This window comes from Gorilla gorilla, chromosome 6 (genome assembly GCF_029281585.2).
Source record: "Gorilla gorilla gorilla isolate KB3781 chromosome 6, NHGRI_mGorGor1-v2.1_pri, whole genome shotgun sequence".
Classification (NCBI taxonomy): domain Eukaryota; kingdom Metazoa; phylum Chordata; class Mammalia; order Primates; family Hominidae; genus Gorilla; species Gorilla gorilla.
Window position 1 is genome coordinate 30,311,969 of NC_073230.2, and position 231,535 is coordinate 30,543,503.

Consider the following 231,535-nt stretch of genomic DNA (forward strand, 5'->3'; position numbering starts at 1 on the left):
ACTCTTCCAGGAACTGAAAAGTGGGGGCCTTTTCCTGTAAAACAGGGATAGGCCCACACTGTTGGACACCTAGCCAATTGTTATTACTCAATGGCATCTTTTCTACAAAAGTACTCTGTTTTTATTTAGAGTGGTAATGTGCCTAGCGTTTTGTTGTTGTTGTTGTTGTTGTTGTTGTTTTGAGACTGAGTTTCGCTCTTGTTGCCCAGGCTGGAATGCTCACTGCAACATCCGTCTCCCGGGTTCAAGCAATTATCCTGCCTCAGCCTCCCAAGTAGCAAGGATTACAGGTATGCACCACCACGCCCAGCTAATTTTTGTATTTTTGGTAGAGACGGGGTTTCATCATCATGTTGGCCAGGCTGGTCTCGAACTCCTGACCTCAGGTGATCCGCCCGCCTCAGCCTCCCAAAGTGCCGAAATTACAGTTGTGAGCCACTGTACCCGGCGTTGTTTTTTTCTTTTTTTAATGTGTTTCTCAGTATAATTTTCAGCTAGAGGAGGGCATGTAACACAGTTCTGGCCAATGAGATGTAAAGGGAATCACCAAATAGGGCTTCTAGGAAAAAACAGTTTTTAAAAGGGCTACCTCAGTTGACATTCACCTTTGCCCTTTGCCCTTCGCCCTTCTTGGTCTTCTTGAGAATGCAGATGAGAATGCAGGATGTGTGACCACGAGGAGTTAATTAGAAGGGCTAAAGCTATATTTTAAGGATGGCTGAACAGAAAGAAAGATCCTGGGTCTCTTTGAACCAGTTCTGAACTGTTGTGTGAGGAAAATGAGATCTCTATTTGGTTAAGCCCCTGTAGTCAGATTTGTATTATGTGTAGCCAAATGCAATCCTTAATTGGTTCTAGGAATGATAGAAGTGAGACTATATAAATTAGGTGGCCACTGTGGCTGGTGCTCACTTTTTGACAGTGCTTTCTTCCTCTTGGGCACCTGTAGTTATCTGCAGAATTTGGAGCAATGGTAGCACAGTGGAATTTTCTCCAGTTCAGTCGTGGGCACTTAACCATTAAGTGGGGGCTTAAGATGCACCAGACGCAGTGCTAGGTGCTGTGAGTACAAGCCTCTGCCCTCATGGCACTGATGTTCTATTCAGGGAAGAGGGAAAAAAACAAACATGCAAACAAGAAAAGGAAGTTAGGGCACTGTGAAGAGAAAAACAGATTAGGGAGGACAGGCATGCTGGGTGAGATGAGGGGAGCTGGCACTTTATACGAGGCAGTTCTAACGTGGTGTCTTAGTTGACTTGGGCTGTCATAACAGAGGACCACAGACTGGGGGCTTACGTAACAGAAACTCACTCTCTCACAGTTCTGAAAGCTCCAAGTCCAAGATCAAGGTACCAGCAGGGATGGTTGCTGGTGAGGACTCTCTTCCTGGAGTATGGGCAGCTGCCTTCTCGCAGTGCCTCACAGGGTCTTTCCTCTGTTCATGTGTGCCGGGGAGAGAGAAGGGCCTCTGGTATCTCTTCCTCTTCTTATAAGGACACCAGTCCTGTTGGATTAGGGCCCCTCTCTCAAAACTTCATCTAACCTCCCAAAAGGCCGAATCTCTAAATACCGTCTAGTCAGTCACATGGAGGGTTAGGGCTTCAACCTATGCATTTTGGGGGAACACAATTCAGCCATAATAGGTGGCTTATGACTGGAGACCTCAAGGAAGAGACAGTGCAGGCCAAAATGAAACCTGGGGGAAGAGCATTCTGGGCAGAGGAACAGCAAGTGCTAAGGCCCAGAGGCAGGTATGTTTGCTACATTCAAAATACAGCAAGGAGGCCAGTGTAGATGGAGCAAATGTGAAAAGGAGAGTGTCAGGAAGTAGGACAGACAGCAGATGAAGGCCACATCATCTACAGCCATGTAAGCCGCTGAAAGGACTTAGACTTTACACTGAAAGAAATGAGAGGCCACTCAAGAATTCTAGGCAGAGAAATAACATGATCACACTTATGTTTTAAGAGTTCACTCTTCTGTGTGGAGAATAACCTGCAGGTGCAAAGATGGAAGGAAAGTACCATAGAGAGCTGTTAAAATCATCAGGAAGGGTGACCATGGAAACTTGGACTAGGGTGGTTGAGAAGTGGTCAGAGTTGGGGTTTAGAGGTAGAGCTGGGATTGCTGCAATGGACAGATGTAAGGTGTAAGAGCAGGAGGGGAGTCTGGGATTCTGCCCAGGTTTCTGCCACAGGCATCTGAAGAATGAAATAGCTATTTACTTCAGTGGGGTTACTGGTGGCAAGATCAGTTTTTGAGGGTGAAAAATCAAGAATTCAGTTTTGGGTAAGTTAATTCTGAGATGCCTTTTAGAAACCTAAGTGCAAATGTTGAGTGGGCAGTTGGAGAGATGAGTCTGCAAGTCAGGAAATAGTCTAGGCCTGTGACAGAAATGTAAGATTCATCAAATAAAAATGTCATTTCACACCGTATGACTAAACGAAGCCATCACCTAGACAGGAGTGGATCAAGGAGAGCAGAGATCTGAGGACTGAGCCCTGGAGAGCTCTGCAGTAAAAGGCGGGCAAAATGAAAAGGATCCAGTCATAGAGGCAGAAAAGAGGCAGGCAGGAGGCTGGATAAAGACAGAGAAGGTGTGTGACCTGGAAGCCAAATGAAGAGTGTCTCAAGGAGAGGGAGATCACACAACTGAGATGAAGGTTCACTAAGGCAAAGACCAAAATCACTGCTGCCCTCAAAAAGAGCTGTTCTTATGGAGTGGTGGACTGGTGTATTACTTAGCTACTGCTGTGTAACAAGCTACCCGAACCTAACAGCTGAAAGCAATAAACATTCACTATCTCCCAGCTTCTGTTGGTCAGAAATCTGGGTATGGCTTGGCTCATGGTCTTCCACAAGGGTAGGATCCTCACGTTGGCTGGGGTGAGAATGGTCTCAAGCCCGACAGGAAGGATCTGCTTCCAAGTTTGCTCATCTGGCTTTTGACAGGGCTCAGATACCTGCTGGCTGCTGGCCTGGGACACCTATTCCATGCCAAGTAGGTCTCCCCATAGGGCAGCTCAAAACAGGGCAGCTTGCTTCCCCTAGAGCAGTGGTACCCAAACTTTTTTTGCACCAGGGACCAGTTTCTTGGAAGACAATTTTTCCACAGACCCGTGGGGGCTCGGAGGGTGGGTGGGGAGGTAGTGATGAAACTGTCCCACTTCAGATCATTAGGCATTAGATTATCATAAGGAGTGTGCAACCTAGATCCCTCACATGTGCAGTCCATCACAGGGTTAGCACCTCTATGAAAATCAAATGCCACAGCTGATCTGACAGGAGGCAGAGCTCAGGTGGTAATGCTCACTCACCCATCGTTCGCCTCCTGCTGTGCTGCCCGGTTCCTGACAGGCCTCGGACTGATATCAGTCCGCAGCCTGGGGGTTGGGGACCCCTGTCCTAGAGCAAATAATCTACAAGAGAAAGAGAGGCAGCTCACAGTGGAAGCTATAGTCTTTTGCAACCTAATCTTGGAAGTGACATCACGTCACCATTTTTTTTTTTGAGACAGGGTCTTGCTCTATTGTCCAGGCTGGAGTGCGGTACTATAATCACAGCTCACTGCAACCTCCAGCTCCTGGCTCAAGTGATCCTCCTGCCTCAGCCTCCTGAGTAGCTAAGACTACAGGTGTGTACCACCACACCTGGCTAATTTTCTAATTTTTTGTAGAGTTAAGGTCTCACTATGTTGCCCAGGCTGGTCTTGAACTCCTGGCCTCAAGCAATCCTACTGCCTCAGCCTCTCAAAGCACTGGGATTACAGGTGTGAGACATCACACCCAGCCCACATCACTTTTTTTTTTTAAAGACTACAGTTTTTAGAGCAGTTTTAGGCTCACAGCAAAATTGAGCAGAAAATGGAGAGTTCCCACATGCCCTCATCCCTCCTCCCCACAGCCTCCCCTACCATGATATCCCACACCAGCATGGTGCGTTTGTTACAGGTGGTGAAACATTGACACATCACTGATACCCCAAATCCATAGTTTACATCAGGGTTCACTCTGTGTTACACATTCTACAGGTTTTCACAACTATATAATGACATGTATCTACCCTTATAGTGTCATACAGAACAGTTCTACTGCTCTAAAAATTCTCTCTTCAGCTGGTGGGGTGGTTTGCACCTGTAATCTCAGCTACTTGAGAGGTTGAGGTAGGAGGATCCTTAAGCCCGGGAGTCTGAGGCTGTGTGAGCTATGATCTCATCACTGCACTACAGCCTCAGTGATAGGACAAGACCTCATCTCTAAAAATAAAATTAAAAAAAAAAAAATCCCCGTTCCACTTATTCATCCCTCCCTATCCCCAACCCCTGGCAACTACTGATCTTTTCACTGTCTCCATAGTTTTGCCTTCTCCAAGATGTTAGTTGGAATCATACAATATGTAGCCTTTCCAGATTGGCTTGTTTCACTTAGCAGTGGGCTTTTTTTTTTTTTTTTTTCCTTTGGAGACACAGTTTCACTCTGTCACCCAGGCTGGAGCCCAGGCTGTGCAGTGGCACAGTCTTGGCTCACTGCAACCTCCGCCTCCCTGGTTCAAGCTATTCTCGTGCCTCAGCCTCTCTAACTAGCTGGGATTACAGGCATGCACCACCATGCCCGGCTAATTTTGTATTATTAGTAGAGGCAGGGTTTCATCATGTTGGCCAGACTGGTCTCGAATTCCTCACCTCAAGTGATCCACCCACCTTGGCCACCCAAAGTGCTGGGATTACAGGTGTGAGCCACCGCACCAGACCTTTTTGGAGTTTTTTTTTTGGAGACAGGATCTCACTGTGTTGCCCAGGCTGGAATGCAGTGGTGCAATTTTGGTTCACTGCAGCCTCAACCTCCTGGGCTTAAGTGATCCTCCTGTCTCAGTCTCCTAAGTAGGTGGGACCACAGGCACCCACCACCATGCTGGGCTAATTTTTAAATTTTTTATAGAAATAGAGTCTTGCCATGTTGCCTAGGCTGGTCTCGGACTCCTGGGCTCAAGTGATCCTCCTGCCTTGGCCTCCCAAAGTGCTAGTATTACAGGTGTGAGCCACCATACCTGGTAAGTAATAGGCCTTTAAGGCTCCTGCATGTCTTTTTGTGATTTGATAGAGCATTTGTTTTTAGCACTGAATAATATTTCATTGTCTGGATATACCACAGTTTATTTATCCATTCACCTACTTAAGGACATCTTGGTTGCTTCCAAGTTTTGGCAATTATGAATAAAGCTAATACATTCACGTGCAAGCCTTTGTGTGGACATAAGTTTTCAACTCCTTCGAGTAAATACCAAAGACCACAATTGCTGGATCTTATGGTAAGAGTTTGTTTAGTTTTGTAAGAAACCACCATACTGTCTTCCAAAGTGCCTGTACCATTTTGCATTCCCAGCAATTAATGAGTGTTCCTGTTGCTCCACACCCTCACTTACATTTGGAACGGTCAGTGTTTTGAATTTCAGCCACTCTAGAAGGTATGTACTGGGATCTGAGTGTTGTTTCAGTTTGCAATTCCCTAATGACTTACAATGCTTAGCATCTTTTCTAAGATGCCACCCCATCACTTCCGGTGTGCAGCCCAGACTCAAGGAGAAGGGATTCTACAAGGGCCTGAATAGCAGGAGATGGGGATTATTAGGAGCCATCTCAGAGGCTGCCCACCACAATTGGATTCAGATGAGAATGGAAGCAAGGCATTAGAGACAAATATAGACAACTCTTTTGAGGAGTTTTGCTGTAAGGAGAAACAAAGAAATAAGCAGTTCATTAAGGAAGGATATGGAGTTAAAAATGTTTGTATTTTATTTGTTTTACAGCAAATCTGATCATTCTTATCAATTAAGGTGATATGTTTGATATATTTAAATATGTAACTTAATTCTGTTTTATACTCTATTCATGTATTTTCTAGAAGTATCGTGAACAACAATGCTCATGTTTGTAAATAACGAAACTGTCGGGATTTTTTTTAACAGGCTATTTTGTACCTATATGAGAATCAGAAACAAAAGGCCATTTTGTACCCACGTGGGGATCAGAGCACTCATATCCCAGGGCTTCCAGGATACTCACATGTGTACCTTCTAATTGCTGAAATCAGCCACATGGGTTTATTTAAGCAGATGAAACCAATATGCTTCAGCAAGGGCAGACATTTTCTCTTGGCTTGAAAACAAGCCTACAGCTGCTTGGAAAAGGCAAGCTGTTGGGCAGAGACCTGCTCATGGCAAACAGCCCAATGACCCCAGTTAAAATGTTACCCAACTAGAATGATCCTTTAAATCATAAATAATGTCTGTAGTTGCTTTAGATTCTGACTCTACACTGCAACAACACACTAAAATGTGCACTACACACAGACACAAGAGTAAATGAATGGGCCAATTAATTCATGAAAGCAAATGTCTGAGGTTAATCTGTCGATAACATGTGATTCTTAGATTCTCCTGGGGATAAGGATCAGGCAATTGTAGGATATGGGGAGGGTGAAAAATAATGCACTTTCCCTTCCTTCTGCATTCAGAACCAACTCAGACATAAGACAGAATGGAAATTAATGTGCTAGCTTTATTACTGTTCAGATTGTGTCTTCAGAGCTGAGACACCCTATTCCCCATCCCAGTCTAGACCTTGGGCCATCAGTGCCTTATGCTGGTTTTGGACAGTGAGGGAAGAAAAGGGGAGTGAATCATCATAGCTGCAGCCTTCAAATAGATGTGTTTCTTTTTTGAGAAAGATGAGCCAGTGGATGTCACCTGCCAACATAAGTGACGGCCAAAAATTTAAATTGGGTAAAATGCAGGATTATGTTATTGCAGGGTTAATGAGAGACTTTTTTCTTTTTTCTTTTTTTGAGACAGAATCTCACTCTGTCGCCCAGGCTGTGCAGTGGCGTGATCTCAGCTCACTGCACCATCCACCTCCTGGGTTCAAGTGATTCTCCTGCCTCAGCCTCTCGAGTAGCTGGAATTACAGGCACCCGCCACCATGCCTGGCTAATTTTTCTTAATTTTTAGTAGAGATGGGGTTTCACCATGTTGGCCAGGCTGGTTTTGAACTCCTCCCCTCATGTGATCCACCTACCTCGACCTCCCAAAGTGCTAAGATTACAGGCGTGAGCCACTGCAGCCAACCGAGAGACACTATTTTTAATACCGTTTTGACCATCAAAAAGCATAAAAGTGGCAGGCCATGCTGGTTCACACATGTAATCTCAGTGTTTTGGGGGGCCAAGGCAGGAAGACTGCTTGAACCCAGGATTCAAGACTAGCCTGGGCAACATAGTGAGACCCCGCCTCTACAAAAAAAAAAAAAAAAAAATTAGCCAGGCACAGTGGCACACACCTGTAGTCCCAGCTACTTAGAAGGCTTAGGCAGGAGGATTGCTTGAGCCCAGGAGGTCAAGGCTGCAGTGAGCTATGATTCTGCCATTGCACTCCAGCCTAGGCACCTCAAGAAAAAAGAAATAAAAAAAGAAAAGCACAAAAGTTAAGGCAGTGACACTTAACAATGTCCCCAATTGACTGACTATACACTGAGCTGAGAAAACCCTCAGTGGCTTCCAGGATTATGTTATTGCAGGGTTAATGAGAGATACTTTTTTTTTTTTGAGACAGAGTTTCACTCTTGTTGCCCAGGCTGGAGTGCAATGGCGCAATCTCGGCTCACCACAACCTCCGCTTCTCAGGTTCAAGTGATTCTCCTGCCTCAGCCTCCCGAGTAGCTGGCACTACAGGCATAAATTACCACGCCCAGCTAATTTTGTATTTTTAGTAGAGATGGGGTTTCTTCATGTTGGTCAGGCTGGTCTCAAACTCCCAACCTCAGATGATCCACCTGCCTCGGCCTCCCAAAGTGCTGGGAGCGACATTATTTTTAATTCCACTTTGACCATCGAAAAAGCACAAAAATGGCTGGGCGCAGTTCACCCCACCCATTTCCCCTAGTCCCACAGAGGAAATAATAGTCTGCACCTATCCACATCGAAAACAGGTGACAGGCAGAGGATGGAAGCCAACAGGACCACCTCAGTTTGCATGATTTCAGCATTCATGTTGGCACAGAATTGTATTGAAATGCCTTCCTTCTCTGGAAAGGAATGAGGAAAGAATGAGTAAAAGGCCCGGAGCATTGTCTGGGAGAAGCTCCTCTACAGAAAAGCATGGGACTGGGGGAAAAGGCTCCCCACTAACAGCAGCAAAATGAGCCAGGGAAGTGCACAACGCCTCCCAATGCCCTGGGATTCCTACTCTCCAAGCATAGATGCTCCTTAGCTTATAATAGATTTATGTTCTGATAACCCCACTGTGAGTTCAAAATATGGTAAGTGGAAAGTGCATTTAATACACCTATCTACCGAACATCCCAGTCTACTATTATCCCATTAGCCTAGTCTACTTCACATGTGCTCAGGACACTTACATTACACTACAGTTAGACAAAACAATTGAACACAAAACCTATTTTAGAATAAAGTGTTGAATATCTCATGTAATTTATTGAACACTGTACTGAAAGTGAAAAACAGAATGGTTGTACGGATACTTGAAGCACACTTTCTACTGAGCTACGTATTGCTTTTGCACCATCACAAAGTAAAAAAAAAAAACAAAAAAAAAAAAACATAAACCATTGTAAGTCAGGGAATATCTGTAGTTCACCACATATGTGAAAGACAAGTCAAATGGACAGCAAGAAAAGGAAATTCAGTAGGTTTTATCAAGCATTTACAATGTGCAAAGCCCTAGGCCGGGTACTGGGAATACAGGAATAAATTCACACTCAAGGTGACCCAAGGAAGCTACCGCCTGGGATAAAACACCACTACTGCCCCATTATCAGCCTTGAAGAGTTTTATGGTATGAATATTGAACTGCTTTGGGGGAATAATCTCTTTCTCTGATAAGGATATTTAGATAAGGAGTTTTTTCCCCTTATCTAAATATATTCTAGGCGTTTACACTGAATTTGGGGGATTCAGTAGAGAAGGAAACAGAGTTCTCATGGAGCCTACATTGCACCATCATGACAACTCTGCATGACAACACCCTAAGACCAGCTCCACCTACCAGAGAATAATCCTAGATGATCTATTAAAGTCCCCTGCACTCTATTATCCTATGATTTTTCTGTAACTCTCTTGGCCTCTTTGCTTCTTTCCTCTCCTAAATTTCATACAGCATATGAGTTTCCTGCTGGTCATGCTACACTCATTGTACTAATAGGTACCTCTTCCTTCTGGAAGCCTTTCCTGTAGCCTTAGCAGGCTGGGCTTTGTGAATCTCATTTTATATTCCTCACTTTAGTGCAGGGGCAGTTTCTCATTGAACTTCACACCCTCCAACACCAATCACAGCACCTGGCATAGAATAGGCACTCAATAAGTATTTGCTGCACTGAGCAATCTGTAGGGGCCAACATGGAAAGTTTTCCCTTTGCCCTCTTAAGGTTCACTAAAAAATCAACTTGCAAAAGGCAGATTAATTGGAGAAAAAGTATATGAATGTATTTAATGTGTTTACCCGGGATCCTTCAAATGAAGACCCAAAGATACAGGGGAAATTATCCATTTTTATGCCTAGGTTCAACAAAGTATGGGCAGTGACGTAGAAATGTGATCGGACAAAAAGTGTATGATCTAAGACTAATAGAGGGAGAAAACCCAGCAAGGCCTGTCTGTCTGGAGTCTTCTTGGCCTCTCTGAGCATGCACTCTTTCCTTCTGGGTATGGGACAGGACTCCCTCTGGAATGGGGGTCTTATGACCTACAGTCAAACAAGGGAAGTCAAATAATGTCTTTATGGCCAGATTTTACACAGAACGGCAGAGGGAAAGTCCCCACAGTCGTTGTATTAATTCCCTAGGGATGCCTTAACAAAGCACTCGGTGACTTAACAGAAATGTTTCGTCTCACATTTCTTGTGACTAGAAGTCCAAAATCAAAGTGTCAGCAGAACCAAACACCAAGCTCCCTCTGAAATCTGCAGGGGAGGGTCCTTCCTTGCCTCTTCCTAGCCTTTCTCCGGTGGTGGCCGGCAATCCACCGCATTCCTGGGCTTACAGCTGCATCACTCTGATCTGCCCCTGTCCCCCCATATTTTCGTGTGTCTCTGTCTTCAAGTGGCATTTTGACACCGTGTGATAAGGACATCAGTCATGTTGAATTAGGAGGGTCCACCCCAATGATCTCGTCTTGACTACATCTGTAAAGACGCAGTTTTTCCAAGTTAGGTCGCATTCACAGGTGCTGGAGGTTAGGTCTTCAATATGTCTTTGGGAGTGGGGACAAATTCAGTCCTTAACACTCATGTTCTATATGTAGTGCTGCTTAGGCATCCAGCCAACAGACCTGCTTATTTTACTGCAGTCAGAATACCTTCTCCCCTTCCTCCTCACAGTCCAATGACACAGACGTGCTTTGGGGGCAAGATATTTGCAGGCCGTGGCCATCATTCTAAGCATGCAGCACTCCGGCCACCAGGAGTCCTCCCCGTGCTTCAACCCCCCTCTTCGATGAGTTTGCACCCCCGACCTCCGCTAATGTTCAAATCCTTTAACGGGAGCCAGTCTTCTGCTACGTAATTAGACGAGTCTTGAAATAAGCACCCAGGGGCGTGGCTGAAGACTTTAAGGAACACCAGGCAAGGGAGGGGAGGGGGTACCAGAGACACCTAACATTATTTGAGTGGCAGGAGCTTCCTCTGACCTTCAACGAGGTAAAGAGACATCACAGCCAGCGAGAGTTTGGGGCAGACTCCCCAGACTCGGAGGCCGGGGCAAAGTGGGAGCCGGGGCCGTGTGGGGTGGGGAGGGCCCAAGGCGGGGAAGGCCCGGGCCGCCGACAGGGGGCGCGCGAGGGCCTCCGGGCCCCGCGGGCTGGGCGGGTGCTGGACCGGGAGGGGCCTTCCGGCAACTTTTTGGTTGGTGCCGCCCCGCCCAGGCCCCTTTTAAACTTGATCTCCGCCGTGCCCTCCCTTTTCGGCCGCGGCGCGTGACTGGGTAAGTGGGCTCGGACCTTCTGGACGCAGGAGCCGACCACGTGGCTCCGGGGCTACCCCGTGCCCTTCCTAGGCGCGCCTCTCGCTGCCCCCCCCGCCGAGGCCTCGGCTCGGCGCCGCGGGGAAGCCTCCGTTAGGGCCCCTCGGGGGTGGGGGCGTCCTCGTGGCGCTTGGGCCCTTCGTCCCGGGTTAGGACGTCCCGTGTCCTTGTGCGCTTGAAGGGGCCGCCCCCTTTCCTCGAGGATCCCACCCCCACTCAGCAGAAGCCGCCAGGCGCCCGTCACCTCCCGTGCCTGAGTCCCTGCCGTCCACGCATCCGGCCTACAGGCAGCTTTTAGTCCTTTTTCAATTAAATGATTGCATTTTGAGGATCAAATTCCAACCGCAGGCGGAGGCGCCGAGCCCCGGACGGTCTCTGGGTTCTTGGTGCACTCGGGGCTCCTGCCTGCCCAGTGGCTGTGACCGCGCGGACGTAAGCCTATTTGGGAAGCGAGTGAGATCTGATGTCTGAAGCGCTTTAAGTTTCCAAGCGGGGCAGTATAATAGCGGGGTTAGCAAACACACGGAGGTCATTTCACTCGCGCAGCCACCCCCCACCGCCACCAGTGCCGTTCATTTGCTACTGGCCCGCAGTCAGATAATTTAAAGGCTTGGAGGGACGAGTCTTGCTGGAGCCGACGCCTACAGTGAGTTGAGCAGAGTGCTGTGAGCCCTAATAAGGGAGCCTGCTTTCCTCCCGAAGATCCGCTTTTTCGGGAGTGGCCAGAGCGTTGTTACAGCACAGGGCCCCGCTTGCAACGTTTAATCAGGGTGTGAGGAGGCCCTTCGTGGTTTTCTGTCCTGGGAAAAGTCTGAACTACTGGGTTCTTTCTGGCTTGGACCAGGACAAGGTGTTGAACGCCTAACTTAGGTCTACTAAGGTGTAGAAATACGCAAGGCTGCCCCTAGAGAACGTCTGTCTGGGGAATAATGTAAGTTTTTGGAGCGGCTCTCCTGAGCATCGGTGAGCATACTAATTGTTCATTACTGGTACAAAATGCCATATAAAGGGATACTTTGCGAATTTAGTAAAATTGATAAAGATCTAAATTTACATTTGAGTCAACAAATGAAAGAATCTTCGTGGCTAGCTTAGGTACCACAGTTCTGTTGAAATGTGAAGCTCGTGGTTCACCTGTTTTCCTCAGTTGTGAAAGATTTGCTGCCTTTTTGATGAAACCAAATGGGACCCATTTTACCATTCTTTAATGAGGAAAGCTTGTACGTTTGCAGCCTAGGTTCTAGGCACCTTTTATCCAGCGTTATAGATAGACCCAGAGCATGGACAATTTTCCCTCCCTGGAATACCTCCAGCTCTGGCGAATAGCCCTGTATACAGCACAGGAAGATAGCGGTGGTAAGGCTTTGTTTTACCATTGCTTTAGGTGTTAGAGATTCTTACTGAGCCCATTTTATTTTTATTTTATTTTATTTATTTTTTTGAGTCGGAGACTCGCTCTGTCACCCAGGCTGTAGTGCAATGGCGCAATCTCGGCTCACTGCAACCTCTGCCTCCCGGGTTCAAGAACTTCTCCTGCCTCAGCTTCCTGAGTAGCTGGGATTACAGGTGCCCGCCACCATGCCCACTGTTTGTATTTTTTAGTAGAGACGGGGTGTCACCTTGTTGGCCAGGCTGGTCTTGAACTCCTGAGCTGGTGATCCGCCAGCCTCAGCCTCCCAAAGTGCTGGGATTACAGGCGTGAGTCAGCGCACCCGGCCTGCCAAATTGTTTTTTAACTATTCAGTTTAAACTGTGAGAGATACCATGTCAAGGAAGCAGTGTGAGCTAGCGTGTAAGGATTGTGAAAACTGAGCAAGTGCCCAGAACTAGAAACTTCCCAGCCCCCTGAACTCAGCCTCAGGGTAAGCGAGTTTAATAGTGCTTCCTTTGATTTTCAAATCTGTGGAAGGTTTGTTTCAGTTTTTCCCAGACAAATATTGTTGGGATAGTGTTTCTTTTCAAAAATGGATAGGATTCAATGCTAATCAATGGGAAGATAGTGACTCCTGACCATTTTCCTCCTAGCTGGAAACTACAGAAGACTCCCAAGTATCAGGAAATTTGGAGAATTTGTACAGGAATTATATTCGGAGATAGCAATTTATTTACTCATCAAAGAGAGCTATTGGATAGCCACCGTAAAGACCACTCATTAAAAAACAAAATTGCATGATATTCTTAACATTGTCTTTCACTTTTTTTAACCAGGCTTGGTGGAGTTTCAAGATGCTGATGAACTTAAGGTATGGGCCAAGTGGAAAGAATTTGGTTTAAGTTATTAATAGTTGAATTGAAATTCTGGCCAAGGATGAGAACTCTAATCTGATTTTATGTGCTTCTGCTGTGATGGATTAAAGGATTTACCTGAGGCCAAATTGGTATGCAGGAATTTATTAAATGGAATCATACCACCACTGCCCCCCCCTTTTAAAATTATGCTTTTGGTAAAAGGGAAAAAGCTCTTGGTAAATGGATAATACTACTAAGCCAAGAGAAAGACAGGATTTTGAGTGAAAACATAAATTTAGATGTCACAACATTACTAAAGCAACAGTGTGTAAGATATTGGGCGATTTTATTTACTTACTTGCACAGTTTTTGTAAACAGTCTAGACAGTACTGTATTTTGCTATTTAGTAATACCTACTGTGATACTTCTTTTACAGGTCTGGCGCTTGAAAGAATCAGTGAAGCTTTTCAAGTAGAGGAGGTATATTTGAATATGTAACCTTTAGTATCTACAGAATAGAGGTTGCTTTTTTTTTTTTTTGTCCCTTTCATAGTGGTAGCAAGGTTGAATTTTGAGATGGCCCAAATCATCTATAGGAATATTATTTGACAGTTTTGGAGACACAAAACTGCCTCATAGCTGACTTGATCCTGTAGAACATTTCTGTGGAATTCAATTCTATTATTTAAGGTAGTTTTTCCATGAACCAACTGTGGTCTGTAACTTGACAGTGTTAATAAAACAAGTAGCAATACCTTAATCATGCTTAATCATGGTTCACATGCTCAACAAAGATATGACTTAACTCTAAGATTGTTATTTTACAGTATAGTCTTTTTTTTTTTTTTTTTTTAATAGACAGTTTCACTCTTGTTGCCCAGGCTGGAGTGCAGTGGTGCAATTCAATCAAATCGCGGATTCAAGCGATTTTCCTGCCTCAGCCTCCTGAGTAGCTGGGATTACAGGCGCGTGCCACCACACCCAGCTAATTTTGTATTTTTACACATTTTTGTTTGTTTGTTTGAGACGGAGTCTCACTGTCGCCCAGGCTGGAGTGCAGTGGCACAATCTCAGCTCACTGCAACCTCTGCCTCCCAGGTTCAAGCGATTCTCCACTTCAGCCTCCCGAGTAGCTGAGATTACAAGCTAATTTTTGTATTTTTGTAGAGACAGGGTTTCACCATGTTGGCCAGGCTGGTCTCGAACTCCTGATCTCAAGTGATCTGCCTGCCTCGGCCTTCCAAAGTGCTGGAATTATAGGGGTGAGCCACCATGCCCGCCCAGTATATATATATATATTTTTTTTTTTTTTTTGAGACGGAGTTTTGCTCTTGTTGCCCAGGCTGGAGTGCAGTGGCACAATCTCAGCTCACCACAACCTCCACCTCCTGGGTTCAATCTATTCTGCCTCAGCCTCCTGAGTAGCTGGAATAACAGGCATGTGCCACCACACCCAGCTAATTTTGTATTTTTAGTAGGGATGGCGTTTCTCCATGTTGGTCAGGCTGGTCTAGAACTCCTGACCTCAGGTGATCAGCCTGCCTCAGCCTCCCAAAGGGCTGGGATTACAGGCGTCAGCCACTGTACCCAGCAGTATATTCTTAAATATTACTGTTGAGCCATATATATGACAATGGTGGACTTTGAATGTCTGCACATCTGTAGTAAAATGCAATGCTACCTTCATTTTTTGTTGGTATGCTAAAGAAATTTTAAGTATCTCACTTAAAAAAATTGGTTTGTGTATTTTATGTGCTTACACATTTTTCCATAGTACTGCAGATCATTTTAGTGATGAAATTTGGTACTTTTGACAGAAAAACAGGTCAGTGAGTTCCTTGGGATCAAAAGGGTTGATTACAAAAGGGCAGGAAGGAATTGTTAGAGTGATTCTACAGTGCTGCATCTTGATTATGGTATGACTATGCGTTTGTCAAACCTTAACAGGATGAATTTTGCTGAATGTAAAGTCATACTTCAATAAACATGACTTTAAAAACTTAACCCTCCTTGGCATTTCAATGGTGTTTCCAGTGAAATCTATGGCAGGATGGTTTGGGGTCACTATCTACATGAACTGCCAAGTTGGAAAATCAAAAATACATCAAAATCACTCTTGGGACATAAGTCACGGAAGTGACTCATGCACACAATAAATACCCAAGAAGCAGGACCAGAGGGCAGTTGTGTATTGGCACGCTCATCAGTGCTGCAAAAATTCCCCTTCTGGATGGCAACAACAATGCTGTATCCACAGCAGCACTTTAAATCTCACCTCTGATGTATCCATTGTAGTGGGCATGAGATGGCAGAAAGTGGGATATGGAAAATGTTGCCATGTGCCATTCCAAATACTACTGTGGCTTCCCTGCAGCATTGCTTTCCATATTGGCTGTTTTCCATTTCAGGAAAGCTTAGGATGTCCTTGGTAAATACTGGCTAACCAAGAAATGTGAAAAATGAAAGGAGGCTGAGTAATTGGTCTTGGGTTGAAACGGGTTGATGCTGCATAAACTACGTGGTTGACTCTGAAAAGCTGGCTCACCACAACCTCTGGCTAAAAAGCCAGTCTGCATTCCTTGTCCTCATTTCCTTGGAGTAATGAAGGGTGCTTCTTAGAAGAGGGATAGATTCAAGTATGGGTTGTGAGTCATTCTTTTCTGTATGTAATAGGTCTAACCACAGGGCCTGTTGAGCCCTGCCCTGGTGACCAAGAGCATTTTCTGACATGAACAGAGTTAGGCCATCTTGCCCGTATGAGCAGAGTTCTTCAGATGTCCCTTAGGATTCTAGGTTTCATACCTTCCCTGCCACTCCCCCACTACCAAATCCCCTTACCCTATAGCCTAGCAATGCAGAGTTGTCCAATATAGAACCTCTGTTAAACATAGCATCACCCAGGAAAATGGGATGAGTGGTTGCAGTCAGTACCACAGTTCTGCAGAATCAACTTGCCTACCTTACTACATTGCCTGTCTACAAGTTTAGCAGAGCTAAAAGCAGGAATGGACTATTAAACTGCCATCCTTTTGTGCTCAAGTGCCATGAAGAGAAGCAAACCTGGAGTTGAATGAAAGTTTTCAAAGAGGGCTTCCAAGTGAGGAACTTGGGCATGTGAATCTTTAATTATGACTATAAAAGAAACTGATTGGAAATAGAATTTTTATGCTAGTGGTTATGATTTCATTGAAAATAGAAAATCTTATTTAAGAACTCTGGTCACAAAACCTCCCCAGATAGTGACGTAAATAAAACCCAGTGTAACAATTGTGGCATTGACATGTCAGTTCATGTAGATTGAATCAAAATTTGATTTCGAGAATGGCCATATCCCATTTTGTCTTACTCCATGGTGTTCCTGAGCACTTGGATAAAAATAGATTCTGTTTCCTAAAAGTAGCCAAATCTTTGTAGTTCAAGTGAATATTCCAGACTAAAATATGTGTCTTTTTGAAGGTCCTTAAGCCTTACATATTTAATTGTGTAATTTGGCAAATATTTGCTGTTGTGTTGTGTCAAGTCCTGTGATAGAGACAGTTCCTACCTTTCTGGAGCTTTCACAGTGTGACTCATTTCAGTACGTAAGTCGGAGCCAGTTTTAATAGAATGTTCTCTGGTTGACTTCTGTTGTAAGGAATAATTTCATTTCATGTCTGGGTCAATATCTGAAAGATTAAATTATTAGGGCAAACTGAAAAAAAAATCTAATTTTACCCCCCCCCCCCCCCACCACATTCCCAAAATAATTTAGCGTGGTTTATAACAAATATCAAGCAACAATAATTAGAAGCAGATAAAAGCTCAGCAAGTAGAGGGCAAGAATAAAAAACTAAACTGTTAGATCTCTTGCTGTAGGCTCCAGCCAAGTTGGCTCTGAGCTTCCTAAGAGCAAAGAGCCAACTGGCAAGTTAGTAATCAGGCAATTGCCATAATTTTCTAATGGAGGAGGGGAGTGGTCATGTGCATTCTAAGCTCCTTAAAGCCAAGGAGGAAGCTTTCTTTCCTTCATGATCTCAAGTACTCTACTTTGAAGAAAGGAATGGAACAGAAGGTGTCTGCATAACTAAATGGGGATCTAGAGAAAGTGGAGACTGCCTCTGGAGCAGGGAGGTGAGTGGACCAGATCACTGTGGGCCTGGGCCTACTCAGCTGATTTTCAAGCTAAAACCAGGGGTAACTTTTCCTCTTGAGACGAAAGCCATGCTCAGATTCTGTGAACAGCCAGAGATGTGTTCGAAAGGCTTACTTTTATTTTGTACTAGAAAAGATTGTCTTTCCAAAATTTACCTTGTATTCATAAACTGGAAAGTTCTGATGGCAATATTTTGTTACAAAATTGTCATTAATCACAATCCAGGATTATGCCACCATGACTAGAAGGCCCCCTAATGGAGTTTATCTGCACTGCAAGGGGCCAGTTGTCTCAGAATCATCCTCCGTTGACATCTCCGTCTCCAGGACAGCTCCACACTAATCTGTTTCAAAGAAAAAATCCGGTCTAATCAGTTTGATGTATGTTTCTGGGAATAGAGCCGAATGTTGTAGCTGATGGAATGGAGTCTCATACCATTGATTTTGCAGCTGGACAAGTGACCTGCTATGTTACTGCCACTCTTTAAGGCAGAATAGAGCACACTGTATCATTTATAGGCCTCTCACAGTGAGAAATATGTGGAACTTTGGAAATCAGAATCTAAAACTGCAGTCCAATGGGGTAGCCACTATTCACATGTGCTATTGAGTACCTAAAATGTGGCTAGACCAAGTTGACATGTGCTGAAGGGTGAAAAACATCAGGAGTGAAGAATTAACTTGAAAAAAATGTAAACTATCTCAATTTTATATTGATTACAAATTAAATGATGTTTTGAATATATTGAGTTAAATGAAATACATTTTTTAATGATACATGATGTGTATTATATTTCTGTTGGACAGTACTGGTCTAAAACAGTTGATTCACTATCCAGTAGAGAGAAAGGTACTGCTGTTTTACCATATGTGACCTTCAGGGAAAAGAAGAATAAAATTAGCACTTGAAAATACAAAATTTACAGATAAGCAGCTATTTTTTGAAGGGCAGAAGGTGCAGGGGTAGTCAGCACTACTTAGAAGATTTGACATAAATTCTATACTCAAGTTGCTAGTACTTCTGGAGATTTTAAATGAAAGACTTCAGAGTGTATTTAGTAAACACTCTGCTATGCCCACTCTACAAGCATCTGTGTGTTCATTAATCAAGAGCAGGCCAGGTGCAGTGGTTCACACAGTGGCTCCCACCCAGCACTTTGGGAGGCCAAGGCAGGTAGATTGCTTGAACTCAGGAGTTTCAGACCAGCCTGGGCAACATGGCAAGACCCCATCTCTAAATAAATGTAAAAAAAAAAAAATTTTTTTTTTTTTTTTGAGATGGAGTCTTGCTCTGTCACCCAGGCTGGAGTGCAGTGGTGGTCTCGGCTCACCGCAACCTCCACCTCCTGGGTCCAAGCAATTTTCCTGCCTCAGCCTCCCGGTAGCTGGGATTACAGACGTGTGCCACCATGTCTGGCTAATTTTTGTACTTTTAGTAGAGACAGGATTTCACCATGTTGGCCAGGCTAGTCTCAAACTCCTGATCTCAAGTGATCCACCCACCTCGGCCTCCCAAAGTGCTGGGATTACAGGTTTGAGCCACCAAGCCTGACCCCAAATTTTTTTAGTTAAGAAAAAAATCAAGAGCAAAAGGACTTGGTATGCTACATCTCATCAAAATGCAACTTCCTTAATGAAGAACCATATAAAGGATAGTTTCTTTTTTTTTTTTTTTTTTTTTTTTTGAGACGAAGTCTCGCTCTGTCACCCAGGCTGGAGTGCAGGGGCACGATCTCGGCTTACTGCAAGCTCCGCCTCCTGGGTTCACGCCATTCTCCTGCCTCAGCCTCCCAAGTAGCTGGGACTACAGGCGCCCGCCTCCATGCCTGGCTAATTTTTTCTATTTTTAGTAGAGACGGGGTTTCACAGTGTTAGCCAGGATGGTCTCGATCTCCTGACCTCATGATCCACCCGCCTGGGCCTCCCAAAGTGCTGGGATTACAGGCTACAGGCATGAGCCACCCCGCCCGGCCAGTTCTAGTTTCTTGATCCCTGATCTAGTTTGTGTGTGTGTGTGTGTGTGTGTGTGTGTGTATTAAAGTGTCTTTCAGGGTTTTGGTTTTTTGATTTTTTTTTTTTTAATGGAAGGGGAGAGATTGTGGGAAGTGGCACCATAAATATTACCTTGTATAAAGCACTCTTTTTAAAAATTACCTTATGTTAAGCAAAATGTTCCTTAAAATTCTCCTTTTCCTGTCTTCACTGTGGGCTTTAAAAAACAGGTCTGTGTAAATTCTCTTGTAGTTTTGTTGCTACTAATAATGACATTTTGTCTTTTTGTGTTTAACAGTAATTGAATTCTTCCCTTAGTTTTCACATTTCTCTTAAGTAGTTGTTCTTAATAGTGACTGGGGACGGTGGGAAAAATGTGTCCCCCTCAGGGTGGACAAACTGGGAAAAGAACCAAAATCCCACACCCAATGAATTGAGACCAAACATCATTGACCACACTCCACCTCTCTAATTTTGACATTGACCAGAATATTCTAATTTTATTTATTTATTTAATCTTTTTAGAGATAGGGTCTCACTCTGTTCCCTAGGCTGGAGTGCAGTGGCACCATCATAGCTCACTGCAGCCTTGAACTTCTGAGCACAGTCAATCCTCTTGCTTCAGCCTCCTGAGTAGCTGGGACTACAGGCACGTGGCAACATGCCCAGCTGATTTTTTAAAAATTTGTAGAGATGGGTTCTTGCTGTGTTGTTCAGGCTTGTCTCAAACTCCTGGCCTATAGCGAATTTCCCACCTGGGTCTACCAAAGTGTTAGGATTACAGGCGTGAGCATGGCACCCAGCCAATACTGACTAATTTTAAAACCTGAAGAACAATAAGAACCTGAAAACATTGAGTTATTATATTGGCAAAAGCAAAACAAGCCCCTTTAAGATGTCTAGGGTGGAATCTCTGACTGGCTAATGAGTATGCCAGGAGTCAGACCCCTTTCAAACTCTGGATAGCACCACCACTACCAAGATACATTTAATGCAGTTGATGCTTTTGGCAAAAGGCAACGACACAATTGCTCTCAAATGTAGCAAAGCACAAGGTAGACACACAGCAGCAACACAGGGAAATCATTGAAAACAGTGTGAGATGGTGCCAGTGTTACCCGAGCTCTGAGAAACCAGAGGTGCCGCCTACCTCTTAGGTTAAAGGCGTCCAAATGCCCTTCATTGTCTTATTTGCATGGACATGTTTAATCCTATACTTTCTTGCATAAAAAAAAAAGAGTACAGCACATGCCCTATGGTTACAAACAGTTTGGAGATGAAAACCAGCATGCCAAATTGCTGGGGCTGTGGGGCCAGCGTGATGAGGATGAAGTGGATGTGGTCTGAAATGGTCTGGTTCTGTGTCCCCACCCAAATTTCATCTTGAAGTATAATCCGAATTGTAATCCCCATGTGTTGGAGGGGGGACCTCATGGGAAGTGATTAGATCATGGGGGCAGTTTCCCCCATGCTGTTCTCATGATAGTGAGTTCTCACGAGATCTGATGGTTTTATAAGTGTGTGGCATTTCCCCTGCTGGCACTCATTCTCTTTCCTGCCGTCCTGTGAAGAGGTGCCTTCCACCATGATTGTAAGTTTCCTGAGGCTTCCCCAGCCATGCAGAACTGGGAGTCAAGTAAACCTCTTTTCTTTATAAATTACCCAGTCTTGGATGTGTCTTTCTTAGCATGAGAATGGACTAAAACAAGGTCCATAGGTTGTTCAGGGAGCACTGCACACCATCCACAGCCCCTCAGTCCACTTCTGAAACATTTTCCTAAAGAAGCTGAGTCACAGTGAGGGCAAAGGACCAGAGGCCAGCAGGGCAGCAGCGTAGGCTAAGAATGAATGTGAATAGAAATCAGAGGACCTTGGTGAGAATTCTGGCTCTGGCATTGACTAGCACTGTTGCCTTGGTTGCCTTTTTGTTGCTCATCTGTGAAATACGAATATTTCAAGTGCTATCTCATTGGAAGATTCTATGATAGTACTATAAAATGTGTAGCCCTGTGCCTGGACATCTGTACATGGTAGTAACTGTCATAATTTGTGGCCTTATATTTATCTTTTTGAATCACCATCACCACCATCATCATCAGATGCACTCTAACTTCATTTGGAGGTATTTATTTATGCCCCCACTTCATTACAAAAATGTTTAAGACATGTTTAAGACAAAGAGAAAAGATTGAGCTTCCAATCTATTTCCATTTCTAGATGTTTCCTCTTCCTTTCCTGGTTTAGCAGAGGAAAAACTGGCCTCCTTGTTTCCCCATTCCCCCCCCCCCCCACCCCCCCCTTTCAACCACATGAAGAGGCTGTATTTGATTACACTTCAGAAGCAGCCTCCGAACCTACTGTGTAGGCATCAAATAGGACAGAAGTGAGCTGTGGCAATGACCATGTCCTCACATGACAACATCTCCCCTGGGGGATCTAGTGCCTCCTCCCAGGGGACCCACTCCCAGCTTCTGACTGCCTGATTGGTTTTTCAGCCAGCTGAGCTTCTAGATTCTCCCTGAGATCCACCTCTGGCCCTGTAAAGGCCTCCTGGTTGCCTCTGTCCTGATCCCTGCACTTAGCTCTGGACTGAAGAATTATTTGGAGATAATGTGCTGTGTCCTCCAGTGTCTGCCTTTGCAGAGCACCAGCCACGCGTTTTTTTCCTCCCAGGCTGCTCCAGCCACCCTGCTGTGGCTTCCACATGGATGTCCTGATCAGGTCCCCCATCCTCCATCCTCCTGGGCTGTCCTGACCACTCTGGCTGGCCTCTATGTCTCTCTGGGCTTGGCCTGTCAAGGACCTCGATTCACTCTGGACTCTGACCCAGAGTTCGCCTGTAAAATCCCCACACTTGGCTCTTAGCAAGCAGTGCTTACAAAGTTAGGAAATATTTGTAAAATGCTGCCATGGTATAATGTGAAGCGCTCAAACAAGTCAGGGCTAATGATGCACTGAGAATTATTTCTAAATTGAGGACATAAAGAGTTACAGTTCTTCGATTTTAAAAAGCAAAGTGACTTTTAATGCATCAAATCTTACTGTAGCCAGAGTACTGTAACTTAGTTTCCATCAGAATGGAAATAAGTAGTTACTGAGCAAGCAGCTGGATGAGCCCTGTGCTTGATGATACATATTGAATTCCAAGGTAGGCCACAGGCCACCACTCCCAGGGAGAGGATCCATCATCACAGCCACCAGGCCCAATAGTGTGAGCCATGCTAAGAAATGAAATGATATATGATTTAGGGCACTGGTGCTTTTCTTTTTCTTTTTTCTTTTTTTTTTTTTTTTTTTTTTGAGGAGTTTTGCTCTTGTCCCCTAGGCTGGAGTGCAATGGCGTGATCTTGGCTCACTGCAACCTCTGCATCCCAGGTTCAAGCCATTCTCCTGCCTCAGCCTCCCAAGTAGCTACAATTACAGGTGACACCACCACGCGTGGCTAATCTTTTCTTTTTTTTTTTTTTTTTTTGAGACGGAGTCTCACTCTGTCAGAGTGCAGTGGCATGATCTCGGCTCACTGCAACCTCTGCCTCCCAGTTTCAAGCAATTCTCTGCCTCAGCCTCCCAAGTAGCTGGGATTACAGGCGCCTGCCACCACGCCCGGCTAATTTTTGTATTTTTAGTAGAGATGGGGTTTCACCATGTTGGCCAGGCTTGTCTGGAACTCCTGACCTCAGGTGATCCGCCCACCTCGGCCTCCCAAAGTGCTGGGATTACAGATGTGAGCCACCGTGCCCAGTGGCACTGGTGCTTTTCATGTCTGCAGTTTCAACCCCTTACCACCAACCCCAAGGTCATGTGTAATCCTGGTATGAATAAATTGTAAATGGTGCTTGCTGGCCTTAGGTGTGTGAGTCAGAAGCATCCATTTCACCACTCAGGCCTAAGGTTCTCTATGTCTCACTACCCACCCTGCACCCCAGACCTCACACAGCAACACTCATGAGAGCCACCAAAATTATAACGAAAATATAATGATGACAATGAGGACAAGTCTTTCCTACAACTGAGAAAGTTCTGTGCTAAACGTGTTACCTATGGAAATTATTTCAGTGCATTCTCTGGATTTCGCTGAGAAGTAGCTACCATTATTATTCTTATCCCCATCTTATGGAACAGGAAATGGTGACATGGAGCTTCAGTAACTTGCCAACATCATCAGACAGCATGGCCCCGGGTCCTGAGCTTTATCCCTCATGAGTGTGGAGAGTGTTCTGTGTTTCTGCTGGGCACGGTGGCACATGCCTGTAGTCCCAGTCGCTCAGGAGGCTGAGGTGGGAGGATTGCTTGAACCCAGGAGTTTGAGCAGAGCCTGAGCAACATAGCAAGAAGCCATCTAAAAAAAAAAAAAAATCAAATCCAAATATCTTGCAGAGTAAAAACATAAAACAAAAAAATTAAAAGATTTCTATCACTCTGGAATCCTCATTCAGGATACAGCAAAAAAAAAAAGATTACTTATTGCAACAGAGAAAACACCAAGTGTCTCTCATACTGAATGTTTTTCCAGATTGCAGGCACTGCAGTGAGCTTTCGTGTTTTCCAAATGCGATCATTTCCTTTGTGTCAGTAAGAGCCAAATTATCCTAGTAAACAGGAGTTGCTAGTGGAGTTTTTTTCTTTTTGAGCTAAATACTTTAGTGTAATATAATGTGAATTGCATAACTCTTAAATGGCTAATCTGTTCTTCAGTTTTGTGCAATTAAAGACTAGAAGTGCAAGTCAAATACCCTAATAAAAGATAATCTACCCATCAGGTACCCAACTTACAGTATTTTAGAGGCTAGGCAATCTCTAGATTAAAGAATAAGTTTCTAAATCATTTGGAATTAGGAACACAGTTTTTTTCTCATACATGCATATTGCCTCAAAGGAAGGAGACTCCCAGGCTAGCTCATGGTTTTCTAACCTCATTAATTGAGCCTACAACATTCTTATTTCCTCTCTCCCAGTATTTCAAAGCTTCTGTAGACCAAGGGGTTCTGGGTCACCACAGCAGAAGTCAGGAACACCTCCCCCAACCCCATGGTCCCACCCCACTGTGGCCTCAGAGATGAGAAGGTAAAGCTCTGAGTCCCAGTAGGGCAGGGACCTTGCTTCAACTCAGTGCCTGGGGTAGAGAATGTGGTGCACTGAAGAGGTGTGTGGGAAGGGCTGGTGAATGAGGGGGTTTTTGATCTACAACTTCCACCACTCACTGCCACAATTTCCACTCTCCCCATCCTGTTTCTAGCCTAGGGGTGAGGAATCCCCTGGCTCTGAGCTGTGGCCTCAGAGAGGGGCTTTGCATTGAGGAGGAAGTGGTGACTTTGAATTGAGGAGGAAGGAAAAAGGCTCAAAGAAATGATGTTTTCTTGGTAGAAACCTGATTGTGGGGATTCCATGTCAAAGAGCACGGCCCAGTCTCTTCACAGGTTGGGAATCTGCAGGTCTAATTACTAGGGCCAGTGTGCTATTAAGTGGTCTCTGTCAGCATCACCATTGATCCGCAACATGTCACTTTTGGAGTTGTCAGGCAACAAACGACCAACATTTTAAACATACTTGTTTTTAATAAACACACTTGCAAAACCAGATATGTCCTTGCTGCCAAGTATGAACGACACATGGTTGATGGCAGAGTTCAGACAACAATTATTTGGAGCAGACCAGGAGCAAAGACAGGTACTTGGGGTAGGAGGTACAAGCTTTAAGGCAAAGTAGAGGTAGGAGGTACAAGCTTTAAAATCCAGACAAGCTTTAAGTCAGTGCCTGTCCATCTCCCCTCAACCCATCCCCAGTCTCATCTGCTTCTTTATTGGACAATTCCTGTGTACATTGATGGCCTCCTAACCCACGTACCTTGTAGACTCTCAAGGCTAGGCAAAGTGTTCTTGGGGAAGAATTGCGCTGCTCTCCCCCAGGCAGCTAAGGAAAGACTTGCCATTCTCCCCCACCCCCAAGCTGCTCTCTTTGCTCTCTCCGTATCCCAGTTCTGCAGAAAAGGGAATCAGGTCAATGTAGTTCTTTAATGTAGACATCATCTGTAGCATTTACATGCTTGACACCCAGGAAATAACTATTTTCACTTCCCCACATCTCCCAGTGTTCACCTTTGCACCACTGTCTCTGCCTTGCCTGGAACAGTCTGCCCTCTCCGTCACCTGCCTAGCTTGCTCTGCAGGGATTTCTTAATTGTGCCTCTTTTTAGGAAGGCTTCCCTAACCCACAAGACCACATTGGTATCCCTCCCATATGTCCCCATTGCTCTGCTCTTCCCTATCAAAGCTCCTGTCACTCTGTATTGTTGAGTATTGTTAACTACTTACTTATTGGCCAGACTGTAAGCTCCATAGAGTTAACACCTTGTGTGATCAAATAACTCTCGTATCCCCACTGTCTAAGACAGTTCTGGTCACATAACAGGTTCTAGATGAATGACTGATGAAGACACAACAGCAGGGTGGTGAGGCCATTGAATGCTTCTAAGACTGCACTTGGCAACATCACAAGCTGCAGAATCCCGTGCCACATATGACCTGCTGTTCACTGGTTCTTGCCAGGATCACACCTGAGAAGAGGAAGATAATGGAGATGGAAGACTTGGGATGCTCAGGGTCCTGCTGGCCTTCAAACTGCAGGACTCTGAGCATCCCAAGTCTTACCATGAGTTGCTAAAAGAGAACCAGACCCATGTTTATCCCTTTGAAAGAAACCTGAACCAAGCCATTCCTCTGGACTGTTCTTCCATCCACTGGACTAACAACTCATAGTTTGAAGCATTTTTGCTTAATGGAAGTGAGAAAACAGCGAGATCAAAAGAATTTCCAGGAGCAAAGACAGAAAACATGCAGAGCATTAGACAGCCTAAATGGAGCTGGCTAGATATGACTCCAGTTGTGACCAAGCCATAGTGCCCTCTAAGCTGGGTGAAGAGAATGGTGCCCATCAGGCCAGAGAGAGCTGAAAGGGCCGTGAGGATGCTAAGCAGGGAGTCTCCAACCCCTTGGGTATAGGCATAGCCAGTGATGATGCTGCCAGACCCCAGAACTGTCATGTAGAGGAAGACCAAGCACAAGCCAGCTAAGACCATCTGCCTGCAGTAGGCTTCCCATCCCTCATGGCACATGCAGAGCAGCCTTTGCATGTTTTAAAGGTGAAAAGGAGGCCAGGTGCAGTGGCTCATGCCTATAATCCCAGCACTTTGGGAGGCCGAGGCAGACGGATCACGAGGTCAGGAGATCGAGGCCATCCTGGCTAACACGGTGAAACCCCGTCTCTACTAAAAATACAAAAAATTAGCCGGGCGTGGTGGCGGGCGCCTGTATTCCCAGCTACTCGAGAGGCTGAGGCAGGACAATGGCGTGAACCCGGGAGGCGGAGCTTGCAGTGAGTCGAGATCGCGCCACTGCACTCCAGCCTGGGTGACAGAGTGAGACTCTGTCTCAAAAAAAAAAAAAAAAAAAAAAAAAAATGGTGAAAAGGAAAACCTGTGTTTGTGGTCTGTTCTTCAAGGTTAAACTTGTGGTCCTTTGGCTTTTCCAAAGGCCTAGGCTTGTAGACGAATCCATCATTAATTTCCCCAGTCCATTTCACCCAAAACAAAATCCAAACAAGCTTTAAGTCAGTGCCTGTTCATCTCCCCTCAACCATCCCCAGTCTCATCTGCTTCTTTGTTGGACAATTCCTGTGTACGCTGATGGCCTCCTACCCAAAGCACCTGTGTCTCTTTGCCTGAAGATCCCTCTCCAGCCATAGGAACATGAGGGGTGGGCTGTAAGTTGCCCTGAGAACAGCTCTCAACCAAAGACAGACAAGAGTTGCTGGATAAACATCCTAGTTTCCTTGGGCCTTGGTGGGACAGTTCTGAAGTATGTCCTACACAGTCTCTCAAAAGGTCCCCAGAAGGATTGAGCCCAGTGGCCATCAGCGGTAACCTATATATTAACATAACTTTTATTGGCTTTTCTCCTTCTCTGTCTCACTTCCCATTCTCTCACCATGCTTCCTGGGATCATCTTCCAAATATTAATAGATTACTTTTCACCCCCAAATCTTTGTCTCCAGGATTACTTTTGAGAGAACCCAAACTAAAACATAGTCAAGCCAGGAAGATGACACTGAAAGGAGGAGGAAGAGGAGGACACATTTTGTAGACGACAAAATGCCACATGCTTGGAACTCAGTCATGAGCCCCAGGAAACAGTGATAGATACTTCCTTTGGTTATTCTGAAGAAACAGATACTTCTGCGAAAAAAAGCTAAACATCTTTCAGTCTTCCAGGATAGAATAGACAATGATTATAAGCAGATTAAAAAGATATAACCTCTGGGCACAGTGGCTCACGCCAGTAATCCCAACACTTTGGGAGGCCGAGGTGGGTGGATCACAAGGTCAGGAGTTCGAGACCAGCCTGACCAACATGGTGAAACCCTGTCTCTACTAAAAATACAAAAATTAGCCCGGTGTGGTGGCACGTGCCTGTAATCCCAGCTACTTGGGAGGCTGAGGCAGGAGAATCGCTTGAACCCAGGAGGCAGAGGTTGCAGTGAGCCGAGATCATGCCACTGCACTCCAGCCTGGGTGACAGAGTGAGACTCTGTCTCAAAATAAATAAATAAAATAAAATAAAATAAAATATATACACACACCATTGTGAGGGGTATTTAGTGCAAATTAAGACAAATCCTGCAAAGGACTAGAGGAACCAAATAGGACTGTGGAGGGAGGACAAAGGGGCAGGTGGGTCAGATCCATTGTAGACCAAGAAGTGTGGGAAGGATTAAGCTCTTAATTGCAGAAACGAATGTATTGCCAGAACAGTTTTTAAAAAGGTCACAATGACAACAACAATGAACAAAATAGCTAATGTTGACTTAAGTTTTACTATATGCCAGGGAGTAAAATAGGGCTTTACGTAAACTATCTTATTTAATTGTCACAACATCCCTATGATACCACTTGTTTTGTTGTCCTTAATTTACAGATAGTGAGACAGAATGTGAATAAACTAACCTTGCATGGTCACACAGGTAATAGCCACAGAGGGGAAGGATATAGCTTACTCTATCTATCCGTCTATCTGCTTGCATATCTATCTATTCATCCCTCATCTAAATATGTATCTCTACTTATCTATCTCTCCAAATACATATATTTTATTTATGCAGTGAGATCTGGTGGACTTTAATTGCAAAATAACTTGAGAGAAAAGAGAATTAATTATAAGAAGTACAGAAAAAGAAACTGAGAGCAGAAGCAATTCCTGGACTGTGCTGTACCAGGCAGATGGGCAATATAGTCAGTATGCAGTGTTGGCTCTTTCTTTGGGAGAATGAGGTCATATCTACTGGCAAGGCCCCCTTCCCTTTATTCCCACTATACTGCTTGGGAATTTCTGATTTAAAAAAAAATACTGTTGATAACAGAAATGACCAATTCATCATATTGTCTTGACCAAAGAGCAGCTCATACTGTGACACACTTGCCTCTCTAGTATCTCTGGGGAGGATGTTCGTAAGTGAGATTGGAGGAGTAATTGCCCCCAGGACCGTGGGATAGGTTGTGCACGTTGTATACTGCACAGTCCCATGGGGGTGTTAGTCTCTCTGAATGGAGTCCCCAGAGTTATGCAGTGCACAACCTGTGTATAAGGCAGCCCTGCCTGCCCCCACCAATAAGATCAGCCATATGAACTGCATGACCAATGGCACAGCTGGAGCCCTCTCATTTGTCACTGTTTCTAGGCATATTTGCAGATAAAATGTTGAGATTATGATCAGATTATGATCAGAACTTTCAAGAGTTCTGGAAAGAAGAGTTCTGGAAAGAAACACTGACATAAAGGAGAAGAAAAGAACAGGAACTCCCTCTGAGTTTGCATAACCTTGAATGTTCACAGCCTCCTGTTGCCTTTCTAGGAGGTGCCCTACTGTGTATTGCTGAGGTCGTATAGCCAATTGGCGAACTAGCTGATAAACCCTGGACAGAAATAGAAACTACAAGAAGTGAAACAAAGTTCCATCCAAGAATGAAACAACAACTGATCACGTGAGATGCCCATGTCATCACTTGACCCACAGACAGAGGAGCAAATATATTGATGATCGGGTCCTCCTGCCGGACTGTTGGCATTCATCCCTATAAGTGAGAGGAAGGAAACATTGCAACTTAATGGATGAGTCCTTCCTTCTGGTAAATTTAACATCATGCATTTGCTAGATTTGCTAGCCATGCAATTATGGTGAAAACAGGAAAGATCCCTTTGGGTTTAACTATAGATTAGCCATAGGATTTGCAACCAGGAAAAGACCTTCAAGATCAATTCTATTGGAACTTGGACAATTAACAGATAAATAAACTGAGAAACAGAGAGACTGTGTTACTTGTAGCTAATTATTTTAACTCCCATCTCAGCACTCTTTCCCAACACAACCCATTATCTTAACAACTATAATAGTACTAACAGCCATTATTATAACCAACATGTTTGTCGGGGAGAAAGGTGACAAGAGGAGGGTAGAGGACAGAATTAGTTGAACACTTACTCTGTGCCAGGCGATAGTTTTAAGCTTCCTACATCTATTCATCTTAATCCTCACAACAACTCTTACAGGTCAATAGTGTTTCCCTTTCACAAGTTAGGAAACTGAGGCACAGATAGGTGATTTTATTTGTTCAAAGTCACAGAGAGGGCACATGGCTGAGCTGAGATTCAAACCCAAGCAGTGTGACTATGAAGCTTATTATCTTAACTATTCCACCATCATCGAAGGATATATTTACAAGATTTTTTAAATTGTAATAAATTCTGTGCTTTATCTTTTTTTTAAAAAAAATTTAATTAACAAAGAATAGGAAGAATTTCTATTCTTCACCCGGAGATGGAGGACACCATGTTACTTGGCTTTTATCCACATAGCTCTTATTTTAGGTGCTGTTATTTAAACCAGAGTACATCCAAATAAGTGTAGTTTAAAAGAAATCATGATTATAAGGGGTTCCCAGTTTTTGCAAGGCATGATTTCTATAGACTCCTCCTTAATAGCTTCCTTTATCTTGGCCATCCATGCTCACAAACATTTTCTAGCAGAGTACCAACCGCGCAAATAGAGAGTAGGACGGGATCTTCAGCTTTAAGTTGGCAATGTGTATATATCTCAATGTGAATGATCCAAGTTTTGCAAATGGGAGAAAAAGCAAAAATGCCAGATTCTTTCATTTAACTCCATTATTTAAAAAATTGTGTTTACCTTTATTATCAATGATAATTGACAGTTACGCTTGAAGATGAATTTTTTTTATATAGTGGAAGCTTATCACTGGCCAGAATTAAGAAATATAAATCTTTTTTTTTTTTTTTGAGATAGAGTTTTGCTCTTGTTGCCCAGGCTGGAGTGCAATGGTGCGATCTCGGCTCACCACAACCTCCACCTCCCAGGTTCAAGCGATTTTCCTGCCTCAGCCTCCCAAGTAGCTGGGATAACAGGCATGTGCCACCACAACAAGCTAATTTTGTATTTTTAGTAGAAACGGGGTTTCTGCATGTGGTCAGGCCATTCTCAAACTCCTGACCTCAGGTGATCCACCTGCCTCAGCCTCCCAAAGTGCTTGGATTACACGTGTGAGCCACCCCACACAGCCTTCTTTTTTCTTTTATAGAGATAGTTTATCCCTGTGTTGCCCAGGCTGGCCTTGAACTCCTGGCCTCAAGCCATCCTCCCACCTTGGCCTCCCAAAGTTCCAGGATTACAGCCATGAGCCACCAAGCCTGGCCAATAAATATTTTAATTTACTTATTTTCTAGGCCTAAAATTGCCAAGGTACCTCTGTGATACATTTTGAGAAGCTTCTCTCCTAAAAGTACAGCCTATATATTCTTTTTTTTTTTTTTTTTTTTTTGAGACAGAGTCTTGCTCTGTTGCCCGGGCTGGAGTGCAGTGGCGCGATCTCAGCTCACTGCAACCTCCACCTCCCGGGTTCAAGCACTTCTCTTGCCTCAGCCTCCCAAGTAGCTGGGACTACTACAGACGTGAGCCACCTCGCCTGGCCTATATATTCTTTAGATAATACAGTACCAATCATTTTTTAGGCGCTTCCTACATGCAGACATAGTGTTAAGTGCTTTCCAAATCCTATATCTTATAGAATCCTTCCCAAAGCTGAGCTGTGTGTGTGTGTGTGTGTGTGTGTGTGTGTGTGTGTGTGTGTGTGTGTGTGTGTGAGACTTTATTTCCCTCATTATACAGATGAGGAAAGTCACGTAACTTGCCCTGGAGTATGCATCTAGTAAGAGGCACAGCTGATTTTAGCTGAATTCAGACTCAAACCCAGGTCTCACTGACTCCAAATAACATATTCTTAAAGGCTGTTGTCAGCCTCTCTCAGAGCCCTGATTGCCTTGTCAGCTCTCTACTTCTCAGCTGATCAGAGGATCAGTACCCAGGGCGGTACCACTCACCAACCAGCTGGCCTCTGTTGTCACCCGTCAGCTCACAATCCAGTCCCTCTGAATGGTGACGGTCAGCGCCGTGCCGGCCAGGTTTGCCAAGGCCACTAGGGTGGTCACCAGTGCACAGCAGGCCACCTACCGAAGGAGGGGAAAGGGAGTTTGGAACCCAAGAATAGATATTCCCGCCCCACTGCAGTGCATACGGTTATTTATCTGACAGCTCGAGGAACATCTAAATGAACACAAAGACCTTAGAGAGAAAAAGATTCAATGTAGGTTTGGAGCCGAATTCCATTGTGTTAATGCTAAGCATTTTCTTCCTCCCACCCCATCAGAGCCAGAGCCGATGCTAATTTGCACCTTGCAGACACAGACTCTGCTGCTCTATTGCCTTCAGGTCAGTGGGATTTCAGCTCAGACTCACAAATTAGGGGAGAGGAGGACACTGAGGAAAGATTAGCCTGATCCAAAACCAGTGAGCATGGCCACAAAGAAAACACTAACTGGTGGACATTCAGGGTGTCTGTGATGTAGGGACATGGGAGACACTCACAGTGAGCCAGCCATCCCAGATTTGTTCCATCTGCCTCTTTAGGGGAGCACAAGCATCAGGACAGTGAAACAGGCAGTGACGGAGGCGTTCTGCGTGAAGAGCGAGGTATAAGCAACTGTGAATGGAAACACCCAGCCCAATCTCTACTCTCAGTTTTAACAGGCAGTTCACAGCTATATCATCATTTAATGCAGAGGAGGCTGGGTGCGGTGGCTCACAAGTGTAATCCCAACACTTTGGGAGTCCAAGGCGGGCAGATCACTTGAGGTCAGGAGCTCCAGACAAGCCTGGCCAACATGGCAAAACCCTGTCTCTCCTAAAAATACAAAAATTAGCCAGGCGTGATGGCACACACCTGTAATTCCAGCTACTCGTGAGGTTGAGGCGTGAGAATCACTTGAACCTGGGAGACGGAGGTTGCAGTGAGCCGAGATTGTGCCACTGCACTCCAGCCTGGGTGACAAATTGAGACCCTGTCTCAAAAAAATAAAATAGAATAAAAAATAATGCAGAGCAGTTGCATTAGACCAAATCCCAGTGCAACCAGGGTTAGCATTTCCATCGGTGATCACAGGCTTAAGAGGCAAAGAGCAGACTCTTGAGCTCACTAAAGGCAAAGCCTTTGCAACCAAAAGAGAAAAAAGCTGGACTTTGCAAGTGAATGAAAACATATTTGAGAGACGGATCATATGAAAAGCTGGATTCTACGTAAGTCAAGAAACTTAAAATGTTCTAGTGCTACATCACACTCTTCTGGATTTAATTTGTAACTGAATTTACCAATTTAGCCTAAAGACCAGCACACCAGATTTTCAATCAGCTAGTCTTTTCAATGGTGTGGCTTCAGAGAATGCCTTTCCATGGTAGAAGGAGAAAAGTCCTACCTTCCATGGTAGAAGGAAGGCAATCACGTTGACTAGAAATCAAGGAATAGGAAAAACTTAGGATAGCCTACATTCTTATTGGACAAAGACGCTTAAAGAGATAGTATAGCCCAAAGCTAAAAGTAGATCTACATTTGAACAAATAAGTCTCCAGATATTAATGACTAGTTTAGACAGATTACCCAGTACAAAAACTCATTTACACAAATAAATTGCCTCTGATAAAAACAACACAAGTATATTATGCATAGGTAATGCCAAAATATTAAAAAGAAAGCACTTTTCAGGAATTTGATATTAAAAACCTATACTTAGCAAAAATCTAAAAACTACATTAAAATATTTTACATGTAGAATCAGAGAATGATGACACAAAGCTGTATAACTTCATCTAGAGTTTTTAACTTATGCTCTTTTGCTATTAAGTTCATAGCAATTTATGAATTTTATTTCACTAAATAAACCAAAAAACCCAGTGAAGTCATAATGTACCACATAAATATGTATGTCACAGTTAAGAGTGTTACCTTTATCTCTTGGTTTCTTTTCAATCCAATCACCAATTAAGACCCCAAATATTAATACATATCCAGCCACCACTAAGCCAAACACTGCTGATAAAAGCAGATTATGTCCATATAATTCTACCAGGAAGACAGACATGGCAAAGTGCCACATTTGATCTCCCTGCAAGGCAGTACAGGCAAAGCATGTTTTCATCATTGACCTAAAAGATGGATCAAAGTTAAAATCCAGAAAGATGCATTTCTCCCCAGGGACATGTAATATGCAGGATTACAAGACAGAATGTCAAAATTATACTTTTATGCAGTACATCTATAACTTTATCTTTGTGCAATATAGTTATAAATTTTAAAAGCTGGAGAGAATGTATTTTAAAATCTTAAAAGCTCCAAAGAGTCACAAGCTAATGAGAAAATATCAGACAAACACTTGGAAGAACATGAGACCTCCAAGAACAAAGCCCACAATGCCCTGAGGACATCTGCTGATTCCGAAGCAACAGCTGTGAAATACAACAGCAGGTTTGTTGTCCTCAGAAAGACAGACTATGGAAGTCCATGCTACCAAAGATGGGGACTGAGATAAACCAGTTCCCATTTTAAGCTGAGATTCCCATGTAATTACATCCTAAATGTAAGCAAGGGTAAACCTGAAGTAAACGACGCTCACATGGACTTGTAGTCCAGTTCTGCCTCATCCCAGTGGGCCAGGAAATCTCAAACCTTGAACATGGATTAAAGTGTTACCGAATGACTAGTGTCCACTATGCATCTGGTAGAAGCTAGTTAAAGTTATCTCTAAAGGAAGATGCCACCAGCTTAGGCTTCAAAGTATTCCTACAATAATAATAATAAAATAAAAATTTTATAACATAATATACAAATTATTATCATTATTATGTTGAGACTGGATCTCACGCTGTCTCCCAGGCTGAGTGCAATGGTGCAATCATATCTCACTGCAGCCTCAACTTCCCAGGCTCAAGAGATCCTCCCACCTCAAGCCTCCCAAGTAGCTGGGACTACAGGCATGCACCATGATGCCCAGTTATTTTTTTTATGTATAAAAAAGATGGGGTCTCACTATGTTGCCCAGGCTGGTCTCCTGGGCTCAAGCAATACTCCCACCTCAGCCTCCCAAAGTGTTGAGATTACAAGTGTGAGCAACCACACCCAGCCTTTATAATTATTTATTATATTTATTCCAACACATATGTTTTTATGTACCTGATTTTTTTTTTTTTTTTTTTAGATGGCGTACTCTGTCGCCCAGACTGGAGGGCAGTGGCATGATCTCAGCTTGCTGCAACCTCCACCTCCTGGGTTCAAGTGATTCTTCTGCCTCAGCTTCCTGAGTAGCTGGGATTACAGTCATGCACCACCACACCCAGCTAATTTTTGTATTTTTAATACAGATGGGGTTGGCCGGGCACGGTGGCTCACGCCTGTAGTCCCAGCACTTTCGGAGGCTGAGGCAGGTGGATCATGAGATCAGGAGATCGAGGCCGTCCTGGCTAATATGGTGAAACCCCATCTCTACTAAAAATATAAAAAATTAGCCAGGTGTGGAGGCATGCACCTGTAGTCCCAGCTACTCTGGAGGCTGAGGCAAGAGAATTGCTTGAACTCGGGAGGCAGAGGTTCCAGTGAGCCAAGATAGCGCCACTGCACTCCAGCCTGGGTGACAGAGTGAGACTCCATCTCAAAAAAAAAAAAAAAAAAAAAATGAAATTAGAGACAGGGGTTTCACCATGTTGGCCAGGCTGGTCTTGAACTCCTGACCTCAAGTGATCAGCCCACCTTGGCCTCCCAAAATGCTGGGATTACAGGAATGAGCCACCACACCCAGCCACCTTCCTCTATTTGTTCTATATTTGATAATTCAAACATATTTAAACAAAAATACACATTTTTGCATCTAATATTTTGAGACATCCTAATGTCCTTAATATTGCAGTTCTCTTAACCATCCAAAGATAAAACATTAATTTCATTTTGATTCCTCTCTTACCCACATTCATAAGGCACAACTTATAAAAATAAAAAATCTTGGACTCATGAGGTAAATCAAAGTTGCTCCTAAAACACATGTATTTAAACCACGAGCGTTATTAAACAATAAATATATATACATATTTATTTGGAGCAAATTTTGCCAGCTAATCAGAAAGAGTAAAATGCTGTTTAGCATGAATTTGCTTTTAGAGAGTACACCAGTGCTGGATAAAAATACAGGTACCAAGTTAGGGGATTCTCAGGGATTTTGTTTTCTTTTGACAAAGTTGTCTTCATTCATTTGTCACTGAGGGACCGCTCGGGAAATATCCACCTGTATCCCTTTTCTTAAGTCTAGAAATAGAGAAATAAGCAACGCATTTCCATTGATATATGTGCCATAAAGGAAGTAGCCCAGAATGCAATGGAAGTATGTAAAAATGGCAGGAAGTTGCCCCATGGCAAAATCTGAGGGCCAAGAAGGAACTGAACTAGCAAGTGAGGATTAGGGGTAGAGACAGCTCTCCAGGTTGGGAGAACAGTGGGTACAGAGGCCTATTGAAAAGAGAAAGGATAACTGCAGACAAAATCCAGAGGTTGGGGTGTAAGGTGCAAAAGTCGGAGAGGAATAAGAAAGGGAAGGGATGAATCAAGTCTGAAGAGAGACTCCCCTTTACCTGGGAGGAGCAGGGAGGAGCAGGAAGGAGCGGTGGATCACCAAAGCTGCTGTGCCCTGATATGGCTTGGCTGTGTCCCCACCCAAATCTCAAATTGTATCTCCCAGAATTTCCACGTGTTGTGGGAAGGACCCAGGGGGAGGTAATTGAATCATGGGGGCCAGTCTTTCCTGTGCTATGCTTGTGGTAGTGAATAAGTCTCACAAGATCTCATGGGTTTATTAGGGGTTTCTGCTTTTGCTTCTTCCTCATTTTTCTCTTGCTGCCACCATGTAAGATGTGCCTTTCACCTCCCACCATGATTCTGAGGCCTCCCTAGCCATGTGGAACTGTAAGTCCAATTAAACCTCTTTTTCTTCCCAGTCTCAGGTATGTCTTTATCAGCAGTGTGAAAATGGACTAATACAGCCCTCTGTGGATTCCCAGCTGCAGGGGGCCTCCTCTCCAGCCTTTCAACACACTCACCCTGCACCTTCCCCACAGAGCTGGGGGCCAGGGCCTGTCTCAGCTACTTGCCAGGACTCCTTTCCTGCTTCCTCTTGCCCATCCTGACCATCACTCCTTATTTTCACCTTTCTGATGCCCATCAGAAATGGGGGTCATACATGGGGGTCAGAAATGCGGTTCTGATTTAGATCTTTAGTGCCACAGGAAACACAGTTATCAGTGCAGAGTGAGTGTGGGAAAGTTTTCAGGAAAGAAGAGAGGTCATTTAGGAGAGTGGATCAGACCCCCATCTGGCCAGGCAGTGGCATCCCAGTCTTCCTGGTTATGCCCTGCAATCTCATGTGTGTCTTCCTGGTTTTAGAGAGCCCTGCTGAAAGCCCTCTTTATGGCACCCACTACCTTCTACCCTACCTCATCGCTACATCCCCTATGGAGGCTACCACTGATTCAGACCCATCATTGCAACCCTCAGCAGAATAGTCCTGCTATAGTGGCAGGGATTCCATATCTACCCTTTCCTTCCTTCCTCCCCTCCTCCCTTCCTTTCTTTCTTTTCTTTCCCTTCTTTTTTCCTTCCTTCCCTCTTCCTTCCTCCTATCCTTCCTTCTCACCTGCCCTCTTGTATGTATTCATGTATTCAGGTATTTTGCCAGGCATTGGGGATAAAGTGGTAAGAAAGTTGGAGAGGGTTCTTACACTTACAGCCCAGGGATAACAGAAAATAGACCATGAATTACAACCCAGTGTGATGAGTTTCAGCTTAGACAGGGTGAGATGCCACCCCATCACCCCAGAAGCTAGTCATGGAGGAACCATGGCAGGTCACTCAAAAGGCCCTCTAGAACCTAAAGGTTGGCATATGGCACTGAGGAAGGACATTGACTCTGGACATGTCAACCCCTGACACAGGAGCACTGCCCAGCCACCCACCCCAACACTGAAACAGTGCCTGGGGTCATTCACACCCACAGAGGTCACCAACCCTGTGGCCTCTCCCCAGGTGCACCCTCTGCGCTTCAGCACTTCAGCCATGCCTGAGGCATCAGGGTTTTGCTGTCACTCCACACCCCAGCACTGGACAAATCCTCCAGTGACAGAAACTGCATTAAAGTGCTGGAACCACAGTCTGCTCAAGCCAACCCCACTGGCCCACCGGCTGCTGGAAAGAGCTTCTTGGCAGCTAGCCTGCCACAGCAGGAATTCTCTGGAATGTGTCAGGATCTTCCATCTGGCCCAGTCTGGATAGAGGGTCTGGCCAGGAGAAGATCACTCCTCACTGACTAGTCTCCCTTCAAAGTCTCAGCACCAGGTTGGTCCTTGGGCTGGGCTGCCATTGGACTGCATTTCTCGTGTCCATTGACATTCCCACTTCCCTAAACGACCTCTCTTCTCTCCTGAAAATTCTCCCACACTCAGTCTGCACTGATGACTGTGTTTCCTGTGTCACTAAAGATCTAAAAAGCATGGGAGAGGACTTCCTTGAGTTCTCATCCCCACACCTGCCCCCCTGCCTGCACCCAGGCCCTGGGCTCTGCCACTCCTCCTGTCTCCAGGCTCCTGGCACAGGCCAATTCCCCCCCACATCCCTCTTCCCTCCAGTCTTTCTTCCCCTCTGCTCATGTGTCCTCAAACGTTCTCTTTACTAGGTCTAACAAACAAGCTGTTATTCCAAGAATCTCTTCAAAAAACAGCAACAAGGCTTTCAGCTTTCAGCTGGGAGGAGGCCAAGGTGCAACTTTCTTCGGTCGTCCTGAATCTAGCCACCTCTGCCATGCTGCCGAAGTTTTACCCCAATGAGATCAAAGTCATATACCTAAGGTGTACTGGGGATGAAGTGGGTGCCACGTCTGTGTTGGCCCCCAAGATCAGTCCCCTGGGTCTGTCTTCAAAAAAGGTTGGTGATGACATTGCTGAAGCAACTGGTGACTGAAAGGATCTGAGGATTACAGTGAAACTGATCATTTAGAACAGAGAGGCCCAGATTGAGGTGGTGCCTTCTGCCTCTGCCCTGATCATCAAAGCCCTCAAGGAACTGCCAAGAGACAGAAAGAAACAGAAAAACATTAAACACAGTGGAAATATCACTTTTGATGAGATTGTCAATGTTGCTCAACACATGTGGCACCGATCTTTAGCCAGAGAACTCTCTGGAATCATTAAAGAGATCTTGGGGACTCCCCAGTCTGTGGGCTGCAATGTGGATGGCTGCCACCCTCATGATATCATAGATGACATCAACGGTGGTGCTGTGGAATGCCCAGCTAGTTAAGAAGCACGAAGGAAAATATTTCAATAAAGGATCATTTGAAAAACAAACAAAAAAAACACAAAAAAACAAAAATAGCAACAATAACTTTCTCTTGCCCTCCCTGTTCTTCTCTTGGCTACTACCCCAGCTCTCTACTCACCTTTATATCTTGAAAGGATCATTTGTTCTTGCCTCAATTCTCCCTCAACCCGCTGTGAACAACTTTCATCCCCATCTCTCAACATATCTACTCCTCACAAGGTCATCAATTATCCACCACAGGGTGCAATCCAGCTGTCAGTTCTGAGTGCTCATCTCTGCATGTGACACCTTGCTCCCTTCCTCCTTTGTGAACCCTGCCTCACTAAGCTTCATGCATCCCCTTCTCCTGGCTTTTCTCTTCCAACACTGGCTGCTCCTTCTATTGCTTCCTTTACCAACCTCCTATCTTTAGCGTCCTCAAGCATCTGGTCTTGGGCCCCCTCCCCTCCACTCTCCTCCCCTGCCCTCTCCTCCTCTACCCTTCCCTTCCCTTCTCTTTCCTTTCTTGACAGGATCTCATCTGGTTGCCAAGACTGAAGTACAGTGGTGTGATCTCGGCTCACTGCAGCCTTGAGCTCCTGGGCTCAGATGATTCTCCCACCTCAACCTCCTGAGTAGCTGGGATTACAGGCACGCACTATCACGTCTGGCTATTTCTTAATTTTTATTTTTAGTAGAGACAGGGTTTCACCATGTTGCCCAGGTTGGTCTCAAGCCCCTGGACTAAAGCAATACACTTGCCTTGGCCTCCCGAAGGGCTGGGATTACAGGCGTGAGCCTGGCCACCTCTTCTATTTTCTATTTAAACCCACTCCTTTAAGGATATCACCAGCCTCGTGATTTAAAATACCACAAGGCCGACAAGTCCCAAATTTCTAAGTCCAGCAACCACCACTTGCTCAACATCCATGGGAGCCTGAGTAGGCGTATCACATTTAACATGTCCAAAATGGAACTCCTGATCTTATTCCATTCAAACTCGTTCCACCCCCGGCTTCCCCATCTTAGTGAGTAAAAACTCCATTCTTCCTGTTGCTCAGACCAGAAAACCTTCGTCTGTTCTCTCTTTTAAACCCTACACCCCAGTCAGGCATCATGTTGCCTGAGCCTTCAAAAGAATATCCTGAATCTGATTACTTTTCACCACCACCACTGCTACCAGCCTAAACACCGCCACCTCTTTCCAGGGTTATTGCAATATCCCCTCACTTATCCCCTATCTGTGCCTTGGCCCACTTTCAATCTATCCTCATCATAGCAGCGAGAGGGGTTCTATTAAAAATCTAAGTCAGATCATGAAACTCCTCTGCTCAAAACCTCTAATGGTTCTCATCTCACATAGGGTAAAATACAAAGTCTTTACAAAGGTCCACAAGGGCCTCAGGATCTGTTCCCTCCATTCACTTCTCTGATCTCCTCTTTTACTACCCTACCCCATCGACTATGCTCCAGCCACATGGACTTCACTCCCATCTCCCGAACCTTTGCACTTGCCATTCCCTCTGTCTGGAATACTCTTCCTCTAGGCAGGCTCATGAGTCAGGCCATCACCCCATCAACCCCATCAACTCCATTGGGTCTTTATTTAAAAGTTATCTTTGCAATAGGACCTTCCCTACCCACCCCACCTAAATATTGCACCCTTTATAAAAGCACTGACCAACAGAACTTACTGCTTGATGAAACTTTATCTTCACTGTCCAATAGGATGGCCACTATGAGGCTTTTGAGCACTGGAAATGTGGCTTGTATGACATGGAAATGGAATTTTTAACTTTAATTTAAATATCATCAGCCACACAAGGCTAGTGGCCACTGTGTTGTAAGCACAGCATCTTTACGCTCCTTTATCTCTTTTTGCTGCTTTCTTTTTTTGCTTACTATTTGCCACTAACATACTACATAATTTACTTATAATTTATTCATACATCTTGTTTATAATTTGTTTTCCTCACTAGAATGTAAGTGGAAAAAACAAATTATGACTACACGGAGAATGAGGGGCAGGAATCTTTGTCTGTTTTGTTCACTACTATATTCCTGGTACCTAGAACAGTTTCTGGCACATAGTATATACTAACAAAATCTTTGTTAAATGAAGGAACACGCAGTAGGAGACTCTACAAGCTCCACCCAGGCATTGCTCTGCTCTCTGTCTATGTCTACTCTCTGCTAATTTGCCAGACGTTGATCTAACTTTCATCTCCTGACCTGGATGTTCATATGTTCCTCTGGCCCTTCTCCTTCTGAATGGTTTCTTCCTTCAGAAACCAGTGTCTAGTTTCCCAATGGTGTACCCACTACCTTCATTTCAACCCACCAGTCTATAGCCTCTTGGTCCTCTCTGCCAGCCTTGGCTCTGTTGGGCTTCTCTTCAACTAGGCTTACCTGAGACAACAAATGGCCAAGAGCCATGGGGTAGTCCAAGAGTGCTGTCAGCCTATGCTTCTCTTCTTTGCTAAGACTCCAGAAAACAACACAGCACTTCACGGCATCTCTCGGCAGTCAACCAGAGTTAGAAGCTGGACCTCAGTCATCCACACCACATGCTAAATCATCACCAAATGGCCCCATGATGAAGGACTTCTGCACACTCAGAGAACTTCTGGGCATAGGTCATGCCTTCTATGCCTTTCCAGGACACATGACTGTGGCCCCCGGTGATGGTTAGGTGGCTATTACTGAGCTAAGACTCTACAATGAGTGTCTTGCTTCCTTTCTAAAAGAAACCCTACCCTTGGGCCAAGGGATAGGGAAGGGAACAGAAGGGAATTCTAGTTATGGCTGTTCTTTGTTTTAACCAATAAATGGGTTTCCATTTTAAGAGCCCAGATGTCAAGAGTATCTTATTATAGTGGCCTCACACAGCCTGAGAATGAAGTAGAAATTAGAATGGTTGTTGAAAACTTTCCGTTTTCTTCTTCTTTATTAAGTCTGATGACTCAGACTTGATCTAGGGCTTTTTGTAACAGCCAGGCACATCCTCTTACATAAATGAGAGAAGATGTAACCACCTATTATAATGCCTTGCATATAAGTGACACTCAACAAATGGTGGCTAATAATATGATGAGTAGAAATAAATATTCTGTTCTGCCTCACAATGTCTATCACAATGAAAACAATTGTGGGAAGTAAACTGTATATTGAAATGTATTACCAAAATCGAAAGTTAAGAAAAAAATAGTTTCCATGGATAGCTAAAAACTTTCTGTTTTTCCTGAGCTAAAGAAGAACAAGAAACTAAAAGCTCCTTTCAGGCACCATTTATCTTTCTGTTAAACGTCAATCTGATGTCATGTGGCAAGAGTTTTAGTTTCATTTAAAAATCATTTCTGATATCTTGTGAAACAGAACAATTTCCCTTCCAGAGAAAAAGGGTATCTATTTAGCCAATGACAAACAGCTTCCATTTTCTCCCTTTTTTTAACTTTCTTTTTTTTTTTTTTTTTTTTTTGTTAACACCACTTTTGTTCAGGGTGACAGTACACCTGTAGCCCAAGGGGATGAATCACAGTAGATATAAATTCCACGTGGTGATTTCCTTCCCTAGACTACCCTGTAGCTAGGATTGGCATAGGACCATTCTGGCCACTGAGGTACAAGTAGAAGTCTCCTGGGGGCTTCAGGGAAAGACTCTGCTTTCTGATAAATGATGCAAGTGCAAGAGGAGAGTTTGCTTTTGCTCTTCGCCAACCACATCCTGTCTGTGAGTGTGACAGTGCCTACAGCTGCAGCAGCTGTCTTGCAATCATGAAGTGACAGTGTCAGAAGGCAATCTGATGAAAATGACAAGGCAGATGGATAGATCAACATGGGGTCTCAATGGCATCACTGAGTGGCTGCACCAACACTAAATGGACAACAGCTGCAATTCTTGTTTAGCCAAGGTTGAAGGTTCTTAAAATTGAAACTCTTGTCAGTTGAGTTTTATTTGCAGCCAGAAGCAATTCCAACTGATTCACAGACCTTTAATTGCTAGTTCAATGACTACCCATACACCCAGTATCTAAATTTAACTACTTCTAATACTTACCACATTTGCTTTTTTCTCTAAGTTTTCAATATATGTGGAAGATAAATTGTAGACATAACGCTTAGCCCTTCAGCAAGTATCTCCTAAAAAGAACATTTTCCTTCATAACCACAAGGCTATTATCCCTCCTAAAAATATTAATGATTCTCTGATGTCATCTGACCACTAGTCTATATTCGGTTTCCTTTATCACAAAACACATTTAACACAAAAATGTGTTTTTGTAGTTGGATAAAATTTTCATATAAATGTTCATACAAACGGGACTTGGGATTTTGTTTTCCCTTTTCTTTTCCCTTTTTAAAAAAAATTTAATTAATTATTTTTTTTTTATTTTTATTTTTTGAGATGGAGTCTCGCTCTGTCACCAGGCTGGAGTGCAGTGGTGTGATCTTGGCTCACTGCAACCTCCATCCCCCGGGTTCAAGCGATTCCCCTGCCTCAGCCTCCCAAGTAGCTGGAACTACAGGCACCTGCCACCACGCCCAGCTAATTTTTGTTTTTTTAGTAAAGATGGGGTTTCACTATATTGGCCAGGATGGTCTCAATCTCTTGATGTTGTGATCCACCTGCCTCGGCCTCCCAAAGTGCTAGAATTACACGCGTGAGCTACCGCGCCCGGACTTGATTTATTTATATTTATTTATTTTTTGAGACGGAGTCTCGCTGTGTCACCCAAGCTGGAGTACAATAGCACGATCTTGGCTCACTGCAACTTCCACCTCGCAAGTTCAAGCGATTTTCCTGCCTCAGCCTCCCGAGTAGCTGGCATTACATGTGCCCGCCACCACGCCCAGCTAATTTTGTATTTTTAGTAGAGACAGAGTTTCACCATGTTGGCCAGGCTAGTCTCGAACTCCTGACCTCAAGTGATCCACCCACCTCGGCCTCCCAAAGTGCTGGGATTACAGGGGTGAGCCACCACTACTGGCCTTCTCCTTTTAATAAAAAAGAAACATTCTCCACTCTCTCCGCCTGTGGCTACAAAGTTTCATTTTCTAGACCATGCTGGCTCTGGGCCCATAGTGCCCCTGGGAAGATTGGAATAAAGCTTTGGAGTTAAGACTAACAAATCCAGCCAGGCGCAATTTAAAGTTAATCGCTGATTAAATTTAAATGCACAAAGCTGATTTACTTTGGAAGGCCCAGGCAGGTAGATCACTTGAGGTCAGGAATTTGAGGCCAACCTGGCCAACATAGTGAAACCCCATCTCTACTGAAAATACAGATTAGCCGGGCGTGGTGGTGTGCACCTGTAGTCCCATACTCAGGAGGCTGGGGCAGGAGAATCACCTGAACCTGGGAGGCGGAGGTTGCAGTGAGCTAAGATCACATCACTGCACTCCAGCCTGAGTGATAGAGTGAGACTCTTGTCTCAAGAAAAAAAAAAAAAAAAAGACTTACAAGTCACCTGAAAGCCTCATCCACGTATCTTCCAAAAGTGTTGTAAGACTTCCCATTTGGAAATTTACTTGGGATTGAGCTAGTGATGTACTAATATTCTTCTCAATTAGACAGTGAGGCAAAGGACTGTGAACATTTAATGTGGAGTAAGGCGCCCTCTCTGTGAGGCAGGCTTCTTGGTTAGGGGTCCTACCTGTATCCCACCTCCCAAAACAGCTCTACACATCACACTCCACAATTCACAAGTAACAGTGTGAGAAGATAAACAAGAGATGACATTTTTATCCACAGTTGTGGTAATTACAATACTAATTGTGTACATGAAATAGTCAACACTTTTTAGAACTTACAACTATAAGAAAAATTAGGATGCACCCACAATCTAGAAGAGATGGAAAAACAAAGTTAATTGTGTTGTGGCATTTAAATTAGTGAAATCCATTAAGATTTTTCTAGAACATTGCTACATAGAAGGACAAATGCTTTGTTAATTTTGCTTATTTTGTTTAACCTCCCACCCTAATTAATACCACTATGCTCAGAGGAACCGTGCAATTTCAGGGTGACAGGAATGAAGCCATAGTACCCCAGGAGAGGCCATGTGCCCCCTTTCTCAAGTAGAGCTTATTAAAGTTAGGTCTAACCAGAGGCTTACCTAAAGCACTCTTCTCTCTCTTCATTCATCCGGTGCCCGTGGCTTTAGTCTGTTTCTCCTCATTTCCAGAATTTTCAGTGTCATTTAGTTCTCCCACCATTACTACATGCTAGAAGAAAAAGGTTTCAAATAATGAAAAATATATTCAAAACTGTTATATGGTCCTAAACTGGAAGAAGTCAATGTGCTTTAACTTAATTCCAATTGGATCCCTCTAAAACCATTTATATTTCACTTATTTCAACTGTAGAAAGTTAATTGTATAATCTATTATAAGGGCTTTATTGCATATGAATAAAGTCATAACAATTGTCATCAACATAAAGGTCTATTATTAATGCTCAAAACCAATTATTTAGGGGGAAATATTCAACCAGCTATAATCAGAGACTCACAGATTAATCACCCACGCAAAAAAAAGGTTAAAGATACGTTTTAACTAAATTATCTGTGTCGCCATTCTAACAGGAACAATGACATAAGTAACTTGTCCTTTATTTTCTTTTTTTCTTTTTTCTTTTTTCTTTTTTATAGAGACAGGGTCTTGCTATGTTTCCGGGGCCAGGGAGGATCCAACTCCTGGCCTCAAGCAATCCTCCCTCCTCAGTCTCCCAAAGTACTGGGATTACAGATGTAACCATATCGCCCGGCCCAATTTGTCCTTTAACATGTTATTCTTTCAACATGTTATTTCTCAACAGGGTAAATTGATTATTTGGCAAGTTATAAATAAAAGCTTCATTGTAATTTCACTAACATAGATCCTTAAGAAGAAAATGCTTGCTCCTGCTAATGACTATTTGAATTCTAAATAGAGTTCGAATAAGGAATTTTAAACCTTTAAGCTTGCTTACCGAACATAGACAGCAGTAAAGTTTTGGTCTTTCACTGGACTCCAGAGGTCAGATAGAAAGATGAGTTATAAAGCAGTGTAGCCACAGCTTCTGCACCACACACAGGTGTTGCTACCATGGAGCACTTTGAGTGGAAAGGGCTGGAGGTGCAAATGTTTCCTGTGGGTTGTCAAAAGAGAGGCCAGTAGTTTCTGCCACCCGTGACCGCCCAGCACAATATGCTCTGGCAGGGGCCATTATTAGCCCATAAGTTGCTGCACTGAGAGAAAGGCACACGGGGTGCAGCCAGTTCTGGGGGCTTGAACATGTCCAAAACATCCTTGTCTTATAGAAACCTAGGACACATACAGGAACATTCATTAATATTCTCAAAGAAGAAAGTTTTATTTTGTACTTGGAAATATGTCAGAAATCACTTGAAGGCAAATAAGATCTGGCCCTCTGCAGAGGTAAGTGGCTAACATGCCCTAGATCTCCAGGCTTAGAGGCTGCCCCTTTGGTACCCATGGTTCTCCAGGCCTTTCCAGGGCAACATTGTCCAGCATCTCTCTCTCTCCTCCCCCAGTCTTCCTTTGGAAGTTTGACTCTCATGTGTGGTGCCCGATCCCTAGGCCACCTGTGCCGGCCAGCCCCTGAACAGATAAATCCTACTAAAGGTTAATCCCAAGCACAAGCTTTGGGCTGGTCCTTCTGGGTTGATTGGCTTTCTCTCTCTCTCTCCTTTTTTGAGATGGAGTCTCCTTCTGTCACCCAGGCTGGAGTGCAGTGGCACAATCTCGACAATCTTGGCTCACTGCAACCTCTGCCTCCCGGGTTCAAGCAATTCTCCTGCCTCAGCCTCCTGAGTAGCTGGGATTACAGGTGCCCGCCACTGCTTCTGGCTAATTTTTGTAGTTTTAGTAGAGATGGGGTTTCACCATGTTGGCCATGGTTGGCCAGGCTGGTCTCAAACTTCTGACCTCAGGTGATCCGCCCACCTCGGCCTCCCAAAGTGCCGATATTACAGGTGGGAGCCACCGCTCCTGTCCTGATTGGCCTTTCCTCCAAGAGCCATGCTAACCCAACCAAAAGGATTCCATTTTTAATGAGAATTTCAGGAACCAGTATTTTCTTTTGGGTGAAGGGGAGAGGGATTGGGGATTGGGGATGGTTTTCCAGGTCTTTGGCTCGTCATATAATAGATACCACTTAGTGGCAACTGTGGCCCAACAAAAACATTTTTTCTGTCCCAAGACCTTAGAGCATTGAGGAAGGACCCTCAAGGCACTGATTCCCTTCAGTAATGACCTAAAATATTTCTCCCAGATGGGCTCAGGTTCCTGAGACGGCCTCCACACACTTAGTCCATACATCTTGTTTGCAGTTAATGGCAAAGAGTTAGCTGAGAAATCTAAGATAACAAGGCTTTTACTTTATAAATGTGCAACCTAAGAAATCAATCCGAAAATATGTAATGAAAGCATTCCATTTGAGACATTCTAGATATATTATCTACATTTTGCTACAAATGCTTTGGCCTAAAATAAATGGCTTTGTTTGCAGAAATGTGTACCACACATTTATCAAAACTCCTCACCCGCTGGAAAGCGCTGTAGTCGTGGTAACTGGAGGGCTCAGCAGCACCTGAGTCCTGCAGGCTGGCAAGGCTCCTCTTGCTATTCCACCACCCCATCTCGGGGCAGCCACATGGCAGACACAGCCAGGCATTTGAGAAACTCACTCCCCGTTTGCTGTATTTACCAGGTCCTGAGCTAGGGGGTTAAGAGGAAAGAGGACACATCCCAGCTTCACCTTTGATGTACATATGTGGAAAAAAGAAGCAGGTGGAGTTACTCTTTCCAAAACGAAATATTCAAAAAGTGTATGGAAATATTAATGCAACTTTGAAATGACAAGCGGTTTCTCTAGGCAGGATTCAGCAGAACTCAAAAAGTCAGTACACTGCTCTAGGCAAAAACTTGACAATACTGGGGCATGGGAGAAGAATTTTAAAGTGCTTCATCCAGTGCAAATTTTCCCAATTAAAGCTATATTTTTTACATATCTGTACATAATAGATATAGGATAGGTTATAGAATATGTATATATACATAGGTCTACATATATAACACATACATAAGTATGTATATACATATTTAAACAAAGATTTCTATGATCTAACTCAAACTTTCAGTGTTGAATCAGAGACGCCTTGGTCATTAATAAAGAAATAACGAGGCCGGGTGCGGTGGCTTACGCCTGTAATTTCAGCACTTTGGGAGGCTGAGGCGGGAGGATTGCCTGAGGTCAGGAGTTCAAGACCAGCTTGGCCAACATGATGAAACCCTGTCTCTACTAAAAATACAAAAAACTTAGGTGAGCATGGCAGCACGTGCCTGTAATCCCAGCTACTCGGGAGGCTGAGACAGGAGAATTGCTTGACCCTGGGAGGCAGAGGTTGCAGTGAGCTGAGATTGCCCCACTTCACTCCAGCCTGGGTGACAGAGCGAGACTCCATCTCAAAAAAAAAAAAAAGAAAAGAAAGAATGAAATAATTCATGAATTTTGGACAGAGGTGGGGGCAGGGAGAAAATGCCATTTAGCTAGCATAAGATGACCAGCTTCCTGAAAAGTACCTTTCTCTAATATAAACTCCAAAAATCATTTCAAAACTTACCACTTTATGCTGTCCACACCTTTAAGGTCCAAAACTGACATATCCAAAGTAAATAGGAACCCAAGAAAAAAGGGATTATTCCCTGGCTCCAGGCAGATCAGCCCTTATTTCCTTCAAAGAAAGTTTCTTGCTGTTTTTATGGACTGTTGTTTTAAATAAAATGAACAGGTAATTGAGAAGTTGTTGCTGAGCTTGTACACGATAGTAGATGGGTTTTTACTCTCCAAATAAGAATATTTTCCCCTCAGTGCACACTGCATGATAGAATTATGCACTTGACTTAGTGACCCAGGGGCATTTGAATCCATAGGTAAGAAGGCTCAAAGGAACTCGAAGAGAAAGCAATGGGGAAGCAGATTAGACAGAAGGTCTTTCTGGAAGCAGCATTTTCTGCTGTGGATGAAATCATGTTTTCCAGCCCGATGCACTCTTCCTACAGAAACTGGTCAGCATTTCTCCAGGCGCGAGAAGTGCCAATGCCTGTGTCCCATCACAGACTCTGGAGTGAAACTGCCTGGTTCAGATCCCAACAGCCCTGTGGCCAAGGTCAGGTTAATTGATTTATTTAAGCCTCAGATTTTCATCTCTAAAATAGGAATAATAATGGGAATAATAATAGTACTTACCTCTCAGAGTGGTTATGAAGACTAAATGAGAATGCATGAAGGTGCTTAGGGGAGTGCCTGGGGTAGTTAGAGCTCAAAAGAGCATAGCTATTGTCATTTATTATTAGTAGCATTTACATATTCAATTATCATTATTGTCATTATTATTATATTCCAGGTGTGAAATGGCAATCAATGTGAAGAAGTGAGCAATAAACACGTTTTGGGAAGATACCCTCACAAACACACTCTCTTCTTTCCCTGTGGTAGACCATGAACCCTAATGTTTTGGGATGAATCTAGACTTTCCATTGGGATTAAGGTCAAAGGCTGAGTCCCCCAGAGCATGATTCATAGTGTTAGGAATAAAGCCATCGGAGTGCCATAGAACACAACAAGAAATACACTTTTACTCTTTTATTTTTGTTTAATTTTATTTTAGAGACAAGACCTGGCTCTGTCTTCCAGACTGGAGTGTAGTGGCATGATCATAGCTAGTAAGCAGTACAACCTCAAATTCCTGGACTCAAGCAATCCTCCTGCCTCTCAGCCTCCTTACTAGCTGGGACTACAGGCATGTGCCAACACACTCAATTAAACTTTTTTTTTTTTTAACAGATGGGATTCCACTATGTTGCCCAAGCTGGTCTCAAACTCCTAGCCTCAACTGATCCTTCTACCTCAGCCTCCCAAACTGCAGAGATTACAGGCATGACCCACCATGCTCAGCCAGTTTTACCCTTTTAAATTAGTTCTTAAACAATTCATGCATAGATAGATCATTCTTATAAAAATTCAAACAATTGCAGGTAAGGACAAATTGGCCTTTGACCACCATCCCTGATCCTAGAGTCCTCTTCAGAGGGAAGCACTGTTGTCAGAGTAGAATCCGTCCTTCCACACCTTGTCCATGGAAAAATTTACACTGCTCATTTTGGTTCACATAAATGGACTTACACCCTATGCGTTATTTTGCAACTGCTTTTTTCATTCAATAATGTCTGGAGCTATTTCCATGTAGTATTCTTTTTTTAAAAAAAAAAAGGTGCCTATTCCCAATAACCACAATGGATTGCTTCAATAGGCCTGATGAATGTCCATCCCTTGCCTGCTTCTGTCTGTTCCAGAAGTCATTGCTTTGTGGGGGAAACGGCTTACTAGCCTGAGACACTGGACATTTGTTTTTTGGCTCTAGCAATTCTAACTAGAAGTGAGACCTTGCGTTAATCATTAGACCACTCTGAAATTCAGTTCCCTTATCTATTAAGTGAGAGATTTGGACTATATGGTTTCTAAGTTTCCAAACAGCCATGATAATCAGTATTTTGGTATTGAGACAGAGAAAAATGATCTTTTTCAAATGTCAGAGTGAAAAAAGTCATGCGAGTGGGAAAAGCTGATGATCTCTGAGGAGGTTATTCCTACCAATGCTTCCCACAAAGTCAGGTCTATTCCTCACCTATACTCTGGCTTACCTTGTTCTTTTAATGCATGCCTAATATTTAATAGTATGTGAGCTTTATTTGACATCACCAGAGTCAAGATATTTTCGCATAGCCACAGATACACAAATTCCTCTGAAGGAATTTCGTTGAAAATAATTACAGCTGGACCATTTATTGGGGATAAAATTAGGATGTCAGAAGACAGGTTTGGGGAAGTTAGTGCTAAAAGGGAGGGATTTGAGTACCCTAAAAAGTTGTGTTCAATCATTTATTTCTTCAACACTTATTGAGCGCCTACTATGTCCAGCGGCCAGGATATTAAAATGAAGAACGAAGACCATTAGCCTTGGTGCTTCCAAAATCTCAGCCATTGCTTGTTTTCTACCCACAGGGTGTTTGTGTTATGGGGCAGTTCTTTCACTCCCCAGTCCATCACCATTGCACTTTGCTGTCAGAGAGATCAGATGAAGCCTTGGAGAGCCGCTTGTCAGCATGGGTTTGTTTTTAATGAGGTTTCCTTCAACCCCACTATTAATGTTTAATCAGTGCAGGAGGAAGGTAGTTGGCAAAGATTGTTTTATAACTCTTATCATTGTTGCTGGAACATAAAAAAATTATCATTACTGATACCAGAAAGGAAATGTTGTTTCACCAGGAAATGGCAAACTGGGACCTATCGTGGTGGGGATGAGCAGTGACGTAATCGAGGGTGGGGAGTGTGGAGGTGGAACGTGAGGGCTGCGGTGTTGAACGAGGGGGAGAGGGGACCCAGCAAACGTCCTCCTACCTTCTTCCCTTTTCCTCTGAGTGGCAGTAGGTTGTAAAGACCTAGAGAGTTCGTAGCATAACCTGCCAGTACGTACCCTAGGGTTGAGCCCAGCCTTTTGCCCCACATCCCACATTCTACTGGACTTGTTCACAACCCCAACCACATTCCCACTCCCTTAGATGTGGTCTTAGAGCTCCAAGATTGAAGGGCCCCCAAACTTTTTTTTTTTTTTTAATTAAAAAAATTTTTTTGTAGAGACAGAATCTCCCAGGTTGCCTAGGCTGGTCTTGAACTCTTGGCCTCAAGCAATCCTCCTGCCTTAGCCTCCTGAAGCACTGGGATTATAGGTGTGAGCAACCACACCCAACCCCAACTCCTTATTTTGCTCCCAGGTTCAGCCTTGTCTGTGGAGGGAGAGACATAGCACAGAACCTCCCAACCCCAGCTGCTTCTCTAGTTAACTAAGCAAGTCAATCCTTAGCCTCCAGCCCTTCGGCTCCCTGCCTGCATAATCAAACAGATTTAGAGTAAAGCCAGCATTGGATTAAATCCTAGTGTTCTTTAACAGAATGCTAAACATAAATCCATGGAGGGCTAAACGATTCTTCCCCTCCCCCTGTCTCCCACCATCATCCCCTCCCTCCCCACACAAATTGCACCAGTTTAGACCCTGCCTTCCTTACACCTTTATTCCTGCCTGTGAACTGCTTTGAATTTTTGTCATAATTGCTATGTGACTTACAGGCATTCTTGAATTTTTTTCTCCATATAAACCTTATTTTGCTCCCAACAGTGATGGAAACAAACTTGGAAAGTTTTGGAAGCATCATTTCTGTATTATAAGTCGTCACACTTCCTTTGTTGACATTCATTCATTGGTTCATCGCTAGTGGCCATAATTTAATAATCTGCCCTTTAGATCTCCTACATACAGTGCTATTTTTCTAACCAACAACATGCAAAAAATGGTGTAAGGGCAAAGACAGCACCAAACACCAGCAAGGCCGTGAAGCTGTTTTTATTATGATGATTTCCTTACGTTGCACAGACTGTGGCATCCAGCTAGACAAGCTCTGTGGTTAATATTATATTTGAAATGAAAAAGATTCCAAGTTCTTCAAATTTGCATTCTCAAAGTCTGTCTTCTTGAATTTCTATATTTTAAAAACAATCTTCTGACAATTAAGATCGTATTTAAATAGGCTTTGCAAATTCCAGCAAGAAACTGAGTCCACATCATTTGAGGTGCTATTCTGTCGACTTCCCTTGCTTCCCCCTAGCCAAAAAGATAAGCCATTTTAAAAATTGTATAATTACTTAAAAAAATATTTCAAGTATTCAACACACAGCAAGCTAGGCTCCCTGAGAGTTATGATACAGGAGAAAGGGACAAAAGGATACCATGCCAAAAACTGGAAGAGGGAAATTGATAAATTGAATATGACTCTAAAGCAATGGAACAAAGCAAATGTTAATAGGCAGACTGCAATTCTGGCTACCCTGGAGGCATTAGTTATTTCTGAGCTAATCCTAAATTAATTTGCTCAGAATGACCACTACAGAGCTGCTTTGAGACAGGGTACACAGTTCTGCAGTTGCATGATTCCTACATATGACAATTAGACAGCAAGGCTAAAGCAGAGAGCAATCTAGCAACTGCATAGCCCAGAAAGAAATAACTCTGGTTCCAATTTACTGACAAACTCCTAACTTGCTGAAGTCTCAGTGTCTGCCCCTTAGTTTTTGCCTTTTATACAATTGTCTTTTGGTTATTGCATGCATTCAAAAAAAAAATGTTCCATTAAGCATTCCCTGGCAGAGAGGAGAAAGGCCTTTCTCTCATTCCCATCTTCCATACTAAACTTCTCTTCCATCTGTATTTTTTTTCCTCTTCCCAAAGGAGGGCCTTCTCTGACAGTCTGGGAGTTCAGAGTGTAAATCACCCCTTATTAGCTCTGAACATTGGACAAGTCACTTTACTTCTGTCAGCCACAGATACTCAAGAAATATTTACTGAGTTAGTATGTTTTCTAAGAGATGGGGATTAAGGGGAGAACAAGATAAAGCCCCCACTTTATAAGCTCACATACTTATGATGGGAGAAACAATCAATGGGAGAACAAAGAGGCACTTAATAAAGTGTAAGAGGGAGGCAAAGGTCAGCGGTTGGGGTGGGGGAAGGGCAGAGAGTGAAGGAGGGAGGTTACTTTGGATGGAGCCACCAGGAAAAGCTCTTCAGGTCATGAGGTCTGAGCAGAGACCAAATAAGGTAAGAGAGTGAGTCACATCTTGAGGAGAGACAGCAATTGCAGACAGCAAGGTGAGACTAAGGTTGGCCTGTTCCAAGAATGACAAGCTGGTGTGCTGGAGTGAGGTCTGTGTGGGACAGAGTAGAAGGAGATGAGGGAGGTACGTGGAACTAGGACATATGCACCCTGTGGCCACTGTGGGACTTCTGATTTTATTCAGTGACAGGAAACAACTGGAGAGTTTTAGCAGAGGAGTTACGTGATCTGATTTTGTTTTATAAAATTGGCTCTGGTTGATTTTGTCAAGAGTGGGCTCCAGAAGAGTAAAAGTATTGCTTACTCCATGGAAGCAATAAGACCAGAAAGGAGGTTATAATGATGACTGTGGCAAGGGATGATGGTAGTTCACTAATCTATGAGGGTAACAGTAGCAACAATTGCACGGCACTGTTGTGAGAATTAAATAAGATAGTACGTGCAGGTAGCTTGACATTGTGCCTAGCACATAGTAATAACAGTGTTAGCATTCTTTTGTTTGTTTGTTTGTTTGTTTTGAGGCAGGGTCTTGCTCTGTTGCCCAGGGTGGAGTGCAGTGGGGTGAGCTCCTCCTGGGCTCAAGCGACCCTCACACCTCAGCCTCCCAAGTAGCTGAGGCTACAGGTGCTCGCTACCACACCAGCTAATTTTTGTGTGTTTTTAAAATTTATTTATGTATTTATTTATTTTTGTAGAGATGGGGTTTTGTCATGTTGCCAAGCTGGTCTCGAACCCCTAGGCTCAAGTGATTCACCCAACTTGGCCTCCCAAAGTGCTGAGATTACAGATCTGAGCCACCACACCTGGCTTGAGCATTCTTATTGCTGTCATCATGATTATTATTTTGAGGTGATTCTTCTACACCAACTCCTTTTCTAAGCTTTGGCACTGATATTGCTTGAGGGATTCCAAATGTTTCTTTCTTTCTTTCTCTTTTTTAAAGATAGGGTCTTGCTTTGTTACCTAGGCTGGAGTGCAGTGCATGATCATGGCTCACTTCAACCTCTGCCTCCCAGGCTCAAGCCATCCTCCCACCTCAGCCTCCCAAGTAGCTGGCACACACCACCATGCCCAGCTAATTTTTGCTTTTATTTATTTATTTTTTTTGAGACAGAGTCTCACTCTGTCACCCAGGCTGGAGTGCAGTGGCACGATCTCGGCTCACTGGAACCTCCACCTCCTGGGTGCAAGCGATTCTGCTCCCTCAGCCTCCTGAGTAGCTAGGATTACAGGCACGCAACACCACACCCAGCTAATTTTTGTATTTTTAGTAGAGACGGGATTTCACCATGTTGGTCAGGCTGGTCTTGAACTCCTGATCTCATGATCTGCCTGCCTTGGCCTCCCAAAGTGCTGGGATTACAGGTGTGAGCCACTGTGCCTGGCCAATTTTTGCATTTTTTATGGAGACAGGGCAGGGTTTCCCCATGTTACCCAGGCTGGTCCAAATATTTCTTTTATTTTCTTTTTCTTTTTTTTTTTTGAGACAGAGCCTTGTTCTGTCGCCCAGCCTGGAGTACAGTGGCATGATCTCGGCTCACTGCAACCTCCACCTCCCGGGTTCAGGCGATTCTCCTGCCTCAGCCTCCCAAGTAGCTAGGACTACAGGCGCCCGCCACCACACCCGGATAATTTTTGTATTTTTAGTAGAGATGAGGTTTCACCATATTGGCCAGGCCGGTCTCGAACTCCTGACCTTGTGATCTGCCCGCCTCGGCCTCCCAAAGTGCTGGGATTATGGGCATGAGCCACCCCGCCCGGCTGGTCCAAATATTTCTCAATCTCTTCCAAGCACTCCCTTGTGTGTCCAAGCAAGCTTGCATACAGGAAGGTTTATGTGTTTGGTCCAAAATGTTCAAAATTCTTTGTCAAGGCCATTTTTATTCACTGTGGTTATAAATCCTGCCACTTATGACCTTAGAGAGGCAGCGTAGTAGCGAGTCCTGACATGGCACTGCTTCCCAGGGGCATCTGGTGGTTGGTGGGGAGGGGCATTTCTGAATGTCACGATGGCAGGAGGGCAGTGCTGGCACTTTGAGTGAGGTCTGGGGATATTAAATGAAACAGTCCTGCACAATCAATGATTTTCCACCCAGACTCCCCATGCTGTCCCTCTGGAAAACACTTAGGAGGCAGGAAAGTCTTGCAGGTTGTATGTGGCCCAACTCCAAGAAAGTTGTACAGCATGGGGGGCCTGGGGATGCTGGCATAGAGGAAATATCCAAAAAATGGAAGAAATTTCCTCCACTACCTTCTCGGAAGGTTAAGGATATCCAATAAGTTAATGTATGTATGTATTAATTAAGTTGTAAGTCATCGTAAGGCTGACCAACCTGTCCCTCTGCACACACAAGTTGCTAATGAGGCAGAAAATAGTCTCTGCCTTAGAGAATTTATAATTCAATCATCAGTAATGAGTAGCTGTACCCTCCTATTAGAGAAGAAGGTGGGCAATGTGCTTTCAAAATTATGGGCCTGGTTTTCGCAAACCAAACATCTTATTTTTAATTAAACTTTGTAAATGCCAATTCTTTTTTCTCTAGTTATGAATATCCATATTGTACCAAAATGTATTAAGTCAAAGATACTTAAAATACTACTTAGGCTTTTAAAAACAAAATTATATGTAACATTGTTTATGACACCTACCTTCTTTTAAAAATGGGAAAGGAAATAGTCAATGGCCCAAATTAATCTTTTTTTTCTCTCTTTTGCTTTTTTTTTTAAAGAAAAGTTATGGTTGTCTCCTTTACAGCAAAATAACCTCAAAAGAAATTCTGATCTGTTAGAATAAAATTGAACTGATTCTTTATGAAATTTCATTTTTGTAGTCAGAAAATAGCTACTTTTATGCATTCATTATTAAATCACTCATTTGTAGATAATAAGCATTGTCTACCACAGGCCAGTTTTGCACAAACTTTCAAAATTTATTCCAAAGGGCACTCCTAGCCTAAATAAACAACAAAATGGGAATAGGAGGCATGGGCAACAAATAGTAGAAGCTACATTTAATGTAATTTTTTAAAGGGGACAGTTTTCCTTTATTAATAAGATAATTAAAGGGAAATAACAACAACAGAAAAAGAACTGTGTTAAAAATGTGCTGAGGTTAAAATGTTGGCACACTAAGTACATTCGACAAGCTTAATGACCATGGCAGGCACTGACCGCTGTTTACTTTGTATTCACCCTCCTTCTTTCTTACTAGCAAATACCAAACAAAGAGAATCCCCTATTTCAGTGTAGATGGATTCATTCCCCAATTCCAGAATGTGAATCAAATTTGTCTAACCTAGTCACTATCCATGGACAATGGTTGGTCTAAAGGTAGTGATTAAACCCAATTTTAGCCAATGAGATGTAAACAGATATCTGCTAGGTAAGCTTCCAGGAAAACCTTTGAAGCACTGTATTAAAAATGCAAGATCTGCTTAGGGATGTATATTATAATTCTTAGAGCGATCATTAAAATAGCAATACAAAGAAATATAGCTAAAAATCAAATAGATAAATTAAAATGGAATACTAGGAAAATTATTTAAAAAACAATAAGATGGGAACAGAAGAACAAAAAATGAAGGGTACAGATGATGAGATGATGAAATGGTAGACCTAGATTCAGCCATATCAATAATTACATTAAATGTTAATGATCTAAACACATTAAAAAGCAAAAATTATCAGAGTGAGTAAAAAAAAGCAAGACTCAACCATATGCTCTGTACATGATACCATCTTTATTTGTGTCTTCTCTAAGTAAGAAGACACAAATAGGTTAGAAAGTACATGCAACAAAAAACATACTGGCCTGGCATGGTGGTTCATGCCTGTAAGCAATTTGGGAGGCTGAGGCAGGCAGATTCCTTGAGCCCAGGAGTTTGAGACTACCCTGGGCAACATGCCAAAACCTCATCTCTACTAAAAATACAAAAAGTTACCCAGGTGTGGTGGTTTGTGCCTGTAGTCCCAGCTATTTGGAAGGCTGAGGTGGGAGGATTGCTTGAGCCCAGGACGTTGAGGGGGCAGTAAGCCATGATTGCACCACTGCACTACAGCCTGGACAATGGGAGTGAGACCCTGTCTCAAAAAAAAAAAAGGAAAGAAAAATATACACCAATAATTCTTTTTAAAAAATGTTAAGCAACCCAGATGAAGTCAGAAAAAAATAAACAAAAAGAAGAAACTAACAGAAAACTAAAAATAGAAAAAAATAGAATGAAAGATTTAAGCCCTGACATATCAATAATTACATTAAATGTAACTGGTGTAAACACACCAATTAGAAGACGAAGATTGGCAGAGTGGATAAAGAACATAGCCTAACTATATACTGTCTACAAGAAACTCATTTCAAATACAAATCCTAAGAACATTTTTAGGGACTAAATGTTTGTGTTTCCACAAAATTCCTTTGTTGAAGCTCTAGCCCCAACTAAGATGGTATTTGGAAAAATAAGTAAGCCTAAGAAGGCTGAAGAGGATATATTGATATCAGATTAAATAAACAATAAGACAAGAATATTACCAGAGATAAAAGAGAATATATCAGAAATATAAAAGGAGCAATCCATCAGAAAGACATATAAATTATAAATATGTGCCTAATAACAGAACCTCAAAATACATGAAGAAAAAAAATTAACCAAATTAAAGGGAGAAACAGATAATTCTGCAATCACAGTAAAATATTTTAATATACTTCTTTTATCAATTGATAGAACAGCTAGACAAAATTCCGGACATAGTAGATTTGAATAATACTATAAAATATCTTGATATAATCAGCATTTGTATAATATTACATCCAACAACTGCAGAATACATATCCTCTTCAAGTACACATGGTACATTCACCAAGACAGACCATATGCTGAGCCATAAAACAAATCTCAATAACTTCTAAGGAACTGATAGCATGTAGAGCATATTGTCCAACCACAATAGAATTAAATTACGAATCATATCAATAAAAGTAACATATCTAGGAAACCTCAAATATTTGGAAATTAAATGCAAGCTTTCAAATGTTATAAGTCAAAGGAGAAATCAGAAGGAAATTTAGAAATTATGTTAAACACAATGACAAAAATAGAACACATAAAAATATATGGGATGTGGGTAAAGCAGTGCTTAGGGAGAAATGTATAGTTTTAAATGCTTGTATTAGAAAACAATTTGATAGTTTTAAATTAATGATTATTTTAAGAAGCTAAAAAAAATAAACCCAAAGTAAGTATCAGAAAGTAAATAAAATTAATTACAACAAAAGTCAGAAAAATAGAAAACACGCAATAGAGAAAATTAACAAAACCAAAAGCTAGTTCTTTGAAAATATTACCAACACAGAATTGTTGGAACCAAAATTTAAATAATCTGAAATTGAGAAGCCCTGAGCTACAGTAACAAACCAGTTTGGCCTTAGCAAACGGTAGATATATAGACCAGGAGAACTGGATAGAGAGTCCAGATATATGCCATATATATGGTTATTTTTTTAAAGTGTCAAGGAAATTCAATGGAAAAAAATACTTTCAACAAATGGTGCTGGAACTATTGCATATCTATATGGGGAAAAAATGAACAGTGACCCTTTCTTCAAATCATGTACAAAAATTAAGGCAAACTGTATAATAGACTAATATAAAATCTAAAACTATAAAACTTCCAGAAGACAACTAGGATAAAATTTTAGTGACCTTGAGATAAACATAGTTTCTTAGATAGGAACACTAAAGCATAGACCATAAATGGAAGAAATGATAAATTAAACTGCAGCAGCCAAGGAAGATATACAAATGACCAGTAAGCACATAAAAAGGTATTCAATATCATTAGTCATTAGGAAAATGCAAATCAAAACCACAGTAAGATACCACCTCACACATACTAGAATAGCTAGAATAAAAAAGACAGTGTTGATAAATTTTGGAAAGGAGGTGAAGGAATTGCATCCCTCATACACTCCTGGAGTGGGGGAGTATAAAATAAAGCAGCCACTGTGGAAAACAGTTCAGTGGTTTCTCAAAAGGTTGAACATAGTTTCCATATAATCCAGTAATTTCACTCATAGGCATATACTCAAGCGAAATGAAAACATGCAAGCATACAAACTTGTACACAAATGTTCATAACAGCTTTATTTGTAATAGCCCTAAACTGGAAACAATCTAAAATTGACAAACTCCTTGTAATGAAGAAAAAAGAGACTCCAAATAACCAAGAATTTAAAAACAATTATAACTATAGATTCAACCAATATTAAAAGGATTGTGAGAGAATATTATGAAAAACCTTATGCCAACAAATTTGACAACTTACATTAATGAACAAACTCCTAGAAAAATAAAACTTATCAAAATTGACACAAGAAGAAACAGAAAATCTGAATAGTTCTATCTCTGTTAAAAGAATTTAATTTGTTACCAGCAACCTACCCACAAAGTAAATTCTAGGACACTTAGTTTCACTGGTAAATTTTATCAATCAAGGAAGAAATAATACTGATCTCACGTAAAATTTTCAGAAAATAAAGCAGGAGGAAACACTGTCTACTCATGTTATGAGACAATAACTCTAATGTCAAATTCTTTTTTAAAATGACATACTAATATCCCTCATGAGTAGTGGTTCATGATGTTTCCCTCTTAAAGGAAATTTGTCAACATGTGAAGACATTTTTTAATATCATAACCTGGCCAGAGAGGGGTGGACAACCACTGGATAAAGGAATAAGCACTAGGAATCAACATTTCTGTAACATTTCACAATTTTTATTATGAAATGTTGAAGGAAAAATGAAGGGATTATAATTTTCTTATATTCCCTAACAAATTTTATTTTTACCTAGAAGTAGATAGCTATAAACATACTATAATATTCAAGCTGATAAAACAAAATCAAGAAAATGTATAACATAGTAAGACCGATAATATCAAAAATGTAGAAATTATCAAATCCTAAAGAAACTTAGTAATTGAAACCTTAAAAAAATATGTTTTTAGGGCCGGGCATGGTGGCTCATGCCTGTAATCCCAGCACTTTGGAAGGCCAAGGCGGGCAGATCACGAGGTCAGGAGATCGAGACCATCTTGACTAACACAGTGAAACCCCATCTCTACTAAAAGTACAAAAACTTAGCCGGGCGTGGTGACAGGTGCCTGTAGTCTCAGCTACTTGGGAGGCTGAGGCAGGAGAATGGCATAAATCCAGGAGGCAGAGCTTGTAGTGAGCTGAGATCATGCCACTGCACTCCAGCCTGGGCAACAGAGCGAGACTCTGTCTCAAAAAAAAAATGATAATAATAATAATAATAATAATATATATGTCTTTGGTAACCCATAGCACTTATTCCTGGAAAGCAAAGTGAAGTAAAACATAATTCATCATGCTTTCAACAGAATAAAGGTATAAGTCACATTTTAAAAGAAAATATTTTATAAAAGTCACCATCTGTGTTAGACCATTCTTGCATTACTATAAAGAAATAACTGAGTCTGGGTAAGTTATAAAGAAAAGAGGTTTAGGGCCAGGCATGGTGGCTCATGACAGCACTTTGGGAGGTCGAGGTGGGCAGATCACTTGAGGCCAGGAGTTTGAGACCAGCCTGGCCAACATGGTGAAACCCTGTCTCCACTAAAAATCCAAAAATTAGATAGGTGTGGTGGTATGCACCTGTAGTCCCAGCTACTCAGGAGGCTGAGGTGACAGAGGGAGACTTTGTCTCAAAAAAAAAAAAAAAAAAAAGAAAAGAGGTTTAATTGACTCATGGTTCTGCAGGCTATACAGGAAGCATGGTGCTGGCATCCACAAGACTCCTGGTGAGGGCCTCAGGGAGGTTACAATCGTGGTAGAAGGAGAAAGGGAGTAGAGTATCACACAGCAAGAAAGGGAACGAGAGAGAAGGAGGGAGGGGCCACACAGTTTTAAAAAACCAGATCTTTTGTGAACTCATTTACCACCAAAGGGTTGGCACTAAGCCATTCATGACAGATCCACCCCCATGATCCAAACACCACCCACCAGGCCCACCTCCAACACTGGGGATTACATTTCTTTTTTCTTTTTTTCTTTTTGTTGAAACAGAGTGTTGCTGTGTTGCCCAGGCTGGAGTGCAGTGGTGATCTCGGCTCACTGCAACCTCCACCTCCCAGGTTCAAGCGATTCTCCTGTCTCAGCCTCCCAAGTAGTGAGTAGCTGGGATTTAGAGGTACACACCAGGATACCCGGCTAATTTTTTTTTTTTTTTTTAGTAGAGACGGTGTTTCGCCTTGTTGGCCGGGCTAGTCTTGAACTCTTGACCTCAAGTGATCTACCCGCCTCAGCCTCCCAAAGTGTTGAGATTACAGGCATGAGCCACCGATTTGAAGGGGTCAAATATACAAACCATATCACCATCTTTACTTAATTTCTTCTTATAAGGATTTAATAATATAATTAAAGAAAATTTGCTAAGAAGGAAAAAAGTGCTATTATCATCCTGTAAGTTTTTATTTTTATATAATTCTTTTCAATTTTTCCTGAAATGCAGTTATATTTATACATGGCATCATGCATTCTGGTTTTTCACATAGAATATAAAATGTTTTATGTCTACACCAAGTTGTTTGATAAAAATGAAATATATGAAGTTATGGAGGATTTCTTTAACACAATTTATAATCTTGCAATCTATTTACAGGAGGATACAAAACTCTAATAGAGGAAAAATAAATTTATGAAGACATGTGCCTTATTGTTGTGTGAGAAGATGAAGTAAAATATTAATATGTTCATTAAGTTAGATTACATTAAGTACCAGTTACAGTCTCCAGCCCACTCTCTTGACAAGTTTATAGTGTAATTCATCTGGAAAGATTAGTAAGACTATCATGCAGTGCCATTACTGATGATCATGATGGTGATAATGATAATGATGATGATGATTAGTAGTTATAATAATATCATCATCTGAATGCGGCACTTTTTTTTCCAGAACAGCATTGATACTTGCTAACTCAGATCAATTAATATTTCCATCTCCACTGACTGATGTATTAAATTTGAAAGTTATTCTAAAGAAGTGGCATTAAACATTAAAAACTACTCTAAAAGCTAGAAAAAAATGTACTCGTGTATTTATCTCAGCTATGAAAGAATGATACATGACTCACACCTGTAATCTCAGCACTTTGGGAAGCCAAGGCAGGCGGATCACCTGAGCTCAGGAGTTCGAGACCAGCCTGGCCAACATGGTGAAACCCCACATCTACTAAAAACACAAAAATCAGCCGAGCATGGTAGCTTGTGTGTGTAATCCCAGCTACTCGGGAGGCCGAGGCACGAGAATCACTTGAACCTAAGAGGCTGAGGTTGCAGTGAGCCAAGATCGCGCCACTGCAATCCAGCCTGGGTGACAGAGTGAGACTCGGTCTCAAAAAAAAAAAAAGAATGATACATGACAAAATGGAGGCCATTTTCAGATATACATAAAATATACTAGTATAAAATATTAAAAGTAACAAAAGAAAGATAAATATGTAATATAGTACTAATAAAAGACAATTTTAAATATATAAGGTTAGTACCTGATTCTGCCTGACTTACAGCCAAGGCGGACAAACCACTTACGCATGCAGACTTAAAGTCATCAAATTACCAAAATGAAAAATACACACCTGGATGGGTTTCTTTAATACATGTACAATCTAGGGCACAATTACACATCTACTAAAAATTGAAAAGGAATTAAAAGCCCAAGATTGGAAGCACTCATTTGCAGAAGTTGGGGTTGGAAGGTGGGAATACAAAAAATTAGCTGGCCATGGGGGCGGGCACTTGTAATCCCAGCTACTCGGGAGGCTGAGGCAGGAGAATCACTTGAGCTTGGGAGGCAGAGGTTGCAGTAACCGAGATCGCGCCACTGCACTCCAGCCTGGGTGACAGAGTGAGACTCTATCTCAAAAAAAAAAAAAAAAAAAAAAAAAAAAAAGCGATGGTTCTTACTTCTAGTGTACAAGTCAATCACCCGGCCCAGGCTGGTTCGGGCCTTCACAAAAGAATAACGGTATCTAGGAGAGGTGTGAAAACTTTCCCTTTCTCCTTACTTAGTTCAACTAAGATGCCTGGATTTTTAAAAATAAACCTTTATTATGAAACAAAGGTAACAATGAAGCAAAAAAGTATTGGCACCTGGTGGGGTCTAGCCAAAAACTGGCTGAGGCTAGCTGGCACGTTACCTTAGCCTGTCCAGGCAACCTCATCACGGAATCCCTCAGCCCCTTCTTCTGGTCCCTGGAATCTACGAGATCTGTTAGGAGAGTGAACAACTATTCAAACACCATTTATTGAGAGCCTTTTAGGTATTAGAGACTTCAATGAGCCAAATATTTTCCTGGTGCTTATCTAAACAAATCATCATAAGGAAGTGTGCAAAATACTTTGAAGGATTCATAGGTAGATGCAGACTGACATGCTTATTAAAATGCAGATTTCAGCTGGGTGCGGGGGCCCACCCCTGTAATCCCAGCACTTTGGGAGGCTGAGGCGGGTGGATCACTTGATGTCAGGAGTTTGAGACCAGCCTGGCCAACATGGTGAAACCCCATCTCTACTAAAAAAATACAAAAGTTAGCTGGGCGTGGTGGCGCACGCTCATAGTCCCAGCTACCCAGGAGGCTGAGGCAGGAGAATTGCTTGAACCCGGGAGGCGGAAGTTGCAGTGAGCTGAGATCACACCACTGCTCTCCAGCCTGAGCAACAGAACAAGAGCCTGTCTCAAAAATAAATAAATAAATATGCAGATTTATATGCTTCTTTCCCACTACCACCCCCACTATCCCATTTGCTGAACCATAATCTGTTATTAGGAATGAGAAATCTTCCCAGAAGGTTCTCATGCAGGCAGTCTGAGGGCTGCCCTCAAGCAAAAGGTGGACTTAAAGGAGGATTAAGACCTCTCTTGCCTCCAAATTTTCTGAGTTTATAATTTTGTTTTAGTAGACTAAAACATAAGAAGAGCTTAACTGATGAAAAATAGGAAAATGCACAAGGCATAGTTCCATACAATGGAGTGGTAAAAAGGTCATTTGACAAATTTCTTTTGGAAGACGTTGGTGCTCTTCTATTTTAGGAGATAACAAGAGCCCTGGTACCCATAGATTCCTTTTTAGTCTGACTTCCACTATATACTCAATTTAAGTAGCTTGCTTTGGTTACATTTTCTTGTATGGCACTGTTGTGAAACACATGCTTTAATGTTCCAGCACACAGACACGATTTGGCATTTCTTTTGCTTGTGATTTTGGTTTTATTATGCCTCTATTCTGGTCTTCCAGGCATTATGTGGAGAGGTAATGTTGAAAACCACATTCTCCAAATATAGCTGTTAATTCCATGCATCTTTGATCTACATCTTCTGTTACTTGCATTTACTCCCCCTCCATTTGTCACCCCATCAGTGATTCAACATCTGACCCTGAACACCTTTCCAGCCTCTAATAAAATCTGCACTCCAGTCAGACTGGACTCCTTATACCTTGTGTAGTAAAGAATTAAGTGTACCCAAAAAGAGGTCTGGCCTTTACTCTCAGCTCCTAAAAGGTCATCTCTAAGCCCTTGAAATGTCTTGACTGATAAGAATGACTTTGTTTACCTGGGGGCCTTGGGCCACACTGGGTAGTCTAACAGTGTGATTTATTGTGGGGGTTTGGTACTACGCAGTATCAGCTTGACCTCCAGAGGGGCTACAGCCTAAAAGCCAGTTATGCAGGCAGTCAACTGTATTGATGTGACTGAGCCCCAGTAAAAACTCTGTGCACTAAGGCTCAGATGAGCTTTCCTGGTTGATAATACTCTAGGTGGATTGTCTCCCATTATTGCTGGGAGAAGTTAACACGGTCCCTGACCATTCTGGGAGAGGACAACTAGAAACCACACATGGACTTCTCCTGGGCTCTGCCTGATATGGGTTGAATCTGTGTCCTTACCAAATCTCATGTCGAAATGTAATTCCCAGTGTTGGAGGTGGGGCCTGGGGGAAAGTGATTGGATCACAGGGGTGGATCCCTCATGGCTTGGTGCTCTCCTCATGAGAGCAAGTGAGTTGTTGGAAGATTTGGTTGTTTAAAAGTGTGCAGCACCTCCCCACCACCTCTTGTTCCTGCTCCTGCCATGTGAGACACCTGCTCCCCCTTTGCCTTCCACCATGACTGGAAGCTTCCTGAGGCCTTCCCATAAGCAGATGCTGGCACTATGTTTTCTGTACAGCCTGCAGAACCATGAGCCAATTAAACTTGTTTTCTTATTAATTACCCGTCTCAAGTATTTCTTTACAGTAATGCAAGAATGGCCTAACACACCACTCCACGCATGTCTTCTACAGGCTGACTTTAATCGATATCCCTTTGCCATAATAAACCATAACCATGAGCGTGACTGCTTCTAGTGAGTTCTGTGAATCCTTCTAGCGGATTATTAACCCTGAAGATGGCCTTGCTGACTCCCTAAGTTTGCACACCTACAATGCTCTGAACACATCAAGGTCTTTTATTCTTCTAGATCTTTCCTCCTGTAGTTCCCTCTGCCTGATACTTCTTTCCCCTGGACGCTTCTCTCCCTTACTCACCTGGCAAACTCCTGTTCTTTTATGTAGGTATTGTTAAGCACCTCTTTTGTGAGTCCTCACCAGATCCTTCTTTCAGACGAAATTAGTCATTCCCCATCCCACTCCCATTATGCTAGTTCTCTTAGGACACCTAGCACAAATAATCATGACCCTCACATCTTTGCATTCTCAGTACCCAGCAGAGGGCTTCACACAGAGTAGGCCTTTAGTGCATGTGTATGAATTGAATGAATTACATACGGACATGACTGTTTGAAATAAAGGGGAAAAAATCCAGACCAGAAAATATGCACATATGAAATGCAACTCAGTGACAAATATGTAAGGCTATTAATAAGCACCAGCAAGGCATGCCAAGTACTGTCTGATGTGTTTCAGATCTTTCTCCTCTCCAAATCTCATGTTGAAATGTGATCCTCAATGTTGGAGGTGGGGCATAGTGGGAGGTATGCAGGTCATAGGGGCAGATCTCTCATAAATGGTTTGATGCCCTTCCCATCATAATGAGTGAGTTCTCATTCTGTTTGTTCACAAGAGAGCTAGTTGGTTAAAAAGAGCCTGGCATTGCTTTTGCTCCTTCTCATGCCATGTGACATGCCTGCTCCCCCTTCACCTTTCACCATAATTGTAAATTTCCTGAGGCCTCACCAGAAGCCAAGCAAATGTGGATGCCATGCTTGTACAGCCTGCAGAATCGGAAGCCAAATAAACCTTTTTCTTTAATATTATTCAGTCTCAGCAATGCAAAACAGACTAATACATACCTATTTAACACATAATATTATCTTTCTTAGCATAAAGAAGCCATTTCTTTTTTAACCTGAAAAACGAGGGTAGGACCACTACAATAAAAACTGTTTCCCAAGATGCACATGTATAACTGCAAGGTTAGAAATGCTAAAATATGATGTGTAAAATGTTTCTAAAATGGGCAAATTTTCATATTTTAAATCATAAGCAGATCTATTTTAGCAATCCAATTACTTTTGGCATAAAATATATCATTACATTTTCCTGGTTTTTTTGGGGGGGCAACTAATTTTAGTTAACTTCTAGTGAGTTCCTGTAAGAAAGTATTTTAAGAGTATGCTTATTCTTTCTGAAATATGTTCACTCAAAAAAAAACCATGCAGAAATCCACAGAAACTATGTCACTCTCATTATTCATAATGTTTATATTTTATTATATTAAGCTGTATTATACAACAATTAGGGCTTATCTTTTCGGACTTGTGCATTTTGAGAACTTTGGGTTTTAGTCTAAATGAAGCCTACAGCTGATAACATTTCATGGCAAGACTAAAGTAATAACTATGTAAAGTGCTCATTTACATGGCTTTTCATTTCAGCAACAGAAAGGAAGAAATATAGGAGTTTTTACCATTGTATGATAGCATCTGGGGACAAATACTGAAATTGGACTTGTGCGATGGCCATCAATTTGGTGGCTGCTATCAAGGAAACAGGGGCCTTGTAAATGAGAGCAACATTGTGTAGGCTGGTTTTGTTTTGGCTCATTTGTTTATTGTTAATCACAAACAATTGACCTAGTACTAGATTTTTGTTTTGTTTTTATACCAAGCAATTCTTTGATAATCAGTCTCACTGTTTTAGAAGAAAACTTTAGCAATGTCTTTGGCAGCAAGATAATTTACTCCTAAAATAGTCCCTAGAGACAAATAATTTATTGTTCTCATACCTACATTAAAGTTCAAAAGGCCAGGCGCAGTGGCTCACGCCTGTAATCCCAGCACTTTGGGAGCCCGAGGTGGGCGGATCACGAGGTCAAGAGATGGAGACCATCCTAGCCAACATGGTGAAACCCTGTCTCTACTAAAAATACAAAAATCAGCTGGGCGTGGTGGCGCATACCTGTAGTCCCAGCTACTCAGGAGGCTGAGGCAGAAGAATCACTTGAACCTGGGAGGCGGAGGTTGCAGTGAGCTGAGATCACACCACTGCATTCCAGCCTGGTGACACAGCAAGACTCCATATAAAATAATAATAATAATAATACAAATAAAAAGGTTCGACTTCTCTGAAATGTTTCTAATCCCAGTACTATATTTTTGAAGTGAATTCTAACTAAGTGTTTCTGATCACGTAGCCCCAACTTAGCAGAACATCTTTATCCTCTTTTCAAAAAGAATAATCAGTGAAATAAGAAGAGACAAATGTGTTTGAAGCTTGGCTAGTGATTTTGCCATAAAAGTACATTCATTGGCTACATAGAAGACCACAAAATGTTTTTAAAACCAATGTTTATGGTCATTTGTCTTCTAAACTTAAGTAGTTTCCACTTCTGGTATGGCAGCATGAGAAACTCCAAGGACCCACTTTCTGGCATACAAGCATAGCTGATAAAAACTATTTTAAAACAACTATTTAAAGTCTCTGGAAATTCTCCAAAGCATACAGCAAATGAAGAAACATTTATTAAAGAAAATCCACTGAAACTCGGAAAGAACCAATAAGAGTATGTGGAATTTGAGTCATGACCCTCTCCCAGCTTTATTCACCCAGCTCAGCTTGACAGAAGCTCCACTCCAGGTGAATTCAACCAGGAAGATGGAGTTCCCTCTCTCCTCAGCTCCTAATCAAGGGGTACCATATCTTAACAGGAGGGTGGAATGCCAACATTTCTCAAGGCCTCCAACTCCAACTTCAAAGGGAAAAATTCCAGGAGAGTATAGCCAGGAGATTGGGAGCTCCCTTCCTCCACCCAACACTCACACATAAAATGGAGGGTCTACCCCAAGTGCAGCCGGCCAAGCTGGGATAACCCCAGTGACCTTTGCTTCAGCTTGCTCAAGTTAGCAAGCAGAGGGAAGCCAAGAAGATCAGAGGCTACTGCCCCACCCAGAATAGTGCTTCAGAGATTTTTCCCATGGGGAGAGTTAGTTCATCAGAAAAGAGAGTTCCAATCTTTCCCCAAAGTAACTGACCATTTGAAAGAGAATGTGGGAAAGTTCAAGCCTAAGGGTGTTCTAGAAAACAACAGCTTTTCTTAATTAAGAGCACCAGCTAAAGCATGTACCTGCTATTTCACCAAAGAGAACCAAGGAAAGTGACAGCTAAGAAGTACTCTCTGCTGGGCATGGTGGCTCACACCTGTAATCCCAGCACTCTGGGAAGCCAAGACGGTTGGATCACCTGAGGTCAGGAGTTCGAGGCCAGCCTGGATGAAACCTGTCTCTACTAAAAATACAAAAATTAGCTGGGTGTGGTGGCGGGCGCTTGTAATCCCAGCTACTTGGGAAGCTGAGGCAGGAGAATCACTTGAACCTAGGAGGCGGAGGTTGCAGTGAGCTGAGACAGCACCACTGCACTCCAGCCAGGGCAACAAGAGTGAAACTCCATCTCGGAAAAAAAAAAAAGAAGTACTCTCCTGGGGTCAAATTAAACCTAGTCTCAAAAACTAAAACTAAAGACTAGTCTCAAAAACTACCCCTGCCTGAGTTTAATTGGATCAGACTGCAGAGCAATTTATGCCCCAGGGCATTGTTGAAAACAATAGAGGAATCAGCTGTTAATTCTTGGAGTCTAAAGTTGGGTGTGATACCAAATGAGGCAGAGAGCTTAACAGAGAAACTAGGGGAAAACATAGTCGAAGAATGTCCTGCCAAAATCACTGTCATCCAACTTCACTGTGTGCACACCCAAGGCAATGCCCTCCTAGGAGTCATACCCCGCACAGGAGGAGTGTCAGGCCTCTGAGCCCAAGCCTGCACGTATACATCCAGATGGCCTGAAGCAACTGAAGAATCACTAAAGAAGTGAAAATGGCTGGTTCCCGCCTTAACTGATGACATTACCTTGTGACATTCCTTCTCCTGGACAATAAGTCTCTGGAGCTCCCTTGTGACCCCTGCCCCTGCCCACAAGAAAACAACTCCCTTTTACTGTAATTTTCCACTACTTACCCAAACCCTATAAAACTGCCCCACCCCTAACTCCCTTTGCTGACTCTCTTTTCAGACTCAGCCCACCTACACATAGGTGAAATAAACAGCTTTATTGCTCACACAAAGCCTGTTTGGTGGTGTCTTCACACAGACACGTGTCACATTTGGTGCCAAAGACCCGGGACAGGAGGACTCCTTTGGGAGATCAGTCCCCTGTCCTCACCCTCACTCCATGAGGAGATCCACCTATGACCTCAGGTCCTCAGAACAACCAGCCCAAGGAACATCTCACCAATTTCAAATTGGGTAAGCAGTCTTTTCACTCTCTTCTCCAGCCTCTCTCACTACCCTTCAATCTCCCTTTCCTTCCAATTCCAGTTCTTTTTCCTCTCTAGTAGAAACAAAGGAGACACATTTTATCTGTGGACCCAAAACTCCATAGCCGGTCACAGACTCGGGAAGACAGTCTTCCCTTGGTGTTTAATCACTGCGGGGACACCTGCCTGATTATTCACCCACACTCCATTGGTGTCTGATCACCGCGGGGACGCCTGCCCTGGTCATTCACCCACATTCCCTTGGTGGCAAGTCAATTGTGGGGACGCCCGCTTTGGCTGCTCACCCACATTGCAGCCCGGGGCTGCTCACCAACCCCCTTCTCTGTGTCTCTACCCTCTCTTTTCTCTGGGCTTGCCTCCTTCACTATGGGCAACCTTCCACCCTCTATTCCCCCTTCTTCTCCCTTAGCCTGTGTTCTCAAAAACAAAACCTCTTCAACTCTCGCCTGACCTAAAACCTAAGCATTTTTTTTCCTGCAACACCACTTGGCCCGCATACAAACTTGATAATGGTTCTAAATAGCCAGAAAATGGCACTTTTGATTTCTCCATCTTAGAAGACCTGGATGATTTTTGTCAAAAAATGGGCAAATGGTCTGGGGTGCCTGACGTCCAGGCATTCTTTTACACATTGGTCCCTCCCTAGTCTCTGCTCCCAGTGCAACTCGTCCCAAATCTTTCTTCTTTCTCTCCTGTTCCTTCAGTCTCCACCTCAAGCTCTGAGTCCTTTGAATCCTCCTTTTTTACGGACCCATCTGACCTCTCCCCTCCTCCCCAGGCTGCTCCTCACGAGGCCAAGCCAGGTCCCAATTCTTCCTCAGCCTCCGCTCCCCTACTCTATAATCCTTCTATCACCTCCCCTCCTCATACCTGGTCCAGATTATAATTTCGTTCCGTGACTAGCCCTCTCCCACCTGCCCAAAAATTTCCTCTTAAAGAGGTGGCTGGAGCTGAAGGCATAGCCAAGGCTAATGCTCCTTTTTCTTTATCCGACCTCTCCCAAATCAGTTGGCGTTTAGGTTCTTTTTCATCATATATAAAAACTCAGCCCAGTTCATGGCCCATTTGGCAACAACCCTTAGACACTTTACCACCCTAGACCCAGAGGGGCCAGAAGGCCATCTTATTCTCAATATACATTTTATTACCCAATCCACTCCCAGCATTGCAAAAAGCTCCAAAAATCAGATTCCGGCCCTCAAACCCCACAACAGGACTTAATTAACCTCGCCTTCAAGGTGTACAATAATAGAGAAGAGTTGCAATTACTTGCCTCTGCTGTGAGAGAAACCCCAGCCACATCTCCAGCACAAAAGAACTTCAAAACGCCTAAGCCATAGCGGTCAGGTATTCCTTCAGGACCTCCTCCCCCAGGATCTTGCTTCAAGTGCTGGAAATCTGGCCACTGGGCCAAGGAATGCCTGCAGCCCAGGATTCCTCCTAAGCCATGTCCCATCTGTGCAGGACCCCACTGGAAATCAGACTGTCCACCTTGCCTGGCAGCCACTCCCAGAATCCCTGGAACTCTGGCCCAAGGCTCTCTGACTGACTCCTTCCCAGATGTCGGCTTAGCGGCTTAAGACTGACACTGCCTGATTGCCTCGGAAGCCTCCTGGACCATCACAGATGCTTTGGGTAGATCTTACAGTGGAGGGTAAGTCCATCCCCTTCTTAATACGGAGGCTACCTACTCTGCATTACATTCTTTTCAAGGGCCTGTTTCCCTTGCCTCCATAATTGTTGTGGGTATTGACAGCCAGGCTTCTAAACCTCTTAAAACTCCCCAACTCTGGTGCCAACTTGGACAACATTCTTTTATGCGCTTCTTTTTAGTTATCCCCACCTGCCCAGCTCCCTTATTAGGTCGAGACATTTTAACTAAATTATCTGCTTCCCTGACTATTCCTAGGCTACAACCACACCTCATTGTTGCCCTTTTCCCAAATTCAAAGGCTCCTTCACATCCTCCCCGTGTATCTCCCACCTTAATCCACAAGTATGGGACACCTTTACTCCTTCCCTGGTGACCAATCATGCACCCCTTACCATCCCATTAAAACCTAATGACCCTTACCCTGCTCAATGCCAATATCCCATCCCACAGCATGCTTTAAAAGGATTAAAGCCTGTTATCGCTCGCCTGTTACAGCATGGCCTTTTAAAGCCTATAAACTCTCCTTACAATTCCCCCATTTTACCTGTCCAAAAACCAGACAAGTCTTACAGGTTAGTTCAGGATCTGCGCCTTATCAACCAAATTGTCTTGCCTATCCACCCATGGTGCCAAACCCATATACTCTCCTGTCCTAAATACCTCCCTCCACAACCCAATATTCTGCTCTAGATAAACCTAGCTGACCCCATAAATTCTAAATCCTCTCCACACTCCCCTTTCCATTCCTTAAAAAACAGCCCTAAAAGCTGCTCCCACAATAGCTCTCCCTAACTCATCCCAACCTTTTTCATTACACGCAGGCAAAGTACAGGGCCGTGCAGTCAAAATTCTTACACAAGAGCCAGGACCGCATCCTGTAGCCTTTCTGTCCAAACAACTTGACCCTACTGTTTTAGGCTGGCCCCCACATTATTCCTGATACCACACCTGACCCACATGATTGTATCCCTCTGATCCACCTGATATTCACTCCATTTCCCCATATTTCCTTCTTTCCTGTTCCTCACCCTGATCGCACTTGGTTTATTGATGGCAGTTCTACCAGGCCTAATTGCCACTCACCAGCAAAGGCAGGCTATGCTATAGTATCTTCCACATGTATCCTTGAGGCTACCACTCTGCCCCCTCCACTACCTCTCAGCAAGCTGAACTCATTGCCTTAACTCGGGCCCTCACTCTTGCAAAAGGACTATGTGTCAATATTTATACTGACTGTAAATATGCCTTCCATATCCTGCACCACCATGCTGTTATATAGGCTGAAAGAGGTTTCCTCACTACACAAGGGTCCTCCATCATTAATGCCTCTTTAATAAAAACTCTTCTCAAGGTCGCTTTACTTCCCAAGGAAGCTGGAGTCATTCACTGATAGGGCCATCAAAAGGTGTCAGATCCCATCGCTCAGGGTAATGCTTATGCTGCTAAGGTAGCTAAAAAAGCAGCTAGCGTTCCAAATTCTGTCCCTCATGGCAGTTTGTCTCCTTCCCATCGGTCCCTCCCACCTACTCCCCCACTGAAACTTCCACCTGTCAATCTCTTCCCACACAAGGCAAATGGTTCTTGAACCAAGGAAAATATCTCCTTCCAGCCTCACAGGCCCATTCTATTCTGTTGTCATTTCATAACCTCTTCCATGCAGGTTACACGCTGCTAGCCCGCCTCTTAGAATCTCTCATTTCCTTTCCATCGTGGAAATCTGTTCTCAAGGAGATAACTTCTCAGTGTTCCATCTGCTATTCTATGACTCCTGAGGGATTGTTCAGGCCCCCTCTCTTCCCTACACATCAAGCTCGGGGATTTGCCCCTGTCCAGGACTGGCAAATTGACTTTACTCACATGCCCCGAGTCAGGAAACTAAAATACCTCTTGGTCTGGGTAGACACTTTCACTGGATGGGTAGAGGCCTTTCCCACAGGGTCTGAAAAGGCCACAGTGGTCATTTCTTCCCTTCTGTCAGACATAATTCCTCAGTTTGGCCTTCCCACCTCTATAATACAGTCTGATAATGGATTGGCCTTTATTAGTCAAATCACCCAAGCAGTTTCTCAGGCTCTTGGTATCCAGTGGCTCCTGGTTTTACCTCAAACCACCACCCTTAAGTCTCTGTTAAAGTGGATAAAAGATCTTCAGTGGCAGGGTACAATCCAATACTTTCACCCTGATAGAGTCTTATTCTTTACTATTATAGTCACTCTTACTCTCGTTCCCATTCTTATGCCATCCTCTACCTCTCCCCAGCTATCTCCACCACACTATCAATCTCACTCCTAGCCGTTTCTAATCCTTCTTTAACAAACAATTGCTGACTTTGCATTTCTCTTTCCTCCAAAATTGCCGAGGCCTCGACTTACTGCTAAAAAAAAGAGGACTCTGTATATTTTTAAATGAAGAGTGTTGTTTTTACCTAAAATCAATCTGGCCTGGTATATGACAATATAAAAAAACTCAAGGATAGAGCCCCAAAACTCACCAACCAAGCAAACAATCACACTGAACCCCCTTAGGCACTCTGATTGGATGTCATGGGTCCTCCCAATCTTAGTCCTTTAATACCTGATTTTCTCCTTCTCTTATTTGGACCTTGGGTCTTCCATTTAGCTTCTCAATTCATACAAAACCATATCCAGGCCATCACTAATCATTCTGTATGACAAATGCTCCTTGTAACAACCCCACAATATCATCCCTTACCACAAAATCTTCCTTCAGCTTAATCTCTCCCATTCTAGGTTTCCACGCCGCCCCCAATCCCACTAGAAGCAGCTCTGGGAAACATGGCCCATTATCTCTCCATACCACCCCCAAAAATTTTCGCCACCCCAACACTTCAACACTATTTTGTTTTATTTTTCTTATGAATATAAGAAGACAGGAATGTCAGGCCTCTGAGCCCAAGCCTGCACGTATTCCAGATGGCCTGAAGCAACTGAAGAATCACAAAAGAAGTGAAAATGGCCAGTTCCTGCCTTAACTGATGACATTACCTTGTGACATTCCTTCTCCTGGACAATAAGTCTCTGGAGCTCCCCACTGAGCACCTTGTGACCCCCCGCCCCTGCCTGCAAGAGAACAACCCCCTTTGACTGTAATTTTCCACTACCCACCCAAATCCTGTAAAACTGCCCCACCCCTAACTCCCTTTGCTGACTCTCTTTTCAGACTCAGCCCACCTGCATCCAGGTGATTAAAAAGCTTTATTGCTCAAAGAAAACTTGTTTGGTGGTCTCTTCACATGGACGCGTGTGACAAGGAGACAACAGATTTCATTAAAATAGTCTAGCCAAGTCACAAAAACACACTCAAGCAAATAACAAAAACAAGTCCCAGAGAGGGAGAGAAAAATCCGTATCCATAGTCCCAACAATGTATTACCTAAAATGTCCAATTTTCATAAAAAATTATGAGACATGCAAAGAAACAGAAAAGTGTGAGGCATACATGGGAACAAAAAAATTGTATGTGAGAGGGGCTAGATATCAGATTTAATAGACAAAGCCTTCAAAGTAGCCATTATATATGTACAAAGAACTCAAGTAAATGATGCATTAAAAAGTAAAGCAAATTAAGGCCAGGCGCCATGGCTCACACCTGTAATCCCAGCACTTTGGGAGGCCGAGGCAGGGGGATCACCTGAGGTTGAGCGTTAGAGACCAGCCTGGCCAACATGGCGAAACCCCATCTCTACTAAAAACACAAAAATTACCCAGGCGTGGTGGCACGTGCCTGTAATCCCAACTTCTCAGAAGGCTGAGGCAGAAAAATCACTTGAACCCAGGAGGCAGAGGTTGTAGTGAGCCGAGATCACACCACTGCACTCCAGCCTGGACAACAGAGCAAGATTCTGTCTCAAAAAAAAAAAATTAGTAAAGGAAGTTATGATGACCATGTCCCATCAAGTAGAGAGTATCAATTAGGAGATATGAATTATTAAAAAAAAACTAATGGAAATACTGGAATTGAAAAGTAGAATAACTGAAATGAAAATTTAATAGAGGGGCTCAACTAAACTAGATTTAAAGTGTCAGAAGAATCAACAAACTTAAGATAGATTGACAGAGATTAGACAATCAGAAGAACAGAAAGAAAAATAGAATGAAGAAAAATTAAAAGAGTCTCAGAGAAATATGGGACACTTTTAAGTGCACCAACATTCACATAAGGAGAATATCAGAAGAAGGAAAAAGAAGAAAACAGAAAAAAAAACTATTTGAAGAAATGATAGCATAAAATGTTTAAATATGTTGAGAAAACATTAATCTACATATCTGAGCTCAATGAACTCCAAGGAAAATAGACGCAAAGAGATACAAATTCAGACACATGAGAGTAAAAATGCTGAAAACAAAGATAAAAAGGAAATCTTAGGCCAGGCACAGTGGTTCATGCCTGTAATCCCAGCACTTTGGGAGGCAAAGGAGGGAGGATAGCTTGAACCCAGGAGTTTGACAGTAGCCTCGACAACATAGGGTGGTGTGATTTTTTTGTAGATCCTGCCTCTACAAAAAAATATTTTAAGCTAGGTGGACATGGTGGCATATACCTGTAGTCCCAGCTACTTGAGAGGCTGAGGTGGGAGGATCTCTTCAAGGCTGCAGTGAGCCATGATTGTGCCACTGCACTCCAGCCTGAGTGACAGAGTGAGACCTGTATTTAAAAAAATAATAATAAAAATAAAAAGAACAAAAGAAAAGAAAATCTTGAAAGCAGGAAAGAAAAACATCTTATCACATATAAGAGATCCCAAATAAGGTTAGAAATGGACTTCTTAGCAGAAACAATGAAGGCCAGAGGCAATAGAATAACATATGCAAAATGCTGAAAGGAAAAACAGTCAACATTGAATCTTATATCTAGCAAAAACATCTTTTAAAAATGAAGATGAAATAAAGACATTCTCAAATAAACAAAACTGAAAAAAAATCATCGCTCACAGAGATATTTTACAAGAAAGACCAAAGGAAGTTCTTCAGGCTGAAAGCAAGTAAACTCAAATGAAAGTGTAAATCCACATGAAAAAACAAAAAGTATGGGTAAAGGTAAAAATATATACCGGCATAAATGCATATTTCTTCTTTTTTCTTCTTGTTATGGTTTGAATGTGTGTCCCCTACAAATCTCGTGTTGAAATGTGATTCTCAATGTTGGAGGTGGGGCCTGGTGACAGCTGAGTGGACCATGAGGATGGATCCCTCATGCATGACTTAGCACCATCCCCATGGTGATGAGTTCTTGCTCAGCTAGTTCATGTGAGATCTGGTTGCTTAAAAGTGTATGCACCTCCCCACCCTCTCTCTTGCTCCCTCTCTTGCCATGTGATGAACTAGCTCCCTGTTTCCCTTCTGCCATGATTATAAGCTTCCTAAGGCCTCTCCAGAAACAGATGCTGGCACCATGCTACCTATACAGCCTACAGAACTGTGAGCCAATTAAACCTCCTGTCTTTAAAATTAACCAGCCTCAGGTATTTCTTTATAGCAATGCAAAAACGAGCTAACACATTTCTCTTGGCTGATTTACAAAGCAAGTATATAAAACTACATGTATGTATGTATATATGTTTGCATGTACATATGTATGTATTCTTGGGCCTAAAACATATAGAAATGAATACTTTGCAAAAACAGAATAAAGGCAGTAGCTTGGGGCAAAATATTGGACTAGGAAAATAACACCAGATGGTAACTCAAACACACAAGAACAAATAAAAAGTATCAAGGTAAAGAAGAAGTTAAATATAGCAAACACTATAAATATATACTTTCTCCTCTTTCTTTTTCCATCTTTAATAGACACAAAATTACATAAAGTAATAATTGTAACAATGTATTCTTGGGTTTGTAGAATATAAATATTTGGTATGTATAACAACAATAGCACAAAAAAAGGGAAGGAGGAAGTGGAGTAACATTTCTACATCTCAGTGGAATTAAGTTACTGTTGTCCCTTGGTATACACAGGGGATTTGTTCCACACTGCTCCCCACACCCATGTGTCCCATAGAACTCACATAGTGAGGATTATGGGTAAAAATAATAGCAACATAAATTCATATTTTTAAAAAGATGAATTTTTAAAATTCTGTCAGCCTTGCAGAACCTGCATATACAAAAAGTCAGCCCTTCATATACACAGGTTTCACATTCAATTGAGAAACCTTCAAGCCAAGTTTGGTTGAAAAAAATAAATGTACAGGTAGATCCACACAGTTCAAATCCACATTGCTCAAGGGTCAACTGTAACAAATCTGAAGCTGACTCTGATAGGTTAATATGTATAGGAAAGCTCTAGAGCAAACAGTAAGAAAAACTCAAAAGCCTACAGTGAAAAAAATCATTAAATGAGTTTGAAAATGTTACTCTAGACAATATTCATTTAATGCAAAAGAAATTAGTAAAGGAAAAATAGAGGAACAAAAAACACATGAGACCCATGGAAAACAAAAATTCAAATGGCAAACATAATCTAACTTTATGAATAATATTAAGTGCAAATGATTAAAAGATCCAATTGAAAGACAGGGATTGTCAGATTGGATAAAAAGCAAGATCCAACCACAGATGCTCTCAATTTACGATAGGGTTATGTCCTGATAAACTCATCATAAGCTGAAAATATTATAAGTCAAAAATGCATTTAATACATCCAGCCTACTATATCACAGCTTAGCTTAGCCCACCTTGAACATGCTCAGACCACTTATGTTAGCATGGCTGGCAGGGAGCTGCAGCTTACCGCCACTGCCTGGCATCACAAGAGAGTATTGTACTGTATATTGCTAGCCCAAGAAAAGATCAAACTTCAAAGTTCAAAGTATGATTTCTACTGAATTCATATCACTTTCACACCATCGTAAAGTTAAAAAGTCATAAGTTGAACCATTATAAGTCAGGGACCATCTGTATATGTTGTCTATAGAATACACACTTTAGATTCAAAGACACAAAAATGTTGAAAGTAAAAGTATGGGAAAAGATATGTCATGCAAACAGCAAACATAAAAAAACTACAGTGGCCATACTAATATCAGACAAAATAGACTTTAAAACAAAAAAGCACTAAAAATAAATAGGGACATTTTATAATGATAAAAGTGTCAACCCATCAGGAAGCTACAACAATTAGAAATACATATACACCTAACAACAGAACCCTACAACACGTGAAGTAAAAAATGAGAGAATTGAAAGAAGAAATACACAATTTAACAATAATAGTGAGATACTTCAATACTCCACTTTCAATCATAGATAGAACAACTATGCAGAAGATCAACAAGAAAACCAAAGACATAAAGAGCACTACACACAAATTTGACCTAACACACATTGGTAGAACACTTCACCCAACAACAACAAAATACACATACTTAAGTGCGCATGAAACCATCCCAGGAATAGATCATATGTCAGGTCACAAAACATGTCTCAATAGACTTAAAAGGACATACATAATACAAAGTATGCTCTCCAACCATAGGAATAAAAATAGAAATGATTAACAGAAAGGAATGTGGGAAATTCACAAATATGTAGAAATAAAACAACATACTGCTAAATAACCAATCGGTCAACGAAGAAAGCACAAGTAAATTCAGACTTTTAGATGAATGAAAATGAAAATACGACATACCCAAACTTGTTGGACATGGCTAAAGCAGTACTTAGAGGGAAATTTATAGATGTAACTTCCTATATTAAAAAAGAAGAAATATCTCAAATCAATAATCTAATCTTCCATATTAAGTACACTGTAAAAAGAAAAGAACGAAACTCAAAGCAAGAGGAAGAAAATAGTTAAGAATTAGAGCAGAAATTAAAGAAACAGGAAATAGAAAAATGAGAGAAAATAAACAAAAAAGAAGTTTATGTTTCAAAAAAATCAGTAAAATTGACAAACCTTTAGCTAGACTGAATAAGATTAAGACAAGACTCATGTTGCGCAAATTAGAAGTAAAATAGGGGGCATTACAACTGGCCTTACAAAATAAAGGAAATTTAGGAATCAAATAAAATAATTACATGGAAATACTATAAACAACTGTATGCCAACACATTAGATAACCTAGATGAAATGGACAAATTACTAGAAGGTACAAACTACCAAAAATGACTTAAAAAGAAATAGAAGGCTGGGTATGGTGGCTCATGCCTATAATCACAGCACTTTGGAAGGCCCAGGCAGGCAGATCACTTGAGGTCAGGAGTTCAAGATCAGCCTGGCCAACACGGCAAAACCCTGACTTTAATGAAAAAAAAAAAAAAAAAAAAAAGCCAAAATTAGCCAGTGCGGTGGTGCATGCCTGTAATCCCAGCTACTTGGGAAGCTGAGGTGCAAGAATTGCTTGAACCCAGGGGGTGAAAGTTGCAGTGAGGGAGATCATGCCACTGCACTCCAACCTGGGTGACAGAGCGAGACTCTGTATCAAAAAAAAAAAAAAAGGTGGTGGAGCCAAGATGGCTGAATAGGAACAGCTGCAGCCTACAGCTCCCAGCGTGAGTGATGCAGAAGACAGGTGATTTCTGCATTTCCAACTGAGGTAACGGGTTCATCTCACTGGGGAGTGCCGGACAGTGGGTGCAGGACAGTGGGTGCAGCGCACTGTGCGTGAGCCGAAGCAGGGTGAAGCATTGCCTCACTCAGGAAGCACAAGGGGTCAGGGAATTCCCTTTCCTAGTCAAAGAAATGGGTGACAGACGGCACCTGGAAAATTGGGTCACTCCCACCCTAATACTGTGCTTTTCCAACGGGCTTAACAAACGGCACACCAGGAGATTATATCCCGCACATGGCTCCGAGGGTCCTACACCCATGGAGGCTCGCTCATTGCTAGCACAGCAGTCTGAGATCAAACTGCAAGGCGGCAGCAAGGCTGGGGGAGGGGCGCCCACCATTGCTCAGGCTTGAGTAGGTAAACAAAGTGGCTGGGAAGCTCGAACTGGGTGGAGCCCACCACAGCTCAAGGAGGCCTGCCTGCCTCTGTAGGCTCCACCTCTCGGGGCAGGGCACAGACAAACAAAAGACAGCAATAACCTCTGCAGACTTAAATATCCCTGTCTGACAGCTTTGAAGAGAGTAGTGGTTCTCCCAGCACGCAGTTTCAGATCTGAGAACGGGCAGACTGTCTCCTCAAGTAGGTCCCTGACTCCCGAGTAGCCTAACTGGGAGGCACCCCCCAGTAGGGGCGGACTGACACCTCACACAGCCGGGTACTCCTCTGAGACAAAACTTCCAGAGGAACGATCAGGCAGCAGCATTTGTGGCTCACCAATATCCGCTGCTCTGCAGCCACCGCTGCTGATACCCAGGCAAACAGGGTCTGGAGTGGACCTCCAGTAAACTCCAACAGACCTGCAGCTGAGGGTCCTGACTGTTAGAAGGAAAACTAACAAACAGAAAGGACTTCCACACCAAAAACCCATCTGTACGTCACCATCATCAAAGACCAAAGGTAGATAAAACCACAAAGATGGGGAAAAAACAGAGCAGAAAAACCGGAAACTCTAAAAATCAGAGCGCCTCTCCTCCTCCAAAAGAACGCAGCTTCTCACCAGCAACAGAACAAAGCTGGATGGAGAATAACTTTGATGAGCTGAGAGACGAAGGCTCCAGAAGATCAAGCTACTCTGAGCTTAAGGAGGAAGTTCGAACCAACAGCAAAGAAGTTAAAAACTTTGAAAAAAAATTAGACAAATGGCTAACTAGAATAACCAATGCAGAGAAGTCCTTAAAGGACCTGATGGAGCTGAAAACCATGGCACGAGAACTACGTGATGAATGCACAAGCCTCAGTAACCAATGCAATCAACTGGAAGAAAGGGTATCAGTGATGGAAGACAAAATGAATGAAACGAAGCGTGAAGAGAAGTTTAGAGAAAAAAGAAGAAAAAGAAACGAACAAATCCTCCAAGAAATATGGGACTATGTGAAAAGATCAAATCTACATCTAATTGGTGTATCTAAAAGTGACAGGGAGAATGGAACCGAGTTGGAAAACACTCTGCAGGATATTATCCAGGAGAACTTCCCCAATCTAGCAAGGCAGGCCAGCATTCAAATTCCGGAAATACAGAGAACACCACAAAGATACTCCTCGAGAAGAGCAACTCCAAGATACAGAATTGTCACATTCACCAAAGTTGAAATGAAGGAAAAAATGTCAAGGGCAGCCAGAGAGAAAGGTCGGGTTACCCACAAAAGGAAGCCCATCAGACTAACAGCTGATCTCTCAGCAGAAACTCCACAAGCCAGAAGAGAGTGGAGGCCAATATTCAACATTCTTAAAGAAAAGAATTTTCAACCCAGAATTTCATATCCAGCCAAACTAAGCTTCATAAGTGAAGGAGAAATAAAACACTTTACAGACAAGCAAATGCTGAGAGATTTTGTCACCACCAGGCCTGCCCTACAAGAGCTCCTGAAGGAAGCACTAAACATGGAAAGGAACAACCGGTACCAGCCACTGCAAAAACATGCCAAATTGTAAAGACCATCAAGGCTAGGAAGAAACTGCATCAACTAACGAGCAAAATAACCAGCTAACATCATAATGACAGGATCAAATTCACACATAACAATACTAACCTTAAATGTAAATGGGCTAAATGCTCCAGTTAAAAGGCACAGACTGGCAAATTGGATAAAGAGTCAAGACCCATCAGTGTGCTGTATTCAGGAAACTCATCTCACGTGCAGAGACACATATAGGCTCAAAATAAAGGGATGGAGGAAGATCTACCAAGCAAATGGAAAACGAAAAAAGGCAGGGGTTGCAATCCTAGTCTCGGATAAAACAGACTTTAAACCAACAAAGATCAAAAGAGACAAAGAAGGCCATTACATAATGGTGAAGGGATCAATTCAACAAGAAGAGCTAACTATCCTAAATATATATGCACCCAATACAGGAGCACCCAGATTCATAAAGCAAGTCCTGAGTGACCTACAAAGAGACTTAGACTCCCACACAATATTAATGGGAGACTTTAACACCCCACTGTCAACATTAGACAGATCAACGAGACAGAAAGTTAAAAAGGATATCCAGGAATTGAACTCAGCTCTGCACCAAGCAGACCTAATAGACATCTACAGAACTCTCCACCCCAAATCAACAGAATATACATTCTTTTCAGCACCACACCACACCTATTCCAAAATTGACCACATACTTGGAAGTAAAGCACTCCTCAGCAAATGGAAAAGAACAGAAATTATAACAAACTGTCTCTCAGACCACAGTGCAATCAAACTACAACTCAGGATTAAGAAACTCACTCAAAACTGCTCAACTACATGGAAACTGAACAACATGCTCCTGAATGACTACTGGGTACATAACTAAATGAAGGCAGAAATAAAGATGTTCTTTGAAACCAACGAGAACAAAGACACAACATACCAGAATCTCTGGGACACATTCAAAGAAGTGTGTAGAGGGAAATTTATAGCACTAAATGCCCACAAGAGAAAGTGGGAAAGATCTAAAATTGACACCCTAACATCACAATTAAAAGAACTAGAGAAGCAAGAGCAAACACATTCAAAAGCTAGCAGAAGGCAAAAAATAACTAAGATCAGAGCAGAACTGAAGGAAATAGAGACACAAAAAACCCTTCAAAAAAATCAGTGAATCCAGGAGCTGGTTTTTTGAAAAGGTCAACAAAATTGATAGACTGCTAGCAAGACTAATAAAGAAGAAAAGAGAGAAGAATCAAATAGACGCAATAAAAAATGGCAAAGGGGATATCACCACCAATCCCACAGAAATACAAACTACCATCAGAGAATACTATAAACACCTCTATGCAAATAAACTAGAAGATCTAGAAGAAATGGATAAATTCCTCAACACATACACTCTCCCAAGACTAAACCAGGAAGAAGTTGAATCTCTGAATAGACCAATAACAGGCTCTGAAATTGAGGCAATAATTAATAGCTTCCCAACCAAAAAAAGTCCAGGACCAGATGGATTCACAGCTGAATTCTACCAGAGGTACAAGGAGGAGCTGGTACCATTCCTTCTGAAACTATTCCAATCAATAGAAAAAATGAGAATCCTCCCTAACTCATTTTATGAGGCTAGCATCATCCTGATACCAAAGCCTGGTAGAGACACAACCAAAAAAGTGAATTTTAGACCAATATTCTTGATGAACATTGATGCAAAAATCCTCAATAAAATACTGGCAAACTGAATCCAACAACACATCAAAAAGCTTATCCACCATGATCAAGTGGGCTTCATCCCTGGGATGCAAGGCTGGTTCAATATACGAAAATCAATAAACATAATCCAGCATATAAACAGAACCAAAGACAAAAACCACATGATTATCTCAATAGATGCAGAAAAGACCTTTGACAAAATTCAACAACCCTTCATGCTAAAAACTCTCAATAAATTAGCTATTGATGGGATGTATCTCAAAATAATAAGAGCTATCTATGACAAACCCACAGCCAATATCATACTGAATGCACAAAAACTGGAAGCATTCCCTTTGAAAACTGGCACAAGACAGGGATGCCCTCTCTCACCACTCCTATTCAACATAGTGTTGGAAGTTCTGGCCAGGGAAATTAGGCAGGAGAAGGAAATAAAGGGCATTCAATTAGGAAAAGAGGAAGTCAAATTTTCCCTGTTTGCAGATGACATGATTGTATATCTAGAAAACCCCATCGTCTCAGCCCAAAATCTCCTTAAGCTGATAAGCAACTTCAGCAAAGTTTCAGGATACAAAATCAATGTGAAAAAATCATAAGCATTCTTATACACCAATAACAGACAAACAGAGAGCCAAATCACGAGTGAACTCCCATTCACAATTGCTTCAAAGAGAATAAAATACCTAGGAATCCAACTTACAAGGGATGTGAAGGACCTCTTCAAGGAGAACTACAAACCACTGCTCAATGAAATAAAAGAGGATACAAACAAATGGAAGAACATTCCATGTTCATGGGTAGGAAGAATCAGTATCATAAAAATGGCCATACTGCCCAAGGTAATTTATAGATTCAATGCCATCCCCATCAAGCTACCAATGACTTTCTTCACAGAATTGGAAAAAACTACTTTAAAGTTCATATGGAACCAAAAAAGACCCCGCATCGCCAAGTCAATCCTAAGCCAAAAGAACAAAGCTGGAGGCATCACGCTACCTGACTTCAAACTATACTACAAGGCTACAGTAACCAAAACAGCATGGTACTGGTACCAAAACAGAGATATAGACCAATGGAACAGAGGCCTCAGAAATAATGCCACATATCTACAACTACCTGAACTTTGACAAACCTGACAAAAAAAAGCAATGGGGAAAGGATTCCCTGTTTAATAAATGGTGCTGGGAAAACTGGCTAGCCATATGTAGAAAGCTGAAACTGGATCCCTTCCTTACACCTTATACAAAAATTAATTCAAGATGGATTAAAGACTTACATGTTAGACCTAAAACCACAAAAACCCTCAAAGGAAACCTAGGCAATACCATTCAGGACACAGGCATGGGCAAGGACTCCATGTCTAAAACACCAAAAGCAATGGCAACAAAAGTCAAAATTGACAAATGGGATCTATTTAAACTAAAGAGCTTATGCACAGCAAAAGAAACCACCATCAGAGTGAACAGGCAACCTACAAAATGGGAGAAAATGTTTGCAATCTACTCATCTGACAAAGGGCTAATATCCAGAGTCTACAATGAACTCAAGCAAATTTACAAGAAAAAAACAACCTCATCAAAAAGTGGGCCAAGGATATGAACAGACAGTTCTCAAAAGAAGACATCTATGCAGCCAAAAAACACATGAAAAAATGCTCATCATCACTGGCCATCAGAGAAACGCAAATCAAAACCACAATGAGATACCATCTCACACCAGTTAGAATGGCAATCATTAAAAAGTCAGGAAACAACAGGTGCTGGAGACGATGTGGAGAAATAGGAACACTTTTACACTGTTGGTGGGACTGTAAACTAGTTCAACCATTGTGTTTGTCAGTGTGGCGATTCCTCAGGGATCTTGAACTAGAAATACCATTTGACCCAGCCATCCCATAACTGGGTATATACCCAAAGGATTATAAATCATGCTGCTATAAAGACACATGCACACGTATGTTTATAGCGGCACTATTCACAATAGCAAAGACTTGGAACCAACCCAAATGTCCAACAATGATAGACTGGATTAAGAAAATGTGGTACATATACACCATGGAATACTATGCAGCCATAAAAAATGATGAGTTTGTGTCCTTTGTAGGGACATGGATGAAGCTGGAAACCATCATTCTCAGCAAACTATTGCAAGGACAAAAAACCAAACACTGCATGTTCTCACTTATAGGTGGGAATTGAACAAAGAGAACACATGGACACAGGAAGGGGAACATCACACACCGGGGACTGTTGTGGGGTGGGAGGAGCGGGGAGGGATAGCATTAGGAGATATACCTAATGCTAAATGATGAGTTAATGGGTGCAGCACACCAACATGGCACATGTATACATATGTAACAAACCTGCACATTGTGCACATGTACCCTAAAACTTAAAGTATAATAATTAAAAAAAAAAGAATTAGAAACAAAGTAAAAAAAAAAAAAGAAAAAGAAAAAAAGAAAAGAAAGAAGAAGAAATAGAAAATCAGAACAGATCTATAAAAGTAAAGAGATAAACTAGTAATCATAAAAAACTTTGCACAAAGAAAATATTGTGGTTGAAGGCCTAGTGGTTTCCCTGGTGAATTCTGCCAAACATTTAAAGAATAATTCATAACAGTACCCCACAATTTCTTCCAAAAAATAGAGAAGGGGGGAACTCATTATTTGAAGCCACTATTACCCTGACAGAAGGCCAGAAAAAACATCATAAGAAAATAAAAATACAGAGTAATATTCCCCATGAGTAGAGATGTAAAACTCCTCAACAAAATACTAGCAAATCAAATAATCAAAGAAACATAAAAAGAATTTTTATGGTGTAAAGAATTTTACACCATTACCAAGTGGGCTTCACTCCAGGAATGCAAGGTTGGTTTATCATTCAAAAAATAAATTAATGTGCTACCCCATATTAATAGAATAAATGACAAAAACTACATGTTCATCTCAATACTTACAGAGAAAACATTTAACAAAATTCAACATTCATTCATGATGATTTTAAAAACACTCAACAAACTACAAATATCAAGCAACTTCCTCAATCTGATAAAGAACATGTGAGATAAACCCACAGTTTGCATCATAATGTGAAAGACAGAATCTCAGAATATAATCTTACCTGGAAATAGTGTCTCTGCAAATGAAATTAGTTAGGATGAAGTCATATAGGATTAAGATACGCCCCAAATCCAATGACTAGTATCCTTTTAAGGCCACATGAAGACACACAGGAAAGAAGGCCATCTAATGACAGAGACAGAATGGAACGAGGCAGCTAGAAGACAAGGAATGCCAAAAAAAAAAGAAAAAAAAAAAACCAGCCTGTCACCACTACAAGTGGTGACACTTCTAGACCCTTCAAAGGGAGCATAGGCCTTGAATTCAGGCTTTTAGCCTCCAGAACTGTGAGAGAATAAATTTCTGTTGTTTTAAGCCACAGAGTTTGAGGTAATTTGTTACAGTACCCATAGGAAACTAATATAGATTTTAGTACCAGGGCATGGGGTGCTGCCATAACAAATATCTGAAATTGTGGAAGTGACTTTGGAATTGGTTAATGGGTAGAGGCTGAAAGAATTTTCAGATACATGATAGAAAACCTAAATTGCTTTAAAAAGTTTGCTGGTGGAAATATGGGCATTAAAAGTGATTTTGGTGAGGGCTCAAAGGAAAAGAAGAGAATAGTAGAGCTTCTATCACTTTAGGTAACACATATGTCATCATGATTAGACTGATGGTAAAAATGTGAACATTGAAGATGCTTCTGGTGAGGTCAGAAGGAACTGAAACACATGATTAAAAAACTGGAGGAAAGGTGATTACTGTCATAAAGTGGCAGTAGAGTTGGCTGAATTGTGTTCTAGATTTGGATGGAAAGTAAAAATCGTGAGATATAAACTTGGAGATTTAGTGGAGAACATTTGCAAGCAAAGTGTGGAAGATGTGATCTTATTTCTCCTTGCTTCTTATAGTAAAATGCAAGAGGTGTGAGATAAATTGAGAAGGGAACTATTATGTGAAAGGAACCAGCATTTGCTGCCTGAAAAAATTCTCAGCCTATCTAGATAGCAAAAGATGAGAAAATATGGTCTGGAGAGGACACCAAAGGCGTGGTGGACAAAAGTTTGTTGATGAGATATGTGACTTACAAATACAATCAACCATCTTATCAGAAGCCACAAATAGAGATGGAGTTATCTAGAAACAAATCTATGCAAGACTCCCTTGTCTAATGGCTTGAACGCCCATGAGCTGCATAGGAAGCAGACAGGTTTTTGAGGATTTTGTGCCAGTAGGAACACTGCCAGCCTGTATTAAAAGGGGTAAAGATGGGGTAAAATGAAAGAAGTCTGGCTCCAAGGACTGAGCCATGGATGCAGTAGATGGGGTCATTATTGCTGAAGCCCAGAAGATGGAGCATCAAGTCACAGAGAATTATTCTTAGATCTTGAATCTTAATGGAATCAGGAAACCTGTTGGCTAACAGAGGCCCCTTTATTCCTTCAAATTTCTCCCTTTTTGATTAGAAATATCTGTCTTATGTTTGTCCCACCATTGTATTTTGGAAGCATAGATACCTTATTTTCTGGTTTCACAGGTCCACAGATGAGAAATTTTCCCCAGGATGAACCATACCCAGATTCTCACCAATACCTAATTTTGATAATGAGATTTAGGACGTTTTTAGTTGATGATATTTAGATGAGATTTTGAACTTATAAGTGATGCTGGAATGGGCTAAGACTTTGGAGGACTCTGAGATTAGGTAAATGTATTTTGCATGTGGGATGAATGTGAATTTTGGGGAGTCACAGGGATGACTGTATGGGATTGAATGATGACCCCCCAAAACACATTGGCCTAAAACTTCAGAATTTCACCTTATTTGGAAATAGAATCTTTACAGATGTAATTACCTAAGTTGGAGTCATAATGGGTTAGAGTGAACCCTAAATCCAATAACTGGTGTTCTTATAAAAAGGTCATATGAAAATACTCAGGAAAGAAAGCCCTGTGACAACAGAAGTAGAGATTGGAGTGATGCAGCTACAAATCAAGACCTGCCAGGAGCCACCAGAAGTTAGGAAGTAGCAAGAAAATATTTTTTAGAGCCTCCAAAGGGGATATTTTCCTGCTGACACCTTGATTTCACACAGCCTTCAGAACCATGAGAGAATAAATTCTCTTGTATTGTCATACAGTTTGTGGTGTTTTGTTACAACAGTTCTAGGAAGCTAATTCATCAACCTTGAATTATTGGGATAAATCTTTATTTTCTACCTTGGTATTGTATCCATTACTGAAAGTAAAATATTGAAATCTCCAACTGCTACCAAATTGTCTGTTTCTCCCTTCAATTCTGTTAATTTTTGCTTCATGTATTTTGGGGTTAGGTGCATGCATGTTCATAATTGTTATATTTTTGTGATAGTTGACCTTTTCATCATTATAAAATTTCTCTTTATCTCTAATAACAATTTTCTTTGTTTGATTTAAAGTCTAATGGTCTGATATTAGTGTAGCCATTCTGCCTCTCTTAGATGGTTGCTGTTTGCATGGTATAGCACTTTGGATCCTTTTATTTTAAACTTATTTGTGTCTTGTGTCTTTGAATCCAAGGCATGTCTCTTGTAGTCACCATATAGTTTGATCTTTTGAAAAAAAATCCAGTCTGACAATCTCTTTCTTTTGATTAATCCATTCTTCAATATGCATAAATATGTATGTTTTGCATTAATTCTGGAATTTTGAATTTTTAAAATAGATTCTGATTCTCATGAGATTCTCCATCTTTACTCATTAATCAAAGCTATTTTTTAAGTCTGTCTCTGATAACATTAATAACTGGGTCATCTGTGGATGTTTTTATAGCCTTTTCCCTCATAGTTCAGATTTTTAACATTCTTTGTAATTTTTGACACAATGTTAGCTATTAGATATGATACATTTTATAGTGTCTGGATGATCTATTCCTGGTGGGAAGATACAGTGGTGGCAGGCAGACTGCATTAATTCAATCAATCATTCAGTTGACTTGAAGCTAAGTTACAATTTTTATAAGGTATAATTTACTTTGATTCTCCTGTTTGTATCTCTACAGAGGTCTTAAATGAGATCCTGGAATATGTACTAGGGGCTTTCCCTTTTGAAGGGTCGTGAAATAACATTTTTATCTCTCAGTGCCATGATGCAAAAAAACTAAAAATCTTTTTTCTGGCTTTCAGCAAGTTTCTGCCTTTTTTTTTTTTTTTTTTTTTTTTTTCCTCTCTGAGCAATCCAAGAATTCAGCAAATACTCAAGAGAAAAACAAGGAAAGTGCCAGGCTCACTTCTCTGAACTTCCTGTCTTACTAGGATCTCTGCTCTCTCAAGTGATGATTGGTTTAAAGGCCCTGTTCTTTTTGTTTCTCCAGTCCTGTGTGGTTTCCATAACTTGTTTGCTTCTCTGATTCTTAGCAGTAACTCTCTTCTTGGGCCTTTTACCCAGATTTGGCAAATTCCATAATGGAAGAAGTAGCTGCAGAATGTCTGCTCACTTCTCTGGTTAAAATACTTTTGTATTGGGAGTCCCCAAGACCACGCCAGCACCCCAGGTTCAGTGATTCAACAGAAGCACTCACAAGGCTCAGCATACAGTCATACTCATGGCTATGATTTATTAGAGAAAAGTACTACAAAGCAAATCAGCAAAGGGGAAAAGGACATGGGGTGAAGTCCAGAGGAAACCTGACACAAGATTCCAAGAATCCTTTGCCTGTGGAATCACACAGGCTGTGGTTAATTACTTCAGTACTGAATTGTGACAACAGGTGTGAAATGTTGTCTGCCAGGGATGCTCGTTAGAGTCTTACTGCCCAAAGTTTGTAATGGAAGCTAGTGATACAGGCACCCTTTGCCTAGCACAAATCATAATTCCAGACTCCTAGAAGGAAAGCAGGAATTCAGCATAAACCATGTTGTTTATATAGTTTAGAAAAAGTAAACCCCCTTATCAGTTAGGGAATGGTGGGAACATTCTGGTAATCCAAGTTCCCAGACACTAGCCAAAGCCCAGCTTTAAAATCAGGGCTAAGGATAGCATCTCAGCCTGTTGTGTTAACTCTTTTCTGCACACCTTCTCTCTGGTGTTTTGTCTTCTAGAGTCCTGTTTAGCTGAAAGTTCTTCAATGGCTTCAAACAGAGGTTTTAAGCAATTTTATCCAAAGCTGCTTGTTGTTCTCAATGAGTGTGGCTCTGCTATAGAAGTGTCTGGTTATTTTTCTTTTCTCTTGTGAAGACTGTATTTGAAAAATTGTAGAACTTGAGGCTTAAGATGATGGGGTTTTTTTCCACCTCCACGGAGGATTTATTACCAAGCACTTAGGGGATCATTTTTAATCTGATTTCAGGAATTGGGATGGTTTGAATCCGTGCTGAATTCCCTGTGTATGGGGGAGAGTTGATGCACTTTCGATTCACTCTTACTCCTATGGTGGAGCTTTTTTGGGTCCCAGCCCAAAGCATGGGAATTTCCTAAGCCCTCTTTTATGACTTGGCAGGCACTGGTATTCAGTTTTTGTCCTCCTAATATCCTGGAGCAGTAAGAAGCACTGCTTATCCCCTTAAATGCTTCTTCTAGAATCAGCCAATACCTCCAGGAAAGAAGTTGTGCCAATGCTTGCCTCTCTAGATTTTCATGTTTATTTATTTAGAGACAGAGTCTTCCTCTGTTGCCCAGGCTGGAGTGCAGTGGTGCTATCTCGGCTCACCGCAACCTCCTCTTCTCAGGTTCAAGTGATTCTCCTGCCGCAGCCTCCTGAGTAGCTGGGATTACAGGCATGTGCTACAAGACCTGGCTAATTTTTTTTGTATTTTTAGTAGAGACGGGCTTTCACCATGTTGGCCAGGCTGGTCTTGAACTTCTGACTTTAGGTGATCCACCCACCTCGGCTTCCCAAAGTGCTGGAATTATAGGCATAAGCCACTGCGCCTGGCCTAGATTTTCATGTTTTGAAGAGTTTTTGCTGGATTATCTAGTTGCCAATGGGAATTTTGATGTTAATTACCTAGTTTCCCATGACTGAAAGTGTAATTCTACCTCTACCTCACTTATTACATTGTAAAATAAGTTTCTTAGAAGCAATATTTTGGGGAAAATCATAATGGTGAACAGGAAGCTTATTATTGCACACACAAGCATGGTGCTTAGGGAAGGCAAACTTAAACCCAGATCCAGAGTAAGGCTCTATTCCATGAGGACAAATAGTTGTCTCTCCATGAAAGAAAATATTTGATATAATCAATCTGCCACTAACTATCTGGTCACCCTCAGATGTTATATCTTAGGATGGTCACTGCTGCTGGCCAGTTCAGCTCCTGGCAGTAATAAGGACAGCCTTGATGAAAGGAGGCCTGTATTGTTGAAGTTCCTGTGTAGCCCTATCCTTCCAGTATAGCCGCTTTGCCCATAAACTGTTTGAACAAAGGCTGGAATACCAAAGAGATTTACTGATATCCTCAAAGTCATCTTAACCATCTGATTATTTAGCACCTCCTTCACCACAGGGCCTTTGTTTAATATGTCTGTAGGAAACAATTATTCTTGCAATCTGAGCCTATTTTAAGAAGTCCAATATGTTTAGTTCCCAATTTTTGTCACTCATCCTCCAATCTTATTACATCTGTGTTTCCAACCACCTGTCCAGGTATAAATGGTGTAGATCTGTATCTTGGGATGGCTCACTTTCGGTGCAAAGCAGACTAGAAATACTGCTCATATTTATTCTCACTGGAAAAAGTTCATTTCCTCACTGTCCTCCAGAACCATCTTTGAGTGGAGCTGAAACACTGTAGGCTATGTCTAGCTAGTATCAGCATGCTGTGCAATACTGCTTGTATAACCAGTCTCAATTTTACCCCTTCAGGGAACTGGGAAATATATATTATGTCCTATTGTACGAGTATTCACGGGTTTCTTGCTTGTTTGGTTTGTCCTTCTTTCAAACATATCCTGTCTCATCAAATTCAACTTGGTGGATATAAATGAATTTAAAGGCTTAAAGAAAGAAAAAATATTGAAACAAAAGCTTAAACTAGAGGGGAAACTAGAGGGGAATTAGAATAGAAGAAGAAAAAGTGGTGATGCTCTTCCAGAGGGTTTCATTTCAAGGGATTTGGAGGTGAAAATGTTTGTAGAAAATTACACAGCACAGCAGGCAACATAGAAGTAGAAATATGTTGGCTAAATGAAGAGAGTAAAAGTTTAAAGATAAATGCATGATAGGCTTTCAGTAGGCAATAGTGGATCTAGGATACAAAAGTTAAATATATTTGTAGTTTCTACAAAAGGAAGCAAGTGAGACAAGGAGCAAGAATTCAGTGTTGAAGTTAGGCCTTTCCTACGTTGTTTTCTGATTAGTCCAGATACCATTCATATTCACCACATATCTACAGGAGTGAATAATAAATGTCAAACGTTAGCCCAGAAAATTCTTCACACCATTCATAATCTAACTAAAGAGAAACATGATGCATAATTTACTTCTCAAAACATTTTTATGCAGGCATGCTTAAAATAATCAGAGTAAAGCTTTACAACCTTCATTTTCATCTCCATGAAGAATATTAGAGAATAAAAGGAGTTTCAAAGACTTCTATTGAATAGAAGCAACACAGTCTCTCCTATGCTGCCACCAATTTCCTGGATTCGATTTATATTCTATCTACTAAAACAAATCTTTATTCACCATTATGTATTAGTTATATTATATTCCCACAGGGCCGTGGTCTAGTGAGGGAGACAAATATAAGAAAGATAAGTCACAGCACAATGTGATGTGGATTATATTAGAACACTTAACAAGTGTGAACCAAGTGTTATAGAGGTCAAGAAGTTACAGAAATCTTTGCGATCTTCAGCAGAACACTAAGAAGTCACCAAAGATACATCAATTGTTGGAGCTCCAGTGGTACAATCAGTTAGCATGCCTTACTTATGACCTGTCAATTGCTATATACATAATATTGACTTATAATCTTTGAATAGAGAGAGCTAAGAAAAACAAACTGAATCCATCAGTGTCAATACAGCTTGGATAAGACTGTAGCCCATGTATGTCAACATAACTTAGTTGTTTATTCCAGGAAATCTTTGCCCAGGAAAGATAAGATTACAAACAAAACAAAGCAAATAAAAACAAGAACAATCCCTATTTTTTGTTGTTGTTGTTGTTTGGAGAGGAAATTCCTAAGGTTAAAGACAATTCCTACAGGTGAAGCCCTGCTCACCTGGGCAAACAGCTTGTTTCTCAAACAACAGTTGACTTTTCAGGAATCTTCAAGAACCCTGCTTGCTGTGTCTACTAATTCTGGACTATCAACTTTGCTAATCCCAATCAGTTCCCTGCCTTGACAGACATACCTTAAACCATTTGAGCATAGATCCCAAAGCCCTACAAATAATCTTACTTTCTGGTTCTGACACACAATCAAATCAAGGTGGCACTTTCTCTTACCACAGTAAGTCCTATTATTTACTTGTGCTTTATTAACAGGTCATCTGATATTTGGGAAGTTCAACAAGGATTTTTTAAAAGGCTTGCTCATTTAGTTGGTGTGTAGTGCTGTATGGTAGAATCATTTTTCTATGTCAGGCCAATTCACCTTCATTAACAGGTCTATGCTGATAATGTTACTCAACTGGCTTTATTTTAGGTAGGCCTCATTTAAAATACAAGATCTCTTCAAGAAGTTTGCCCTTTCTAACTACAATCCACTACCAGATATCCAATTCATTGCTGTCAGCTACTAGACCATATTTTACATTTGTATAAGCCATCAACCGAGGAACCCGTTAGAAATACAGGTTTCCATGCTTCACTCACAGTGATTCTGATTCAGGGAAATTAGCACAAAGCCCAGGAATCCCCATTTAAAAAAAAAATTCCTAATGCAGGCTGTCTTTAGACCACACTTTGAGAAACAATGCTCTCCTCCCCCATACTAGCAAACATAAGTGTGTATTATACATATACACACACTCATATTTAACTACTGCACACATTTATAATGCAAGTGGGATCATACACTGAATAATCAATGTAAATCATCACATACAGATCTGCATTCTTTTTAATGGCTACATTATATTCCACTATATGTATGTACCATAATTTATCTATTCGTCTATTAGTTGACATTTAGATTTGCTGGCTTGGTTTTGCTATTACAAGCAATACTGCAATGAATACCTTGAATGCTTATGTTTATATATTTGTGCTAAATTTTCAGTAGAATACAGAGAATGGAATAAATATAGAAGAGTAGGATGGCTGTTTCAGAGGGTATGAGGTACACTTTAAAGTCTGATAGATCCTGTTGAACTGCCCACCAATTCATTTGTACCAATCTACAGTCCTGCTAATCATCTCAGTGACTAATGATTTCCCCATACCAATGTCAATACTAGAATCAATCTTTTTCATCTTTATCAATCTGACAGGAAAAAAAAAAGAGAAATCTTATTTTAATTTGCATTTTACCATGCTTTTACTAACAGAATAACCAGCATTGTTTGACCACTAAAACACAATTATCTCTAATTCTGTAAAATGTATTATGATTTAGTTTTAAAACACTTTGATTTTATCTTACCTTAAAACTATCACCTTTAAGACAGATGGGGTGAGTGAATTTTAAATACATCTCTATTAGGTAGGATTTAATTAGTATCTTCTTTTACCAAGCGATATAAAAGTGAGAGTCCTAAGACCTGTGTTCAAGGCCGAGTTTTGCCACTCAGCAGCTAGGTGACCTTAGCCAAGTCCTCTACCCTATTGAGAGCTTCAGTTTCCTCTTCTGTAAAATGGGGATTCTATGCACTTTATAGGATGGTTTTGAGGATAAGATGATCATTTTAATTACACATATTAGCTACCACTACTATCACAATAACATAATGCAAAGAAAATAATAACTACAACTGGTTGTAAAAAATCTTTCACTACAATTATAAAACAGTTATCTTGATATTAACAAAGTCAGGTTGTAGGAGGTGAGTCAACTATGTGGACTACTGGAGTTACTGGAAGAGTGCATATTGTATAGGACAAAATACTGCTTACAAAATCACCACTCTGGTTCTCTACAAGTACCCTTCTAAGAGTAGTTAAGAACACATTTCCTAAATTACTTAGTTCCTTAGATGAAATGGAATTAACCAAACATATAATCAACTACAAGCCAGGAATTTTTTCAAGTGTCTAATAGGTTAATAGGTTCTTGTTTCCTTTTTTTTTTTTTTTTTTTGAGATAGAGTCTCACTCTGTTGCCCAGGCTGGAGTACAGTGGCATGATCTCGGCTCACTGCAGCCTCCGCCTCCCAGATTCAAGCGATTCTCCTGCCTCAGCCTCCCGAGTAGCTGGGACTACAGATGCCCGCCACTATGCCTGGCTAATTTTTGTATTTTTAGTAGAGATGGGGTTTCGCCATGTTGGTCAGGCTGGTCTTGAACTCCTAACTTCAGGTGATCCACCCACCTCGGCCTCCCAAAAGGCTGGGATTACAGGTGTGAGCCACCGCGCCCAGCCCTAAGTTCTTTTTTCTAAGTACATGCTATAATGCAATTCATGTAATGCCACTGAGATTTCCTAAAGCCAACAAACAAAATTCTAAAATTGTACTGTTAAAGAAAACACTGAAGACTTATCCTTGATTCTTTTCCAAAGCTAACGTCAACCTAACTCATTTATTCATTAAATGGCTAGATACCTACCACGCACAAAGTCCTACCTAGGTACTAGGGGCATATAATCTCTGTACTCAAGAGATATAGACTCTTTCTTCTTCTTCTTCTTTTGCTTTTTTTTTTTTTAAGAGATAAGATCTCGTTATATTGCCCAGGCTGGTCTCAAATTCCTGGGCTCCAGTGAGCCTCCTGAGTAGTTGGGACTACTACTCACCACACATGGCAATAAAGATTCTAAAGTTAGAAGGACAAAGTGATGTTACCTAAATTTGCCAGTGCTTCTGATATGACAAGTAATCCGCCACTGGTGCATGGCCCATAGAGCTCATCTTCATCTTTGGATGAATACGAGTGGACCTGTCATACTCCTCAGCCCTATGACATGTAAAGCACAAAGCCAGGAATGAGGTCATTGTCTTATCACTTACCCCGAAAAGCTCTCAATGGCTCAACTTACCTAAGTCTTCCTCCTTTATTCTCTTCCTTCTATCAAAACTTCTGCAAATTTTTATAATAATTTTTTAAATAAGTAAACTGATCTGGAAAAAATATTTTTTTCAGTTTTTATTTCAATAAAACAAGAGGCAACACTTGTTGTATAAAGTACTACATTTGGAGAACATTTACACAAATATACAAAAATTCAAAAAACTAAACTCCAGTTTATTTCCATAGCCTTAAGAAGGTAGGGAACACATAAAAATAGCCAAAGTCGTCGTTTATTCTTTAGGAATGTAAACTCTAGGAATACAATTGGAAACAAATATATTTACTATGAAAAGATTAGTATCACTAAATGATTAGAAATAAAGGTAAGAGGTACACAATAAGTTCCATATAAGAGAAAGCAACAATACGTGAAATAAAATCTTGGGTTTATGGTAAAAACTTCCTATTAAGACAAATGTACTCTAAAACTCTACTATAAAAAAACACAAAAACATCTCCCAAAATGTTCGTTGTTAGTTTCTTTAGATATGCACAAGTTACAAAGTATAGAAGACAATATATTTATGCTCTCTGATGAAGAATTTAACAATATTAAACATAAATCTGAATAACTCAAAGTACTGAGTATAATTTTACTAAGCAACAAATGTAGAAGTATAAATTCATGCTCATTAAAGGACTAGAGAGTTTTAATTTTTCATACAAAGACTGGGAGGACACTATTATACATTAATTTCTATCTACAATGCTTAAAGTACCCATCAAATTATTTTTCTTTTTAAGTGGTTTTTAAAAAATATTTTTCAGTTACATTATTCAACATATATATATTTCCTTGATGTGCTTCCCTTTAATACAGATTTATTGTGCCTAAACGCAAACGTTAACCTGCCTTATTTTAAATATTTGTTTAAAATTATGTCTCAGAGTACATCTGTTCTCCGTAATTCAACAGTTTTAACATTTTAGTTTTATTCTTCCAAAATAGGCAAAATCCCTTAAAACTGGGATCATTTTGATCTATTTTGGTTTTAAAAATATATTTCCCTTTAATTCAACTTTTAAAAAAAATGAGTAATATTTGCTGAGCAGTTGCTTCACAATTGAAAAGGGCAATGAAATATTGCTTTTTCAAAACAAACTTCAGGCATCATTTAAATGCTGAGAATTCCAACTCTTCAAGTCTTGAGAGCTTGCCTTAAAAATTTCCATAGTGGTATACAAAGGACTCCAGGGTGCTTTCCTGTGGCTTCAGGAAGGGAAGGGAAGACATTTGCCCTGGGTAGTCTGGGACAGTCCCTTGAAAAGTCTACTTTGTTTCTCTCCCCACTTGGATTCCAAAAAGCTAGTGCTGGCTCCAGTGCCACCAGAATACTCCAGGCCGTTGGGTTTTCAAATGTGAGAGGTTGGGTGATTTCAAGAATCTATAGAGATTTAAAATGTGCAATGAAGCCATAATTTCTGTTCAGATCCTCTGAAATATGGGGTGCAAGACCCCAATTTTGTGTGGAATCCTTCTCATAATAAAAATATTATTCTGGATACTTAGGAGATCTGTGACTATCAGCATCTTTATAAGAAAGTGATCTACAAAAGCTACCCCAATTTTCACATTTGAAAGTTGAGTGGGGAGAAAGTAGTATGGATAATAGTAATGGTTACCATAGTTAAGATTATCCAATTTTCATAATTTCTATAAAAACTTTCAATGTGTAATCCTTATTTAAAATAGTATCAAAGGAACTATAAAAGAATTTTGTTGTTAACATAACTCCGCTCTCCAGAAAATCAATTAGTGCAAATCATTTGAAGCAAAAAATCAGAACCATTTCACTGAGCAAGCCTTCAGCGATTTTTTAAAAAGAATATACAAATGCAAATTTGTTGTGCAGTATATAAAAGGGTGGCACCCCTTTTCATACTTAAAATTTCAGGCATTTACAGCTCTGATTCCATTTATAGTTAACAAGAAAAATATAAAGTGTTGCTTTTTTACCGCAAAAATAAGGATCATTAGCAATCTAGAATTCAAATACTTAAGAAGCCATACGTCAATATTATTAAACTAATTAATTAGCTGTCAAAACCAATGAAGATTATAATGATCTAGTGTCTGACACATTTGATCTAGGGCTGTGAGACCACTGGAAATTCTATATATTAGACGAGTAATTTGTTTGCACTCTGATACTTTCTTCTCATAAAAATCACTTGGGAACCTTGTTAAGAATGCAAATTCTGATTTAGTAGACCTAGAGTGGCACGAAATTCTGCATTTTTAACAAGATACCAGATAATGCCAATCCTACTTACTGGTCCTCAGACCACACAGCTAGCAGAGGTCTAAATGAGGTTCCATTACAGTGATAGAACATGAAAATCTGATCTCTCAGCTGTGTCAGCTAACATTTCCCCAAACTTATTCTACAATGTTTCCTAAGCAACTCAACTTGCTTAAAATGCCAATCTTACAAATTAGTTTTTAATAATACCAATACTATTAGTAACTATGCACAGGGGAAATTCATTGTTAAAGAATGACAAAAAGACATCTGTAAATTCACAGTGATATTTTACAAATATTTTAAATTGTACACAGGGTTCCTATTAAGTTAATACAATATCAAGTTTCACTGCCCGATTGCCTTACAGTTCTTAACTACAATTTATGGCAATAGATCTTATTCCATTCTGTTACTGGAGCGAAAAAAAATTAAATTCATTTATGTCAAAATCCACATTGTAAACAGGGCTAATGAATGAAAACGAGTTCATGCTTTTTGAAGAACTCGGTTTAAACTGGTAGCCAAAGCAGTTGCAGTCAAAACTATGTTCAGAGTATAAATGCTTTGGCAGCCTTCAAAGCATACAAATTTTTCATATATCTGAGCTCTGCATAAGCAGGTACAAGAGGAAAACACTAGCATGCTCTCTTGGTGACTACAGCAAGGGACTATGAAGAAGGAAACCGCTGTGTAGTCACAGTGAAAAAGAGCCAAGAACTGGACAGCTCCTTAGGCCTTCCTCAACGGTCAACTGACTCAGCCTCAGCCCTGCTTTCTCTCTCTCACTCTGAATGATGACTTAAGTACACTTGCTTTACAGGGGAACCGCAACCATAGCCAAAAGGACCACGGCTAGCAAACATCAAACTTTTATTTCCATCTAGAGGTCACATACAGATACATACAAGTTTGTTTCAACTTCTGCCATATCGTCTTTTTAATCTTTACTTTTTAGTTGGGAAGTAACTAAATTGATTATTCTTTTGATATTATACTAAGATATTTAAAAGAGGCCTGTTCACTAACAAGAAAGACATTTCTTTTTTTTCGTGTTTTAAATTTAAGAACACAAACATAAACAACTTTAGTTAATATATAAATGTCCTTTGTCCATATTTCACTACCTTTATTTTCTTTCATGACATTTTATAGATGAAAAATGCATTTGCAGACAAACAATTACATATTATACAGTGGTATCTTGAGAGCTGTGTTGCAAGATTTACACTGATTTCCAGGAAGTCTTCCAATGACGTACGCTCTGAATTATAGGAGTCCAAACTAACTAGGATTTCCAAAGTCCAGCAGTAGGGTAAATCAGCTTTACGGCCTATTATACCTTAATAATTGAAAGGGATCTTCACCTGCTAAATCCAGATCAAACACTTCAAAACAACACACCTACCAGCAATCTGATTTTTGATATAAAAATGTTTCAGAGATAACAACAGAAATGCCTCTACCCATCCCCTGGAAACATATAATATTCTAGGTACTGGGTTACCAGGCATTTTCCAGGGCTTTGAGCAAATCGTTCTAATCATAAAGATGATCTGCTTACAAATATTTTCATCAGGTGCTTTTCATACACATCATTTTTGTCTTTCCACATGCCTGTTTTCAGATTGGCTTCCTGACCAGGAGCTGGAGAATTCCTGGAGTTGTGCCTCTGCCCCATTCTCTATAAAACAGTTCCCATACATGCAGACTCCCTTTGACTCTGAAGGCCAAACACACAGCCACCAAAATAGGAGCTATTAAAAAACCAAACCAAACCAAAATAAGAAAAACCACCTTACAACCTCACATGAGACATAACCAACTTGATTAGACAACCTGTCAAAATTTATTGTCACTGACAATCTTAGTGCAACAATAACAAGAGGAGGGGGAAAAAAAAGACTCAAACCAAGGGGAAAAAATCTTAATCAAGAAATAACAAAACCATATTTCAACTTACTGCAAGCTAGACAATCTTCCCTTCATAAAGTCAGGGGAGCCTTCAGAATTTAAGACATCAGGGCTCCTGTCAGGAATACAGATGAAAGACCCAGGGTACTTTCATAAAGAAGCAAAGTTGTATTTCCAGGTTCACTGGGTTATGGGAGAAAAATATGTTACTAATTAATCTGTGGACAGAGTAATGCTAATACTAGGAGGTCTCTGCTGACCTGATTGATGCTTCATTGGAAGTTCAGTTCTTTCTGAAACGTAAATAAGCTTTTCTTCTTGGAGACTACAAGCGGAAAACCTATTGGCATCTGTCCCAGCCCCACAACCAACAGCAGATGACGGGTTATGTGGGACTGTGACACCACTGACTTGTTCAAAGGATTTACTAAATACAGTCGCTGCGGTCTTAGCCAAACCATGGCTACTAGGCTTAGGTAGGGATTGGCTGGTTGTTAAAGTAAGTCTCTTCAAAGAGAGAAGCTCAAGATTCTCACTTTGGGCTCTCTGAGTTTGTTTTCGAGCAAAGTGATCTTTGCAAGATTCCCCTGTAGTTTCTTTTTCTTTTCCTCCAGTTTTGCTTCCTCCTGACCGTCTGTGGTTCTTTCCTATACTTGGCTTGTTACTACAATTGTGACTACTGTTTGATAAACCCGACTGGCTGGTACTAGACGCAGCCCTGGAATAAAATCCCTCGTCAACTTCAGATATCTCCATCAGTTCTTCTTGACCTGTTAATTCTGTATTTCCTAAACAAAGAAATGACAAAGATTAATTAACATTAAGTATTTTAAGCAATCTTTTTAAATGATTAACACCAAATCAGTTATGCTTTAAATAAATTAAGCTTTAGCATAATTTATAAAGCAACAGATTATAGAAAATCAAAGGATAAATCAAAACATTTATTATAAAAATGTCAAAAATAGTTCACTGTAATTAAATGACAGTAATTTATAGTGTATTAAACAAAAAGCATGCCATAAACCATACCCCATTATGTTTTTAGAAAGAATTCTCCTATTCATGCAAAAAATAAGAAACAATTAGAAATATCACGCAGTAAAACTAGGGGTGAACTCTCCTTCAGTAGCAAAGCAGTATAAAATCAAAGCTCTTACCAAGGAACTTTTAAAAAATTGGTATTAGAATACTTTAAAGACTTTTTTAGAAGGTTGCACTCTATATTGTAGATTATTTTATCAAATTAAAAAAATCTAGACTATAAATATCACAAGCTCAAACATAAAATTCTATATACATTATCCTTCATAACAAAGATGGCAAAAAGACAAAGCCGAAAAAGTAATTTTAGAACTCCAAACATAAGCAGAAAATTATTTTAGAAGGAATTTTCTGCCTCAGTTTTCATAAAAATTTACTCAAAGACAATAAAGGTATAATCATTCCAAAGAGCATTAAGAGTCATTGAGAAATGTGGTGCATAATTCATGCATTTGGATTAGATTACATGCAAAATTTTTGTGACTGTGCAACTGCTGCTTAACATGCATCAGTGGCCCTTTGCCTTAAGATACCTTGGAGTGCAGCTATAAAGTGCTCTGCTAAAACTGCACTCTGCCAGGTGAGTTTATTCCATCCTCCATCATTTTTCTTACAGATTTTTGCCTCCTGATCTCTGGCAAGCCTTTGCTCTCAGTTCTAGGATCTGTGGCTGTTTCCTGCACACCCTGTACATGCTGAGCATCAATCTCTCCTAGTGTTCTGCCTTTTTCCCCATTCCCGGTTCTCTCTCCGGCCACATTTGTGACACTAATCTCAGGAATGACAAGGATGCCCAATTCAGTAGCATCATTATTGTTGTCAGGTTGCTCTAGAATTGAAGATGATAAGACAAAATGATGGATGAAAACAAAACAAAAATGTGAAATGAGAAAAGCAAAAGACTCAAAACAAAAATTAGATGACTGAATGTTATGAATTAAGCCAAATATTTGCACTGTAGCAATTTCTATAATTTATAATACTCTGACAGCACCAGAGACAATAGGGTCATATTCTTTAATTTTAAATGACAAACAAAAAATTCACAGAGCATCAATTCACGTTCTGAATTTTTTCACACACACATTTCACATGGAATATGAAAGATAAATTTTCTAATAAATCAAAATAAAATTTGTTTTTAAATTGTTCTTTTTGTATTCTTTGGGTAATTTTCTAGTGTTTTTAAGATAATATGGTGACCACCTGAATTTATGTCAAGTCTTAGGCAAATGTTCAAGGATCTACAGCCAAGCCTTTAGCTTTTGTCAACATTAGGAACCAAGCCACACAGAAGTTCCCCTTTGTACTCTTAAAATTCTAGTTTTTTTATGAGGCTACATTGAGACTGACTTAATAAACCATGATATTTGGGAAAATGCTTATTCACATATGATATCATGGTTAGTAATGGCACAGGTATAGTTTTTGTCTCACATATACATCATCTATTATTAACAGTAAATATTAATGTGGCTGTGATATAGTTAAGCAGTTGATTTATTCAGACTCATACCAATTTCATAAATTTAGTTCATTACTAGACTAGAGAAAAATAAAAATGGATTTGGAAAAACAAATTTGTTGTCAGCCCTTTATCTGAAAACAGCCATTATAAATGAAACAAAGGAACAAAACTCCTAACTAGTTAATACCTGTAGACATGATTTTATTCTGGTCTTAAATAAGAAAGGCATAATGTTACAAGGAGTTATTCATGTAAATGGGAAAAAGTAACATAAATATACCTAGAAGGTGACAGTAGTGAAACAAAGTTCAAAGCAACATAAGACTATGTAAAACAGCATATACTTTTCAAAAACTGTAGACCACAAACCTGCTTACGGGACATCACCTATATTTTCAAATACTTTCGTGATAGGATTATCAGACTCCCACTAATGATGCTAAAGGCTGAGAAACAGTAACAGGTAGTAAAAGAACAAAGGCCAGAGCCACATATTCCTGTGGTTCCCTAACTTAGCTGCACATTGGTATCACCTGTGCATCTTTAAAAACTACTGCTGCCTGGCTCCAACCCCCAAACATTCTAATTTATAATTAGTGTGAGATATGACCTGGGCATAAGATTTTTAAAAGCCCCAGGTGACTAACGTGTAACAAAGTCTGGGAACCACTGCTCTATTCTGATTCTTTCAAATTTTAAAAACTTAAGATAAAAGTTGTTACGGGTGCCTTGGACACTCCATACCCAGCAGCAATATGCACTTCTGGGAGCCCCTCCTCAAAGCTTCATGGTGCCTCGCACTGCTGAGCCAACACACTGGTATAATTATTTCCCCTTAATTAGTGCTTCATAGGCTTTTGACTAAAGGTTCTCTAAATGAAGTTTTTATTTCCTAGATAGGGTGAAGAATGTCGGTGAGGTAGTAGTGCACTGCTGCTTCTGGGTGCTCTGTAATAAAGGTTTAATGAAACTAAAAACCTCCAACCAAGCCTGTTTCCAATTGCTAACAACTGTCTTCCAAGTGAGGGCAAATAAATTCTTATTGAGGTACATGCCAGAGGTCACTGCAACTGAGATAAAATCGCCATGGCACTGTGGAGTGACAGCCAAGACTTGTTTATTTACATTGTGGAAGCTGTTTCACAAAAGATCTACTGAAGGGATCTCCAGTCCAAAAAAAATCAAACTTCAGAAATTATCCAGACATAAAAAAGGCAATGAATATTAAAATTTAATAAAATTTTAAAAGCTAAGCATAGGTGGCCTAATAGAATACAGAACAATACTTACATTGAATTGCCCTAAGTCGCTTTCTTGAGAGTGTTCACATATATTATTCAATTGTAATCTCAAAACAATCTATTAGTGAGCCTCTGAAGTAGGCAATTTGATTCCCATTTACAGACAAGGAAACTGAAGTTCAGGAAGAGCTACACAACTATTCAGTGGGGGAAGCTAACCAGTAAAATCTTTTAACTTCAAATGTCTCTTCTAACATACTATAAATACTAACTCTAACTCTTCATTCGAGTCCGTTTGAGTTAAATATCCTCTGACATCCCACAGTTAGGTTTAATTTATTCGTGTAGATTCCTGGCCATTTTACAAAAAGCAAATAATTTATTTTGAATGGAGAGCCAGAGAAAATAAAAGTCTGGAAGAAATCCTAGGAAAGTAATAACTCTTGAGTTTAGGTCTGTGTTTTTTTTTAATTGGGTCAATGTTTTAAGAGATGCCAATGAAAGCTGTTAATCTAAAGTGGTGCTTCAATGGCAGAAATTTAGGATTTTGCAAGAAAAACTAGAAAATGACAGGGAGAATATTACATAAAGCAGTACCACGCAACTGAAATGTAATCACATTTATCAGAATAAGGGTCTGCAGCCCAAGAAGTAATGATATTACATTTAAAAAAATCATGGAATTAAATGGCAAGTAGAAAAATGAGATCATGTGTTTTCCCACAAGCATAAGTCTTTACCTAATTAATTGATACTTGTTATCACTCAAAAATGGTTAACAATGGCAGATTTTTTAAACTGCTTATTAAATTTATAAGAAGAGCAAGTAATTCTGTACAGAGCTAGAAAGAACAGAAACATAATTCTCAGGAAAACTACACAATAAAGAAAGATAATTAAGTAATCCAAACAAACATTTGTTACCTAATCTTGCTCTCTATCAGCTCTCCGACTTCTTTCCCTATATAACTCTGTGACCCGACATTCCCACCCACACTGTCTTACTGCTGTCCTGGCTGCTGTCTTCTCCTGGTGGCTGAATGGCTCATTTCCTTACTTCAAATCTTTTTCAAAAATTTCCTTTACAGTGAAGTCTCCCTTGGTCAACCCATCCAAAGTTTTAACAGCCCCCACATTTCACATACCCTCTTCCTTGTTTCTTCTTCTTAGCGCTTAACACTCTCTAACCTACAATTATTTATTTATCTTGTTTCCTAGACCTAAGTTCCATGAGGAAGGAGTTTTTAAAATTTTCTTCTAGTCACTACTATGTATCTAGTACCTGGAAAAGTAGCTTGTATTTAGTAGACACTCAATACATCTTTTTTTGATGAATTGAGTGAATATTCTGTTATGAGATTAAATTATTAGAATAAATAAAAGTGAGAAAACATACAGAAGACATGAGAAGGGTAAGCTGTGAATGTGTTACTTGACTGGATAAATGAAATACATATAGCTTACACTAATAAGAATTTTTATATGGCAAAGAAAAGCAAAGCCTCTTTGTTTTGGAAAAGTGAAGGAGCCGTCTCTAAATGTAGGTTTAGCAAGATGCTTAGGTCAAAAAGATCATTTTTTAAAATCTATTTTTTTATTATGTTATCCAGAGGATGGCATATATAGCTAAAGAGTAGAACTTAAACCTTTCTTTAAGAAAATTGTATAGAAGATACTGTAAGGGAATATAAATGCATAATAAAATAGATTTTGTTTTTCCCAGAACTTAACAATCTATGCAAATGGAGTCATGATTAATCCACACCTTAAAAAAAAAAAAAAAAACAAGTACTTGACTTCAAATAATTCAAAAAGCTCAAAAAAGATCCAAAGAGAAACTTCTCAGGATATATTTTATTTGTGTAACCCCCTATATGCACAAATAGGTAAACTCTCCACATGTAGAAATGAAAGTTAAAGAATACTTTTAATAGACATTTCCAAATTAGTTCTCAAAGGTACTCAAATAATTTTGCCCAAAAAAATTTCTTCCAGCTTTAAGAAAAAAAGTGAAGCAAATTGCAAATATTATTAAAACTGATGACGAAAAGTTGTGATTTCTCTCAAATGTCATTTTATAATCCCAAATATCTATTTTATTATGTCACTTACAAAACCACCTTAGCTTTTGCTTTTATTTGTTTTATGGCTGCCATATTTACTAAAGGTGATAATTTTAATAAAAGAATAATTTATTTATTCATAGAATTTATACATCTCTGTACTCAGATTACTTTGAGTCTAAAGGCATCTGGCTATGACATGGGGTGCTTACGAACTTATTTGTGAAAATAATAAGCTGAAGCTTTAAAAATATAATTTATTATTTGTCTGCATCATACAATTTTTTACATGAATTATGAAAAATACTTTAACTTAGAATAAACCCCAAAACAAAGTCATACACATTCTTTTACAATTTATGAGATGTAGATATTTTAAATGCCATAAAACACCAGAACAAATATCCTTTAATATAGTAATTTTATGTTTATAATATATTCTGTTCAATGGAGAAAAATGTTATCTGTATTCATTAAGCTATTCCTTACAGTGTTATTTATAATAGCAAAACTCAGAAACAAATTTCTTAACATATTAGAAGAATGATTAAGCAAATGATGGAATATTAACTCAATGTGATATCATGTAGCCATTAAAATAACTGTATTTACTAGGAGAACTAGGGAAAATGTCTGACAATATTAACTAAACAAAAACAAAATACCAAAAACGTTTAAATAAGAGTACAACCATGAAAACATACATGCATAGAAAAAACTAAATGAAAATTCTTTAAATACTGGAATTATAAGTAAATATCCCCTAACCTAGTTTACTATCATGTTGTTATACTGTTCTTCAACAAAACAAGAAAAGAAAGAACAACTTGCTCACCCTATGTTATACATTTCTTTATCATTCACTCACTTATTCATGCATTCAACTGAAATTTGTTGAGCACCTGTAATATGTCAGACATTGTTTTAGATGCTGGGGATACAACAGCCAAAAAGATAGATTTTTCCCTCACTATATAATAAGGGAACAGAGCTCACACTGTAATATCGGAACCAAGTAAACAAGAGAATTTAAATAGCAGAAAATGCAATTAAAAAAATAAGATGGGAAAGAGTAAGTAGGGTCGTAGGGGATAAAATTACTTAGATGGGTGGTCTGGGAAAACCTCTTTGAAGAAGAGATGTTTAAGCTGAGGTTTGAATGATGAAAAACTGCTAGCCACACAACAATCTGGAGTAAGGGAAGTCAAGGTACCTTTCACTATTCAAATTTCAGCTCAAATACTCCAAATAACTAGACAATGCCCCTAAGGCAGAATGGCTTAGTATGTTGAAGTGTTAGAATGAAGGAATCTAATGAACCAGGGTGAGAGTGGTCTTAAAGTGAGGTCAAAGCAGTAGTCAAGAGGTCATATCACCAGGATCACATATGCCATAGTACGAAGTCTGGATTTTATTGTGATTACAGTGGATGGCCATTGACAGCTACATGAAAAAACTATTTGCATATCTTTCATACTTTACTAGTCTTTTTTATCAATAGAAGTCACATTCGCGTAACACAAAATACTGAGCATAAACTGTGTCCCGAGTCAGAAAGAATAGCACTGTGGCAATGCTTAACCTGGGCCAGTATTTACAAGGCAGATTAGAGGAAAGCAAAGCTATCACAGAAGCACAGGATGGGACCCTGCAGTTAAAGGGCTGCACTCTGAGCAAGAGCAAAAACAAAGACTAAGATGTCAAAATCTGAGCTCTGAAGCAGTAAGTGGGCTTTCTAGGTAAGAAAAGAGCTGCCTGGGGCATACAGAAAAACAGTCTGGAACAAGACAATTTATATAGACACACCAGTTAGGAGCTATTAGCAGTTTCCATAAGAGAAAAACAGTCAGACCTTTAGCTTTAGTTATATACATGGTAAATGACAGAATTCTCCTTATTGAGGTGGATTCAATTACTCTCAGTAACTCCTTTTGTCATCTTTATTAAGTCTCAAGTTTTAAATAAAATCCAATAGAGAATTGCAACATAAGGCCGCTGCAGGACCAGGTGAATCCTTTATGATTATTACAGATCCTCGTGACCACATAGCACAGACCAAAAACAGGTCAGCAACACCTATTACAAAACTACCTGTAAAAGCTTATTTCTTCCTTGGTGTGCAATGTGCAGCAAATGCTCATAAAAAGGTAGAGAAAGGAGGAGTGCTCAATAATCAATAATAATAAATAATAACTTTCTTAACTACAGCAAGATTTATGTAAGTCCCCCTTAGTAAAAATGTAGAATACAATAATTTACAAACAAGCTTTTTTGCCTCATGAGACCAATAATTCTGTCTCTGGCTGGAAAATTTTTTAACTTCATTTTACCTGGAAATAAAATGAGATTTTTTGTTTTCCTCAAAAATTGTCTAAGTCAGGATTCTGTACACAGTCTTTCTTTCCTCTCTCAAACTTAATATCCACATGTGTCAAACATATCAATGTATTTCAGCTCTTTGGTTAATATGTCTTTTTTCCTTGAGTAATCTAATATTTCCTAATATTTTATTTTGTCCTCCATGTAAGTCCACATTGAAAATGCCAGTTAAAATTCACAAAATTTTTGGTAAGAAAGAAATGCTTATTTTTGTCCAAATGTTTTATCTTCTATATTGGGAAAGAAAATCTGTTCCTCAAATAGCATTTTAGAATCTGAAAGTAATGGAGCTTCTCAAAATGATACTAAAAGTATTTACATTTTTTAAAATAAAACTGCCAGATAATTTTTTATTTTCTAAATTTCCTTAATAAGTATAGACAACCTTTAAAATAAAAACATACACATTATAAATTTTTAATTGCCGATGTAAAAATTATTCCAATAGACAATTCTTTAAAGTTTACTACTTTGGGGTTTAAAATTATTACCATTTCTTTGTTTTTCAAAATGCTTCTTAACTGTTAGCAACTTTATTTCTCCTCAAGTGAAGACTTTTCTCATAGTTGTAAAATCAGATTTACAAAATAAATGTTCCATTTCAAGATTTATTACCATTTACCTTTTGTAGTATCTAGAAAGACAACCTTAAATGCTTAAAAATATTTATAAACAATTATTATTTATAATATTTACTAAAATACACCCATTATAATTTTTCAGATTTGTTCAATAATTAGTACTTCCTTGCTTTATCAATGTTATTATACAGCAGAAATTTATTAGAATTTTCTAAATCAATAACCAGTTTTAAATGTTTTCCAATATGAATTGCAATCTTTTATCTTTTCTTTTTTCATCTAATAAGCTAGTACTAAACCACTGAATAAGCAAATTATGAAACAAATCACTTTTTTGTTTTTTTAAATCTCTTTGAACTCTGTTATAATCATTTAACTTTATTTAAATATGATGGCATCCACTAAAGAGAAGCAATTATTTTAAATGCTGAAAAATGCAATAAAACTGCTTTAACAACATGAAACTGTACTTTCTTTTTATTTCAACTACATAAATTTCATTTAGTCTGATTGTTCACATAAACACTGCATATAATTAAATATTCTAAAATTCTTGCAGTACTTATTTTGCATCATTAAGTTAGAAGACTTAAAAATATATACAGTTGCTACTTGTAATTCTTTTTTACTACTTAAAATTTTGTACTCTTGGATCCCCTAACTGAAAATAATTAAATGCATTGTTATTAAAATAAACCATTTAACATATGCCAGGACCAAAAGTAGGGAAACATTGAAAGTATCTTGTTTATAAACATTCCTTTTATTATTGATACCTACTAGTTGCAAACAGTTATAACTGTACCTAAATAAGAAACATAAATTTTGTCTATGTAATTTCTATCTTTATATTAACTTGGGATTGAAACAATAAAAACATTTTTAAAATCCTTACTGTAATAGTGATATACACATTAGAAAATAAAGTTAGAGTACTATACCCCAGTACCACAGAACACACAAAAAATCTTTAAAGTAATTGTTACTATTATATAACGTGTATTTTTGCGTTTGATGCTATACTCAAACTAAACAAGTTTAACTCAAATTGAGAAAATCCAAATTACAAGTTTCAAAAACTTACAGTTTTGGGAAAGTACTAAAGAATCACAGGACAATTTGAATAGCAAACTAGCTAATAAAAACTTATTAAGAATACACTTATTGTGTAGCTAGTAAAACAAACAAAACTGTTCTTAATTAATTAATAATCTACCTTTATGTAGTGCTTTAAAGTAAACCAAATGTTTTCACTTACTTGTCTCATTATCTCACAAAGGCACAAGTGGGAAGAATGATGGGCAGCAATAAAAAAATCGAGATTCCACTGGATAAGCCTTTTGATTAGTTGGCAAAAAATATAAGCACTCATTATTTGGAACTATAACTTAATTAAGGGACTTTTATAGAATGAATGACTAGTATTACAATAACTATTTTGAAAGAAAGGAGGAAATCTCTTACATTGTTCCAAGTATAGATAATTTCTTAAAAAGTGGAAGAAGAATGAGTAATCATGGTAGTAGTAGTTGTCGTGAACAGAGAGAAAATAGCAATTAGATTTGCTCTAGAAAAGGAGGAAGGAATGGAAAAACACAAGGAAATAAACAAGTATAAATTGTATACTAGAATACTGGAGTGGTAGAGAACTTTTCAGGGACTTAAGAAAAGGGGCTTTTTAAAATAGCTGAAATGGTAGATGATGAAGGTATCTTTGGAAACGACATTTAAGAATGACTATAGAATTAAAGCATAATTATAAAGAAATAACTTTCTATTTTCCTTTAACTTCTTTTTATTTTTAAAAGGAAATAAATATTTAAGTAAAATTGAATTTTAACTATTAACTTGAAAAATTAATGAATTATTTTACTAAATTTTATCTCATTTTTCTTACTGGAATTTTCATTTTGACTTTTATTATGGTCATAATCTATTCAGTCTTCTCTAAACTTATTGAATGCTTTTTCAAGTTTATTTTATTATTATCTTCCTCCCACTGTGTTTTACTTTCAAATTATGACTTCTAGACAGCCCTCAATTTGTAGGTGACTTGAAAATCTATGTTTGAAAAAATACACCTTTGCCTTGAATTATTTGCCATCTATAGACTAAATTAAACACAATATGCATAAAAGAATAAGCAACACATAAAGCTTTTAATTCTGAAATTACGTTCCTTAAAAGTCAAAAGCAGCAATTCTACATTGTAATTTTATTTCCCAAACATATTTACTGACATAAAATTATGAAGTCATTAGAATTTTCTCAAAGATTTAAACACAAAGTTTAAAAAATTTGAAAAACACATTAAGTTAGGCCATGTCCATACAATTGTTTAACTTAAACTGAAAAATGGGGCAAATCAAGCAAACACACCATTAGTTGTCAAACAGATCTCTCCAAAATAATACCTCAGTTGAAACCAACCTTTCTTTAAAAATCATCCTATTTAATTGACATGAGGATGCACTGTCTGGTCAAAATTTAAATTATAGGTCCTTACAAATGTACCACTCTGGTGCGGGATGTTGATATATTGGGGAAGGCTATGAATGTGGGGTCATGAGGTATTTAAGAACTCTCTTATTTTCCACTCAATTTGGCTGTTAACCTAAAACTGCTCTAACAAATAAAGTTTACTAAAAAATAAAAAATAAAAAACAGAGCCAAGCAAATAACAGGACTGGTCAAAATACAATTCTAGAAACTTGAGTTGATAACAACAGCAAAACCATGGCCAGAGATGCGTATTCTGAAATGTGTAGAAATGTTAAGGATAAAGTAATTTTTAAACTTCTATTATAATACTTTCCATTAAAATATGTTGTGAATAATTCTTAACCTTAAGAAAAAAATGGCAGATCTATGAAGCGTTAGAGAATCCTAAAATACATTCTAGGATAGCTTTAAAATATTTTAAAATGTAAACAATTAAAACTTTTCAAAATTCATTTTAAAAACACTACAATGTGAGATTGGGCTGTAAAGAAAATTGAAAGATTCTTCTGTTACTGATAATAAAAGAGAATAAATGTCCACTAATTGCTCTAATTTAATGTATTTGTTGGCTGTGTAATAATTTTTGGTGACTCAGATATGCAAACACACCAGTACATTCACATGGCTTAATTACGTATATTCTTTCATGGTAAAGGGAGATAGAAAAAAAAAAAGCAAAAAGGAAAGCTTTACTTGGCTTCTTCCATGAGAAAACCTCATTCACTCGTTTCCCTCTTCTACCCAGAAAAGATAGAAAGAGGAGAAATTAGAGGAAATGCAATAATAAATAAAGACAAATAAGTAAAAGAAAAAGAGAAGAGCTCCAACAGAAAAAAGAAAAAAGGGCCAATTGCTTTCTTCTTTCCAAAAACTAGGAAAACAAAGAGGCAAGGAGAAAGAGAAAAAAAAGAATATTTCTTAAAGTTCATGCTTCTCGTCCCTTCTCCTTTCCCAATCCTCATCACCACTGGCTTAAGGTGGGATATTCCTTTTTTCTACTGTATGATAGATACAGCTGAGGGTTTGGGAAGAAATTTGTCCTACTGTGAGGGTTGGTGTGGTGAGGGAATAGTGGGGATATGAGTGGGTGGAATGGGAAACACATTTAGAGTTCCATTAAATATAGAAACTCTAAATGTATTTTCATACAGCCATAAACTGAACTTACATTCTATAGTCCTATGTTTCAGAAACATTATGAGATAAAAAGGCTGTTGTGGCTCACCCTGGGATCTACAAGCCCTTTAACATTGTTTCTAAAGAAATGTATAAATAAATTTTGTTTTGATTTATATATAAATATTAACAATAGAATTTATATATTAACACAATTAAATTTAAAAATCTATAATTTGAGAAATTTGTAATTTATATATAAACAAAATTAAATTTAAAAATCTATTTATAATTTGAGAATTGTCTATATATCTAAGAAGTACAGCAAAGGTGTCTACCTTCCCCACAGGAAGCCAGTGCCTGTTAGAGAGCCTAGAACAACAATGTGTTCAAGTAGGAAGCAGGACGATGAGGATGGAAAATAGAAACCTTTTAAATTCAGCCGAACATGGTAACTTTACTGCTCTAGAAGGGAAAGCCAAGACTACCCTAAAAAGGGAGGAGACTGCAACCTACCTGTAGAGGCAAATAAGAAGGACTTAAGAGTATTTTAGAGTCCAATGGATAAAGGGGATTCACACTAAAGAAGAGTGATAAACAAGGCTAAGCTGTATTCTGTACCTGTTCCATGCATGTGACTTACTTTTTATAGTTCATTCATTTCTATATTCTCATCAGTGACTTTATTGTTATAATAAACGGAGTTTCCCAAGTGTTAGAATTGTGAAGGGGGACAGGTGATAAGAATGCTACTTTAATGAGGGTACAATCCTAAGACAGAGTGCTAACCCCTCAAGTGGCAGCCAAAATACAATCTGGAAGATATGTAAGAATCTGCTAGAAACAATACATTCAAGCAGTCTTTTCTCTTGTTTTGTAATTTTTTTCCTATAAAATATGTCTGGGAAATGGCTTCCATTTTGTTGCAGGGTACAGACCTCCTTGTTTAAATGTACGCCTGGACATGCACACATACTCTCTCTCATACACACACATATGCACAAATACAAGGGAGCATCAATATTTCACATTTTTAACTGCAGGATCTACATTTCTCTCCCAAATTCCCAATATGTCTACCTAAATAGCAAGAAGGAAAGTGGAAAAGAAATTAAAATTCATTCTTGTGCTTCCTGTAGCAGTAGCTTAGAAGCAATTATGGCCACAGTAACCACTATGATCTGCTTCATTGCCTCCGTGCCTGTTTTCACACATTAATGCCAAAACAGAAAAACCAATCTCAGGGTAAACCACATCTAATTAAATTACTTTCTACCTGTAATCTAGCCCCATTCAGTAGCATAATTTTCACTGAAGAAGCTGAAGTATGTTTAGACTGCATGTTTTAAATGGTGGTATAATTTGCCTTGCTATTGGCAAACATCACCGCCTCTTTTATGCTTTCCTATGGAACTTTCAAGAATTGCCACACTTTAAAAACACCAAAAATGATCACTAGGTAAGCTGGATAATCATTATTCTTTTTTGACATACAATCACCTAGATTCTTTAAGTGAAAACAATAGCAACTGTTCTCATCACCAACTTTCTAGTTTACCATAAATAGCTCCATTCTTCTCCTTTCCCATTTTCTCTATAGAAACCACAACACAACCGGTACTAAATATACCAAAAGGAACTACTATTTTCACCTCAGTTTACAGGAAGAAGAAAATAGAGAATGGATTTTGTTTTACCTCTAATATACATGTTTGCTTAGGGTAAAGAAGTAGCTTTTTGCTTCCCACCATGGTTACCTTCTGAGGAAGGTGATAATTTCCTTCTTAGACTGGTTGTTGACACTACAATAACTTCTAGATAGGAGGGAAGTTATAAAAATAATATGAAATTAAATAAAGAACAATAAATTAAAAGACAAGGGAGGGAAATGGGAAAGCACTGAGAAAGCCATAGTGAATGAAACTGACTTCCAATAAAATTTTAAAATAATAAAATGAAGCAGACAAGAAGGGATATATATATATATACACACACACATACACAGAATTTTGAAAGAAAATTAACTTCAAGAAAATACAAACAACTAGTGTTGCGTCAACACTATGGCATTCTTTACCAGAAAGTCCAGACAAGGTGTTTAAAGTCCCTATTAGTTGTTCTACTTCAATATGTAAATTCACTTGCTTAAGAGTTCATTGAGAAATCAGAAATATTAATTAAGGAACATTTGCAAATACTTTTGAATACAAGCCCAAAATGTATGAGTAATTTTAAAATGCATTTTCCTTATTCTCCTACTGAAGTAACAATTTCAAAATGAATATGATTTTTAAATAAATTTTCATTCATATGTGTAACATAAGGGGCTCCATTTTTCTTATTGCCTATTGCTCCTAGATAATAAATTAGGAGTTAAGGGCAACTCCACACCTCTTTCTTCCAGATTACTATTTACTGAAGTTAGAAGTTATAGCTCCATAAGTACAGTGAAAAATGTAAAAGAATCAACAATGGTTTGACTTGAAGAGTTACGTATTTCTTACCATGTCTTTTCCACCTATGACCCCTTATTGACATGCTGGTTACTGCATTTCTTGATATTCGAGAGGAAGTTGGTGTGATTTCAACTTGAATACACCTTGTACCTTCCTTATTAGATTTCATGGGACCATGAGGCAATGAAGCCTTTATTGCATTAGCAACCTAAGGAGAAAAAATATAGTTTAAGATCAACATGAGCAGATGTATTATCTAACCCTTAGATAAAACATGATGCTAAACAGGCTTATACAAAGAGGCTCTTCCCAAGCATTTTATAAGATGATACAGAAATCCTCTAAGATAAGAATAGGAAGCTAAGAGGGAAATTCATGGTTTAAAAAATATGTAAATGGTAAAGGTAAAAATTTCAAAATATTCAATTAGATTTCCAAATGCCTAATGTTAATTAATAAATGCAGCTAAAGTATGTTAAGGAGAACAATTCTCATAAGTTAAAAAGACAGGTGTCTAGGAAGTCGGTCTAATAAAAAGTTTTATTTTGGCCAGGTGCAGTGGCTCACGCCTGTAATCCCAGCACTTTGGGAGGCCGAGCGGGGCTGATCACCTGGGGTCGGGAGTTTGAGATCAGCCTGACCAACATGAATAAATCCTGTCTCTACTAAAAATACAAAAAATTAGCTGGGCATGGTGGCACATGTCTGTAATCCCAGCTACTCGGGAGGCTGAGGCAGGAGAATTGCTTGAAACCGGTAGGCAGAGGTTGTGGAGAGCCGAGATCGTGCCATTGCACTCCAGCCTGGGCAACAAGAGCGAAACTCCGTCTCAAAGAAAATTTAAAAGAAAATTATTTGTTACTTTTCTAAGTTATAAAACTTCCATGTATAACAAGAGCATGAATACACTGAGTATTAATGACATATTAATGAACTATGAATGGCTCTCTCTCAATTTATAGTTCTAAATTGAGAAATCTTAAATTATAAAATTTACATAAATAAGTCAGGCACCTACCAGCAATGGCTCTGGATATAATTCTAGCTGGGCTCTGTATATAATATCATCCAGTGCTTTTTGAGCTAGATCCCATTCTCCATTATAACTATAAAATTAGATGAATTAAATGAAGAAATTTTAATTATTTATATAACTGAACAAAATACAATGAGAAACTATCTTTACTGAAGAAAATAAAAGATCATATTAGCACATTGCTTAACATTCTACTCCTCTTAAAAATGTATTTTTAAATCTTTGAATTCCTTTCAATTGCATCTAAATGCCTATTAATAGCAAAGAAAATTTTATAGATGTACGTTTCTTCTCTAAAGAACATGACTATTTATAGAACAGAAATAAAAAAAGCTAAGGCAATTTCAAAGCATTTTATACTTTCAAAGCAAATCAGAGAATAATAAATTATATACCTTAGAAAAATGTTCAGAACACTTTATGGCCAAATTACTCTGTAACTCCCACAGTTTTTAATGAGAATCTACTACCAATGTGGCTTGCAGTATCCTGAGTAGTTATTTCTTTGCGTTCTGATAATCACTTAGAAGTGTATTTGCTACATGTTGCAAATAGCAGAGCAATGTGAGGGAAAAAGTGTGTGTGCATGTGTGTGTGTGTCTGTGCATGTGTGTGTGTGTGCATAATTTTCAAAGATATGCCAAACCCTTCCTAAAAATCAGCTAAATTACAAAAATGAACAGGGATATAGTGGCTTGATCAACTTCCAACAAAATAAAGAGGTATAAATTACATCAAGAGTGCAAGCAAGGCCTAAAAACTGGCAAGAACATTGCTCCCACCATAAAAACAAGATAAACCCAGGTAATCTACAAAATCATAAATTCTCAAGAATCCATCAAAGAGCCGAGGTAACAAGGGCTTCCACATAGCTGGAACCCTAAAGGGAGACAAGTGCCTCTAAGGAGAGATGGGCCACAATACAAGCAGGTAAGAAACATTTAGCTAATTTTCTTAACAAATTCCTAGAAGCCAAATTGCTAAAAGATAACTCATGGGCTAGCAGGAGAGTACAGAATCTCTAAAAGCACATACAGGTGGGAGCCTGTATCCACCACAGGCTCTTCGCCATAAATCTCCTTTAGGCACTCACAAGAAAAACTAGAAACAGGGCAGGTCAGAGGAAACTGCCCTTGATGGTATAGGCCTGAAGGAAAAGAGTAACCACTCCTGTGAGAAAAGTGCAAAGAGCCAGCCAGATGCCTTTATCACACGGAACAAAAATTTTAAAGCCTTTGGGGAAAGAGCAGCAAACCCTTTCACCCCCCAGGGTACAAGTGAAGACCAATTTGGCTCTGAGGGTAAGAAAAAAAAAAAAAAAAGCAAAAAACCTCTCATTCTATGCCGAGATAAGTAGGAGGGGTCATCTCTGAAGGGGCAGGACCACTGAGAAACCCCCATCCCTGAGATGCAGGGACATGGGATCAGCCTAAAACTGAGGCTGGACCAGGACAACAGAGAACACTACCTCCACCCATTTCCACGCCCCCCCCCCCACCCAACCCCACCACCGCCCCAGCCACCACCAGGCTAGTGCACACCCAGAACCAAGCAACAGAACTCTACTGCTGGAGGAAGGGGTGAGAACATGGAGAGAAACCTATCTGCAGTGGAGGCATACAGAGAAGGCTGAAAGCTGAGGACGAAGCAGGAGTATTAAGAAAAACCCTCCAGCAATCCAGCTCTCCACCTAAGTACCAGGTAGCACTAGAGGAATTTGAAGCAGATGGTGCCCTGAGGGTAACCATAACAACAAAACCCAATCCTAGGTCACTTCTGCCTATAATAATTCCACTAGCAGCCTAGAAGAGGCATGCCCATTTCCTGTCATAAATAATATTTACCTCAGTCTCTACTGTCCTACTGCTAAACAAAATCATGAACAATCAAAAATTACAAGGCACATGAAAAGCAAAACAAACAAGACCAACTCTGTCAAGAGATAAAGCAAGCAGTGGAACTAAATTCATAGATGACCTAAATGTTGAAGTTATTTGGGAAATTAAAATAACTATGACTAATACACTAAAGGCTCTAGTGGAAAAGATGGACAACATGCATGAACAGATGAAGATTTCAGCAAAGAGACGGGAACTACAAGAAAGAGTCTAATGAAATGGTTAGAAATAAAACACGGTAACAGAGATGAAAAATGCCTTCAGTGGTCTCCTTTCTAGACTTGATCTAGTCAAGGAAAAAAATCCATAAATGCTGAAGATATAGCTAACAGAAATTAATCAAACTGAAACACAAAGAAAAAAGATAAAATAAAGTAGATCAGAGCATCCAAGAACTGTGGGACAATATTAATGGTCTAACACAAGGGTCAGAAAATTTTTTCTTAATGGGCCAGACAATAAGTATTTTAGGCTTGTGGGCCGTACAGTCTCACCTATTCAACTCTGCCATTGCAACACAAAAGCAGCCAAAGACAATACATAAACAAACAGGCATGACTGTATTGCAAAAAACTTGACAAAAACAGGCATCAGGCCAGACTGGGCCCACAGATCATAAATTCTGCCTTTATTAAAGTTTATAAATTCTGTCTTCAAAAAGTTTATACTCTACTAGAGAAAATTAAAAGTATCAAGTGAATATAATGCAAAGTAAATGAGATACATATAATAAGAGAATCATAAAGTAAAAGATAGGGTTCAAAGAAAAATGCTAGTACCCAAGTCATCAGGTAAGACTGAGACTGAGTGCCAATATTAGAAACTAATAGAAAGCTAATAATAAACTATTTCTAATCAAAGAGGCTCTGAAATTTTTTTAAGAGCTAAAGTTTCTGGCAATGGAAAAATATATTTCTTGAGGAAAAAAAGCTATTTGGAAATTATAGCAAAAAAAAAATGAAGAAAGGGACCATGAATATATTTAAGTGTTACTAATTTTCATTCCGTCCTTGAATTTAAGAAAGATGATGAAGTGTTTTAGTTGGTTAGAAATTCTTCAGAACTTTAAAAGATATGTTTTAAACTAAGATAATAGTTTTAAAGTATTAAAACTATTATCAAGATCTTCATATTTCACAAAAAGTATGCAAATCACTTATCTATTGACATTATAATATAGTGACAATAGATTAACAGACTATAATTTTCCAAAGAAATTAAATGTTTATTTCGCATATGATGAGATACTTACAAGGCAAAATAAATCCCTGTTAACATTTGCACCATGAATCCTGAAGAAACTGGTATCCTGCTACTTATACCTTTGTATTTTCTTACATGTTGTCGAGGATATCCACAAACACAGATTCTAGAAAAACCAAAATAAATGTATTTCTAAAATTGGTAAAATTTTAGGTGATTTATTTTAACATTTATAAGCCAACAATGTACTAGGTACACTTTCATAACAAACCTAATATTTATGAAACAAAGAATCTTTCCAAACAGAACATTTGTCTGTAATATATTCCTGAGTAAGTTATACCAGGAAAAAACATAAAGCTGAGGTATGTTGATACATGGAGTAAGTGAACCAGATTCACTTACTGGTTAGTTCACTAATTTTGGTCAATTAACTACCAATAATTTTTGGGTACCACTAAACCTACTACATGAAACTTGGCACTGCCTAGGCTCAGTGGCTCACATCTGTAATCTCAACACTTTGGGAGGCCAAGGCAGGTGGATCACCTAGGCCAGGAGTTCGAGACCAGCCTGGTCAATAGGGTAAAACCCTGTCTCTAGTAAAAATACAAAAATTAGCTGGGTGTGGTGGCATGTGCCTGTATTCCCAGCTACTAGGGAGGCTGAGGCAGCACAATCACTTGAACCTGGGAGGTGTAGGTTGCAGTAAGCCAAGATCGAGCCACTGCACTCCAGCCTGGGTGACAGAGTGAGATTCCATTAAAAAAAAAAAAGAAAGAAAGAAAGAAAGACAAAAGAAACTTGGCACCATTTGTCATAAATAGATGTGTGGTATGATCCACAATTTCTGACAAAGTTCTTGACACAAACTGCAGGATCCAAAAAAATTCTATAAATTAGACTCAAACTTCATACAGTATACCATAATAAACTTCAGATAGATTATAACTGTTAATGTTTAAAAACCACAAAGGAAATAAAACATAGGCAAATAGTTACATACTCTTTGCATGCTACCTAAACATGACACCAAAGGTAGAATGCTAAAGAAAGATCAATAGATTTTACTTTTTTTTTTTTTTTCAAGAAACTACCATAAACAAAATGACATGTAAATAAATATTTCTTTCTTGGCACATGTATACCTATGTGACAAACCTGCACGTTCGGCACATGCGTCCCAGAACTTAAAGTAAAAAAATAAAAATAAAAAGAAGACATGGAAACTAAAAAAAAAAAAAACAAAGAAATATTTATTTATTATTATTAGTTTTTTAAAGTCAAGGTCTTGCTGTGTGCCTAGGCTGGAGTGTAGTGGCATGATCATGGCTCACTGCAGCCTTGAACTCCTGGGTTCCAGCAATCCTCCCATCTCAACCTCCCCAGTACAGGTGCATGTCACCACACCTAGCTGTTTAAAAAAAATTTTTTTTTTGAGATGGGGTCTTGCTATGTTGTCCAAGCTGGTCTTGAACTCCTGACCTCAAATGATCCTCCCACATCAGCCTCCCAGTCGCTGAGATTACAGGTATCACACTCAGCTCCAGAAATATGTATTATAGTGAGGAATATTTAAGGAGTACTAAAGCTAAGGAGTATTTATTATAACGAAAAGGAAGCAACCTAAAAGTCCAACACAGGAGACCAATTATATAAATCATTCAGAGAATACTATAGAAACTAAACATAATGTTTTGAAAATCTATTTAAATGACAGGGAAAAAAAACTGTCCAAAACAACAGATGCAGCATAATCCCATTTTGCAATAAACAAATAGGCGTATAGTGTGTGTCACTGCAAAAAGAACATTAAAAAGTCATAGTTATCTCTGATCTGTGGGATTATAGATCTATTTTCTTCTTTATATTTACATGTATTTTTGAACTTTCTGACCAACATGCACTGTTTTATTGTTTGTTTGTTTTTTGTTTTTGTTTTTGAGATGGAGTTTCCCTCTTGTTGCCCAGGCTGGAGTGCAGTGACATGATCTTGGTTCACTGCCACCTCTGCCTACCAGGTTCAAGCAATTCTCCTGACTCAGCCTCCCAAGTATCTGGGACTACAGGCCTGTGCCACCATGCCCATCTGATTTTTCTGCATTTAGTAGAGATGGGGTTTCACCATGTTGGTCAGCATGCACTGTTTTTAAAATAAACAGTAAGTTTTTATTTTTAATAAATTTACTAGAAAATAGATGCTTTCACATAATATTCTATGCTTGATATAATATGAGCTTCACTTAATATAGTACTAGCCAATAGATTGTATTTACTCACTCTTCCCCCGCACTCACTACCTAGAACTTAAAAAGTTATTTCCCCTACTCAATGAATCTAAGCCTCCACTTTAAAATGTCCAAGTATGCCACAGACCGTTTCAAAAATATTCCCCAAGAATGTCATTAATTCAGAGCAACTTTAAAAAATCAACATAAATGCATTTGATATTAGAGGATCCCAGAACTTTTTAGAACCAAGAGTAAAAAGTAAGCAGGGAAACAGAAAAATTAGCTGCATGTGAAATAAAACAAACTCAAGTTTTGTTTGAATTTATAAAAATGTATGCCCAAACTAGAATAGAGACTCCTGTTACTCTTATTAACTAAAGAAGCAAACAAAAAATTTTACTTTCTTACATCTTACATTTTTATGATAGGGATGATTGTATGGTTGTAAATAATAGAGAACCGATGGATGAAAGAAATTTTCAGTTAATTCATTTATTCATTCTGTAAATATTTATTAACGATTGGTACTGTGTCAGACTCTAGAGATATACATGATGGATGTAGCTCCCACAGGGACTCACAATCTAATCATGGAGACTGTGTAGTAAGCAAATATTTTCAATGAACAAGTTCAAGAGGTGGTAAAGGAGAGAATGGTAAACTCAGGTGGAAGAAGTGGAGAGTCAGAGAGGAATTCTCAGAAAAGAGATTCCTTTGAATTGAGTCTTGAAGAAAAAGTGATATTTTTCCAAGTGGAAAACATAGGAAAGTTCAAAGGCAGAGGTGGGATGAAACAGCATGACATTGAGGAGACTGTGGATATTTCAGCAGGATAGAGGGCTAGTACACTAGGAAATACTAGAGAAGCTCATCACATCATGTAGCCAGATCACAAATATCTTATAACCTGCTAGGTTTTACCACGTAGACACTGGTAAGCAACTAACGATGTTTTGTTTTGTTTTAAGCAAAGTAGTACCAAAATCAGATTGGTCTTCCGATAACATCACTCTGGCTATATTGGAAGAGTTCATTGAAACTGGAGATGGGTAGGATGAGGATCCCAGTAGTGAGATGAAGGAGGACTGAATACAAGACATAATGGTGGGTAGGAGGAAGGGTAGGTTTGGAGTCATATCTAGGAAGTATAAAGAAGGTGAGACCAAAGAAATAAGAAGAGTGGATAATTATTTCCACATTTAGTTTGAATAGCTGAGCACATGACGGTGTCATTAACTGAGTTAGAACAAATAGGAACACTGGAATATACTGTTTCAGATATGTTGATTTTTAGGTACCGTGGTATAGTATCAATTTTGTCTGCCATGCCACCATCCCTATCTTCTATTAAAAGCACTGCCATCCCTCTTCCCTTTAGGAACTAGTCTTTCCCCAAATAATCAAGAATAATCACATGATTACGGTGAGGCTGCTAATAAAACTATCTATTACAGAGATCACTACCTCCATATCTATTTGTAATAATACATACATATAAGTCACATTCCCTTCCTTTCCCCCAACAATTTTAGCTAGGAATGGCAGCCGCTCCACTACCGACTACATTTTCTAGCTTTCCTTGCATTTAGATGTGATCATGTGACTAAGTTCTAGACAATGGTGTATTAACCAAAGTGGTGAAACTTCCGGGTCATACCCCTAAAAAAAATTCTATGTCATACCCCTAAAAAGCAGCTACTTGCCTTTCACTCCCTTTCTCCCCGCTCGGAGGATAGAAGGCAGATGTAATAGTAGTGATCTGAGACCATACCAACAAAGGCAATACCACAGGAAATGGCAGAATCCCCAGACAGAAGCAACTTGAACACATTGGAAACATAAGCAATCTACCTCTGAGACCACCTACCAGCTTGGACTTCAATGTGAGAGAGAAATAAATATCTACTTTATTTAAGTTATCATTGTTTATCTGTGTTAATACAACCAAAGCAATATTTAACCTGACAGAGTACTCTTCCAATTATATTACCCAATATGGCCCCAAAGGGGTATGTAGAAGTCTCAGACTGTCACCCGCTTTGCTGGATGTTTTTAATACTGAAGCTGGGAGAAGTTCTTTCTGCTGAGGTCACTAAAAGCAGACGATGTAAGGGCCTGGCACAGTGGCTCACGCCTGTAATCTCAGCGCACTTTGGGAGGCCAAGGCAGATGGATCACAAGGTCAGGTTTCAAGACCAGCCTGGCCAACACGGTGAAACCCCATTCCTACTAAAAATACAAAAATTGGCCCGGCATGGTGCCATGTGCCTGTAATCCCAGCTACTCACGAGGCTGAGGCAGGAGAATCGCTTGAACCCAGGAGGCGGAGGTTGCAATGAGCCGGGATCACGCCACTGCACTCCTGCCTGGGAGACAGAGGGAGACTCCATCTCGAAAAAAACAACAAAAAAAAGTAGACAATGTAAGCCTTTAGCTGCCTGAGGTCACTGTTCTTACCACATGGAAGAAGCCTATCTGCAAAAACAAAGTACAGTGCCAACAAATGAAGATGATGAGATGGGAGGGAATATCCTAAAAATATCTGAGTCTCTGGATCCAGCTGACCCTGAGGCCAGTTCTTTTTTGTTTGTTTGTTTTTTAAGATGGAGTCTCACTCTGTTGCCCAGGCTGGAGTGCAGTGGTGCAATCTCTGCTCACTGCACCCTCCACCTCTGGGGCTCAAGTGACTCTCATGCCCCAGCCTCCCACACCGCACCTGTTTATTGTGTGTGTGTGTGTATTTCTATTAGAGACAGGGTTTCACCATGTTGGCCAGGTTGGTCTCAAGCTCTTGACCTCAAGTGATCCACCCGCCGTGGCCTCTCAAAGCGCTGGGATTACAGGCATGAGCCACCGTCTGGCCATCCTGAGGCCAGTTCCATGACTGCTCTTCCTAGGTACAAAAATTTGGGTGTTTTTTTTTGTTTTGTTTTGTTTTTTTTGAGATGGAATCTCGCTCTGTCGCCCAGGCTGGAGGGCAGTGGCACGATGATCTCAGCTCATTGCAACCTCCACACCCCGGGTTCAAGAAATTCTCCTGCCTCAGCCTCCCATGTAGAAGGGATTACAGGCACCCACCACTACATCTGGCTAATTTTTGTATTTTTAGTAGAGGTGGGGTTTTGCCATGTTGGCCAGGCTGGTCTCAAACTCCTGACCTCAAGTGATCTACCCACATCGGCCTCCCAAAGTTCTAGGATTACAGGTGTGAGCCACCGCATCTGGCCCCTTTGGTATAATTTAGTTTGATGTAGATATCAGTTGGCTGCCATAGGAAGAGTCCTAAAACTTACATGGTATCTATGGGACATGTTGACAGAGATGGTTCCTGGATTGAATATACAGGTTTACGAATCAGGAAGGAAATAGTATAGGGTTCAGGAAACAGAACATAGATAAGTTGTTATTATACAACTAAAAAAAAATTTGCATGGCTCTAGGATGGTCACTCATCTTTTAAACTTACTTTATGTAAGAATTACAGACACAATTCTCTCAAATACCAACACACGTGAAAGATTTACAAAGGAAATAAAATTCCAGGTTCTCTCATTTTCTATACTAGCTACTTGTAAGGAAATAAGTGATCATCTATCAGAGGCTGAAATTAAACGTTTATTCAGAAATGCAAATTGTTAATGTCTTATAACTAGGAAAACTAAAACTGATGATTTTATTTACCAATGAAAGATTTTTTAAAAGTAAAAACCCAATTATTTCCTTTAATCCTAACTCTACTTATCAAATCATAAATCTGAGTTGAAGAGCTCATCTATCATTCATTCATTCAACAGTTATTGAGGTTCTATCATATGCCAGGCACTTCTAAGCTCTTGTGATATAGCAGTGAACAAAACAAAGTTCCTGACCTCATGAAGTTTCTAGCAGTTGACAGTCTATATCAAAAGAACAAACAAGTAATTACAGTGTTATGAGTGCTACAAGGAAATAAACTAGGGTGGGAAAGTGCTACTTTAGGAATGATGGTCACGGAAAGCCTCTCCAAGGAGGTATCATTTGAGCTGAGACCCAAAATAATCTAGTCCTATCCCTCTGCATCATTAACTGGTAATGGCATCTCTTTTCTCTACTCCTTTATTTTGGTACTTAAGAATTCTCTGAATTAAGTTTTTTCTGATTCCTATCTTCAAGGATATTGTTTGCCCATATACCCTTCACTGAATTTAAATGCCAAAAAAACAAAGCAATAAAGCTATATGCCACATGAATGCCTGGCTCCTCTGTTCATCATGGCTATGTTCTGAAGTTCTCTGATTTCCCTTCACAAATCCAAACATAAGGATATGTGCTTACAAAAGAGCAGCTGAGTGCCATAACAGCTATGTCTGTATTAAATTTACTCTGCCAAATTCACAAGGCATGTGAAAATAAAATCCTTTCCGGAAGGTGTATTTGGTCAATATATTTCTTGGAGAAGTTCTTAGCATCAATGTGTAAGTGAGAAAAACTCTTGTTGTGATTCTCATTCTCTGGTGAGAGACATGTGTGTCATTCTTAGAATAAAAATAAACTTTTGGGATTGTTAATATAGCCTCAGTTACAAACCATAAAATGATTAGGAAGACCCATTCCAGTGAGTTTATTTATTCATGATAGACCAGAACCGAAAGTAGAAAAGAAAGGTTAATTATTATCAGATAATATAAATGTATTCAGATAATATATTTATATATAAATATATAATTATAATATTACATATAATATTATTATCAGATTATTATTATCGGATCTCCAGATCATCAGGCTAGTGAGTAGAAACTTGGCTGAAAAGGGGAAACAGGCCGGGTGTGGTGGCTCACATCTGTAAACACTTTGGGAGGCTGAGGCCCCCAGAGTGCCTGAGCTCAGGAGTTTGAGACCCGCCTGGGCAACATGGCGAAACCCTGTCTCTACTAAAAATACAAGCAATTAGCTGGGCATGGTGGCATTTGCCTGTAGTCACAGCTACTCAGGACGCTGAGGCACAAGAATTGCTTGAGCCTGGCAGGCAGAGGTTACAGTGAGCAGAGATTGTGCCACTGCACTCCAGCCTGGGCAACAGAGCAAGACCCCATCTCAAAAAAAAAAAAAAAAAAGAGGGGCAGAGAGAAGCGGAGAGGAAAAGTCCAGGAGAATAGAAAAAGGGGAAAGGAGAAAAGAGAAAGTGGAAGAATTGCCTGAATAGTAATGAGCACTTTTCTGTCCTGCTTGTTCTGCTCTTTAAGAGCTTAATAAAGTCTGCATCTTCTGTCATGTTTCTCAAGTGAAGATCACACACAAAAATCATGCTTACGTAGTTGGAGGAAAGATTATTTCAGTTGGGTTGTGAAGGATGGGCAAGATTTAAATACTGGTAAAAAGAAGTTTCCAAATAAAATAACAAGCAATTGAAAAATTTGCCATAGGTTCTTTCAACCAGAAATGACCTTATATCAGATATGCTCTAGAATTGTTGATACAGTCATAGCAAACAGGTGAGAAAAAAAATGAAAGCAATGACTTATGTGCATCCATAGTGAATGTGTGTGCTCACTGATGGGGTACAATCATATGCCAGCTGTCATTTACTAGATGATAACAAAGTGGCTGATGCTGCATTAAGTGCTTTATATTTATATAAATTTTATTAGTCAGGAGCAAAATGGCTTACTCGTAACAAAGCTGCCCTTAATTGACAGAAAACAATCTGTTCAGGTGGTCAGAAAAATTGACCTAGAAGTGAGGAGAGGCAGGGATTCATTACAGGTACACAGAAACAAATACACTGATCAGGAACTCACAGCTATCCATATCCAGGTTCATCAGTTAGATGACTCACTAGCTAAACAAAATCAGAGCTGTCCCTTAGACAATGGGAGAGAATTCAACTTAATAGCTGAGCATAGTTTCATTCTTAATATTTATATTCCACATCAAAAAAGAAGATAAGCCATTTGTTAAACAGTCTTGTATTAAATGTCCAACAGAAAGAAATCATTTCCTCAAACTTAGAGGACTCTGGCATATACTAGCAAAACTTATTAGTAGCATTGGTGAGTAGATTTCTTTTCATAGTGCCATATACATTTAGTACTAGCAGAGAACAAAAGCTTCCTGACTATAGCTTATTCAGTTTAGCTCTTGCTTGCTGTCAGATCTCTTCTTCAAGTTGTTCACACATACTATGTAGGACGAAAACAGGCTATCAAGCTGGCCATCAATCAGTCTGAATCAGGAAGGCAAAGCTTATAGTAACCGAACAGATTTTTGCTCAGTAGAATGAATTTGTGTGAGCATAGGTGGAGGGTGGGAAGTGTTCAAGATTGTTTTAATTATTTTCATAACTAATTAAAATCAGAAGATTAAAAAAAGACTGTAACACATTTGTCACTGAATCTAGTTCATCTATCCCATGAATTTTTTCTGGTTGTATCTATGTATCCTTTCTCCTAGATGACCCAGTCAATCATTTTGGTATAGTCATCAACCAAATTGAGCCACAATCTAAAACAACCATCACATGGCAAACAGGATTAGATGGCCCATGTAACAGTGGGATTACTTTCATCTTCAGGAAAACCTGTGTTAGTGCTAAGATCATTAAGAAGCTCTTGTACTTTAACTGGTATAACCGTTTCTAACTTACTTATCACCACAGTTCTGTAACCAATTTTCTTTCCATAGATATGAACTAGGCTTAACATGATTAACAAAAGTGTTTTCTAATTCTTTTCTATTCATCTTAGAAATGTACAAAACCTCCTAATTAGAATATCTGATAAATGATTAAGAAAACCAGTAGGTAAGAGAAATAAATAACTGGATTTTATCATTGAGAATACAGTCAATAGGGAATCTAAAATGAAAATTTAAAAACATAAACAACTAAAAATGACAGGAATGATAAATTTGATAGAGTTCCTCTAATATAACGCATTGTAGTTAAGAGTTAGCATTATTTAGATAGCTTAAGTCTTTTAAATTACTTAGATCTTTTCCCCCACTCTTGTTTTTTTTTTACAGCTGGTGGACATTTATATGAAATTAATTTCTCTTGTGGCATAAATTGATCTATTTCTACCAAAACTTCCTTGGCCAAAATCCTATAGCTAGTTTTAAAATAATCTGTTTCTCTTTGTTTTTAAAGCCAGTTTTTACTTGCATTCTCTGTTGAAGAATTATTCAGTTCCCTGGTCAGGTAAAACTGGTATATTAGCAATTTTCTACTCATAATATAAAAGTAAGTATATTAGAATGTACTACATTAGAGTTAGATAGGACAAAAACCAGTGACACATGTTCTTTTCTAACTTTTCCATCAGTAGTTTCAGGGAAACGTCAAGAGTGGTTGGGCACTGTATTAGAACATCTATGGAGCTTCAAAAAATACATTTATATATCATACATAAAAATACAAATATATACATATATAGGCATTCCTGGATCCTACCATCTAATACACTGCTTCAAAGTAGGACCTGGACTTTGCAGTGTGTTCTAAGTTCTAGAGGTGAAAATTGCTGCATTGTTACTCCTTAAACCAGTATTTCTCAATGTTGGTCCTTATACCCATTTTAGTCGATAACAGAGTTTTCACTAGACCATAGTGAAACGAAAAGCAAGGAAAGCTAAACTTATCTCATTTTTAATTTATAAATTATTTTCCTTCCCTTCCACCCTCCCACCTTTTTGATATTAAAATAGTCTCCCTTTTGTTAAATAATGTTGATGGTAGATATTTATAATATAATGACTTGGCAAAATAAAAAGTTACCAACACTTAGGTAAATAACCCAGCTGTTCCACCTTTTTTGAGATTTTACAGATCTGTGAAATTCAAAATTCCGGACATTTCTGCCTTTAAACAATTTAAAGCAAAAAACATCTTAGAACGACTTGGTAAGTGGGAGAGATGAACCACTGGTACCATCTTTTAAGGTTAGGAAATGTAATTATGCTCTAATTTGGAAAACACCTGAAAGACTTCACGTCTCTATCTTCTCTACCAAGCCCTTTGTTTTGTGAATTCTCTTCCTCTGCTGATTCTGCATGGCTTTCTATCCTATTCAGTATCAAGTTCTGATTTTTTATTTATTTTGTTTTCATTTCATTTCTAAGTATTGCTCAATGATTCCGTCCTCTGTGATACGGTTTGGCTGTGTCCCTACTCAAATCTCATCTTGAACCGTAGCTCCCACAATCTCCACATGTCGTGGGAGGAACCCAGTCGGGGGGTAATTGAATCATGGGGGTGGGTTTTCCCATGCTGTTCTCACAATAGTGAATAAGTCTCATGAGATCTGATGGTTTTATAAAGGGGAGTTATCCTGCATATGCTTTCTTGCCTGCTGCCATGTAAGACATGCCTTTGTTCCTCCTTTACTTTCCACCATGATTGTGAGGCTCCCCAGCCATGTGGAACTGTGAGTCCACTAAACATCTTTTCCTTTATAAATTACCCAGTCTTGGGTATTTCTTCATAGCAGTATGAAAATGGACTAATACACTCAGGATTAAGTTGCATTTTCTAAATAAATTCCTCAAATAGAAATTATTCCACATGTTCCTTAGTTCTATAATATCTCTTATTTACTTGAATTATCGAGGGGAATAATCTGTCATTTTTGTTTGTTTTGTTTCTCCTTTTTAAAAAAAGTAACATTCACATTACCAAAAATTTAGAAAATCACAAAAAAATCACAAAGAAGAAAATTAAAATAAACCACAATTCCACCAACTAGAGAAAATCATTGTTAATATTCTGGTCATATTCAACCAATCAGGAAATCATACCATACATACTACTCTTTTAAATCAGGATTTTTAAAATGTGAATATACTATACTCAAGGATATAATTTATTTTATAACCCCTTGGCTCAATTTATTTTTAACAAGAAAAGTTTAAGAAGCAGTATCTCTTACTTATTTCTTAGTTCCAAATTAGAGCACAGTAAAAAATAAATAAATAAATGCAAACAAAAAGAAGCCAACCACATGCCAAAACTTGAAAGGTCATAACAGCTCTATCATTTAGCTATATACTATAATCCTTTTCTGATTAAATAGTCAATTTAAACATTATTCAGCTTTACATTCTTCATCATGTTCTTGTTTTTGTTGTTTTTGTTTGTGTTCTTTGTTTTTGAGACAGGGTCCTGCTCTATCGCCCAGACTGGAGTGCAGTGGTGCAATCATAGCTCACTGTAGCCTCAATCTCCCGGGCTCAAGTGATCCTCCCACCTCAGCCTCCCAGGTAGCTGGGACTACAGGCATGCACCACCATGCCCAGCTGATTCTTTAAAATTTGTTATAGAGACAGGGGTCTTGCTATGTTGCCCAGGCTGGTCTTGAACTCCTGGGTTCACGCAATACTCCCACCTCAGGTTCTCAAAGTGCTGAAATTACAGACATGAGCTATCGCATCTGGCCCTTTATCATGTTTTTTGTGACTATCAATTATAGGGAACTTTCCATGTGTTGGGTAGGCTGAGCTTTACATTAACTTATTTAATGTTTTAAACAAATGATTACACAAAACAAAAATAACTTAGGTATGTACCAGACTAGCAATCATAGATTCATATATTTCAATATTAGAAGCACTTGAATTTTACTTTACCTTGAACAAATTTGACACAGTGACTGAAGAGAAACACTGGGCATATAAGTTAAGGCAGCATTGTAACACAACAAAAGGAATGTCAACACTTCAAACCTAAAGACAAACAAAAAGAATATTAACAAATCTTTAGAATTCTAAGAAGTCAACTATAATAGGGGAGAGAGCACTCCTTGGGGAGAGATATAATGTTACAGAACAGACCTGCACAGTATAAGCACACCAATAATGAAAAACTACAAGGAAAAAAAGACTTTCCAAGTAACAGCCATATGAAACCTGTCTTTAAAATTCAGTGTTCCAGCTGACACCTGAAGCAAAGCACAGGGACAAATCTAGATCTGTTTTTCTCTTGTATAAAATGACTCAGTATTCAAATAAATTGTCACACACAACTCATTAAACATTATTTATAAGTCTACTGAAATAATTTTCTTAAAAAATTAGTGGATTAAGATAAGAATTTTTATCCACACAGCATACCTATTCTGTGCTGTCAGCATCTCCCTTTGAGGATGAGGTCCACTGTATACCACTTTTGACAAACCATGCTGGGATAGTGCACTCTCGGTCAGAGCCATGGACCCAATGCTGGAAGGCTAGAGAAAAGACATTTGAATAAAGAAAAAAAAAGCTATTCTGCTGAAAAGGTGATATTTAGAATATATATATACCACTAAAATAGCTACCACGAACATCATATATCTTAAACATATTTAGGCTGCCTACCAAATTTTCTGCTCGAAGATTTAATAACTAATTTTAAAACAAACCACAAATGAGAAATAAAAATTAGTTTAATTTCACAAATTCTACCATGGAAATACACAATTGCCCACCCACCACCCCCCTGCCCCCCGGCCAACACACACAAGTAGCCATCCATCAGGAAGAGGGAAAAATATTTCAAAAAGAATACTTTCAATAGATCTCTTATTAGCACATTTTAGTTTGATGTTCAATTATTTTGATTTCTTATCTCAATTTGGAAATAGTAAATACTTTGTGGGTGTTTATACTTTTGCAGGTACTAATAAATTGATCAATTTTTTTCCTAAATAACTAGATTATAACTTGTGGCAATATCAAAGCTTAGGGTCAATAAACTTACTATGATAAAATTTCACTTACTTCATGGTATACAGATGGTTTGGATAAAGATGGAATCGTAAAACTCAATACTTTGGTATGTCCCTGTTTGTCAACTATTTCCTATAGAAGTGAAAGAAAATATATTAAAATACATACTTTCTTACATACAAATTTACAAACTAAATTTAAATAGTCTAAAACATTTTTTTGAAAAAGACCTGAATAGAAAGGAATTTTAAGTTAAAACCTTAAACCATGATAATCCATTATTATTCATCAACACCAGTAGTTAAACTGTACATCCTTCCACTTAAAAAACATATGTAACATAATTTTCAGGATGGCTGAGATACAGATACAGTGTCTTAATAATCCTTGATCTTACTCATGTAACAAGTTATATTTGCTAAGCGAAGTAATCATTTAAATATGAAATATGTGAAGAAAATGACCTTACATTTCTTTTCTATTTTGAAAGGTACAAAACTTAAGTATCTAGAATACCATACGAATTAACATACAAACTCCATTAGTAATGCAAGCCGTATGTTAAAACAATGTTGTACACTCTGGAGACACTCTAGATTTTATGCAACTATGATTGGTGAATATTAGAGTAAATCTTTTCTCCCAAACTTTCTGTGAAGGTCAGAAACAGATCATTTATAGACAATGGACTTTAAGTTTACAAAATTTAAAATGCAACACTGATATTTTCAGATATCTCTATAAAAGAAATGAAATGGTCTGATTTTCAACCTTCAATCAATCCATAAAGGTAAGTTACATAATGACATGTACGCTTGTATGTCTCCCAACCCCCAGAAAGTTATATTTGGAAGAATGGGCTATGAGTCATTTGATGTATGAAAAAACAAACACTAGCTTTATTAAAATGAAAAGCAGTTGCACAGGTTATATATTTGATTTTGTCAAAAAAGATTTTGTTAACTCCATTAAATACAAACCAAATTGTAAACCCCTAGAAGAAGAGCTTCAATGCATCCACTGCTATGCACATTTCTGCTGGCTGAGACTGCAAGGTAGCACCAAATTAGTTCTGGGAGAAATTGCAGCGTAAATTGAAGCAACTGCTCCTCTCCACTGCGATAGAATTCAAAGAGCTGGTGACAGACAGGTTCTAGCAACTAGAAGAAAGACAAAATGTTAATTCAAGAACTGGACTGTATTTGAATGGAACTACTATATGAAGTATAAAAGGTTTTCTCAGATTGGTAAAAATCATATCTTTTTAAGTTCTTAAAATAGCTAAGTTGTAGGGAGTTTCTTCCTAAAATATCCTTTCTTCCTGGAAAAACACATGCCACTATATAAAGGATTGACTATGGGGTTGAAGAAATTGAATGGGAATCCTGCGTAGTTACTGTCCTATCTCCCGCCTCCTGAGTTTATAATTTGACAGCATCTGACAGGAATGATTGGTACGTAGGGGGGCTAAATAACTACAGACCCCCCTGGATCTAGACCCCTATTGTAACCATGATTAATTGGCCCTGGATAATCTAAATATTGCTGTAATTTTATTTTAAACATAATTTGGAGTCATCTACAACCTTTTCCTCTCCCATCACACTCTCAACATTATCCAGTTAATAGAGCTGACTGTATCTTTATAATGGGCTTTAAAAAATCAGATAGGCAAGGTAAGACCCTCTTATAGGTAAGTATTCTCTTAAAGCATACACAATGATTGCACACAAGTCATAATCAAATATGTTAAGAGATTCACAAGGTACTGTTCACAAGGTACTGATTTTTCAAGCAAATTATCAGGCTATTTATTATATATATCCAATGAACTATACCTCACTAAGGCAACAAATTTAAATATACTAAACAGATTTTCTACAACCAGTAATGGTAACGAACAGAAACTAATTTACAGTGGATGTTTTGATTTCAAGTAAGTGAAATATGTAAACTGAATATAATTAAAGTCAATATTGTTTATAAAAGGTATAACAAAAGTTATACTTCAATAAACACTGACTAAGTCAAACTAGTCTTTCCTATTGAAAAATTACCTAACTTCTGACAGTTAATCTTCCACAAGGAATACTTTCTCCACTCTTGAAATGGTCTTTAGAGGGCAACAGATGTCTACTGTGGCCACGGAAAGATAACAGAAAAACAGAGGGGCAGGAGGTAAAGTCATGCCATTCAGAGATAGCAAGAAAAGTTTTTAGCGTAGGAATTTGGAATGGGGACAGAGGTGGCTGGAAGAAAGAATGACTGGTTAGGGATATTTAGCTTTCAGGGTGGAGTTTTTAAAATTTTCTTTGCAGACCCACATCAATAATCTTGAATTGTGGCATAACATCCCTCCCTCATCTCTAAATCCCTCAGAAAGCTAAATCAATTGAGACAGTCTAACAAACATTGCAAAATTATGAAATCTTATTTGAAATTTTATTCAAGACAGTTTGTATGAACATATAATTTTAATCAAAACATACTCAAAAGGCTTTATAACCCATTTAAAATCCAAAATTTAGAGTTTTTGCCATACGAAAGTATAACAAGACAGATTCAAAGGGGAGGTAGAAATATATTGCAACAAGATTAGATGAAATTATGCATTTGAAATTAGTACAGATAAATATCAATATCTGCATAGTGTGTCACAGATTACAAAGTACTTACACATACATAAACCTATTAAATTCCCACAACACTGGAGGGTAAAATATCATTATCCACACTTTCCACAGAAGGAAACTAAGACAAAGAGGCTATCCACTATGACCAAAATCACATGACTCACAAGGGTCAGACCTGGAGCCAGGTATTTTGACTTCTTTACTAACATACCTGAAAAATGTCAGGAAGAATAAAATGATATACAGTGTGGGAAATACAGACAGTGTCTGACATATCTAATTTGACTATATTTGAAGCAAGCAAAGGAGCATTAGAACCTGCTGTGTTCCTGGTGTCTGGGTTGCATTTTTTAATGTTTTTTTTTTTTTCATGGAAACCATATTATTTATGGTGGTTAGGTTTTACAGTATTATTAAGAGAGACTGTACCTCAAGTATATTTATATGTGTTAAATGGGCTTTTATGGGTTTAATGAGAACCTAGTCACCATGTGTCATCTCTCCATTGTAAAATAAATTTTGAGTTCTGAAACAACTAAGCTGCAAATGGATTTTTAGAACAATCCATTCATAAGTAACAAGTCCGTATCCTAAGAGAGATTTCTAGTGGTAACAGGCACATGACTCAAAAATGCTCTTTAGTGACTAAGTAAGGAAAATGTTCTTTAATGACTAAGCAGGAAAAGAGTCAAGTTTTGGTAAATTTAGAAGGAAAATCTTGCAAAATTTTTTGTATTGAACAATTACTCAGGAACATTGGGTAAGAAAAGGATACGGAAAAGTTGGAGAACACTACTATTCAGGAACCAGCAGCTACTGGTACCGGACCTCTCCACTCTCTGGACTCCCGACTCCTAGAACTCCAAGGAGACTCTATGTAGGTCTTTCAAAAAACAGCTGATTTCATAACAGACTTAAGTAGTATCAACCTCAACTCATAGGCCTGTCTCAAAGTTACAGTCAACTAAAAGCGCCATTTAAGCAAACTGCACTGTACCCATATAAACTGCCTCTTTATAAGTTTCTTGAACACATCACATATCACAGGGCCTTTCCACCTACAGTTCCCTCTCCTGGAAGGCTCTTGCCCCTGATTCCACCCCAACTCCTAATTCGTTTGGATCTTGATTCAATCGCCAACTTCCTCAGTCCCAACACATATTTCCCTTACTTCATTTTATTTATCCTTATAGCTTTATCACTAACTGACATAGTATTATATGTTTAGCTATTTGTTTAATGTCTTCTCACTAACTAGAAAACAGGTTTTAATCTACAAGATCAAGAATTTAGTCTATTTTGTTCTCATAATTCCTAAGTGGTTCCTGACACATTAAATGCGTTTAATAAATATTTATTAAATGAATAAAACTGAATAATGAAAAAGTACTATTAGTGAAGTTTAAATGCCAAATTTGTTGAACTTCAAATAATACCAGAAACAATATCTCAAATTTCAAAAATTCTGGAAAATAATAATATCAACTTGTTAGGAATATTTTCAAATTAAGACACAAAATATTCTAAACAGCAAAAGGGAGGTTACAATGTTAAAGTAGATTACACTGTTATATTTTAGAAGCACTTCCAAATATACCTGAAAGAGCAAGTGGTTTTTTTAAGAATACAGAATACACACTGTCTTCACCACATGAACCAGAATAAAAGCACGAAACTAACATGAAAGACCAGAACCAATGCTTCGGAAAGTGTGGTCCTGAGGATCATCCACAAACTGTTATCAATCTCCAACAATATAAATATAGAAATTGAGACGAAATATTTAGAAAATTTTATAGCAATTTAATATTGCTACAAGATCCAAGTGAGTGATTAGCAGATTTATCAGAGTATACACATCAGTTAGGGAATATCAAATTTGTGTGGCGCCTCACACATGGTGTGAGTCGCATGTTAGTCATGTATTTTAGATACACATATTTGTCTGTGACAGATGATAATTTTTTTAAAAAACTGGTCCATCATCACTAGTAGTTTGAGAAACACTGCTCTGAACCATTAGAGCTATATTCACTAGAGTTATCTGAATAAAAGGAATGCTATAAACTAATCTAGCCAATCATAAATTTATCCTACAAACACTTTCCAAAGTAGCCTAGTTAAAACATACTTCATGAGAGAATAATTTTTAAGCTTCTCAAAATAATAAATAACAAATGATCAACAAGATTTGTTAAAAAACATAAAGCATATGGCTATACTTACCCTATTTGGTGAAATATATAATTCTAAACCAAACATGGAAAACCTTAAAAGAGCTTTCACTCAATATTTAAAAAGTAAAATCCTTCAAGAAAACAGCCTACCTGTGCATTCTATACAAGTTAAGAAGCTTTGGGAAGAAGGAAGAGACAAGACAAATATGATTCTTCAATTCAGTTATTTCAGTTAAAGTTTGTTGGCTTGTCAATATACTCCCTAATCCCTTCAGCACCTAAAATTCATGATACGCATTATAGTATAACCAGTAGGAGTGGGATATTCTATACCCCCTCCAAAAGAGGTTAACTACTCAAAAGAAGAGCCTCCCTCAATTTTGGTAGTTTTATCCCAGAGATACATAGATCCATATTGGACTGGACTCCAGGATATGTTACTTTACCACTGAATCTGCTGTTAGAGTCTATCATGCCATCAATCAAACTCAAGTACAAAAGGAATTATGTACTTCAGATCCCTCTCTTCTACCATACCTCTTTCCACTCCTCCTGACGCTGCCCAAGTTTAGGTTCTCAACAGCTCCCTCCAAGGCTATTGTCATAGCTTCCTAGTCTTCTTGCATTCCCCATCTTTTCATTTGCCAATCTATCCTCCACATAGCCACCTTCCTAACCCCTCAGTGCAAAAAAAGTCTAAACTGCTTAAGATGGAATTTGAGGCCCACCATGGTTACGTCCTAAACCTAGCTTTCTAGCTTCAGCTCCTATCACAGCCTTACCCTCTATTGTTAACTACTGCGTTAGCCTATTCACCTTTTTCCAAATGCCATACCTTTTTACTTTTCATCCTATTTCCAATTTTTTTTCTATTTCTACTATGAATGGTAGGATTTACGAGCAGCAGAATCTGGAATATAGATTATTTTATTACCTTCAAACTAAATGGGCAGCTAGTGAGGCACAGTGCCTCATGCCTGTAATCCCAGCACTTTGGGAGGCTGAGGTGGATGGATTGCTTGAGCCCAGGAGTTCGGGACCAGCCTGGGCAACATGGTGAAATCCCATCTCCACCAAAAATACAAAAATTGGCCAGGTGTGATGGTGCACGACAGAAGTACCAGCTATTGGGGGTGCTGAGGTGGGAGGATCGCTTGAACCTGGGAGGTCAAGGCTGCAGTGAGCCATGATCACACCACTGCACTCCAGCCTGGGCAACAAAATGAGACCCTGTCTCAAAAAAAAAAAAAAATCTAAATTAGCCATCTGAAAAAAGAAAAGAGTGGTAGTGGGGCAAGAGGAAAGACTGGGAAAGGCACTAGCCAGGCTAAACTATTTGCCATTCTTTAAATGCCTTGCATTTTCTGAGCCTCCGTATACTGTCCCCACTGCATGGAATATTCTTTTACCTTGCCACCTGGAAAACTTGTGCTTATCCGTAGACTGGATTAAGGATTGCCTTGAAACTATGTGTTTACTTATTTTCTCCCACTTTCCTCTTTCAGGATAAAAACCATGTGTTACTCAATTTGATTCTCTACTGCCTAGCATAGCCGATGGCTCATAATGGGCACTCAAATACTTGCTGAATGAATAAAATGAAATGCAGTGACATAGACTTTTCAAAGCTACCTCTAGCGAGAGAGAAAAAGAGAGAAAATGTTCAGAGATGGCTTCTGGAATATGGTAATAAATTATATTTCTTGGCTTGGGGAATGGTACACTAGAGTTCATTTCAGTATTGTTCTTTAAACATATACATTTTCTTACCCCTTTATATCTATTTCACAATACAAAATTAAAAATCAATCAAGTCAATACTGCTAGCATAATAAACCATAAAAGTACTTACCTCACTTTGTGGCTCCTGGATAACTTTATAGAGAGATGAAACTAAAGAACTCTTGTCTTTCAAATTTGTGGCATAATTTGGTAAAGATGTTTCTGGTAATGTCTAAACAAATTTAAAAAAATACATTTTACTTTTATGAAATGTCCAGAATAGGCAAATCCATAGATGCAGAAAGTAAATTAGTTGTTGCCAGGACTGCAGATGGGAGAAGAAGATTAGGAGTGACTAACAGGTATGAAGTTTCTTTTTGGGGTGATGGAAATGTACTGGAATTAGATGCTGGCATTGGTTGCACAACACTGTGAATATATCAAAAACCAAGGCAAAGTAAACATGTTTACCTTAAATTAGTAAATTTTATCTTATATTAATTATATCTCAACAAAAATTCAAAATAAAACAAAAAATATACTTTATCCTCTTATCAACAAGGACATAAACTAACATCAACACTTCATCTTTGATCATAGTTTGGGATTAGAGATGGGAATGTAGGCCAGGCGCAGTGTCTCATGCCTGTAATCCTAGCACTTTGGGAGGCTGAAGCAGGAGGACTGCTTGACCCCAGGAGTTCAAGACCAGCCTGGGCAATATAGTGAGACCTCGTCTCTACAAAAAGCAAACAAAATTAGCTGGGCATGGTGGCATATGCCTGTAGTCTTGGCTACTCGAGAAGCTAAGGTGGGAGGATGGCTTGAGCCTGGGAGGTCAACGCTGCAGCGAGCCATGATTGCGGCATTACACTCCAGCCTGGGCAACAGAATGAGACAGGGTCAAATTAACTCCGGAGTTACATACTCTGACTGTTGAGCATGAGAAGGCTGTTCTACTTTACCAACTGAAGTGAAAATTTAGACTTTTCAGAGCTAGAGAAAAAGATATCTGCACTACCAACAAACGAATTTTCCTAATGCCATTTAAAATACAGACAACTAGTCACAGCTTGCCAGAACCACCTATTCAGAACAAACACCATGACCAGAGAGGAATGGGAAGAGATAAAACTCCAGTAGTAAGTCAGATGATTTTGAATAAGAGTAGGGAAATCTGAATAAAAACATTTCATTATCATAATGATAAAACCTTTCCTTCTGGAGCACACCCCCTCCTCAGCGATATCTGTTTCCTAAGTCATTATTCTATCTCACCCAAATTACTTCCTTCAGTCAGTCATTGCCAATCCTGCAGTAGATACCATGTCTCAGGATATTCCTAACTCACTCTAAAATATACATTATTCCTTATATGTCTCATATCCTAGTATTTCAAAATTTAATATGGGTTATGATTAGTATATAGGTGGATGTGTGCATAAATTAAACAGCATAAATTTTTACAATAAAGACATTTGATTCATTTTCACTTTACTGTGAGCTCCTTGAGGGCAAGAACTGTCTTATCATCTCTGCAACCACAGCACTCACCACAGGCCCTCATACGCAAATCTTTGCTGAGGGAACATATTATAGATAAACAAAATAAGAAATAAAAATTGCCATTGCTTATACTTTGGTAGATTCTTTAAAAGTGGGTCATATTTCACCTTGGGATATATAAGTGAATAGAATTTTTTTTAAGTTTAGTAAGAGAGTTTTATTTACCAGAAGGGCAAGCAAATGTGGACTATTTAGAAACCTTTCACAATTCTCCAGAGGCGGGAAAAAAAGGTTTTACTGCAACTGCTTACATAAAGAAGAGATTAAGGCATTCTTCAATATTTCAAAAGTATGACACAAAAGATCTCGAGGCAACATTCCATTTCCGTCATTTGATCAAGAGTAACCTAATACTGGGGGAATTTATATAAAAGGGAATAACAGTCAAATAAACAGCAGATTCCTACTCCTCTGAATAAACATAAATCTAAATTATATACATAATTTACATATATAAAATGCGTTATATATATTTAAAACACATTGATGTCTAACATATGTAACTATGTATACATAGTTAGATGTATACATGTCTAATATATATATCTAACTATAAAATTGAAGAATAAACGAACCAAAATATAAATGTTTAAAAAAAATTGGTGAATAGAAAGATTACTATTATATATATATATATATATATATATATATATATATATATCATCTAGGCTAAAACTAGATCATTCATTAAAAACATGAATTACAATGTTCAGCTTATATACTAGCTGACCGTCACGAGGTAAAATATTTTCTGTGAAACACCCAAAGGCAAAAAGACAGCTGTTTGTCTGAAAAGACAAGCTCTGGAAAATACCATGGACCCAGGCTACCACTGATAAATGAAAGGAAGGGTATCTTAAAAATTAGTGCAGTAATAATACCTTTTATTCACAATTCTGTCATCATTTTATTTAATGAATGTGGGAAAAGTTAATTTTGTCTGTAGAGAGGGAGAAGATGTTGTGTTCATGAATGGTGTTTTAAAAAACAAGATCTAAAAGAGCCAAATGAATTTAAATACTATTATAGCAAAAACATTTAAATTTTCTCACACTGTACTAGTTCAAAGGTAGTGACCTTCTTAAATACTAGCTTAGCTTTCTCACATTTCAGAAGGCATAACTGGAGTTGAAAAGCACCTAATGGAAAATTATGTTGGTATATTATTCTTGGCAAAATTTGACGCTGGGCGCAATGGCTCACGCCTGTAATCCCAGCACTTTGGGAGCCTGAGGCAGGTGGATCACGAGGTCAGCAGTTAAAGATCAGCCTGGCCAACATGGTGAAACCCCATCTTTAGTAAAAATACAAAAATTAGCCAGGTGTGTGGTGCCACGCGCCTGTAGTCCCAGCTACTCAGGAGGCTGAGGCAGGAGAATCGCTTGAACCCGGGAGGCAGAGGTTGCAGTGAGCTGAGAAAGTGCCACTGCACTCCGGCCTGGGCAACAGAAAGAGACTCTGTCTCAAAAAACAACAACAACAAAAAAAAAATTTGAAGACAGATGCCTCATACTAAAGTATCATTTGACAGATGGTTTTTCAAAAATGTAAGGAGGTGATAGGGGTTGAGTAGCAGAGAATTAATGAAGATGGACAGATGGGTGAAGAACCAGTAATTAAAACAATCCTATTCAACAACATCACACATAAGATTTGATTCTGAGTCACATATTGAGATTCACCAACTATCAGAAAATTTAAAAAAATTAGGAGTCCGGAAATCTGCTAGATAAATCTACCACACAGCAGTAACAAAAATAACACAATCTGAAAGATAATATTTTATAAGTAAATCTTTGAAAAGACAGAGCTTGAACTATTCATGAAATCTTAAAATAATGAAGTCCTAGACTAATCATTTAGTTGGTACATAAAGAAAATAGGACAAGCGCGGTAGCTCACGCCTGTAATCCCAACACATTTGGGAGGCCAAGGCAAGCGGATAACTTGAGGCCAGGAGTTCGAGACCAGCTTCGCTAACACGGCAAGACCCCAGCTCTAATAAAAATACAAAAATTAGCTGGGCATGGTGGTGCACACCGGTAATCCCAGCTACTCAGAAGGCTGAGGCATGAGAATCACTTGAACCCGGGAGGTGGAGGTTGCAGTGAGCCAAGACTGTGCCACTGCACTCCAGCTTGGGTGACAGTGTGAGATCCTGTCTCAAATTTAAAAAAAAGAAAATACTAATGAGAGTCCATAGCTAGAGCAGACAATGAATAATTTTACCAAATTTTCAATTTCAAAAATTTCATTTCTACACATCTGAGAGATGTTGGGTGAGGTTAGGAGTTCAGACTGACTGTGGAACAGTGTAGAGCTAAAAATCACCTTCATAAACCACTTACAGTACTTTAACTTTTCTGATGAAAATATGAGACCCGGAGAGGTTATGCCCAACATCATAAAACCAGCTTGGGGAGAATTAGAATTAAGTCAAAGGGTTTCTTTCAGTTCACTTACTCAATCATGATGACTTGGCCTTATTAGCATCATGGTTATTAAATAAAACAATCAAGCAGAAGCTTTGCTAGAAATATGTATGTAACCAAAACCTTTCTTAAATATTTTAACAAAAATATGTAATTTAACACCAGAGATTTCAAGAGATACATTACTCTAATTTTAAAAGTACTTAGCAGACATGTTCCCAAGCACTTTTCTATATTCTATTACCTCTGATATGCTGCTGATTTTGCCTGATAACCTTCTTCTCTTTGTCAAACACAGAGCTGAATTCAACACACATTAACCCAATTTAGAATAACACTCCAAATAATTATCAGGAATGCCTACCAAATTAACCAAGGAATGGGAAATATCCTTCCCTGAACTGGCTATAATACAGATTTGAAGATAATTTAAAACATTTGAATATCAAATTGATTCAAAATTGGGTAAAGTTAATCTTGGGGTTGGGCAGGAGAAACTACTTAAACTACATTTTATTTCCTGCAGGCCATGATTTCACTCTCTCCTCCTAAAGGAAAAGTTTCCCTATGCTTGCATTAAATTTATGAAAAATGTTAATAAAATATTGCTACCCACATAATATGTTATATTGATAAAATATTACTTAAATAATATTTCCTATTTATTCATACTCTGGTTTCTTGTAGTGGAAGATGGTATTTGGAAAACAAGATCTGGGTGCTTAGTGTACTTACCGCGACGGGGGTGCCATTGTTTCTAGGTCCTCCCAGTGAACAAAGCTAGGAGATATATGCATGCATATATGTACAGATACACACACACATATGTATCATATGCATACTTAGAACCCATGAGTTCATAATGATTCCAATACAACACCTTAGAGTTCTTTCTTGGCTTTCGCTGTTCATGATTGTAATTCCTTTTTCAGACAGATAGAAATCTAACTCCCATTATCCTCAAAATATTTACTTATTTGTTCAATCAACTTATTTGCTCAATGTAACCAATCTACCAATGTAACTACTCTGGCTATTCTTCTACACGCCACCTCTGCAGCCCTTCACCCCAACCACCTACTTCCTCAGACACTACTGCCGTTAACCGCTGCTCTGCCCCTCACTCCTCGGTACTGCACTTCCTAGGTGTCTATATATGCAAACCAGGAGGGGAAGGGAATAAACAAACAGATGGAAAGGGAAGGAGATCAGTCATGGTTTTCCATTTTTTACCTTACTAGCTGATCTCACCCCTACAACCCACCCTTTAACATGCTCTCTTTCCAAAACTCCCATCTTAAAGAATGGATAGCTGCCGATATTTGCTTTTGCATATTTTACTTCATCATTAACATAAGAATGCCCTAGAAGAAATAGCATTCAACTGTTAAACTTGACAATTTCCATCAATCTGCCAAAAAAAAAGCCGTGAAAACAGACTATATTAAACACAAAGATAACACAAGTAGGAAACACACACACACGATTTAATCAAAGTTTTTTGTTTTGTTTTGTTTTCTTTCAGAGACAAAAGTCTCACTCTGTCACCAGACTGGACAGCAGTGGTGCCATCATAGCTCACTGCATCTTTGAATTCCTGGGCTCAAGTGATCCTCCCAACTCAGCCTCCCAAGTAGCTGGGGCTACAGGCATGCACCAACACGCCCAGCTAATTTATTTATTTATTTATTTTTTGGAGAGAGGGGGTCTTGCTATGTTGCCTAGGCTGGTCTTAAACTCCTGGCCTGAAGCAATCCTTCCATCTCCGCCTCTCAAAGCGCTGGGATTACAGGCATAAGCCACCTCACCTGGCCACAAGTTATTAAAATATGTAGAAAGCACTTCTGTTAACATTCTAATGTCACTTCATGATGACTTGGGGAATCCATAGAAGGATGCTCAATTCATGGCTATAAAAGCTGAGAAAGTAAAAGTCTGCCCAGCTATTCATCAGGATTAGATAAAAGAGACAGATAAGGCCAGCTGTTAAAATTAACAGGAAACGGTGCTTTTCCTAAATACACACTGCAACTGAAAAATGTCATAACAATCTCCTTCTTTGAGTGACTACTAAGTTCTTACTTACTAAGATGACTTGTTATCTAAAATCACAGATTATAAAAAAGTTTGTTGTTGAACATGTATCAGTAAGAACAAAACATCCCACTCTTGCCTAGAGCATCTAAGTCACTTTGACATAGAGAAGCAGCCATGATTTTTCAACCCAGGTGCAGAGATATAAATATGGAGTTTCTGAACATAACATTTCAAATCTACATTAACTTTGTAGTTTTCAAGACAACAAGATCCTGGGTCTACTTTGAAGGCCAGACCAGATGTTCACCCCATTATAAATAGCCCTGCTTTGTTTTGAGTCTACCAGAATACCGTTTCATTTAAATTTCACCTAAACTCTACCCTTCCTCCAAATTACTATAATTTTATCTTTTCTTTGGTTTGGTGAGATGGTCCCATGGTGTCTGTTGGGCAATCTCTCTCAATGCAACAAGCCAAAAAGCCTGACTTTGTCAGACTGTAACTTTGTCCTTATAGGTCTTGGGCTGACTGGGCTGGACAAAATCAAACTGATAGTTGCAGCCCAAACTCTTCATTCCTGTGGTTCATGATCATGCAAGTGCACATAATTATGTGTCACATAAGGACAGAGAAAAGTAATTAGCTGATTAAAGAAATACTATTTTAGCTATCCTAGAGAAAAGCTCATGAGACAAGAAAATATAAGTTTTATTTTCTTCATTAACTAACCAAAGGTTATACACCCCTTATATAGCCACTGGGTTAGCCAACTAGAGAAAGATTCACTGGTATAAAGTTGAGCAAATATCTTCCCATCCTCTCCTCATTGTTGGTCACCCCAGTTCCACTGCCCTCCGAACTGGAAGAAACATTTTGACAATGAATCACTGAATGGTCGTTGGAGAACGACATCAACATTCAGAGATTTTAACTACTTTGTGGTATTGCCATGAAAGAAAGAAACAAATGAATAAACTCTTTGAACCACTTGGGAGAAAAAAGGAATCAATTTCTTAGAAAAGATTACTATGTATAAATAACTCTCTATTGAGATTTGATAGAAAATACTTCCACAGATATTTAGCCTTTCAGTCATATAAAATACAAAAAATCACTGGAATTTAAATGCCAGACAAAACTTCCTTGGAATATAATTACTATAGTAGAACAGTAAATATTACCTTAAACTCTGACAACCATTCCTCCACAACCCCTTTCTCTGAAGTAAACATTTTTCCACATCTGTTCTAAACCTTCAACCTGAAAATTAACATAGAAAAATGTTAACGTTTTGAATATATTTTATTTAGTCAGATTACTATGAACAGAGATAATCCTATAAAGTTTTTACTTCATATTTGTGAAATGAGTTTCAAACATAAATTACTAAATTCATTTCAAAACCAATGTGCACAAACAAGCCTTAAAATGCAAGAATTTTGATAAAAGTATAAATATCATAACAAGATGAAATTGGCTCTCCAATTTTCATTTAGTTTTCAGGAATGCCAGCTGCAAAACATATTGGACATTTTTCCCTAGTTTCAATAAAATAATTTCAAAAAGATCATTTATCTTAAAAGAAGGCAGAAAATATTTCAAAACTGTGAAAATATAAGAAGACACGCATCCAAAATTGACTTTATAGAAAGCATTAAAGTAATTTAATTTGCTTATATTTCAGTTCTTTACAACAGTAACTAGGCAAGCCATGTGGTTTCTTGAAAGTGTAATATTCATTTTTTAAAAAGTAAAAGTGACAATATTCAAAATGACCATATTTGACAACAGTGATGCAGAAGACTGGGATTTACTTAAGTATAAATTTAAAGAAATAAGCTAAAGGAAATGCAGAATAGTTTTATCTCAAGCAAAATGTTTGTCAAAATACAACGTATTTTTCTTTACCTATCCATTTGTATGGGAGTAGACGTGGAAACTATTTCCTGACGGAAAACTTGAGCTCTATCTGAATTTCCTAACTTCCAAATTCGGTCACAAATCCTTCATTAAGCTACTTAATTTTCATCAGCATTATAAGGTAGTAGAAACTGAGGTAGAGTAGCCAGAAATGAATTCTGATTCTATTACTTACTTGGGTAAGATATATTTGCCTTACTTTTTTTTAATCTGCAAAATAGGGATAATGATAGTACCTATTTGCAAGGAGTTATTGTGAGGAGTACATTTTAAAATGCAAATAAAAGCAGTTATTTCCATTCCTGGCAACAAACTATTATCACTATGCAATATTATTATTATTATTACTAATTCTTATAAACTCTGCTCAGCTGTCTACGAAAGTATCCAGATATGCCTTAATGAACAACACAGGTTCTTGTCAAAGAATACATTCTAAGGTTCCTGCTGTCTAATTCTCATAAAAAACATGATTAAAACATTTTTTGGTCATTCATTCATTCATTCACTCATAAAAGATTACTTGGGTAATATGCATTTTATTTTTAAAATAAAAAATATTTCTCCTTGGATCAAGTCAGACTAACAGAAAACCACATATATGTACTGTATTATTGATTTTATAGAACTGTCTGTTTGGAGAAACTGGGCTTTGAAATTATGTCCAAAATGTTACCAAAGCACTGCTAGATCACATTTATCCTCCTTAAAAGCCAACAGAGTCTAGAAAATTCACATCTTAAGTTTTCAGTACTAGGAAAATCTCTCCTTTGGAGTAACTTGTTTGTTTTTATATTATGAATACTGTGAGTTTCATAACCGATTCTCTTTGTCTTACTCTTATTTTCTGTCTGCCTGTATCTACTTTTTTTATGTTGTTATGTATATTTGTAAAGCAAAGCCAATATAAATGCACAAAAGTTTTCTTTTGTATGAATTCCATTGTTTAATAAATTAGGACAGAAAGTTATCACAAATGGAACCACACTACATCAAGTTACATAGAAATGGGGAGGTAAAATTTTCACAAAAATTCAAAATAACTCTCCAGTTAAAATTAAGGTTAATTTTTCAAAAATTAAAAGAAATCAAGAGGAATATACAAGGAACCAAGAACAGTCAAGGGCTGTCTTGAAGAACAACAGAACTGTGGGACCTGGACTTCCAACACCAAAGCTTAGTATAAAACTTACCAAAAACTATAGTAATTAAGCCAGTGGTGGCACTGTTAGAAGAAGAGAAAACAACCAATGGAACAGAATAGAGTGGCCAGAAACAGACCCACACATATATGGTCACCTGATTTATGACAAAAATGACACTGAAATTTAGTGAGGAAAGGATGGTCTTTATAACAAATGGGGCTAGGTTATTTGGATAGCTACATGGGGAGGACAAAAAGAACCATGACCCTAGAGATCATGCTGTATGCAAAAATAAAAACAGTTTCAGTTGGACCACAGATCTAATCGTGAACAGTAAACCATAAGGCTTTTAGAAGAAAATGCAAGAGAGTACTTTCATAATCTTAGGCTAGGCAAAGGTTTCTTAAACAAGAGGCACAAAAGCACTAATCACAAGGAGGGGAAAAGGATAAACTGGACTTCCTTGAAAGTAAGAATTTCTACTCACCAAAAGATACCACTAGGAGAATGAAAAGGCAAAGCCATAGAGTGGCAGATGATATCTGCAATTCATATACATGGCAAAAGTCTCATATCCAGAATATATAAGGAACTCATAAATTATTAAGAAAAAAGGTAGACAATCCTATAGGAAATCAAGACCATCACTTATTCAAATGGAAACTTAGCACATGAAATGTGCTCAACTTTGTTAGTCATCAGGGAAATGTCAGTTAAAACCCACAGTGAAATACACCATACAAACACACACACACACACACACATACACACACACATGCACGCATGTGTAGCTAAAATGAAAGATCACACCAAGTGTTGAAAAAGATATGGAGCAATCAATATTCAGACACAGCTAATGTGAATGCAAATTGGTACAATATCTTGGAAAACTCTTTAGCAATATCCTCTAAACTTGAGGATATATACATATACTCTACGAACCCAGAAATTCTACCCATGTTAATACTCAACAGAAATGAGGACATATGTTCTCTGAAAGCTATGTTCAGAAAATGTTCATCTGAGCAATAGGCTTTTGTTTTTGTTTTGTTTTTAGAGACAGAGTCTCACTCTGTTACCCAGGCTAGAGGGTAATGGTGCTATCACAGCTCACTGTAGCCTCAAATTCCTGGGCTCAAGGGATCCTCCCACCTCAGCCTCTCAAGTAGCTGAGACGACAGGAGTGTACCACATGCTTGGCTACAGCAGGTTTTTTTTAATAGTCAAAAACTAGAAACAAACCAAATGTCCATCAATAGTTGAACGAATAAATTACGGTATACTGTACAATATCTGAAATTCTATACAACAAAATATAACTTTTAATGAATAAACTATATCTGTGTTACAGTGTTGGATAAAAGAATGCAGGAAAACAGAGTACATACTATATAATTACATTTATGTAAATTTCAAGAACAGATAAAACGAATCCATTTGTGTTAGAAGTTGGGATAGTGGCTGCTCTTGAGGGGCCTATCTTGTCGGTTCTGATAACAGTCTGTTTCTTGATCTAGATGCTGGTTACTCAAGTGTATACATTTGGTGAAAATCTGCCAAACTAAACATTTCATAAACTGTACATTTTTCTGTGTGTATATTATACATTAGTAACACCAGTCAGCCCTGGGTCTCTTATCTTCCACTTGATAGAGATCAAATGGGAGCCCTCATTGTATAGCTGAGCTCACATGGACACTCACTTGTTTAGCACGCATGCAAGCTCAGAATAAAATTGTTCCTCCCCAAACTTCTCTGTCTCCTGCAGAACTCAAAAGGGAGTCTATGACATGCCTCCCTACCCTGAAACTTTCACAGTCTCACCACCACTGTCTGCTTTAGGTCCACCAGGACTAAAGTCATTATTCCCTTCATCTCTGTTTATGTCCAGCACCACAAGAAGCTACAGACACCTAGATGACACTCATCTCACACACTAGTCATCATAACTCTTTGTACATCTTCTGTTTTGCTCCCATCTCCCATCCCATCCTAATTCTGGAAAGACGATATACTTCCATGTGTCCTCTGGAATTTACAGTCTATTACCAGCAAAATCCTCTACATCTTCAACAGTTCTTCAAATGTTGCTTTCTTCTTTTCATGAGACGCTAGTTTCCCTGCATGCAACCTTACCAAATAGTGATTGCATTTCCTCACACATCCCTAAAACAAACCACTGGGCTTAGAGGTAAAGTAGGTGTTTTCCTTTCTTCTTATTACTACTCAAGATCATTCTCTTCCTCCTTCAACCATCCACCCAAAGCTGCTTTGAAACTCTATCACCATCATCTATCAATCAATCCACCCCACGCCCTTGCCCTGCTCAGTCACTGCCCTTCATTTCTGGATGATCTTAGCTCCTAGCTCACTGTCATGCTTTCAAACAACTCCTGCTTAAATCTTGGTGATTTTTTTTCTTACCTGAAGTCTTAATTCCTAGAATTCTCCTCCTACAATATTTTCTTCCTCCCTGCCTCAGCTACTCAATCCTATGATCAAAGTCTATGATCATAGCCTAGACCACTTGTTTTCAAACATTTGGGTTAGGGACTCTTTATACTCTTAAATATTAAGCCAACCTGAAAGAACACCCAATGGCCAAAGCTGGAACAATCCGAGCAACAGAACAAATAATGTAGTACTGCACTATAACCCAAAGTATAAAATAAACATACATGAGGCCATACTCATATAAATAAATGATTAAATAAATAAGAGAATAGGAGATAAAGCTTCCTTACGGAAGAATTCCCAGTAACAGATGTAGACACTATCTCTTCCAGGAGATAGAGCTTAGTCCTTGCTCCCCCACTGAGAGTGCACTGGACATAGCTATTCACTTGCAAAAAAAGAGAGTATGGAAAGAGGAAAAGAGTAACTGTATAGTGGTGAAACCGGGCAAGCACTGCCTTGATCAAAGCTAACGTCACCACGATGTCATGTGAATATCAAGTACCATTCAATATGATTACAGACATAAGCCACCGTGCCTGGCCCCTGGTAAGTTCCTTTGAACTATAAAAGTAAGAATATCTTTAGAAGAGAAAGTATGGCTGGGTGCGGTGGCTCACGCCTGTAATCCCAGCACTTTGGGAGGCTGAGGCAGGAGGATCACTTGAGGTTAGGAGTTTGAGAAAGCCTGGCCAACACAGTGAAACCCCTCTGTACTAAAAATACAAAAATTAGCCAGGAATGGTGGCATGTGCAGGTGATCCCAGGTACTTGGGAGGCTGAGATAGAAGAATCGCTTGAACCCGGGAGGCAGAGGTTTCAGTGAGCCAGGATCACACCACTGCACTCCAGCCTGGATGACAGAGTGAGACTCCGTCTCAAAAAAAAAAAAAAAAAAAAAAAGAAGCAAAAATATACAAACATTAAAAATGAATCCTGAAATATCAATGCATTATGTAGGAAAGAGAACAATGGAATTCTATAAAGTATAGGATAATTTTTTTTATTTCAACTTTTATTTTAGATTCAGCAGGTACATGTGCAGGTTTGTTACATGGGTATACTGTGTGATGGTGAGGTTTGGAGTACTATTGTAGGATAAGTATTTAAAGAAATAAAAAATTAAAAAGCCAACAGTGTTTACTAGCCGACATAAGCTTTTCTTTGTCCTTACCACGTACAGTACAATTGTAAAAAAAAAAGAAAAAAATTCTTTCCATTAGCCCTGGGCTTCAAGATGAATAACAGTTCTGACTAAAGGTATCAGTAAAGCTTAGACAGGACAAAAAGCAAACTGGCCACAAAATGATTTAAAAACTGTTTCTCTCTACCAGCAAGCAGCAAGAGGCTCTCTACAAGTTGCTAACCCACCCTCACATTTCATATCTAATATGTCACCTATTAAGATCTATGCCAAAGACTTGATTATATAACTCTGCAAGCTTTATAAATCTAATTAGACATCTCTAGTAATATTCAAAATATACTTGTATTTGTAAAAACTTTATTCTTCTCAAAGATAAAAGAGACAAAATTAAAATACATGTTTCCTGCTGTGTAACTAACTTACTATTTTTGCCAAACATGTTCCGGAGCAGAATATTTAAAATTACATTAGAAGGCTTGCTAGGAGTCTATGTAGTATTTCACTAGCCCAGTTAGTCTGTATAACATTAATTTTTTATATTTTCAATGTACAATAAAACCTTTCTAAGTCAAATGTCTTATTCTTCAATTCCCACATGATGTTATTAATAACAATTACCAAAATTTATCTTGTAGTGTTGTCATCAGAGACATATAACATTTTAATTATTTTATAAGAATATTTTAAAAGTATTTGTAACTTTCACTGTAAAACTCTAAAAATTTCCTTATTCCTACTATTTTTTACATCATCCCCTTCACCATTAAGCACTAACTACAAACTACTATAAAACTTTTTATAACCATTTGTTTTATATATCATTATGAAGCTTAAGTTTCTATAAATTTATAGAGCAACCAAATTTCTATAAATGGATTGTGACACATCACGAAATTTTAAACTTCTCTCCTATGCAATGAGGCCATTGCCGTAGTTAAATTAAGCACTGCCAGAAGATTATCAAGAATTCCTGGGTGAATTTCAGGAAAACAGAACGGAGAGAAATGTTCAGATTATGTTACAGAATAAAATTAATTTAATTTTAGGATTTTGCTTCTTAGAAACTGACCAATCAATTGTGAAGGAGGAGGGTATATGTGCTGTCGCTTAAAAAGAAGTGTTGTTGATGCCTCACTGCCTACCTAGGTCATCAAGTAAATAAAGCTGCCTCTCAAGGCACCAGGAGAAGTAATATAATTCATAGTAAGAGAGGTTTGGGAAGTCTTTCCAAAGGCCTATTACTTAGGCCTATTTTCCCCAAAAATCACAAAACAAGTGTCTGATTATCAAGAATAGAACATAGGTTTTTACTCTATAAAATGGTTTTTGGCTAAACCATCTTTTGCCTACCCCAAGGACAAATAAGATCATGTTGGGATATCAGTGTGCTGTGGCAACCAGCCCAGTGTGTTTCTGTTGGAAAAGCTAGAACAATTAGAAGGTAAGAAGTTCTTTCTTCTCATTTCCCATTTCTATCTTCCTGTTCTTCTCAGATCCTCCAGGACTTCAGACAAGATCAGGCACGTTCAAGGTGGTATGGTCATAGACAAGATCCTCCAGGACTTCAGAAAAACATTTTTTCCAGGGAAAGGATATCTGATTTGGACTCTAATAAGAGAAGTTAGGAAGAACTATTTTTTAATAACCATGTTGACCAAAAGAATGCAGCAAACACAATGCTATGAAACTTCTGAGGCCAACAGTTACTGCTCTTGGATTTCTATTGCAAATATTCTCCCTCTTTTTTGAGCCAGCATTCAAATAGGCTTGACTAAGATCATGTACAATTTATTAACAATTTAGATTTCTTTTAGATAAGAGCAGACAGAATGGTGAGATCTCTGGGAACCATGGCACTACGATGAGCACTTCTTATCGACATTAACATAGCACATGACTCAGTGGTTCAACATTTTTTAAAATTTTTTTCAAATAAAAATTATACAACATAATTTTTAAGTTTTAAACTGTATTAGTAACTACAGGCAAATTTCAGTCCAGATACTATAAGCATAAGTAACATACAGCAAGTATCTAATAAATATTTATTGAATAGAAGAATAAATTTCATCCTTTATAATGCCCGTCAAATTTACCATCTGCTCTCCATCTCCACAGCAACGCCCTGAGTCTGGGCCCTTATTTCCTCTGCATGTGCTGATCACACAGCCTTCTGGCTCCTGATTTCTTCCCTTCTCCAGTGCACCATGCATGTTGCTGCCATATAATCTTGCCGAAACTTCTTTTCTCCTGAACACACCATGACATCAGACCTCACAAATCTTCTACATCAAACTTTCCCTAAAATATGGTCATAATTTACCTATCCAAATTTTACTTAACACTATTCTCCAAAATAATCCATGCCACTCCAGACTCCATGTCTTTGCCTATGCTTCTCTTCTCTACCTTCCTTTCACTCCTCAGCTTTTACACCCTACCCAGGAAAAACTTGGGGCTCTTATTAATGAAATGCATGCGTTGGCAAGGTAAGCCGCCAGGAGAGAACTGGCACTGCATCTGTGAACCAAAACAGCATCATCTGATTATTTTAAAGATTGATTGATGCAGATAATCTTGACTTAGAAAACCTCTTATTAGAATGTTATAAGAAATCTTAAAAGTCCATTAATATGTATTTCACTAAATATAAAAATATCACAAACAAATTATTTTATATTTAATATTGGGTAAAAATCTACAAGAGCAGTTATTGCTGAAATAAAGCTTTCCAAAATGTTTGCACCACCTTTTACAAAATATAATTACAGCACATACTAAGTGATTCAAGTATTACCTCAGTGAATCAAACTTCAGTAAGCCCTGATAACTAACATACAAATGATAAAGTTTATGTTAACAGATTTTAAGAGATCAGTGTAAAAGTGCTGAACCATAATAATTACCTCAATCGCATTCATTAACATGATTATCACACAATTGCATATTAAATAACATGGTGATTAGAAATGCTTTCTACATATTCACTGAACAGGATGTCAAGTCGACAGCCTGTTCATATAATTTATCCAGACAGTAGGCTGGGCAGAGTCAGAGTAAGAACAGAGAAACAGAAGTAGCAAAAACAAACACAGAATGGGAGGTCGTATATGCAAAAAGTCAATACTAGTATATGTTCAAATTGCAACATTAATAATTCAGCAAGCCCTTGATTGCCTACTGAGTATAATGCAAAGTGTTTCTATTAGTTTGCACTATTAGCAAACGAATAGTAAAATATGATCTGTGTCCTCAAGGCAACCGTAATCCAGATGGCAAAGGAAAAGCAGAGAATAGACGAGAGGAAAATAAGTCAAGGTAGCACCTTACATTTTCTAGAGGAATAATTGCAAGGGCAATCATGAGATAATTATCAGAAATACACAAAATCAACAATGAAAAGTTTAAAACAAGGGTTCTGCTCACTATGCAACTATAAAAGATTATAAAAATTCCACCAAGAAAGAAAATAAAACATACACAAAAACTATCAACACCTAGGTAGAAAACTGATCTCCCATCCCTGCTAATATTTTTCTTTACGGGAGATTTTTTTAAATGGCCACACTTAAATCTTTTCCACATAATTAAAATAAATAATCATCCTTCTCACTGCTGCTATCCCACTCTTCAAAAGGAAATACTGTTAACTTTATATTATTTCAAACTTTTTTCTACACATATACTACATAATCAGCAGTTCTGAAAACTCTCTACTCTTAAAAATATTGAGCAGTATATCTAAACCAAAACAAAATATATCTCCTCAACCAAGAAAAATATATCAACCAAATAATATATTTATATAGATAGGTACCTATCTATATCTATATAGATATCTGCTCAACCAAACAAAATATATCTGCTCTATCAAAACATGTACATATGTATATATACACATATACACATACATGTATATATAGTCCATTTATATTTTGATTTTAACATAAAAATACAATCACATTCTACCAAAACTTGATTATTTTTCACCTAATATATCATGGACATTTTTAAAAAATATGTGTTACACTATTACTATTATATTTACGACCTTCAACAAATGATCTCTCCTGTTATTTAGTCCTTTGTATAGTCCTCCTCCACATCAATGCTGGAATTGGCAAAGTGACATGTTTTTGCCAGTGGAATTTAGCAAGGTGCTGCAAGGAGAGACTTAATAAGAGCTTCCACCTAGGGCCTGTCCTCTTGAATAATCCCTCTTAGAAGGTAACCACCATGCTACAAGAGCTGAGGGATAGACATCTGCAAAAGAAGCCACATGAAGACAGACCTCGGAGGACAGCAGAAAAAAAAAGGCTTTCCTTGTGAAAATTTAACTAACTACTTGACAAAGTTAAAGAAGTTTTTTTTTTTAATCAAAGGACTTTTCAGAGCCTTTAATATGCTAAATCTGTATTATTAATCTCTAAGAAAGGCATTTGGAATGAAATATTTTCTCCTAAATGTATTTGACCATGGGATCCTTTGCTGTCCATACACAACTGGCATCATTGGGAATATGGTCTGGAAATGTGTCATACATAGCAATGGTAGATGTCCATAGATAATGTTGTGATAATGACTAACATTCCTCAAGCACTTATGTTTCTGGCACTATGCTAAGCGATTTATTGGAATTTTAATTTAATTCTCATAGCCATCCTAGCTGGTAAATTAACATAACCTCTATTTCACAAAAAAGAAAGCTAACACTTAAAGAAGTAACTTGCCCAAGATCATACACTACCAAAGTGGTTAAGTTAGGGTTAGAACCCATGCAGCCCAATTCCAAAGACCCCATTCTAATCACCATGCTATCAGCAATCCCTACCCATGGCACCTAAAACACTTCAAAACCTTTCCCTTGTCTCATAAATAATTTACTCTTGTTTACTCTTTTCTTCTTCCTAATATTTTCATTCTAAATTGAAAAGTAGGATAGTTTCATTTTAAAATAAATTGCTAGGGAAAAGTAAATTATTCAGATGATTGTGTTTGGCAGCCAGGTTGAGAACTACAGGGTAGTAAAAGAACATGGTAGGGTACTGGAAAAAAAGTATTCAATTTACTTAGACCCAGCTCTGCCACTTGCTAGCATGTGGTTGCAGTATTTTTCTCAGTTGGAATGAAGGAAAAGAAAAAAGATGAGAAAAATCTATCAACTGGTATTTACCACAGTGCCTACATACTGGTAACAAGAGTGATCCAAAAACATGGGTGTGACTGAAGTTGAAATGCCAAAATTAGACCAAAATTCTTATTTGCCCCTAAGTCAGAGGTTTTCTGTTTGGTTTTGGTTTCCTTTGCTTTATGGCAAACATTTTTTTTTTAAAATTCTGGGGCTGAGACCTTTGTTCAGTTCTCTAATTTAGTTTACCCTACTTTCAGAACTCTGGGAAAACTGCCTCCAAACGATGAAAGAGCAAATGTTTTGTTTTTGTGTATGTTTGAAATTTTCTCTTCACAAAGTATCTCAAAGCACTATAAAAATTGACTGAACACAGCACTACTTGATATACAACTCAATTAAAAATGTCAAGAAGAAATAATGGTAAAAATTGTATATATATATATACTATTATATATATATAGTTTGCGGCCATATATATATATATATATATATATAGTTTGCAGCTACAGCATGTAATGAAAAATGCTGAAAAACCACTGTGGCAACTCAGTATGACTAGTTGATGATCAAAGGGTACAGCAACTACCACAGCAATGGGCATGTAAAAGACATACTGTTTTGCCCCTGTTGACTATAACACAAGTAAAATAATGTGACTAAGATTATACACAAGCAATTAGCTCAAATCAACATCATCTTAAAAAGTATTTTATTTAGTCTTCCTCTTCCATTTTCTACCATGAAGAAGCAACCAGGGAGAGGCTCTTGAACACCTAGGAACACAAATGCCCTGTAAACACTTTCTCCTTGCCAAACTAAACAAATTCAATTAAATTAAGGAATTAGCCAGTTGCTTGCCATTGGCTGTATTGGGAAAGGTGAAGGAGGAGGCAAATAGTTATTACTTTCTTCATTAAGCTATCCAAATTTTTCTCTTCCATGTTTTACCTAGGGGAAGTATATAAATTTTTGAGGCTTTGACATTAGCCTTGGCAAACTATTTCTCGGGAATAGGCAAATTAAGGGTATTTGAGATTTTGCTACATCCAAGTATAAAAGCCATCTATATTTGTTTGCTAGGGCTGCCGTAACAAAGTACCACAGACTGGGTGGCTTAAACAACAGAAATTTATTTTCTCACAGTTCTCTAGGCTAGGAGTCTAAGATCAAGATTCAGGAGGGTTGGTTCCTTTTTAGAGCTCTGAGAGAATAGTTTCAGGTCACTCCCTATGGCTTATAGATGGCGGTCTTCTCCCTATGTCTTCACATTGTCCTCCTTCTATACAGCCTATCCAAATTTCCTGTTCTTATAAGGACACCAATCATACTGAATTAGGGCCCATCCTAATTACCTCATTTTAACTTAACTGCCTCTCTAAAGACCCTATTTCCAAATGATGCTACATTCTGAGGTACTGGGGGTTAGGCCTTCAACTTATGAATTTTGGATGGGACACAATGCAGCCCATAATACCACTAAAGCTGCAGTAAGCTAGGGTTCAGCAACCAACCTGGCTCTTTTTTTTTCTTATATTAAGGTGGTTAAATATCATCCATTTATTCATAAACTATTAAATGCCAACTATGTCCTAGATACTAGATTTACAAAAATGAATACGACATAGCTGACTTAGGGGATTCACAGTCTATTAGGAGAGACAAATAAACCTAAAACAGCAGAAATGAGTGTGCCTTAAGTCCTTTTAAAACAAATCAAGGTAAATCAGAATATAAACAATAAAATAAAATAAATAAATGCTATGAGAAAAAATGAGGAGGAATGTAAAAGAAAGCCCAATGTAAACATTATCTTTCAATCATTTTGCTATCAATAACCCCTCTTTCCTCTCTCCCAAACATAACAGCATATGGAAATATGGTTTCCAAAGCACAGCTCTACTTTGATTCCTTAAAGTTCTTTGCATTCTAAGTGCTTTCCTTTTTACAATGTTGGGGACAAAGAAATACAGAAATGTTAAGAGAATCAAATTCCAACTAAGTTGGGAGTTAATGTCTTAGAGGGAGTCGCTGCCCTTTAATATGTTGGAATGAGACTTTCAACCTTTAATGAGGTCTGCCAATAGAGGCTCAGATGTTCAATAGAAAATAGTAGGGCAAAGAGGGAAGTGCAATGAGAAAATGTAAGTAAACACAGTTAATGGTGGTAATGTGTGCTAATAGGGCCATAATAATAAAAACAACAGATCTTGACTGTACAAAATTCTATTTGATTCTCCCCAATCAGAAACTATGTGGATATTATGAATATAGTTGTTTTTCTTGGCTTAAAAACATTATAGTAACCAAAGCAGAAATAAATAGTTCAGTATGACCATGCTGATTCACATTAACTGGGCTAAGAGTCAATTTGTTTTAGCAGAGGCTGAATTATAAAATTATTTTTAAAATAAAGTTTTCAATAATACTGTCTTATACTAGTATAGCAGAATGTAACCTAGATGTTGTTTTGTAGCTGAATGTGAGGCTAAAATTAGCAGAGCAAAAATTTCTATCTTGGTTCCTCCCAAAGTAATTGAAAGTCCTATAAGATTGTTTAATCCCTAAAGTATTTTAAGCATTTCTTTTTCAATTACACGTTGTTTTTGAAGAAAGGGTTTATTATAGAAAAACCAAACATCTGCTTAGACCCTTTCACCAATAACTAATTCCTGATTGATGAAATCTAAATTCAGTAAATCACACTGTATTACAATAAATTCTTCGGAGCTCTATAATCTGGTGACATGGAGAGCATCTGCTCTAATTACCATCTTGTGACTAGCTCAATATGATTTCCACGAAGAGGCTGGCCTTTCTGAGGTGCAACCTAAAATTGTATGACATATTTGAAGTTCTCATAGTGAAAACAACAAGTTTTAGTCTTATTTTTCTTTACATGCTTTTTCTTGGCCTGTCCTTCCTTTCCTCTCAACCCATCATTATCATGGGTAAAAAAAAATCTCATCTCCAAATAACAGCAATTGTTAAAAATTAGATATTATAAGTATAGTAGGGAAGCTTACTAGAAGGATTCCCTTTATAAAAACATTTTAAATAAAAATATAGTCAACACAAATTACAGCAAGCATAATTAGGATTTCTCTTCTACTGCTTTTTTTGTTTTGTTTTGTTTTTGAGAGGGAGTCTCGCTGCGTCCCTCAGGCTGGAGTGCAATGGTGCAATCTCGGCTCACTGCAACCAGTGCCTCCCGGGTTCAAGCGATTCTCCTGCCTCAGCCTCCTGAGTAGCTGGGACTACAAGCGCATGCCACCATGCCCGGCTAATTTTTTGTATTTTCAGTAGAGACAGGGTTTCACCGTGTTAGTCAGGATGGTCTTGATCTCCTGACCTCGCGATCCGCCCGCCTTGGCCTCCCAAAGTGCTGGGATTATAGGTGAAAGCCACGGCGCCCGGCCTCTTCTACTACTTTCTACAAGCAGAGGAATCCCACCTATATTCCTCTTATAAGCCCCCAGTGTTTTAATATAGCTCAATAAATAAAGGAAGCAACATGGCATAATGAAAAGAATGCTGACTCTGGAGTCCAAAAAACCTGGGCCAATTTTCAACAAGTTACTTAAACTTTCTAAGTCTCAGTTTCCTCAACTGTGAATGATAGATAATAACATCTATCTTTTAGGGATGTTTTAAGGATTAAAAATAATGCAAATAAAGCACTGGCAAACAAAAGGTACTCAATGAATGATACCTCTAAGTATCACTAACGAAATATTAATCATTTGGACAATTGAGAATATATTTTACAATCTTATAGTTCTGAAAAGAGGGGGCACAGGAGTAAGGCTTCATCAGATTCTAATGCCCTAGTTACTCCATCCTTATTTACTCTTCACTGATTAACTTTCTGATTTAGTAGCTTAATCTACTACCAGCACTTCCAACTGCTCACCATCAATTTATTCCTTAACCCCTTTTACAGTATAAATTTGGGTCTCATCATCTACTCTCCATGACCTTATAAATGACAACTCTATCAGCTCTTTCTCTATGGTGGTTGTTTTTCTGTAACCTGAAGCAAGAGTCTTCCTTTCTGAAACTCTACTTCTTGACCTCACTGACTTGAATATTCTGGTTCTACCACCCATGTAACCATTCTTCCAATTTTCTATATTTCTCCAACAATCTATTTGATTTACACATTTTTATCTTCCCTTCTTCCCCCATCCATTTCTATAATATTTTCACCTTCCTCTCCATTTCCCTATCAGGACTCACTTGAAGTTTCATGATTTTCCAAAATAGTCTCTCCCTTTTCTTAACTACTAATGTGTACACTGCTGCGGGGGCTATTTGTCACCTTGTCCACTACTGTGACACATACTGATTAACAAATCAGCAGGAACCTTGAAATTTAGAAAAGAGCATGTATGTGTCTGGCAGGTTTAAGAGGGTCAGATTGTCCCCATAGGAAGGGAATGGGGAGTGCAGTCTGGGTGTGCTGATTATAACCAAAACCCTAACTGAATTAATTAAATGTTAATTTATATTTAAAGGGAGGGAACAGAAGAGTTCAAAAAGATAAATACAGAGTTTACGACTGCTTTCCCAATTTAAGCACTTTTTTTCTTCTTTGAGATGGAGTCTCGCTCTGTGGCCCAGGCTGGAGTGCAGTGGCGCAATCTTGGCTCACTGCAAGCTCTGCCTCCCAGGTTCATGCCATTCTCCCGCCTCAGCCTCCCAAGTAACTGCGACTACAGGCGCCCACCACCACACCTGGCTAATTATTTTGTATTTTTAGTAGAGACGGGGTTTCACCATGTTAGCCAGGATGGTCTCAATCTCTTGACCTCGTGATCCACCCACCTCGGCCTCCCAAAGTGCTGGGATTACAGGCATGAGCCACCGCACCCGGCCAATTTAAGCACTTTTAAGGCTTACATTATTCTCTTAAATTTCCAAGCCTATACATCACTCAACATAATAGTAAATATAAATATTCCAGTAGCTAAAACCTAATTTTCATGGTACAGTTTAATAATTCATATATTATGTTTTCATTAAGTCAAGTACAAATAACTGAATTCTATGTATTTATATGAGAAAGCAACTAATGTTTGTCAACTATGAAAAGACTCTTTGTTCAAGAAAACGCACACCAAACATATATCACTTAACATTACTACTAAAAAGCTACCCTGATGCAAGGCTCACAACAAAAATAATTCAAACTAAAATGGAAAAGTACTGTGTTTCCAAAACTCTTTGATCTCTTGTATGTGGTACACTTAACATAACATTCTTACAAGGTACAAACAAGATTCAGGAATGCAAATTGATCTTGAACACTCAACGAATTAAAATGTAAATTAAATTAAGTGCATTATATGAACAACAATTTTAAGTTCCCTCACCCTATCCCACCTCACTCCAAGATCACAGTATTTATTAAAATAGCAAAAGATGACACATCAACACAGAACAGAACAGTGATAATTATAACAGGGTTACCAAAAATTAAAACTAAGTGTGCAAAGAGGAAAAATACTTAATAAGATGCTCAAATAAAATGATTAAATTTACTTCTCAGTAATATGGGGTGAAGAAAGAGTCCTAATTAAGAAAAACATTAGGGTACTGATTAGAAAACATGGGCTATTACATCAGATAGAAATTGAGTTTAAACTTTGTGTACTTTATTGATGGTGAACGACTGTCTTAACCTCTGAGTCTCAGTTTATCTGTAGAATAGAAATAATAATCTTCACCTCACAAAGTTATATAGGGACTAAATGAAATTAATTATGCAAAATACTTAGTACACAAGCACATATTAAGATCTTTATAATTGTATTCAGTCCAAAAAGACCTAGACATTTTTACAGCCAATCGATTTCAAATCTTCCAAGGAAGAGATTAATTGCCAGAGCACATGCAAAAATGGAAACATGGAAAGCTTCTCTCTCAGTCTCTCTTTTTGCAAAGCTGGCATATTCAGAAATCAAAACCTTAAAAAGGTAATACAAAAGGAATACTAAAGATCAATCTCATATAGCAAATCAAATATAGCACTATTTTAAAGAGATATGCTATTATCAAGTTGCCTTTATCCCTAAGACAGCAATTGTTTGATGAAAGCTACTTGGAAATCTAACACAATTCATCAACCAATAGGTAAAAGAAGGAAAACTATATGATCATCTCAAGGTACATTAAGAGAGCATGTGATCAAACTGAATATCTATCTTGGTTCCCCCTGAAAAGGCATAGAAGACTATTTCCTTAACATACCATAAATAAAAATTTTGAACACACAACTGTGAAACCCTAAAGGCATTTCCATTTAAATGAGAAATAAGCCAAGGATCCTCACTGTTCACTGCTATAACTTAATATTATTCTAGAAGTTCTGATCAATGTCCTAAGAAAAAGAAATAAGGATTAAGTGTTAGCAAGAAGACAAAATCATTTACACCATTTACACATGCTATAATTTAGTTACTACAAAACACAATAAAAACTATCAGAATTAAGAGTTTCATAAAATGACCAGTTAGAAAACAGTATACGAGAATTAGCCATCTTTCTACGTTCCATCAGGTACATTTAAGCCTCTTTATAAAATAATTTTAAAAGTTCCATTCCCAATAGAATCAATAAGTTTTAAAATATCAAAAATACCACTTGAAAAATGGGCAGAACCCACATGAAGAAAACTACAAACTATAAAATACATGAAGAAAACTCAAAACTACATCTTTGAGTCATAAAAGATGACTTCAATAAATGATAACATTGTATTAATAGAGATAGTACAACTTTCTCTAGAAAATTAACTCAGATATTCCAGTGAGGTTCTTTTAGGATCTTAACTGCCTTTAATGTAACATGAATAAAGAAATATATGAGAAATACTGAAAATGTTTTGACAAAGACAATAATAAGTATTCACACAACCATTTAGTGAAATACATTAAAAACTCACAATAATTAAGACAGTTTGGAATTACTAGAGCAAAAAGAAATAGCCCAATTAAACTAAATAGAAAAACCTAGAAAAAGTCATATATCCATATCTATAGACAGACAGAGTATACACACATGATTTGGTATTTAAAACCTCTGAAGACGATAACTGTTCAATAAACAGCATTAAAATAACTGAACCATCACTCTACGTTAAAATACACTGCAAACAGACTAAAGATGTAAATTTTTTTAAAAACTGTGAAATTAATATACGGAAACAGAGGTGAATAGTCACATAATTTGGGAATGCAAGCCCTTTCTAAGTAGTGAGGTATCATAAAAGAAAAATTTGATAGGTTTAAACACATTAAAATGTTAGCAATCTGTTTAAAAAGAAAATTCACATCAAAAACAAAATTAAGATAAAAATGACAAACTAGGGAAATTATTTGCAATGTAATTTGACAAAGGCCTAATAGTTTGTATACATAAAGAGCTCTCATAACTTAGTTTTTAAAAATCTCCAGTATTATAATAGACAAAGGACACTAATAGGTATTTCATAAAGGAAATAAGTATCTCTGGGTGGAGACATTATAAGTGTTATTTACCATTTATACTTTCCTGAATTTTTCAAATTTCCTACAATGATTATTATATTAGTAATTAAGAAAATACAGAATGTTTACAATAAGGCTGTGACAATAATAATAATAACCAAAATCATGCCAACATTGATATTTCCACTCTTTCAGGCTGCACCAAAATTAGGGATGCCTTTCCTCTCTAGAAAAGAATCATACTTTAATTCTTTATCACAATGAAAGAAATTTTCAGAACTCTAGAAGACAATCAGACAAAACTTTTCACTTCCTCTTTATTTATGACCAAGTTACAATGCCAAATAATATTTGGATAAGCTATTCTGTTTTCAGCCCCCTATGAAAGCCAAGAGTCAAGGCTGAGGAACAAGCCCTGGACTTCAGAACCAGCAGGACTCAGATTTTACCTATATCCAAATCCTGAGCCAGAAATTTTAAAAAGAAAAAAAAAAAAAGGTGGTGAGGTGAGGATAGGTATTACTTTTCTCAAGATAGAAAATGTGGGCCTTTGAGAACTTCTAGTCACAACTCTTCTCTGTCTCATTTAGGAGACAGAGGAATGATTTTATTCTCCAGTGTATTTAAAAGGCATATATCCAAAGGGCAAGCAAACAAGATTTCTTCTGAGCAAAGATACTTTAAATAGGAGATTTTCAAGTGTTAAATGTTCTTTTTACTTAGTGCAGATATGCAGCCTAACTCTGAGAAGGGCAAAAAGACTCTGGCAGGACTTGGCTCTCAACAATAAGCAATAGTCAAACTGCTAATTCCATCTGCTCCCCTCCAAAAAATGACAAAGCATTACATGATGATGCCAGGGATCTCAGGCTCCATTTAAGGGATTGTTCTGAGGGGTATCCATTTTCACAATATTAAGATGCCCTCTAATTTTTTAAAGTACTTCAGAAGTACTTCAGGGAACCAATTTGGATACCATATGCCAACTTAGATGATGATAACAAAGAAATATACTGTCTTTAACATTATATTCTTAGAGATGTCGCTTCCAGAAATGTCTTCCTTTCTTACTAGCCAAAGCTCTGAATTCCATTCACTTCTATCTCCTCAGGGTCTTAGTTCCAATAATTATCTCATTTCCTGAATTGCTTAAGAATCTCTTCCTACTTGTCTCTACTCACTCTTTCCTTATGCATGTAAACAAACAAACATAACATTCCCTCAAACAATATCACTCTGCAATGGTTTTCAACCATGGCTGCATACTGGAATTACTTAAGAAACTATAAAAAAGTATCAATGCAAGTAATCAATAATGACACAAAGTAGACAGTGGTTTCCTGGGGATAAGAGGAAAAGATTATAAAGGCACATAGGAAACTTTTGGAGGTGAATATTATTTTCATTATGGTGATGGTTTTGCAGGTATAAACATATGTCAAATATCAAATTGTACACTTTAAATATATGTAGTATACTATATGTCAATTACACTTCAATAGAAAAGCTGTTGAAATAAATATTGATATCTGGGTTCAACACCCCCCATCACCAAATTGGTATAGGGATTCCCTCTGGAAAACAAAATTCTTTAAAGTTCCTGAGATTACTGTAAATTATTATTACATTATTGTAAATGCACAGCCAAGATTGAGAACCACTACTCAATGAAAGCTATAGCTATCATTTTCTCCCTTCTTTATTTCAGTTCTCTTGAAAAGTCTCACTTAAGCATGTCTACTTTATCACACCCATTCTTTCTCAATCTTCTGAAGCCTGGTTTCTGAACCACCACTCAGTTAAAACTGTTCTTGTTAAAGTTACCTATGGACTCCTGACAAATTCAGTGGTCACTGGGGCCCTCTCCTAACTTGACACCTCCTTACAGCATTCAAAATTGTTAACCTGTTCCTCCTCCACTGGAAAATCTCCCCACCATTGGCATCTTTCCTGATGGTCCTCCTACCTTGCTAGCTACTATTCCTCTAACTTTCAGACAATTCTTCTTCCTACTTCTGCTATTTATGAGAGTCTGTTCTCTGGCTGCCACTTTCACCAGGCTAAAGGCTTTCCCTGAGTCATTTCATCACAACCAAATCAATATAGCTTCAATTCAACCCCCAATCATCTCTCGAATCCTGATTTTCACATCCATAGATACAAACATCTATCTATATCTTCGCCTGAAGTTCCACTGCTTCCTCAAATTCAAAATAGCCAAAACAGAATTTATCATCTTCCTTCCATTTTTGTGTTCCTCATTTCCATCAACAGAACCCCAAGTCAAACCTTCACAGTCCTGAGTCCTCCTTTCTTCTCATAGGTGATTAGGACCTGTTAGTTTTTCCCTCACTCCGCCACAGTAAAGGTCTAAAATACAAATCCAATAAATGGCTTCTCATCTATCACGTTCAATCCAATCCCTTTAGCTAAGGATACCATTCCCTGATTTGGCCCTCTACCACCCTCACTATCTTCATCTGGCACCATTTCCTACTAACCCCTGCATTCAAGCCATATCAATGTCAATGTTATTGACTTTGTCAACTGCCAATGTCAATTGATACTGACTCGTCATTGTCAATGACTTATCTAAATTGCCACAGTTTCTCAGGCCTCCTTGCCTTCTCAATTACTATACCCTCCTCTTGGGAAGTTACTTACCTCCTGCACTTGGCAAAATTATATCATCCTTCACAACTTGGCTGTGTGCTCCCAACTCCACCTACACTCAAGGCAAGTTAACTATCTCCTACTCTAAACTCTCCTACTACACTAGGCATATCTCTATTCCCACTGACTACATACTATTATAATTGTTAATTTACTGTAATGTTACTAACATCTTGTACATTAGATAGTAAATTCCTTGAAGACAAGAGCTATGACATTCATTTCTGTATCCCTAGTACCTACTCAGCCCGGAAGAGCGAAAAAATAAATTTATGTTTGATATAATTTCAATCATTTACAAAATATAAACGATACCCCAAAACAGGTCTTGAATACTAAGATTTCTTAAAATTTCTTAAGATCCATTATAAAATAAATATTAGGCAACAGGATGCTGAATAAAACAGTACATATATTTAAACTCACTGTCAAAAAGACACCAGTCTAAAAAATACAACCCAGAGCAAATTTCATAAAACAGAAATACAACAAAGAAAGGAAGCAGAGCAAGGATAAACGCTGACCCAGCTAATGCCTTATCGGGTGTCTGTATCCAGGTACTGCTAATGCCGATGACTAAGAAGGTTTCTAATCCTTCTAATCCCTCATGGTAATTTCAATAAATCGAATAAGGATAAACGAGCCAAATCCAGAATTTGTTTCCTAAATATGTGATGCTTTTCCCCCTTGCCACTTGGTTTGATTGAACTGATTATTTGAATAGCTGACTTTGAAGCTACTATTGGCCAAGCAGATCTTAAATGTTTTTCCTACCTTGTCTTTGCCTGCACTTCAAAAATATGGTGGTTTAGACTACTATTCATCCTGTAAACCTTAAAATGTATTCACCTAAAGAAAAAAAATACTTGGAAATGTCGGGGGAGGTGGGGTGCCTGTGGATGTTAGCAGTAGAATGTTCTCATGGAAAACAAGCCTCCCAGTCTTTCTGACTTTATGACAATAAGATTTGAAAGCTGAAAACCTCAAACTGTAAAGTGTTACATGAACCGAAGAGGTGGCCCACCTGCTCCAAAAACTACTGCGTGATCCAAGGATAAATAATTTGCAAAAGGTCAGCTTGGCCCTACTGCCTGTAGCGCAGTCTCTGAGATAAGGAGTAGCTGCCGGTGGAACAAATTCCCCCTACCTGAAGAGCGCCGCGGCTGCCAGGCTTGTGATAGTGTATTTCTCAGAGAGCAGATTCTGTGCAGTACTAAACCACTTAGGCAAAATTAAAATCTTTCAGGAATGTCTAAACTCACAAAGCACACATGTGCAAGCTGACGGGCAGACAGCAAATTTCGCTGAAGCGTACAAACTTGGGGGTGTTTCAATGCAACCATTTTCAGCCAAACCGCCGAGGATTCCCGAGTATGTTAAAATGAGCCTCAGGAGAGGAATAACTCATAGAAAGAAGGGGCAAAGGCTCAAGAAGAGATCTTCAGCGAAATAACCAAGGAAGGAAGCGTGGCTGCTGTCTGAACCTCTCCGCCCTGCAGGGGACCAAAGACCGACTCGGGCCAACGCTGCTCTCCAAGGGGCGGGGGCGGGGGGTCGACAGTGACCATTGTGGCCACCAGACCGGACGGACAGTGGCGGCCTCGCCGAAGTAGAGGGCGCGAGTGGGAAAGGAGGCAGAGGCCGGAGCATCCGCCGCGGCAGGGAGGGGACGGGGGGCTCCCGCCCCAGGCCCACCCGGCAGAGGGGCGGCCGGTGGGGCCGAGGCGGCGGCACCCGGGTCACGGCAGGAGGCTGGACTGCTCCTCGCCGGGAAGGAAAGACCCGAGTCGCGCGCACAAAGCTGCCGCCCTCCAGGCAGCGGGCAGGCTGCGCCCAACTTCGGGGCGAGCAGCCGCCGGCCGCAGCCCACCCGCCCGCCAGCCGCCCCCCGCGCCCAGCGCCGCCTCGCACCCACCAATGGCGCCTCGCGCGGGAGCCGTTACCCCCAGTGGAGCCGCGGCCCCAGGGACAAAGTCCCGGTCCTGTCCTCGCCGCCGCCTCGCCCCGGCTCCTCCCTGACAAAAAAAAGTTATCGGTTGCCGGACGCCCTGGGGGCCCGGCGTGGGTCTCTCGGCTGGACTCACCAGGGCGGCTGCCGGAGCTCCACCTGCAGGACCTCGACTCGTGAGGCTCTCAGCGACAGCGACGGAGGCTGCTCTGCTTCCTCCCGAGTAGCAGCACCACCTGCTCCCCTTCTTCCTAGCAGAACGGGTCCCGGTGAGCCATCTTCCCCCTGCTCTCACTGACTGACAACCCAGCCCCGAGAGCCACCACTGCCGCCAGGCTCTCTGACAGGCACGACCAGGGACCCGTCCTCAAGCAGCCAACCACCACCAACCCACGCCAGTTCAGCCTATCGCCGTCCTCCGGGGCGGGATCAGAACAACTTCTCCACCAATGAGAATCTTCTTCTGCCGGGCCTGGGGCGGAGCCATGAGGCGACTTGAGTGGGCGTGGTCTGAGCAATGGGCGTGATCCGGGCGTCCGAGGGAAGTTGATTGACTGTAAGGTTTGCGGTGGCCGCTAGGCGATGACAATCAGCGAAGGTCTCTTAGATTCTGAGCCGTTAGGGCTTATGGCCTTCTCAGAGGAAAATAAGCCTTACCGGATGATGTGAAGGGTATCAATTTGTTTCTCTTTTGTGAGAAAAGAGAAACAAATTGATAATTTACTAGTCAGTAGGATTTACTTCCCTGTAATTAAATTCACAAGAATTTATCAAAATCTTATTAAATCCCGGGAGGAAAAAAAGATTACGTTTTTGCAAAATGGAAATACAAACTTCCCCCTCACTACATCATTGCTTTTGGGCTTAGCCTGGAAAAAGTCAAATACGATGCCTCAGTTTTCTTTCCATGGGGGTTGTTTTTATTTTTTCCATCATTCCTCCCTACTTTTTCTCTGAACATATACTAAATATTTTGTATAATAACTGGAACCTGAGAACACCTGAACCTGCTCCTGCAGACAGTCCTGCTGTTTTTGACCTTGTAAACCCCTCAAACCACATCCTTCTCAAGTCTGGTCAGGATTAATTAGAAGAAAAACTGACCTCCATCCTAGAAGACAGGAAGTTCATTCTAGCTTTACACTAGAAATGGGCAGGATTTCTCCAGAAACACTAAGTGAACTTTTCAAACATGCTGAACTCATAAATAACAAGCACATAAATAAGAAGATATATTACTTGATATCAAAAGGGTATCAAGCAAACAATTTCAGGTAATTATTAGGGCAGATTGCTAAAACAGATAGGATCCCCCCTCCAAAGAGAGGATCAGATTAATGAGTAAATAATAACAAACTACAGTGATAAGGACAATAGAGATTGGTTCAATGAGCAATGGAAACAGAGGACAAGAAATGACTGTTTAGGAAAGTCAGCGAACTCCACAAGGAAGGTAGTGTTTGAGTTGGATCTTAAAAGGTAAATAGGAGTTTGCCAGAGAAGAAAGTCAAAGGGTATTTCAGAAAGGGAGAACACCATGTTCAAAGGCATGGAACTGTGAAAGGGCACAGAGCCATTGTGGAATATTGAGAAGGTAGATGGGGTTAAACGATGAGGAACAGCCAAAAATTGGGCTGGAGCAAAAGGTTGAGATGAGATTGTAAAAGACCTCACAAGCTACACTAAGATATTCAGACAAGCACTGTCCAGCAGAGCTTTCTGCACTGGTGAAAATGTTCTATATTTGTGTTGTCCAAAATAGCAGCCATTAGCCACATGTGGCTATCAAATACTTGAAATGTGGTGTGACTGAAGAGCTCAATGTATTATTTATTTATTTATTTTTGAGACAAGGTCTCACTCTGTCACCCAAACTGGGGTACAGTGCTTAAGTGATCCTCCCACCTCAGCCTCCCAAAGTGCTGGGATTACAGGTGTGAACCACCATGTCTGGCATTAATTTTTAATTTTAACTTTAACAACTCCCATATTGAATAGCTCAGGTTTAGATTTTCTTCTAAAGGCAATGAGGGACAGACAACAGCTTTTAATCATGTGGACAATGCAATCAGGTTTCTTTTAAATGGTGAGAATCCAAAAAAAAAAAAACAGGGTAGAGAGGAAATTCTTGACAGATCAGACTGACTTAATTTAGGTCCCCTTGGCCAGAGCCTGTTCAGGACAAGTGTTTACTCAAAGAAATAGGGACAGGAAGATCCAGGCAGCGTGTTATTCATCTTAGAGAACACAAGCAGTCAAAACCTGAGACGTTGAATTCTGCCGTCAAGTCCCATTGAGTAGGAGAGTGAGGGACCAAGGAAGGAAAGAAACCGAGTCAGCCAGATCATAAGATAGAGAGAAACAAGAGTGGGCAAAAGAGTGCACACCTGCACGCATGCACACACACACACACACACACACACACCATCAGTTTTACTGGCCATTGGCCATGTGTGCCAGTAATGTGTTGACCTGATTTGAAGAGCCAAAGTTTCTGGTGGCAGGAAGCCCAGCCAAGACCAGGACAAGATTCCAGGAGAGAATCTCGAACCAAACCTGTGGAAGTCAGGATGGAAGGGACAGGTAAATATTATTGACTTCCTGTACTGTACAAGGCACGTGGCTTGTCAAGGATATAGATGAATGCTAGAAGCTTACTTATAGTATAGGTAGCTGCATAACAAACAAATGAAAGGTTAAGCAAAGATTAAAGTAATTATTTAATGCAGCAGTGGAGAGATTACATAAGGCAGTACATAATCGATTCATTGTTCAAATGATTTTCTAGGCATTAGCCGCTGTGTTTTCAGAGGAGGATGGAAGCATTGCAGTCAAGGGCAGTCAGGGAAGGCTTCATGAAAAAGGCAAAATGGGCTGGGTCTAGAAAAATGGGGAGGAATTTGAACCAGATAAAATGGTGAGAAAGTAACTCCTAGAATGCCTGGAGAAATAACACAAGAGAGGAAGCACAAGCAATGTTCAGAGGGCATGGGAGGCAACTTGGGTCAGCCAAGCCTGGCAAGCTAGGTTGCAGATAGATAATAGAACACCTTGAAGGCAAGCTCAGTTGTTCAGATTTTCTCCTTTTGCCTTGTGGCTTCCTGTCTGCTCATTAGAATCACTTAGGATGCCTTTCAAAATTATCAGTACTCAAACTGCACCCCACAGTAAATAAATAAATAAATTGGTGTGTGAGGCTAGTCATTGGGTTTTTAAAAAAGCTTCCCAAGTGGTTCTAATATACACCCAAGGTTGACAAAAGGGAAATAATATAACATTTTACTAGTGCCAAATCAGGGCCGTGCATAGGATAGATTGAGTGGAGAGAAACTGAAGTTTGGCTATGTATATTTATATATAATTTGTTTCCTTCCTGCAAGAAGACAGGAAGCAGTTTACTGCCTGACTTCACTTCCCATTTTGCAATGGTAAGGTAGTATAGAAGGCAATTTAAGTTGTCTTCCCTCTAAGTCAGAGTAAAACGAAAGCACAAATTTATGTTTCCAGTCTACTCTCCTTTCCATCACAATTTGTGCATATAAAAATAATTTCCAACAATAACAGTCTGCAGTTAAGTTTTACACATAACCGTTTATATTTTAATCGCAAAGCACCAGAAAAAATGCCTAAGAGAACATTCTGTTTCAAAAGGAAAATGCTTTTAACCTACTTTATAAAAGTCAACATATTCCAGATCTTTCCTGCTCATCTTTGCTAGTCTCTGATATGCATAATTCTAAACTATTAAAATGCATTTATCTTCTTGCAAATAACTGTATAAAAGTGCCAGTTGAACATTATAAACATAAACATTTTCCCTATGACATTAAATTTCAGGAACTTTAAGAAAAATTTAGTTCAAATATCTTTCTCTTTTTTTCTTTTTCTTTTCCTTTCTTTGTTTCGTTTTGTTTTTGAGACAGAGTCTGATTCTGTCACCCAGGCTGGAGTGCAGTGGCACCATCTTAGCTCACTGCAACCTCCACCTCCTGGGTTCAAGCGATTCTCGTGCCTTAGCCTCCTGACTTGCTGGGGCTACAGGCGTGTGCCACCATGCCTGGTTAATTTTTGTAATTTTTTGGTAGAAACATGGTTTCACCATGTTGGCCAGGCTGGTCTCAAACTCTTGGCCTCAAGTGATCTGCCCACTTTGGCCTCCCGAAGTGCTACGATTATAGGTATGAGCCACCATGCCCGGCCTAGTTCAAATATTATATATTTCTATTAAAGTCAATTGGACAACAACTGTTGTTAAAATGGTTAAAATAGAAAACATGATTATTTTAAATAAAAAAGAATTTTGTTTAAAAAAACATGAAAAATATGTCAAAATGTTGCTTTTGTGGTATGTTAAACATTCTTTAAGAAAAAAAAATCAAAGAAATGAAGTCAAAACAAAAAGAGTGTGCCTGAGAGGTCATTCAAGGGCTTGCTATATCAGATTCCCTTTTTAAGGGAACTACCTCAGCCAATGGACCCAGCTGAGGCAGCAACCTGAGCCATGATCTATACCATACAACCCCCTTCATGAACTGTATGAAGCCAACCTCAAGAGGTGACCTGACATGAACAGCCACTCTCTTTCAAGAATTTGAACTGGAAATAGGAAGAGAAAATCACGTGGTGGAAGCAGAAGCTAAAAAATTAGTCAGTAGAAAGAAGCCCTGAGAAGCTATAAAAAGGGCAAGTTTTCAGTAAACTGAAGCCATTAGGTAGCGTCAAGACGTATAAAGTGGATGGTGAAGTAATAGGTAACAAAGGAGTGGCAGAAGTAGAGACAATGGAATGAGTCACGGTAACAAAGATGGGGATCAATGAGGTCCTGTTGTGGAAAGGACAATGAGATAATCCGTTTCCTGCAGCTGCACTGAATTGCTCCAGTTCCCAGTGTTTGCATTCAACATCTGTGAGGTCCAACTGCAGATGTTCCCAGAGTCCCCGAAATTCCCATCTCCATCACCTATTCTAAGTAAATCATTGTATCTTTCACCCCTGTGTAAACCAATACGTAGACTTCCAGAATCATGCATTCAGTGAAAGAAGCTGGACCAATTGCATTTTGTGAAGAGAATTTTGGTTTTTCTAAGAATAACATCTCTCAAAAGAAGAAAACATTCTTCACATCTTAAACAAGAAGACATAAATTAAAACTTTATAATGTTATATTTTAAGGGGAAAAACGTCTCCTTTCTCTTGTCTTTTAATAGCTGCACCAACCTGGTTCATATTTACGAGCAGGTCGTATAGATAGGAGTGGAAAACATAATGACTAACTGCTACCCTCACATGACTGGAAATGAAAAATATTCACATTTATCTTCTAAGACATTTTACTAACCAATGTCTTCTAGAAGAATTCCTGTCAAGAGAGGATTATTATGCAGCTTTTATATATCATGTTTTTGAAAAATATTTGATGACATGGGAAAAAGACATTTCTTTCATCACGTTAGATGAAACAGATGGTTACAAACTGCACAGTATATGACATGGTCACAATCTGGCAAGTGTTCATGTCAGGAGGATATATCAGCAATATATAAGCATGGAGAAATCATAAGTGAATTTTATCTTCTTCTTCATACATGTTTTCAAATTACCAAATGTTCTACAATAAACAAGTGTTGGTTTTATTTAAAAAAAAAAAAAAAAACAGAAGTGTGGCCGGGCGCGGTGGCTCACACCTGTAATTCCAGCACTTTGGGAGGCCGAGGCAAGCAGATCAAGAGGTCAGGAAATCAAGACCATCCTGGCCAACATGGTGAAACCCCATCTCTACAAAAGTACAAAAAGCTAGCCGGGCATGGTGGCGGGCACCTGTAGTCCCAGCTACTAGGAGGCTGAGGCAGGAGAATCGCTTGAACCCAGGAGGCAGAGGTTGCAGTGAGCCAAGATCGTGCCACTGCACTCCAGCCTGGCAACAGAGTGAGACTCCGTCTTAAAAAAAAAAAAAAAAAAAAGCAGAAGTGTACATTATTTCTTTAGATGAAGACACAGCAGACTGTGCCTTGCTTATTGTTAATTCTGCCTAAGTGAACCTCAGTTAAACATTCTTCCTTTCACTTTTAGCTAATGCACTATTCAAAATTCTTTAAAATGTTCTCATAAATTCCACAGAGAAGCTCTGGTTATTGCTGACAAGCAAAAGACCTTGCTAATGAGTATTTAGTATAGAAGCATGAACTTGTATACAGATTTTCTCTGACAAATGGTGGCCCAGCGAACAGAAAATAACATGGGGAAAATACGCAGGTAAATATGATAAACTGACTCCCGCAGAAGAAGTTGAACTTTTTTTGTCATTTTTGGACCCCCTGCAATAGTATAGTGCTTGGCCAATGGAGGACCTTCAAAAAGACAGGTTAAAGGAGCACATGAAAAGATGGCCATTTTCCTCCTCCATCTTATATTGGTTGGGTTTGAATCTTTTTCAGGTTTACACACCTGTCCCCAAGCATACAGGCCAAGGATTGGAAAATGTGACTTCTCCCGTTTCTGACCACTGGCTGCATTCATTAGATGCAGTTTAACACTTCATTGTGTATCACCTTTTCTTTCCAAAATCATTTCCCATGTGTTAACCCCTCACCCAGAGAGCAGAGGCAGCAATCAAGGCACACACTTCCTTGGTTTCTTTGCTAAGTGGTTCCCACAAAGGAATTCAACAAGCACAAGCACTGGATGAAGGGAGGGTGAGTTTGGGAACTCGGCCCAGCTGCAAGAGGAGGGATGAAATGCCAGAAAGAGGCATACCCCCAAAAAGTTTTGCCAGCTGACTCTCGCTGGTTTGTAACTCTGTGCTAAGGGAGTCCAATGTATGAGTAATACTTCCATTTTTTCAATTTTGTTCTCATTTACTTAGTCATCAGCACCACACCCTGATACTTATGCCAAAAAAAAAAAAAAATTCAGCAAGAGAGTACATCACCAAAGTTCAGTAAGAACAAGTGTGGCTTCCATTTCCTCTACCACCATGTGGAAGTGACCCATCCCATTATCAAAACCCCTGTTATGCTGGCAGAGGCAAACCACCTATTCTCTCATCTTCTCTGCTTACCTGAAGCAAGTCCTCAGCATAGACATGTCTAGGGCCAGCTACCCTGTCATTGAAAGGGCATCATCCAAAAAACCTCTACCCCTGTGGGTTGGACCATGACACTAACCTTTAAAGCACTCTTGAGGGTGTTTTTCAAAGTTGAGTTGCACCAGGAGGAGAAGCCACATTAGTCATCAGCAACTTAGCTAAGATGAATTGGTTAGGTCCCTAAGAAAGTGTGGGGCTTTAGGGTTAAAAAATGGGGAGGGCAGTGGGAGGAAATGTAGATATCTGAGCCTGGAACAGTATCCAGGGAGGACTCAATCTCTGGGGACCATGAACAGTAAGACACAACCAAGACTGAGAAGAATCAAAGCAACTGTTGAAGGAAATAAGATGAATCTAAAGGGTCAAAGAGGGCAGACTATGTTGACCTGGATCAGTCCTACAAGCTCTGCAACTGGAACTTTTGTAAAAAAAAAATTGAAGTATAATATACATATAGGAAAGTAGAGACAACAAAAATATGATTAGTTCAGTGGATTTTTACAGGCAAACACTGCAACCACGTCAAGAAAAAGAATATTGATGCAATCCAGAAGCTCCCTTGGACCCCCTGCCAATAATCACCCTGTCTCTTATTCTCAAAGACAACATCTGTTTTGACTCATGATGGTTTAGTTCATCTATACCTGCTAAATTTCATGTAAGTGGAATCATATGGGATATATGCTTGTGTGTCTGGTTTTTTTCTATCAATTTTGTGTTTGTGAAGTCCATCTATATTTCTTATTGGAATTGTAGTTTGTTCATTTTCATTACTGTAAGGTATTCTACTATATGAATATGCCATGATTTGTTTGACAGTCCTACAGCTGATGGATATTTGGGTTCTTTTCAGTTGAGACTATTACGAAGAATGCCGTTTGGAATATTCTTGTACGTGCCTCTTGGTGCACATCTACATACTCTTCTGTGGTATATATCCAGGAGGGGTATTGTTGGGAAGAAGGTAGGCATATGCTCTCCTTTATATAATACTGCCAAATGACTTTCCAAAGTAATTGTATCACTTACACACCCACCAGTGGAATATGAGAGTTCCAGTTGCTCCACATCCTTGCCAATATTTGTATTATCAGTCTTTTAAATTCTAGCTATTCTGGTGGGTGTGTAGTGCTATCTCATTGTGGCTTTAATTTGCATTTCCCTGATGACTCACACAGACTTTTTCGTGCTCTGCAATTTTAAAGCAACTCTGCATGTCTGTTTCATTGCAAATCGTTCCTCAGCTGTATTGAGATTTAAAATCAACAACCATTTATTAAGTCCCTACCGTGAGTCAGTCTACATACGTTAGATGCCTCCATGTGCCTGGCCTGAAGGTGGTGGTGAGAGAGTTTTTTTCTGGACTAAGTGGTTTCTGGTCAGTCCTGCTGGTTTCGCTCTAGGATATATTATCACTGACATTGTGGAGAGAGCACTTCTGGGAAGAGAATGTCCCAGCAGGGCTGGGGGCAGAGGGCAGGAATGGGGTTGAGTGTAGAGAATGAAAACCAGCTGGATTTTCAAGCTTTCTGGCTTAAGAATAGTTGATGACAGTTTCTACAACTACATGATTTAACCTATCAGCCATAAAATAGGATAATGTTTAATACTGCTACAGATAACACTAGTCCTTATAAACAAGGGAAAAGTGAACTATAACAGTTGTTTGATGATACTATGAAATAAAAATCTCCCAGAAAGATCTTTCTCTGAATAACTCATAGAAAAAACAGTTTCTCTGAAAATGTGGATGAACCTCTGGTAACATGATGATTGTTGAGGGACAAAGACAGGTTTACTTAACCTCAAATCCCATCTGTCAGAGTTTTGTCCAAAGACGCAACAGTGGCCAATGGGAAGCTCCTTCTGTTTTAGAAAAAGAGGCTCTGAATTGCCTTCCTGTGCATCCTAACCAAGAGAGGATGCTAGGTGGATGTTCCCTTGCTGCCTGCATTACAGACTGACTGGAGTATATGAACATTCCATCACAGGGTCTATTTATCACACTGAGATATTGTAAATGTGGAGAGAGTAGCCAAGAGTGAGAAAATGGGGCAAGTACTTGGGAAGGGTAACACATTACACACTAAGTAGCCACCCTGAACAGTTAGATATCAGAACCCCTGCAGAAATCTCACTGAAAGGGAAACCCTAAAGGATAGTTAAGCCTCAACTGAGCAGAGGGCCAAGGACAGTCTGAAATGTGGGACCACATTCAATGAAGCCTCATTCAAAAGGAAAGAGAGTGGCTCCAGGCTAAGCCAGGGCTTAGAGATGGAAGGGGAAGAAGGAACCTTGGAAGAAGGTGTGGGTATGAGGTCACTTAAAAGAAAGGTCAATCAATTCCCAGTTTCCCCAAGGCCGGCCCTGAAGCATGGAAACCTTAAGTGCCCTACATTCCTCAGGTGGCCCAAGCCACCACTAACCCTAATAGAACCTAATTTTGGCCACCTCCATCACCTATTGAGATTGCCACACAGAATACCTGTGGCATAGTTGGATGGATCAAGCTGACCTCTCCTGGTGAGCCAGTTCTTCAGATCCATCCAGCTCAGCCAATGAGATATAGCCAGGCTTTAATATAAGCTTGCTTTTATTCCTGTGCAATTTGCGCCTTGTGTTTGCAGAAACTGAGAATGTTTTCCTTATTCGGATGAATAACCTAGTGTTGGCAGCCTATGTGTGCCTGCAGAGGAAATCTTCATCCCTCTTTTTCCTTGCCTAGGAGATACCAGAGATCTGAGCAAGTGGAATTTTGAGGCTGAAGTAAGATAATGAGAAGACCCAGAGAGATTATAAAAGATGCAGAGTGAGAGAATGGAAAGAGCCTTGAACCAGAAGTCAGGCTTGAGCTGAAAGCTCACATCGCTCTTGTAAGACGTGTGTTCTCAGTTTTCTTATCTGTAAAATGAAGGGATTGAACTCTGATCTGAAAGTAAAATGTTCTGTTCATTGAGCATAGGAGGCGTGTTCAAAGTTGTTACCCGTTGTTACCCAGTGTGACAAAGGAGGCCTGGTTATTCTTCGTTTCCTCCTGAGATCCTCACTTGCTCTGGTCCCTGAGATTCTCTCCTCCTCACTCTGTTGCTCTGCATCTCCTGCATCACAGCTAAATGTCTATTATAGATATCCCAAATGTGACTAGAAATGTCTGTGAGGTCTGACTGGAAATGTCTGTGAGGTTCAACTAGATATGTTGAAGATGTGAAAGGTTGGCAGGAAGGTGATGTGTTTGCAGTAGTGGAGAATAAAACCCTGAGATTTCAGAGCATGAAAGAGCTTAGAAGGGGAAGGAGAAATGATAAACTTTTAAAAGCAAAAATAGCTTGGATGAGCCCTTTCCTGAAGTGTGTACCATGAAGCCCTGACGCTGTAAGCCCCTTCCATGGGGCTCGGTAGGTGCAGAGGTTATGGTCAAATAAGTTTGAGAAATAGTGCAAAATGTGCCTCCTTCTCGGAGTTCCCCGAAGCTTATTAAAGGCACTGAGAACTTCTGTAGCAAGAATCCTGTTTAATGGTTGAACTCCCATGTTTATTCCTCAAAATTTTAGCCATGACAACTTTTAAAATAACATCTATTATCATTATCTTGTTGAAATTACAGTGAATACCCTTTGAGAAACACAGTATATCATGCTGGCAGCAGAAACTCGGGAAATAAAAAGGAGGGAAACATGATTCCTATCTTCTTCATCTCCTATGTCCTGGGCAATATGACTCTTGCCCTGGAATCCAAAATTAGACTGCTCTTCTTTTTCACCCCGATGAACATACTAGCAGAAAATGTTCTATAGAACATTCTGACAGAGCAGACTGGCAAATGTTAGGTGTTCCAAAAATATATGTTGAATGAATTAATGATCGAATGAAACAAAAGTTACCGTGAACCAGTTAGCACAATGTCTGAAGCAGAGCCAAGTAGCAACAAATGCTGTTACTACTACACACCCTGTTCTTTGGTGTAGGGGAAACAGAAAAGCTCAAACTGTTATTTGTCCCCTTCCAAATGACTTAAAGATTTAGATCAGCTCTGTCCTCAGGTAATATATATTTTCTGAAAGAGAACCAAATACTTATGCCACAATAAAATGACCTTTACACAGAGAAGCCTTAAATGGAATTGTATCAGAATCGTAGACAAAAATGTTGTTTGCTTACAGTCATAAACAACGAATCTCATGTTTCTATGAGAAAGAAATGGACTGGGTAAATATATATATATATTCCAGTTCTGTGATGTTAGGAGGAGGACCTAGTATGTTATTTGAGCATTTTTTTCCTTTTAATATCCTTACCATAGTTGCAGCTATTTACAGTAACAATATGATAACATAAAGGAGTTGGATTAACTTATTTACTCCTACCTATATTTATAAAACAGAATAGAGGCTCTAAAAAACTGGCAATAGTTAAGATTATGTGGATCAACTGACATAAAATGAATTTATCTTGTCTAAGAATTTCAAGTGTTTCCTAATTTAGTAATATTTGAAGTATGTTTCTCACTGACAACTACTAACTAATCACAGCGAATCTTTTGAAAGACAATTGTTTTTCCTGCCCACAGTATATCAAGAAAACATTAAGAATAGGGCTGTGTTTTTATTGAGCACTTTCTGTGAGGTAAAGCACAGAAATAGATTTGTATTTAAGTGTGTATTATCTCACTAATGAAAGCTACAGTTGCCAGCTATTTGGATGAAAAAAAGCTGGCATTAAGTTAAAATATTTCTTATTTTCAAATACACGTTTTCATTTTATTGTCTTAGGAATTTACCTGACTTTAGGTAGTTAAGTGTGGCCAAAATAACAGAAGTTCTGATTTGATCTAGCTTAAACTAGGACATTTGCACAACCTCTCATACCAGAAGGTACAGAGGAAGATCAAGCCTCCTGCTTAGCTGATTCACTGGCTCCATGATGTAATCAAACACTTGGGCTCTATCCATCTCTGTGCTCTTCCATCTACAGTGCTGGCTTTTTACCGAAGCTAGTTCTCTCCTCATGGTAATAAGATGGCCAATTGCAAGGACCAAAGCAACATTGTTCACTATTCACATACAACAGGAGAGAGGAAATCCTCCCACCAAGGAACACAAATCTTTGCCTTTAGTCTGACTGGGCCAACTTACTACACTTGCCTGTCCCTAGAACAGGGAGCTGCCTCTGATGGTCCTAAATCCGTGATTCTCAAAACAGGGTCCTCAGAGCGGCACTTTAAGCTGCTGGGAACCTGGAAACCTGTTAGAAATGAACATCTACAGAGTCAGAAATGCTGAGGGTGGGGTCCAGCAATCTGAGTTTTAACAAGTCCTCCATGTATTGTATAGTCTGAGGACTACTGTTTTAGGCTAAACAGAATTTACTTCTAGAGATGGGGAAGGAGAGGATACATGGAGAAAATTGAGGTTCTGTTAGAAAGGAAGAAGGAGAAGTTATGTTTATTGAGCTCATAACAGTGTTCACATCCTGGATTTTTCAAGAATAGTATTAGTTTCAAATATTCTGTTTCATGTGGTTCGCAAAACACGGCCATTAGGTTGACTATCTCGGCTGGGCACGGTGGCTCACGCCTGTAATTCCAACATTCTGGGAGGCCAAGGTGGGCAGATCATCTGAGGTCGGGAGTTTGAGACCAGCCTGATCAACATGGAGAAACACTGCCTCTACTAAAAATACAAAATTAGCTAGGCGTGGTGGCTCATGCCTGTAATCCCAGGTACTCAGGAAGGCTGAGGCAGGAGAATCACTTGAATCTGGGAGGCAGAGGTTGCTGTGAGCCGAGATCACGCCACTGCACTCCAGCCTGTGCAACAAGAGCGAAATACGGTCTCAAAAAACAAAAAGGAAGAAAGAAAAGAAAAAAAGATGACTATCTCAAAAACTCTTGAAATTCTCCTGTGAAGCACAATGTCTTAGAAAGATAATGAGAATATGCCAGGACACAAAATAGCTGAATTCCAATTCTAGTTATGTCAGTGGTTCATCCTGTGTCTTTGAGAAATTCACTTAGACTCTCTGGACCTCAGCTTTTATTTCATAAGAGTGTTGGAACAGAGTGTTTAAATTTCTAAAAATTAAAACAATTATAGCCAGCATTTATCATGCACTTACTATGTGCCATGCTCTGCCAAATATTTTTTTCTCATCTTCTTTGTGATGGTATCTGCCAAAGATTTTATTTATCACTCTGTCATTTAATACTTAGAATAGTTCCTGTGAAGGATATAACTTGCCCAAACTCAGTGGGCTGCTGAGTGAAGAATCTGGGATTCAGGTCTGTCTGACTCCCAAGTCCATTTACTTAGTCACTACACTATACTGCAGCCCCCTCCCCAACCTCCATCAAACTCCGATTCTGTCATTCATTTGTTTTCATGTGGTTTCCTTCCTTATACCTTTTAGAAAAAAAGCAGTTTGGTGAAATTAAAGAATGTGAACTTTGAATTCAGCCTATAATTTGAATCTTGGCATCACTATTCCTCTGATTGATGACTTTGGGTAAGTTAACTTCTCTGAAACTTTAATTTGTAATCCACAGAATAACATTTTTTACCTGGCATTAAAGGAGGATTAAAGGAGATAAAACATATAAAAATAATTTATATAGTGTGTGGACCACAATAGGTATTCAAAATATGTTCATTTCTTCCCCTGCCTATTGCCCTATGGAAAATGTTATTTGATGCACAAGAGGAAAATATTTTGGAACGTTTATTTGTTTCTCAAAATAAATATTTGCATTTATAAATGATCTTACTAAGTACCACTAGGAATGGAAAAATTCTGCCTGAATCTTCTTGGCTAAAACTTTTCTAGACCTAAGAATACAGACGGATGACCTTGTCCAGGACAAGAACGCTCTAGTACCTTCCATCAGCCTCCCCATAGCCACCCTCTCCCAACCATCATTTCTTAGAGGCTTTTTCAAATGGGATGCACATGGTCCACATTTGAATCTGGAAGACTATTTTCAAATTTCAGAAGTGTCCATTTTTTTTTTTTTTTTTCCAGACGGAGTCTAGCTCTGTCGCCCAGACTGGAGTGCAGTGGTGGGATCTCGGCTCACTGCAAGCTCCGCCTCCCAGATTCACGCCATTCTCCTGCCTCAGCCTCCCGAGTAGCTGGGATTACAGGCGCCCGCCACCATGCCCGGCTAATTGTTTGTATTTTTAGTAGAGACGGGGTTTCACCGTGTTAGCCAGGATGGTCTCGGTCTCCTGACCTCGTGATCCGCCTGCCTTGGCCTCCCAGAGTGCTGGGATTACAGGCGTGAGCCACCGCGCCCGGCCAGAAGTGCCCATCTTAACCTGTGTTACTCTCAAAATGAAATAGTCTGTATGGGGTAAGGAGTCTGCTCTTCATTTTCACAGACCGTGCTCCCATGATGAAGGGGTACCAGCACCCACAGAGGGAGTTTCAGGAAAGCTATTTGCTCCATAACAACAAAGGCCATGGTTCCCAAGGAAAGAATGCTCCCTTCAAAGCAGTTGCATCAAGGAGGAAAGAATTTTACCCTGTGAACTCAGAAGGGTGTGTGTTCTAAATAGTTCATGTTTCACATCCAGGGGTTTTGGTGGACTTTTTAGGACAATTTATTTTATGGTTCTATTGTCATACCATTTCTAATGCTGAAAAGCAGGAAATTAGGAAACATCCATTTCAAATGCTTGAAAAGTAAGAAGTTCCAGCTGAGCACGGTGGCTCACACCTGTAATCCTAGGACTTTGGGAGTCTGAGGCGGGAGGATCATGAGCTCAGGAGTTCGATACGAGCCTGGCCAACATGGTGAAACCTCATCTCTACCAAAAATACAAAAAAAAATTAGCCAGGCTTGGTGGCGTGTGCCTGTAATCCCAGCTACTTGGGAGGCAGAGGCAGGAGAGTTGCTTGTACCCAGGAGGTGGAGGTTGCAGAGACCACGCCATTGCACTCCAGCCTGGGCAACAGAGTGAGACTCCATCTCAAAAAAAAAAAAAAGAAAAGAAAGAAGCTCCTATTTTTTTATTTTAATGTTATAAAATTACTCTTATATTTCTATTACTCTCATATCTTATATATTATATATAATATAAAAAATATATGGCTTTTTGTTTTCTTTGAGATGGAGTCTTGCTCTTGTCACCCAGGCTGGAGTGCAGTGGCATGATCTTAGCTCACTGCAACTGCCGTATCCCGGGTTCAAGCGATTCTCCTGCCTCAGCCTCCTGAGTGGCTGGGATTACAGGTGACTACCACCACACCTGGCTAATTTTTGTACTTTTAGTAGAAACGGGGTTTCACCATGTTGGCCAGGCTGGTCTCAAACTCCTGACCTCAGGTGATCCACCCACTTCAGCCTCCCAAAGTGCTGGGATTACAGGTGTGAGCCACTGCGCCTGGCCCTAATATAGATTTTAATATTATAGTTGGTTGTGGGCTATTAAATTTTGTCATCTTGAAGAATAACACACTTTGGAGTAAATTTACAATAAATGGTTTCTGAAGTTATTTAAAGCTTATTCTTTCTTGCAACATTATTCAAGCAGAGTGGACATTTATGGCCTTGTGTTTTCCAATACCATGACCAATACCCTCTTATAGTCACATTTTGGAGCAAGTATTTAACATCAGATAATTTACCCGAAGGATAACACTTTAAAATTTTCTTTATTGTAACTAACAGCCAGTAATAGATCATGAAGATGAATGTATGTCATTATTTCTCTGGTTAATATAGACATAATTATAAACGTTTGTTTTATGATCTCTGTTAATCTGACACAACACCAGGAAAGCTGATGGCCATTTATCTTGTGTCTTCATGAGCAAAGAAGAACATAAAATTGAGAAGATATCCCAAGATGCCATTATTTATAGACATTCTTAATAATTCAACTCTGTAATTATGCTACTTCCCTACAATTTTTGTATGTTTATTTTATGTCTATATGTGTATTTATATAATATATAATTATTCTATTGCTACTGTATTGATATATGTTTTTAATTACTAGCAACCAGAGCTGGGTTAATAACCAAGTATCTTGAGACTATGGGATGAAACGTAGGCACTAGGATGTTCTTAACACTCCCTAGGTGATTACAATGTGCAGCCAGGGTTGAGAATCACTCATCCAAAGGTTCTACCAACCACACTTGAACACATATATTTTTAACTTCACTGGGAATACCTGTTACTAGTAATACAGTATTATAGTACACATAAGGCCTTACTGTTTGCTGCCCACCTGCTCCCTCTCCCCATGATTCCTCTTTAACTTCTCCTTGAGCAGAATATCCAAGATAGTGGTTTGCTGGCGCGCGCGCATGTGTGCGTGTGTATGTGTGTGTGTTTAGCAGCAAAGCTTTCTGTTCTTTTTCCAAATGAAGTTTCCTTCAGAATAACAAATGACACTGAACAAAGCCAACCCGACAGATCTGAAGTGGAGTGAAAAGGGCCTCAAGCCCCTCTGCTCTCCTATTCCTTCTCCATCATTATTGGAACCCCAGGCTTCCCAAAGCACCATTTTATTTTACTTTATTTTATTTTATTGAGACAGAGTCTCTCTCTGTTGCCCAGGCTGGAGTCAGTGGCATGATCTTGGCTCACTGCAACCCCTGCCTCCCGAATTCAAGTGATTCTCCTGCCTCAGTCTCCCAAGTAGCTGGGATTACAGGTGTGTACCACCACACCTGGCTTATTTTTTTATTTTTTTAGTTGAGATGGGGTTTTGCCATGTTGCCCAGGCTGGTCTCAAACTCCTGACCTCAAGTGATCCACCTGCCTCAGCCTCCCAGAATGCTGGGATTACAAGCATGAGCCACCACACCCCTCCCCAAAGTACCATTTTAAATCTGTCTCTCAGACACTAGAGAACGTCATTGTCTTACTGACTGGCTGCCAAGAGAAGTCACATATCAAACGTGATGGAAAGGCCCCCAGAACAATCTGCTGAATTCATGCAACACTCAACTCCACCCAGGAAGTCCTGGATCTACCTCCGCTCGCCCATGACCATGCTATGAAACACCAATAACTGTGGAAATTTAGAAGAAGGCTCTCCTGCAACTCCCAGAGTGGCTAATTCTAAGCAGAGCCTTTTCTACTTTTTTTTTTTTTTTTTTTTTTAAGATGGAGTTTCCTTCTTGTTGACCAGGCTGGAGTACAATGGCATGATCTCGCTCACTGCAACCTCCACCTCCCGGATTCAAGCGATTCTCCTGCCTCAGCCTCCCAAGTAGCTGGGATTATAGGCATGCGCCAGCACAACGGGATAATTTTTTTGTTTGTTTTTTGAGACAGAGTCTCACTCTGTCGCCCAGGCTGGAGTGCAGTGGCGCAATCTCGGCTCACTGCAAGCTCTGCCTTCTGGGTTCACGCCATTCTCCTGCCTCAGCCTCCCAAGCAGCTGGGACTACAGGCGCCCGCCACCACACACGGCTAATTTTTTTTTTTTTTTTTTTTTTTTTTTGTATTTTTAGTAGAGATGGGGTTTCACCGTGTTAGCCAGGATGGTCTCGATCTCCTGACATCGTGATCCGCCCGCCTCGGCCTCCCAAGTACTGGGATTACAGGCATGAGCCACCGCGCCCAGCCTTGTGTTTTTTTTAGTAGAGACGAGGTTTCTCCATGTTGGTCAGGCTGGTCTAGAACTCCCTCCCGACCTCATGCAATCCGCCCGCCTCGGCCTCCCAAAGTGCTGGAATTACAGGCGTGAGCCACCGCGCCCGGCCTAAGCAGAGCCTTTTCTAATGGTTGAAAAATGAAGCAAATTTTACAGCGTGCTCCCACTCTCTTATCTGCTGTACCCCTGTCTCCAAATCAGGTCTCAACAAATATCTCAAGGGATCTGAAAAGGGATACCCAGTTATGAAAGGGCAACCTATGGCCTGAAAGGAATGTGTGGAGTGAAGGAGCATAGTTCTGACAACTTTGCTTTGGTGATTTTGGGAAGTGGTTGTGGGCAGTTGGCATATGAATCTTGTTTTTTGTTGAAAACAAAACAAAAGAGGAAAAGGCTGGCTGATAGCTGGTTGTCTCTTTGGCCACCCCTGAGGCTCAACCACTGGTCTTTTTATGTACTGGGTCCCCATTCAGGGTCTGGAACTTTGATTCATCTTTGTGATCATCATACAAAAGAGAGCTTGGATGCAGGTGGCTAAAAGCTGCAGGATGCATAAATGCTTCTATGCCTTTTAATAACCCCATAGGTAATTTTTTTTTTTTTTTTTGCGATGGAGTCTCTCTCTGTCACCTGGGCTGGGGTGCAGTGGAGCGATCTCGGCTCACTGCAACCTCCGCCTTCTGGGTTCAAGCAATTCTCCTGCCTCAGCCTCCCAAGTAGCTGGGACTACAGTTGTGCGCCACTATGTCCAGCTAATTTTTGTATTTTTAGTAGAGAAGGGATTTCACCATGTTGGTTAGCCAGGATGGTCTCGATCTCTTGACCTCGTGATTCTCCCTCCTCAGCCTCCCAAAGTGCTGGGATTACAGGTGTGAGCCACCGCACCTGGATGGGTAATTTTATTATTTTACAAGTCAGTAAACTGATGCTTAGAGAAGTTAACCAACTTGATCAAGGTCACACAGTGGTGGAGAAGAGATTCCACCCCATACTTTTGGGGCTCCAGAGAACATAAGCTTTCCACTACGTTAGCTTGTCCTGAGAGAAAGGGGTTTTGGTTGGAGGGTGAGGTAGAGAATGACCAATCTTGGAGAAGGTGTGAATTTGGAGTCGGACCAGTCCTAAATAAGTGTTCTAGAAGGGAACTCTAGGAAGACAGGGAAACATGGACCCCAGCCACAATGGAGCTGGGAAAGAACTAAAGGGAGAGGGAGGGCATTAGAGACAAGCATTACCTGCTTCAAAAACTTGAGCACCATTAAATGGATTTTGACATCCAGGCATGACTTGGTGTTGTGTAGAAAATAAATATATGCAGCTGTTATATTTTTAATCATGTGACATTTTAATCTCATAGATCTACATTCAAATTCTGGGCTCATTAAGTCTTTAATTTGTTTTTGAAGCAGTTGTAATTGAAACAAACTGGGGTCCACTAGCCTGGCACAGTAAGGCCAAAAATCTATACCAAGGTTTGTAGCCAGACAAAGGATGTTTATTTGCAGGGCACCAAGCAAGGAGAATCAGGCAACTCACACTTAAGACCCTGTCTCCCCAGTGGCTTGCAAGTAAGGGTTTTTGCTTGTTTGCTTGTTTGTTTTTGAGATGGAGTCTCACTCTGTCGCCCAGGCTGGAATGCAGTGGCATGATTTCGGCTCACTGCAACCCCCACCTCCCCAGTTCAAGCGATTCTCCTGCCTCAGCCTCCTGAGTAGCTGGGAATACGGATGTGCACCACCACGCCAGCTAAATTTTGTATTTTAGTAGAGACAGGGTTTCACTGTGTTAGCCAGGATGATCTCGATCTCCTGACCTCGTGATCCGCCCGCCTTGACCTCCCAAAGTGCTGGGATTATAGGCATGAGCCACCACGCCCAGCCACAAGTTAAGAGTTTTTAAAGGCAGGGGTAAATTTCAGGAAAGCGGAAGTTATAGGCAACAATTATAAATTAATATATGAAGGTTATACATTGGTTTGACGTAAAAAGGGTAGAACATCTTGATGTGGGGGCTTACAGGTCCTAAGAGATTTTAAGATTTTCTGATTTGCAATTAGTTAAGGAAGAGAAGCTCTATTTAAAATTTTGGGTCAACACCATGATTGTATATTTAGAAAACCCCATAGTCTCAGCCCAAAATCTCCTTAAGCTGACAAGCAACTTCAGCAAAGTCTCAGGATACAAAAAAATCAATGTGCAAAAATCACAAGCATTCTTATACACCAATAATAGACAGAGAGCCAAATCATTAGTGAACTCCCATTAATAATTGCTTCAAAGAGAATGAATACCTAGGAATCCAACTTACAAGGGACGTGAAGGACCTCTTCAAGGAGAACTACAAACCACTGCTCAATGAAATAAAAGAGGACACAAACAAATAGAAGAACATTCCATGCTCATGGATAGGAAGAATCAATATTGTGAAAATGGCCATACTGTCCAAGGTAATTTAAAGATTCAATGCCATCCCCATCAAACTACCAATGACTTTCTTCACAGAATTGGAAAAAACTACTTTAAAGTTCATACGGAACCAAAAAAGAGCCCACATTGCCAAGACAATCCTAAGCCAAAAGAACAAAGCTGGAGGCATCACACTACCTGACTTCAAACTATACTACAAGGCTACAGTAACCAAAACAGCATGGTACTGGTACCAAAACAGAGATATAGACCAATGGAACAGAACAGAGCCCTCAGAAATAATACCACACATCTACAACCATCTGAACTTTGACAAACCTGACAACAACAAGAAATGGGGAAAGGATTCCCTATTTAATAAATGGTGCTGGGAAAACTGGCTAGCCATAGGTAGAAAGCTGAAATTGGATCCCTTCCTTATACCTTATACAAAAATTAATTCAAGATGGATTAAAGACTTAAATGTTAGACCTGAAACCATAAAAACTCTAGAAGAAAACCTAGCTATTACCATTCAGGACATAGCCATGGGCAAGGACTTCATGTCTAAAACACCAAAAGCAATGGCAACAAAAGCCAAAATTGACAAATGGGATCTAATTAAACTAAAGAGTTTCTGCACAGCAAAAGAAACTACCATCAGAGTGAACAGGCAACCTACAAAATGGGAGAAAATGTTTGCAATCTACTCATCTGACAAAGGGCTAATATCCAGAATCTACAAAGAACTCAAACAAATTTACAAGAAAAAAACAACCCCATCAAAAAGTGGGCCAAGGATATGAACAGACACTTCTCAAAAGAAGACATTTATGCAGCCAACAGACACATGAAAAAATGCTCATCATCACTGGCCATCAGAGAAATGCAAATCAAAACCACAACGAGATGCCATCTCACACCAGTTAGAATGGCGATCATTAAAAAGTCAGGAAACAACAGGTGCTGGAGAGGATGTGGAGAAATAGGAACACTTTTACACTGTTGGTGGGGCTGTAAACTAGTTCAACCTTTGTGGAAGACAGTGTGGCGATTCCTCAAGGATCCAGAACTAGAAATACCATTTGACCCAGCAATCCCATTACTGGGTATATAGCCAAAGGATTATAAATCATGCTGCTATAAAGACACATACACATGTATGTTTATTGCAGCACTATTCACAATAGCAAAGACTTGGAACCAACCCAAATGTCCATCAATGATAGACTGGTTTAAGAAAATGTGGCACATATACACCATGGAATACTATGAAGCCATAAAAAAGGATGAGTTCATGTCCTTTGTAGGGACATGGATGAAGCTGGAAACCATCATTCTCAGCAAACTATCACAAGGACAGAAAACCAAACACCGCATGTTCTCACTCATAGGTGGGAATTGAACAATGAGAACACTTGGACACATGAAGGGGAACATCACACACCGGGGCCTATCGTGGGGTGGGGGGAGGGGGGAGGGATAGCATTAGGAGACATACCTAATGTAAATGACGAGTTAATGGGTGCAGCACACCAACATGGCACATGTATACATATGTAACTAAACTGCACGTTGTGCACATGTACCCTAGAACTTAAAGTATAATAAAAAATAAAAAATTAAAAATAAAATTTGGGTCAACACAAAAGAATGTTAGCTCTGGCTCATGGGTGTGACTTTTTATAGGGCCCTGAGGAAGAAATTTAGAACAAAGAATGGCAGTCAGAGTTCAGTCCTTGTTTTTTTGTTTTTTTGTTTTGTTTTGTTTTCTTTTTGTTTGTTTTGTTTTGTTTAATTTGAAGTTTATGTGCCAGTGGATTTGTTTGGTGGTGGTCTGGGTTTCTGAAAATGACAGGAACATACATTAAGTTGTTATGTTTATTTTTTTATAGAGAAATAAACATCCTGTGATTTTTATTTTGGGGGCTATTGTTTTAAGCTGCTGTTATTTTGTTGTTGTCGTTTACTGTTTTTACTGTTGGGGGCTAGCTAGGTCCTGAAATTTTTTTGAAGGAACTTAAGGTTTTGAAAAATTTTTTTATGCTTGGGGGTGTGGTCCACAGGTCCCAAAATGGAAGTCCCTGCTGATCTCAGTTAGCCAAGGAAGCCACAATAATCTGACGTGTCATAGCTGGCCAAATACTGTGAAACTTCGCACATTGGTTAAGGAACCAATGTGATTATTTACTTCACACAGATTACCAGTGGGACTGACTACCTTGTCTGTCCTGGTCTACATCAGAAATAGAGACCGGCTGGTCACTCCCTGATTCAGTAATTTATTCACAATTTGTCATTGAGTTTTTCCTAGCTTTTATGCATGCAGATACAATGATAAATTGATTGAACTGAGATGAGGTTTAACTAATTTAAACAATATGCCTCAAGTAAAAATTAGCTCTAATTATCCTAATTCAAACAACCAACTGTAAAAAGAATGTATAAGACAACCAGGAAAATATGAACACTAACTATATATATTTGATGATATTAAGGAATTTATTGCCTACTTCTTTTGATGCAATAATAGTATTATGATTAGTGGGTTTTTAGAAAGAATATTTATCTTTTAAAGCTACATAGAGAAATATTTACAAATAAAATGATATACTGTCTAGGATTTGCTACAAAATAATTTAATAGTAGGGGAAAGAGGGAGGAAATAGTAGAAAGCAAAGATGAAACAAGATTAGCTATGAGTTAAATAATTGCAGAAGCTGAGTGAACATACGTGGGGGTTTATTATACTATTCCCTCCCTTTGGTTTATGTTTAAATTTTTTCGTTAAAATTTTTTATTCTTTTATGTGTGACTGTAATCAATATAACTATGGAAATTTCAAGGTTTTTGGAGTCAGGTGGACCTAATATATAAATACTGTTTTTTTTTTTTCACTAACTGGTTAGGAGACCTGGAGCAAGATTCTTAAGCTAACAGAGCTTCTACTTCTTATCTTCAAAATCACCTAACTAACTTGTATCTCATACGGATTTTGAGAATTAAAAGAAAAGAAATCACATCACTAAATCACCTAGCACAGTGCCTGGTGCATAGCAGACACTTGATAACTATTGTTACAGTTGTAGAAGCTATTAAAGATAGAGGCATTTCAAACAAACCTGGAACAACATGTCTTAAGATTTCAGTGGAAATCTCAAAGCAGAATTGAAATAAACTAACAGACAGGAAGAGGTGGTAACCTTCCACAGAGAGCCTAAGGTTAGAATGTATCTTCCTAGGCAACAAGACAATTATTCCAAACACAAAAGGAAACAACTTTCTATTTAGCTCATTTCTAAGGTAACCATTGTATCACCGGTGAAACATTTCAGGCATAAATTGGACAGAGTCTGAAAGGTCTCTGATTCCATTTTGTTTTGTATTTGAATGAGAAGTAGCAAATATATATATGCACTCCAGCCTGAGCGACAGATATATCTATATCTATATCTATAAGTGTCCCTGGCTGGGAAAGAGGAGAATGGAATCTAGATTTTGTGTGTGTGTGTGTGTGTGTGTGTGTGTGTGTGTATCCGTATGAGATATATCTCAAAATCCGTATGAGATACAAGAAAAGACGGAGTCTTGCTCTGTCGCCCAGGCTGGAGTGTAGTGGCGCCATCTCAGCTCACCTTCACCTCTCAGGTTCAAGTGATTCTTGTGCCTCAGCCTCCCGAGTAGCTGGGACTACAGGTGTGCGCCACCACTCCTGGCTACATTTTTTATTTTTAATAGAGACAGAGTTTCACCATGTTGGCCAGGCTGGTCTTGAATTCCTGACCTCAGATGATCCACCCGCCTCGGCCTCCCAAAGTGCTGGGATTAGAGGAGTGAGCCACTGCACCCAGCATAGATCTGTAATATATTTTTAATTGACGTCTTTCTCTAATTTAAATTTGTGCTGCTTTAGGTCTCTTACGTGAAAAATAGATTCTTATTAGCCAACTGTGTTTAAAATCTGCTCTTTCTCCTGTAATAACAGCTCTTCTCCTGTAATAATCAACATCCAGTTACCCAAATCACAACTTTGGTAGATATATTCAGTCCCTGGATTCCCCTCAGTAGGCCTCTTCCCATACACTTTGAATTGATTACCAAGCCTATCAGTTCCATGTCTCAGATATCCCTTAAGAATGTCCCTTAAACTATACTTTGTTTGTTTGTTTTGTTATGTTTTGAGATGGTGTCTCCGTCTGTTGCCCAGGCTGGAGTGCAGTGGTGCCATCTCGGCTCACTGCAACCTCTGCCTCCCATGTTCAAGTGATTTTCCTGCCTCAGCCTCCCAAGCAGCTGTGATTACAGCATGTGCCACCGTGCCCGGCTAATTTTTGTATTTTTAGTAGAGGTGGGGGTTTCACAATGTTGGCCAGGCTGGTCTCAAACTCCTGACCTCAAGTGATCCAAAATGCTGGGATTATAGGCATGAGCCACTGCACTCGGCCCCCTTAAACTATACTTTCACGGTCACTGCCTCAGGTCAGGTCCCCAGCATGCCATATTTCAATTTCTGCAGCAATCATTAAACTAGTCTCCCTATCTCTACTCTCTTCCTTCCTCAAATCATATTCAAGAACGCTGGCAAAATGACCATTTTAACATGCAAATCTGATCATGTCATTACTCTGAGTAAAATATTTCAGTAGATCCCAACCGTCTATGGAAGTCCAAATTCCTTAGTGTGTCATATAAACACTTCATGATTTTCCTTTATCCACTTTTCTAAATCACGTCTACTCTTTGTGCATTCATATGCACCTTGTCCTGTGCCCTCTAGTCATATTGCTAAACAACCTGTCATTTTCTCCAAGTGCTGTGTTCTCTTCTGCTGCTATGCTTTTGTGTACACTATTCCCTCTGTCCTGCAAGATGTTTGTCCCCTGTGCACTTGACAAAACTTGCTCATACTTCAAGACTCAGCTCACATGTCCTTCTTTTGTGAAATTTGCCCTGTCACTAGTTGCTCACAACCATTATATTGAGTTAGACCCTCTATTCTCTGAGCAACTTGCATGTGCATGCTAATACCTTATTTAGAAATTTTATGATACTCAAGAGTCATTATTGTGTGTACACAAGCATGCACATGCTGGGACTCCCCTACTAGCCCATGATCTCCTCGAGAACAGAAATAATGGCTTATATATTTACTTACTTAAAATTTATTAATTTATTTATTTTTTGTTGTTGTTTTTGAGACAGGGTCCCGCTATGTCACCCAGGCTAGAGTGCGGTGGTGTGATCATAACTCACTGCAGCCTTGATTTTTCAGGCTCAAGCAATCCTCCTGCCTCAGACCCCTGAGTAGCTGGGGACTACAGGTGCACCATCACACTTGGCTATTTTTTTTTTTTTTTTAGTAGAGTTGGGATCTTGTCATATTTCTCAGGCTTATTTTTACCTCCTTAAACCTTACCTAGTACCTGGCACAAAGTAGGCACTCAAGAATATGTGAAATGAATGAAGAAAACAAATTAAGCATAAGAAAAGTTAGTAATAAAATGAATAACTGTGCTTCAATCTTTTGAAAATAACTTATCTTTCCTAGAATGCACTTTACTACCTCAAATCTTAGGACCTTACATTGTTCCTTCTGTCTAGAATGATTTTCTCTTCAATTTAATCCTCTGTTCATCCACCAAGAAGCTACTCTATAGGTAATATCATTACCTCTGTTAGCACTGGCCTGGGCCTTTAGGCAGAATTATCCACTTCCTCCCTTAAATACCCATAGATCTCCTATGTGAAAATAGATTCTTATTAGATGCTTGTGTTTCACTGTGTCTGCCATAGACCCTTGATATTCACAAGGTAGATACCCTGAGACTTCATAGATACAAATATTTGAACATAAAAATGTTTATATGGGCTTCTGGATTTCTCCTAAATTATTTCTCAAATTCTGGGTTTCCTCCCAATACAAGTCAGGGAGCTTTTCTACTTTTACTCAGAATCTTTCCCTGATTTGGCCATTTTTTAAAGTCAGGTTTATTGAGATATAATTCCTAGAGTGAAATTCACCCTTTTTAGACATACCCATAATTTTAGGAATCCTGACAAACACATCCAGGTACACAATTACCATCACAATTAAAATACAGAACATTTCTACCATGCCAGAAAGTTCCCACATGTCCCCTGTGGTTAATCCCCAGTCCAGGACTCTCACTGTGGTTTTAACTTTTCCAGAGTGTCATATAAACTCAAACATATCCCATGTGGCTTTATAAATTTGCCTTCTTTCAGTTAGCATGGTGTATTTGAAATTTGTTCTTTTTATTGCTTAGTAGTACTGTACTGTATGAAATTCTATCATGTGGAATCTACCTGTACACAGTATGGATGTACCACAGTTGGTTTATCCCTTCACAAGCTGATGAACATTTAGGTTGTTTGCAGTTTTTTGGTGAAAACTGTTATAAATATTCATGTGTAGATCTTTGTGTATGTTTTTATTTCTTTTGGATAAAAATCTAAAAGATGAGTTGGGTCATCTAATAAGTATACGTTTAACTTTATAAGAAATTGTCACACTGTTTTTCAAAGTTACTGCAGTGTTACATTCCACCCCAAAATGTATGAGAGCTCCATTGGCACAGCATACTCATCAGCACTAATGGATGTGTAGTGATATCTCTTTGTGGTTTTAATTTTCATTTCTCTGATGACTAATGATCTTTTCATTGTTTATGTGGCATCTGCATTTCATAAAATATTCAAATATTTTGTCCATTTTTTTAAATGGGCTTGGCTGCCTTCTCTTCTCTTCTTTTCTTTCTTTCTTTCTTGTATTTTTTTCTTTCTCTTTTCTTTTGTCTCACTCTGCTACCCAGGCTGCTTTCTTTTCTTTTCTATCTTTCCTTCCTTCCCTCTTTCTTTCCTTCCCTTCCCTTCTTTCTTCTTTTTCTTTCTCTTTTCTTTTGTCTCACTCTGTCACCCAGGCTGCTTTCTTTTCTTTTCTTTTCTATCTTTCCTTCCCTCTTTCCTTCCTTCCCTTCCTTTCTTTGTTTCTTTCTCTTTTGTCTCACTCTGTCACCCAGGCTGCTTTCTTTTCTTTTCTTTTCTTTTCTTTTCTGTCTGTCCTTCCTTCCTTCCTTCCCTCTTTCCTTCCCTCCCCCCTTCCCTCCCTCCTTTCTTTCTTTCTTGCTTACTTTCACTCTTTCTTTTCCTTCCTTTCCTCCTTCCTTCCCTCCCTCCCTCTCTCTCTTCTTTCTTTCTTTCTTTCTTTCTTTTTTTGACAAGGTCTCACTCTGTCACCCAGGCTAGAGTGCAGTAGTGCCATCTCGGCTCACTACAACCTCCACCTCCCAGGCTCAAACGATCCTCCTGCCTCAACTGGGACCACAGGCATGTGTCATCACACCCAGCTAATTTTGTATTTTTTAAAATAGAGACAGGGTTTTGCTATGTTGCCTAGGCTGGCCTGGAACTCCTGAGCTCAAGTGATCTGCCCACCTCGGCTTCCCAAAGTGCTGGGATTACAGGTGTGAGTCATTGTGCCCTGCCCATTTTCTTATTATTGAGTTCTTTACATATTAGGGATATCAGTGTTTTATTATACAGTGTTTTACAAATATTTCTTTCAGACTGTGGCTTCTCTTTCATTTTCTTAACAGTGTCCTTTGAAGAGTGGATGTTTCTGATTTTGATTAATTCCAATTTGTCAACTTTTTTTTTCCTGATTTGTGCTTTTTGGGTGCTAAGAAATTTGTGCCTAACCCAAGCTCACAAAGATTTTCACATGTGTTTTCTTCTAGAAGTTTTGTAGTTTTAGGTTTTACAATTAGATTTCAGATCCATTTTGAGTTAAGTTTAAGGGAGGAAGTAGATAATTCTGCCTAAAGGCCCTCACAGTGTGAGGTATGCATTGAGGTTCATATTTTTACACACATATGTTTAATTGTTGCAGCAGCATTTTTTAAAAGCCTATCCTTTCTACATTAAATTACCTCTGTATGTTTGTCAAAACTCAATTAACAGCCTGGGCACGGTGGCTCATGCCTGTAATCCCAGCACTTTGGGAGGCCAAGTTGGGTGGACCACCTGAGGTCAGGATTTTGAGACCAGCCTGACCAACATGGTGAAACACCGTCTCTACTAAAAATACAAAAATCAGCCAGCATGGTGGCATGCACCTGTAATCTCAGCTACTCAGGAGGGTGACGCAGGAGAATCGCTTAAACCCGGGAGGCAGAGGCTACAATGAGCCAAGATCATGCCACTGTACTCCAGCCTGGACAAGAGTGAAACTCCGTCTCAAAAAAAAAAAAAAAATTCAATTAACCATGTATATGTTGTTTTATGTCTGGATTCTATTTGAAGTGTTCACCAGCTTTTCCTCTAAAGGGACAGATAAGTAAGATTTTAGGCTTTGCAGGCCATACAGTCTCTGTCACAATTACTCAATTCTACCGTTATAGTACAACAGCAGCCATAGACAACATGTAAATAAGTGAGCATGGCTGTATTTTAATAAAGTATTATTTTATTTCGATAAAATATTATTTACAGAAACAGCCAGTGAGATTAGTCCTGGAGGCCATAATTTGACAACTCCTGCTCTCGTGTGCTCCATTCATCTGTTTCTGTCCTTTAACCAATACCATAATGGCTTGATTACTGTGGCTTGTAAGATTTGAAATTAGTTAGCAGTGTTGAGTCTTCCAGCTTTTTTCTTTTGCAAAAATTTTTGACTATCTTTTGCTTTCCCATATAAATGTAGGGTATGTTTGCCGGTTTGCTTTCCCATATAAACATAGGGTATATTTGCTAGTTTCTCTTTTTTTTTTTTTTTTTTAGACGGATTCTCTCTCTGTCACCAGGCTGATGTGCAGTTGCGTGATCTTGGCTCACTGCCACCTCCGCCTCCCGAGTTCAAGCGATTCTCCTGCCTCAGCCTCCTGAGTAGCTGGGACTACAGCTGCATGCCACCACACCTGGCTAATTTTTGTATTTTTAGTAGAGACAGGGTTTCACCATGTTGGCCAGTATTCTCTCAATCTCTTGACCTCACGATCTGCCGGCCTTGGCCTCCCAAAGTGCTGGGATTACAGGTGTGAGCCACTGTGCTCGGTTGTTTGCTGGTTTCTATAAAAGAAAAAATCTGCTAAAATTTTTATTAGGATTGCACTGAATCTATAATCAACTTGGGAATAACTGGCACCCTAACAATATTGAGTCTTCCAATCCATGAACACAGATACTTCTTTCTTTAAAGATTGTGATTCTATCATCAATATTTTAATTTTCAGCATATAAAGTTTGCACATATTTTGTTAGACTTATACCTAAGTAATTAATAATTTGAGTGCTATTGCAAAGTGATTTTTAAATTTTAATTTCCATTTTTTATTATGAATATATATAAATACAACTGATATATGAATATTGAGCTTGTATCCCACAACCTGGCTAAACTCCCTTATAAATTCCAGTAGCCATTTTTTATATTCTTTTGGGATTTCCTATGTTACAGATTCTCATCTATAAACAGCAACAGTTTTATTTCTTCCTTTAAAATCTCTGTCTTTTCTTTTTCTTTCCTTATTGCCCTGTCTATGACCTCTGGTAAGGTGATAGCAGTGGTGAGAGTAGACAATTTTCACTTATTCTTGAGCTTAGGGGAAAGCACTTAGTCTTTCACCATTCTCTTGGCCAAGTGAGAATTCAATAAGAAGACAGCCATCTGCAAACAAGGAAGAGTGCCTTTGCCAGACACCAGATCTGCTGGGACCTTGATCTTGGACTTCTCGGACTCCAGACTGCGAAAACTAAATGTCTATTGTTTAAGCTACTCAATCTGTATTCTGTTACAGCAGACTGTATTAGTCCATTTTTACACTGCTAATAAAGACATACCTGAGACTGGAAAGAAAAAGAGGTTTAATGGACTTACAGTTCCGTGTGGCTGGGGAGGCCTCACAATCGTGGTGGACGGCAAGGAGCAAGTCACGTCTTACATGGATGGTACCAGGCAAAAAGACAGCTTGTGCAGGGAAACTCCCCCTTATAATACCATCAGATCTCATGAGACTTACTTGCTATGACAAGAACAGCATGAGAAAGACCTGTCCCCATGATTCAATTACCTCCCACTGGGTCCCTCCCACAACACATGGGAATTGAAGATGAGATTGATTTGGGTGGGGACACAGCCAAAAGATATCACAGACCAAACTAAGACAACCATTAAGAATGATGTCAGCCATAGGATTTTCATAAATGTCCTTTGTTAAGTTGAGGATATTTTCTTACAGTTTTTATCATGAAAGAATATTGAATTTTGTTGTGCTTTTTCTGCATCTATTGGGATGATCCTATAATTTTTCTTCTTTTATCTATTGACATAATGAATTACATTAATTTAGATTTAAATATTGAGCCACCTTGCCTTCCTAGAATTAATCCCACTTAGTTATGATGCATTATCCTTTTTATTTATTGCTGCATCTAATTTGCTAATATTTTCTTGAGAATTTTGGGGTCTATGTTTATGTAGGATATTAGTCTGTAGTTTTTTTACGTGTAATTATTTTGTCTGGTTTCAATATTAAGGTAATGCTGGCTCATAAAATGAGCTTCCCATGCCAACCTTCCCAGTACAAATTAGACAGCTTTTAAATATCCACCCACTTAATTGGTGAACACTTAGAAACAAAAGACCTCTTCAGAGTGATTTTGTATATGAAAAGGAGTTTGCATTGACAAACCCTCCTTGGGATATGGATGCTAAAAAGTAAGCTAGACATTCTCATTGGGTGATTGGATCCAGAATATTAGCTCCTCAGCATAAAGAAAAACTTCTACACCTCAGCATGATGTATATTAGTTTATCTCATTGGTCCTTAATGGTTTGAGACTAGCCAAAAAAAAAAAACAAAAAAAAAAACATTAAATGTAATTGAGTCTGAGTCTATACAACTGCTACTCAAATTTTTATTTCAAAAAAAAAATTCAGCCAGTCATGGTGGTTCACACCTGTAATCCCAGCACTTTAGGGGGCCAAATCGGGAGAACTGCTTGAGCTCAGGAGTTTGAGATCAGCCTGAGCAACATAGTAAAACTTCATCTCTACAGAAATTTTAAAATTTAGCTGGACATGTGCCTGTGCATGTGCCTATAGTCCCAGCTACTGAGGAGGCTGAGGTAGGAGGATCGCATGAGCCCAGGAGATTGAGGCTGCAACACTATGATTGCACTACTGCACTACAGCTTCGGCAACAGAGCAAGGCCCTATCTCATTTAAAAAAAAAAGAAAAGAAAAAAAAGTCTTGGGTATGAGCATAATTTATTTGATTAATGAATAAGCACTTTAAAAATTAAAGCAAGACTTTTGATTTTTAGTTCAGCTTTTCCTTGTACAGAATGCTTCTTGTTTCAGAACAGAAGAATCTCTGAAATAACATATATGTCATAGAGGCTAAAATTTAAATCTTTCACTCTTACTAGAAGTATTCAATCTGTCTTTGGGTTTTACAAGAGAAATGCCAGATGCTAACAAATATAAGTAATGGTTGTTGTTGGGCTTTTTGTTTAATGTGAATCCTCCAATTACCTTTAAAATCATGATGAAGGCTTAGAAGTTTCAAATTGCCAGCTTAAAACATTATATGTTAAATTATAATATTGTTGGCTATGCATATTCTTTTGCAGAAATATTTTTAGTTAGGCTTCAAAATATCCTCTAAATTTTTAAATAACTACAATTTTATACTCATGTCAGCTCTGTGTCTGTGTCGGTAAGAAAAAAATCTACATGACTTTTTTAAAATGTACATCATGCACCAAAAAGAGAGAGATTTCTGAATTCCATGCCTTCAGGTTAACTGATCAGATTAGCTGTCCTACACTACAGTGACATCTACTGGCACAACCAGGACTGAGCACCCAGAAGTAATCAGAATGACAGGGCAGCCTTTCTTCTTCCTCTTTGATTATTGGCTGATAACAGGAGTTACATGAGTATGAATTTCCTAAGAACAGATATCATATTTTCTTGAGCTCTGTATCTCCAGTGTCTAATGTTGTGATTGTTACATTAAAGATTCCCCAGAAATCTGTTGGATAATTATAAGTGCAATTGCCTATGGTCTAACTTTTCAAACAGCACAGAATCTAAATTGAAACAATACTGTTAAAAGTGATTTAAATTAAAACAATAATAATAAAATGGTCTAAAACAAAGATACTTTGTCTTTGTGATAAATCTCTTTTAAATTCTAATGATAAAAATAAGCTCCACTCATTATCCAGAAAATCACACACAATTTTAAACACAACTTCTTGAAGGTCCTGAATTCCATCTCTCAACTCAAGGTTAAGAACCTTGGATACAGGAAGTAGAAATATGTTTTAATACACTTTGAAATGCATAAAATCAATAAAACAACAAGAAACTACTATATACCTATTAGAATGGCTAAAATTCAAAATTTTAACACAACCAAATGCTGGTGAGGATTTGGTGGAGCAAAAGGAACTTTCGTTCACTGCTGGGTAGGAATACAAAATGGTCCAGACACTTTGGAAGACAGTTTGGCAATTCTTAAAAAATTTTAAACATCTTACTCTATGATGGAGCGATCATGCTCTTTGGTATTTACTCAAATGAGTTGAAAACTTATATCCACAGAAAACTATGCAGAGAAATGTTTATATCACCTTTATTCATAATTGCCAATCCCCAAAAGAAACCATGGTACCCTTAAACAGGTGAATGAATACATAAACTGTGGCACATCCATATGATGAAACATTATTCAGCAATGACATGAAAAAAAAGCCATCAAGTCATGAAAATATACGGATGAACCTTACATGCATATTGCTAAGTGAAAGAAGCCAGTCTGAAAAGTCTATATACTGTATGATTCCAATGATATGACATTCTGGAAAAGGTAAAACAATGAAGACAGAAAATGGTCAGTAGTTGCCAGGGGTTTGAGGAGAGGGACAGATGATAACTTGGAGCACAAGGGATGTTTAGGGCAGTAAAACTATTCTGTATGATAGTAATGGTAGAGGCATGTCATACATTTGCTGGTAGATGTAGAACACAAAGAGTGAATCTTAGTGTAAACTATGGACTTTGGTTAATAATAATGTGTCCATATCAGTTCATCAATTGTAATAAATGTACCGTGTAACAAATGAAAGATGTGAATAGTGGTGGAAATCATAAAGAAGGGGAAGGTGGGGAGTGGGCCTGGGAGGCTGCAAAGTGGGATATATAAGAACTCTCTGTACCTTCTGCTCAATTTTCTGTAAACCTAAAACTGCTTTAAAACATAGTCCATACAAAAATTAGCCGGGGGTGGTGGTACGTTCCTGTAATCCCAGCTACTGCAGAAGCTGAGGCAGGAGAATCACTTGAACCCAGGAGGTGGAGGTTGCAGTGAGCAAAGATCACACCACTGCACTCCAGCCTGGGCAACAGAGTAAGATTCCATCTCAAAAAAAAACCCAACAAAAACAACAAAATTAACAAACAAAAAAAACATAGTCCACTCATTTAAAAAAGAAATAAGCTTCTATTCTTTTGAAATATATTTTAGGATCTATTTGTTACTTTTTAAAAAATGTATGTCAGTCCATAAAGGATGAATTGACCATGAAGACTAAGCTTTGATTTTTTATCTTGCCCAAATTCCTACCTAAGGGGCCTGGGGAGTTATGCCCCGCAAACCATAAATTCTCATCAGCCGGGTGTTATTTAACCCTGCATATCGTGGCTTACTTTCCAATCTGACTCTGGCATAACACTATGAGACAAGGAATAAGATCAAAATATTTAACCCCAAAATATATTTCCTTGCCATATCTTGAAATTGCCCTGCAAAGTCTCTTGTGGGAAAAATCCACATTCTATAGAGAAGCCCCTTTCCCCTTTGTTTTCCTTCTTCCCTTCCCAGATCCAGGAGAAAATCAACTAAGAGCCAGGAACCCCTTTAAGTCTGATAAGAAACATTTTACAACCTGCTCTCTCTGAAGTCTGCTATCTGAGAGCTTCCTCTGCACAATAAAACTTGGTCTCCACAATCCTTTAACCTGAACATTTTCTTTCTATTGATCCCATGTCTTCAGATAAACTCAACGAATTGTCAACCAGAAAAAGTTTAAATTTACCTATAGCCTGGAAGCTCCCACTTTGAGTTGTCCCACCTTTCTGAATGAAACCAATGTATTTCTTAAATGTATTTGATTGATGTCTCAACCTCCCTAAAATATACAAAACCAAGCTGTACCCCAACCACCTTGGGCACGTGTACTCAGGACCTCCTGAGGGCTGTGTCATAGGCCATGCTCCCTCATATTTGGCTCAGAATAAGTCTCTTAAAATATTTTACAGTTTGACTGTTTTCATCAACAACAAAGTTTACATTTAAACACTTTTCTCTGTTATAATTTTAAATGACACATAATCTATGACAGTAATTTATTTTATAAGTGCTCAAATAATTAAGTCTCTCTAACAGAAGGCTATTTTTCTATTATGAGCCTAAAGGAGAAAATGACTTTTTACTTAATCCTCGGGTTGATGAAATTAAACACTTCATTTGGTGTGCTTTTCATTTTGATGTCCCTTAGGACTGAGAATTGCCTTTCCCAGAAAGCACTATAAATCGACTGTGAATTGCTAGAGTGATAGAGGGAAGAAGGACGATTCTATTATAGCTTCTGCCAAGAGCTGACAGGCACATCCCACGAGCCGCTGCCAAGAAATGTTTAATAGTGTGGTAGGGAATTCTAGTCCCCAGATCCTGGTGAAAAACTGAAAATTGCTTTTGGTTTGTCAGTTAAGTTGTAAAATGTCTTAGGCTCTAAAATTGATTACCATTTCATCCCAAAGCAGAATGGCAGCCTAGCAAATCGTGATCCTTATAAGTACTCATCAGAACCCCTAGTGCCTACCAATGCTAAAGAATTTTTCGGCCATCTCTATAAAGCTCAAAGGGAAGTGGACATTTGGGCAATGGCTTGAGCAATTTCAGGACAGCAGTTTATGTTTTGGTCTGAGTTGTTTGGAGTTTAAGTCTGTGATAATAAAAATTTCACAAAACAACTTCCTGTTTTCACTACTGAGCACTACTGAGTAGGTCTAACCTTAGCCATCAGAAAAAATAATAATAATTATAGGACAAGATTATAGCCATACCTGTTCCTATTATTCAGGTTAAAATATATGGTTTTTGTCTGATGCAATTCAGTGAGCTTGGTTTGTGTCTAAGGAAAAGACTCTGCCCTATGTGAAGAAAAAAGAAAGAAAGGGAAAGAAAGAAAGAAAGAACGAAAGAAAGAAAGAAAGAAAGAAAGAAAGAAAGAAAGAAAGGGAAAGAAAGAAAGAAAAAGAAAGAAAGAAAGAAAGAAAGAAAGAAAGAAAGGAAAAGAAAAGAAAGAAAGAAAGAAAAAATCAAAGGAAGTGAATCTTTGCCCCCTCATTAGAGTCCTACCTTGTACTTATCTTGCTCAGGGTATAACTTGGTGCATATACTAAAGCCAAATTCACCAGTGCTTCCAGGACCTTTCTGACCAAGAGAGCAGACAATGTGAGCTTATAAGGGGCCTTGGGTGAGTCTCCAACCCCTAAAATCTCTACCAGCTTAAACTCTTATTAGAAATGCATTTCTTGGCTGGGCATGGTGGCTCATGGCTGTAATGTAAGCCCAGAACTTTGAGAGGCCGAGGTGGGTGGATCACCTGAGGTCAGGAGTTCAAGACCAGCCTGGCCAATGTGGTGAAACCCCGTCTCTACTAAAAATACAAAAATTAGCCGGGCATGGTGGTGGGCACCTGTAATCCCAGCTACTTGGGAGGCTGAGGCAGGAAAATCGCTTGAACCCAGGAGGCGGAGGTTGCAGTGAGCTGAGATCACACCATTGTACTCCAGCCTGGGTGACAGAGTGAGACTCTGTCTCTAAGAAAAAAAAAAAAGAAATGCATTTTTTAAATCTTATTTTGTAAATTGCAGTTCTTTTCGGTCAGTCATTACAAATTGCAGTTATGGAGGTTACTAACACCTTTGGATGAATTCATTTGTCAGGTTTCTCTTTTACGGCATCTGGCTAAGAACAGGGCCCTAAATAAATTATATAATCTGATATACCTATTGAAGATAGGGAGGAGAAGTAATTTTGGAAGAAGAAAAAGCAGGGCACTCGGGAAATTGCCCAAATTCATCACAGCAACAGTGCCTTTGCTTCAAATTATCATAAGCACCAGTAGAAACAGGAAATAGTCACATAGCTTTGCCTCCTATTCAGATGGCTATATTCCTTTGCTGAGAAATTCAGAGGATAAAATACCTAGTAGATAACTGCCATCACCTTTCCCAATGTTTCCCACTTCTTTTTAGTACTAAATGTTTTACTTTTGACAATTCTTTGGCCAGACATTATTTGAGATCCTAAACTGAGGTCTAGTTATCTTTGAAGATGGGGAGTCTGAGTTGCTATATCCACACAGCATCAACTTGATTTTAATAAGTCACTTGGTACCAAAGTGACACCTACCAAAATAGGAGGAAATGATAATGGGGGAAGGGACAGTGTTGCAGACATAATATTAAAACAGGCCATATTTTAAAACCCCATTCATTAACACAAACTATGTATTAGACACAGAGAGCCTGACATTTTCGTCCGGGTCACATGGCAAGTAGCAGAGTCAGCATTCAAAACCCAACCCCATCTGACTTGAAGCTCGCATCATTTCCACATCCTCTCAATGACATATTAAGTGTCAGCAATTGTTTTAGGTGCTTTATCCATTAACTCCATCTTTACAGTAGCTCTGTGATGGAGGTACTATTATTATTCCCAGTTTACACATGAGGATACTAAGGCAGGGACAGCTGAAATAATTTGGCCAAGGTCATGCAGCTAGTAAGTGGTCAAGCTGGGACTTAACCTCAGGCAGCCTTGCCAATACAGTTATGCTTCTCTAAAACTATAACTCAAGATTTGTCTTCTGAGAAATGAATTTTGAACTCTGCCCCCATGGTTATCAATTTCAGTCATTAGCAAACATCTCTCTTCCCATTCCCCTTTCCCTTGTGGCTCTTCATCCGTAGCAGGTGAGATCATAAGCCTAGTGAGAACAGGACACCACAGTCATTCAGTTGGCTCACCTGGAGTCAGCAGGATTCAAAGTACAGCTCCCAGCTGTGTAAAACCGGGCAATTTCTATTAGCTCTCTAGCTACTTTTTATAGAGAGAGGCGGGGTCTTACTGTGTTGTCCAGGCTGGTCTCAAACTCCTGGCCTCAAGCAATCCTTCAGCCTCAGTCTCCTAAAGTGCTGGGATTACCAGCATGAGCCACTGCTCTTGCCAGCTCTCTCTTAATTCTCCCATCTGTAAAATGGAGAGAGTCAATCCTATCTCATTCATTATGCATACAGGTTTAAAAACATGTAAGTATATTCAACCCAGCAGTCCCATTACTGGGTATATCCCAGAGGAATATAAATCGTTCTACCGTAAAGGCACATGCATGTGAATTGCAGCACTATTCACAACAGCAAAGAATCAACCTAAATGCCCATCAACGACAGATTAGATAGAGACAATGTTGTACATATATACCATGGAATACTACACAGCCATAAAAAAAGAATGAGATCATGTCTTCTGCAGGACCACGGACAGAACTGGAGGCTATTATTCTTAGCAAACTAACACAGGAACAGAAAACCAAATACCACCTGTTCTCATTTATAAGTAGGAGCTAAATGATAATATCTTATGAACACAAAGAAGGGAACAACAGACACTGGGGTCTTCTTGAGGGTGGAGGGTGGGAGGAGGGAGAGGAGCAGAAAAGGTAACTATTGGGTACTAAGCTTAATACCTGGGTGACAAAATAATAACAAACCCCCATGACACACATTTATCTATGTAACAAACTTTCACACATACCCACAAACCTAAAATAAAAGTTAAAAAAAAAAAAAAGCATTATGAAAACTGGAAAAAAACGTGTGAGTGTGTGTGTGTGTGTGTGTGTGTGTGTGTGTGTGTGTGTATAAATATTCTCAGCCCAGTGGCTGGCACCATTCAACAAGTGGTAGATATCACTATTATTATTATTATTATTATTATTATATATAACTGTGTTATTATTACACCAAGAACATAAAACATGATGATAAGAGTGCTTACCATTTTTGGTTATGTATTTGTGCGCTATTTTCAAAGGGAGGTACTCACATTTCTAGTCCTATGAAAGATAAATATTATTCTTTCTTCATATATACTTGAAGCAAAGTAGAAATAATATGGAACAATAATATGCTTTATATTAAAACACCGTGTACCAAAGAATGGTAGTTATTTCTCACAATTAAAAAGTCAAAACCTCAGGCTGGGCATGGTGGCTCACAGCTGTAATCCCAGCACTTTGGGAGGCCGAGGTGGGTGGATGACCTGAGGTTGGGAGTTCGAGACCAGCCTGACCAACATGGAGAAACCCCAGCTCTACTAAAAATACAAAAGTAGCCAGGCGTGGTGGTTCATGCCTGTAATCCCAGCTACTCGGGAGGCTGAGGCAGGAGAATCGCTTGAACCCAGGAGGCAGAGGTTGCGGTGAGCAGATATAGCGCCATTGCACTCCAGCTTGGGTAACAAGAGCGAAACTCCGTCTCAAAAAAAAAAAAAAAAAGTCAAAAACTCTAACCCAACTTTTCGCATTAGGCCTTGGGGCAGGGATGACAGAGGCATTTGTTATTAAGGAGGATCTTCAACACATAAGCGCAGTGACTCAGCACTGCAGCCCAGCCCACGCAGTTCCACTGTTAGGAGCCTTTGGCACAGACTTCTGTAGCAGACATTGTGAGTGCAAATGCCATTCCTTCCTCCTCCATTGCTATTAGACTGTCAAATTTGTTCAAGTACCAGGCAGCAATATGCTGAGAAAGGTAGATTCTGCCTCTGGGAATGAATCATAATTGGTCTAAGCCAATCACAGTATTCTCATTTCCCTTTACTAGTCATTGATTTAAGGATGAGAATGTGACCCAATGAAGGTGAATTAATTACAAGGCAAAATCTGTTGAAGGCAGTGAAATAGTTTTTTGTTTTTGTTTTTGTTTTTTTTTTTGATGGAGTCTCGCACTGTCGCCTGGGCTGGAGTGCAATGGCGCGACCTCAGTTCACTGCAACCTCCACCTCCCAGGTTCACGCAATTCTCCTGCCTCGGCCTTCTGAATAGCTGGGACTACAGAAGCACACCACCACACCAGGCTAATTTTTTGTATTTTTAGTAGAGATGGGATTTCACTATGTTGGCCAGACTGGTCTCGAACTCCTGAACTTGTGATCTGTCCACCTCAGCCTCCCAAAGTGCTGGGATTATAGGCATGAGCCACCGCACCCAGCCAGATCTTTTTTTCCCTGATTAAATAGAGAGTCATATGAAAAGAAAATCCTTTACTTTTGCTGGTGTTGTCAGATTGAAGGTGTAATGTTTACAATGGTGGCAGCTATCTTGTTGCCGTGAGGAGAAGTCAAGAGAATTTCAGCATAGTTAGCCAGCAGCTCAAGCATCATTAACTCTTCTGGAAACTCCCACACCTATACTTCTTTTTAATGTAAAATAATAGACCCCTACTGTTTAAGCCAAATTTAGTCACGTATTCTGTTACTTGCAACCAAAATCTTCCTAATTAATTTAAAGCACCATCCATTAGGTTTTACAATAAAAATCATTGATGACTGGAGTTAGGAGAGTTTTTAAAGCTCTCTATGAAAAGAGTATGGAGAAATAAGACACATGTAATTTAACTGGGCTCATATTAACATTATGTTCATATATCCAAAACTCACTCATGCATTAGGATGAAAAAAGGAAAAGGAGGTGCCATTCTGTGGTAATAAAGGAATATTTTCTTCTGTCAGATCTCAAATAATTTAGTTCGGTGAAATATCAAAATTCTAAACTCTGATGCAGTTGAAAACATTACCCCTCCTTTCTGCTTAGGTGGATTTAGAGGGGTGCTGCATCAGTTTCTTCTCTCTGTCTCCAGCAATCCTTTCCCACATCTGCTGGCTACATTCAGAACCCCTTACAGGTTTGGGGCAAGAGAGAAGCAGCATAAGGACAGAGCAATTCCACTTGACCACTACAGTTGCCTTGGTCTGCTAGTTCCCAAATATGTATTCCTTCTCTTTGGGATACCACTTTTGGGATCATGGGTGAAGCCCTACCTCTTGCCTGTCCATCTTCCTGTCTCTGCCCCCTCAGACTGCCCTGCCTCCACTCTGTGTCTGAAGGTGCACCTGCAGGTTCTTCTTGCTGCAGTTGCCTCATCTTTATCAGGAGGCCCTCCTGGGCATGGCCCATTTCAAGACAATGATACAACCCATGCCCAGGTTTAGTCAGATTGACCCTGGCCTAGGAGAAATATGCCTGTGTTCTTGACCTGCTGAAGTACTTTCTACTCAGTCAGACCTGGACACAACCTCTCAATTTCAGACTTCCTGGGTGTGTGTCAAGTGTCAGTCTTTGTGTCCCTCCAACTCAAGTTCTCCAAATGGCTCCATTGCAGCCTATTTCACTGGCTTTAGATAAATTTTAAGTAAGTGAAGTCTCTCCCCTCTGAATTCTGCTTCCTTGGAGGGAAGGAGAAGAAATGCACAGCAACCTGCCTAATATGGTTTGGGTTTGTGTCCCCACCCAAATCTCACATCCATTTGTAATTTCCAGTGTTGGAGTAGGGGCCTGGTGGGAGGTGATTGGATCATGGGGGCAGGTTTTCCCCCTTGCTGTTCTCATGATAGTGAGTGAGTTCTCATGAGACCTGGTTGTTCAAAAGTGTGTGGCACCTTCCTCTGTGCCTTCTTTTTCCTTTTCTAGTCATGTAAGACATGCTTGCTTCTCCTTCGTCTTCTGCCATGATTTTGAGTTTCCTGAGCACCCACCCCCGATCCCCACTATGCTTCCTGTACAGCCTGTGGAACTTTGAGTCAATTAAACCTCTTTTTTTAATAAATTACCCAGTCTCAGGTAGTTCTTTATAGCAATGTGAGAATGGACTAATACAATGCCCCTCGTTCCAAATCTCTTGAAACTTGAATGTTTCCCATTCTCTGAGATAACCTGGGAGTGGGTCATGGGCAGATGACAGCAGAATAAATGTGGCCAGCCCAAGGTGGCGAGCCTTTTCTTTAGGATGTGAGAATAGCTGATACCTATTGTATTATTTTTGCCCTTTGAAGCCTCTGCCAAAACTCTGAGATAGCAGGAAAAGTTCATGTAATATCCTATTCCCAAAGTACATTATAGTATTAAGTAATGTTTTAAAATTAATGCCTCCTTTTGGAGATTTTTCTTTCTTTTTTTTAGAGACAGGGTCTCACTCTGTTGCCCAGGCTGGAGTAGAGTGGCACAATTATGGCTCACTGCAACCTCCAACTCCTGGGCCCATGCGATCCTCCTGCCTCATCCTACCAAAGTGCTGGGATTACAGACATGAGCCACTGTGGCTGGCTTTCTCTCACAGATTCTTAAATGGCTCTTTCAAAAACAGTGCCCACCCCCCATCCAGTTGAGGAAGATCACTGTTTTATATATTAAAAATATTAAATTTTCATGAGGCTCCTCCTGGGGCCTGAGGAATCTTTGAATCTGTCTAAATTTGATGCCTAGAATCAAGAACCAGTAGGGACCTCAGTTCAGATGTAACAAAATATTGGCTGGGTGTGGTGGCTCATGCCTGTAATCCCAGCACTTTGGGAGGCCGAGAGTGGCAGATCACGAGGTCAGGAGATTCAGACAATCCTGGCTAACAAGGTGAAACCCCGTCTCTACTAAAAATACAAAAATTTAGCCAGGCGTGGTGGCATGCGCCTGTAGTCCCAACTACTTGGGAGGCTCAGGCAGGAGAATCGCTTGAACCTGGGAGGCAGAGGTTGCAGTGAGCGAGATCGCACCACTGCACTCCAGCCTGGGCGACAGAGTGAGACTCCGTCAAAAAAAAAAAACAGTATAACAAAATATTTAACCTTGGAGACCTGTAACCAGTGACTGAATCTGACAAGTTTTGCAGCAAAAATTGAAAATCTTGAGACCCTGATGCCATGATACAATTAGGGTCTCCTAAGTTCATAGGATTAGTAAGGATCTAAGAGATCAGTAAGACCTGAGCGTGAGACATCACTTCAGTCACTTGTTTGCTTCCCTTGTGACCAAGGGCAGCTCGTTAGGGTTGAGATACTCATATAAGATCATGAAACAGCATCAAGATGACTGCGTTCTGGAGGTGTGAACACACAACCTTAGTCTCACTGGCCTCATGCTCATGCCAATTAAGTTAATATTGCTGAGAGTAGTGAGTAATACAGAAGCAGTCTCTAAAATGCTGTTTCTGTCTTTGCCTAGAATGGTTCTAAAATATCTGTAGCTCTCCTCTTGACTGGATAATTAATCTAAGAGTCTGAATTGTCCCATAAAGTTTATATCAATGTGATTCTGCGTTTTAAAAAGACTTTAAAGGTCCAGGGAGAGAGATGAAAGAAACACTATCTTCTACGAAAAAGGCTGTAACTCTCAGAGTATCACTCCACAAGGCACGATGCTATCAAAGTGTTTTGTTATCAAGGTATATCTGCCAACCCCAGCTGCCAGGACAGTAAGAGAATAGAAGCAGTAGGTATGACCTTTCCCTCTCATTGGACAAATCAGCTGATCTTCCAGATGTTGGCAAGTCCTGATGGAGGTAGAGATTGGTTTGAAACCTCCTATAGAAAATTCTACAAAACTCTACTCTGGTAGCATTTTATAAGCTGAATGATGTGTATGACATCGTTTCCATTTCATGAAAGCACTGAAAAGCGAGTAGCATTAACACTGTCAATTAGGGCTCTGATTAGAACAGTAATCTTAATCAAGATCCTAATCTTCCCAGATGACTGGTAGAAGAGATGTATTTCCTTCTGAGAGGCTGAATGCCAGAGTGGCAACTTATTGTCCTAAAGCTGTATATCCTATGGTCTCACCACAGATGACACAGGGATCATGACAATGCAAATCTTTTGATCAGCAATGAAGGGTGGATGATAAACAGGACAAGGATTCCTATTGCTTACCCCGTAATGATAGGTAATTTGATGATGACAAATTTATTCCTCTTTCCTATTCTTGGATAATTCTCATCACCCCTGGCTGCCCAACAACCCTCCCCAAATACACAAAAACATAAACTCCATGGCTGTCAGGTATGTCTAAGATTGCTCTCCACCATGTTGCCTTAAGAAGGTTATTGATCTAAAGATGGAAACAAATCTGATTTTCTGAAATGCTATTCAACTCGTGCCCTGAAAAATGTAAAGTGTCAGTGTAACAGCAGCAGTGTTTTGAAAAAATCACATGCTTTTCTCTTTTGTTTTTCCTAGTCACGATCTTCTCTTTAAAGAGTTCAAAGCATCTGTCTGTGTGATTTGCGGGGAGGGTAGTAATTAGGAATGAAAGAGGCAATAGTCAGCTTCTGGCATGTAAAGTAGGATTTTGTAATGAGACAACTGTTATGGTGAAAGAGAAGATATTTCCACATCTCTTTGACTCCTACTTCACATGTTAGGAGCCAGACTTGGCAATCCAAATCATAGAGATTTTCTCTTTTGCCTATGACATTTTGCCAAGAAGCTTCCCACTCTGTGGTAGAAACAGGATGTGATAGAAGAGAAGCAAAAGAAAACCTTCCTCTTGTTGTCCAGGGAATGGCAAGAAGGAAAACAGGAAACAGGGGAAGGGAAAGGTGGATGGTGAGAAACTTGTGCTCCAAGGTGGTCATTTTGCCTATTTGAGATTCCAGGTCAGTTCTGCCAAGTGTCTTCACCTCGAGATTTCCTGGCATGATTCCGAGACTGGAGTGCTAAGGTCCTTGGGAGAGAGAAAGAGAGAGAGAGATTCTAATGTGCACTCCAAAGCCTACATTGGTACCTATGTAACATGGACATGGAGTTGAAAGCCACAAGCCTGCCATGGGGCCTGCTGTGGCACTGGAATAGATGATCCCACAGCAAAAGTCTTCAGGATGAATAGCCTGACTGGGGGCTGGATAAGGGAGAGATTCAGAAAGGTCTCTAGCCAGAGAGAGCTGAAGGTAGGCCAAGCCAACAAGGAAGGGTGACTAGGCCTTGACTAAACCAGGAAAAAATAGACAACTTTAGCAGCCACTGAAGTCTAATGCCAAAACTTGGGTGAACTTCAATAGGCACTAATCAATGCACACTCAAGAACCAAGATTAAGGCCATAGAGACCCCTCTTCCCGCCCTATATCGTAAGAATACAATAAACTATACCCCTCCCCCACGTACTTCCAGGTAGGAAGGCAATGAAGGGGTGAAAATGGAAGAAGTCTGAGAACCTGAGAATTACATAAGGGGTAGTTTAAATGACTGGATCAGAACACATTTTAAACCAGATGAATTTGTGTTTTTTAGTTTTGTTTTTCTTTCCCACCACCTACCAGGTCACAAGACTAAATAAGCTCTAAACAAAATAAAGAAATTAAATCACTTCTAAATTTCTATATCACAAGTAATTTTGCAACCCTGCTACAAAAACACTCAAATAAATAATAAGTTCACATTATATTGCATTTGACCCCAAAAACAAAAGATTCTTTCATAACTCAGAACTTTGGTATAAAGTCATTTATGTGAGGCTTCTGTGCATGAAGAATGAACGTGACTATTCGCACTTATATATCTAACATTTTAATCTCATAGATTTATTAAGAGTGGAAGATTACATTATTTACTCACAATTCTTTCCCTCCCCACCTCTGCATGGTTCACTATAGGTAAAGCATTCTACTCCTTTAGATTATTTTGTTTTTGTTTTTGAGACAAGGTCTTGCTCTGTCACCCAGGCCGGAGTGCGTGGCTCAATTATAGTTCACTGCAGCCTCAGCCTCCCAAGCTCAAGTGATCCTCCCACCTCAGCCTCCCAAGTAAGTGGGAGTACGCACATATGCCATCGTGCCTGGCTGATTATTTATGTATTTATTTATTTATTTTAGATATGGAGTCTTCCTACGTTGCCCAGGCTGATCTCAAACTCCTGGGCTCAAGCAATCCTCCCACCTTGGCCTTCCAAAGTGCTGGGATTACAGGCAGGAGCCACCATGCCCAGTCATTCTACTCCTTTGATGTTGGGCTTGGCCACATCTCTTGCTTTAGACAATGGAATGTGGGTGGAAAAGAGAACATGTCCATTTTTAGCCATCAGATTTCCATTCTCCTCCCTTACTCTTCTGCCATCTGCCATGAGAATAACCCTAGGTAACCATTGGTCCCAGAATAGAAACACGTAAAACATACTAAACTCACAGACTGAAGGAGAACCTCCCCAGCCCACCTGCAGGTCAGGAATATAAAATAAGTAATTTGGGAGTTTTTCATATGTCAATATTGCAGCAAAAACCTGACTGATACATTAAGCAATTAATATTTCTTTAAATATTAAATGGTTACTGTAAACATTCATATACTATTCGTACAACTGATAAACCAAATAACAGATCTAACAACTTAAAATTTCCCAGCTATGGCCAGGCGCGGTGGCTCACGCCTGTAATCCCAGCACTTTGGGAGGCCAAGGCAGGCGGATCACGAGGTCAGGAGATCGAGACCATCCTGGCTAACACGGTGAAACCCCGTCTCTACTAAAAATACAAAAAAAAAAAAAAAAAAAAAAAAATTAGCCAGGCGTGGTGGTGGGTGCCTGTAGACCCAGCTACTCAGGAGGCTGAGGCAGGAGGATGACGTGAACCCGGGAGGCGGAGCTTGCAGTGAGCCGAGATAGCGCCACTGCACTCCAGCCTGGGTGACAGAGTGAAGCTCCATCTCAAAAAAAAAAAAAAAAAAAAAATTTGCCAGCTATTCAAACACTGATTATAAACTTCTTTAATTATATGCTAGATAATTACTTAAAATCACAAATTTAATATATCAGGTTCTTGTAAATGTTTTAAACAACTTAAACTAGAGACAAAGCACTCATGCAATATTATACTGATCACTAAAACTGCAGGATTTGGGTGGTTGAATGATTGTTTCTCCATTGGATTTGGAATCTGATCACACAGCCCAAAATAATTCATCTTTAAATTACTAGAACTTAAATTAAACCTCTATTACAACTAAAATTCACTTTTTCTTCTAATCAATTGCCTTTCCTATAGATTTGAGTTTTCCAATGCATGGTTTCTCTCTACAAAATGATAAATTATCTCATGTTTTCTATGTCTGCCTGTACCTAACCAATAGTCCTGCCACTCTAATATGATGGTCTGGCCTGAAGGTATAAAGGGAGACTTCTGTCTCATGAATATCTCATAATAATAAGTAGCATATCTAGTTCAGGGTTTTGCAAACTTCACGGTGCATGCAAATCACCTGAGAAGCTTGTTAATGTATATACTCTGGTTTAGTAAAGCTGGAGTAGGGCCTGGATTAAGAGATGCCAATGCTACTGGCTGTTGAACCATGCAAGTACTTTGCACAGCAAAGATGTAGGAATATCTTCCTTTTCCTGGGTGGTAAGGGATTGACTCTATGTAGCTAATTCCTCTGGGATATCTGGCTCCTTAATTTTCTTGGAACACATTATGTTCCTGCATGGTTATTATGTCTGCTGATTAACTGTCAAACCTTCATTTTCCTGGCTATTTCATTTGACTACTAGTGTTGATCAATTGTTCTCTTTCTTGAAACAAATATCTACTTATTTGATGTTCCCTGTGTTTATTCTTTCCCGTACATAGATATGGAAATAAAGACCTTTCTATACTTCATAAACAAGCTGTCAGGAAAAATTGTAAAAGATTTTGAAAGACAACAAAAAATGATTGGCTGCCCTGTCTAGCACATTTTTCTAGGTTTCATTGTCTTTGAACTATTTTATAATTCTATAAGTTGTAGTGAACTGACAGTAGTACAAGGGATTCTTGTCCATAGAAAAGAAACTAAAGTGGAATGCACTTGATTATTGCCTTGTGGATAGATTCATTTTGCATTTATTTGTAAATTTATCTTAGCATTCCTTATTGCTTATATATAGGTGATTCTTTAAATCCTCCTTTGACCAAGTAGTAACATAGCACTGGTTCCCTGATTAATTAATGAGTTAAGTAAAATCTAGCTGGGCGTGGTGGCGTACTCCTATAATTCCAGCACTTTGGGCAGCCCAGGTGGTTGGATCTCTTGAAGCCAGGAGTTCGAGACCACCCTGGCCAACATGGTGAAACCCCGTCACTACCAAAAATACAAAAAAATTAGCCTGGCGCCTGTAGTCCCAACTACTCAGGAGGCTGAGACATGAGAATTGCTTGAGCCTGGGAGGTGGAGGTTGCAGTGAGTCAAGATCGCATTACTGCACTCCAGCCTGGGCAGTAAAGTGAGACTCTGTCTCAAGAAAAAAAAAAAAATTAATGAGTTAAGTAAAATCTTCCACATGGATTTATTTTATATCTGCCCAAGAGAGTCATATAGATATAATGCTCTCTTTTAAAAATAGTCTTTTAGCAAGACAGATAATTAATTGAAAAAAGCTACCCACTTCTAAAAATTACTTATTTACTAATTTACTAATTACTTTCATTAATAAGACTTGAACAAATCTATTTGTCTTCATTATTCTCTTGTTTTATATCCACCTTTCTACTTACACTTTATTTTAATTGTTTTCTTTTGAGTATCATTTTGAACTTAAAATAATACAAATAATCATTTTTGATTCTTAATTTTTCAAAACTTAGCCAAGGAGAACACTTTTAATTTGTCTCCTTTGCCCTTTCAGCACTCACTCTAACACATATATATATATAGAGAGAGAGAGAGAGAGTGCGAGAGAGAGCAAGCGAGAGCTGAAAGCCAAAGCAGACAAACTATATATATACATACTGAGACACAGTCTTGCTCTGTCATCCAGGCTGGAATGCAGTGGCCCAGTAACAGCTCGACCTCACAGGCTCAAGTGATCCTCCCACCTCAGCCTCCCAAGTTGCTGGGACTACAGGCATGCACAGCCAAACCCAGCTAATTTTTTGGTATTTTTTGTGGAGACAAGATCTCACGATGTTGCGCAGGCTGGTCTTGAATTCCTGGGCTCAAGCAATCCTCCCACCTCAGTCCCCTAAAGTGCTGGGATTACAAGCATGAGCCACCACGCCCAGCCTCTAATGTTTTTGTTTGTTTGTTTGTTTTTTAAGAATCCTTGTTTTCTCCCAATGGAAGAATAATATTTCCTGACTGATTTAGGGTTTTGTTTTGTTTTGTTTTTCTGTCTCATATCTTGGAAATCCACAATCCAAAGAGTTCAGGCTCCTTCTAGTGGAGAAAATTATCAAAGACCCAAATTTGGGCCTTGTAAGTCTACATGAGAGTTGGTGGTGAGTGAGTGCCCCTGCTGTGGCTGCTGGTTCATTTGAGAAGTCACAGGGCTGGAAAATACGTCATTTTAAAGTCCTGAGTTCATACTGATTTTCCCAAGCATATTAAGTTGCTGTGCCCTACTTTTCTTATAGTCCAGGGTTTCACTGACCTCTAAGACTTTTTACTATCTTTCTGCTAAAGAAAATATGCTAGACTCATTTGAAAAAACACAGATATAGGTTTCCAGATGCAGTGAGGAAGGGTTTGGGGAAGGGCTATAAAAGAAATGTTGTATTTTACCTTAACCTGTTTCCTTGCTTTTATCTCATGTGTATAGTTATTTACATATAACCAGAGAAGGGAAGAGGGTAGAAAACCACAAGGATTCGGTGATATCTCTTTAGAGACAGAAGATATGAACCATGAACAAGAAAAATCAAGCATTCCGTCTCAATCTCCATTCCTCCGGGTTCAAATGGACCCCAGTCCACTGGGAGAAGTAAAACATTCATTTTAACCTCCCACTTGACAGGGACAGAGAGATGTCAGTGGTCTCAAAGGACACTGGAATTGTGGCTCACAATTTCCTGGAGCTTTCTCTAATGCAGGAAATACAACTACTTCCACTGTGGAATTTTTATCTTTGCCTGTGAGGATCAGATACCACTTGATTCTTTTTTTTTCTTCCCCAAGTCCTGATGGAATTGAAGGTATCGCTTGATTTTAGAGTGTTTCCTTTTTTTCCTCTCTTTAAGTTGCAGGTTTTGTGAGAACAAAATTGCATCCTGCCCCACCTACAGGACTGGAATGATGTGGGATCTAAAACGTGCCTGTCAGTGTGAAATACAGCTGAATCTGAATTAGGAGGCTCAGGAACCCTCCCAGTCTTCTTGTAAGGCAGCCAGAGGGGAAAAAGGGGATTGGTTGTGCCTTAGCACAGAGCTCATGTGACCTGGGATCAAATCTAGATTGTTTCTCAAAGGCAATCAAACATTTAAGATCTCATCTCTCTCTTTATCTCTCTCTCTCTCTAACACATACACACACAAACACACACGAATGCACACACAAAACAGTTAAATGCTGTTGTGTGATGATAAGATTCTTCCCAAGACTGTGTCACTAGGAAAAGAATATACTTGAATGCTTTTATACATTTTGTGGAAATACTAAAGTGTCCATTAACTGAGATTGTTATATGCCAGTCTTGAAAACAGCTTCTTCCTTACTAGTCTGAAGAAAGTAGCAGTTAATGCCAACTGACTATGAAGCAACAAAGTGCTACATTTATTTCTGTTAACTGAGAAGTTAATGTTGCCCCCAAAGGAGATAAATTAATAATTTTTTAAAAATCACAAACCAGGCCGGGCGCGGTGGCTCACGCCTGTAATCCCAGCACTTTGGGAGGCCTAGGTGGGCGGATCACGAGGTCAGGAGATCGAGACCATCCTGGTTAACACGGTGAAACCCCATCTCTACGTAAATACAAAAACTTAGCTGGGCGTGGTGGCAGGTGCTTCTAGTCCCAGCTACTGGGGAGGCTGAGGCAGGAGAATGGCGTGAACCCGGGAGGTGGAGCTTGCAGTGAGCAGAGATCACGCTACTGCACTCCAGCCTGGGCGACAGAGCGAGACTCGGTCTCAAATAAAAAAAATAAAAATAAATAAAAAATCATAAACCAGCCAAATTTGGGAACACATTTAAATTACTGTCTCTCTTGAAGCATTTATGAGGCAAATTTTGGAAACTCATCATCACAAATATAGAGGAATGGGCCAGACGTGGTGGCTCATGCCTGCAATTCCAGCACTTTGGGAGGCCGAGGTGGGTGGATTGCTTGAGACCAGTAGTTTGAAACCAGTTTGGCCAATGTGGCAAAACCCTCTCTCCACTAAAAATACAAAAAATTAGCTGGGCTTGATGGTGTGTGCCTGTAGTCCCAGCTACTTGGGAGGCTGAGGCACAAGAATCGCTCGAACCCGGGAGGCGGAGGTTGCAGTGAGCTGAGATGGCACCCCTGCACTCTAGCCTGGGTGACAGGACAAGACTCTGTCTAAAATTCTTTTTTAATTTTAGGCAGAGTCTCGCTCTGTCTCTATCTATCTATCTGTCTATCTATCTATCTATGGAGAGAGAGAGATGAATGAAAAAATTTAGAAAATATTTTACATAATCAAAGACATAAAGGTGAAGTTAACACAATATCCAGTTGTCCTACTTTCTGAAAAGATACTGAAATTCAAATAGGCAATTAACAAACTCCATTCATCCAATCTCATTACATTCCAGCACTAGGTAAACTTCTTCAGCAAGAAGCATTTATAGTCTAGCTAAGTTTGTATATGCTTACCTCATTTACTAAATGCCTGCTATGCCAGGTTCTATGTTAGGAATGTGAATACAAAGGTAAAGAGGGGAAAAAATAATCTCTGCCACCAGGATTTCTCTTGGTCCTATTTTACAACAGTTCTCTGACTCTTGCATTTAAGAGAAGCAGCTTTGGTTGTGAAGGCAGCTATTATAGAAAAGAAATGATCATTTTGCCTAAATAGAACTCAGTGAGGAACTAGCTGGTGAGTAAAAAAGGTTTCTAAGCAGCCAAAAACAGATTCAACACATTCCAAATGCTAAAGTTATGGGTTGAATCCCTAGACATGACTCCTCGAGGCTTTTTCCTACTTTATGTACAATTCTAGCAATTGTGGTATAAAAGAATATTGGCTCCCTTTCAACGGTAAACTTGGAAAACTTCCAAAGTTAATACTGAAAGGAGACTCTCTAGCCCAGAGGTGGAGTCAAACCATGTAGTTCTGGTTCATTCTTTCTGATTCTAGTGTGCATTGTAACTTTGTTTACAAAGTATATTTGACTAACAACCCACAACTGATAAAAGGGCCAATAGTGTTACAGTGCTGTAAAGTTAGAGGTTACCCTGAAGGATTTGATCAGGTGGTAGTTTTATAAGCTTTAGATAAATTAACACCGAAGATGTTATAGTTTTATTACCCTGTAGAATGTTAGCCAATTTTATATCTAAATTAGCAAATATTTTCTTTTGCTTACTGTATACACCTGTGTGTGTGTGTGTGTGTGTGTGTGTGTGTGAGCATTTGGAAAGCCAATTCTTTTGTCTAGTTGTCTAATTTCCAGTTCCCTCACTAGTGGCTTAAATAAAACTTTGACACACTATAATGAATAACTTTGTTCAGAGATTTTGCTTTTAAAGTTTTGTATTTTTTTCCCACGCATTATCTGAGATAACTACCTTCAGTACATAAAGACTAACAAGTTCACAGGTACTTGATCTCCATCACTTTCTTTTTAGCTCCTAGGCTGTCTGCAGAAGGAGGGAGCCATCTTAACATTTACCCCTGGAGTACCACTTCCTTGATTATTTTGATACCTTCATGGTTGGGACCGAGAGAGATTTCTGTTGATGGCAGCACCCCAGGCCTCTCCTCTCCAGCCTCTCATCAGCTAACTGTCACCAGAAAGGAGAGACACAGCAAATGACCTGCCCTGGCCCATTTAGATAACAAAATACCAAAGTCTTAATATAGCAAAATGCCAAAGCTCCGCGCCAAGAGAAATGGACCCAGGAGGCTTTTCTGAAAGAACTTTGCAATATTTATAACTTCCTTATTTTTGCTATATCTGTTACCCCTTGTTTCCCTAAAACAAGTAGTAAGACTTAAAATAAGAAAAGCTTATGTTGAAGGGTTATGAGAATATTTTTAACCTTTTTATTTCTGTTTAAATGTTTCCCATCCCCTATATAACCAATGTTAGCGATTTGGTTTATAATTTGGTTTGCAGGCAATTTTTCTATGTATTTTCAATATGTTCTATATGTATTTTCAATATGTTCTGCTATCTTTCCAGATCAAAAGGATGTCTTTTTGAACCATTTCCCAACAGATTTTAAATGTTGGGGAATGGCATGGAATGAATTCCAGCAGTGGAATATTTGGGAATTGTGCTTAACCTATTTGGAGATTCAGAAATTGATTGTTTCATAATTTGTCTGTTTGTTTTGTCTATTGCTGGAAATGCTCACGGAATAGAGAGTGGAGAAAGGTAGGTGGAAATACAAAGGGGAAGAGGGTAGAAAATAAGTCTAGAGAAGCTGTAAGGAATTACCAGGAATGCCTAGTCCACAAGTCCCCAGTGAGAAAGGAGTGGGGGAGAAGAGTTTCCACTGACTTTTCAGGGCCACTGTCATGTGTGTGTTTGCAGGTAGGGGAAGGACAATGAGGAAGGATGAAAAGAAATACTCTATAAGCTCAGAAGAACACAATTATCCTTTAAAAAGTGGAGTGGGGTGGAGGGGCAGCAGATGGACACTTCAGATGAACTGGACAAGAATGCTGATGCTCAATGGGAATAAATTTAGAAAAAGTGCATACTTCCTCTAGCCAACTTGACCTATGAAGTGAAATAAGATTAACAAACTAATTCACTCCTTCAACAGCTATTGATCAAGCATCTGGTTTATGCCAGGCACTGTACTAGTTGTTAGAATTACAGCTATCACAGCTAATATGACTATCCCAACGGAGAAGACTGATGTGTGAACAGAGAAGTAAAACACTACTTAGGCGTTCAGATAGGGAAGCACAAAGGAGGGGAAAGTAACTCAGGGTTTGTTTGTTTGTTTTAGCATTCCGGTAGAATCTGGGAAGATTTCCTGAAAGGGGAAACATCTGAGATTAGACCTGACACACAAGTAGAGCTAGCACCAGCCAAGCAAGCAGCAGATACTGAGACCCAGAAGCCAAAAATAGTACCGTGGGTTAGGGGGCTGATGATGATAATCCAGTTGGCAGGAACATCAAGGGCAAGAGCCAGGGGCATAGGAAGCTGGTGAGAAATAAGGCAGGAGAAGCAAGCAGATTCTCCTTATTTATATTTCAAGTAGATTTGCCTTTGGATAATAGAAAGGCTAAGGTTAAGGCTAATTGTTAATTTTATTTACAGCTCACTCATTCGTGACTTGAGAAGCCAGGCAACAGGCTCACAGACTTGCTCTATAAGCATGTGGGAGAAAGAGCTGGCAGAAAGGAGCCTCACTGTCTGTTCCTGAAGATCCCAGGGCATAGGATGGCAGAAGTTGTTACAGAGGTGTATCAGGCCATTCTTGCATTGTTATATAAAAAAAAAAATACCTGAGACTGAGTGATTTATAAAGCATTGGCTTAGGCAGGCAAGGAGAGCAACCAAGTAGGCAAGAGCTGAGAGCTAAGCTGGGGTCCTGACTTGTCACCCAGGGTTAGGCGAGAGAGGAAGTCACAACTATGGAGCCAAGTCAGTGCTGGGAGGGCAGGCAGGCAGGAATGGCTGCAACAGGGGACCAGAGGAGCCACAGCACAGGGGAGTCATATAAGGTCCAATTACCCCAAGGGACCCAGGTCCACTCAGTGGATGGGTGCCTGATACTTTTGGAGAAATACTTACCTCTCTATTCAGGGTTAGTATAATAGGAAACAGTGTGGGCTTCCAGAGTCAGACTGCTTGCCACTTTCTACCTCTGTGTCCTAAGGCAGATTGCTGAATCTCTTGAAGCCTCAGTGTCCTCATCTGTAAAACAGGGGTGGTAGTATTCTCTATAGCATATTTTTTTGTTTCCATTGAATGAAATAATGAATGTGGATTGTTTAGTGCAGTGTCTAGCACATAGTGCAAACTGAATATCTAGCACCTGTATCTTCACTCTGGCCACAACTTTTAGTCTGCCCTCCTTAGGTGCTACACCCTTCTGGGGACCATCACTGTCCAGTTCACTCAACTGGGATTTAAGCATCAACTTTGGAAAGTACTTAGGGACAGAGACTATATCTTTTACATCCAAAATTCCCTTTAGCACTTAACGATTTGATATAATCAGCATTTATGTGTCTACTGTGTTAGGTAGTTTATGGCAATAGACACTAATTCTTTTTATTAAATAAATTGCTAGAAAATGACTTCAAACAGCAAAGCTAGTAGAAGGAAGCAAATAGTTTGCTAATTTACATAATGAGAAGAGTTTCCATTTGCAATCAATTACAGCACCCAGCCTAGCTTAGGGCTTTGCATAAATATTTATATACTTGAATCAAGATGGCTGTGAGATACTCTGCACCTATTTTAAGTACTCAGGAGATACAACACTTACGTTCATCTAGCAAATCTGAAGCAGAATTAAATGGCTTGGACTGAAATCCTTTCATAGAAGGATTCACAGTCATGTTATCTTCTTTAACTAAAACAGCATTTCAGTTACAAGCTGTGGTTACAGTGAATTAGTGTATGACCCACAGGCAAACAGCCAACTAAGTAATTATAAGAAATGTATCAAACTAAATAATTCCTTGAGGGTCCTTGAGATACAGTATTGCCTTTCATTCCTGAGCCTTTTTCATTAGAGCATCTATGTATTAATACATAATTTACATCTTTTAAATTGAGGATATGACTAAATAATACTTTTTTTTTTCAACTTAAGAATTGGATGAAGTTGGATGGCTTAAAATGTTTGGCACTTTAATTGGAAAAAAAAAAAAGAACTGCTCCGTTTCTGGGCACCGGCATTTGAATTGACATATCGACACAAGCTGAAGACCACCAACTTGCCATTTTACAATCACCTGTGAAAGAATGTTGACCCTTATATTATACTTTCAGTGTCAGATTTTCCCTTTAAGGTTTAGCCCAAAAGTGCATGGTTACCTGAAGGACATTTTCTAGACTTCTTGCCTATATATGAATTTTTAAAAATATAATACTGGGCTGGGCAGGGTGACTCACACCTGTAATCCCAGCAAGTTGAGAGGCCAAGGCGGGTGGATCATTTGAGCCCAGGAGTTTGAGATCAGCCTGCAAAACCCCATATCTACAAAAAAACACAAAAAATTAGCCAGGTGTGGTGGCACATGCCTGTAGTCCCAGCTACTGAGGAGGCTGAGGTTGGGGGACCCCTTGAGCCTGGGAGGTCAAGGCTGCAGTAAACTGTGGTCACACCACTGTACTTCATCCCAGGTGACAGAGCAAGACAATGTCTGAAAAAAAATCTATCTATCTAGAGATTTCATACATATATATATCTATATCTATACACATATATGTACATATATGTGTGTATATATATACACATATATCTATATATATATACACACATATATATGTACATATATGTGTATAGATATATATAAAGGCAAGGCAATGTAATTACCCAAAACACCTCAAATTTGAGATCAGCAAGGAGATAATAGTGCTTGGCAATTTAATTACTCAGTTAAGAGTTCAAGGCTGAGCCCAGTTCTTCTGGCTTCTTCCTTCATGTTCAAGGCTTTGTTTAATCAGGTCTAGGTACAACATGAGAATAAATAGGAATGTGGGAAACATGCGAAATAAGTTTCCAGCCCTCCAAGGTAGATGTTTATACAGTTAACAAAGTAATAATTACCACAATAACACACAATACTTTTGATTATCTATTATGTGACAAACACCATATTAGGTACTATATGATCCCATCTGCAATATCCCTGGTGGTAATAATAGATTCCTACAGTAATACTCCATGACATACATTATTATCTCAATTCTCTAGCTGGGAACCTCAGGTTCAGAGAGGTTAAGTAACACTCCTTGCATGCATCATAACAGCTAGTAAGAAGTAGAAGGAGAAATGTTATTAGGTCAGCTGGATTCTTTATGCCATTTTTCCTCTTATTTAAAAAAACAAACAACTTTTCACAAAGTTTTGCCAGAAATCAGGGATGGATCCAGATTTTGAGGAGCATAAAGTTTATATGATTGCGGGGAGAGAACTTCTTTAAGAAAAAGAATACAAGATATCTTTTTATTTATTTATTTATTTATTTATTTTGAGACGGAGTCTCATTCCGTCACCCAGGGTGGAGTGCAGGGGCGCAATCTCGGCTCACTGCAAGCTCCGCCTCCCAGGTTCACGCCATTCTCCTGCCTCAGCCTCCCGAGTAGCTGGGACTACAGGCACCGGCCACCACGCCCGGCTAATTTTTTGTATTTTTAGTAGAGATGGAGTTTCACCATGTTAGCCAGGATGGTCTCGATCTCCTGACCTCGTGATCCACCCACCTCGGTTTCCCAAAGTGCTGGGATTACAGGCGTGAGCCCCAGCACCTAGCCACAAGATATCTTACTTTCACAAACTTTACAAAAATATATAAGCTTGTGAATACATTGTAAGATCCTTCCCCTGTCACTTGGAAGGAGCCAGGGCAAGTGACACCTAAGCTTCATTAACATCATAGAAAATCTGCCTCTGCTGGGGACTCAACCCTTCAAGTTACCTTTGCTTGGCTGAGAGAGTGAGAGAAGGTGCTTTTGTGATGCAACAGGACATTTTGATAGCTGTAGACATCTCCTCCCACCCCCAAATGTATCCATTGCTGAGGAAACTTACATGCTGCTGGGAATTAGGATGTGTGTCGATCAGTGCCTTCAACACATGAGGGTACTCTTGAGGGGAATGGAAGTGAGAACTTGTCTTTTTGCATCCCAAGTCCAAATGAGTCAAATTTGTTTGATGGACTTTGGTGGCCTAACCCAAATTAGGCAACAGGGAAGAGCAGCAAGATCCTGGGAAATCTTTACCATGAAAACAGGAAAAAGGGAGGCTAGGAGTTCAGCTGGGAAAAGTGAACCTTGCATCAGTCAATCTGCTCTCAAGCCAGCCATCCTGAAGGCAGGTTTGGGGCCCAAGGAAACACCTACATGAACCATAAGAGTTTGAAGGTGGTAAGGCTGGGCCATTTTTTGTGTTGACCCATTAGCCAACAAATTGTACGTCTCTCCAAAGAGTACATCATAAGGAATGACCATAGCCTGTGCTGGGATCTGCAATAACCCTGGTGGTAATAATTAGAGCAGGTGGCCCAGCTTGAGCCACAGTTATTTGGCTTACCCTATTTAACAGTAACCTTGAGGTTCAGCTTCAGCAACAGTAGCCACAGCATGGATGGTCATGGGGCAACGGGAGTATGGCCTGGTTAGGGCACACATCTCCAGACTGCCAGTATTATAGGAAAGGGGTCCTAATCCAGATCCCAAGAGAGGGTTGAGTTCTTGGATCTCATGCAAGAAAGGATTCAGGGTGAGTCTGCAGTGCAAAAAAGCAAGTTTATTAAGAAAGTAAAGTGGTGAAAGGACAGCTATTCCATAGATAGAGTAGGACGTTCATGAAAGTAAAAGAAGGAACGCATCCACCCTAGGCACAATGCTTGTATATGTGGGGAGATGTGTTCTGCTACAAGGGTTTGTGATAAAGGATTGATTTTCTTAATTACTATATTTTGCAAGGATTGACATTATTATTATTATTATTTGAGATGGAGTCACACTCTGTTACCCAGGCTGGAGTGCAGTGGCGTGATCTCAGCTCACTGCAACCTCTGCCTCCTGGGTTCAAGTGATTCTCCTGCCTCAGCCTCCTGAGTAGCTGGGATTACAGGCACGCGCCAACATGCCCAGCTAATTTTTGTATTTTTAGTAGAGACAAGGTTTCACCATGTTGGTCAGGCTGGTCTCGAACTCCTGACCTCGTGATCTGCCTGCCTCGGCCTCCCAAAGTGCCGGCCGGTACTATTATCTTTAAATCAAAATTAGGAATGCCTTTGTTCTCCAGATATCAGGATACCGGACAGTCCCAAGTCTGGGTCTGTTTTGTAAACAATATTAATCTGTTCCATTAGCCATAAATATCTAGGGGCTAGGAATGCCTAACTTTCTGAGAATGCAGCCCAGCAAGTCCCAGCCTTATTTTCCTAGCCCTCACTCAAGATGGAGTTGCTCTGGTTCAAACTCTGACTTCCTCTGACATATCTCCCCCCACCCTTTACAAGAGGACCCTTAATCCTAAGGGTTGCAGAAGGATGAAGATCCGTCTTTTGCAACTTCTTCAGGCTGAATAGGGGTGATTATATTCCTGCCTAACTATTAGGGTCTCTTGCATTCAGGGTAGAGAGAAGCTCAGTCAGAGAGCATTGGTATGGTGAAGGTCATTCATAACTCCAAGTTCTGACAAAAGGTGATATCTGGAAGATTAATAAGTGTCCAATTTAAGAAAGCATTGAGTAAACTTGTCTTGCATTCCTACACAAAAAGTACAACCACAATATATTCCACAACAGCAAAGTAAAATAAGTAAAATCATTCCAAGCAAATTAAACAGGAAGGCTCTCCAAGAGCCGGGCAGTTGTTGGAACCAAGCCGATATAGGGTCGACTGACAGTGCATCAATGGCAGAGATATGAGTGTCTAAAGCTTTCATATCCCAGATAATATTATGTGAATAGTCTGAAACATACACTCATTTGATTTTGATCAGAGCACAAGTTCCCCCTTGGGCCGCTGTTAAAATCTCCACATACCCAACGGTTTGTCTGATTAGGTAGAGAGGCTAAAGTCTATGCCCACTCGGTAAATAAGTTACTCTCTGCATGATTCCAACATATACCCAAAAGTAGAATGCCAATCTATATCTTTATCCATCCCTTTCATTTCTTCTGAACAGGAGTCAGAGGTCACTGATTGGCTCACAGGAATAAACGAGATAACTTGTGTTCCCTAGGCCTGTGGGACTTCCTAAGAGACAGGTTTAATTCAAGATAAGTGGACCCAGCTGTTTTTTCTCAGCAGTTTAACTGCAGTTGGGGTACTAAGGAGAACTTAAGAGGGTCCCTTCCATTTTGGGGAAAGTTAATCTGCTAGGGATCCTTCCTTCCAAGTTTTTAATAGGACCCAGTCTCCCGGCTGGGTTGTAACAAGATTCTCTTCCTTAGTGGGGGAAGGGAGTCTTCGGTTTCCATAATCAAGGAGTGTGCTTTGCACTTGTCCTAAGTCGATCACATAATTCTGTAGCTTGAAAGTATCTATGTCTATTAGGAGGTGTGTAGTTAAGAAAGGCCTTCCATACATTATTTCAAAAGGACTGAGCTGCAGATTTCCCTTAGGGGCCACTTGAACCCATAATAAGGCTACAGGTAATAAAGACAGCCAGGTTTCTGATGTCGTAGTCTAGCAAGAGTCCTTTTTAGAGTTTGATTAGTTCTTTCTACTTTCCCCAAAGACTGTGGCCTCCATGCGAATGAGGGCGGTACTGAATTCCTAGGGCTGAAGATGTGTTTGGGGTAATTGTCACTGTGAAATATGGGCCATTATTGCTCTGTAAGCTCTTAGGCAGCCAAAATCTAGAAATTATTTCCTTTAGTAGGAGTTTAGAAACCTCAATTGCCTTTTCAGACCAGGTAGGAAAAGCCTCGATCCAACCAGTAAAGGTGTCAACAAATACTAATAAATAAACACTTTACATGGGGACATCTGAGTATAGTCTATTTGCCAATCTTCACCAGGGTACGTTCCCCTATGCTGAACAGGCCTTACTAGAGGAGGAGGTAAAGACTGGTTTTTTGGGTTATTCCGGGCACACAGTTCACAGGCCTGAGTTAGTTACCTGCTTTACACTTTTAAGTAAGCCTTTCCTATTAAATACCAAGACATTAATTGAAACAGGGAATTTCTTCCCAAATGAGTAGAGTCATGCAAATGTTTAACTAGTTTTCACCGATTAGCACCTGGTATTAGCAGTTTTTTATTCTGTTTCCCTGGTGCACAAAGCTACTTCCATCTGTAAACCATTCTAACTCAGGATTATCTAGAGGATCATCTTTTAAATCCGGACAGCTGGAGTAAACTTTCTCCATAACTTGTATGCAAGAATGATCTAGGGTACCTGTGGGTTCAGGCAAATAGGTAGCTTGATTCAAAGTTTGGCTTACTTAAAGAATTATATCAGGATGTTTAGCAACAAAGCCTGATATTTATTCAAAGGAAAGGAGAAGGAGCAATTTCTTGTCTGCTTTATGATTTCCAAAAGATACTACTATTTTCAGCTGAGTTAACAAATCCCTTCCCAACAAGGGGTGCGGCATTCAGGAGAAAACCACAGCCCCTGAAGAGGAGCTTACAGGATAGGTAAATGTCATCTACGAGCTTGTCCATCTATCCCCATGACTATACAGTTTTGGGGTGACAGAGGCCCATTATAATGGGTCAAAACAGAGTATGCATTCTAGAAAGAAGTTAATAGTCTTACCTGCCACATCAAGAGTTACCGAGGCTCCTCTGGAGATATGACTAGTTGTCCAACAGAAGCTGTGGCAGAAGGTCTGAGGCCCCATCACTCTTGGGCTTGGCTGGCTATTTCTGCCATCATTGGTTCAGGTGCTGATGGCTCCCTTCAGAACACTGGGCAATCCTTCTTCCAGTGGCCAGTTTTCTTACAGTGTGCACACTGATTCATGCCCAAGGCACGGTGACTTGGACACCCAGCTTTGGGTTTCCTACCTTTCAGCTTCCCTTGTTCAGGCCAAGAGCCAGGAGGGCAACTCCATGTGGGAGGTGAGCTTAAGGCTGCAACCAAGAGCTGCACCTTGTGGGAGGTCCTTCTTGCTCTTTCTGCTTCCTCTACTTTGTCCTTGTTATTAGAAATTTAAAATACCATATCCAAAAGCTGTTCTAGGTTAGGCACAGTGGCTCATGCCTGTAATCCCAGCACTTTGGGAGGCCAAGGTGGGTGGATCACCTGAGGTCAGGAGTTCGAGACCAGCCTGCAACATGGTGAAACCCCATCTCTACTACAAATACGAAAAAATTAGCTGGGCATGGTGGCGCATACCTGTAATTCCAGCTACTTGGGAGGCTGAGGCAGGAGAAT

At 39.5% G+C, this 231,535-nt stretch overlaps 1 protein-coding gene, 1 non-coding gene and 1 pseudogene across 9 annotated transcripts; 2 read left to right on the forward strand and 1 right to left on the reverse strand.

The window, feature by feature from the left end:
* Window positions 1-10,962: 10,962 nt before the first annotated feature.
* On the forward strand, window positions 10,963-42,003 carry LOC109027656 (large ribosomal subunit protein uL11-like; annotated as a pseudogene).
* LOC115935492 (small nucleolar RNA SNORD93) lies at window positions 13,326-13,399 on the forward strand. Its single transcript, XR_004071116.1, has one exon. It is a non-coding gene; the product is annotated as a small nucleolar RNA SNORD93 (small nucleolar RNA).
* A 10,607-nt stretch (window positions 42,004-52,610) lies between the features above and the next one.
* HYCC1 (hyccin PI4KA lipid kinase complex subunit 1) lies at window positions 52,611-170,797 on the reverse strand. 8 transcript variants are annotated; one of them, XM_063708405.1, is made up of 12 exons: window positions 170,466-170,697; window positions 147,606-147,684; window positions 140,520-140,621; window positions 134,838-135,017; window positions 133,909-133,989; window positions 133,261-133,376; window positions 132,778-132,873; window positions 125,466-125,567; window positions 120,996-121,112; window positions 117,828-117,915; window positions 116,858-117,017; window positions 52,727-52,883 (listed from the first exon to the last, which is right to left on the reverse strand). In XM_063708405.1, exons 2-12 carry the CDS (start codon window positions 147,654-147,656, stop codon window positions 52,762-52,764), a joined length of 1,215 nt encoding a protein of 404 aa, XP_063564475.1. In that variant the 5' UTR covers window positions 147,657-147,684; window positions 170,466-170,697; the 3' UTR covers window positions 52,727-52,761. The 8 variants fall into 8 exon arrangements, with proteins under 8 accessions (XP_018887244.1, XP_063564475.1, XP_063564472.1 ...); XM_063708402.1 differs by lacking the exon at window positions 52,727-52,883 and adding an exon at window positions 97,863-102,747; XM_063708403.1 differs by lacking the exon at window positions 52,727-52,883 and adding an exon at window positions 103,542-103,832.
* Between the last annotated feature and the right edge of the window lie 60,738 nt (window positions 170,798-231,535).

What these genes read in the sequence shown, in the direction of transcription:
- HYCC1 (XM_063708402.1), bottom strand. Translation starts at nt 147,656, where the DNA reads ATGTTTACTTCAGAGAAAGGGGTTGTGGAGGAATGGTTGTCAGAGTTT. An exon ending in CTGTGTCAAATTTGTTCAAG is followed by an intron (nt 125,568 to 132,777) that starts GTAAAGTAAAAT and finishes GTTTTTTTCGAG; the next exon opens with ATGGAGTCTCCCTCTGTCTC. An exon ending in ACAGGGATTTATTTTGCCTT is followed by an intron (nt 117,916 to 120,995) that starts GTAAGTATCTCA and finishes CTAATTTTATAG; the next exon opens with TTATAATGGAGAATGGGATC.